Source organism: Melanostigma gelatinosum (assembly GCF_949748355.1).
Source record: "Melanostigma gelatinosum genome assembly, chromosome: 6".
NCBI lineage: Eukaryota > Metazoa > Chordata > Actinopteri > Perciformes > Zoarcidae > Melanostigma > Melanostigma gelatinosum.
The window spans coordinates 12,548,446-12,835,668 of NC_136639.1; the positions used below are offsets into that span (position 1 = coordinate 12,548,446).

At 42.4% G+C, this 287,223-nt stretch overlaps 19 protein-coding genes across 28 annotated transcripts in view; 8 read left to right on the top strand and 11 right to left on the bottom strand.

Annotated features, from left to right (window-relative positions):
* Positions 1–362: 362 nt before the first annotated feature.
* kansl3 (KAT8 regulatory NSL complex subunit 3) lies at positions 363–9,776 on the top strand. 5 transcript variants are annotated; one of them, XM_079270634.1, is made up of 20 exons: positions 363–411; positions 1,244–1,518; positions 1,632–1,802; positions 1,910–2,000; positions 2,867–3,052; positions 3,179–3,307; positions 3,426–3,542; positions 3,637–3,735; positions 3,933–4,004; positions 4,135–4,209; positions 4,328–4,485; positions 4,595–4,658; positions 4,791–4,979; positions 5,210–5,366; positions 5,688–5,765; positions 6,051–6,230; positions 6,625–6,712; positions 6,918–7,045; positions 7,426–7,532; positions 8,960–9,776. In XM_079270634.1, the coding sequence occupies exons 1-20, from the start codon at positions 406–408 to the stop codon at positions 9,191–9,193; spliced, it is 2,604 nt and encodes an 867-aa protein (XP_079126760.1). In that variant the 5' UTR covers positions 363–405; the 3' UTR covers positions 9,194–9,776. The 5 variants fall into 5 exon arrangements, with proteins under 5 accessions (XP_079126760.1, XP_079126763.1, XP_079126764.1 ...); XM_079270635.1 differs by having other exon boundaries at positions 399–551; XM_079270636.1 differs by having other exon boundaries at positions 399–551; positions 1,249–1,518.
* Positions 9,777–13,239: 3,463 nt separating this feature from the next.
* On the top strand, positions 13,240–42,377 carry bmp1a (bone morphogenetic protein 1a). Its single transcript, XM_079270373.1, has 20 exons — positions 13,240–13,465; positions 20,962–21,075; positions 24,291–24,416; positions 24,920–25,037; positions 26,449–26,627; positions 27,077–27,182; positions 31,804–31,928; positions 33,494–33,609; positions 33,749–33,851; positions 35,420–35,536; positions 35,936–36,081; positions 36,194–36,389; positions 36,621–36,746; positions 37,415–37,575; positions 37,727–37,907; positions 38,008–38,133; positions 38,305–38,432; positions 38,773–38,986; positions 39,345–39,595; positions 40,899–42,377. The coding sequence occupies exons 1-20, from the start codon at positions 13,321–13,323 to the stop codon at positions 41,031–41,033; spliced, it is 2,913 nt and encodes a 970-aa protein (XP_079126499.1). The 5' UTR covers positions 13,240–13,320; the 3' UTR covers positions 41,034–42,377.
* A 10,401-nt stretch (positions 42,378–52,778) lies between these two features.
* Positions 52,779–60,096, bottom strand: disp3 (dispatched RND transporter family member 3; the record flags this gene model as incomplete). Its single annotated transcript, XM_079270900.1, has 20 exons — positions 52,779–53,270; positions 53,439–53,611; positions 53,741–53,854; positions 53,967–54,126; positions 54,224–54,369; positions 54,743–54,869; positions 54,982–55,166; positions 55,464–55,588; positions 55,681–55,850; positions 55,964–56,100; positions 56,191–56,337; positions 56,430–56,591; positions 56,923–57,087; positions 57,219–57,310; positions 57,433–57,572; positions 57,748–57,908; positions 58,166–58,300; positions 58,524–58,660; positions 58,813–59,032; positions 59,133–60,096. The coding sequence occupies 20 exons, from the start codon at positions 60,094–60,096 to the stop codon at positions 52,914–52,916; spliced, it is 4,017 nt and encodes a 1,338-aa protein (XP_079127026.1). The 3' UTR covers positions 52,779–52,913.
* Positions 60,097–64,862: 4,766 nt separating this feature from the next.
* Positions 64,863–71,911, bottom strand: LOC306779149 (dynamin-1-like protein). Of its 2 annotated transcripts, XM_079270943.1 has the most exons (18): positions 71,782–71,911; positions 71,103–71,229; positions 70,793–70,934; positions 70,516–70,554; positions 70,250–70,296; positions 70,078–70,149; positions 69,900–69,986; positions 69,601–69,763; positions 69,045–69,165; positions 68,553–68,891; positions 68,070–68,190; positions 67,778–67,933; positions 67,585–67,674; positions 67,382–67,480; positions 67,062–67,178; positions 66,848–66,957; positions 66,602–66,761; positions 64,863–66,467 (listed from the first exon to the last, which is right to left on the bottom strand). In XM_079270943.1, the coding sequence occupies exons 2-18, from the start codon at positions 71,202–71,204 to the stop codon at positions 66,411–66,413; spliced, it is 2,022 nt and encodes a 673-aa protein (XP_079127069.1). In that variant the 5' UTR covers positions 71,205–71,229; positions 71,782–71,911; the 3' UTR covers positions 64,863–66,410. The 2 variants fall into 2 exon arrangements, with proteins under 2 accessions (XP_079127069.1, XP_079127070.1); XM_079270944.1 differs by lacking the exon at positions 70,516–70,554.
* Positions 71,912–72,211: 300 nt separating this feature from the next.
* ubl4a (ubiquitin like 4A) lies at positions 72,212–75,518 on the bottom strand. Its single transcript, XM_079270004.1, has 4 exons — positions 75,333–75,518; positions 74,203–74,308; positions 73,870–74,108; positions 72,212–72,777 (listed from the first exon to the last, which is right to left on the bottom strand). The coding sequence occupies exons 1-4, from the start codon at positions 75,378–75,380 to the stop codon at positions 72,673–72,675; spliced, it is 498 nt and encodes a 165-aa protein (XP_079126130.1). The 5' UTR covers positions 75,381–75,518; the 3' UTR covers positions 72,212–72,672.
* A 777-nt stretch (positions 75,519–76,295) lies between these two features.
* On the top strand, positions 76,296–84,165 carry prkg1l (protein kinase cGMP-dependent 1, like; the record flags this gene model as incomplete). Its single annotated transcript, XM_079270766.1, has 20 exons — positions 76,296–76,349; positions 77,250–77,467; positions 77,555–77,678; positions 77,809–77,975; positions 78,567–78,680; positions 80,156–80,261; positions 80,483–80,546; positions 80,839–80,916; positions 81,081–81,175; positions 81,303–81,368; positions 81,925–82,002; positions 82,106–82,202; positions 82,318–82,457; positions 82,545–82,634; positions 82,848–82,989; positions 83,083–83,246; positions 83,342–83,464; positions 83,765–83,827; positions 83,923–83,989; positions 84,082–84,165. The coding sequence occupies exons 1-20, from the start codon at positions 76,345–76,347 to the stop codon at positions 84,163–84,165; spliced, it is 2,085 nt and encodes a 694-aa protein (XP_079126892.1). The 5' UTR covers positions 76,296–76,344.
* Positions 84,166–85,148: 983 nt separating this feature from the next.
* acsl2 (acyl-CoA synthetase long chain family member 2) lies at positions 85,149–96,125 on the top strand. Of its 2 annotated transcripts, none has more exons than XM_079270064.1 (20): positions 85,149–85,232; positions 89,704–89,954; positions 90,024–90,138; positions 90,317–90,381; positions 90,478–90,579; positions 91,187–91,286; positions 91,938–92,116; positions 92,262–92,294; positions 92,506–92,557; positions 92,716–92,789; positions 93,103–93,180; positions 93,264–93,398; positions 93,487–93,621; positions 94,076–94,244; positions 94,333–94,421; positions 94,499–94,615; positions 94,710–94,853; positions 94,946–95,047; positions 95,134–95,205; positions 95,293–96,125. In XM_079270064.1, the coding sequence occupies exons 2-20, from the start codon at positions 89,706–89,708 to the stop codon at positions 95,431–95,433; spliced, it is 2,151 nt and encodes a 716-aa protein (XP_079126190.1). In that variant the 5' UTR covers positions 85,149–85,232; positions 89,704–89,705; the 3' UTR covers positions 95,434–96,125. The 2 variants fall into 2 exon arrangements, with proteins under 2 accessions (XP_079126190.1, XP_079126191.1); XM_079270065.1 differs by lacking the exon at positions 85,149–85,232 and adding an exon at positions 86,154–86,348.
* Positions 96,126–96,216: 91 nt separating this feature from the next.
* Positions 96,217–121,606, bottom strand: bin3 (bridging integrator 3). Its single transcript, XM_079270066.1, has 9 exons — positions 121,516–121,606; positions 116,603–116,651; positions 115,617–115,657; positions 111,333–111,394; positions 109,712–109,848; positions 105,678–105,718; positions 101,152–101,293; positions 99,989–100,123; positions 96,217–97,687 (listed from the first exon to the last, which is right to left on the bottom strand). Exons 1-9 carry the CDS (start codon positions 121,521–121,523, stop codon positions 97,541–97,543), a joined length of 762 nt encoding a protein of 253 aa, XP_079126192.1. The 5' UTR covers positions 121,524–121,606; the 3' UTR covers positions 96,217–97,540.
* A 3,116-nt stretch (positions 121,607–124,722) lies between these two features.
* Positions 124,723–130,242, bottom strand: egr3 (early growth response 3). The gene is made up of 2 exons (XM_079270976.1): positions 129,836–130,242; positions 124,723–127,236 (listed from the first exon to the last, which is right to left on the bottom strand). Exons 1-2 carry the CDS (start codon positions 129,987–129,989, stop codon positions 126,161–126,163), a joined length of 1,230 nt encoding a protein of 409 aa, XP_079127102.1. The 5' UTR covers positions 129,990–130,242; the 3' UTR covers positions 124,723–126,160.
* A 5,408-nt stretch (positions 130,243–135,650) lies between these two features.
* pebp4 (phosphatidylethanolamine binding protein 4) lies at positions 135,651–180,476 on the bottom strand. Its single transcript, XM_079270040.1, has 5 exons — positions 180,350–180,476; positions 161,728–161,826; positions 142,927–142,972; positions 141,656–141,772; positions 135,651–135,767 (listed from the first exon to the last, which is right to left on the bottom strand). Exons 1-5 carry the CDS (start codon positions 180,401–180,403, stop codon positions 135,676–135,678), a joined length of 408 nt encoding a protein of 135 aa, XP_079126166.1. The 5' UTR covers positions 180,404–180,476; the 3' UTR covers positions 135,651–135,675.
* A 4,969-nt stretch (positions 180,477–185,445) lies between these two features.
* On the bottom strand, positions 185,446–189,620 carry rhobtb2a (Rho related BTB domain containing 2a; the record flags this gene model as incomplete). Its single annotated transcript, XM_079269724.1, has 7 exons — positions 189,484–189,620; positions 188,444–189,384; positions 188,225–188,343; positions 187,509–187,659; positions 187,316–187,404; positions 186,298–186,403; positions 185,446–185,651 (listed from the first exon to the last, which is right to left on the bottom strand). Exons 1-7 carry the CDS (start codon positions 189,603–189,605, stop codon positions 185,446–185,448), a joined length of 1,734 nt encoding a protein of 577 aa, XP_079125850.1. The 5' UTR covers positions 189,606–189,620.
* Positions 189,621–194,227: 4,607 nt separating this feature from the next.
* ido1 (indoleamine 2,3-dioxygenase 1) lies at positions 194,228–196,765 on the top strand (the record flags this gene model as incomplete). Its single annotated transcript, XM_079270484.1, has 10 exons — positions 194,228–194,320; positions 194,804–194,899; positions 194,983–195,102; positions 195,217–195,335; positions 195,448–195,462; positions 195,560–195,659; positions 195,785–195,902; positions 196,004–196,055; positions 196,150–196,298; positions 196,386–196,765. 10 exons carry the CDS (start codon positions 194,228–194,230, stop codon positions 196,763–196,765), a joined length of 1,242 nt encoding a protein of 413 aa, XP_079126610.1.
* A 33,514-nt stretch (positions 196,766–230,279) lies between these two features.
* On the top strand, positions 230,280–233,900 carry stc1 (stanniocalcin 1). The gene is made up of 4 exons (XM_079270251.1): positions 230,280–230,536; positions 232,249–232,391; positions 232,533–232,744; positions 233,405–233,900. The coding sequence occupies exons 1-4, from the start codon at positions 230,356–230,358 to the stop codon at positions 233,703–233,705; spliced, it is 837 nt and encodes a 278-aa protein (XP_079126377.1). The 5' UTR covers positions 230,280–230,355; the 3' UTR covers positions 233,706–233,900.
* A 14,254-nt stretch (positions 233,901–248,154) lies between these two features.
* nkx2.7 (NK2 transcription factor related 7) lies at positions 248,155–249,772 on the top strand (the record flags this gene model as incomplete). Its single annotated transcript, XM_079270767.1, has 2 exons — positions 248,155–248,401; positions 249,225–249,772. 2 exons carry the CDS (start codon positions 248,155–248,157, stop codon positions 249,770–249,772), a joined length of 795 nt encoding a protein of 264 aa, XP_079126893.1.
* Positions 249,773–254,151: 4,379 nt separating this feature from the next.
* Positions 254,152–254,970, top strand: nkx3-1 (NK3 homeobox 1; the record flags this gene model as incomplete). The annotated part of the gene is made up of 2 exons (XM_079271166.1): positions 254,152–254,344; positions 254,570–254,970. The coding sequence occupies 2 exons, from the start codon at positions 254,152–254,154 to the stop codon at positions 254,968–254,970; spliced, it is 594 nt and encodes a 197-aa protein (XP_079127292.1).
* Positions 254,971–258,396: 3,426 nt separating this feature from the next.
* slc25a37 (solute carrier family 25 member 37) lies at positions 258,397–265,780 on the bottom strand. 2 transcript variants are annotated; one of them, XM_079269964.1, is made up of 4 exons: positions 265,517–265,780; positions 262,078–262,306; positions 261,743–261,799; positions 258,397–261,175 (listed from the first exon to the last, which is right to left on the bottom strand). In XM_079269964.1, exons 1-4 carry the CDS (start codon positions 265,700–265,702, stop codon positions 260,646–260,648), a joined length of 1,002 nt encoding a protein of 333 aa, XP_079126090.1. In that variant the 5' UTR covers positions 265,703–265,780; the 3' UTR covers positions 258,397–260,645. The 2 variants fall into 2 exon arrangements, with proteins under 2 accessions (XP_079126090.1, XP_079126091.1); XM_079269965.1 differs by lacking the exon at positions 265,517–265,780 and adding an exon at positions 262,405–262,514.
* Positions 265,781–268,081: 2,301 nt separating this feature from the next.
* entpd4 (ectonucleoside triphosphate diphosphohydrolase 4) lies at positions 268,082–273,901 on the bottom strand. 2 transcript variants are annotated; one of them, XM_079271014.1, is made up of 13 exons: positions 273,768–273,901; positions 273,284–273,413; positions 272,971–273,168; positions 272,679–272,884; positions 272,366–272,516; positions 272,086–272,189; positions 271,820–271,879; positions 271,547–271,677; positions 270,355–270,521; positions 269,920–270,244; positions 269,664–269,749; positions 269,407–269,568; positions 268,082–269,046 (listed from the first exon to the last, which is right to left on the bottom strand). In XM_079271014.1, the coding sequence occupies exons 2-13, from the start codon at positions 273,289–273,291 to the stop codon at positions 268,824–268,826; spliced, it is 1,821 nt and encodes a 606-aa protein (XP_079127140.1). In that variant the 5' UTR covers positions 273,292–273,413; positions 273,768–273,901; the 3' UTR covers positions 268,082–268,823. The 2 variants fall into 2 exon arrangements, with proteins under 2 accessions (XP_079127140.1, XP_079127139.1); XM_079271013.1 differs by having other exon boundaries at positions 271,523–271,677.
* Positions 273,902–275,387: 1,486 nt separating this feature from the next.
* LOC306778456 (uncharacterized protein) lies at positions 275,388–279,436 on the bottom strand. The gene is made up of 5 exons (XM_079269952.1): positions 279,352–279,436; positions 278,455–278,727; positions 278,007–278,173; positions 276,368–277,560; positions 275,388–275,947 (listed from the first exon to the last, which is right to left on the bottom strand). The coding sequence occupies exons 2-5, from the start codon at positions 278,705–278,707 to the stop codon at positions 275,554–275,556; spliced, it is 2,007 nt and encodes a 668-aa protein (XP_079126078.1). The 5' UTR covers positions 278,708–278,727; positions 279,352–279,436; the 3' UTR covers positions 275,388–275,553.
* Positions 279,437–280,428: 992 nt separating this feature from the next.
* gda (guanine deaminase) overlaps positions 280,429–287,223 on the bottom strand; it is a 7,017-nt gene continuing 222 nt past the window's right edge. The window contains exons 2-14 of one of the 2 annotated variants that reach the window (XM_079271118.1): positions 286,483–286,571; positions 286,182–286,353; positions 285,813–285,900; positions 285,389–285,494; positions 284,329–284,356; positions 284,089–284,196; positions 283,686–283,793; positions 283,484–283,581; positions 283,228–283,295; positions 282,632–282,778; positions 282,253–282,371; positions 282,120–282,147; positions 280,429–282,019 (exon numbers count right to left, since the gene is read on the bottom strand). In XM_079271118.1, the coding sequence (XP_079127244.1) occupies positions 281,943–282,019; positions 282,120–282,147; positions 282,253–282,371; positions 282,632–282,778; positions 283,228–283,295; positions 283,484–283,581; positions 283,686–283,793; positions 284,089–284,196; positions 284,329–284,356; positions 285,389–285,494; positions 285,813–285,900; positions 286,182–286,353; positions 286,483–286,571 (1,236 nt within the window). In that variant the 3' untranslated portion in view covers positions 280,429–281,942. The other variant, XM_079271119.1, reaches the window with a different exon arrangement.

The window sequence follows — 287,223 nt, forward strand, 5'->3', positions numbered from 1 at the left end:
TCCAAGGACAGAGGATATTGTATGTAGTACAGATTGTAAAGCCCCCTGAGGCCCATTTATGATCTGAGATTATAAATGAAATTTAACAGAATGTCTATTTTTACATGACCTCAATTATCAGCAATTACTTCAGTAAAGTAGAAAAGTGCATTTAAATCATGCATTAAAACAGCAACGCGATCATTCACAGGCATTATTTTCAAAGTGTAATTAACATCGAGTATTTTTGTAAAGGGAGTAAAGGATCCAGACTCTAATAATCCTGTCCATTTTTTGCGTCACTCTCTGACGCGCCACAAACGGGGTTGCCAGTTTTCTTGAAATGTGGCCCTGACCGTCCTCCTTCTTTTGTTGCCGTGGAAAGGAGGTTTGTGGTGCCTAACATGGCAACAAATCGCACAACAGATGGAAGTAAGGCTTTTGCGCACTAAGTATTTGGGGTTCATAATAACCTCTGGAATAAGCAAATAAATACGTATTTCTTTGGTCTTGTTTGGCTCAAAAGAAGAATTTAAACCGTCTTGACAAATATGGAATAATAGAGCGAAGAGGTGAGCAGCACGACGCAGCGATAAGCACCATTTGGGTAGCTTTTAGCTTGCTATGCTAACGTTAGCGTGCCAGGCCAGCCCATAGTCGTCGGTCCCTTTACACAGAGTTCAAGATAAATATTGAATGTCGATCAACAGCCACGTAAAGGTGTACATACAAGACACGTGACGGGTTCATAAGTTATATTCAACCCTGAACAGGTCATATATAAGATCGTTATTATTGTTGTTGTTATTATTGTAGTGAGGGGTGGTGCTCATCGTTGACAAAGCGGAAGCATGTTTGAACGTCACATCATGCGATCAGGGTTTAAATTCGTTAATCTTACGGTTGTTTCCTCGAGTATTCGTTTAGTCTACAGCGTTAAATGATCAATGGTGACGTCATCAATTATCTTTCATGTCAAAACCTAAATATAAGCAGAATACAACAGTAGTAACGTAGGAATCCAGCTTTTATTCGCATTTAAGATACTTGAACAGAGTTTTTTGGGATATTCTTTAAACAAGTTATATAAACAACCAATCAATTATAAATTGCTGCCTCAACACTTTTCTGCAGATTATGTTCAGCATCTCTGTTGCTGCTTTGTAGAACCGCCCCCTTCATGTTGTTTAGTCGTGGAAAGGCAGTAAAAGGAATAGTTTTCTCAGCCCATTTTAAATAATACTCTCTGGCTCCTCTTTTCCAGTTTAGGCTGAATCCACGCAAGTTGTTGGGCTCTTCCCGGGGCCCTCCGGGGCCCAGGAAGACGATGCATCGCGGTGGGGATAAGGACTTCCAGATATCGGCACGAAAGATGGGCACATCCTTGCTTTTCCAGCTGTCGGCTCATGAGAGAGAGTTGGATTTGGTGTTTTTGGACCACAGCTATGCCAAACCGTGGAATGCCCACCCAGATGCCAGCAGTGCCCGGCCCACAAGGACGCTGTTTGTTACCCCTCGTCGCCAGCCTGAAGCCTTGTCGTAAGTTAAAAAGCTCCTATCCATAATTTCTATCTGAAATTAAGTGATCAGTTTGATCACTTAGCTATTTTCTGCATTGCAGTAACGTGATATTCTCTTTTCTTTGTCTGCAGAGACTCTGATTCTCGATTAGATGTGGAGACCGCCACACCGACACCGGTTCCTCTGTACGATAATCAGAAAGCTCTCAGTGTGATGAAGGAGTGTGAGCGGCACGTTCTGTTTGCTCGCACGGTCGCTGAGAGCCCTCCACCCCCCGATGACTGGGAGGAACATGTAAACAAGTAATCAAACATCTGGAGCCACCCACTGTTCATTTGTCATTCATCGAGACCATGTTGAAAGTATATCGTATGTGCTTATTTTTGACTTCATCGTTGTTTGGTTTCAGGACCGGATGGTCAGTGGCCCAGAACAAACTGTTCAATAAAGTCCTTAAAGCTCTACAAGCTGAAAGACTCGCCCGCCTGGCCAATGAAAATGTAAGTTGTGAAAGTTTGATCTAAATCTGTTCTCAAGAGCTTTAGATTAAAGACATTGTATAAGTTCTTCAGCAACATTTGTGATTGCTGGATTGAAACAGTTGTTGCTCTTTGAAATCTACAGTTACATGCAATGCTTAATATGCAACAGTGTGTTTGCTTTCCCACTTGTTTGATAACAAAGGCACTGTTAATCGGAATATACTGTACGTCAATGTCTGTTTGGACTCCGTGGAGTTTATATAGCTTATTGACTAGCAAGGACCACACCATCGAATAGAAGCGTTTAACACATTTATTGAAGGTAAGCGTGATTGGGATGCGAGGCTTGAACTTCGTGTAGCTCGTCCGGTTAGCCGAATGAGTTGTGGGGAGCGGCGATAGGGAATCCGCCGCAGCACCCGGGCACGGTGAATCTCCTCAGGACCGTACGTAAAGGAGAGGAGGAGAAAAAATGGGGTGGGAGGGAGGGATACCGAATACGAGAGCGAAGCAGAAGTTAGGCAGGTATTTATGGGTATGCAGGAAGTGGTAGGATTGAGGAGTAGTTCTGCTCCTGAAATTACGATAAGTATCTTCAATGGTTGCCGCTTTATTGGATCGTCTTCATAGACTCGGATGATTTTCTTCCATCATACAACCCACAAATCAATGCAGCTGTATCTCGAATGCTGTTTCAAAACAGTGTACCTGTTGGGAGTAACGTATCATTTTTACAGAGAAAAAAAAAACCGTACAAACCAGTGCAATATGTTTTGGACACTAAAAGCACCGGGTTTTAGTGTCCATTTCTAAAGTCGTGTGTGTGAGTGAGAGAGAGACACTAAAGCCTTTGTCTGTCTCTGGTGCGATCTTGTTTCTCCCAGGCTTCCAATGAGCCGATCTTGCGGAGAATAGCTGTGGACAAGTGTGCCAGGAAGGTGCGGCATGCATTAGCCAGTGTGAACTGGGACACCAAGCTGACGCAGTGGTTACACACGACCATGATTGAATCCTTGAGCCTCGCTATGCTCGCTGCTTACCTGGATGTGCTGCAGACCCTCAAAAGCAAGGTATGATGTGTGTGTAACTTAATGAAGCGTAAGAACTGGTCTATATTTACTGTCGGATGTCTGCACCACTATTTGCAACATCTGGGATTCTTGATTCATGACTATTTCTCTTTGATGTCTTGGAAGCTGCCGTTGCTGATTGACAGAATGTTGCTGACAACAGCAAAGACCGGCACTCCCAGTGCAGAGGCCCTGTCACTGCTGCTGAAACGGCCCTGGGACCCAGCTGTTGGAGTCCTGTCTCAAAACAAACCGGTAACACTTAGCCATTGTAATAGAAAGCATTGTTACACAACTTAGTTTCTTACTTTGTTCTTCGTGATCTGTAACAGTTAAAGACCAGATCCCTGTTCTGCTCTCTTGTATGTTTCAGAGCAAGCTTCCTGGATCGCCACTCATCCTAATTGCACCATCAAGCCCGACCAATCCCGCCCTCTCTACTTCACGGCGAATGAGATTCTGGCAGTCGCAACTCTCTTGTTTGGGAAAGGTCTTAAATCTCATTTAGTTAAATCTATCTATTATTGGGAATTTGGGTTTTAATCGTCTCAGAAAAGTGCCTATAATAGCTGTTTCAATGGCAGGTCATTCCGGTGCACAGTCACGTGAACAGCGGAGCCAACATCGGCATCACACAGTGCTTGGAGCACATGTTGGGCACGGTCAGAGCAAAGGTCTTGGAGGTAGGATGTTCTGTTTTTATGTTCTCCTTGTGTGACTGTAGTTGCAGTGTGATGGTGGTGATGTTTGTGTACTTGATTTGTTTTTAATGTGCAGATTCGCTACGGCATTCAATGCATGAAAGACGGCACAATAATCAAAACATACTCAGTCTTTTTTAAGTTTCTTAAACTTACTTCTTCATGCATTTAACCACCAGGTTCACAGTCACTTCCCCCACAAACCCATCATCCTGGTTGGCTGGAACGCTGGTGCTCTCATCGCCTGTCACGTAAGACTTCTTATAATGTATCATTGTTATCTAATGTGAGGCGAAGTGATTTCAACCCATAAAAAAGTGCAAATGATTTTTATTCTGTCTTTAAAGCTTCTTCAGCTAATTAAATCCTGATTCATGACAGGTATCTCTTATGGAGTATCTGACCGCTGTCGTGTGTCTCGGCTTCCCGCTGCTAACAGTCAACGGGCCGAGAGGGGTAAGACCGTAGACCGTATCTTCCATTCATTTTCATTCATCAGTTTCTACTAAGAACAACTGACCTTTTGCTCTAAGTCAGAAGCTGGTGTGAATGTTAATGTGCTGCTGGTTTGCAGGATGTGGATGACCCGCTGCTGGACATGAAGACCCCCGTGTTGTTTGTGGTCGGCCAGAATGCTCTGCAGTGTAGCATCGAGGGCATGGAGGAGTTCAGAGAGAAGCTGAGGGCAGACAACAGCATGGTGGTGGTGGGAGGGTCAGACGACAACCTCAGGTCAGTCACAACCTGCCGGTTTAACGAGGAGGAAGTAAGAGGATATTATATTCTTTCTAGCGGTGGATTTTTAGTATCGGTAGAATCACAACATGTTCTTCCTCCACAGAATCAATCCGGCAAAGATGAAGTCAGAGGGACTAACGCAGACCATGGTGGACCGCTGCGTTCAGGTCGGTCCTTGCAACTGGAAATGTTCAATTTATACCGTTAGTCTGGAGAGTTTCTCAATCCTCTGCAAACAAAAAACACCTCTGATGTTGATTTGGAAAGCTTTTTTTTCTTCTTTCATGGCTGATCTGCAGGATGAGATAGCTGACTTCTTGTCGGGCGTCCTCACACGGGCGGAGGGCCACGGCCACGGCTCCGGGGAGATGAGGGACCTGGACACAGAGAAGAAGAAAAGGCCTCGGCGGGAGCTTCCCTTTGACATGGAGAGAGGACGACCGTCCTCCCCTGCACTCAGACTTCCCATCTCACCTTCCGGTTCAGAGGTCAGTTAACAGGTGCTGCAATTACCAACTTTTTTAAATTTAAGGAATGTGTGCTGTATTTATTTTTCGTTAAAATTATACATGTAACATTTTGTAGACTGCATTTTGGAGGAACTCTAATATACGTACAATGTTTGAGCTGGCTGCATTTTCAATTAAAGTTTTACGTGTTCAATGCCTGACACTAATCATGACTCATCGGGTGTCCCTCCTCTTCACTGTGTCCTCAGGATCTGTCTAGCGTCTGTAGCAGTCCCACTTCAAGTCCCAAACCTAAGACGTCCGGTCTCTCTCCAGCACAGAAGTCCAGTCTGATCACAGCCACGCAGCTCCTCAAGACACACATGCAACGCTCTGGCACAGTCCTCACTCCTAAGCAGGCTCAAGGTTGGTTCCCCGCCGCACTCGATTTTGGATGCATTGAAAACACAAAGCACACAGTCGCGCTCGCGTAAACATGCGCGGCAATCATTTCTGTACACGGCTCTCAATCTTGCGCCACTTGTTTATGTGAACTTGTTGCGATAAATCATTTAAATCATTTATCGACTTTGAGCAGACGGGGTTGTTTGTGAGATGTGAAAATGTTTGCAGATAAAAAAAAACATCTGATGGGGCAAGATAGAAAGTGACTGAAATACTCTTTCTTCTCGTCTCTTCTCGTCCTACAACTTTCTTTTCCGACTTTTTCTCCTTCCTTCATTCCAGCTCAGTTTGCTGCTTTTATGAAACAAAACATGCTTGTGAGGAAAAATCTTCCTCCTGGCACCCCTCCTTGTATTTTTGGTAAGTGTCTATCTCTCTTTTCACTCCTTTCCTGGTTTCCATTCCCCCAATTCTATATGAATGTCACACTGAAATACTGCACTGGCTCCTCACTTAACACCCAATGTCATGCTTTGAATTCTTACATTTATTAAACTCACAATAGTACATTATATTGCTGAACCTTTTTTTTTAAAGCAGGTTTATATAACATATATTAATTTAACGAAGGATAAAACAGCCCAGGTTAAAGTCCTCTCAGCAGTCTGGTCAAAATCTGTGTTTGTGTTTGTTTGTGTGGTGCAGTGCCAGTGACCAGTGATCAGATGGAGGGGCTGGACAGAGATGAACTGAGGTCCCATGGCAGGAGGAGGCAGGCGCCGAGTCCCACACCAAGCAAAGCCACCAAGAGGGCCAAGATCAAGGTCACCATTGTGTCCCAAAGCGAGTCCGCGCAGGGCACCATGAACCCTGCTGCACAGGAAGGTACAAAACCTGGTGTTCTTGCCACATATAGGACTCTATAAGTATTCATTTGATATAAACGCACCATGATTTATTCTGTTTTCTATAAACATTGAAAAAAACATTTGTTCGTATGATCAGAGTGAACAGACTCTGTTTGTTTTGTGGATTGATAAAATCAGTCGTCGACAGTTTTTAGCAGCTCACCTTCCCACAGAGTGCTAGCTTGAGTGAGGAACATGTCTTTGTGTGGTGTAAAGTATGGCTTAAGTAGGACGATTGACAAACATTTATTCCTGTAAAAGCATGGTGCCTGTAATGCGTGACTATCCAGATGTGCTTGGTAATTGTTCCAGCCTTTTCCCTCTGAAGTATCTCTAACGGACCATCATGATGTGATCCCCTTTCCATGCAGTGGGTGTTTCTGGGAAGCCCTTAAGAGTGACCGTGGGACAGACTGTGGCTGGAGCCAAGGAGCTCTCTGGACTTCTCACAGGCCATCGGTAAGCTAGCCTGCCCTGAAGCGCTGGAACCCGTTAACATGCCCACACCCACGACCCACACACCCACCCACACCCCCCTTTGGGACAAAAGTTCGTCTGGTGCAGAGGGATTGATGAGTGGTGTTAGCTTTGAGCTGAGCGATGGCCAATCATCACTTGCTGGGGTAGCGCCTGAGTAGATTGGTGGTTATGTGTGTCACTGCAGGTCTGGTAGTCTCTCAGAGGTATCTGGTGCCCTGTCCCCAGGCTCAAGCTCATTCAACAGCGTGCAGCCTTGCATGGTGTCAGGGTCCTCCACACCAGTCCAGGCGCAAGCTCCGGCTACTGCCCAAGGTATCTCTGTCCTGTCCTGCCCTGCACGCCTGTTTGCACTCTCAGCTGTGCAGCTAATCTCAGCGCAGTAACCTTAACACACAGTGCAGTTCTAACCACTTGGTAGAGTGACATTTTTAGACACTGGATGAGAACAGTGTGTGAGGACAACATATTTAGGCAAACATCATCATTGATTACCTCTTGCGCCATCGCTGTCCCGAACATTACCCTTTGGACATGGCTTTCATGTGGCCTGTTTGTGTCCGTGTGTGTCCATCTAGTTTAGGCCGGGGGGGGGGGGGGGGGGGAGTGGGTGGGAGCAGTTTGTACAAGGAGTTATTAATATTCCACCCAAATTTCAGCTCCCTTGATTCATTGTCCTTTCTTTTTCTGTGTAGCGCCTTCCGCCAGCAGTCTACTACAAGGCCTAAGTTTCAGTCTTCAGGAGATCATCACCAAAACTCCTAGCTTGCCCGCCTCAGCAGCCAATACAGGCAGCACCCAGGTACCTCCCGGTTACACTGCACACACGTTTGGATGACCACAATGGAAGATTTGCTTGTTTTAAGTCCAGTTGCAAGGAATTATGTAAACCGTCCTGACAACCAAACCATAAGTTGCATAGGTTTGTTTCATTTAAGCCACGCAAAAAGAGAATAGTTGTCTTTCTTTTTCTCACTCAATTAATAGATAATAATTTAGCCGAGCCAGACGAGGCATTAGGCTGGAATGATTGTTCCTTCTCCTGCCAATAAGCTTTGCCAATAACAGCTGACCAATGAGGGTTTACCTTGTACAAGAGCTGTGAAAGTCCCAGTGAAACGGGAGTTAGAGCGTCTTTAGCTTCTGCACTGTGAGTATTTCACAGTGAAGCGGTATATTTGAATCGTGTCCAGTCACAGGACGGTTTTAAATCTCATGAGAATGTAGTGTGATACGGAGGACTGTGGCTCCACGCTCTCCTCCATGCTGCTTAAAGTGGCAGATTAATTGATAAATGGATATCTTGATATTATTGTTTGAAATTCGTTGGTACGAGCTTACGTAAGCACGCTTTATTTTTCATTTTTGAGATTTTAGTTTAGGGTTTTGTTGAATTGTGTTGTTATACTGGAGTGGTTTCAAATGTCTTGTCCTCCATTTGTATCAATATTGGGTTACTAAATAGAAGAAACACAACTCAGGTTTTTCTTAGTGTACCTAATAAAATGGCAACTGAATGTAAATTGTACATACAACAGGAAGAGACTCTTAAAAGAGTTTACTAAAAGATGAATGTTAGAAACATTCACTCGAGACTGGTGTAAAAATCATTCATCATTGGACATTTATTCTTTGCAAAGAAGGAGACAGGGTTGATTCACATACAGAATGTACATCAAGACCGCTCGAAGATCTGTCTCCGAGTCTCTGATATTTTTACTCAGTAAACAACATGCCGTGGGCTGGCACAGGGTAACACACACACATTTCGCGTTTCACACAGGCGTCCAGATACGGTGTATCTGTCCAGATAAGGTGTCCAGATACGCAGAGCGTATCTGGACACCTTAACTGTTCGTTCTAGTACAACGGTCACTTTCTATCGCAAATCAGCCCATGCGTAAGTATTGACGCTTTCTACACGTTTGTTATCATTCTTATTCAGGACAAACAGCTGAAGTGTTCTTTCGGCAATCAACTGCTTCTTAATAGATTAAACATTTGCTGAAGACCGAGTGTCAGTGAAAGTTTGCACAAGGACACAGGCCTTAAACACTACAGAGGAGATGAGCTTCTGTTAAATGTATCACATTCTTCAATCATTTAAACGCATACTAATTAGTCATTTCGATTTTTCCCAACAATGAAGTTCCATCTAAAGTCTGTTGTTATTCTACAAGACGAGACCTTAAACCATCCGTTTGTCTTCTTCTTCTCCTCCACCTTCAGGCGGTCTGTGGAAAGCCCCAGGGTCAGGTCCTGAGCTCCGTCTGTACCAGCAGCACTCTGCTCCGGGCGTTGCCTGTGGTCACCACAGGAGGAGTAGCTAAAACCACCGCCATCCACCAGCTGCTCACTAATGGCGGGCTGGCCAAGCTTGCCAGCAGCCTGCCCGGCTTGGCGCACATCACCAATCAGACCGCTGGTATGTCTCGAACTGCCAAAACACGACGGCCACGTTGAATGCTCAGAGGTCATTCATCCTTTTTGTTTTGGAAACACTAGTTCAGGACGTCTGTAGGCCAGGGAGGATTGCTGCAGTAGACGACCGTAGAGGACAGCTCTGTCGGGGGGGCGGGGCATTATCAGGTGGGCAGATGTACAGCATCGGAGGGCAGATCAGTGCCGTACGACATGTTTTGTTTTCATGTTCAGAAAGAGCCATGTGGGAAATGTAGGGTCTAACGTTTGAGTTCCCAGCTTATGTTTGACACAAAATGTTTAAGTAGCAGTGGATGCAAATGTAAAATAAAGATAAATGTATGAAACCGTTTGATACAGAAGAATTGTGAATTAAGTTAAAACCAATATGAGTATGGTTGACGGACTTTAATATGCCTAAAAGTTCAATCCAGACTGCTTTGTATGTCAGATTTTGTTTCTCACTTCATGTTTGTGTTTGCCTCATGTAGTGACATTTTGTAAACCCTTCCGTCAAATCACCTGCTTATAATATCCATATGTTTGAATGCTCACCTCTTACAGACATGTGTTGGGAAGCAATAACATGGCACATGGCATTACCCGAGCGTTTTCCTGTCGTTACAATAAAGACTGGAATCAAATCATGTTTTCATTGCTCCTGTTTGTTGTCTTTTTCTTTTAGTGTGAATCGGTTATACTCCACTGTACTGCAGCCCAAGGTGCGTCTGGTTTGAGCATCTGATGGCCCCGACGCAGCCTTGTGTTACTTGAAGCTCTTTATTTGATTACTAGTTATTGCTATTGTGATGGCACGTGTTAATTAGTGCAATATCTGCCTTTTTGTTTTTGCTTTCACACTGCCCACATTATCGATACAACCCACGGCAATTCATCTGTTTGGCAAACTTATGAATATCTTCACTGCCATGGCAACCACAATGCAATGAAATCATTTTTCCAGACACAATTATTTATCTTGTGTGTGTGTACATAAGTAATGAAAAATGAATGACCTGCCCTAAATAGTAATCCTTTACCCAAGTTATTGTGGTGTTTTTTTTTTAGCTGAAGGTGTAATACAGATGTTTTTACATCAGCACACTGATGTGGTTCCTTGTTTGAAAAGACGCTTCCTAGAAGGGTCGAGCACGGACAACAGCTTTCACTTAATTCAATGACCTAGTTTTATAGAACTTTTTTTAATTTAGACATTTTTCCATGTTTGGTGTACAATCGTAATAGGAAGTTGCATAAAAACTGCCATGACAGCAGAGTAAAAATGACTTCCTCCGCTATCTTAATCCGTCTAAATATGAGGCAGTGCATGAAAGTGTGCTGCATTCTCATTACTGAAGACACTGTGTGCACACTAAAGTTATCAAAGATGTCGTTGTCCTTAAGATTTTAACACCAGCAGGCTTATTTTGATATTATTGGAGTGTGAGTTTATGAATTCCACTTTGCCCTTTTACAGCAGTGAAAGGTGTCCATGATGACACACCCGATGTAAGCCGATGCTGTGCCAGAGGCATTTGGGAGCCTGCTGATGAGACTGCCCCCTCCCTGTAATGATATACACACCACCCAACAACATGTAGAACACCTGCTTCACATCCTCCAGAGAGCTCCCCAGTGGAGATGGTTGGAAAAGGCCAGGCAGTCACTGTCGGCTGTGGCTGAGTCGCTGCGTTGCTTAACCGCCGCGCACAGATGGGTAACGCTTTACTAACACTGCAATGGTGGTCTTCATGCTATGGTCTGTGCTCTCTTCTTACACCTTTAGCATCCTGACGGCCAGTGAAAAAACACACGATCACATGTTATCCTCGAGGAGGAAATTATTTGTATCACGTGAGGATAAACTGCACCCTACAAAAGGACAGCTAATTATATAACTCAACTAAAAGTAACCATTAAAAAAAAACTTATTTCTGAAGTAATAATAGGTCCAAACACTTTTGTCATTAATTGATTTGCATCTTATTGATCATCGGTCTAGACAAGTCAGTTGTGTGTGAAGCATTTTGACAACATGTCACAGCTTGATATTTATGAATATCTCCATATTTGTAAGCTAATTTAAATGACAGCTGTGGCTTCCATATTATATACCACAGTCATTATTTTCACACCATTACAGTGTTTCATCACAATATTAGCTTTTCGTGCGGCGGTTTTCTTTCACCGTGACAAACAACTTCACCATATGGTCGGCCTGAAATAAGTTAGAGTGAGAACTAAACTTCAAGGCTACTTAAATGTCAGTACTGGTGCTGATTATGTGATTGCAGAAGCTACAGTGTTGTCTGGAGTTGACTGAGCATCTGTGCAATGTTCACTTTGAATAATATGCACTCAAAAAGCTGCGTTACATGAAATGTCATGTCTGTCGGTATTTACGATAAACTGTATGTGTTACATTTGTTTCCACTAAACTCTTGTATGAGGCAATGTTTCCCATCTGCAGTGTTTATGGACTTTTTGTTTAAAACAGGCACACAGTAAAAAAATAAAGATTTCCCTGAAGAGACTTAAATCTAAATATTTGGTTCTGTGTGTTCAACACTTGTATTGAGCAAGCTAAGAAAGCTCCTCTTCTTCAAAATATAATGAAGGCCCTTGCTCTCATGCGTGATAGTTATACTGCCGTGTTTACAGCAACAGCATAAATACAGCCCACTGATCTCAGCTGACATCCTAAAGCTTAAATTCCACACAGAGGCAGCAGTCAGATAAGATAAGGAGAAGAGTGTGTCTCCTCCCTGTTATGTAAGCCATGCTTTGTGTGTAATAGGCAGGGACAGGATAACTAATGCCAGTCAGACAGAGATCAACAGAGCTGCTGGCATACAGCCTCCCATCAGCAGCAGTTGATATTCAAGCTATTCGTCTGAGGTCTCTACATCCAGGCTTCACCACAGTTCTGTTATTTTCTACATGAATGAGTCTGATGTGTGTGAAATCCAGTGAGACTGGAAAATGTTCGTGAAGCAATCTTCACTAATTAATGGCAAGAAATTGGCCGTAGTGTGATAAATTAAGAAGAAGCAGAGGGACATCCCTTCATTTCTCTCCTTTCTGAATACATTTTGTTTGATATATGGCTCAGCTAAAATGAGATGGATTAAACATTCAACATACACTGTTCAATGCCAGTAATATACTGTTGCAAGTCAGAAGAGAATCTTCCACATTAATACATTTACAAATCTGCCAAACTCAAGACTGTCATGATGACATGCACACCTGCTTATACTTTTATTTACATTTGATTTACAATCGCTTTGTGTAATGTACCATCAATCGCCACCAGGTGGCGCGCTAAGCACTTCAATTTCCTTGGGAATGCTTATATCTATATGCGAGTAAAGCCTACTCTGGAAAGGTCAAGCTCAGTCGGTTTTTATGTTTGCGTGCGCGTGTGATAGCACGAGCAGGCGGCTGGAGTCGAGTGCGCATACGTGCGTAATACTGTTAATGGAAAAAAACGAAAATGAAGGAGGGAGTTTGGGTTTCTACAACTTTGATGGAAATGTAAAAAAAAACGGTATAAATAAACCTCAAATGTGTCAGGTAAGTGCGGTTTCATTTCAACTTTTATAGACAATATGAGATTGAAAATTGAATGCAATCTTTCATCAATCTCTTGTTCCAGGGAGTGAAATATGATGGTAGCTTTACTTTGGTCAATTCAATATTGAATTAACAAGACTGTGGAGGCAGCGGATGGGAAACTATCACCATTAATCCTTCTTCACAAAGAGATCATAGTGAGACACATTACAGTCCCACGTATGCTCTTCAGGGACCCCTGATGGATCGACTAGGGAGCAATAAAAACGCGCAGGGGCATCACCGCGTAACAGGGCATTTTCACCGCCCCTGTGGAGCTGCCAGATCATCAAAGTTCCTCAGGCAGTCCTCTGCACTCGTCCGAAGCTCTGGCTGGAGAAGAGGAATCACTGCCCCCAGAGCCAAGAACACACCGGAGAGAGGCTGGATTTAAAACCCGCCCTCCAGAGGGATCTAATTTCCCCCCAAAAAACCTCCCATTTTCTCTCTCTCTCTTTCTCTCACTCATTCTTCTGTCTCTCTCTCTTTCCCTCTGTCCCCCTCTCTGCCTTCACCTTTATCCCTCGCCTTTCGCCGTCTCCCCCTCCACAATAATGGATCTCACGGCGAGATGTTTGTGTCTTCTATCCTGTCTCGGCGTGGTATTGGCGATCGATTTGGAGGCGATTGACCCAGGCTACTATGTGGAGTCCGGTGCCACATCAGAGACGATCGACTACAAGGATCCCTGTAAAGCTGGTGAGATTTTCCCCCTTTTTTTTTTTGTAGAAGCTACGCTGTGATTCACCTTTGATGTGGAAGTAGAAACATGCCACGAATCTGTTTTGCGGAGCTTGCACAGATCGGCTAGAGAAACGCGTTTGGAGAGATGACAGTAGTGGATATAGTTTTTAAAAGGCTTGAGAGAACATTATGTGCATTTGTTTTGTACTGAGTGACATAGTTTCTGCAGTTTGGAACATTTGAAGCACACGCACTGCTGAGTCGCCTTGGATAACCCAGGTCTGAGTGCGGCTGCAAAGGGTTGAAAGAATGAAAATAAAAATGATGAGTGTCTGAATACATTTCTCGAGACTTGAAAAGTTTTGGCTTACTTGCTTGTTGAAAAGTTACAGTCTGCTGTTTGCGGCAAAATAACAAATTAGAAAAGTGATAATGCGCTCTCCTGCAGGCGGTGTGCTAACTTATATTGTTGGGTGAACTATGGATTTCTCCACTTTGATTTTTAGACTTGTTCTGCTCCCTTTCTCTTTGGTTTTTGTCACTGAACAAATAGTGCTTTTTTTCCCACTGGCTGTTCTCACGGAGAGAGGAAAGTACAGTGGAGCTTAGAAATGATGCACACATAATTATGTTCTCTTATGACTCAACGTATAAATATGTCTGCATCTTTTGTGCTGTGGTGAGACGTACATTTTCTTTTTTTTAATACAATTCTCTGGCAAAAGCATATCTGACTTATCATTGTAACCTTTTGTGTGTGTGTGCATATGTGTGTCTGTATGCGTGTGTGTGTGTGTGTGTGTGTGTGTACTGTGAACTCACTGTCTTGCCAAATCCCTTTGGGGGAGTTTGAACAGATTGTGTTTTCCATCTGGTGAAAGTATTCAGGTTACAGATACAGAGAGTTGGCTTCACTCAAAATGACCTCTGAAGTCTGGGAAGTGCTTACAAATTAGACAATTTGTGAAGTAGCTGTCAGTTGTAGAAACACGATGCAATCTCCCAACTCTCAGCTACCTACCGATCTGTTTTCTTCACCTTTCCCCCGAGAACAAGAAGAGTAAGTGGCGAGGAGACTGTGCTTCAGGAGTGATGTGGCTTTACATAAACATGTCAGGCTGCCGATGAACCGTGTCCCATGTTCACGGCAGTGAAGATGTTGCTTCCTTTTGCGTCACTGGTTAAGTTGAGTCATTCAAGTGGTCATACCAGATTGTTTTGCATCACTAGCATGGATAAATGGACATGGTGTTCAGATGACTCCTTTAGACTGAAAGGTAAACTAACCAAGGGTCAGTGATGCTGTGTTTGTGCCTCATCGGGGACATTCCCACTTCAGGATTAACGTTTGTCTTGTTTATGAGAATGTTATCGTTATCAGTAATCCAGTTTTAAGAGTAATTTTGGATTGAGTACAGTTTTGTTCATGTGGCACATCTGCGGACAAGTGGTTTGGAGACGGTCTCGAGTACAAACTCCCACTCTCTTAACCCTCGCAGCCTCCAGCTCTTCAAACACCGATACCTGCTTTTCTCCTTCCTACAAAGCAACAACATGTCCAACATCTCGGCTCTCTCTTTTACTCCTCACTCAGTTGATAGTAGAGACAACATTTTTCACCATAGCCAACTCGATACCAGTAGATCGTAACGCTTGGATTATTGATTTACCGGTACTCTCTTTTTTCCCCCCTGGTTTTCAAAGCACATCACTACACTGAGTCAATTTGATCGCTCTCTGTGGCCTCAGGGTCAGCATTTTTATGTCATGTTGCTGCTTCCGCCCAGGAAACTGCTTACAGCGTCTACTGCAGTGATGTTCTGTGAGGAGTGCACTTCTTTCTTGTCCTCTGTCCGGCTTCTTCTTCGGTGTCAGGGTTTTTACCAAATTGTTTTCCTGTTGTCCTCTTGAAAGTGAATGCCGTCAGGACATATAAGATGACACATTGTTGTGACACTCGGTTCATGTGTGATGGCTGGTCAGTTGGCTAATTGACCAAGTGGAGGCCATGTCATTCAACTTAATTATTTATTCATATTATTTAAAGTGCATTGATTGACTTCTTCATTTCTTGTCACAGTGTTCCATCCTCCTCAACGCACAGAATCCCTCAAAAATGTTCAAATTCACAAAGGATTAAATAACTCATCGCTACACCAGACATAATAGAAATGTGCATGGATGGAAGCGAGCAGTGCAATAACACTGAAGTAATGCCATCTATTTAGGAAGTTAACCAGTGGAAAATTCCTTAGTTTGCAGAACTCCAAACTTGGCAGCATCCCAGGAAGTAACTTAAGACTCTAACAAGCCTCTGAGATTAGATCCACTCATTTTCAAAATGAAAAATGGATGAGAAGCAGTCACGCTCATTGTCTGCTCTGCTGGAATGATAATCATGAAAGCAGTGACTGGTTTGATGTGTACGTATGCATTCAATTATGAAGCAAACATCTTAATCTACTAAAGACTCCTGTGTCTGCGTGGCGTGTCTGTCCCGTGCTGTTGTTTAAGTTTTGAAGACATGCTTTTGAGCTCCTGTGCTGCTGCAGACGGGGCAACCTGAACGTCTTCTCTTGTCCTCTCTTATCCGGTGGTTTTCTGGTCTATCTGGGCACCAGCTCTCTCCTGTGACTGGCTCAAACACTTAACACAGACTGTAGGTCATTCACCTCGTGCCAAAGGGAACGCACGGCTGGAAGGCAGGACGCTCCGCATGCTGCCACACCAGCTCAGGTGAGGTGAGTGCAGGCCATTCACGAGCTCGGGGGGGGGCTTTCTGCCTCTGAATATTTTGTTTCGGTCAACGGCGACCTGTGTTTTTCCTCTCGCCACTTGAGATGTGATTTGGCCATTTAAAATAAACAGCTGGATAATTTTTGACAACAATGTTTTAGAGCTTTTACCGATAAGTCTGTTTATTATTCACTGAAGTGTCACTCAGTTAAAAGCCTCTGTGATCATAAGACTACACTTGTGCAGCATGATGTGTTTATGATATGATGTTAAGATGTAAAACAATCTTCTGCTAAAAATAAACAGCAACATGACCCAGACAGGTTGTTTTGATCAGGTTTTCACAAAATTGTAATGTTTGGTTTTATTTGTTTCTTTGATTTTTGTTGATGCGAGTGTCTGAAAATGGCAGCCGCTCAAAACAGATGACCGTTGTTACACAGCTCGGTCCCTTAAACCTGCTCTGGCAATGAGTTTGTGCTGTCTGTTCATGATTGGGCCTTTAAGCAACACTTAAGCAGATGCTTTTCTTTTATCATGGAATGCAGGCTGCATAGCGGAGCTCACGCTGGGTGTGTTTTTTTACATGACAGGACCCCGGCCACTTCCCTCTCTGCAGGGTTCAGGTGATTAGGGAGCCGATCTATTGGCACGATCTCGGTGCATTAGTTGGAACAATATGTTTGTCGTCAGAGCTAAGTAATAACTAATCTTGCATTACATTAATACCAAGTCTGGGTTCCGGAGCCTAAGTAACAACAAATGCTTGTGAGAGCTCATTTAAATGGCTTGAATGATGCCCACTTAGCCTACTATAATGAGCAGCTTAACAGCCACTTCTTCATTATTCACAGTTTGGGGTTTTTCTCAATAATTACGCAGCGCTACGTTGCTGTTCTTCTGGAAGAATTGTTTCTCTGTTCCCTCGACCTGTGGTCAATATAGATAGCTAACATTTATGGAAAGTGTTGAAGAATCTTCCAGATTTAGTGAATCCACAGACCTGTTTAAACTTTGCTTTGGACGTCTGTTCTTTCCTCACACCAGACTGCATGAGTATGTGTTAGAAATATGAAGTGTGGATGGTCAAAATAAGTTTTTTTTTTTTTTTGTCAAATGTGAAAATCCCTGCAGTGTGGCGATGAATTATTCATCCGAGTTTAAATGCTGTGCATCGTTGACATTGAGTCATTAGAGGGGGTTCGACTGACGGTAGGGTATATCAGTAATCACTGGCAGGGTTGAGCTGGAGAACCCAATCTGCTAATGGGCTTGATGGAGTGTGAAATTTAAAGGGGAGACGGGTATCTTGCTGTGTGCCCTTTGCAGCTGAAGCCGTGCTCTCATTTCGCCAATAAGATTGAAGCTGCAGCGTGGTGACAGTAACTCGGTCTTGATCTCAGCTGTGGCTTTGATGAGACTTCACACTTTTAAAGGAAAATAATTACTCTCACGCTGTAGCTCGAGACATTTGCCTCAGTCTCTCCTCTAAGCAGCATGGAACCTGAAAAAGTGATACTCACTGTCATCAGATGGTTATCACCTTAATGCAATACGCTATTGGCCTCTATTTGAATTCAAATGCAGTGTTTGTTACCAAGGCTGTGAAAGGCGGTGCCAGGGTATTGTGATGCATTCCAGGCTTTGGCCGGGCTTTCTCATCCCTCATCAGTAGGTCTTGTATCGAGGAAGGCTGTCTAAACACCTCTATAAACACATCGAGGAGTGAAACGTGGCCTCTCAGTGGAGTTGGCCTTCTAAATATAGGCTGGCGTTCGTGTCTGTATGGGCTTAGTATTGATGTTTGTGCAGTTTTCGGTGGCAGATGTAGTGGCCTGGTGTTCACGGAAGGAGATTTATGGGACTAGTCCTGGAGTATTTCACACTGCAGAGGGCATTACAGGAATCAATGGGATTCATTTGATTACGATCTCATGTATAATCTGACTGGATGCACTGATTGTAGGGGGGGGGGGCAGTCTGAGATGAGAAGGATTTTGAAGGTTTAGCTTAACTAAAAAAATGCAATGGTTTTTTATCACACATCAAATATGTTCAATTAACATTCCATCAAAGGTCTCTGTCTTATATTTAGTCTCATTAGTTTGAGAAATATATACGATATTTGCATTTCAACTTAACTGCTACTGTTGTTGTCTGACTATAAAAGGGACATCTAATCTAGAACATCAGCTAAAAACCCTACTACCATTACCTAACCATTCTGCATAGATATTAGTATTCCAGCTGCAGCTGTTGTGATTTAGGTAATGGATAATGTTTGGAAACAGATGCATCACTGTACGGTGATCCATTGCCATCTGCCACATTCTGTGGCTTTTAATCTACACTACAACACTTTGTGTTTGTAGCTCATACCATTACTGCGCCCTGTATGAGTTTATCACTTTTCTCCATAGCCTGTCCTCAATCCCAGCCTAGAGTTGTGTACAATAGATTCCCTAAAACCGTGCCTCTGTGGATAATCAAAGCCAGGAGACAAGGGGATTAATTCACAATCCCTGAGAGTCTTTCCATAAACCTGAAACAGCGTCTCCAGGACGACTGCTGTGCCCGGGGGAAATGAGTCCCAATGCCGCCGGGCTGTGCATTTGCTCACTTCAATCGCCACTGTCTGAGAACAATGACACTGCGGATTAACCGGCCTGTCTCCGGCACGGAGGTGGATGATTTGGCAGGGAGAGCAGCCCTCTGTGAACCTCATGGGGGTGGGAGAAAGCCTGCTCCTCGTTATTTGGTCACAGCCTGCACATATCACTGCTAATATGACGCCAGTCGACACTGTGTGTGAAAAGAAACGTCCTCCGATTGTTTGTTTAATTCTCCTCAGTCAAACCAGAGTGAAAAAGAGTTTCATAGAATTGTTTTGGATACTTTTTCTCAGTGCCTAAGGCCTTATATGGCAGCAACTTGGAACTAAGTACTGGTACTGTCTGTTCTTTTCAGCGCTCAGTCAGTTCTGGGAATCAACTAAAAATGTGAAGTTAAAATTGAAAAATGTCCCCCTGCAGTCAGCCTATCCATCTATACTGCGCGGCATCTAACATACTTGTCTTAACTTACTCTTTGTCTGTTGGTTTGTTTGTCATATTTTATTGTAATTTTTCCTATTTTCTATTTTTGAATTTTGTCTTTTAATATTGCACTATGTTTATTGTTACGCACCAAATCACCAAGCCAAGTTCCTTGTAGATGTAATATACTGTGCAATAAGCTGTTTCTGATTCAGACTCTCATCTGGTCGCTTCTTCCTATCAGCGGGGTTTTTTGGAAAGGCTGTCCGTATGAGTGCTGATTGTGAGTCGTGCTTATGTCTCAGGGATTTGGTTGGAGTGAATTAGTGTTCTTTGCGAGCACAAATTAGAGGAACCCTTTGACCTGTGGAATTTAAAGCTCTGTGCGTGCCCTGTCTTGCCGGCTGTGATCTGCACCTTTTTCTTATTGCTGTCATTAGCCTCTAATCCCAAACACAGCACTTCTGCTGTGCATCCTCTACGTCCTGCAGGGTGGAAGACTGGCCTGTATCTGCCAAAGCCCGCTCCACATTGTTTCAATAAACTCTACTAGTACAGAGAGACGTGAGCCAAGTGGTTTTTAGGTTGTTTTTTTTAAACTTTTCTTCTATTGCTCTTCTTCCCTTTATCTCTTGCCAGGGTGACACATTGAGGATTTGCAGATTCAAACTTCGACTGTTAATCACTCCACTGAACTCAGTGGTTCTCCCAGCTTCTTGCTCCTCTGGGTTGGTCTCCCCTCCACCACACGAACCTCCAAACACACATGCAGAGGGCTGTCATTTTCTTGCTGCTCCTCGTCTGCCCTTCCTATTCAGAGCTGCGGTGTGGGCAGAGAGGATATGCCCTCTTCCTCTCTTCCCTTACCCTGTCGTTGTCATCTCCTGTTCAGATAGGGATTGCAGTGACACCCCTTTGCACTCCCCCCCCCCCCCCTCACTCTGCTTCACCTGAAACCTTCATCGCCTCCCTACACCCCCCCCCCCCCCCCCACCCCCTCCAAAACGCCTGCATACAAGCCGGGCCATAAATTCTAGAGACGTGCTGGTGTTAAAAGCCTGTAAAAGTGAGCGCCCTATGTCTCTGCGGAGAGGACTCCCAGCTTATCCTCCAAAGAAATGGGGCATTTCGTAAGAATCCCATGAAGTACATTCCTCATAAAGTGGGACTGTTTGGTTATTTCTCTCTCTCCTTGGCCTCATTAAAGAGCTGTTACTTGTTCAAGGTGCCCCATATTACTCCATTGAGACGGTGTCAGTGTCTCACTGTATCATATCTGCTAGCTCTCATTAACTACTCCCCAACGCCAAAGCACACAGTGTGATAATCGTCGTTGGTAACATCTGAATTTAACTTTGCTCAATTAATCACGTCAACGGTCAGGTTTCTGAGTTCATACTCTCTCTTCATTGCATGAACCTTCACCAGCCATGTGTAATACGCTGCTTACTATTTCGATCCTATAATTTGGAGTCCAGACAAGCCGGCCTTCCTGTTATCCAAACAGACGCACTGTTGTTTCCCAACTCTATTTCTGCAAGGAAAGGGTAAACAGATTAGGGACAAGGAGAAAGGAATGATGTGTTGATATATATTTGTGTTACTTGCTCTCGGCCGTCCACGAGTGCTTTGACTGGGCCTCCACGCGGCCTACTATGTCTGAGCAGCAGCAGACTTATGCTCCATATTGTGCCGTTGCCTTCCAGGCCGTCTGACATGTGCTGTCTCTGTCTGTTTCAGTTGCCTTTCTGGGAGACATCGCTCTTGACGAGGAGGACCTGCGGTTCTTTAAAGTGGACAGAATAATCGATTTGGCGCGGAGAACCGTCCAGATCGTTAATAATACAGACACAGGTAACAACGACATAAAACACAAATTAAAAAATTACAACTTGAGGTGGAAGTCCCTTGAAATGAACACGGTTCACTTTCCAGAGTCGGCAGCAGCACCTGTCGGATAGCAGCTTCGTGTCTTTCATGAGTCTTTAAATGCCTACAACCTTCCTGTTATCACTACACATTGCTACACTTGTATAACCATGTTCGAGAGTAATTGAAAGGATTTGTCAGCCTAAATGTTGCTCTTAAAAAAAAACAACCCAGTATTTAAGCAACAGCTGTAAGTCAGCCGGGGCCAACAAGCGTCCCAATCCTATAAACTACATGAACCAACAAGTCTGTGCACGTTGCTGTTAGCGCTTGAATAGTGATAGTTTGCTGTCTTGCATTATAGATGAGCATGCTGAAGAAAGGAAACATTTTGCCGGATTAAAATATGTTTCAACTGCTCTCAAAATATCCATTGGGCAATATTGATTGATAGACTAAGTGGTGACCCCTGAGGCAGAGAGTTAAGTGGCGACTCATGGCTTTGGACTGCAACAGAGACAAACTGTGTGTACACTCATCTCTAAATATCAATTTGTCCACTTGAGCAGGTTCGTCACTGCACATCTAATAGTTGTGTAATAGTGTTAAAAATGAAAATCACTATCCGTGCAGTTGCATAAGACTTCTTTACGATCCCGCACAGACAATCTGTCACTTTAGTATATACACCAGGTCACCTTAAACAGATGTGAATCCTAATTAGTATTCAAGGCAACCTTTCTACATTAGTGTATCGACCACATTAGGCGACCGCAGAGGTCCTCTTAAATCCAGAACACACACAAGTCAATATACTCCAAGAGTGGAACGTTTCAGTCATCTGTTGTACAATTAGGAAAGAACAATTTAAGTATCTTTAAGGTTAATCAACTTCTTTGCAAATTGGTACAAACATTTGCATTAAAATAACATTCCTTTAACATTCTACACCCACTCTTTCATGATTAACTGTTCGTGGATGCAAATAATTTAAATCACGACAAGACAAATCATAACTTTTTTTTTTTTCACACTGTCAATTAATAAAATGTTTGGATTGAAAACCTTTCTCAATGCTGTCACTTCACCTCCCTGGACGATGAACTTCAACTTCATAATGAATCATAAACCTGCTTTTCTACAGGCGTGGTCGTATCTCGTCACAGGATTTCAACTCTTATTTTTCAGCCCTTGTTGTCTCACCAACATAATCAAAGAGCATAAAGAACATGATCAGAATAACAACCAATAAAACCTCCGACCTAAAGTCCTCCCTGCCTAACTATAAACGAAGGTGGTAGATTTGATCATATTATTGTAATTAACACATCTTCCTCAAGTTTTGTCTCCCCAGCACTATTTCTTATCAGCTAACCGAGCAGATTTGGCTGTTATCAGACTTCTCCTCAACGCGTGCACAAGTGTTCGTGCTAATTGATCTCACCAGGCTGCTAAGATTTACTCTTGCAGACTGAAATTCGACAGAACACATTGTTCCAGCAAATTAAAAAAAGCTGTGCAAACTGGGGCTCGCATGTTAATCACATTTACTTTGAAAAGACGAGGACTCGTAGTCGCACGGCTTCAAGTATTGTTATGGAATAACAGTCCATGAGCAGGATGTACTCAAACCAGATGTACTTTGTTTCTACAGAGATGCTTATTGTATGAAGAACAACTTTATTGTGAGATCGAATTCTTTAGGCCTGTGGCCTTCGTCAGGGTTATCCAGATGACGTCTCATAATAAAGTTGTTAACAAGTGTTGCTGGAGTTTTGTCCTCTTCAGCCTATTTCCCATATGTGGCACTGAAGCAGGGGAAGTTGTGCAAGAAACATGTTTCTGCAGCGATGGCATAAAGCTCCTCATTGGATAAAGGACAATATGTTATTTCATTATTTAAAAAGAATTCATCATGTATTAACCCCCGAACCAGGGACAATGGAGGGTTCCACAGCTGAAACAGATTTAACCCAAATGTGAGAAACTGAGTCTTCATGTGGACAGAAACCTGCAGTGTCCCAACCCTCTTAAGCACATCACCTTCATCCATTTATGAACATTTTGATCAAATGGAAAAAATATAGAAAGAACAAATATAAAGGTACAAGAGCACATTGTCTTTTTATATGAATGTTAATTGTGGAGCTCAAAATCACGACTTCTTCCCAACACACCCATTAAACTCCTGCACTACGTGAACTGTATCTAAAGGTCAACTTAGAGTCAACTTTGTACCAGGGTATATTTTTGATCAATGATGTCATAATGCATATTCAACAGTCAGATTTTATTTCCTTCAAAGGCCACAAATTCTTCAAAATGATAAAACCTGGATGTGGGTAAAATCACAAGAAAACAACCCCGATGATGATGTGCAACTCTGTATTTCACCATCTTTCCTTCTTCTTTTTAAGTTGCGACAGGAAATAACACTTAGAAGCGCCACTTTACTTCCTGATGTAATGCAATCCTTAATAAATGTTCTAGAATTAACGTCAACATTGTTTTTTGACATTGACATAATGAGAACACGTTAGTGTGACACGTTTGCCTTTTTAGATGAGTTAATTTATTGTCCTAATGACCCAATGTCAAACATAAAATGCCAATTAACAACACTGGATCTGTTGCCACAAAACTGCATCGTTAAGTAAGTCAATTGAAAACCAACAAAGAAACGTGTATACGCACTCGCCTTTAATTTTCTCGAGTTCAAACATTTTCTGTAAAATGGGTTTATACCAGATGATAGCAGTTACATTAATGTTCTGCAGCGCAGCGAAGTACAGATTGTGATCTGTGCGGTTCACATGTGGACGTTATTATTATCACCAGGTTTAGCTGGGAGCTTAGTCTCCATGGTTACTCTGCATGTGTTTGACTGACATTGAATTGGGGAAATTAATTTGGAAGAAGAAATAATTGCGCTTCAAGACAATCCATTTGTGCAAAAATGAGAAGACAATGTTATTTGAAGAAATGTCTCTTTAAGGGCGTAAATGTAATTTTAGAAATGATAAATTATAATGAATTTCTGAATGGCATCAAACCTTGAAACAATGTCCTGTAGTTTTAGGATAAAAGTCTCTTTTGTCATCTGAGGAACTATTTACGGGTAAAGTATATTTGCTCTTTGTAAAAATGTCCGACCCAGAAATGTAATTTATGTTTTTGTTGTCTTTGTTTGAAATCTTAAGGATCAACCAACCAGAGAAGCCAAAATAGTCGAGGTTCACTCCGCAGGAAAAGGGCTGCCACCTCCAGACCTGAACGTGTTTGGCCTGAAGGTGTTATCCCCTATGTCATCAGCGGAAACTTTAGTGGTAAGTAACAACGATTTACACGTCCTTCTTAACCAAGCATGTATTCACGTTCATGAAAAATAATCTTGAACTGAGAATTCCTCCAAATGAGTAAAGAAATGCACCGATGTAGTGTGTCATCTAGTCCGGGGAATTGTTCAAAGGCAAAATAAGTAATGTTTCCGTGATTGATACGCAATTATGAAACTTTATGAAATATGAATTAAAGTGTAAAGGTTTACATTGTGATGTCGCATGACTTAATTTCCAGTAACTCTATTCAACTCTACGTCTTGAAGCTGTCGCCGTTTCTATTCAGTACCCTTTTCTATAAAGTGTGTGTGTGTGTGTGTGTGTGTGTGTGTGTGTGTGTGTGTGTGTGTGTGTGTGTGTGTGTGTGTGTGTGTGTGTGTGTGTGTGTGTGTGTGTGTGTGTGTGTGTGTGTGTGTGTGTGTGTGTGTGTGTGTGTGTGTGTGTGTGTGTGTCAGCTCCACTGATCTCACCTTCTCTTTCGTCCTATTCAGGCAGCCAGCGGGCAATATTCCGCCAAGCCATGCGGCACTGGGAGAAGCACACCTGTGTGACCTTTATTGAGAGGACGCAGGAAGAAAGCTATATTGTCTTCACCTACCGACCATGTGGGTGAGTCAGTGGGGTTTTTAGCTCCCACATGAAGGAACTGAACACTGGTCAGCGTCTGTTGAGCCTTCGTTATCTACAGCTAATTATTTAGCGCCTAAGTACCTCTACATGCTCCCCTGCTCAGCAGCCTTTCACCATTGTTCATCCTCTGTGTGAGTGGTTATTTCAGCCCCCTACCAGTCCTGAGCGAGACGGCCATTCAGTGGCCAGGAATGTCCTCCTGTGCCTCATCATCACTCTGCATCAGTCACTGAGCACTTATGTCAAACATGGTGAACAGAGTTGCATCCAAGGGAGAGACTTCCTCAATAACTCTGTTTGCTGCACTCCACTAAAGTTATACTCAGTGTCTTCTTAAACAGACACTCAAGAAAAGTGCTGGTTGTTGACAACCTGTTTGGGTGTGCAGGGATATTTTATTTAGCGATTAAATACTTTGAAATGTAGGCACTTGCTGCTGTTGGGAACATAAACCAGTTCAACCTTTAAATTTGAGGAAATGATTTTGATGGAAAAGATGGCAGAGCTGTTAGGAGACGAATTAGAGAGGTTCCCAGAGGATACACAGACCTAAAACGTTTCCGGTTCCCATGTTTTAACCTCACACCGATTTAAACCACAAGCTGGAACCATTATGTCATGATACACAATGTACCTCTCCCACTGATATCTATCATTCAACACAAACCGCTTAACAGAAAGCGGATGCAGCTCATGAAACTGAGCTTTTTCTAGCCAACTGTTGATTGCCATTTTTTTTATCTTGGTGACATGGCCTCTGGAGCAACAGGGATGACATTATCCACGCAGGCGGCAGCGGTTAGCAGTGGGAACGTTTCACTCTGCTGCATATTCAGCAGGCCCCCATCTGTCCTGTGCAAAGTTCAAGGCGTGTCTCAGGAGAGCCTGGCCAGGCTCGCCGTAATTAAAGGGCGGCCGTCTGGCCCACAGGGCCGTGATGTGTGTGTGTGTGTGCCCGTCCTCCCAACTCCCACACTAAACCGTTCATGTCATGCTGAGATGGAGCGCTGCAGCCATCCAGCTTCCACCGTCACACTCAGCAGTTGCATTGGCAGACGGATGAATGAATGTCACTGCTGTATGTGTGGATGACGGGTCACCTCCTACAGCTCTCCTGTAAAACAGACCAGAGGTTGTTGAGATAATGTTGCTCTCATTACAAGTTCCATTTTATATGTACAGCGCATGTAACAAATATAGGAGCTCGTAAACATTACAGAGCCAGGGACACATTCCTTCTTCTTCTCCCCTGGGAAACTTCACTTTTTTTTTTTTGGTCTCCCTCTGTGGTTTCCACTTGCTTGTTAGTTAATTAGTTTGTTAACACTGCTTGTGTGTGTGTGTGTGTGTGTGTGTGTGTGTGTGTGTGTGTCCGGTGGCTGATTCACAGGTGCTGCTCCTATGTGGGTCGTCGCGGCGGGGGCCCTCAGGCCATATCCATCGGGAAAAACTGTGACAAGTTTGGCATCGTGGTGCACGAGTTGGGTCATGTGATTGGATTCTGGCACGAACACACGCGGCCTGACCGAGACGAACACGTCAGCATTATCAGGGACAACATTCAACCAGGTAGGAGCCCGGGTCTCATCGTTCCCTCAGCAATAATGTTGGAAAGATGCAGTAAGAGTCAAAATAATAAAAGTAACACATTTGTACACACAGAAAGTCTGGGCTAGGATGGTAGAAACAGAAAAAAACACCAGTGGGGTTTACGCTCATCCTCAGCCTTCAAGTGTTTATAGAACTGGTCAACGGCATATAAACAGCTGATCGTGACAGTCAGTATCTGGGCCAGCTTTTTCAACTTGTTGTCTGTGAAATAACAAATGTCGAAGCCTTTGTCATCCTAAAATGCACACAATCTTACTGTGAAACATTAGCTGTGTCTTGTATGTGTAGCCCCATTGTATGATCCATTTTTTGGAAAGATTAAACTGTATTCACCTTTTGACATGAATATATAAGGTGGCACAGTTTGACTCTGCCTCATATTTCAACTGAGCTTTTTCCTTTCACAGGACAAGAGTATAACTTTTTGAAGATGGAGCCGGGGGAGGTGGACTCGTTGGGAGAGGGCTATGACTTTGACAGTATCATGCACTATGCCAGGAATACATTCTCCAGGTAGGAGCCAAGTTCCACTCCATACGCCCCAGACATGAACACTAGTCTTAGATCGAGTCAGGCCAAGCTGCTTCCCGCTCTGCTGCAACCTTTTAACCCATTATCTTTATTTTCCATGTCTGCTCGTGGAGTTTTTTACGAGTATATAGATCTGTAATGCACCAGGTCTGTCTATGGGCTGCTGCTGAGTAATGTGGCAGGATTCCCAAAGAGAAGAATGAAACACGAAATCCTCCCTCATAATAAATCACTAGAAAACTAACATGCAGCCTGAGGACAGAAAGTTTAGAAGGGTCTCACTGTTCTCTTAATGTCTATCTTGGATCTGAATTGTTTCCTCTCTGTTTGAGTTCAAGTACAAAGAGATGGAAACTGTTTTCTTGGGAGAAGGTGGGTCTTTAGTTTATATATTTATAAAGTAGGTCCTACAGAAAAGCCAGTGTTTAGAACAAAGGACTCTCTTCCTATTGTCTGTTTCTTTTGGCAGACTTCTTTTTGCTCACATTGCATGGGGCTTTAGGGAGACTGGAGGAGCACTAATGTGATTTATGTAATATTTGGATGAGATGAAACTGCTCATTGCTGTGATGGAAAAAAAGAATACACTTGCATGAAGTAAGCTGAAGCAAGAAATCAGACGTGTCTGGTTCCATTTAGCTTTTTCCTTTGGGGCTCGGAGCGGATCAGAGTAGATCTGTTGGTTTCACATCTAGCTGAGTTGTTGCTTCACAAGTTTTTACCTGTTTGTGCATCCAAAACAGAGTCAGTTTACTCTTTTCACTGTCATTGTGGCTTCAGCAGCAGTAGCAGGTCTGAGCTGTGTTTTAAATTGTTAAAATCCAACTCCTCTGGAAAAACTTAAAATGATATAAATTATATATATATATATATATATATATATATATATATAATTTTTTTTTTTTCTTTAAAGTAAAAGCCAAGTCTTTGTAGCCACAGTGAAAGTGTTTGTCAGGGATGTGCCAGCTCCTTCCCACAGCCTGTTTGAATTAAGACGCAGCATCAGTCCTGGGGCTGAGCTAGCACAGCAGCAGTAGCCCTGCTTCATCATGACAAAACCTCCATGTGCTACTTTCAAGGCAACGTCAAGCTCCTTGTAAAGTTGTGCTTTCACACCATGAACCAGCTCATTCTGGTCCTAAAGGCTCTTTGAAGAGGCTTTGGTGATTAGTAGCATGATGTTCACCCTAGGCTACTGCAGGGACTCGTAGCTTTATTGTCTACGTCTGCTGCAAAGCCATTTGAGCCCCTTCATAGCACTATTGTTATAATACATACCTTGCTATTAATTGTTGTTACTGCATCTAACTACAAAGCAAGAAATCTCTGTCTGTGTGTCCGCTCGTCTCATCTACTTCACACCTGGTGGCTGTATTACTGGGGACCCATGGGAGTGCTTTGTCAAATATGGATGTGCATTTTTGATATGCGACATGTTCAACATTAATGAACAAGCACACAGCGCTCTGTGCAGCAGCGGGGGTGGCGTTCAGGGCTCTGCAGTTCACTCTACAACTGAAATCTTCTTCACTGCCCTGGAGTCAACACGAGCGGATATTCAACAGAAAGGAGAATCGAACCAGAGTGCACTTTTTAAAACTCATAAAATGCAGTGTTTTCAGTGGACTTTTGAATACTTACTGCGCTATCGTCAAGTTGCTGCCACTTTCTGGAGTCTTCCGATGAGTCGAGTCTCCGCTCTCTCGGCAGGACACAACCTCTCCGCTGAGCACGCGCGCACACACACACACACACACACACACACACACACACACACACACACACACACACACACACACACACACACACACACTCAATTAGAGCATGTGGGATGGGATGGGTGCAGACAGATGTTTCTCGATCAGGCTTGCATTGTTTAGAGATGGAGACTAGTAGTCGTAAAATGCAAACACAGCGAATCGCAACTAGTTTATCAATAAAATACTTTTTATTTATTTGGGTGAAGGGAGGATACTTGGCATTGGTGGGGCATTGCTGTCCCATGTCCATGACTCTGATTCAGCTTCTGAGTCATCATTGTAATTACAAAAGCATCACTACGGCTACGCTCACTGCAAAGTGGCTTTTTGACAACCATGTACATTATTATTTCGTAAGCTGTGACAACCGAACTTTAGTCGTGTAAATATTATGGTCACCTCCAGCTGACATGCACAGGATATGACTTTAGTTTTGTGTATGAAAACTGCATTTTGACCCTTGCCTGTCTAAACACAGCGGGGCTATTTTGGACAGCTGCAGGTCACTTCAACCATGCAATGTTCTACCTTTTTAGAAGGAGTAGTTTTGACATCCTTCAGTGAGCCAGAGTGGGTGTAATGGGATCTATGGGCACACGGACGAGGCTACCCAGACTATGATCATTACTACCTTATATGAGAACCAGCTGTTGTTTTTTTAAACTTGGCCCTCTATGTCATCTTATATATATATATATATATATATATATATATATATATATATATATATATATATATATATATATATATATATATATATATATACTTTTTTTTCCTCCACCACCAGTTCTGCCATGCCCTGTGTTACTCTGTGCACGGGCCTCCTCCCAAGTCAACTGCCATGCTCTTGCGGCAAACAGATTCTGGGAAGCAGAGAAGGAATCTCTGTCTAAACCGAGGCTGCTGCTGGGTGTAGGCTAATGTACATAAATGCTTGTCATGGCCAGTGCGTCCAGACTGTAGGTCAAGAATGCACTTCACAGAGTTTGGAGCTGAAATATTGCACTGTCTATTGCAGAATTTAATTTAATTAGGTTTAGTGTTTAGTATTGAACAGGAAATTGAGGAAATTAATTATCACCAAATGAATCCTTTTCGTTCATGCCATTAACAGCCATTTCTCTCTGTCGTGGGTTTTTAGATTTCCAGGATCATTTTGTGACCTGAAGAAAAGTCCACTGCAGCTGATAAATTGTTCACAAAAAATAAAAGTGATCATCGAGGACAGTTTTATCTTATATTGGATTTCATTCAACTCAACACTTAAAAACAGGATATTCGTTTAGTTGCTGTCATTCTGAGGTCAAGATTTGGACTTAAGCTCTTGATTCTCTAAATGTGTGGTATATGCACTACAGTCTGCTGCACAAAGGAGCAGCCCTTCCCTAAACTATGCTTTGGTCGGGTAATCCGTCCCGTTCTGTTTTCACACTTACTCCGTGGCGATCCTAATTTGTGTAACTGTGTTGATCAATACGACTGTTTAGACACGGGAGAGGAATGGCTGCCACTGCTGGGGAATGTTTCACAGAGCTGTATTAGCAAACAAGAGGCTCCTGTTAGCTTTTCGCAAGTCATTCCGAGCACTTTCTCTTGAGCGCTGATTGGCTGATTTACCTGTGCCAGTGTCTTTCTTTGTTACACCATTATTAGCCAGGGTGTTTGCTCTGTGTTTTACAGTAAATCACCGTGGGAAGCCAGGGCCTTTGCTGCGTGTGTTGTTCGGACGATTTCATGGCTGGTCTTGATGTTTTGCTGTGTCTCCTGGGGACAAGCAGGGCTGATCCCCATGCTTATTGTCTGGGATGTGTTACCCGACCCACAGCTCCGCCTGCCCCCTCCTTTGCTCCGGAGATATTTTTTCAGGTCCGGTGCATGGAGCAGTGCCAACTCAAATAGAGATCTGCCAGTGTGCCCTTTGTCTGCTCTGACACCGGCTGGAGTGGGGTTTTTCACCGACAGCCAGCATACGGGCTCCTGGAAGCTTCCAGACAGACGGGCAGGCTGAGTGTAAACTGTTAGCTCAGGCTTCTCTGTTTGCACATGCCTGCCGTTGGTAGGCATGTCACCATGGGAACGGCCAGGGAGCCAGGCCGATTCTGGCCAATACTTTGAAAAAAAAAAAAATGGCGGTGATAAACTAGCGTGTCAAGTGAGACAGGAGTGGGAAATGAGTTTTTCTGTACTTAATGTTCTGCCATTTTTGTTTTTTAAAGCTACTTAGATGCTTCACCTGATTGTTTTTTTTTTACAGTTTGTCCACATCCCTACCTTTACAGCTTATACAATTTTTTGTGATGGCACAGTACATGCAGGTGCGTCAGGATCATGGTAACTCTTATATCAACATAGATGTGGGTGTGCATGCTGTCCAATATAACTGGTGCCACATCTCATTTCAAGTGTTTTACTTGGAAGAAATATTGACAGATTTCATTAGATTTTACATCAGAAATGAAATGATTTTATGGTAGAAAATGAATATCAGTTATCTGAGTCACCAGGTTTACATGTCTGCTTAAAAGCATATCCAAAGTGAATATGAAGATGAGCTCTCCATGCCCCTCTTGTCTGTCCTGTTGGATTTTCTGTATTTTTCTGTAAAACAGCCACATTCAGTTTGGCTTAGCCGACACTGCAACACATTTAGAAGTCTAAATCCTTTAGAAACCGTTAATAATAACGTTGACAGTGATTGAATTGCCCTGTTGATGGTAAGTCACTTAATCCTTGAGCAAACATGTTTTGTGGTGTGCATGCATGTTAGAATAGTCACCAGGATTGTGCGCATGCCGGCCGGGTTTCGTGCAACATTAACATCAGCCTCTCTTCCTGAATTACAGGGGCATTTTCCTGGACACCATCCTGCCACGCTATGATGTGAACGGAGTGCGACCACCCATTGGCCAGAGAACCAGACTGAGCAAAGGGGATATCACACAGGCACGCAAACTCTACAAATGCTCCAGTAAGAACCAAAATGACAGATGCTGTCTGCGATGGGTTTTTCCTGTCTATTTTTTTGCATGCGTGTGTTACATAGCCCGGAGAGAGCGAGAGGTCTGCAGCTCCTCTCGCCATAGATGCAGCTCACACTGTGTGGAAATAGCCAAGCATCTACTATTGATGTGGTGTGGTTCCCTGATTACAGCGTCCGAGACTCCCACTATCCAGAGACAGGAAGTTTCTCATCACTCTTTGCCAGATAGATGCAGAAGAACAGCTGTTCTCGAGAGGACAATGACTGAAAGATTGTTGGGAACAACACTCATGTACAGCACGTGCCACGTAAACTGAGGCTACACACCAAGGAGAGTTACATAAGCCCGACCCTTTTCCGAACCACTCCTTTGTTAATGATTCCAGGGATGAGAGAGAGGATTCAATGCTGTTGAAGTAAACATAATTTATAGCATTAACAGACGTACATTGTGGACAGCCTTCTGCTGAATAGATTTGATGACGGACAGTTAATTGTAGGTCAGGCCTCACATTAAAGCTCGATGAATAAACATAATGCTGATCACCGGCTAGACCTGCCGGTGTGGTTTTCAACCACAAACGGGTGTATATGTGTCTGTGCAAGCATTCTGTCTCTTTATTCAAGACAAGTTCTGTCTCGTGAGGAAGAAACCTACTGGATGATGTGATGCATATTGTGGGGGGGGGGGGGGGGGGTGTAAGTTTCCACATGTTGTTGGAAAAAGAAATCCTTAACGAGCCACGGATCTCCCATTGTGTGCCTGAGCGCTTATTAATGCTTTAGTACTGGCACACCTCTGCCAAGCATTATTATACACAACTCTTAGCTCAGGGAATCTCGTTTTTATTGCTTACACACAAACCTCAAGGCAAGCAATGAATGTGAACAGTCGGGGGGGGGGGGGGGGAGATGTTTTCCTGACTCCTTCAAAACCCAACCTGAGGTAAAGATAACACAGAGTAATAATAGTGAATGCATACAGCTCTCCAGATGGACAGCTAAAGATGCAATTTCCTCTCTGTCTTAATTAAGCACATCTTTCCCCCACATGGGCACGAGTCTCGCCCAGTCGTTCCACGAGGCTGTGTGTGGTGTTTGGAATTAGCCCTCGCACACTTGCACATTTTAGTTTTTGCCAGTCAAACAAAGGATGTTTTTTCACCGGCAAGGCGTACATAATGCATCACGTCCTCCAGAGGGCTTGGTTATTTATAGTGGGCCAGGTTTATTTCCAGAGGATGCTCAGAGAAAGTGTCTCACACTCTCAATTCCTTTGTGTGATCATCATCTGGAGGAGGAAAGGGGTGAGGTGCGGGGTTGTGGGTGAATATTACAAGCAGATGCCTCTTTTTGAACATAAAAGTGTTATAATTCAGTGTTATAATTCCAGCATCCAGCATCTGTCTCAGCAGCGAGTTTTCAGGGGATTTACTTCAGATCTGATGTGTGTATAGTTTGAATTTGTGGCTTGGGTGTTTTCAGGCAAAGACAAATTGGCAGTGCATCATGCTCACGGCTCAGGCCTTACGTCTGTGTGTGTTTGTGGACAGGATGTGGGGACAGTCTGCAGGACAGCAGCGGGAACTTCTCCTCCCCTGGCTTTCCCAACGGATACTCGGCCTACATGCACTGCATCTGGAGAATATCAGTCACACCGGGGGAAAAGGTATGAGCGTTTGGAAATACCAGATCAACTTTGAGATGCCTGAAAACAGCCTTCACTAACTGTTGACACTGACATGGTGTTTCTGTTACATCTTATTGATCTGACCCGTGTCGGTAATCATGCTCTCTTGGTTTTTAAGATCATTCTGAACTTCACCTCCATGGATCTGTACAGGAGCCACTTATGTTGGTATGACCATGTGGAAATCCGAGATGGCTACTGGAGGAAGGCCCCTCTCAAAGGTCAGTTTTAACGGGAGAATACTGTACTTCATTGTTGAATAATCTGATGACAATTTTGCCAATTAATTCCCCATAAAAAGGTGACATCTCCAATATATTTTTTGTCCAACCAGTAGTTCAAAATTCTAAAATATTCAGTTTGCTATCATATAAGACAGCGGTTCCCAAACTTTTTAGGCCACGCACCCCCTTCTACATCCCGACCGGCTTCACGCACCCCCAACCCCCCCCCCCCCCCCCACACACACACACCTTAAAAAAAAAAAAGCAACAGAGCCGCATAAAAATCGGACGAACAGTTTGCTCGCGCGTGGCGTTTGTTTTCGTGCCTTCGAAAAGGTAACGGACGTAACGTTACGAAGGTAACGGACGATTGGCCAGATTGGCCACATCTGTAGGCTCGTCTACTTGCAGAGAGTAAAACTCACTCTTCTTCACGCGACCGACCAATGTAGCCAGGATGTCTTCGGACAAAGCATCGATGCGCGCGACAGTGTTGTTGGACACCGGGATCACGTCCAACTTTTTCGCTTCTCTCTCGTCAATCATACATTCCACCATCTCTTTAACATTTTTCCCTCTCCACCACCGCCTCTCCTCCCTATTACGCGGTCAGAATACTACCACAACACGCCGCCTGTCTCCGGCAGAAATGCGCTCATCCACGCACGGGAACAACACCGAGTTGTAATATAAACCTCCATAACACCCCGCCACTCTCGGCTCATACCTCTCCAGCAACGAGGCACATCACCCGGTCACAATACCTCCAGAATGTCCCCCGGGTGAAATCCGGGACTTGGTTTCATGGTTCCGAGTGGCGGGCGCTCACTCGTTGGCGCTGGGACGCGAGGTCTCCAGCCGCCCCCGCCGTGAGGCACCCGATCGTCAGGTCTGTCAGCCCTCGGAACAGGCCGCGGGTCAATAACTTGTGGGTGGCGGGGTAGAGGCGAGGCAGATCACAGAAACATAAAGACTAGAGTATGACAAAGATATGTTGATGAGAAGCGTATTTGTACGTCAAACACAAACGTAATCAGGGAGAAAATACGTTCGTGGTAAAACGTAATTGAGAATGCATTTTAGTTTTGGGGGAACGTAATTTTTAGGAGACAGGACTGCACCGCCATTACATTTTTCCTCTCGCGCACCCCCTAGAGGCAGCTCGCGCACCCCCAGGGGTGCGCGCACCCCACTTTGGGAATCCCTGATATAAGAAAAGGTGCTACAGTAGTTGGGCTTAACATAGGTTTTACATTCTGAAAATATGTACATTAGAAACAGAAACTGTAGGGTAAAAGCGATGTTTTGATGAGTGAATGAGGTACAAAGTGACTATTAGTTTCAGCGAGTCAGGACATACAGTATATTGATTTATCAAACATTAAATCCTAAAACAAAGATGCTAATTGTTTAGTTCTTGTCTATTTTATGTTTTTGAATTCTGTCTTTCTGTGTTTAGTTTCTATGAAGTAAAGAGCTGTATGGAGGAATTTCAGAGCGATCACAAGTGGTGTGATAATCAAATCTTGGTTGTTGTGTGTTTGGTGTCTTCACCTGTGACCCAGGTCGATTCTGTGGCGATAAGCTGCCAGAGCCAATCATCTCCACCGACAGTCGACTGTGGATTGAGTTCCGCAGCAGCAGTAACTGGGTGGGAAAAGGTTTCTCCGCCGTTTATGAGGGTAAGCATCCATCCGGCGACCTCGCTGCACCCAATTCCAGTATGCCGCTCAGCTGACTGAACGCACGGCCAGTCACAGATCCAACAATGTGCCTAGAGGCTGCAGTAATATCCACATATCCACAGTTTTTGGCTCCCCTGCTGCTGATGTGTCACTTTATGCTGCATTAATCAGATCTTGGCCGGCCTTCACACTCCGCTCCATTGTTTCCAGACCGTGCGAAGGAATGATTTGTGATTGTGTGTGTGGGAGCTGGTGGTGGAGGCATTTCAGCTAATCCACATTGTGTAAATCAGAGCACGCGTTTTGTTTTTTTCAGAGGCATGTGCTGATGATATTGCTATTGAGGGAGCTCAGTATTATTCATGTTTTTATTGTTTTTGTTTCTGTCACATGCAGCCATCTGTGGTGGGGAGGTGAAGAAAGACAGCGGCCAGATCCAGTCCCCCAACTACCCCGACGACTACAGACCGAACAAAGTGTGCGTTTGGAAGATTACTGTTGCTCAGGGCTACCACGTAGGCCTTACCTTCCAGTCTTTTGAGGTAAGACGCCAGTCCTTTTGTAATTATTCATTGAAATACTTTTTTTGTGCATTTTGTGAGTGATTTGGATAATTTGCCGATGTCTAACCTCAAACCCTCTAACCTCCCTCAGATTGAGAGACATGACAGTTGTGCCTATGACTACCTTGAGGTGCGTGATGGAAACTCTGAAAACAGTCCCCTACTGGGCCGCTTCTGTGGCTACGACAAGCCAGATGACATCAAAACCAGCTCCAACCAGCTGTGGATGAAATTTGTTTCAGATGGCTCTGTCAACAAGGCCGGCTTTGCTGCCAACTTCTTCAAAGGTCAGAGGTTACGGGTTGTAAATTCTTAAGGGAGAATGTCAACATCTGTTTAATCTGAGACATTAAACGTAATGGCAGTATACGTTTTATATGTATCATATATATATGTTGATATGCTTTTGTTTCACGGTCTGGGTCTGTGCGATGCTGTTGTTTTTGGGTGTTTCTCTTTGTAAGCCACCGAGCCAGGGGGCCGGCAAAAAGTGTCCTAACATATCTTTGTGTTTTCAGAGATGGATGAGTGCTCCAAGCCGGACAACGGTCGCTGTGAGCAACGCTGTGTCAACACATTGGGCAGCTACAAGTGTGCCTGTGACCCAGGCTATGAGCTGGCTGCTGACAAGCGCAGCTGCGAGGGTAAGTACAGGGAGAAACGTCACCAGCCATACTCACCATGTCATTTACACGTTAAAGCACTCTACACAGTTAGCTACCCAGATACAATAAGTACAGTCATTTCTAAAAACAAGAAAAGATGCCAACAGTGATGCTTGTGCTGGCTGAGCACTGCCTTTTAAAGAGTTGAGTCACAACAGTGCAAGCATTATTTTTATCTCAATTGATATGTTGTTGTTCAAGACCTAAACTACTAGTATACAAGCTGCACAATATCTGGTTATCTGGTTATGCAGTTTACCGTAGACACACTAACAGAACGGCAGTAAGCATTTGTACTGTAACTTTTACTATTCCAACATTCCACCTTGTCCACATCGAATAACTTTGCAATCCATGTATCAAAATAACATCTGTTGCAGTTGGTAAGGATCAACGCTGCACATTCCGTTTAGCTGAAAATAGCCAGGTGAGGGGCAACACCAGTTCTTGTAACGTGTGTGTGTTGCGTAACTGATACAAAGCTTGCCTGAGTCCTCTCGGGCAGGTCAGGCAGTAATAAGGTTACGTCCGGACAAAAGGATATTTCACACGGCGTTCATTTCAGCTGTATGTTTGCGGCATGACATTTGGTGACATAATTTATTTACTACCTGTTTGTCTCTTCCCATGTTGTGTTTCCCATCCAGCTGCATGTGGGGGCTTCATCACCAAGCTGAATGGGTCAATCACCAGCCCGGGTTGGCCCAGAGAGTACCCTCCAAACAAGAACTGCATCTGGCAGCTGGTTGCTCCCACGCAGTACCGCATCACTCTGCTCTTTGACGTCTTCGAGACTGAGGGCAATGACGTGAGCACTTGGGTTATTTTGAATCGGCACGGGGTGGGTTTGTTCTATGTTCTCTCTCTCTCTCTCTGTCATTGCAACAAGCCCTCCTGTCGTCCTTGTGTTACATAATTAAAACCAAATAAATGTTCACATGCTCTGCTTCCCTGCTCAGGTTTGTAAGTACGACTACGTGGAGGTGCGCAGTGGGCTGTCAGCAGATTCAAGGCTACATGGGAAGTTCTGTGGGGCAGAGAAGCCAGAAGCGATTACCTCCCAGTACAACAACATGCGCATTGAGTTTAAATCAGACAATACAGTGTCCAAGAAGGGCTTTAAAGCACAGTTCTTCTCAGGTGAGTCGCCTAACAGTGATGTCTTTTCAGTCAGTCACTTGGAGCTGCTATCTGTCAGTCGTGAAAGGAAACGTCAAGGTTGTCCTCTGTGCTTCCTCAGACAAAGACGAGTGCTCGAAGGAGAACGGTGGCTGTCAACACGAGTGTGTCAACACCTTTGGGAGCTACAGCTGTCAGTGCAGGAGCGGCTTTGTGCTGCATGAGAACAAACACGACTGTAAAGAAGGTATATTGCCTCAAACTCGTGTCTCTTTGATATCCTTACACATTTATTCTTGCGCCTGACTTTATTTGCGATCGGAGCAGGCATGAGAGTCGATGTGCACATGCTGACTAGGAGTTTAAGTCTCTAGCATGATACAGAGGTCAGCGTTGACTCGGTGATGTCTTTTTACAGCTGGCTGTGATCACACTGTGAATAGTGTGAGCGGTATCATCACCAGCCCCAATTGGCCGGACAAATACCCCAGCAAGAAGGCATGCACCTGGGCACTCACCACCACTCCAGGCCACCGCATCAAAATTGTATGCGTCACTTCCTCCAGCTCTCTGTATAATTTGTACTTGTCAGTCATGTATTTATTTGTGTAGAACTTATTTGCGTAATTGAATTGCTAAATCTGTGTCTACTGTGTCAGACAAGAAGAAGATTGTTTTACGTTTTTTTTTGTATTTTTAGCATTTGCTGACAGAAAATCTGTCACCAACTTATGATCTCAAAGCATCATAAGTTTACCTGTGTGTCGAGAAGTTTTCCAGAAATAACACGTATCACTGTTAAGTGAACCGGATTTTATTGAAAATAAAGAAGCATGAAATACTTTCTATTTCTACCAAACATACTCATTGTCTTGTTTTGTCGCAGGCCTTCAACGAGCTGGACATGGAGGCCCACCTGGAGTGTGCTTATGACCACATTGAGATTTACGACGGTCGAGATGGGAAAGCTCCAAGTCTGGGTCGCTTTTGTGGCACCAAGAAGCCCCCACCCATCACTTCTAATGCCAACAAGCTGTTCATCCGCTTCTTCTCTGATAATTCTGTGCAGAAGAAAGGCTTCGAGGCTTCCCATACTGCAGGTAAGAAAAGATGCTCTTATAACAGAACTCCATTTCCCTTCCTGCTGAAGAAGAAAACACAAAGAAGGATTTCAGTAAAATCGCTGAATTAAGCCTTCATGTTTTTGGGACATGGGTTCATTTAAGCTCACTCGCATATCAAACGTCTTCATGGTTTTTGGATGTAATGCTTACAGGATACACCACATAGTCTGAGAATGTTAGTGACTCAAAACCAACGACAGAGCATGTTGAAGAATCCTTTGTATCTGTATGACTGTAAAACCACAAATAAGCCAGAGACCAACAAAGTATGAGCAGCTGAACTTGTCAACGCTGGCCTCTGCTTACTAAATGTCCAACTCAATTCCGGTCACAGAGTGTGGAGGTCGCCTAAAGGCTGAGGTGAAAACCAAGGACGTGTTCTCCCATGCTCAGTTCGGGGACAATAACTACCCCGGAGCCTCTGACTGTCAGTGGGTGATCTCGGCGGAGAAAGGCTACGGAGTGGAGCTCATCTTCCAGACCTTTGAGATTGAGGAGGAGGCGGACTGTGGCTATGACTACATGGAGCTCTTCGACGGAGCTGACACCAAGTCTCCACGGCTGGGACGTTACTGTGGCTCAGGGGTAAGAGCATCTTCCGAACAGCTTCTGAATGTCTTTTCTTGGTTTGCCGCAGCACTTTTTTCAGGTTCACAGTATAACAGCAGGAGTATTCAGATTGTTCTGAAGTTTGCACTGCTGTAACCTTTGCCAGCGGTTTGTGAAAGACTTGAATCACTTTGTTAAAGTTGACGTGTTCCTCTGGGTTTGGGATTGTTGGTGTGGAGGCGGTTGTAGGTCGACACAAGCCATCACTACCCGGGTGCCGATAGCCTATCAGAGTCTCTGACATCGGGTTGTAACAGTGAATTAATCAGCCAATGCTGAGGCTGCAGCCTGAGTCTGGAACAATGAGGCCAGCAGGGAATAGAAACACGTTTCCTCAGGTCAGAGAACAGCTTGATTTCATTTACACACTTCCATAATAAGCTCTGGCCTTTTACTCACGCCTGTTCCTGTGAATGATTTGCTGGAGGGGGCATAACACCCCCAGAACCCCGGGGAGTGGCTCTTCAATCAAGTTTCCTTTTATAAAACGGGTCGAAATAAACTGACACAGTTCAGCCCAAAGTAGGCCCAAACTCATTATAGTGTGGGGAGGCTTACCTTCAGCCCGAGGGCTTTTCTCAGTTAAACTGCACACTACATTTTTGCTGTGTGCACAATAAAATATGTTGGCAGCTTTCTTCTTGTGTTTTAAATCTGTTGCAGTAAACTAAGACTTAAGCGGTATTGTAGATATTTTATTCATGTCATGAATGGCCGCTGTAATAATCAACAGCCTGGTGTTTTACAGTTGGTTGCACAAGCTTTGCCTGCTCTGACATTACAGCGCTGTCGTTGTCGTAGCCACAGTGCAGCTGCCTGAGCACCTCAACCAACTCATTATTTTTTAGTCTAATGTTCCGAATTAATATTCAAGTGATTCCGCTGTTCTGACATATTTTCTGTGCACACATAATTAATTGAATCCCCCCCCCCCCTTTTGTTTTATTAAAATAGTTTGGGGTTTTGTTCAGGGAAGAAAAGAGCTCGGTGGAGCGGTGCACCTGGAACTAATCACCAGAGTATATTTTATGCTCCCTTTAACGGCAGCCAAAGGCTTAATCAGAATGAATTTGGAAAAGGTCAGTTCGGTTCCCAGACCCTTACGTGACCCCTGGCTGTTACAGAGGTAGCCGTCATCTGCAGTCAGATGCCCTTCGTCATAGTCACTGATTTGACTTCCGTTTCAGCATGCGAGAAGTCTTTATTTTTAATTGGAGTGCAGTCAAAGAACCAGAAAGCGACAGCACAAATGAATCTGTTGTTTTGTCACTCCTGACAGCCTCCAGAGGAGATCTACTCGGCCGGTGACTCCATTGTGATCAAGTTCCGCTCCGACGATACCATCAACAAAAAAGGATTCCACGTCCGCTACACCAGCACCAAGTTCCAGGACACGCTTCACTCTCGCAAGTGACCAGCGGGGGCCGGAAGGGGCCGTGCAGGGCAAAGGGGAAAACGGAGGGGCTCCCAGAGGAGGCGCCAGCCTGATGCTCGAAAACCTTCGGCCACCAAGATGAATCAGACACGACCGAACAGCCGCAAGACCACCAACCGCACCTCAGCTTCTAGGGGCTCTAGCTCCCCCCACAGACTGTGAGGAGAAAAGCCATTCTGCAGCACACCTTGTTTTTACCTTTTTATGGTTAGGATTGGGGTGGGAGGATGAACGTCCACCTTAGGCGGACCGTAGGGTAAAGTTATTGACCCAGATCCCTCCTCTTTTTTTGTTAATTTCTTCTTTTTTTGTTTTTTTAACATGCCTCCCAATGAGAGGCACAAAGGAAAATCGTGGATTCTCAGGACCTGTAGGAAGGCAGGCATCAGCTGGACAGATCCCTGCTTTTGTCTGACCAGCCCACCACACCCAGGGGGGGGGGGGGGGGGAGAGGAAGAGGAGGAGGAGGAGGAGGAGTATGGGAGGGTCCCCTGCACTCCTCAATAATTGCTCTCCTCTCCTCACACTCTCATCCTGTTTGTTCAAGGATTCCTATCTGTAAAAGGATTAGAAGGACTTGACTTGAGATTTTTGATGCTGTATGTCAGTCAATTGCATGTAATTACAAGGAAAGAAGCAAAACTGTACAGTGACAACACCAGCATTTGTAATTGGCATTGTCCTGGCAACCAGTGGCAAGATTCTCGTTGTTACCATTAACAAGGAAATTAAGGAAGCAGTTATCTTATTAAAGGACTAATAAATGAATTGTGGTCCATGTCTTCTGGTTGGTAATTGCTTGCCTGATGACTTGCTATTACCGTACCTCCATGTATGAAGTAATGTGTATGATCTTTCAAAGGGAACATGTGCTTTTCGCAACTCAAACCAGTTAGCACTTTACAGTGAATTGTTCCAAAATCATGAGCTTATGAATTTTTGTGAAATGCAATGCCAGTTCACTTATTTTTAAATGCGTTTTATCTCTCTTATGCTTAATTTTTTATTTTATTTTTTAATTGCTCCTTTAGTTCCTCGGGCAAACTTGAACATTGTGTGTGCCCTGTAACATGGGGTAATAAATATATGAATTATGTTTCAGTGTTGATTTACAGTTCTGATGTAAAATAATTTCTGTCCAAAGAAAATGCCTTTTCTTGGTACAATGAAGTATTTCACAAGAACCAAATGAGCCTGGGTATTTATTGTAATAGTTATTACATTTATACTGTAAAGGGGAAAGGTACTGTTGAAATTAGTCCTATTATTGCCTTCTTATGTATAGCCATTGGTCTATGTTGAATATACTATGTTGCTTACGCATTCCTTTTCACCATTTATTTCTCACTCAACGCGATGAGAATAATGTTTTTGTGATATTTCAGTCGTCTGGCACATCTGTTTGATGTGTGACCCTTGTGCACAATATTCACTGATAACTGTAAAGCTGTGTAGCTGTTTTGTGCGATTTCAGTTAAACCATGTCCTGCGTCGCACTGGCTGAGTTGCCGGTTGAGTGCGATCCAGGACACGTGAGTAGGAGTGTTACAGAGCTGAGGACTTAAATGGCACACTGGTCTGTGTTTGAAATATTTTTTTGACAACCAGCAAACATAAAAAACAACAAAGCCAAATATAAATATCCCGTATTCATCTTATCTTTGATTCACTATTTATAGATGGAGCTTGTCATCTGGGACGACAGAAGGAAAGCATTTCATTTTTTACCTTGCTAAATTCCCCTCCATGTATCCTTACTCTCCCTTGTTATTGTTTAATTACCATTCTGTTGTGTTTTTATTTCATAAATACACAAGAAGCAGAGCACTGTAGATGCACAGCAACCTACAGGACTGTCAAGACTGAAATTGGCCCTCACTCTAAGAAATGCTGCAAAACACATGCGGCTGTCGTAAACACACTTTAAGATGACGAAGACACATTTCACATTCCTGATTAAATTATAAATATTCCCGAAAGGTTCAGAGGTTCGGAGTTGCAGCATCGAAATGATCGCCATCCAACGAATATCACGTGACTATTCACGTACACTGGGCATGATGGTGCCGGTGTAAACAGGACGTAGATTGGTTGCTTAGTTAAAAAAAATACGACGAATAAAGTAGTCTTTAATAATGAACGGTCGTGCTTGATACTTAAGATCTTCCTCTACGAACTCGGACACATTTTGTAGAAAGTTTAATTTTTTGCTGCAGGTCTTGCTCTATCTCTCTCACATCACATTTACTTTAAAATGAACACTTACACATAAAAGTTGACTAACCATAGTACAAAAAGTAAGGACATTTGTGTTTGCTAGATCATTTCTTTGTTGTAACAATGCTTCTGGGCAATACATCTTACCGTTAGAAAGCCTGTTTATTTCCCTTTTAAATGGTGCCACATTTGTAAGGAACAAAGGCATTTGTGGGATGAGCAGCAGAGCTGAGTATGTGGGCTCATGAAAAATTTGCCAAAGCTTCTCTGCCAATGCCAACAGAGCGGGTTTTATCAGAGACTACCTCCAGAATTTGGGAGTGGAGAGGATGGAATGGCCTGCCAGCAGTCCTCACCTCAAACCCATTGAACACTTGTGGGATCAGCTTAGGCGTGCTGTTCGTGCCAGAGAGACCAACACAACCCCGTTGGCTGACTTGTGACAAATGCTTTTTGAAGAATGGGATGCCAACCCACAGCAGTGTGTGAGCAGGCTGGTGACCAGCATGAGGAGGAGGTGCCAGGCTGTTGTGGCGATGTATGGTTCTTCCACACGCTACTGAGGCTCCTGTTTGTTAAATTAATAAATTGTTAAATTGCCAATATGTCTTGTTTCTTCAGACTTCAATCATCCAATCCACCAAACAAGAGTCGATGGCAAAATAAGCTGTTTGGCATTGGCAGAGAAGATTTGCCAAATTTTTCATGGGCGCATACTCTGCTCTGCTGCTCATCCCACAAATGCATGTTCCTTACAAATGTGACACCATTTAAAAGGGAAATAAACAGGCTTTCCATCGGTATACGATTTATTGCCACGAAGTTTTGTTACAACAAAGAAATAATCTACCAAACACAAATGTCCTTACTTTTTGTGCTATGTTTAGATGATGGATCAATAAATGAGGTCAACACACGTCTCTGACTCGTAGCTCTGCTGGTGACTGAAGTTCCTTTATAGTTAAAGTGTGTTGTGCAGAACAAAATAAGCATGCATTGTCCTCCGTTTTGCGTCCTCCTCAAAGCCGCTAACCGTGACTTCAGACATCCGCTCCGTAGGGCTGGTAACGCCGCAAACAATGTTGAGTCGCCCCAACATTGGGTTTCATCTAGCTGTATGAAATTTGGTAGGCATGTGTAACTTGATTGAACATACAATAAATCCAAATCCATGTTTCACGTGCTCATGATTAATAACTGAAAAGACATGTTTTTTAAAAGTTCCTTTATGAAGATCTAACTATGACTTCTGTTACTTTACTTGAGCCAACACCCGGAACATTAATTACTATGGAAATCAAGGAATCTACTTTTTTAACTGCCTCGATTAATTCAGCCACAAGATGGCGCTATCAGTCTTTAAAAATAGCTCATTTTACTTCAGCATCCACCAAAATATGTTTTATTGAGTCGTCAAATACTTTCTGGGTTGATTTCTAAAATTCTTCTAAAAATTGGTTTACGTGGTGGTTGCATTTCTCCGTGATCTTATAGACAAGTTAGGCTCAGTTCATATTTTGAAGCAGTTACGATTTTCCCTCACTGATATCGTCTGTGCTGACAAGAGTGTCCCAGTCGTGACCAAAATTATTCTTCCAGATTACCTTTATTCGCTTCTGCAGCTTGTTGTCGCAGAGCAGGAGACCAACCAAAACCAAAAAAAAAGAAAACGTGTTACTTCACGCGGGAAGGCCTCTATAACTGCCTGGCAGTTTGATGCGAACTTGTGTAAGCGGAGGTTTGATTCAGCGAGTGACGCTTGCGTTCGTTGAAGCGAGTCGATTCCGCTTCAGATGGTAGGGAAACCAAGCCATCGTCCACATAAAAGTGCCTCTCCACAAACTTGACAGTATCAGTACCGTGCTCTTTTGCACCTTCTCTGATGGCTCTTCGCAGCCCGTAGATAGCCACAGCGGGAGATGGTGCGTTGCCAAAGACCTTCATCCTGTACTCAACAACTTCTTTATTGATGTCATTGTCCTTGTGCCATAAAAAACAGAGAAAGTTGCGGTGGTCTTCATGCACCGAGAAACAATGAAACATTTGCTGGATGTCTTGCAACCCTCTCTTTCCGGAAGCGTAACAAGACACAAAGGAGGGAGTTGTTGACATCGGGACCAGTGAGCAGCACATCATTGAGGGAGACACCAAAGTACTGGGCGCTGGAGTCGAAGACCACCCTGATCTGATTGGGTTTTTGTCGGTGGTAGACCCCAAACGTGGGCAGATACCGGCACTCATCTTCTCTCAGTGGCGGCGCTACCTCGGCACGTCCATTAGCAAAGATTTTCTCCATAAATGCCACATACTGTTCCTGCATGTGAGGTTTCCTTTTCATGGTTCGTTGTAGAGATGCGAACCGTACATAGGCTTTCACAGCCATGTCCTTGGAACCCTTTGGCTATATCTCTGCGAGGCAAATCTTTGAACATGAGTGCCTCCACTGACCTGGACCACAAACTTCTGTGCAGCTTGTTCTGACAACAGCCGTGTTAGAATGATCTTTTCCCTCCACGCCATCCTCTTGTGATGGTGAAGGAGCCCTGACGTTTTGAGGTGATGGACCAGGATGCATGGCTGCATCATGATAGGGGCTGTTGCATTCAGAGCACTTTACAGAGGACTTGCAGTCTTTTGCAAGGTGTGAGACCAAAGAACAGCATTTTAAACATATTCCTTTCTCCTTAAGGAAAGTATTCCCGTCGTAGAAGAGTTTGTTTCTGAATGTTCTGCATTGGCAGCTCTTTTTCAGGTCATCATTGGTCGGAGAAACATCTGTTTTGTTCACTGAGATGGGTTTGTTGGCGTTACAATTCTTTACAATAAATTTATCTGGTTTTGTTGATGTTATGATGCTACTTTGATACATGAAGCTGGGGTCTTCTTTGCACACAAAATTGCAAAAATACTCAAAGGGAGGGAACTGCCCATGGTTCTCTTCTTTGGACCATGACCCAGTGGACATCCACTTCTCCTGAAGTCCAAATGGAAGTTTGTCCACGATTGGTCCAATGCATGCTGTCAGCTTTTTCAGACTTTGGCAGGTTGTGAAATGTCTTTCATAGGTGGATGCCATGTTATGAAGCTGGCGTCTGATTCTGCATGGAATGAGGAAGCAACAGGTGACAAGAGTAGAGCGGAAGAACCAAGATTCTGAAGATTCATTTGTGATTGAACAAATTCACTGGTACGTTCAATTTGAATCAGGTTTGCCGTTTCCAAATGCAACCTGCACTCCTTCGGCATCTTCCAGCACTCGAGCCTCCACCACGGCCGCATCAGCTTCTCGATGTAGCATCAGCACTTCCAACTCTGTGTCTATTCTTGCTGTTGCCAACTGATTTTCTGCTTCTCTGGCAGCCTTTTCCATTTTCAGTTTAGCCTCCTGGCTAGCATGTGCTGCTCTCACTTCAGCAGCTTCTGCTTTAGCCCGAGCGCGAGCCACACTTGTCGATGATGCTGCTGTCTTGCTGCTCCTAGCGCTGGATACAGACAATTTGTCGTTGCTTGCCATCTTGACCACTTTGAAACATCCAATGCTGTCTTTTCACTGTAGTGTTCTCATGCAGTGCAGTGAACGCAGCGTAGTGTCCTTGCGATGGCGTCCGCTCCACCCGCACCGCCTGCTGCCGCAGGTAAGAATTCAATGTTATTTTTTTTTATAGATACTACAAATTATCCTAAACATTATAATGATGATTGTAACATAGCGTCATACATAATAGCTGTGTTTAACGTTAAGTGGGGATTTTGCCAAAGCTAGAAATGAAGTATTGGGCTAGCATTAACTAGCTTAATGCTGTTGTTCGTGGATTTCTCCCTCCTTACACTGACCAGCTCAAGTCCTTTAATGTGTGTTGCCTTTCTTAACGTTTGCCAGAATGTCGACGATAATTCGACAGCTGCACAGAGTCTTTTAAATGTGCTCACACAGAACCTCTCTCAGGGACAGCAAGAGACATCGTCTTCTGTAGAACAGGACATGGCCAGGTTTTAGTTTTTATGGAATTTTATTTTTCATGTTCATTTAAAGGTAGTTTGACCAGTTCATGTGTACATCATATTCTTCATATTTTAATCATATAGATCTTTTCCTGGATTTTTCACAAGAAAAAGTAACCCTGGAAAGCGAAAGATACAGAGACTAAAGACCTGTGGCACAACATCTACAAAGACCTGGAGGCCTTTTAGTTTCTATGCATACCTGTTGAACATCAATTCAGAGACAACTCCAACCTCATCTGAAGAGTTTGACCTTGCACAGGCAGGACCTGGAAAAAGACATCTCAACATGTCCAGGGATATGGGCCATGAAGAGGTATTGCATAAAGAAAACGTACTAGTTACAAATTGCACAAGTGTTTATATTTGAAACATGCCACTTCATCCTAGTGTTAGGCTTTTCTTTAAGCATATAGACATCACTTAGTCCCCATGTTATTGTTCTTTTAGTTCTCCAGACTACTACAAAATGAGAATCCTAAGATGCAGAGCTGGATGGCTACTCTGCAAGGCTACAGGTGGAGAAAACTTGTAATATAACTTCCATTGAAATACATTGTCATTCAAATAAGTAGCCCAAACAAACACAACTGAAATATAGCATGTCGAAAAAAGTAAAAAATAATCGTATAGCAAGACTATATCATCACCTCTCTCCCAGCGCTGCAGATCTAGCGAAATTTGGCCAATATAAGAAGTACAAGAATGGCTCTCAATTACGACTCTGTTGTCTTTGTACGAAAGAGCCATTCAAAAGATTTGGGTCGTTTGCAAAAGGACGGTAAGAGCAGACTTTACTTCAGTATTTCTGGATCAGGAAACATGATCTTACCCTTTCAAATGAATAGTATTTCTTTGTACATTGGTTGCACATACTTATTATTTGCAAGAAAATGTGGTCTCCATACAAGAAGTGCTCCTGTGAAAAATCAGCTTTGCATCTATACACATGTACGTGGACTACGATAATTCAAACTCAATAGAAGTTCCTCCACTGGCAGTACAACTTGGCAACACATTGTCTTCTTTTTCTAATGCAACGTAATAAATGTGACGCTGCAGCTTCAGTAAAACAACGCAGACAGAAGACTCTCAGGAACGAAAGTCTGCCAATGTTGCTCTGCTTTTACTCAAAATATTTGCACCGTTCTGTTTCATGCAGGAATGCCACTGTGAGTAGTACGCTCGTTCGGTTCTTTTTTTGTTTGTTAAGGACGGACATGAAGCATTCATGCGCCGCAACTCAATGTCAAATCTTCGCCGTTTCACATGAATTATTGAGAGACAGCGAGATCCTTCTTGTGGCACTGGCACCTCTGCGTCACTCAGCGTCAGTCTGTGGCACGCAGCGTCACACAGCGTCCCTCTCTGTCTCTCAGCGTCCCTCTCTGTCACTCAGCGTCCCTCTCTGTCACTCAGCGTCCCTCTCTGTCAGTTCAGCGGAAAGATTCAGCTGTGGCAGGCGAGCATAGTTCGGCAATTGTCAAGAAGCTGCGGAGCTGAGGGGGCGGAGCCACATTTCCTGAGACATTTCCTGAGAACACCCGTTGTTGTTACGACAGATCAGCTTCCATAAATCATTTTTATGATTTTAGTTGAGTCACAGGAGCCCCCTGTTCTCTGTATGCATCCTTAGAGTAAGTACGTTGTACTTTTTTGTTTCTCATTCATTTTATTTCAGTATGATTTTGCTGCTTATGCAACTAAATGGAACATAATACACTTTCCAAATTATTACTTTTATAGTCACTTACAACAATCGGCTAAAATAATGAAAATAAATCATCCGTTTTAGAATCATTTAAAAGTATATATTAAAATTAAGACATAAAATGTCCAATCCAAAAATACATGTTTGAAAATATCTTCACTCTTCCTCTGCTTATATGTATATGTATGTCAGTAGGACATATGTTAACTGTTAACAGTTTACAGCATACTTAAATAAATATAAATAAATACAAAACACACGCACACTTTGTACACACACTGCAGCAATTCTTTTGCAGGAATATGAGCATATTTTCCCCCTCTGGCGAAATACAACACGTCTCATGCCTTATTTTATTTTACCAGTTGGTGGCGGTAATGCGCCAATGTTTATCTGCTTTTTATATGTTGTGCTATATATTGTGATGACTTCCATAACAGTTCAACTACGTTTATTTAACACAAGTAGGAAATGGCATTTAACACATGTAGCGTCCAAATCTTTAGCTGTAAGTAAACCTTTAGTTGACGCGTGTTTCTTGTCTTTTGCACATATCTCACACCGACGCCGCTCGTAGATGAAAAGCAATACGTGTTTTATTGATCCATTTCCTTCGTACAAGTCAGTCAATCAACTTCCTTTCTCCTAAAAGTATGCTGATTACTTCGACCTACTATACGTATCCACAGGTTATCCACGTAGATCGTTCCCTTTAACACGTTTTATAACACGATCCCAAACACGTATTGCTTTTCATCTACGAGCGGCGTGATTCAGTTCCGAGAAAGAAAAGAAAATTACGTTCAATATAGGATCACAAAATATTAAAAACGTGGCAGGAAATTGCTGATATTATGAATGTATAACACGTTAATCTCATCACTGCACTCTATTATTAAACAGCCTCCAGTGGACCTTGCTTCAGTTACCATAGTAACACAATCAGTGATACATTTTCAAAATAGTAAGACTTCTGACAGTCTGCCTCCACCTACAGCTCCAGAGATCAATCTTAGCAGTCACAAGACAGTTAACATGACAGCAACGAAGAAAGGAGAACACATTCATCTTGTTTTTGCTCTTGTCTTGTGAGATTCGGAATTGTTTGAATATTCTAGAGTCAAACTTTCTATATCTCAATGCCAATACAACTGAATAAATTGAATTTGGACCACAGTATTTGACCAACATTATATCTTCTCATCTTGGCCTTTAACTTCTTCTGTTTCACCAGTCAATTCAGGATTTAAGTGTGACAATTAAATCAATGACTCAGGTAAATTAGGCTTAGTGTTTGAAAAGAATGAATCAAACATCTCTCTATATTTTTCAATTGTCATTATTTATTGCTTCATGAAGTACACATGCTCACTTTTCTATTACATACAAATAACAAGTAAATACATGATGTATACAACTTGGTTGCAAATTAACCATCAACATCAAATATCTGTCACCCTGCGTCACGCTCTGTCACTCTGCATCACGCTCTGTCACCCTGCGTCCCGCTCCGTCACCCTGCGTCCCGCTCCGTCACCCTGCGTACCGCTCCGTCACCCTGCGTCCCGCTCCGTCACCCTGCGTCCCGCTCCTTCACCCTGCGTCCCGCTCCGTCACCTTGCTTCAAGCTCCGTCACACTGCTTCACGCTCTGTCACTCTGCGTAACCCTCTGTCTTCCTGCGCAGATTGAAATACTTTTTTTACACTACCCTGATGACTCCGTCCTGGCAGCAGGACTGGGTCCTCCGCTCCTCACTCATAGTATTATTACAACGGGGTACGTAGCGCTGTCGCTCATGAGCACAACAACACAGGCACGGGAAAGCTTCTTCTTCTCCTCCCTTTTGGTGTACTGGCGGTTGGCAAACGAATTGGCGCATTACCGCCACCAACTGGTAAAATAAAATAAGGCATGAGACGTGTTGTATTTTGCCAGAGGGGGAAAATATGCTCATATTCCTGCAAAAGAATTGCTGCAGTGTGTGTACAAAGTGTGCGTGTGTTTTGTATTTATTTATATTTATTTAAGTATGCTGTAAACTGTTAACAGTTAACATATGTCCTACTGACATACATATACATATAAGCAGAGGAAGAGTGAAGATATTTTCAAACATGTATTTTTGGATTGGACATTTTATGTCTTAATTTTAATATATACTTTTAAATGATTCTAAAACGGATGATTTATTTTCATTATTGTAGCCGATTGTTGTAAGTGACTATAAAAGTAATAATTTAGAAAGTGTATTATGTTCCATTTTGTTGCAAAACCAGCTAAATCATACTGAAATAAAATGAATGAGAAACAAAAAAGTACAACGTACTTACTCTAAGGATGCATACAGAGAACAGGGGGCTCCTGTGACTCAACTAAAATCATAAAAATGATTTATGGAAGCTGATCTGTCGTAACAACAACGGGTGTTCTCAGGAAATGTCTCAGGAAATGTGGCTCCGCCCCCTCAGCTCCGCAGCTTCTTGACAATTGCCGAACTATGCTCGCGTGCCACAGCTGAATCTTTCCGCTGAACTGACAGAGAGGGACGCTGAGTGACAGAGAGGGACGCTGAGTGACAGAGACGGACGCTGAGTGACAGAGAGGGACGCTGTGTGACGCTGCGTGCCACAGACTGACGCGTGCCACAAGAAGGATCTCGGCCCTGCTGGAATTATTAACGACAGCCAATTGGAGATGCGACGCTGCCTGCTGTCGCTCTCTCGGTAACCATGTGACTTGAGGCAAACAGTGACAGGTCTTCATTCTGCTCTGCTGCTCACTTACATAACAATGCAGAAGAGAACCGTGCTGAGGTTTCACAAAAGAAGATATCCCGAGGCTTTCTGCACCTGTTTTTATTTGACATTCACAAGTAACACGCACGGAACAGAAATCTACTACTCTTGCCGCGGTTGAGTCAGTCACTCCCCCGAGCCAGTATTGTGTTCCGTGGTTTGACAAATGGCCCTCACCTTCACTGCGGGGCAGACCGGAGCTGGCGTCGATGGGTGTTTGAGTGCTGCTCTATATTGGGTGAGTGCAGACGCGGGAGCAGAGTTGGTTACAGCGCGTGCCCACAAGTGCAGTGGAGGACGTGTGGAGGGCACACCTGAGGAGCTAACAAGAGGTCTCTGTCAGTTGGTGCTGATGACAAAAATAGAGACATTGACGCAGTTTGAGTTCCAAGATATAAACACGTGAAAGGGTCAAAAGAGAGGACGACAAGTCTTGGTTTACACTTCAGAACGAGTGTGTTCTGGCAGCATCAAAAGCTCAGTTCAGAATGTGTGAGAGCAGCATACGGGAACATTTACACCCCACATTACTTTTAACAAAACTGTGCACGGTATAAACTTGACTAGTACAACTTTTAATCCAGCCACATCGGGACATCATAACCTTTGTTACTAATGCGGCTGGTAACATATTCAATGCACAACTAAGAAAAGACACCAAGAAATCAAACAATGTTTCACAAGATGGCTATGAATCATAAAAAAAATCAGTAACACGAATGGTCACGGACGTCAGAGCGCGGCACCCTCTCGGTGTTGGCAACAGAAGGTCACAGAACAGTCAGTGGCAATGACGTGCACTGATGAAAGCTGTGACTCAGCCAGTGTTTCCCAACAAGTACTCAATTATCTCCACCATAGGCTGAAGACGATCATATACAGTCATATACACGATAATACTTTGAGTTTCTTAAAATCCAGTGATAAGTGAAAAAAGATGTACTTTGTGACAACAAACAGCTTCTAACTGTGGAATAGATTCTGACATCTTTGTGCTGTAAAGAACAAGACCATTGACTGATCTGATATTCCTCCCAAACATGGAGGACAATAGAGTTTTACAGTTCTCATAGTTTTGCGTACAGAGGAACTCCCCTGCCTGACATCAGTGCGAGTAGGCGGACAGTTGTGTTTACGTGCTGATTGATTGCCAGCCCAACGCTCCCAGCTGTCTTCCCACCCAGCACAGAGCCGCTCCCAAGGCTGCCGCGGCCATCACGGCCAGGCCGGCCTTCAGCACGGCGCCGGGGGGCCTGTTGAAGCGAGCCGGGGCCATGCACGCCAACATGGCCACTGTCACGGTCAGGGTGAAAAAAATGGAGACGGCGGTGTTAATGGCCACTATCTGGCCAAACTTGGCGAATGGCACAATGACACAGAAGAAGAGAGGGACGGTGGAGATCACTGTGGTGACGGCGCTGGACACTATGGCAACGCCCACATGGTTCACTGCCTCCAAGGTCCGTCTCTGTCTCTCGGGCCCCGGCTCCTGAAAACACAGCAGAGATTAATAGGAGGAGCGGCTCCTCTTTATTCATGAGCCTTCAGGGCGACTCTTTGCCTTATTAAATCCAAAATCGTAGTCATTAGCTGTTTGTAAACAGAAGATGTGCAGTGACAGTTTTTCTAATTGCTGAAAGAATGTTAACTCTCATACTGAGTTATGACCAGGCGAAGAGGAAAGGGCCTCCGCAGCCAGCAGGTATCCCTCCACCAGGTGCAGACAGTAATCCACTGAAGATCCCACGAGTATGGATAGAGAAATTGCCTCCACTCCTCCCATCTCCCAGCCCAGCCAATACATGAGCGCCACTACCAGACAGATCACTCCTGTTGAAAAAACTCAAAATTACACTTATGATCCCGACCCAGGCCTGAATATTCAATTTTAAAATTCCTTTCTGAGTGTCGAAACGTGAGTCACTTCCAAACCTGAAAATACAGATTTTCATCTCCTACCTAGAATGGTTATGAGTACTGGGAGCAGCAGCAGAGGATGTGCAGTAAACACGGACACAGCTGCCACACAGATGGCCAGAGACAGCAGCAGACTCCAGAGGGCACTCTCCACACCTACAAAACCAGAGAGCAGTATAATATCGGATTTTTACCTGCTGCCGATTCACCCTTCGTCAGTTTGCAGGAATAAACGCATCTATTTGACAGTGCCACCTCTCTCACTCGCCTATAATTTCCATGAAGATCTGCTTCCAGTGCTCGCAGGTCTGGAAACCCCGCTGCAGAGCGGAGGACTGCGGGAGTGAGGCGAGCTGCTCCTGGATGAAGTTCTCCCACTGAAGGAAGTCAGAATAGGTCTGAAAGGAGGATTTCCCCTTGTATGTGGTCTTGAGAGAAGCGAGAGATAGAAGATTACGCATTGGCACCAACTGGAACAGTGCTGCTCTGTGATGCAGGCACAAGCTGAAAGACGGAGGGACTTACAGACTCAAAGGCCATGGACAGCCAGCGGACCTTCCCTCCACGCATTCCCACCGCTCCGTGAGAGAGCTGCCCGGGGAGCAGGTTGGGCTCAGGGAGAGAGTGACATTCAGGATGGAGCAGAGGCAGAATGGACGACAGTTTATTCCCTGAAGGGAACAGAGGACAGGACATGACCTTTCACACACTTCTCATTCTCAACACATGGTTATTTTATGACATGGTTGACTTTGTCTTTGTTCAGGATTTGTGTTTTTTTTACCCACTTTATAATAATTAAGTTTTTAGTGATGCAATCACTGATTATTTTAATTGTCATCTTATCATTATCAGTCCGCCATTGATTGATTTATTTCGTAATAAAATAGCATTAATAATTGAAATGATTGATTTTTGTTTTTGTTGATAAATTAACGTATCAATTAACCAACAAACCATTTTATCTCTACGGTTTTAATAATTGTTCGATGATATTGTTTGGTGAAATGAAAGACTTCCCTCTGAATGGTGATCGGGTGTTACCTGAAGGCAAACACTGTGCTCCTCCTGGCTTTACAAGTTGTGTGTTTGCACTAACAGCTTTACAGATCTTGCAAAGAAGCCCCATTTCCTGGAAAATATCAAAGTCCGGGTCCAATATAATGCTGCCCTTTGGAGAGAATTAAACACCATGTCAACCACACGATAATGTAATCTAAAAATCAGTCTCTGCTTTATTTCTGTCGATTGTTAAGACACACTGACACAGCTGTGGCCCTCACCATATCGCCAATAACGTGGTTGTCCCTGATTTCGGTGCGATTGACTCCCAAGATGCCAAACACAACGAAAACCATCGCCCCGGTGTCGACCAGAGGACGGACCGCTGGATGGCCGCATGCACCGCCGCTGCATGGGTTGAAGCCAAACGTTTTGGATGATTTCGTTTTGGCAGCAGAAGAGGCATCTTTGAAAATAGAACCAGAGGAAACTCTGTCAACAGGCATTTATTTATACGTTGCAAAAATATCTGTATAAGTAGAGTACTGTGGGAAAATCCTCCTGTGGGTTCAGAAGATGCCACTTTTAAAAAGAGCAACATTTGAAAGACTGTTGTATCACAGTTTCTCTATTTTAAAGGCTCAACGTGAGAATGAAAAAAAGACATGTCACAGTGTGACACATGCAGCGAGAAAATAGTTTTCACTGTGGGCTAACAAACTGTGTCAATGTTAATGATGCTTTCTGACACTAGCTCACTCACTACTGGGAATATAAAAGGTTCCCTGTGTGGGTCCATCAGGCCCAGAACTGATGCCGCAGCCAGGCGGGTTGACGCACACGCGGCTGGGATGAGGTCTCAGGCGGCGCTGGGCAAAGCACAGTCTCCTAAGGGCAGAAAGAGCAGAGCTGAAATGACAGATTGTCCACTAAAACGACACGACAGTCCATCTAACTCACACGTTTATTGTTTTTTTCACCTGCTGTGCTGCTGCAGAGACGACGCTACATAAAAGGAAAACTCTGGTGTCCAGCCATGACGGGGTTCACACGAGGTGGATGTGATCATCCAGCTGGGGTACGGGTGGTACACATGGGAAACACACACTGTCATTCTGGTGGTGTAATTGCCACGGGGCTGATAATACGCCTATTCAGATAAAACAAGATTAGTTATAAGCCGCTTTAGTGGCACATATTGCAGTTGGGAGACATACCGGTACAACTAATTATACTGTCGTCATCATTTTTTTGCTCTCTAACCTGAAATGATGACAGGTCTTCATGCTCTGTGCGGCACAGTTTCCATGGGGAGGGAGTGCTGGTGTTGAGGGAGAAGCGGTAAAGAGTTGTCGAGGCTCCAAGGTCCAATTTTGATATGAACACTGTAAGTAAAGAGCCTGGAAAACAAACACAAAGTCCAATATTTAAAAAGTAGTGGGAGAGGTTTTGAATACAGAGGAAGAGGATTCTTACGTGCTGGATTTCACCTGTTTGGTTGGTGCTTGAATTTGGTTTCACTGAGCTCCGAGGAGAAGAGAAGGCTGCTGTGCTCTGGCTCTGCTGATGTGTAGAGAACTTAAATGCTGATGAGGAAGCGTGGGTGTACAAAGGATGGGGCTTTTCCATGAACACACCTGCAGATCATAAGATGAAATCCCGGTCTTTGTTTTGGATCTGTGAGGTTAACTGGCGAGTGTGCGTGTTTCCATCACTGCCACAGTCTCACCTGAGCACATGGGGCAGGAGATGCCTTGGCCGCTGAGGTTGCTCCTCAGAGCCAGCAGAGTCTGGAGGTTTGTGTCCCGGCGGAAAAGAAGGGGGGCGTGAGTGGCGGGCCTCAGGAGACAGCAGAACCCGGCAGACACGAGCAGCACCAGGAGGAAGACACCTGGGCCGACAGGAAGACAATGATCAATGATGGCAGAGACGAGGCGCTGATGGAGTAGATGGAGCAGCTGACAGACGGATCAGGAGCAAGAATCTATTTCAGAAACTCCTTAAAAAGAGGGAGGATAAATACTTCCTGATAGGCACTTGCTCTTCCTCTGACAGACTAAATCCCCTCCGGCTGGACAAAGATGAGCTGAAGGTTACTCTCACCACTAAATCATAGATCAAGATCTTGGCTGACAATATCTTTGAAAAACAAACTACAGACATTTTACAGAGTATAAATTCCCATGTCAAGGGAGTTCTCAGCGATTTATATCAAATCTCACCTAGAACGGCCTTTCGCCGCACCACGGCCGGCTCTGCCACTAAGTGCTTTAGAGCCCACCGGAGATTCGTGCTCACCACGCCCACATGCTGCTGCCCTGGAGGGGAGCGAGGTGTCTCCACTGACAGGGAAAGAATGGTCGCGTCGCCGTCTGTGTCACAGGAGCCTGGGTCAAGACGAAGACAGGGGGCTTAGTGGCGCCTGGACAGCAGCATTTTACAACCTGGACTCATTCCCTTTCCCATTCCCCCCCACGTCCTCATGATTCACTCAAAGCGGGGGAGATAATAATCTCACCTGGCTCCATCTCCACTGACAGAAGTGCCACATCATCATCCTCATCTGACAAAGGGCCGTGGCTCGCCGACAGGCCCGAAAACAGCTTCCAGCTTCAGCGGGAGGAGGCAGTTTAGGGAGAGAGACAGCTGAATGGATTACAACGCGCCTGTGGTGTCGCACAGCATGCGCAAGTAAAATCTCACACAAAGGTAAGGGAAACACAGTGCCTCACCAATTCAACCAGGTGTGTTCCTGAGGCTCCACACACTCAGTCCAGATACAAAGAGCGGCGGGCATCAGGGCGGATACCCAAAGCCAGCAGCAGCTGACAATGAGGGCCATGAATAGGCCGAAGTCATGCACGGCTGGAATCTAAGTGTCAGTTAAACGAAGCACAGCGTGAAGGAACTTGAAACATTGAATTTGTGCTTATCGCATGCAAAAAACTGTCTGCTGAGAGAGGCACTTCTATTCACCCATAGCAGCGGAGTCATTCATACGCCGCGTACAGATCCTGTTAACAGTTGGATTTCTCTTCCATGCTCACCTGAGAGAAGGTGTTCGCAGCATAGGCAGCTGCAGTAGTGAAGGAGGTGAGAAAAGTAGCTCGGCCGGCTGTTTTAATTGTGTAGATCATTCGCTGCTGCGGTTGACGCAGATGAGAAGCCTGTCTGAAGGTGCTGATGAACACAAATACATCATCCACCCCTGAGCAGCAGTGAGAGAACAAAAGAGCTTCCTTATTACATATTATGGCAAACATGCTGTAAATAATTCTACTAAACTACTAAAGGACACGTTTAACATTTTGGAAAAATACACTCAACTTTCTTGCTGAAAGTCAGATGAGAAGATCGATACCACTCTCAGACATCACATCTGCTCATCGTCTTCTCAGTGCATTTCCCCAAAAAACAATCAAACTATTCCTTTGGTGAAAAAAAAAGGTATTTATTTCCCCTTACCAATCCCGATAATTACAAAGGCTGCAACTCCGTTGAGAATGCCCAGGTACCTCACGCCAAAGACAACATGGTACAGAAAAAGAGCCATTAGGCAGCTCAGTCCAATGCTAGTGAGTCCGAAGAAAGTCAGAAACACTGCAGAGAGACGACAACGCATCGAAGAGCTCGTTAACAGTCATATGGTACCAAACAACTGAGAGAATTGACTGCATCAATTTGGTTTTTTTTAACTCTGTCTCTTGTTTGCACTTTCCACTATGCTGCTGTAATCCTGTAAATGTCCCCACTGCGGGACTAATAAAGGATTATTTTATCTTATCTTAAATGCAAGAGGAATTCAAAGCAGGTCATACTGTACCAGAAAAGGAGGTAAGGACATAGACGAGCACAGTAATGCACGCTCCACTGATGACAGCCAGCATCATGTCATTGTAGAAGGTGTGTCTCACCTCATCGTCAAACAGCTCTGTTCCACCATACAGCACCTTCACCTGGCTGAGCACATACAAAAAAATCACATCAGATTTCAACCGTTTGCAACATTGTGTGGCACATGTGAACGCTGTGACTATAATGCGGCAAAACCACTGAATGGAATGATTGTGGACTGTAACAAATGGGCAATGTTGCAGTGACGTTGTTCTGACCTAGTGGATTGCTTTGCCAGGATGTCTGCACACTGAACGACAAAGTCTTTGAAACGCGATCTTTGCTCGTGAGCTCGGTCCTGCACGGAGTAGTAGGAAGGAAGAGGAGCTCCGAAGTGGATCTCACTGCGTAAGAGGGAGGAGGAGAGATGCTCAGGGGACAGACTCTCATCCACGTACCAGTAGAACTGTGGGTGGGTGATGGCCAGACTCAGAGAACCTGGGAATACATACATGGCAAATCTGTTAGGAGGATTCTTACAGGTATTACAGGTTTGAAGGCTGTTATTTCCCCCCCTCTTTTGTCACTGTGGGCTCACCTTGAATATCAGCTAGATCTGGGCCCATGCCATCATAGTATATCTTCCCTCCCCTCTCACTGGGGTACAGATAAGACAGGAGTGAGCTGGGTGGGGAGCAGTAGGACGGTCCTAGTGGCAGATCCCTTAGCATCTCCAGAGGCTTCCAGCAGAACTGATGAAACTGCGGGTGCTGCATGAGCAGGCGCTCCACGTGGTGAATCGTCTGCAGACGTTCAGGAGTGAAGATGTTGCGATCGCCTTCCCCTTGAGCCACAAACACCAGCTCGATCCTCCACAGAGCCTGGCTCTGCAGGTAGTAATTGGGAGCAGATCTGCGCCTCCTAATGAGCGGAAGAGTCAAATTCTCATCCCATGATCTCTCCGCTTCCTCCGCTGCTCTGTGATTTGAGTTCTTGCGCTTCCCCAATTCAAGCACTGTCCTTTTATCTCTGCTCTCTGAGGCTCCACTCTTCTGATCATCTGCTGCATGTAAAGGATCGTTAGGAGTGGAAGACCTCACGCCCTCATTGTCTGTCCTGTTGAATGCTCCCTGTCTGCTCAGCATCTCCAGCAGAAGCTCCCTCAGGGCCTCAGACTCGCTGTTATCTACGTCTCGCCTACGTCTGTCCCAGGACCCTAGCTGAGTCTTTACAGCAATGGTGAGGGCGTCGAAGCGCTGGGCAGAGAAGTGACTGTGAACCTCGAAGGCACTGTAGGAGAGGTCTATGTCCAGAGGAGGGCAGTAGAGGAGCATGTAGGCAAACAGGGCGCACGGTAGCGAGACAACTACCCCTAAAACCACTCCACTGGCCCAGGGCTGTGTGTACACCCACCCTACTGCCCTCCAAAGTCCACACACCCCAGCCTCCCCAGAAAAACACCTCTGTCCTGTTGCGTGCCTTACTCCATCCTCCTCCTCTTCCTCCTCCTCCTCCCCTCCCCAGTTGGTCTGAAACAGCAGTGGCTCATCGTCCACATCCATGCTGGCACCTGTCAGGGACACATAACACCACTTGATCATCGCTCATTTAAAGTAACACCCCTTTCTCTCTCGGGGCAGGAGCACAAAAAAAAGATGTTTGAACTGCCAGCAGCTGACATGTGACAGCACAAGACACAAATGAAGGACAAAGTGAAAAAAAAAGTTGCACTCAGCAAGCAAGAACATGATAATTAAGTCTGAGTCCTGCTTTAAGATGCTGATCACAAGAGCTCGGGGGTGAGACAGGTTAAAAACTGTGATTTAATTCTTCTCTCTGTCAGCGGGTGCAAGCCCATTATCACCCAGAGAGGGTCTGCTGGTGGCCGTCTTCGAATCCCCAGTAGCGGTGTCTGCCCTGCAGCAAATGAATTCATTTCACTTGTCTAATTCCTGACAAGAAGAGCGAGTGTGATATTAGGCAGAGTTGAGGAAGAAGAAAAGGTTTGCCTCCTGTGATGGGCAGCCTTTGAATAATAGTGTCAATAGGTGCCACCTTTTCTCTACTCCTCGACACACACGATACTGCAGTTTCTATCCAAGTGGCAGTGAGCCCACTAACTGCAGCAATTGATCTATTCTCTTTAGAGCAGCGCTTTAAGGTCAGCCAGGTGAGACAGTGCATCTTTATTATGTGTAAAAGATAGCTGCTCTCAGCTCTGTAGCCTAAGTGAAAAATCCATCGTAAAAAAAATAAGAATTTACAAATTACGCCGTGTAATCGATATTTGTAAAAATGATTAAGACTCCTCGAGTTAAGAAACCAGAGAAGAAAGACTATTGAGAGGCAAACCCTGGAGCTGCAAATAAACTAGAGGCTTGTTGATTTATGGGATTTGTGTTTGTGGTCTTTCACCTGAATAAACTATATTTTATGGTCGGGCTAAAGAAAGAAAAGTGTTGATGTCTGCTGGAGAAAATGCCCTTGTGTGCTTTGCAGGCACTGTGTCCACAAAGTCTCCGGTTCACTGCTAATGGAGCAGCCCAATATGTTGTTTTCTGTCATACCATAATGAAAGCCACTTTTCCTCTCCAGACGTGTTTCTGTCTGTAATATGACCAATTTTGTGCAAAAAATCTTAAGAAATATGTCAAATATAATTGCGCATTTAGAGTAAACGAAATGGAGTTTTGGTAAATAGATTATTGTAATCCTGTTACAGTTCATCACGTCTGCCTCTGCAGCTCGTTTTGATGATGGTGCTCCTCTCATCAACAGAAGATGAGAGGAGACACTCAGACGAGCACAGAGATATGATGAGAGAAGTGGAATGGAAGAGATGGGGAAAGAAAAGCCTGGGGAATGACTGGACACACACACACACACACACACACACACACACACACACACACACACACACACACACACACACACACACACACACACACACACACACACACACACACACACACACACACACACACACACACACACACACACACACACCACAGCCGTCACCCTTCAAACAAATGACCAGCACCTCAGAAATCTGTGAAGAGAAATTGTGCTTTTCTGCTCGATTCATGGCAAAAAATCAAACAGGCAGAATCTTAACGTCAAAACAGGCTGATTAGGGGCCCGATGTCACAGTCTGAAGAAGTCATCAGTGACGGACATGCAGACTTTGTGCCTATTGGACATCAAGGCGGGGCTCTGTGCTGTGTGCTAACCCTCTGAAAGAGGACGACAGTGATGCACAGCGACAGGGAGACATCCCTTTCTCTCCTCTCGATGAGTCTGACGCTTCTTTGTGTCCAAGAGCATTGCACCTCATGTACAATGATTATGAGTGGTGTGCAGCTGTAAAGCACTGTGAGCAGTGCAGAGGTTGGTATGACTAATGTTTTTACGAGCTCCCACATGTTCAAAACCACTATTTTTCCGTAAAGATTAAGAGCACACAGTCGATTTGCACCCTGCGCAGGTGTGGATTAAAAATAGTGTGTAATTTGGCATCGTGCTTCCTGTATTTAGAGGAATAAATGCTGTCTCCCTCATGGCTCGGTTTGTATTAGGGGCTATGTTTCTTTGTCTATAATGTAGTTTTAGACTCAAAACGGAGATAAATGCACCGAGGGCCCTGAAGTGAAAATCTATTTGCAGCTTTTGAGGTATGAGATCTGGTATTAATCGCTTGAAAAGCATTTACCTTCCCTCGCATAAGACTCAATTCTGAACTCTCTGTGTAGCTTCTGTTCTTGAACATCTTTAAGCAAGTGTTGCCCAGGTACTCATGCAGCACCTGCTTGCCTGTACAGCAGTATTTGAAGCACCGTCTTGTGCAGCACAGAGCTGTATTTGTCTCCTGTTCAGCCAGTTGTGAGCAAAAAGGAAGGTGAACCATAAATTCCACTCGACCAGTTTTTCTCATGTATTTCTTCTCCCATAAAAACGTGAATAAGCTGAGTGCAAGTGTTTCTACCCTCCACTCCATCTCTGGATTGTGTCAGGTAGTTGAGGTGGGAGCTCTGAGCGATCCCAGCATGCTGCCAACCTGAACCTTTCATCTACAATCATCTGTCTCAACGTCTCTCTCATCCCCCCTTTTGCTCACCATCCCTCACTCTCTTGCCCTTTTCCTCCTGCAATCTTTCTGCCTTTTTTTCCATCTTGTGCACAAAAGGCGAGAGATTAGTAACCTTCATTATTGACAGCAGCTAAAAATAACCCCACCCTCCTCAGTTGTATCTCCTCTCCATCTCATCCAATATGGATATCACATGCTGCCCCACACAAACTCAGCCTGGTGTGAACTCAGCGAGCATACCACCTCATTTAAAGGGGCATCGATTGCACAACGAGTGATCGATGAATACAATCCTCATGCATGAGCGCTCAGCAGCACGCTTATAGCAGACGTGCCTTCCATCCTTTGTGCACTGTGAATCTGGAGTCCGTGGTTCAAGTCAAACTCTCCAGATTCATTCGACGGTGTTTTCTCATTGTGTTCTCGATGAATTCATGCTCGCACTGAAGGGAGTGCAAAGCTAGGTGTACGGTGTGTGAAGCGTCGTGGTGCTGTACCATGCAATTCCCACTCTTCTACATAAAATGTTGTAAACAATCCCCATATTACAGTGAGGGTTGTTTCCTTTTCATGCAGTTTATAAACACATTTATACACATGATGAAAAACTGCCCCAGAGTTACTCTGATAAACAATGCTTGTACTCCTAGCAGGTAAGATACGCTTTTATTCATTTGTTAATTCATTTTTGGACTTTATCTGGCATTTCCAAGGTAACTACACAGTTTACTACCTTCAGGAATTATGATCTGTATTAATAATACATCAGGCAAAAACGAAAGCATCCCTATCAAAGCAAACGCCTGCAACACTGAGGAGTCTTACCTGAGGCTGATGAGACGAGGATTACAGGTGGAGCGTTCAGGCCTACTGGGTCCACTTGTATCGTGCTGAACTTGTGCTCTGCAATTTCATCTCTTCCATGCTCTTGTGGGGAAGAAAAAGAAAATGCACTGCTTTATTGTCATAGTTAATAACTCATCAAGAGAGACACACCAAGGGAACCCCCACAAGAGAATGAGACACAAATCTACTCCCCCCGCCCCCCCCCCCCCTTCACTCTACAGGAATCTTCTCATCTCAGCAGTTAATAATGGCTTGTTTTCCTCTCCTTTTATGCTCCTCTGTCCTTTCTCCCTCTCCTCCTCTCTTACCCGGTTGTCCAGGCGACAGAGTCAGTGAGAGAGATTTCTTCCCAGAAGCTCCCCTCTCTCTCTCTATCTCTCCCATGGCTTTGTTCAGCTTGCTCTGCTGACTGGCTCACCGGTTGAGGACAGGCGAGGAGGGGATTGCAGCCGGAAAAACCCCTCCTGTAAATCACCGGAGGACGGCAGGAGAGCCTGGAGACATTTGATGAATGAATCAAAACATGCCCCGGGCTGGTTCCAAATTAATTCAGCAGGATTTAGGGGACTAAAATAATGCAGTTGTCACGATACTGCAGCCGAGCACCCTCCCAGGCTGTCAGAGTTGGTATGGTCTAGTCTAGTCGTGTTGGTGGGGTGTGTTATAAGAGTGTGATCACAATAACTTACAGTGGTACAAAAAGTGCAGGCAATGTGAAATAAGAGTTCATAAGCTTGTGGTTCATCTTCCTTTGCGAGCACGGCGCTCTCACTTTCAAACCGTTTAATCTGCCTCTCTGTTATAGATGCATTCTGACTTCTGTGTGTACAAGCACACACAGATTGTTGGGTTCATAAAATCAACTCTGTTTGTGTCTTGTGCAAAAACTGGTTTCTCCTGGACCATAATGCCCTCGCGCACTCTCATCCAACATTAATGACCAGCGCTCCACTCTTACTGCCACATCTAACTCATCCATCACCTCACGTCTCAACCGTTGCTCAGGTTGAACTTGGATTGCATTGGCAATAAGAAATAAAGGTTAAATCTGTAGTTTCACCCGGTGCAGCTCTTTCCATAGCAGGTGGGGTGCAGTGTGTGAGTCAACCATCAAAGAAAACAGGCTTAAGCCTGCTGCTCATGTCACAGTTACTGTGTGTGTGTGTGTGTGTGTGTGTGTTGGCACCCTTCAGGAGACTGATTTCATGTTATTGGCGCGGCCGTGACAGATCCATCTGACTGAACAGACTTTTTCAGTCACCTGAGATCAATGAAGTGAAGCAGAGTGAGTCTAATCACATCTCACTCTGAACAGATTGTATGAAAACAGATCAATTTCGAGTACTGAATGTTGTCAATAACACCCAAACAGACTTCATACAGTGTCCTGTTTTAGGGTTTAATGAGTCCCTCCAATCTCAACAGACTCGGTTCCGTAAACATGTATCACAAATATTGGCAGGCAAGAACTCATATAGGCAGTTGACACATAATAAAATACATTTAAATAATACAAACCATACATAAATCAGCCATTCATACGCCCACACATGCATACTGAACACACACATGTAAGCTTACATACACAGGGCTTTCAGAGAGACAGACTGATGCGATGTGTTCGCTCCCTGATCACAGAAGAAAAGGTCAGAAGAGTTTCTGTTTGATGGTCCCTGTTAGGGCAGGTCTTGCTGAAATAACTCAACTATTTGTTTTGGCTGTGAGAGGAGATTCACATTGACTGCTATATCACTTGGTGGAGGAATCTGCCTGCACAACAACCTAAACTGGGACGAAATGGAAAAATATTACACAATTAATTTAATAATTGGCACAGAAGCAAATGGCTCTGCATGCAGGAGGCATCTGCACACTGAGTCTCTTGTACTTGGGTAATGTCCTCACTAGTGGACAGGGACAATAATAGGGAACTATCTCATCTCTCTGTATCATTGATTAATTGGAACCCAGTGAACAAATGGCTTGGGGAAATAAAGAGAAGATTACCGCCTCACCATCTGGATCTCAAATCAAATGATGGAGTATTACATAATCTCCTGACTATTCTTATATATTCTTTTTTCTAGATACTATAGAATATATACACTCTACATATTATAGCAGCCCAACTCATCTCCTACAAACAGAGGAAAATGTATGTATGTCTCCTCCTTTATGACTACACACAAAAGTCAGTGCAACAGAATAAATGGGCTAAAATCTGGCTGTGGAAAATAAACCTGATATTGATTAGCATTACAGAGCTGGAAAAACGATCTGCATCCATCCAGTCATTTCTGCAAATGACCATGGTCTGTCTTCAGTGTTGCACTGCAGTCAGCATTAATTTAGTTGGATTTCCACTTAGATTCCATCTCTAGTGAGAGCTCCAATAAAGGGGATTAAAGTTGGAAAACATCTAGTATAGCATCATTTGAACACCTGCTAAAGGGGCTCAGAGGAAGGCCAGCATTGTTTGTGGAATTGTACAGTGTGAACACATTTTGATCTAAAAAATTAAATAAATGTAAAGACACCCTAGGCAACAACTTGACAACTTCACTTAAAATCTTAATTTTACATTTACAGCACCAATTCTACAATCCAACAAAACATTTTGTCACAAATTATGCAAAAAGATTTAGTTTGTGGCCGTGTGTTTCGTGATTAAACTTTGCAGTAACACTTTGGGCCTGAGTGTTTCATCAATTTGCTTCGCGACACAACGTTCATAGTGAAAAGCAACAGGCCCAGTGTACTGGTCAGGACAGCTGACGGGAAACAATAGATCTCAATGTGCTATGGTCATCGGTCCATGAGAAAATGTTGGTGCTGCCACACCCGCCCCCCACACACTCTCTCTCTCTCTCTCTGTGTAAACTCAAATACACTCTCATCCTCTCAAAGCTGTCCTATGACAAGGGAATTGTTCTTTTCCTCTGGCTACCACAGATGTGTCTCACGGATCTCAGAGATGATGTTATTGGCTTTTTGGAGCGCCTGAGAAAGAAAAAGAAAACAGAGAGGTCAGTGAAATCACTGGCTTTAGAATAGCAGCTCAAAGAGAAATAGAAAAGACTGTGTTTTTCATGCTTAGAACCTATTCAGAGAACAAAAGCGTCGGCCAATTTCACCTCGAGCATTTGAGCAACCTCGGTCCGCTGCTGTGCCGTGTCCTGTGACTCAATGAGCAGCTCCTGCAGCAGTTGCTGTTTGTAAAGCTGACCCACCAGCTCACTCTGCAGATGCTCTTTCACAAAGTTGACCAGGAAGTGCATCACTGTCTTGGGCACACTGCGGACACACAGGAAATCACTAAAAACAACTGAGAAAAAAGGGGGAAATCCCCCTCAGATGCTCTGGACTTGTTCCAGTCTAACCTGTCCTGGATGCTTTTGCGGACAATAAGGAAGTAGCACTTGATGAGGCGCTGGATGATCTCGCAGTCCCTCTGCTCCTTCGCACTCAGCTTGCGTGATACGGGCATCGCCTGGCAGAGAGAGCGAGAGAGAGAGAGAGGCAAAGTAAAATGTTGACAGTGTGCAATGTCTTCACCGCTAAGTGTTTTGTTCTGTTGCTAACCCCACCACTCACTGTGTCAAGCAGGTTAATGGATTGGCCTTTGCTGGGACTGCCGAAGCCTGCAGCCGCGACTCTCTCTTCCGCAACCTTCTCGTTCTTCCAGCGCATTCCTCCATCAAGGGCCTCCGCCTGTCAGCAAGAAATCAGAGGAAGTCAGGGGGGTCAAGGCTGCTTTGGCTGAGGCTGGAACTCCACTACAAACTTTAAAAGGGGCTTTAATGTTTGGATGTGAGACGTAATGGTTAAGGCTTTAAATAACTCGACTCCTTAGGTTTACCCTAGCAGAATACATATTAAATGAGAGTACCTGTTGTAAGGGACAGATAAACTACCTGCTGACTGTTGACAGATGCACAGACCTGCGCTGCATCCGTGAAGTCTGGATGTTTTGTGTTAATGTAGGCGAGCTCTATTGATACTAAATTGTGCACCTAATGGGAAAAAAACACAGAATAAATCTCAGGCGGTAAATAGGACTTGGCTGTTAGTTATTACAATTAGTATGAAAGATCATTTTAGCTAAGCCGTGGATTACCATTTCATTCGTAATCGGCAAGCGCTTTCTCAGTAATCCGGCCACCACTTCCACAATGGAATCGTGCAGTTTGGGGAATCGCAGAAGCTCCTTGCAAAGACAAAGACAACGTTTCTCAACATGGTGCTGTCATAATTAATGCTCCTCTGTTGTAGCAAGTTGATCAAGTGAAAAATGCTTCAAGCTGGCTAACCTGTGTGCTGAAGGAGGAGCAGTGCTGGATGATCCTCTGCAGCTCTTCATGAACAAGCTCTACACAGCGCATACTGGGCTCCTCCAGTCGCTTAATTTGCCGCTTCACCAACAACTCAAAGGACACCTCAGGCACAAAAAGTGCTGGCCGCGGACCCTGGAGGGCAAATCACACGCACACACACACACACACACACACGCTCTATAATTGACCTGCTATTCCTCCAAACGAGAGAACTTGACTAGAATCTGGATTAAAATAATTAGAAGAAGGGAAGTCAGGAGGAGCTCACCGTAGCATTGCGGATGGCGGTGAGGATATCGAGCTCAGTCAACCCTCCCAGGGGGTCAATGGACTGCAAAGTGCGCCCAAAGGTCTCATGGAATATGTAACAGATCCGAGCACCCCCACAGCTGTAGAAGAGATGAGTTCAGCTGTGACACCAATGCTGTTTCTCAGTGCTCTGTGTCAGCTATGTTAATTGCACAAAAATGAAACGCAGTCAACCAAAAAAGGTGAATGAATCACCTCGTAGCAAGCTGTAGAGATGAGGGTGCCAACAGAAGATGCTGATACCACTTCAATTTACAATTACCACAAGAAACCAACCCTCCGGATATACATTATGAACCAATGCGGAATGCAACGCAAGGTATGAATTTAGATGACAACCTAAAAAAATTCCCAGAAACATGAAACAAAGGCTGCTATCATCAGAACAAAAAGCATTTGCTATTCAATGAAGATACTGCTGCTGTAAAGAGATTAGACTCACAGCTCTGTGGTCTGGATGTATCTGGCCGTTCCCTCAATGGTGTGGCAGTAATCGCTGGCGAACTTGGTGACAATCTGCAGCAGGGTGGAGCTGTGGTCTTCTACTGGCTGGCCATAGCCATTGAGCCGTGCCTGGTACTGGGAACTTAGCACGGTCACACGGGTCTTGAGCTCTGGCAGGCAATCCCGGATGTGATGCATGAGCAGCCTGCTGAGAGTTTTGGCCAGATAGCGTGTGCCGGCGCGCGAGGCGAGCGAGGGGTAGTGGCGCTGCAGGAAAGTCTGCTCATCCCTCATCGAGTCCTCAAGGCTCTTCTGGGTATTGATGTCATGCTGGCTCCTGGGAGGATTGCCAATTGGGGAGCGAGCGGGAGAGTAATCAGATGTTCAGGGTAATAAGGACATCAACAACTTGCCAAATTGCTGTATTGTGAAGCTTAAAACAATACACAGCTAAACTAAAAGAAAAAAGAACCAATCGATCACTGCAAACCTGTTAACCACCCCGATAATCCCAAGTCTGACTGGAATGACTCGACCCAGAAGGACCTCCAGAGCATCAGTCCCTGCATCCATCAGGTCCAGCTTACTGACCACCAGCAGTGTTCGGCGACCTGACACACACACACACGCGATTATACAGTAGGACATCATGGAAGAAAACAAGGAAACAGGTCTCTAATGGGATAGAATTGAGGCCGGCAGCGGAACATTTGGGCCCAGCTACAGATATCCTAGCCAGCACATTATCAGTGTACAACCGGCACTTAAAAGGCCATATGGCCAACCTAGCAGACAATCAACACAAGTAGATTCACATCATCCATCAATCTATTATTCAGAGTGCACCATGACAGCAACTGTAACTGTTAGAATGCTTTCAACAGTAAAGACTGACAGGTCCAATAGCCTGAAATGATGTAAGCACAATACATTCTTCCTGCACATTTAATAATTCAAAATGCATTTCTACTTGAGGCATGTCATGTAACAAGCAAAATCAAAATGAAATCGGAGGAGAAGAGGCGTCTGTTTATAAAATGTCCTACCATCTGTATCAACCTCACGAGCCAATTTCAGAGCATCCGAGGTGGCCAAGTCAGAGTTGGCAGGGGACACTGTGAGGATGAGGCAGTTGGGATTGGAGATGAAGGACGAGATCATCTCTTCTACTTGTGCCTCAATGTCCTCTGGCTGGTCCCCGACCGGAACCTGAGGAAAAAACAACGAGCAGCCAGCGTTCGTGTAAGCACAGTAGATTGCAGATATGATGATAAATATCATCTAGTGCCATTATGTTTGCACACAAGAAACAAAAACAACATCTGTCTTAGGTGCCTGAGTTTACCTTAGTGATTCCAGGTAAATCCACCAGGGTGAGATTAAGGACTTTGGGGGAGAAAATCTTCAAATATATGGGCTCAGGACTGATGCCCTTGAGGATATGAACAAAAAGAAGCAACATTTATGTAAAAAAAAGAGCTAGATTTAAGGCATCACTGACTTAACATCATGCTTTCTCTTACCTTGTTGTCACCTGAAGTACGTTCAGTCTCTGCTTCAATTTCCCGACGAATTTCCTGAAAATCTGCGAAGATCTGTCAACAAAAGTGTGAGAATGATGCATCGGCTAAACTCAGCACATAACACATGACAACGGCAGTAAGCACGTCATTTGAAATGCGCAGTTAAATGTACCTGGTTCTTGCAGTGCAGGAACGTACCCCATTCTTCAGCTTTGACACCTGAACAAACAATATAAGAGTGAGCGCAAGTACATCTACAGATGTTTGCAAATAACATTACGCTTTGGGGAGGAATAATGCAAACTGAAAAGATTACAAATGGACAGATATCATGCTTGACAGATGAAGATTGGAACAAACTAAATGTTTGAGAAAGTTCACAGAAGAAATGAAGTGGCTAAACAAAGACAAGTCCATGCAGACCAAATATACAGAGACCTGGGTAGCTGAATTGGGCATTTTGTTTTCCCCCATTTCCTGAAAGAGTAGTGAAGAAGAAAAGGACGAAAGACTGAATGTTAGCAAAGAGAGGCTCAGCAAGAAGTAGCTTACAGTTCAGACAGTGAGTGAAAGCGAACATGCCAAAGTGCTTACCACACATACTACTTCAAGCAGATCCTATGCCTAGACAGAGATAACAAACCATGATATACATGCTGATATTTTTCAAGGACAACTTCCTTGTTATTTAAAATATTAATAAATATGAAGGTACCATTTTCGGTTTTCAGTCTCTCCTGCAGAGGGGCAACATTAACAAGTTGCAACACGAGGGGTCGTCTTGTGACTATTCCTGATCCTCGAGGCAAGAAATCCCGTCCAACCAGGCTCTCCAACACTGAGCTCTTTCCACTGCTCTGTTACAGCACATAATGAGAGCAAGTCAGCACTGATAGTCAGTCTATATCAGTGTTGACACCAACAATACATGTTCAATTTGATAAAATCCTCAGAACTAATACATACACGAGAAAGTGTTACAGGACTCTTTAAGTTTGAGCTTTTCATTGTCCCCCCCGACTGACCTGAGATCCAACGACGACTATTTGAGGCAGCTGTACGACTTCTGCACCCACTGTGAGAAAGACCTCCTGCAGCCGGTTGATCGTGGGGATTAGAGTCTCCATCTTCCCAATAGACCGGGCACACTTACTAAAAAAGGTAAAAACAGAACAAACATGGATAGAAAGAAAGGACAGCAAAGTACCTCAGTTCACATTAAATCATACTGAAACTAAAATGAAATACTAACGCCAGCTATGAAAATGCTATTCCAAAAAGCCCAAATGAGAATGCAGTTGGCTGCATTATAATCTGTGCAAGAAAGCAACAACTCTATGCTGTCTACATTATTTCCCTGGGAAGAATGTCTTGCTTTGCCAAAGGGAACAGTGGTCCTGATGAGAGGGGTGTAACGTCAACGCCCTAGCATCAGGTTGACCAACACTGGTCAGAGTCCTCCCAGATTAGACAATAAGGAACAGAAAACGGACAATTAATCATCCAGACCGGCACTGACTTAACCTACATGGCAACACAACGCAGCAGCACAGGCTCGATGTTATCAGTTAACGTTAGCTGGCTCGCGCGAACAGGTTAGCGGCAGGAAGTGAAGCGCTTGACCTAACGTTAGTTTTGTGCTAACGCTAGCTTGGAACAAACATACAGTCTATGAGACCAACCGATGCTCCATTGCGACCTTACCGATGTCAAAGAGATACTATCCGCCCTTATCCAACGTTTATCTCAGTCATCATTTGTGGAGAGTCAAATATATTTCATTTTATCCGAACTGTTATTTAAATTTAGCAGGAAAGAAACAGTCAGTTCACCACGTAAACGGGACTCGCAATACGCTCGCTCAATCTGATTGGTCAAAAAATAATGATACTCATTGCTGTTACCCGATTGGTCGGCACGTTCAAGACTCACTGGTTGGTCACGTCTTAAATAGTCCCTGTAGAGACGTCTCTTTTCATTTATATATTCAACCACTTGTACTTTTCAATGCTAGAAACTGCTTTAAAAACCATTCATTATTATTTTTTTAAATATATAAATATATATATTTTTTTGAAATTCACATAAAATAGTCAACAAAACAGTAAACATCAACACTTGTAATTTTTCTGTGATTTAATGTCTGTATATATAAACACAATATTTACAAAGCATTCAATGATCATCAGTTAGTTACAGAATAAAACATGTATTACCTTCTCAAGGATGGTTAACACAACACACCACCTGACACAGAGATTACTAACAAAAACCTCCAGTAGACATTACCATCCGCTGGGAGTCGTAGCAGCCAGAGATCATGTGAAACCAACAGCATAAATGGATTCCTTTGTTTTCAAATATTATGTGATCAGGTGTCATTTCTGCAACATCGATGACAGTGACCAGACCAATTCAAAGTTGCCATGTTTTCTTATCCAAGTATTTTGGTCATCTATAAGAAAGCCCTATTGCTGACATAATCAACAGCCACTGGTATCTGTCTTCACTCAGCCAATGATTAAACACTGTATGCACCTCCATGAACTGAGCACCTCTCAAAAGACAATCACAATAAGAAACTTCCAGCGAGGCTTAGTCCATGTAGGTGTCCATGCCGTCGCCGTCGGGGTGAAGCAGTCTTCCCGCCAAGCGCTCAATGTCATCTAGACTAAGTTGTCGAAGGGAACGTTCATAGTCCTTGAGGAAAAACAAAATACAAATATTGAGAAAGAGCAAGTTTTAAATATTCTACAATCTATTTTAACCATGTTGTGTTTGTAGGGAAATATTTATAATGAAGCATGAGATAAGAAGGATTGTCTAATTTTGAGAAATTCAGACCTGAAGCCAGATTGACATAACGGTGTATTAACGGGAGGCTTTAACCAATTTGGTAGGTCCGAGATTTTCACGTCTATCCCCAGAGAGCTACCATGAAACAATCTCAAAATATCTAGTTGATAACAACTTGTAAAGTTTTAATGAATCCATACGCTGACTTTCATTCACGGGGCATTTATGTACTTACAATTTTTGAGATTAATAAACAGGAGAAAAAAAATATGTCAAAATGAAAACCAAAACAATACAATTTGTGCTTATAAGAACAAAATGTGCAGTTTTCCCTGGCTTTCATTATTGAGACCTTGCAGTGCCTTTTACATTGATCAGGTTTTAGAAATATATTCCTGTGATAGACAAGTACTTGATGATCATTTTAGAATTGTGTGAGTTCACCAGGCATGCGTGAATGCTCTATAAAACAATTGACCACCACACATGGGATTGTAGGATTTAGAGAGCTTCACAGGATAAACTGGTGTCTTTCAGACTTTGGAGGACAAAACACTAAATTTAAAAGCATTTATACTAACCGAAGGCAAAAGATTAAATGTCAGTTGAAAAAAAAAAAAAAAACCCTGTCAAATCATCTCCATTGTCAACATGAACATGTCAGAAAATATCAAATTATTATCTTTTTCCCTCATCCAACATGTTCACTAAACGAATGTTGAGCAGCTTTGGATGGGTATTTCATCCTGCTTTTTTTAAATGTGTATAGTTTCCATTTGATTCAACAATTTAGAAACTGCTAATATCATCATAAGAATAGAGTAGCAACATTTGATTGTTCTATGTTAGAATTAAAACATTTTAACATTTATATGCAGTGACTTGTTCTAGAACACTTCAATATACGACAGTAGGAGCCGGGGATCGAACAGACAACCTTGTGGTTTAAGCGCGACCCACAGACTACAAAGCATTGTAGCACAACTATTAAAATACCTTAATAAGCTGTTCATGGACTTTCGCCGCATCTGCTGGACTAAAGTGTCTAGCAAGGATAATGGACACAGTCTGCCACACTTTTCCTTGTGAGCTGCTGCTACTGCTGCTGCTGCTGCTGCTGCTGCTGCTGCTGCTGGAAGCCGTCCCTGACGCTCCAGTTCTCTCCCCCACTGGACGGATAACCAGATTCAATTTAGCCTCAGGCCCAATGGAATAATCACTCAGCCTGTGTTCATCTGAAGAAAACAAGATGGACAAAAGAGAATGTTGAATCAAGCCATTACAATTCTGCATAAAGATTATGAAACACTTGACTGTTGGCAAATCTACCTGAAAGCGCTTTCCCTTTATAGAGCAACCTCTGCTGGTTTGCTGGTATGTTGAGGCGTTCTGACACAAGTTCCTTCACTGTGGAGACCTTCTCATTTTCAGTCACCTAGAAGAACAACAACATGATGATGTAGTCACACTAAAACACATTTGGAAAGCATTCTCCTCTCCCCTCCTGTTAGGCTGAGGAGACCTCAAATGCCATCAACTTCAGGTATAACTAACAATTAATGAGGAATTCACCTTCACAAGTACCAAATACACATCTACCTTGATAAATGGCCACTTTAGCACATTCTTTCCAAAGAAAATTAACAAACAGTCACTGGCCTTTAGTGGTGCTATTTATCCCTTTAGACAGAGCCAATAACAGGCATGTTAGTAGTCAGGTACTTTTGAACTTTTAGAGCAAAAACATTGCATTGTCTCTTGTCTAGATCCACTTCTCTTCTGCTGATTACAACATTTAGTCCAGTATGAGAAATACTTCCCCATAGACACGTCAGCAAATGCTTTACAGTACCCTGATTAGGTATTGATATTGTTCTACACAAAATATCTCAGAATATTGCAGTAGCATACTCATCATATAGTAGTCCCTATGTCACATATAGCAGGACCTATGGCCTAGCCTTACAGTGAGCAAATTACATCACAGCCAGTTGCGAAGACACTCTAAGTTAATTTAACGCTAGTACTGCGTATTAAAGTATTTCCCTAGTGACTTCCCTTTCCTACAATAACCCTCACATGAGGTTTTATAGAGCGATCACTAAAACACTGGGTCTGAACGTTGGACCAGAGGAGAGAAAATCGTTAGTTAACGTGTCTTTCTCAAGAATGTGGCTAACAAGCAATCTATAGTAACATCGATTCATATCCGGGCGATGTGCGAATGTACAGCAGATCCATTAAAATGAACGTCACACTGGATGGAGTTTGACAACCTAATGTTGAAACCGAAGCATCATGTTTGTGCTTGCTTCACTCAAGCGAGCATGACACAGGACCATCGCCACTGTCGGCTAACGTTAGCTTACCCATAAAGGCTAACGTCAGCTGATGTTGCGCATTAAGCTAGCGGTAGGGAAACACTTAGCAGTTAGCTTAGCTAGCGCTGCTTAACTTACCTGAACACTGCATTCTTTCCCTTGAAGTGGTTTCACGGTAAGGATCATTTTCGATGATGCCCAGAACAAAACACAACAACACGTTTAACAATCAAGCAACCAGCGTTAGATGTATTCAGTTAACGTCACTTTGTTAGCTCAAATAGCCACAGTGTTTCTTTTCTTATCGATGGCCCATCTTCTTCTTCTACGGCTGACGCGTGCTGCTGCTTCTCTCACGTGACACTACTGCCACTGACTGGCTGGAGGGCTGTATGGCAGCTGATGGCTGCTACATGCGGAAGATAATTCAACCAAAAAGGGGCGAGAAAACGACATTGTTATTATTCTTTCCTCTGCTCGAGATAATTAGACCATAATTAAATATTAAAGAAAAGAAAAACGATGAAGGAAAACAAATATGGGGTTAGGAATATAAAGTGGGAAGGATCTTTAAAAACACTTAATCACTTGGTATTACGAATTTAATTTGAATTAAAAACAAGCCATCTGCCTTTGCTTTGGTCTTGTTGTACAAAGCTATGGGCCGGATAATTGTTCTCCAAATTAGGCATATTTACAAAATATCATCATAATACATATTTTCAATAGGCCTCTTTGATGGTACAATGGAGTGAGAGTAAAACCACTTATCAGTGCACGCAGCCAGTCTTAACAGTCTTTCACATAAGCAAAATATCTGGGGAATAAAATGATTGATGCTCACTGCTCGGTTTGTCGGAGACCTACCTACCCCCTGGGCTCGGAAATACCCCAAAGACCCTCTGACCCAATTGGGATCCAGTCCATGCATTTCTCATTACAGCCTCCCGAATGGTCTCCACTGTCTGGGTCATGTGATTGCCTGCTGTCTGTGCCCAGCCCTGGCCAGCCCCGTGCAGGAGAGGAGCATCTTTTACTTGGGCGGGTACAGAGACGCTGTGCACCTGTCGAATGAGCTGTCTGCTGCTAAACAGGGACAAACATATTCAGGACGAAGTGAGACAGACTTCCACATTGTCCGACAGCCTGCATGTGGTAAGTGATCTTTGTGTGTGTGAGATGTGGAAGACAGTTCGGCATTATATCTGTCAGGACATATCATACATGTGTGTTTAATCTATCAGAAAACATATATCGCTGTTGTCACATTTTACCAACTCATTCGTGTATTTAAAAGGCTGTTCATCAGGGCGTATGGCTCTGAGCGCGTTTGCGACCCAAAACGGAAAAAACAATCCACGTTTTAATCTTGCAGGGACACAAAGTGTGTGTGACATAATAGTGAGTCTATAATGACCTTGTATTCATCTGAGTTGTTGTATCTCTTTTAGTCTACTATAGCAGCGCTACTTTATTGTCCTTTCTTGTCTCGTATTTTTGTTAAGTGTCCTTGAATCAAGTAGTGCAAGCTCATAGAGCAAAGACACATTTATAGTCTTCTTTTTTATTGCACTGGAAACTGTGTTTGGAATACTTAACCATGTTATGTTACTATTCAGCCTATTTAAAATGATTGCCATCAAACATGTTTCATTGAATCAAATATTTATATGGCAGCTATCTATCTATCTATCTATCTATCTATCTATCTATCTATCTGTCTGTCTGTCTGTCTGTCTGTCTGTCTGTCTGTCTGTCTGTCTGTCTGTCTGTCTGTCTATCTCGTCAAGCACTTATGGGTATATGTTTAAGAAGCATATCAAACTCTCCTGTAAAAGCCTTTATACCTTATTGATTCCTCGTTTATATTATTAATAATACTGATACTGATCACAGGAAGAGATGCAGATGGCTGTCTAGCTTTGAGTTAACTGAGATTAGCTACAAATGGGGAATCACTGCAACTCAAGATCAGACAGAAATGTGTGTAGTTGGACCCACTTAATGTTTTCGTTTGTGTGTAAAAAGAGATATGTTTTTGCTGTGTTTTGTCAGCTGGTGTTTGGAGGTAATGGGTACACTTCGGGACCTCCAATTTGCCCTGCAATTAAAGATTGAGGAGCTCCGTCAGAGGGACACACTAATCGATGAGTTAGAGTTGGAGTTGGATACAAAGGATGAACTCATCCGGAGACTGCAGGAAGAACTGGATCGCTACAGAGCCACTGTCTCCCTCCCAGGATCCTCTGCAGCCAGTGCAGATACCGAACATGGTGCTTATAAATGTCATAGTTTAAAGCCTCAACAGGTAGCGCGAGCCTTAAACCTGTCCTGTTGTGTGCGTGTGTTTATTCCTACAGCTTGCTCAGCTCAAAGTGAGGACTCGCAGCAAGTCAATAGAAAAACAGTCATTTCCGAGCCTTTCACTCTGGACCCGGTGACTCTCGCCATGTTTTCACACAGAAGCTGTGACAAAAGCCAGCAGTAAGCTATCACTGAAAACATGTCTCTCAAATGTTCAAGGCTGTTCAGTGTTCAGTGTTTCCGCTTTCTGCATTACTTAGAATTGATAAACATTTCCAAACTTTTTCCCTTTGTCCCTTTGTTCCCTCAGGTCTCAGAAGTTGATCCAGTCATCATTTCTGAAGAATGACTTGTTGAAGAACCTTGACGAAGGAGAAATCAGAACCATCATAGCCTGTATGTATCCCACCACCATCAATCAAGGCTGTTATGTCATTCAGGAGGGGGCCAACGGTGCTCAGGCTTATGTTTTAGAAGGTAAATCATTTTCCTCTTACAATTGCTAGCATTAATCATGCTCGAGGGCTTTTAATAACACTTCCTTGAGATGACAGGTGCTTGAGAACAGTCCGATAAAATTATTAATTTTTTCTTGTCTTTGTATATCTATTTTATTACTGCTAGCTCGCGATGCAATTCGATAGTTATTTGACACTGCACTCAAACACAGCGATGGGAGAACTGCATGTTTGAGCAAGAAAAGAGGAGGCACTTAGGATAACGAGTGACTCGTATTGATGGGTTTTTTTGTGTTGAAATGTCAACTTGATACAAAAGGCAAGGAGAAAGGGGACTCTGCTCTGCGGTGGTTGCAGAGTTTAACAGTGCTGGATTGTCTTCAGGCTGCATTTGTGATGCGTCATGCTAATGGGGAGCTGCTCACTGCCTTTCACTTGTTATCCTAACCAGCCAGAGGTGGTGGCCTTGATCCACTTAAGGATGATTGCATATCTGTTGTTTGTACAGTATATCTCAGACGTCCTGACAGACATCCTGGCACATGCATATTACAGTTCTAGGTGTTATGTACATGCTTTGTTTCTTCACTGAGTGTGTGTTTGTTAACAGAAGGGCAGCTAGAATTGACAAAAGACGGACTTAAGCTTCTCACAATGGAGCCAGAAGACATGTTTGGGGAGCTGGCCCTCTTCTACAACTGCACCCACACCTACTCTGTCTCAGGTATCAAAAGCAATGTGTTCTTGGTTTTATATTTGCATTCATATGTCGATGGTGATCTGTCGCAACAAAAAACACTGGTGGTAGGGATATAAATAATTCTTCTTTGAGAGAATATCACTGGCAGACGTTTTTCTGCCAGTGGTCTAAGACAGTCTAAGACAGACGTCTTTTGAATCTAAAATCAAAGACATTTTGAGATCTTAGACACCATCACAGCTTCAAAGGGTTTTTTTCTCAGTGATGTGGGGAATTAGAACATGTTCTGCTTTACTGCATTACCCAGCAGTCTGCCTCCCACATCTCCTCCCTGCAATACAACATGCACACACAAACCGTTACAAATTCGACAAAAATAGTATTGGTCTCATGGTTGGAGCATATATATGTATATACAGTATATATGTGTATATATACACACACACATACATACATTTCTGATGTAAGAATATTTTTTTTTTTGCTGTCATTTTTCCTCCCAGCATCTGAGTCTGTGAGAAAACTTTGTCTGACCTGAGAAAAACTCACAATTACCTTGTTTGGTCCCGAAGCATCTCATTCCCTTTTTGTGCTGCTTTCTTTGTCCTGCGAGCAGTCAGCCTTTCCAATTAACAGCTGTTACTATATATCTGCTCTCCAGTAACAATGCTCAGCTCACGTAGGTGGTCTGTTCTCGTTTCACCATGTCCATTTCTGTCAGCTGTTACCTCTGATCCAGTCAGGGCCCACTATATTTATCTCCTCTCTGAACCTGAAATTGCTTCTTTTTTTCCCATTGGTGCCATCTGAGACCATCAATAGTGTTTTGCTCATGTGGTCTCTTTCATCGTGACAGTGATAAAGGTCCAGGTGAAAATGGGGCTTTGTCATTAGATCAAAGAAGTGGCAGCAAATTATATATTGCAGAAAATGTCAGAAAAATCCTCAATTGAGAGAAATGTTTTGCTTCTTAAAAACATCTTGCACAGCATTCAGATCCAAATAAAGCAATAGCCCTGAATTAAGTGTCATATGGCACTTAAGTGAAAACCGATGGGGCATATCCAAATGGGGGAGATTGAGATTTCAGGGCTTCACCATATTATCAGATAGTTGATCTAATCACACCGTCGAGAGAACGTCTACTTCCGTTTGCAGGACGCTTCAGTGAACCAATCAATGTGGGTCATTATTCATTTAAAACACCCTCTTTAAAGCTCATTTATAAAGAAAGAGTGATACAGGTTAATATTAAAAGTCCCGAAAAGAAAGCACTTCCATTTATTTTTATTCTCCATGATGAGTATTTCTGATAGAGTCCTGGCCTTCTTACTGTCTGCTCTTTAGGTTGTAGCTGATCCTGCATTCAGTCCACATCCGTCACAAACTACACACGTCTTTGAGAGCTGTTTTAATACTTGCTTCTTGATTGTGTTTCCACCTGAGCTCCAGTGTCACCGTCACAACCTTGATCAGTTCCTCTGTCTTTTGAACTGCAGCTCAAACGGACAGCAAGCTGTGGGTTATTGACCGCAAGAGCTACCAGACTATTCTTATGCAGAGTGGTCTCAACAGCCTTTCTCATTCAATGGAGCTGCTTATCAGGTGAACATCGGACCGATACACTTCATTTGACACAGAGCGTGCCCGGAAAGCTGCTTCGTATTCTAGTATATTCAGCACAGCATCACCAGGGTCATGTTGTTTGTCAGTCGCCACGATGCTGCAATCAGGCCTTTAACACCGACCGAAATATCAACATTCCTATGAAATGTTTCTGGGGGGGAAAAATGAAACGCTTTTCAACCCTTTCATTGTGTCTGCAGCGTTCCCTTCCTCCAGTCTTTGCCAGAGGATGTCATCATGAAAATGTCTGATCTCATGGAGGAGGTACAGATTAAGTTCCTAAAATCTGAAGCACGCCGCTTTGTGTAACCGTCACTCGTTGTTCAAACGGAATCCAGCTAATAGATTTTGTGTGCACACAGACGGAACGCGTGTAAATGTGATATTTTACAGACGAGGCCCCAATTCTTTCTTTTTTTCCGCTGTCTTTGTTTTGCATCAGTGAACAAGAAGGTGCTGGGGTAGAATCATGATTAGTCCTTCATTGTTACTGGCCCTCATCTTTATTTCTGTAATATACTATATCTTCTTTTCCTCTCTCATTTATGTCCCACAGACACACTACACTGAAGGTGACTACATCATTCGACAAGGGGCCACAGGAGACACCTTTTACATCATTAGCAAAGGCCAGGTAAAGTTGCATGCTCTCTGCCTGCTGCACAGATGAGATGAGGCTTTGGGAGAGAAAAAGATTTAGACTGTGGAGGACAAAATGTCAGCGCAGCTTTAGGCATTGTATTATAACGGTTGATAATTGCCTTTGGCGCTTTCTGCCTCTCTTTTGTGCTCGTCCAGGTGAAAGTGACAGAGAAGAAGCCAGGCCATGAAGAGCAGGTTGTTCTTTCTCAGCTCTCTGAGAGACAGTGGTTTGGAGAGAAAGCTCTGTGGGGGTAAGGAGAAATGAATGCACTTTCAGAGGACATTATGATGGTGAAAACTGACATTTGTGCCAACATAATATCAATGATTTATTTTGCGTCAGTAACATTATGATTTTCTTCTTCACTCTGTCTTTAGAGAGGATGTTCGGACTGTGAATGTTATTGCTGCTGGTGAAGTTTCATGCTTGGTCATAGACAGGGAGTAAGTCAATATTTTGTCTTCATAAAATTCCCTGCATAGACAGCAGGAACTGATTATTTTGCTTTATATTCTTTACCGACTTCATTGAGCTAATTATACAACCAGTTTACAGCACCTTGTGTATACAACTTACAGCCAGAAGGACCAAAGGGTGTCATAAAAAAAAGCAATGTACAAAAGTTAAATAAATATCTTTTAAAGCTTCCAGATATATGTTTTGACAACCTTTCTTGTTCAGATATAGAGAAAATAATCAAATAATACTGCAGACAGAGATCTCAGTTATATTTGATCAATCGAAACAATACATTTTTCCAAAGTAATATCAAGGGAGGGTCGATACGATCAGAAATAAATCGTGACAACTTACTCGACAGCCGTTTGGGGCAAGACCTAAATAAATGTACCAGCTCTCCACAAAAGGTGCAACAATGTATGCGTCAATAGCCAAACCCTATAGTATCTGAATCAGTTGCGACGCTATACTCCACGTTTGTCATAAATTGATGTGCTAAGCCAGAGATTCTGAGAATGTTCATGTACTTCTGTATTTCAGGACCTTCAAGGACGGCATTGGTGGGTTGGTATTTGACTGCAGTCATGAGGTGCAGCAAAGCCCTGAAGCCAAAATCGAGTGAGGAGCATTCGGCTACAATGTTATTTTCTACATCACATGTATAATTCGCACCTATAGAATACACAATGCATAGGCTCACCTGTGTTTTGCTTGTGAACAGGTCTGACAAAGATGCTGATCTCTTCTCATCTTCCACCTTAAGTGATTTCCAGATTATCTGCACTCTAGCAGTTGGGGAGTTCGGTCACGTAGACCTGGTGAGGGGGTGGATCTTATAGCAGCTCACACACAATGACACAGATCCGCCGTGCGGCTGCCTCCTCCAGATTCCATGTTTCTATAATGTAATCTATTGATTTCCACCTCTGTCAGGTGCAACTGAAGAGCAACATCAAGTGTCTTTATGCCATGAGGGTCCTTAAGAAAAAGCTGATCCTCAGCAACGGTCAACAAGAGCACGTCCTGAGAGAAGGGCGCATCCTAATGGAGGCTCATTGTCCATTCATAGCCAGGTGTCTGTTATTCAACGGTCATCTATTCATGATTGTTTTGATGACATAATGATCGTTAACATGCTTCTGTTCTTGTGCTGATCACAGGCTGCATAAACTCTTCAGAGACGCAGAGTGCCTGTACATTTTGACAGAAGCTTGTCTCGGTGGGGATTTATATATTCTACTCAAAGATAAGTAAGTATTTATGACTAAAGAGGATGCGAGGCACTTTTTGTCATCATACTGATAAAATATGTAAAGTCCTACCGTTGTGTTTTTGGCCAAGCTTTCATCACAATGCAATTTTAAGACTGAGCAGGATTCGATGTCTTACATCTCTCTACATCACACATTTGTTTTGTTGGCTGTATGCTTAAACCAGCACTTCTGCATACTGCTCTGTTTCAGGGCATGTTTGGACGAATGCAGCACCAGATTCTACACGGCTTGTGTCGTTGAGGCCTTGAGCTTTCTTCACCGTCGAGGTGTCATCTATAGAGATGTCAAACCGGAAAATGTTGTTCTGGATGAGCATGGTTATGCCAAACTGGTACGACAATTACAAACTTAAATTCAGGTTTTCAGTATGACATCATAGTGTTCTGGGTTTTACTGTGGGTGAACTCATATCCTCTTTTTATAGATTGGCTCCAGGTGTTTAAAGAAGCTGGAGATGGGTAAGAAAACCTGGACATTCTGCGGTACACCGGGCTACATGGCACCTGAAATCATCTTGAACAAAGGCCACGGTGTATCTGCGGACTTCTGGTCACTGGGCATTTTTGTGTTTGAACTTCTGAGTGGTGGGTAGGTTTCACAGTTGTATGCAGCCCTATTTGTTAAGCTCATTTCTCCAGCTTTAGATTGATGTGATGGTGACAGGCTCTTGTTTCCCTCTCCAGGCTCCCATTCAGCGACACTGACCCGATAAAGATTCTCACTGCAACCATTCGTGGCATCGATCAGATCGACTTTCCAAAAACCATCAGCAAAAGTGCCTCCAGTCTCATAAAGAAACTGTGCAGGTGTTGTAAATATGCCCCGCTAGACACCATGAGTTAGGATGTGAAAGCTAATGACAGTTATTTTATTGTGCTTTTTCAGAAAAATATTAAAACCTCCCTCCATCCCACCATTGTGTATGTTAAAGGACAATTATCCCCACTTCCAGCGCCCCCACACACAAACAGATAGAAGCTAATTAAGAAACAACGCAGGTGTGTGGACACGGCCTGTGGTGTAACATCCCCTCTCGAAGGACAGAATCGGAGTATGAATTCATAGTTTATTTATTTGTGTGTTCTTGTTTGCTTTCCATCGCCAAGGACCAATCCCTCTGAGAGACTGGGCAGTCAGAGAAATGGGGGCAAGGACATTCAGAAGCACAAGTAAGACTACAGATGTATTAGACTGGAGAAAATCACAGAGGCCAGTGCTTGGAAACATGGTTTTATAGGTTGTGATGCTCCGTTTTTGAATTCAGATGGTTTGAAGGATTAAACTGGAACGGACTCTGTAAAGGCACATTAAACCCTCCGGTTATTCCCAAAGTAAGACACCTTCAGTTTGGCTTATTGTTATCTGTTTTGTGATAACTCTTGTTGCAGTGAGCAGATCCATTTCCTCATTGTTTACCTTTCAGGTGAAGGATGCTCTGGACAGCAGTCCATGCGGTCATTACACTGAGGGCTCAGTGGAGCTGAGTACAAACTGGGATGATTTCTGATGGAGCAAAACAACAACAACAACCTGTTAATACTTCATCACGCTCAGGTTTAGTCCTCATAAATGATTCATTGCCCTCAGTGTTACTCCAATCAAGAATGAATGATATTTTCAGTCACTGTCTGTAAGTGCACATATAGTTTGACAAATGAACCATGCTGCCTGCTGTGTTGAGCTCAGAATGTTTTTGATGTACAACCCCTATAGATTTATAAACATGTGAGTTCAGTGATGCCTCTGCTGTTGAATGTCGGCCTAATAAATAAACAGGTTGTACCAAACTGTATTTTCTTTTGTCTTTAATCTGCAATCGCATGATGAGTTTCCCTTTTTTCTACGTGTCATTATTTGATCTCCCCAAAAGGCCTGCATACAATTAAGAAGTGACGTCAGAGTCGGCAGAGAAGCGTCAAGGCTACAGAACGCTAGAAAGATAAATACAGGAAGTTGTCTGATTTTAAACTTCAAAATAAAGTAACTGAATTAAATTATAAAAATTGTTGAATTGTTGAAAAATGACAAGAGTGATATACTGACATGATTTGATTAGGCCGAAATATATAGTGGAGCAAAATATGCTTAACTGACAGGTCACCTGTAGTTGATTGATTGTGTAACTAAAATATCTAATAGTAAATGAGAAATGAAAAAGTAGGAAAAATAGGAAAAACAAAAAAGGATATTTTGCAATTTCTAGTTCATTTTTCATTCCTTGTAAAATTCTCTGTTAGCATTCTCATTAACGTGTTAACTTTGTAATTTTGGCATTTATCCTCCAATTTCCTTTTTTGCCATGACCTTATGATACAACGTTATATGCTATCAATAAACAACACAATTGGTCTCTTTTTGAATTATTTGTGATGGTCAACTTGTCTGTTAATATATCAAACTTACAAGGCTGTGCACATAGCTTCCATCAGTAGAGGCTTTTGTTTTGAAGGTTTTGACCGGAAATAAAAGCACATCGTATTGCGCTTGACGTGTAGACACATGTCGATGGATCTGTTGCTGAAGTAACTTTGTGGCACAATCTAAGGAGCAATTGCAGGTCTGCGTTTTAGCGAGGTAAGTTTCATTTGGTCTTTCTTTGTTGAGCCAATCAGCTCGTTTACGGTCGCTTCAGATACAGAAACATACCTAAACTATGACGGCTCAGATCCCGATCTAGAAGTTCAGAAAGAGTTTGTCTGCAGCCCGCTGAGTGTCCGGACTACCGAGCTGAGAGTTTGGAGCACTGCGAAGATGATCAACCTGTTAACAAACTGTTGCATGCAGTTTGAAAGAAATGTCCCTTTAAATGATCCGTTACTGAGGTACTGGCTTTACGTCGGCCCAGTAGGCCTACTCTGTATTGCATTCAACACACACATGATGAGCAATGATGCCTCCTCTATATTACTTTTTTTTGTTTCATTGTGCCTCTGCTCAACTGAAACTTAATTTATTATATTGACCTCCATGGTGCTTTTCTCGCACTGTAGTATTAGTAGAATTACTTCATGATGCAGAGACATAAAGTTAGTTTGATACTTTTGCAGTGTGCGTCCTGCAGCACAGTCCTGTGGTATTTTGTCCTTCATCCACGCTGAGGATGAGTATGGTTGGGAAAAGTTTTAGCCTTTAAACTGAACGTTTTCCGACATTCTTTTGTAAAATCGCACTCCTTTGCATGTCGTTAATTTCAATTATATGGCCCAATATAACACATTTGCCTCTAAGGTGCTTAACAATATGTACAGCATAGGGCAGTGTGGGTTTAGACCTTGTATTCGGATAAGGAAAGACTCCCCTTAGTTACTTAGTTGCTGCTTAGTTACATGAAACTTTGGGCTGGAGAAATAAAAATGCACCAATGTAGCGGTGTCTGGAAAGTGTGCAGAGTTCATTGCTGCTGCTGCTGGTTATAAAATGCTGTCGTCTCTCTCCCCTATTAAAACCTCCCCCCTCCTCATGTCACCTCCTGTAGTTTTCTGGGTCAGAGGGACGCATTGCTCTCATCACTACAGAAGCCACTGTGCAGAGCCACTTCTCTACTCTTCTTATTATTCATGGCCCTTTCTCTGCAGGACTTTTGCTTTTTGAGGAGACTTAATTTAGGCTCTGTAGAACAAATCCTTATTTTAAGTTTCGTCCAACAGGAAAATAACTAAAACAGTCTGTAACTGAAAGAACATCATTAAGGTCAGTCCTCTTCTGTCTGCTTGTGATAACGTGTAAACACTTTTCTTAAAAGCAGCCATGAATCTTTTTTTTTTTTTTTTGAATGCCCTCAAATTTCACCAAAAAGTCTAAATAATAATTTAAACGGAGTCTTTCTGTCAAAGTTTTAAATTGAGCAACAAATGTAGCTATAGCTCAAAGTCCCTGCACTACCTCCTCCCATTTCTGACTGTCATTCTACAAAGCGTATGATGAAGCTACCTTTTGCATTTATTGACCTAAACCCTGGAAAGATATCTCTATAAAACAACTACACTTAAACTCTCTCAAACTCTCGTAAACTCTCTCAAAATCTACATTCAAAGCCCTGATTTGATTTGAGTCTTTTACCATTAATACTTTTAAACACTTCTACAATTTCTTCAATCTCCCATTTTAATGTTTCCTTTCCAAGTATAGTTCCCTTTGTGTGAGGCTCATTGCGTTCTACGGCACCCTCCAAAATGTGGCGTACAAACAATGTTTGACAGTTTGATCCATGAAAGTTCTAGTCGTTGATTACGTGCCAGATTGTTCTCAAAACCAGTTTTGGGTTTCTGTTTTCGCGTGTTCTATATTCTGCCATGCAGCAGCTCAGAATACCTCTCAGCCCTGTCTCTGCCTGTCAGCGGGACGAAGTGTGCACAGACATGTCGCTGCACATCTTTCGGCGCAGGCTGAAAACTCACCTCTTCAAGAAGGCCTTCCACTTAGCATTTACTTAGCATCTATTGTATTCATACTAGCTTATTGCACTTATTGTATTCATATTAGTTTGTGGCACTGTACGTTGCCTCTGGTATATGCTCTTAGATGCTTGTTTGAAGAAAGGAGATGCACTTATGACTTCTGGTGACTAGTTCTCTCGAAAACCGATGTCGAATACACTTATTGTAAGTCGCTTTGGATAAAAGCGTCTGCTAAATGACTAATGTAATGTAGACTGCCTCAGGCGATCAGTTATCACACTGCATTCTGTATGCACTCATAGCAGGATGTCAATTTACTTCGTTTAAAAAAAATTTAGTTTGTTGTGTCAAACATCATTTGCCCCAAAAATACTTTCAATTCCACCATTATTGTTTTAACGCGAGTCCACATGATGTTGTAGAGGTGCATTTCTATTCCTCCAGTATATTTTCACGTGTGTGTGTGTGCAGTTTCTTTTGTCTCACGTCTTCCAGGGAGTAAAAGCTGGCAGCACAATGGTCCCTGTCTGGGCCTTGACAATAGCCCTTATGAATGGGAGGGAGGGAATGATGGAGAGAGACAGAAAGAGGTTACAGTTCTCTCTTCACAGTGGACTGTCTTTATTTTTTCTTTTTGATGAGTCACATTTCATAAAACTCTTTTTTTTGTTTCTCATTTATTTACCAAGTGAAAGGACTCTATAGATCACAGGCTGCTCTGTTGCTCCAGCAGGTGTGAAGTGGCAAGAGTAGTTTTTAATTCAGATGAATTGATGCTTAAAGTGAATTATGGATCCTCCCAAGGACGAGTGTGGCATCACTTTACCCATGCAGGGAAGGGAAACTGCACAGGAGCAGCCTGGTTGAAGAGGGAGGGAGGGAGGGAGGGAGGGAGGGGTATATCACACTGTTTTTTTTTTTTTTTTTTTTTTTTTTCCCCCTCGCTTATTGGGGGAGAAAGTGGGTGAGAGGTTGAGGGGTGTTCGGGGAAGGGAGTGGATGTGGGAAAGCAGAGTATTCAGTGAGGTGAATTCCTTGCCCGGTGTAAGATGAAGTAGTTTGTTGAAGGAGGTGACGTGAGCCGTTTTAGTGCTGTTTTTCAGTTTGTGTTGAGACAACACTCCCTTGTTTTGTTCAGTTTTGATATGAACAATAAAGTCTCTCGCATGGGATCATGGGGGTGGACTTAGCGGGCCCTCCCCCTATCTCCCCACCAGCCCCTCACTACCGCACGCACCCCGATTCTCTCGCTCCTCCCTGATGAATGAAAGAGTGGCAGAACATGACTGAGAGTAACCTCGGTGCCAATCGTTAATACATCCTGGTGTGTCTCTACCCCCCCCCCCCCCCCCATGTTTTTAATTGTGTTTTAGGTTTTGTGGCATTCTGTGTTGAAGCTAGATTTAGTGAATGTACAGAGTTCACTGTGGTGGATAGTAAGAAGAGGTTAAAAGGGAAACTCTAACCATTTTACACAAAAGTAGGTTTACAGGTCTTGGAGTACTGAGCTCCAAAGACAGATCGACAACCTGATAAATGGACTCGAGGGATGTCACTTGAGTCAGAGTCACTTGAAAAATTCTGAGGTGAAATAAAGACGGAATTGAGTCTATAGACCTCTGTAGTCCGTACCCGCTAGTGGCTTGAGGATACATTAGCTGCTACGAGCACTATATATCTGCTCTCAAACCCAGACTGTTGGTAATTGAGTTGCATTGTGGGTAATGTAGGCACCAGGTTGTGACAAGGAAGAAGATCTCTGGTTCCCTCTATTGTTGAGAGTTGACTACGATGGTTGTGCTAAAACTCACGTGTTTATTTTCCAGGACTGATCCAATGAGAATTAGGTTTTTGCAAATTTTCTATACAGTTGAAGAGAGTTTATTTAATTTTTCAGAAAATTCTGAGATAATAATAAAATAATCTCTAATTAAATCTAATTCCTTCATTGCATTCTTTCTATTTAAAATGCATTGAACTTCTTAGTATTAGAGAAATCTACTTGTAAAAGTATAATTTACTGATCAAAGTTGTGCTGAAATGATAAGTCTATTAATTGATACGTTAATGGCAGAAAATCGATTTTTTTTATTTATTATTTAAGTCATTTATCAAGCAACGTTCACTGGTTCCAGCTTCTTAAATGTTTGACTATTGGGTGGCGAAGACGAGCAATTTTGAAGACGTAAACTTCGGCTCTGGGAAGCTGTGCTGGGCATTTTACAAACTAAACAATCACACCAGCCGTCACGCCAAACCGGGCCTGGGGCATGAAGTGGCAAACAAATGGCAAAGTACTCAACGCTATGGTAGTTCCTGCTACAGTAGGTGTCTCCAGGATCACAATATTTCACAAGGTGAAATAAAACCAACCACACACTGTTGCAGCTGGTGACAAACACTCATCAGAAAACATTGTAAAAGGCTGTAGAAGGAAAATTGCATGTTTTTTAAAAGTGACTTGAAAAACCACAGTGAATCTGTCAACCTCATTTAGTCTGCTAAACCTTTACTGTGCTGCCTTCTGCTGGAGATGCTGCATTGTTTTAAATCGCAGCAAATTGAACAGTTTGTGATGTAAACTCACCAAATAATGTCCTGTTTCACTCCGTATGTTGTCTGTCTTTGTTTCTGTCCTCTTCTCTCAGTAATGCATTTCCAGGAGTGGCTACGGTCACTTCGCTCCAGCGCTGGCCTCAAAGGTTCTGAATCGGAAAGCTTCTGGAGTATTTTGCCGTCTCTGCCCCTGTCCTCCTTCTCCCTGTCCTCCCTGTCTCTGTCCTCCTCCTCTCTGCTGGGTCTGGGAGCCCTGGCCTCTCTCACCGCATACTGGCTGGTGACACGACCTCGACCCATGCGTCCTCCCTGCGATCTGCAAGCCCAGTCTGTGGCTGTGAATGTGAGTGGCTCACGGTCGCCGTTGGCGTCGTAATTTGTGTAAATGGCTCACGCCGGGTGTTTGTTGTAGGGAGATCCCAGCTGCAGGCGATCGGCTCTTCTTAAGGATGACTCGCTGCTGGAGTTCTACTACGATGACACCAGGACGGCCTTTGACATGTTCCAGAGAGGACTGAGGATTGCAGGTGGTGACAAGGGGACACTTTCACAACATATTTCATTTGACTTTATCCTATGTTTGATTGTGTAATTGTATCAAAGAAAGGGGCAAAAAAGTAAATCTGCAGCATATCCCAGACACCCCATTTAAGATTGTTAAAATATGTTTGAAATGACGTGACGCAAATGTCTCGTGTCCTCCAGGAAACGGCCCGTGTCTGGGCTTCAGAAAGCCGGGGCAGCCCTACCAGTGGATCTCCTACACTGAGGTCAGACATGGTTTAGTGTTACTCCAGTCGTCAGGGCATTTCACTGTGTCATGTTACTCTTTGCTGTTTGCTGACTGAGGCGCTCCAATTCTTCAGGTGGCTGAGCAGGCGCAGGTGCTGGGCTCCGGGCTGTTGGCCAAAGGCTGCCAGCCGAACCCGCAGCAATTTGTTGGGATATTTGCACAGAACAGACCAGAGGTATGACCCGGTGTGTGATGTTTGTTTTGTTCCTTCACCCGTGAGCTTGTGCATCGCTTGCATAACTTTTCTGGCATCAAATCCTTAAACTTCTCAACAGCCCAATAGTTCAAATTTGTATTTCACCTGGATAGATGTTCTCATCTCCACAGAGGTTTGCTCCTACCAGGATCACATTTTCTCTATGAATTTTGAAAATTAAAATATGATTTGTTTTTGTCAGTACTGCATGTATTGAGAGCAGAGCGCTGGTGGTGACTGTGGGTCTCCAGGGCAGCTAATATTGAAGCAGGTCTATTCCCAATCACATTTTGTAATATATCCGTCAGGCAAGGCCATCTTTGTAGACTGAAAGTGAAATGTAATTTTCTGCTCCATCAGAGCCTCTAACCTCCCGTCAGACCGATCGTCACACAGAGTGCTGTTTTTCTTTACTTTAAATGTTTGTGTTGTTTGTTCAGTAAGTATGAAATGCATCATGATCTACATAACCACACATTACTGCCGAATGTTTATATATCGAACTGAACAAGTACTCACTCGGCAGTGTGTGACGGCTGGAAACGAGTCTTAACGGTGCTGCTTTGTCTCCCTCTGCTGGCGACAGTGGACCATCTCGGAGCTGGCCTGCTACACGTACTCCATGGCGGTGGTGCCTCTGTATGACACACTGGGGCTGGAGGCCATGGTCCACATACTCAACCTGGGTGAGGAAATAATAGACAGAGCATTGTTAATCGGGTCATTGTTGGTTTGACTGCCAGCCTCCCATATCAATTCAAATCATACCATAGTGGTGAGCAATACACAGTGATCCTTCTCCCAAAATATTGTGTCGGAGACTAAGCATCATGCAAACTGTGCATATTATAACATCTAAGAGATGAATAAGTGAACATTGTGTTTGAATCGGCAGTGGAAGAAGTACTCGGACCCTTTTACTAAAATTACTTCATTAAGTAAAAGGCCTGCTTTCAAAATATTGCTCCTGTACTACTAAAGTAAAAGTACAGAAGTATTATCAGCTAAATGTACTTTAAGTATAAAAAGTACCAGTTCTGCAGAAAAATGGGGTTGGGAGTGATAAACTATTATTAGACATCTCATAACCGGGCTCTTTTATATAGGACATTGTAAAAAGTTTGAACCACTGGTTAAAACTTTGACAAAGTATTTTATGTAAAATGTTTATATGCAAAGTCATATAAGTGTAATGGAGTAGAAAATGGGAAAAAAAGAGAAAAGACTGTTGCATCTTTGAGCTTCAATGCACTTCCAACTAAAGCTGATTCGAAAGCTATAGATTCCTCTCACACACTGTACTGTTTAGTAACTATTCATGTTGGCGGCGTTCTTAGCGGAGATCTCGCTGGTGATCTGCGACCGGGAGGAGAAGGCTGCAGCGTTGTTGGAGAACAAGGAGACGGGCGTGACTCCAAAGCTCTCCTGCTTGGTTCTCTTCAACGATTTCAGCGACGCGTTTGTTGAGAGGGCAAAGAACTGCGAGGTGGAGGTTTTGAAACTGGAGCAGCTCATGGTGAGGAGGGGGGCAGAGGAGGAGGAGGGGAAAGAGTACTAAATCCCTATAATGCAGACTCATTTAAATGTGTCCCCTTTTTAATTTAGTCATCAATGGTGATATGTAAATTGATATGAACAACTCCTCTTCGTCCACATCTTAGGACCTGGGAAGGCAGAACCTCAAAGATCCTGTGGTGAGTTTATCGTCTTGCAGCTGCTACATCACCGCATCAAACTGGTTCCAGTAAATGGCTAATCCCCCTCTAACTGCTAGGAGGACCGTTTTCCCATTGCTCCTGTCCCATAAGATATCATTAACACTCACTTGTAAACAGCACTTAAATTACAAGTGGGGGGGAAGGCCTGTTGCCACGTCCTCATATATTATTTCTCTGCCTGCCGTAGCCGCCCCAGCCTCAGGATCTGGCCGTGGTTTGCTTCACCAGTGGAACCACAGGTAACGTCTGATTTCATACGTCTCAGTGTGATTATCCTTCACTCGCATCATTCGCAAAGTGTCCTTCAGGGCCCCACTAACAACCCTTCTTCATGGCACCTCTGTAGTTTCCTTCTGCTGCGCAGGGCACTGCAATAATGTCTTGTTTATTTATCCAGGGAAGCCCAAGGGAGCCATGATCACCCACGGCAACATCGCCTCCAACACTTCCTCTGTCATTAAGATCCTGGAGGTCTGTCTACACTTCCACCTCCTTGTCTAATTGAGAACAGCCTCACAGCTACCATCACTTCCCACCTGCTTGTCTCTGTGTCTCAAAACTGTCCCTCTCCCTGCTGTGTCTAATGGTATGATTAATTGGCTGTTTGATTGCCCCTGACGCTGCAAGGTACTTTAACTAATTGCCCCCATATAAAGATTGTGCTATCTAACTGCTGTAGAGGAAGACATACGGCATGTTTGATTGCCTGCGGGGCTCCGCCGTATAACTGCTGCCTGAATATAATCTCTCCCCTGTGCTTTGCTCACTTTTTTTTTTCTCTCAGGGTTCGTTTGTGATCCGACAAGAGGATGTGTCGATCTCTTACCTGCCGCTTGCCCACATGTTTGAGAGGATGATTCAGGTAGCTGATGCTCTATTCAGACTTTTTTTTTTTTTTCCTTTTGTAGTGCGTTAACCCCTAAGCTAAGTCTATTTCTGTCACAGCTCTCTATGTTCTGCCACGGGGCCAGAGTAGGATTCTACCAAGGCGACATTTCTCTTCTCATGGATGACATTAAAACTCTCAAACCTACCTTCTTTCCTGTTGTGCCTCGTTTACTCAATCGCATCTATGACAAGGTAAGTGAATATATTCAGACTATTATCTAGCGCTTCTTAGTCGGTGATGTTTTAAACCCGCTTTCTGTTTTTGCTAATTCCTATGAAGATCCTGGGTTCTGTGACCTCTCCGTTACGACGGGCTTTGCTTCACTACGCCGTGAGGAGAAAGCAGGCTGAGCTCAGCAGTGGCGTCGTACGCAACAACAGTCTGTGGGACAAACTGGTGTTCAACAGGATTCAGGTCAGTAGCTGGAAGCTCCATGTTCCCCAGTAAAGACATACAGGCCTCTTCAGAGACCAACCCCCAAGACAAGAAATCTATTTTTACATTTTTCTTCAACTACAGATGGGTTTTCAGTCTGACATATTGTTTATTAATCCAGGACTCTATATTTGTCACTGTTTGTTTTACAGCACTTAACACAGTGGTATTTGTAGACCAGCAGCCGTGCAAATAGTCAAATTTGTATCCAAACTTTGCAAGAGGAGCACAACTATTCCAGTAATCGATGCCAGATTCACCCAGAGCATATTGGTCTTGTGGGAGTGTATTGGAGAAGCATGCGCACAGACAGATTTTGTCCTCGGTCAATGCCGATGGGAAAATACGATGTAAAAATAGAATTTTGCTTGTACCCACAGTATGTTTTGCATTTGAACCGTTTGACATAAACACTGCATCACCCGTGTTTCAGGCCAGTTTAGGAGGTAATCTGCGGTTCGCCCTGACCGCTTCAGCACCCATCTCCCCCACTGTGCTGTCCTTCCTCAGAGCCACTCTGGGCTGTCTGATCTTCGAGGGCTACGGCCAGACAGAGTGCACCGCAGGCTGCACCTTCTCCATGCCGGGAGACTGGAGCGCAGGTAGGCCACGCCATCTGATGTGCTTGTGTTTTCGTGCCGGTGCCGTTTCAATCCTGTCCTCAGCAGGTATGTGGGTGTGTCTTGTCAGGTCACGTAGGCGCTCCTTTGCCCTGCGCCAAGGTGAAGCTGGTAGACATCCCGGATATGAACTACTATGCTAAGAACGGAGATGGAGAGGTGAGGTGATCAGACTATGCCGTCATATTATACACGCAACAGATCCACTGACTCTCATCACGGCTTGGTCCTGTTAGATCTGTATAAGTGGCCCCAGTGTGTTCAAAGGTTACCTGAAGGACCCAGAAAAGACTGCTGAAGTATTGGACAGCGACGGCTGGCTGCACAGTGGGGACGTGGGCCAGTGGCTTCCAGTAAGATTATACACAATCAGCCTAAAGCTGACCGATATCGTCTTTTGAGACTGCTGTAAAGTGAGCGAGTGTCTCCGCTTCTCCTCTCTGCCAGAACGGGACGCTTCGCATCATTGACAGGAAGAAGCACATCTTCAAGCTGTCCCAGGGAGAGTACATCGCTCCAGAGAAGATAGAGAACGTCTACACGCGTTGTGTTCCTGTGCTACAGGTGTTCGTGCACGGAGATAGTTTGCAGGTACACTTCGATTCATGTTGAAGTTCATCAGTATTCAAAACGTTTGCTGTGGTTCAAGTTTTACATTTTTCTCTTGTGTTTTGTGTCACCAGTCTTATCTCATAGGCATCGTTGTACCCGACCCTGAGGTGTTCGTTGACTGGGCTAAACACCGAGGGTTCGTGGGATCCTATGAAGAGCTGTGCCAGAATCCTGTATGTCATCTAAACCCCAAATTCAGAACATAACCATTTTACCTTGTTTTATGCATCCCGGGAAATTGTTATTGGTCTTTCAACAGGATTTAGTGAACGCAGTATTGGAGGACATGAAAGCTGTGGGGAAGGAAGCAGGGCTGAAGTCCTTTGAACAAGTGAGCAGTCTCTGCTGACATTGGGCGTGGTAAAAATTTGCCAGCGACTTACTTTAGGTGTGATTTTGTGGCTTATCTTTCTCTCAGGTGAAGGACCTTTACTTGCATCCAGAGACCTTCAGCATTGCCAATGGCCTTCTCACCCCCACACTGAAAAGCAGACGCGCTGACATCCGCAAAACCTTTCAGGAACAAATATCAAGCATGTACAGCAAGACGGCCTTTTGAGGGACGCCTCGCACTAATTCACACACAAAGGTTGCAGGTGTCCAATAAGGGGAAACAAAAATGGGACAGGGACCCAGGAGAGGAAAAAAATCAAAACCTATACGTCCAGCAGTGCCTTATTTTAACATATACAACTGTATATCATTTGAAATATTGGTATTTTCCACCTCCTGCACACATGTGTAATGTCTTAACTTCACATGAAAAACAACACAGATTGGGACCGAACCACTTTCTTTGTTTTAAATTCCAATCTCGCTGTTGTCTGTGTCACTGATTCAGAGTTGTTATTCACCAGGAGATTTTACCGATACATCAATTATTGTATAGTTGTAGAGCTAAAAAGCACACAGGTTATTAAGAAGCAACCTGCAGAGACGTTAAGTTAGACATTCATTCACACTGCTGCTCATAGAACTTGCGTTAACTGTAGGTTTGTATTTCATGGTTGTTGGGCCCTTGTATCACCATGACGTGAGCTGTTCATGAACATTCTGTGTCGTCGGTTGCGTACTTTTCTTTCCGAGTCGGAAGGATTTCATAAACCAGTGAGCATGTAATCCATCAAAACTATGAGCTGTTCAAAGAAAAGTGTCTGAACTGTACATACTGCTTATGAGATTCGCTGACCGGACACTACTGACGAATTCCAGTCACCTGAAACTGAACAAAAGAACAGAAATAAAGATTAGTAACCGATCAGTCTTGTGTGATTTAAATTCTATAACTCCTCCTGCATTTGAGAGAGAAATATGCAGTAAACTCATCAAAGCAATACAACAGTACGATTGTCAGTTAATTTATTTCATGATACATTACGATGGCTGAAAAAGTCATTTCACAGATTTTGGTGTTAATACATTCAAAAAACCTAAATTAGCCCACTCTAGTGTTACAGCTTTACTTGGGTGTGTAAAGAACAATCTACCAATTAGAACTTTTAGAAAAACCTTCATTAATACACGTAAGTAAAACATAACTGAACTCAGACAGTCAACTAAGCATTTGTTGCAATCATTTCAAAATGTGGGAGAATAAAAACTTCTTGGTGACATTTAAAAAAAAAAAAAAAGAAAACCCCGAACATGATATTGAAACAGTGTGCATCACCATGTGGTATGTTGATCATACTGAAGCAGGACCTGATAAAGGTGGAAACAAAGGAGTGCAATGACAGAATTTGGTCCAAAAATATTCAACCCTGGTTGAGAAGTTACACAGAAAGGACTTTCTTTGCCAACAATGTGTGAGGCTCGCTGCTACCAGACTAACGGAACAAAGGGTGGAGCGAATAAAAGGAAGTTGTCATGATTAGTATTTCCCACTAGAGGGAGCACCAGCCTTTTTTAATGAGACTTCAACAGCAACTTGTTCTCTCTGCAGTCTTGAGAGGTCGACCTTTCAACACTGCTGCACAGGCACAATCTCACTTTACTCCAGATAGTTTTCATGTTACATCCACAGGCGGGACAATGTAGGCACTTAATGCACAGGTGACGTTGCCAAAACCATCCTGTAAACCCCCCAAAAACAAGCCCCTCACACAACATGGCACAAAGCTAAACTTAAGAGAACCAGCAAAGGCCGAAATACAGACTGACATTTACTTGCCGGTAACCTGCAGTATATCACAGAACATTCAGCCTGCAGCGTTTCTCATTTTAAACTCGGGTGATAAACGGTTTCACAGATTGTTAGTAACAATGCAGATGTGACGAATAAAAACATTCATGCTTAGAAGACATCTCTAAAACCACAAAGTGTAACCTTGTTAATTAGTTCTGATGAGAACTGTTAGATTCCTTTACAAAAAAACACAAAACATATTGGCTTATAATGCTGCACTTGGCTGATGGCTTAGTTAATGTGGCATTTCAGCTGCTTTGAGTTGCAGAGTCTCTGTAGAAACAATGAAACATGGGTGTGTAGTGCGAGAGGAATGGGGGGGGGGGGGGGGGGGGGGTTATGAGGCCGCAAGGAAACAATCTGATAATCAGGTTAAGGCCATTGCTGTCCGTTTGAACTGCACGAAGGAGCCTGAAAAGACTGCAATCCATTCAGAGAGGCATGAAAGGAGCCCTTCCCCGGTTGTCGGCGTCCCCCCCCCTCAGTCGTCGGCGACAATGGACAGAGCACGCAACTCGCTGAGCTTGGCCTCGGTCTCCCTCTCCCTCTGCTCGTCAGTCAGCCCGGCTTGGTCGATCTGGTCCGTTAACTCGCTGAAGATCTTGTACATTTCGGTGAAATAGACAACCTGGGGAGCAGAAAGAGAAAAAAAATAGTCCCGTCTGTTAGAAGCTCGAGAGGGTACACGGACCTTTGCTTCGATGCCTCTCAGGAAAAACTCCCAACAAATTCATATCCAGACTCGCACAATCTAACCTTGTTCTTACTCACACTAGTCTGACGCTGCTGGTCTCATACCTCTTCAACTCTGCTAATGAGAAGTGATTTGAAAAGGAGAAGAGGGAGCCCGCGGATATCAAACAACTCCGACAAAGCCCCAAAAACCCCAGCACTTCAGTGGGTAGTGACCCTGCTTTTCTCTCCCAATCTGAACAAGAGATAGAGAGTGTTCACTGAAAGCTTTCTTGACACTTCCCACCCCTGCTTCTTCCCCTTAGTTCATGAGTCAGGCTCCCTGGAGAGTTGCTTTGATGATTAATAGACTTTAATCACATTACAAGACTCCAGAAGAGTAGGCAGAGAATGAAAGTACTGGGAAACACAACCCCTTGAAACCCACACACACACACACATCTCAATATTTATTCATGCAGCGATGCATACAATACCATGCTCTTAAGAGGGCAACATTGGCTTCTCTGAAACTGCACGTGTGTCCTATTGTTGGCCGAGACAGCAGCAGGAGAAATGCTTACTGATGTACTAACTCACAACAGAGTAAGGGTTCGGTCAAGCTGGGAATGACCAGGACTCATGCATCGTATGCAGAAGTAACAGTCTCGCTCTGTCAGACCATGTCAGAGTTTCTGAACCACCTTGTACAAGTATTTTTAAGTGCTCAGCCTGAAAGACCTTTGTATGTTTATACCAACATTTGCCACCTAAACCACACGAGTGGGCCGTAAGTATTGGGTTACTGCTGTTTGTGGGGGTAAAGCGGATATTCTTTCCCCTAAAACGTCTTGTTGAAAGGGCCATCGGAAATGTCCATTTGACCAGCGATGATGAACACTGATCTGGTGTACATCGAGTGCCCTCTGTAGCAGAGACACTCTGCTATTACAATTAGTCCAGTCACCAGGCGGAGTAAACACAGCCTGTGACCACCTACGGTACAAAAAGGAGTCTTTGGGTAAAAGCAGAGCTTGAAATGAAATGACTTGTGTCTGGACATTTTAACATACCACAGTCTCAGCTGCTTAACATGCATACAGAGAGGTTACACTTTGACCTCTTAGCCCACTAAAGTAATGAATAATGTATGTTGCATTCTGTCCAGTAGGTCCTGAAACATTGTGTGGCCACTGTTTTAGGGAAACAAAGACAATCAACTGGGAAAAGGACAAAGAAAGCAATCTTTCAAAATATCTTCTTTTTTTTTTGAAGAAGAACACATGAAGCAGAGGATGCAAAACGGTGAAAAAAAAAAATCAAGACAATGTCTCAATTCATCAACATCTGTACAGGTGGACAGGTCAAGCCCAGTGTAGCGCTGACGGTTTCAGGACAGGACTTGTGATAGTGAAGCTGAAGGCTCACAACAAAGGCAGCCTTGTGCCTTTTCCTGCTGCCGCTGGGAGCTGAGCAGCAACAGCGGCTGGGAGGGAAGGGAGTGGAGGATGAAACCAAGTACATGCAGGCTGGGGATGAGGGCCACTGGCCACCCACGTGTGGCTCTGTGTGTGTGTGTGTAAACATGTGTAAAGGCTCATTCATGTGCTTGAGCTACATGAATACAGATAATGTAGACTGAATAATAAAAGCATAACTGATTAATAACAACCCTTGCACAATGCAAAGCCACGTAAAAATATGATTTAACCTTAAAAAAGACCTGAGCTCAGATAGAACATTAAATATTTCCACAAATCAGATTGTTCAGTTTGCTAATTTTAAGTTCAAAGTAGAACACAGAATTCCATAATTGGCATTAGGTCGAGGATAATCTAGTTTACTGATTAGGAGTGTGCCAGTGACCGTCCCAAAGAGGAAATGGCATGGCCAGGCAGGTCTGGGGTGGGGGAGGGGGACACGGTGGCGCTAACTTGAGACGTCCAGCTGCTTTAAGAGAAGCTTCAGGTCAGAGGACGACATGCAGGGCTGCAGTGGAGCCAGACAGATGAGGCCTTCCTGGGCTAAACACAGCAGTGTGGGCCGTCACTGGGGGTTAATCTCATTTGGACGGCGTGGAGGGAGACAGACTGCCAGGATCGTACACTCCCTTCCAACAGACACTTCATCCACTGTTTAATCAACAAGCTCGGAGGGCGTAACAGACACTGCGGAGTGAGCGTGTGTGTGTGTGTGTGTGTGTGCGTGCACAAGCGCCTTATTGTTTGTGCATCTCCAGAGGGGAGAGATCACTAACCTGCGCCCTGATGAGAGCCTCAAAGCTGGGCTGGAAGTAGTCGATGCGGCTGTAGTAGAACTTGGGCATCTCGTCCAGCAGCTGCTTGTTCTTGGCCTCGAAGTCCTCCCTGACCGGCCGGAGCTCCTCTCTGGCCTGGGGTGTGGAGGGAAGAGAGGAAACAAAAGAACTGCTCAACATTGATCATCAGCACTTCTAATTTGTACACAACATAGATACAGGTTTGCTTTGAGTATTCCAGCAACGGAGCCATCTTTAGTGTCTTTCTTATTGTTCAGAAAGATTTTTGCCTAATTCCCACGAAGAAGCAGTGCAAAAAAAAAAAAAAAGAAGAAAAGGCTGTAATCACGACCACAGTGAGGAGGAGTGGGTTATGTGGGCAGACTTGGCTGTGAGTGGACTCCAGCACCACTGATGTGTGTGTGTGTGTGTGTGTGTGTGAATGTATTAGTGGGTAGTCTACTGTAGGCATGGAGTTATGGAATGCACAATGAATATGTGTGAGAGGGTGAGAATGTTTATTAAGGGGAGGGAGGGGGGGGGGGTTGCTATATTAAAACCACAGCATATTGTTTGTCTCCTGCTTCATGGTGTGGTCTCTTCACAGTAGTTAGTTGTCTTTACACATGCCAGTTGAAATGGCATACAAGTGGTTTGTCAGGATCATTTCTTTAAGTGCACGGGGACTCAAAGGGCAGCGATGTAGGGGCCTCTTCAAGGCTTTGTTCCCCTGACAGTGCTTTTCTCAATGTGTGTGGGTGGCTCGCTATGTGAGGATGTGTTAGAGGCAATAGCATAGGCAGCACTGCAGCGCTATCTGTGAATGTGTGCGCTTCTGTAGTGGCCTTATGGTGTGTGTGTGTGTGTCTACCATTCTCAATTACGTGACTGTAGATGTGCAGCAGCGCCTTTTTGAAAAGGCACTACTTGAGAGCCTGCTAGCTTGCGTGGGTGAAGAAGCACACATGTACAGTGTGCATGTGTGCTCAACTATTTTTGTTCATATCCAGTCAGCATTTGTGTCTTTTTTTGCCCACTTATTGCGCCCTATTCACAATACGCGCAACATGCAAGAGCACGTGAACTCTGCCCCTCTGCAGATAGAGGGAGCACTGGAGTGGACCGACACGTGCACCGATGCAATGCTTTAAACTCAACAGTACCTGATGTAGTTTGACCATAACCGGCCCGGTTTTTTCCTTCTCTTCATACTTCTCCGCTTTGGATTGCAAGCGTTTGTAGTCCTGCAGAGCCTGCTCCCGGCGCTTCACTGCCATGTTGAGGCTGGGGAAGACGCCGCTGTATCTGCAACAAACCAGCACACAGACAACCTTAGACATCTGGGACACAACCAATAGGGCACGAAACAAAACACACAAGCGTGCATGTGTGCAAGCAAAGAAATACCCAGACACTCGCATCAGAGTACTCAAACGGAAAAAAAGGAAATGATCCCAGAATTTTTTGAAGTTGCTGAAATCATTAAAACAGCTTTTCTTGCTCTATGAAATGTGTAGACATGCATTCTGCATCCGATCTTAATAAAAGTCATTATGAATATAAATCCCTCTCCTCAACATCTTATTGTGGCGGGGCTCTTAAACCCCAGAGGACAGCTCTGCATTGAGCTCTAATCTATTATCTAATTACTCTAGTTCAAAATGGCATGAAACAATTCATTTTGTGACAATTATCATATTCCAAATGAAAATATATTCTTCCAACGAGAATCCTGGTCTTCAGCACTAAAAATAGGAAAACACTCATCTGTAACTTAGCAACAGGAGTCTGAGCTTCATCCTGGGACTTGTTGCACTGGTTGTGTGGCTGCTGCTAATGGGAAGCAGGAACACTGTATTGAGTCAATGTAATAATGTAATATTCAATAGAAAACAATCAACAAAGCTGGTGGATAGCCAACATATAAACTACAAGATTATCGTCATTATTCGCAGCGTTATTTGCTAGTTAGTAATGCCTCATTTTACAAGCAAAAAAATAAAAGAAAGGAAAAGAAAATGTAACAAATGCGTCGTTAACAAATTATTACCAAAGCAAACTCAGCAAGACGAACATTAATGAACTGATTCTGAGTCTTTCTGGACACAAACCAGTGACAGTGTTTTTAGAAAGAAGGCCAAACAGGTGTCTCCTACATGTGAGTCAGTCATAAATACACTCGTAATGAAGAGTGAGATGCAGCTCTTTTGAATGACTCATTTAAAGCATTTCATCAACTGTGTAGGCACACTACGACAACAGTTTATTATGCGAGCCTCGGCTGCCCATAGCGCTGTTAGCAACACAATGTGTGGGCTTCATGACTTACGTTCCTCTCCGTGCCAACCCTTGCCCTGCTCTGCACAGCAGATGAGGGAGCCACTGAGAACTCCTCTGGATTGATTGTGAAATCCTAGATTGCGGTCGTGTCTGAATGTGCACCTTACCAGAGGGTGGGGGGGGGGGGGGGGGTATGAGATGTAGAAAGTGAAGCTCAGTCAAGCAAGGATTGTTTCCTACAGGAAGTTAGGCAAGGAGTGGTCTCGTAGCGTTTGAGTGACATCACGGAGCTCGGCTCAGCCCAGCCCTGCAACCCACGCTCAACCGCTATTTATAAAATACCACTTTGGCCCAGTTTATGGCAGGAGTCGATGCCGATCCTCAAGTCTACTATCTGCTCCAGTGTACACGTGCTTGACGTGCCAAGGGATTACGTAACTGCCCTCGAGGCAAAGACTGCTCTCCAACACTATTGGCTGATGACAACGCAGCGGCAAACCAGCTTTCAGATGACACAAAAGGGCTGATCGCATTCTCACCGGTGCACTTCACCTGACAGGCACGGAGCAATTTCCTCATGACACATCATGATGGCAACACTGCCAGCAACTACTATGTTTCAGTACACTAAGAGACTTAAGGGCCACTGGAGGAGGAGGAAGAGCTAGACACAGAGCCAACAGCTTGTTAACCCACTCCTGTCCTATCCATGCTGGATGTGGATGTCTCACTTACATTCAGGGCTCTCTGTGTCCAGACGTTACAGTGACTCAGCTGTGTCAAAGGCTCCCACACGAGAATACGCAGCAGCAGCCCTGGTTGAAGGTGACTGTGTATTTGTAATGATAGCTACTGGACATTTCCCTCGATGTCCTGAGAGTAGCTGGACGACGAGCAGTCAGCCGGGCTAGGTCTGCGTCTGCGGTCGGCCTCGTCTGGACGAGGTCTTGGGACCTCACCACTGTACATGTGACAGGTCAGGGTGTGGTGAAACAAGCTGGACGGAAATAGCATCTGGACCAGAGAGTTTCTTTATGAGCAGCTAGCCAATCCACAGACAGGCCAGTCGGACCCACCGGCCAAGCCCAAGTCTGGTCTAGACACCCTCAGTCTAGGAAGCTGGCTGATCCCTTCAGACGACCAACATCACATAACTCACTACTGCAGAAAACACAATGTGTATGTGCAAATTACCACTTCCAAAGTGTCACAACTTCAGAAGAAGACTGAGGAATGTCTGACAAGGTTACATCCCGGGGCCAGTTCTGTTACGATACGCTGGCTGTGAATGTAAAATAACTACCACCTCTCCTGTAAATGGTTTCAGAGCAGCGGGCCATGGGAACCTGTGAGTGAGTGACGTACATGCCAGCAGAACCTCCTTTGTCTCAGAAGGAGAGTTTGATCTGCAGCAACTTGCCTTCTGCTTTGTTGATCAAAACTCAGGTAGCCTGGAAACACGATACACCAGATAAGAGGTGGGAAACAGATTTATAACGTCATAGCAAACAAACACCATGGGTACCAAATGGAAACGTAATCACTGCACCCCCCCTGCCCAAAAAAATATCATCAGCCCACAGCAAAGGACAATTGGCCTCACAACCTGCACCAGGGGCCTTCCTCTGAGTGACAGGGGGGAATCATGTGGCTCGTCTAGTCACAGCTCGACCCGGGGCAGAGGTCTCCAAACAGGCTTGACTTCTGTCGCACCCAAAAGACTAACGGAGCAGAAAGGGCTAGGTTAGGAGGCCTGGATAACACAAATGCCTCAATGCCCACGCACTCCCCCCCCTCTCCCCTCACAGTGATGTCATCGAGTGACCCCGCTGAGTGGACAAAACTCACATCTGAGCCTGAGAGAGAGGAAGAGACAGAGGGAGAGGTCGAGGCCTCTTTTTCATTTACTGCACATTTTACAAGTACTAAGAATGCCAACATTTCAAATGGCAATAACACACGGACACAAGCACATATCTAACACACACACAACCCATTCATCTTCAATTAACGTTCTCCTTTTCAACTCTTCTCTAATTCTCTTCATGATGACACAGAATCACCAATAGAGTATTTTGAGACTAAGTAATGACAAAATATTCATTAGTGACGGACTAATGGAATCTTAATGGAAGCTTTAAAGTATAGTAGCTTTTGTGTCTCCGTTTTCAATAGAAGTCACTTAGTAATAAAACTAATAATTAATAGTGCAGTGTTTTTAAGGAGGGGGAAAAAAAGTTAATATAGAGGCTTCAAAACACATTCATGAACCTACTTCCTCTGCTCAATTTCAGAATCATGTAAATTCCTAACTTTACGGTCTAAAATACCATATCTGTGAGACAGCACCCCCTCAAAACTCTGGGTTGGTGTGTGTTTGTGTGAGAGTGTGTGCACTGTCCTGAGACAGCTCCCCTCCTCAACCAATCCACGGCTCTGGGCCCAGGAAGCTGGGCCCAGAGCCATATTCTGAGCCTGCCCACACGTCCGCCTTCCGCCCACCAGGAAGAGGAAATTAGAACCATTCCATCCTGTCATTGCTCCGCCACCAGAGCACACAAGGAGGACGGGGCTTAACTAACACACACACACACACACACACACACACACACACACACACACACACACACACACACACACACACACACACACACACACCCTATTTGTTTAACAGCGGAATCTCTTGACATTGGTTATTTAAAAAACTAAAAAAAAGAACTAACAAGCTTCTTGGGTTCAACATAAACCTGCAATAGAAACATAATGCACGCGTTCTCATAAGCAGCATATGTATAATCAATCTCCTGGGAGGAGCCAAGAGGAGGAAGCATAACCTTAACAAGCGCTCCGGAAGAAGGGTGGGATAGTCCAACCACTCCCTTCAGTACCTCTGCTTTGCATGCGTGTGTACAGTGTGTGTGTGTGTGTGTGTGTGTGTGCATGTGTGTAAAAAGTGAGGCTTAAGGAATGGAATAGCATTCACCGCCTTCTCAAAAGGGGGCGAATATTAGGAATGAGAACCAAATAAACCTTCTTCCAGACGCACGGCCATCACAGCAGCACTGCTCGCTCACTCGTTAGTTTTTACAATCCGTACTAGACTCCAGGCCTTCCTGTGGTCCAGCACTACCAGTGTAAAGAGCTGCGTCAGCAATACACATGTTACAAGGCACTGAATCTGCCCAGTGTGTCATATGGATTTACCACACCAGGAACATTGAGCCACAAAAACTGAACTATTACAACTTTACAATACTTTCCTGTGATTTTAGAATGCATCTAAATTCACTGTGTGAACAAAAACTCCAAACAAATGTTAAACTTGCTAAACTACTATTTCCCCCTGGTCTGAGTCATTTAACGTCAACCCTTAAAATATAGATTATAAGAAATGAAGACGGACACTTACTTTTTCAGAGGGTCAATAACCGTCTTCTGGATCTGGAGGACCTGTAGTAAAAAGAACAATTGTTAACACAAGTACAGAGCACCTCTATAGAGACGTTACACATTGTTATGCATTGTCAAATTAAATTACATCAAAACTTAAGTCGGAACAAAATAGCAACTACGTCGCTCGCTCATTAGCTGCAAAGTAATGTCACAAACATCAACAATTGTGCATATTTCAAACGGAGCACTCAAGAAAAGGGGGGGGGGGGCTTGCAAAGAAACTTTCGTGACGTTGACTCTCTTATTGTACACAAGCCCCGAGGAGAAACACTCTGAATATTCATTGAGCTTGCGATACAAAAGGATGGAACTGTCAGGGGACGGACATGAAAGCAAAGCCCAACTGATTTCAAATGCTGTGGAGGGTGGGCTGCCTTACAAGATGAAAGTTCTTTGCAAACAAACATTTTAACAATAACAGTTTATATATTTTTCTGCATTCTCCGTCTGGTTGCCAGAACTGACAGGGGAGGGGAAAGGGGGGGGGGGGGGTGTGTTAAATGGAAGTAAATGAACATCTCATCACGAAGCCTCCAGCCCCAAGTCTCATCGACAGAAGTTGCCGCACAATTAATAAAAGTTTCCAAGCGTCATTTACATTTACAGATTCAAAAAACGACCGTTCCTGCTGGAGTTAAATCAGGCGATGGAGTCAAGCGAACGGTGAAGAAGAATTTAAAAACGGCGAGATGCGAAGTGACAGCTGCGTGCTAACAGAGAGCTGCTCCACTAATCATATGTTCACTCGCTATTGGAAGGACAGTCAATCACACACTACAGCAAGGAAGCACGATCGCAGCTGTGCTCTGGAAGAAATGCCCCGACCATCGCTGAGCACATGCAGCAACGCTCACTGCTTCACACGGGCACATTTTCCGAGCACAAAATGGTTGATTGTTGTTCGAGGGGAAAACAGAGAACCAATAACAAATAAGTACATGGGAATTCACATTTTCTTTGTTTTACATATTCACACCATCCACCCCCCCCAGCGAGGAGGGAGAACAACAGCGGCAGATTTGCTTAAGCATGCTGGTGCCCTCTACCCTCTGCCCCTACCCACAGTGAAGGGGGGGGGGGGGCAGAGCTATTCCTTGGAGGCCCCTGCAGAGCCCGAGGCCAGCGCTCAAGCAACAGTCTCCATCAGTGAGTCACGGGGCAGAGGCCATCCCGGCACACAGGCCTCCCAAAAATACACACAGATCGCAGAGGAAATCAATATCCCTCCGAACGGAGCATCCTCTGCTGCGCCGCTGCCATCTACACTGGGGCTCAGCTTCGACAGCAGTGTGCCGGCGGGGCTGTGCGCCCTCCTCACAGCCCCAGAAATAAAACACACAGACCTGGGCCACTGCTGCCTTCATTATCGCTGCACGTTTTATCTGCTGGCTCTCTCTCACTTGCGGGCCCCGCGGCGGAAACATCTCGACTCGACGCGGGGAAGAGCAAAGGGTGGATGCTTTTGTGTCTGTTTCGCAGGAGCGATAGGGTTTGTTGCCGGTGCCGTCAGATTCAACAGTCGGCTTGAAGGGAGAAGCTCGAGTAGTGGTGAGCCGTGCTGGATTTTAAACACAGAGCAAACCTGGGGTGATATTCACACATAGCAGGCCGACCAAAAAAAAAAAGTTCTCACAATCACTATTTAGCCTTCAGCTCACTTTCAGCCACACAGCCCTTTCCCTAAACCCGGACCGGAACATTGTGTTAAGGATTTTTATTTAGTAAGACTGAAAGAAGTGCAGAGAAATTCAGGTGTGACCTGGCTGTCAAAAATCCACTCCGGATTAAAGAGCGATATAAAAACAACAACCACGTAGAAGCACGTCAATAACGTTGGCGAGTATTGTCCTCCACCAGTGAAAAACTGTGCTGGAATCAAAGTGCCGAGCGGAATCAATGTCAAACACGTCCCAGCCAAACAAGAAAACTACACAACATGGAGCCAAAACTGTACACTACAAAGACACGTTACGCCTGGTGCTACTAGAGACTGCTTAAAATGTGAAAATACAAAATCACATGAGATGACTGAGAGACTTGATGATGGCAGATATAAAGGTTACAGTTTTAGTCTGTCTTCAAACTTTGGTCTGCAAATGATGTGGCGAGGAAGAGGTGGATTTAAAGTACCCAGCATCCTTCAGCCAATGATAGTCAAGTGTGTGTAGATACACGGGTGAAACATTTTCTCCAGTTCCAAATTCGAAAACAGAGAAAATGGAAAAAATAAAAAAAATATTGATACAGTATGAAAATCTGAAGAATGTAAAAGTTGCTCTATACTGAAAACGCTGGAACTGGCAGGATTGCTCTGCTGGGCGCTCAACCAAGGCAAGTCCTGGAACATATACGCACCCCGGGTCACAAACCCACACGCTCCATCCAACACACATTCTACTTTGTCTAGTCACTCAAAATGGCTCGTGTAAAACGTGATGAGCTGTGAGCAAAGCCATGTCTGAAAGCCTGCCGTGTTACAGCTGGAGAAGAAAGGAGAGACACTAAAAGTGACAGCACTGCTGCAGCATCGCTGCTTATAATCCACTTAACACGCTGTGCATATTATATATTCAATACAATCATTTCACTTTCTTTGTCACATTTAAGTCGCCTTTTTTTTTATAAAAGTAGACGGTACATTAGAAACCTAGTATTCCACTTACTCACTCATCACATGCATTTTGAAATACGTGTTCAATCTCAGACGCATGAAAGTTCTCAATGTGCTTTTCCAGAGATACTACTTTGGAATAAAAATAATTCCCCATGTATTCATTTTCTCCACATTTTATTATCATTGTTGTGTCGTTATGAAATCATTCTGACACACAACTAAATGTGAAAATAAAGAGGATTTTTTTTAAGGCAACAAATGTCAAAAAAAAAAAGCCCAAAACACTGAACAGCAGGTCAATGAGTCAAAAAAAACACAGATGGAAAAGAAAGTCACTCTGTATACACCTTAGTGTGATCTCCTGTATTCTCTCCCCTTCACAGTGTAGCGCCTCGAGGATGCACACACATGCCGTGCCACTGTGATTCACTTCATAACTACCTGTGGCGATGACTCTAATCACAAAACCTGACGTGCACCTGGCAAATAATCTGAAGAGGCCCGATAGCCAAAGAAGAGATCTTCGCAAAGTACAGCTGTGAGACGGCGAGCTCTGTGAAAGAAATGTCTGCTTGTGAGCGGTTGCCCCTTAGGACAGAACATGCAAGAGTGAAAGCAAACAAAGATGACAGGAAACACACTGCAAATTAAAACAATACTCTCAATACCAGAACACAAATAAAGTACAATAAGAGGGAAAACACAAGTGACTCTCGTGTCTCATCTAGTTCTACCAACAGAAACGTGATTTGAAAGGTTTATATAAAAAGTGTTGTAAGCTTTATGAATTCAAGCTGATAACAGTTGCTCTTCTCCATAAAGAAGGAAAAATAAACCTTTTTGCTGTAACCTTGCAAGTTATAGTATGTCGTATGAAAAGTGTTGAACTGAAGCCAAAGGTTTGTTTCAATAAGTAGTACTTGTTCACCATGCATAGAGGTACTCCTCTACTTCTATAGATTTTGTGGAAGGACATAACAGTATTTTCCTGCCTTTCCATTGTACGAGTTATTTTAGACACCAGTGAGTCACAAGTGCATCAATCTTCACAGCTGATAACCAGTAGCTGGAGCTTATAGAGGATGATGCCACAGATGCTTTTCAAAAAACAGCAGAAGGAAAGGCATACGGATAGTTTTTAGTCCACAGGCTGCACAATATTGACAAATATGAAAACATGCATTTTCAACAAAAACCCCGTCTAGTTTCCTACTTTGTATGTCTGAGGAAAGACATTTCCCCCGATGCTATTCTAATGGTATCCGTGCCAATGGCAAGTGCCAAGGAAACAAAGCAGAGAAAGACTGAAAAAAGAAGAGTGAGATAACACAATAAAAATGAAAAGAGTGAGAGACGTGTGTGGGAACGGGTCTGACCTTCTCCTGGTTGAAGGAATCCATCCTTCTCATGGCCGTATCTAAAGAGGTCATGGACTCCAGGAAGGCCTGGTCCTGCTCACACAGCGGGTTACTCAGCAGGTCTGAGGAGATCTTCACCGCTGCTTTGGACATGGCTGAGACACACACACACACACATCAATGGTTTCTGAAGATGTCCTAATCTTCACATTCTAATCCAATTCAACACCAGATATTTTGCATTTTTCTTAAACATTTTTTGTGGATTACCCTGACTGTTTCATCCGTGTATGTGTTTGTTTGTGGCAGGGTCTTCAAAATTGAGCTTATGGGAAGGAACTAAGCAGCAAAGTGGCACAGTGCTCTTTGCAATGTCTCTAAACTGACAGCAGTGATTACTGTTAATCTACACACATGCCACGTTGTTTAGACACAGAGCGCAGATCAGATTATGGCTTCACAGTCAGAATAAATGAGCTTCACTGAGGAGATGCAAGCTGACAGGGAAAAGGCTGTGGTGAAAATGGGCTTCGTGGAGATCTGGAACAGTCATTGGTCTCTTTTCACACTGCCTCAGGATTCTCTCAAGACCAATTTACAACCAATCAATTATCGTTGTGTGCCGCTTCCGCATCTTTCTACCATTTGACAGGTAACAAATTGCTTGATTTGGCCTCGTCTTATATGACAGAGAGACGTGTTTATTATGGGGCCATGAAAAGCAAAAGGTGACCCGAGGGTAGTGATTTAATTATTTGTGTTAGCGAGGTGCAAATAAGTAAAGCTCAAGTCACCTGGGACTGAAACCTCATGAACACTTCCTCCCTGCCACTTTCTGCGCCTGCTGTTACTTAAGTCTAATTGTGAACCGGAGCAAGCCTTAAAAAAAAGATATTATTCTCCGTCGCCGGCTAATTGGAAGCGAGTTCAATAGAGTTCTGCAAATCACCACCCTTGACTTGACGAATACCGGTTGATATAGAAAGCAGTGTATATTAAATGCAGTGCTGACATGCAGAGTAGGTCCAGCTCTTTGTTCGGTAGCAGTTGTTGGGAGACGGGACCTGTGCAACAGATGGAATCCATTAACGGTAATGAGGGCCTGACAGCTACGACACTTTGATGATGCCGACATCCATATTTCAGAGCACAAAGGAGAGGAAATGAAGAAGTCTCTCACTCCTCCATCCGTCCCCGATCCTCCACCCCCACAACTGACTACTTACCACAGGCCATGTCTATTGCCGCTTCCAAAAGTACACAACTCCATAACCAACAAATAAGCAGATAAAAGAGTCGAGTAAACATGGTTTCTGTGGCCGACAATTGCTTGAATAAATGAGGGCAGAGATGGTAGACGAACCGAGCCCTACTCATATGAATCCCAAACACACACTATGATCACTATGATCGCCTGGAAAAACCTATAAAAGATGATGGTGCAGGCCTGCACCGTGTCGTCTCATTTGTCGAGTCCTTCAGAGAACTGCTGCACAACCAAAAACGAAAAAAACCAAGTCTTTCTAGCCCTGAAAAACCTGCCAAGCAACATCAAGTGTGTTGGTGAACAAGTGGAGATCAATGGCACGCCAGGCGGTAACACACACACACACACACACACATTAGTAGTAGAACACACCTAAATCAGCCTCAGTGCTTTTCTTCATGTCCTTGTGAAGCTTTTTCGTCTGATCCTCCAGCCTGTGAGACGAGAAGGAGAATGATGATCAGCCAGCTTCTGGTCAGGGAACACAGTAAAGCAACACTGACAACAATGGGAAATATGGACAAGCAATAGCATTAGACAGAGAAGAGGAAACAACACCGAACATGACAAACATGGTACACGGTCTCCACATTTCATATCACGAATCACAATCAAATCTATATGTTTTTCAACACAGATTCCATCCATTCAAGACGTATTGACAAGAAAACATCCAAACCAAAATCCTTGAAAAGGAAATTAGTATATTAAAAAATAAAACATGGTTCAAGAAGGAATTACACATTTCATTGATTCCACATAAAATGCTATTATAACATCCGTATGCTAATTAATAATTCAGGGAATCCTTCTTGTTACTGTCAACTACGTTTCCTCTGAAAAGCATTAATGTCTTCAATCATTCCACCACTCATATTCCATTGATGGGTGTTAAAAATGGCAATTACCAGACTATGGAGGCTGAAAACACACGCCATTCATTACATCAATTAAGGCAAACGAGGGGTTTAGAATCTCCCCCGAGACTGCTGTCATATCACTTCTCCTGTTTGATGAAAAAGGGAATGTGGTGGTTTCATTTCCGTCTTTGCTTTGAGGTATTATACTAACAGGGAGGACAATAGCTGTGCAATCCCAAAGGATTTCTGGTGGGGGCACTATGGCCACCGGCCATAAGATTTAGGACACTGGTAACCCACAGCTGGCAGTCTGTTGTCTCCAAATACAGGGATTGGGCTGTTTTTAAAAAAATTGTTCAACAGCTGGGAAATAAACAAATAGTGGTTTGTTACAGCGTTAGCACATGTGCATGAAGGTTCTCTGCTGCCTCAACACTGACTGTTGAACCTAAGGAGTCGGGCTTCAAAGGAATAATGCACCATAAAGTATTATTAATTTATCAATGAAGCGTTTAATATGTTCATAGAACACACAATGACACGGCTCCATTTCATAACAAGTGACAGGACAGGTAAGGAAACATTCAACTCCAAATAGAGCAGCATACTGTGTTATTATCAAATTAAACCAAACAGCTCGTGCAACAGGATCCAAAGAGATTTGAAGCCATGTAACTTCTTAGTTAAATATGTTTTAGTCACCAAATAGCATGCGGGGTTCTCGGCAACTGTCAACAACAGCAGTAGAAACATTTAATGGTGTTAGCCGTGTCAGTTTGCATTTGTAATAGCTTTGATTTTCAGACTCATCTGTAACTGCAATGTAATTTATTCATGTGTTTGTACTAACAAAGGGCCAGTAAACTGCGAGGGTGTCGGGTCTAAGGGTAACTGAGAATCAGTGATCGTTCCCCATCATCATCATGGGATCTTGTCCTCCGCATGCTTTTGTCTGTCTTGACGCGTTTCAGGATTCTGCACTGAATCGCCACAGACCAGATGGAGGTTGTTCCAAAAATGTCATTTGCAGTAAATGATGTAACTTCATCGCTTATTGTTCACACAACATGGACAGAAAAGCACTCTGTCAGAACAATCTCCACAGTAACTTCTTGTATTTCGCTCGCCAATTAGATGGAACTGGGTCTCATGAGCCATATCAGCCCTCCTCTGAAGCAATCACAATATATTAATACATTAAATAAGACAGTTCTAAATGCAACTCAAATACTCAAATGAGTCCACGGTGGCCTGGACAATGAATGTGCTGATCAAACAATCAAACATCTAAAAGAGAATTTAAAATGTCACTTAAGAGGCAATATTTCAATGCAGCTATTATATTATTATGTGTTTACCCGTGCATCCATGTTAAATAGGCTACTAGTAATCCGATTACTCATGTCTGCATGCTATTAGCGCTGACTGATGCTGTGATGTTTACAAAAACAAACTGGCAACAAGAGAGCCAACAATGATCATTGTTGTTACATTATTACACTATTCATGTCCATGTAAATGCACCTTTAACATCTGGAAATGCTGACATACGGTCAGTGTTCAACAATTTCCGTCTTTGCGATGCCAGCAAGTAGAATCGGTTGAGAAATGTTGAATGCAACTATGAATGCCAGTGGAGTCAATTGAGGGCATTGTGCGAAACAAACCAAAACTAAAATAAGTCGTCTTGTAAATTGGCTGACACAGTTAACACTTGAGCGTAATGAAAGGACGAAAATATGGAAAGAGGAAAATAACAGTGTAACCCTGCCAATCACGGAGATGGAGGATGCAGGATGGTGGGTGAAAAGCATCTCGCTATGTAAACAAAACTAGCATGCACCGAGTCCAATGCCTGCACACTCACGGTGTGTTCTTGTCGTGCTCGTTTGTGGAACTCTTGTTCCAGATAGTGCCTCCTACTTTAAAATGTCTCCCCTCCTCTGTCAGCGCCGACAGTAGGAGAGCCATCCTGGACGAGTGCCAGGTGAGCCCGGAGTCTCTTTCCAAAAAGGTGCTAATAGAGCGGCCGAGTGGAACAGCTGCTGCTCCTCGCTCCCAACGCTGGGCCCTGTGCGGCCACGATCATTCAGACACAACTAGACGGGAGAAATGTGCGCACCTGTACGCAAATGCTGACTAGCAAAAAGTTTGAATATTTATGATAAAGCGGATGTATAACTAACGTTTGATATGAAGGGAAATTAAATGTCATATTTAATCTCTCTCTCTCTCACCACCGCTAATTTCCCATGTCCATAATATGCGTATGCATCAAAAGGTGTTGATGTATAATGTACCTTTGAGTAAAAAAACTAAAAATACCTAACATATTGCTATCAGACTTCTATAACTCTCAGATCTTAATATCAGAATTGGCCTCAGAAACCCTGTAGCGGTGAGGCTGACGTCAAGCTCAGAGAAGCACGCTGCTGTGCACAAGTAGACTTATTTTAGATTCAATATCATTAATCCAACAAGATCCCAAGTCAAATTACACCAAAATCTTTTGTCAGCCAGAAGAAATTCAAAAGCAGGAACCGTGGTTTAGTCTACCAAGTATATTTAGGCCACAGATGCACCGCAGTGTGTTGATATGGATCTCTAGGGTGGAGAACCATAAAGTCTGTACAGGCCTGCTGCTCTGACTCATCTATAAGGTCTATTGGCACCACACCTTCCTGATAATGGGCCCTCCTACTCGACAAAACCTGAGAGGCAAATGGTGCTCCCACTCATTCTGCAGGGCCCTCGGGGAGTTTCTATGTAAGAGAAGGCCCCGATGTGCTGAGCTCTCAGGTCTTGGGTGCTTAAGATCTTTGAACCCCTCTCTCCATTTGTTTCACAGAAACACTGACATCATGTCACTCAATTCAAATTAGGCTGATCGAGTAATATATTTAGACGTTACATTCTTAGTTTAGGCTTTTTAGTCACTTGTCAAATGCCTTTAAAACATCTACACCCATAAATTCATGAAATACTTGGCTACTAGGCTATTTCTGAACACCAATGGTGCATTTACAGGTCATGTCATGAGATTATAACCTTAACTCTAGCTTTAGTCTAAATGCATCAGTGGTTGAGGGAAACATCTAATCTTTCAGACACCATTGTAGCTCAAATGTGGGTCCCTTCACAGTTCAATGTTGAGAAAAGAAAGAAGTGCCCAAACGCAGCAGGGATTGGCAAACTGTGTGTGACAAAGAAACAGTGTGTACCATGAGGAGCATGTTAAGTGTGAGTTTCTCACAGTGCTTTGTAAACATGTAAAGCCAAAATACTTACATGTCAAATTATAAAAAGAATTGTATAATACGCAACAACTATCTAATTCTGGATAAAGCGCGCAAGCATTTCTGAAAAGATTTGTTTTACAGTGTGTCTGGTACATATTTCTCTGACTAGGGAATGAACACATACTTTATGATGAATAATAACACCTTTTCACATGTTAAGTTATTACTTTTGTTTCATTTTATTTGTAAATAACTGATTTTTTTTAAACTTGTGTTAACATGCTTCCTAAAAATAATCAGTTTTCATGTTGGCACAAGGAGACCTCTGAAGGATAACTTTACTTCCATAAAAACTAAATGCGTTCACAGATATAGTGCAGGAGAAACGACCTTTCAGCAAACTGAAAGCACTAAAAGATGATGATTTTACACACGTGCACGCACTGGACCTCTAGCACACAACACACAAAGTAGGGTTTGAGTTGATTATAATCCTATAATCACACATCTTTGATCGTCTACCTTAATATAGACTTCGGTTCAAAATGCAGACTTACTTTTGGAGCTTGTCATATTCTCGCTCGAAGTCTCTTTCAACCTAAAGAAGAACACAATTCAAGTAAAGATTCAATGATTTAAAATGTGTGTCAATTGGATTATCCCATGGCATGAGCACGCGGTACTTGTATACGTACATCATACAACAAGAATGAAGACGTTTAGGTAAATTAGACTGATAACCAATTAAGAAGTGACAACACGGTTTGAGATGTAACACATACTTGCAGCAACCAGTGCTTGTTCTTAGTCTAGATAATGTACATGAGTTGTTGGAGTCTCAAGGCTTGTGTTAGCACTCAACCATGGCTCAATAGTTCCTAGGCCATGTACAAAAAAGGGGTTCCAGGGGGTTGAAGTGGAGGAAACATACTGAGTGCATTCAATTCCCAGGGTCAACAAGGGCCGAGACAGTTTGTCCAACCATGTCTCTAAAACATGCCGAGCAGGTTACAGATGCAGCTTCCCGTCTGGTGGTTCTGTGGGCTCCTGGATGTAAACACAGTGGCTCAAACAATGAGGAGGGCAGCAGTCACTTTGTCACCAGCGGGTCGTCTGACTGGGCCGCCTCTAACCCACTCTCTGGGTGTTTGCCTGGGATGGAACAGGAAGCTGGAAACCCAGTCTGACAGGGACTGCCGGGCCACAGGCCCATTACAGTGGAAGTGGTTTTGTCCAGAGATCACCCACTGACTGTCACTTCAAGGTAACCACCTCTGCCCCCTTTGCATGGGTCAGTAATCACTGTTTCGGGTGAGGTGCTCTGATGACATTCTATAAACTACTATTCATGTTGTATACACCATTTGTGAAACAACTACAGCCAAACCGTCACAAAAACATGGCTTGTTTGCTTGTTTTGGGTTTTTTTTAAATAATGCCTTAAAAGGAAGTTTATATTTATTAATCTCAATAGACTTGGTTGAATTTCATGCACTAAACATTTTAGATTGAGTGAATTGAGTCAACTTTTGTTCTGACTTACGGTTTTAGAGACAATCTGCTTCTTTGGTTGCCCAATCTTGAAGGGAATCCTGAAATAACACAAAAGCAAATGACAGGTGACAGACATAAGCAACTGGCAAACAACTCCCTAAAAAAGGTGGAATTACTGAATGCTTAAGATTGTCATCCGTTGCATGACGGCTGACAGGAGGCTGGCACAGGTCAGAAGGTGAACGGGCGCATCTATCAGATCCCCGACACAAACAATCTGAAGCTGTTAACTCCTGCTTCTCAAAAGCCATGTGTATTACCCACATGTCATCACCGAACACATCTGGCTCCCATTGCAGGCGGATATCACTAAACACAAGTGGTTGTCCCTCTTTACTACATGACCCCGGCTGGCAATCAAACCCAGATGCACACGCCGAGGAAGCCCGATGTATTGGGACTCACAGAGTACAACCAGGACAGTGACTTTTGAGACCATCGCTACAAATGAATCCACGTCTCGGGGGTTTCGTGTAACTGCAGCGGTTGCACCTGATTTTGAGAGTGAAACACAAACTTTTCTTCACTCTTGAAAGTCAAAACACACCGACATCCTGACAATAGTTTTGGTAACAGACAAAGAAACCTGTTCCTCCTTAGTTAAAACACAATCTTTTATCCACATTTCGAACCCTTGCCGTTGCCATAATAAGTTGCTGCCGAGCATCTGACTGCTTTGGGAAAGCGTAAGACGAGAAAAAAAAAAAAGTGCCTTGCCAATGTGCTGGGCTGTAGATTGTCCTTGATGTGGCACTAATAGCCTGAAATCTAAGCTATATGATGGACAGTTGCCGCTGACAGGCAGGGTGAGGCAGCAGCTGCGTCAAAAGAAAGGTGTGTAGACTAATGAGATGGAAAAGAGAGGGTGTGATGTCGGGCCTCGTTGTGCAACCAGGGAATGCTACTGATGTGTGGGGAAGATCCTTTTGATGACAGCTCAATCACAAAACTCAACATGGTCAAATAACACAAGGATTAATCGAGTAAAGAAGAACAGGTTTCACGAGTGGCAGAGGCATCGAGATGTATTTTGATTAGCTGGCCCCGTGCTGCTGCTGCGCTTCAGTTTGTAACTGTCCTGACCTTATCGGGGGTTTCAACAAATCCTGCATCTATTCCAATCTTTACCGATTACTAATGCCTGAAAATATTTTGTTGCTTTTGGCACGGGAGAGAAGTTTCACCCACTGTGTCATCATTCGGGTGAGCCGACACGGAAAATAACCACATCAATTACTCACCACCATCTTTAGGTGACTCACCTTTCGATTACCTGATCACTACACTATTAACGTCATGTTAGGAACTTACGCAAGTAAGCGTCTTTGAAACAGTTTGATTTTCCAAAATACAAACAGCAGCATAATTAATTTAACTAACTACATGTATGTAATGTGGAGATCAGTGCTCTGTCACAGCTACAGTCAGGAGAACCAGCCTCACACACACTACTGCTCTCTTGCGAGATCCATTTTCAAATTGACTCTGAAAAAAACAGCACTTTAGAATAAATTCAGCCTGGTCAGACACGTACCAAACACTAGTTTATTGTGATATGCACATATTCCATGAACCTTATATCCAGTGTTGTAAGCACCTACTTTTGGTCACAACTGTTGCTAATGCAGCATGCCTTTGTTTGTCCCTCATGGTTTGTGATACCACAAACTACAACTGCACACAGTTACACAAGTGACTCACGTATACATCAATAGGTTTTATACTAATTAGTACTGTATGCATCTCGCTACTGTAACAAACTGTCAAACACGTATTCCTCTGAGGGAAATGAAAGGCATCTTACTAATAATATTTGTGATTAATTAATTACCGGTAGTGTGTCTGTGTATGCGTGTGTGATGATTGCTTTGTGCGACTGAATTGTCTTATTATGACGTTGTATGTATAATTTGTCTCAGGTCTATTTTGTAAAAGAGAAGTTGATCTCAATGACACTTCCTGAATAAATAGAAGCTTAATTAACCAATACATGCACTGGCAGTACGTGTCCGTTTTGAAACCGAACTATTAACTGAAACTTAGGGAACATCACACGACTCATACGTAAGAAGAGGACACAGTCAATGTGCTTGTATTCAAAGAGATTTTCGATGTTGCACAACGTTTGGCAACAGCTTTCGATGTTTGCTTGCATTTGGTGGGTGTGTCGGGGAGAAAATCATGACATCAACAGCAACACAAAAAACAACCCCAATGGAAGAGTTAAGTATAAACATTACAGTGTTTAAAACAGCCATCAATGCTCCATGAAACATAAATTTTAATGTTAGCTTTCAATGTTCTCTTTTGCCATGTTTTGGCAGTGCGGACCATGACGGGATTCATTTCTCGATGACATCAAGAGTCCAAGTGTAACTGTATGAGGATGGATTTTCCCTTTAACGTACCAAAAAGGATAGATTTGCTATATTTGGGGTGAAAAAAAAACTGGAGAGTCCTTAATGTTACAGATTCAGAGTGTATCCACTTCTACAAAGAGCCAAAGGAAAGTGGTCACTCTCTTCAACTGCTCATGAGAACTGGCAAACACACAGAGTGAAGTGTGCTTCGGGAGGGAGAGGGAACATGTAGCGGGCGACCAGAGGGAGAAAATGAGGGAGGATGGCAGTCACTGTGAGAATAATTTCGAATGTTTCTTCACACAGCAATCGTTCTGTAGGGCCTGTCACATCTAGAAACGCTGGTAAGTTCGGTCCTGTGAACCCAGAACTTTAGCGTCTGACATGGCAGAGGCCTGACCGCAAGACAGCTGAAGACAGAAAACGTATGTGTTACACCAGCTGAAGTCCAAACTATTCTGAAAGAAAGCTAAGCCTAGTGACGGCAGGCGTGGGCAGCCGAATGTTGCTTTGATATTTAGTGTTAAATACTTACAATTTGATAAAAAAAAATAAAAAATTCTAAAGTATTAATTAGTATTTCTACATATAGAGTATACATATATCGTACATAATCGATAAAACTCATAATAACTTAAGGGACATAAATGAGATAGTTTTAGGAACTAGGATTGTGGAGCATCTCAGTGACAAGTTATTGGTCATATTTGGCCATTGTCCATTTTCAGGCCAAGTTCTGTTACACACTTGCCGTCATCATCAGTGAGATGGTCAACTTGCATTGACGGAGCTATCTGATCTTTGCTGTAATAGGCTACACATCGCTGCCATCAAGCAAGCACGTAGGCAAGAACAAAGACGCAACAGTCTTCTCTATCCGGGACACATTATGCATCGACTGGAAGAACCAATGGCTTTTCACTCGAACTGCAAGTGTGTACGCCATTAGAGGGGCAATGCATCATTCAAGCTTGGGTATTCCACGGAGCACAGAGGGCTAGTTGAAGATGTTGGGAAGTGGAATTGTTCCGACGATGACCCCAAAGTCAAACCTCTCACGTCATAGAGGCAAGTTTGCAGGCCCTACTGGAATGCATCAGTCAGCAGAGCCCATAAAGGACTCTTTTCACTGGTCCAACACCCCGCTCTTGACCTTGTGTTTGGCGGTGCGTGCTGGTGGAAGCGTCGCTCGCCAGCGATTAACTATCCGACTGAAATGTGTGACGACATTCTGCTTCGTTGATTACCGTCTTCCCTGAAAATGGCACTAAGAATATGTAACATATTATGAAGGGAGTTAGTGTACATACACATAACAGTACTGAAAGAGTTCGTTGGTGGCATAATACGCGTTCGGTTCTCCGCATTTCATCTTGAACTGCACGTCATGAATAGTGAGGAACAAGCTCTGTAACTATTCAGACCTCTTTTTAAACTCGTAAACGGCAACACACAACGAGGACTTGTACGACAAAGCTTCCCATACTTATATTCCCATGAAAATCAATTATGGATTTAGCTGAATAGTGAGCAATGCAATAAAATTCAAAACATGTTTTCAAAAGAACAAGACAGAATTCAACCATTATGGATGTTATTGGGTTGCAAACTTCCTAGAAACTGTAGAAGAGAAACAGTCCAGCTTCATTGCTGTCATCGACCAAAAGCCTAAAATGTAAAGACGATGGTCAAATGTGTTGTCTTTGGCTCAGGTTTTTGTCAAACAACCAAAAAGGTCAGACTTGTAAAAACTAACCAAATGTTTATATAACACTATAAAAAATGTAATTGTAATCACTTTCATCATTGACGAATCTGCCATTTTTCTCAAAATGTATTACTTTGGCACACACAGTCCAAAATATATTAATCTCACAATCACATAAGACAATAAACTGCTTCCAGTAGATAACTTCAGACTTGTAGATTAGTTGCCGAAACTTAAGAATGTATTCGGTCTACACAAGAATACAAAAACAACAAAACTCTGTTTGTCATCAGGTCACACATGCTAACGTTAGCTTGTAGCACACTGTCAACACTGACCAGATCCCTTTAAATGGCTTCAGTGTTGACCCTCTTGACCCAACAATCGATGCTAGCTAGCTACATTTACTTTACAAGTAAAGCTAAATAAACAAGCAGCTAGCTAAACCTCTAGGTAGGAGTGTTAGTCTACTCTACTTGTGTAAGTTAACTTATTAACTAATATTTCAGCAAACAAACGAGCCTTAACGTACTGTACAAGTTAGCTAAGCTACGTTAACTCTTTGCAACAACTTACGTTCCCACTTTGCTAGCAACTGTTTAACAAGACACTGATATCTGTCCATGACCCGTCTCACTGTCTCTCAGTGAGGTTATATTTAGTGAGTTTAACAAGCTAACTCCTGTTCATGCTCCTGATGTATAACGTTAGCGCTACCAGGAAATAGCCGGAGCCCGTAAACAAAGCAACTGTCCTTGTTCATTAATGCACAATATCCTCTTAGGTTATACTTTCAATACAACACGCCGAATTAATTATGTAGGTAATACGTACCAGCTCATTGTGACTGAACTTCTATTCCGGTTTCATTGGGTAGTTTTATTATCTTCCAAGGACCTCATCCCCTTCTACCAGTCAAACAGGAAGTCCGGAGATTAGCCGCTTGTGTTTCCTCTAAGGAGGTTTTTGGCAGAAAGCGAAATAAAAATACAACAAACGTTATGATGTGTTCATATAATAATAACAGACGTCTATTGTTCACGTGCTATTGTAAAATGTGTTTAAAATATTCGTGTGTGTGTTTTGGGTATTCGCGTCGGCGTGCGTGTGCTCGTGTGCACGTACAGATCCAAGTAAACTGAAGGCAAGTGATATTTTTCTTTATTCAAGTACTTACATAGAAATAACAAAACAATTGCATTACAACAAACTGAAGTGCCAAGTAAACAGGGGAGCACATCTCCCCATCACAAGGATATAGTAAAATTCATTTCAATATTCAGCTCATCATAAAATTACCTTATTATAAGGTAATAAAAACATGAAATAGGCTAAAGACATCCACAACATTCTAAACAAGACCCTTTGTTTTCTTAAAAAAACAAAAAAAAAAACAGAACAGTTATCCCAGTGTGTGTTTTCAATTGTCTATCTTGAATTGTTGTTGGGTTTATCCCATTTCACCCAATGTGACTTATTTTCATGCATAATAAAGAAATGAGCACCACCCACAGCATCTGAGGGTAGCATTTCCGTGCACATGCAAACATGAGGATATACTGTAATGAAAAGAAAACACAACACAACAGAAAACAGTGAGTATCGACTCCATCTGAACACCATAGTGTCACCGTTGAAGACCACAAAATCCCTGAAGCCACCCTGTAGTCCATAAGATGACATGAGTAGCCTATAATATCTACACATTATTGAAATCTCTTCAAACATGAGGGTTTAAAAAAAAAATCTTGTAATTATTTATTGTCATAAAAGAGCCCAAGCCTATTGCCCTGCCCAAGGCCAACGTCACGGAGACTAAATCAAACAGTTTAACACAAACATCAGCACAGGGCTGCCTTCAACTGCAAGCCGTCTGAGGTCACATTTATGATTTGTTTCTCCTGTGGAGTTCTCATCTCATATTGTTTTTGATCATCCAACCCTGCAACCCAGTTTGGCACAAAGATGGCTGCTGATGTTGGCTCAGATCCAATGTGGAGCAGAGAACGAGGATGAGGCAAATTCCAATTTCAGAGCGTTCAGCCTCCCACTTTTGGACAATAAAAAAAAAAAAAAAAAAAACATTACATAAATTATTCTTGGAGAAGCATTTATAAGAGGGGGATTGTTTCCGAGTTTGTATAAAACGTCATTGACATATATCTATAGCATTCACACATTACACAGAAGGATTATTGTTCAGCAGAAGATGGTGCAGCCTGTATTGTTGTTCAACCACCAAACTATGTTGAAGGAGTGGGATGCAGGGGATCATATACATTTTTCAAAATGTATCTGTCCATTACAAAAGTGTCACAAAACAAAAGTGACAAGCACAGTGAGAGGATATGACTGATGAAATATTGAGTTCTAATTACATGGCTTCATTTAGACACGGAAATAGTTTGGCGTATTCTCCGCCTCACTCTGCATCGTCCGTCAACAGGAAGCAAACATAAACACAGTTTTCTCTCAGAGGAGGCCACATTCTACATATTATAATTAAAACCGTCCATTCTAACCAGCAACGTGTCAAATCAAGAGCATCACTTTTGGTCAAATACATTAAAAATAAGTCAAGAGTCTATAATGGACTGTGTCTAACATCAAATTATTCTAGATAAACATTTTGTATTTCCTCTCACGTCATATACTATATATATTCTTTTGTGCTGACTCAATGAGGCTGTCTGCTACATGACGTTTGCCATTACTCAAAGCAATATTTAACCTGGGAAACTGAAATATAATGTTTGAATATTAGTTATTATCGAGCTAATCATCTGCGATCGGGCTTGAGGAATGCTGTGTAATGTAATGTGTAAGAAGTTACATTTTCAGTTTGTTCAGTTGTGTAGTGACATGCCTTTTAGTGGGATAAGCTCAGAAAAGTTGTATTTGTTGATTTTTTTTTAATGACACAAAACTATTGATTTACAGTTTGATGTTACAGGGTGTGTGGATTTTTAAACGATCTGAGAAAGTGAAAAGAGGTCTGTTGCACATGGAGGAGTTGAGAAAAGAATCTGAGGCCAAATTAATTGGAAAATAAGTGGACACTTGCCAGGAAGCTCAGCAGTGAAAACTGGTTGTTGGAGGAAAGGCAAAGCAAGGCCTTGGAAGCTTGTTTCTGTGTGCACTGTGTTCTCTGTGGCACTGCTTTCCTGAACCTTTCTTTTGGCCTTTGCTTTTGTCAGTCGAGATTCTCTTTAAGTCTGATTGCCACAATATGTACAATGTGTTTGTATAAATTCTCTGCCTCGCACACAGCACACCCTCCTTAATATTCAGAGAGCACAGCCAATTACCAGAAAAACCGTCGGTCAAAGTAGAAGATGAAATGTATCTTGTATTTGAGTGATAAAATCAGAAACTATCTTCGCACTTAAACCAGGTTGTTACACCTCAAAATGGGGCCATTGTGCAGTCTTAGTGATAAAAACCCTTCCTGCTTCACAGAGATTTGTTAAAACAAATATATTCATAAAAAAAATGGGAATATAGGTTTAATCAAATGTGATCTTTGTTGTGACACTTTTAAGTTCCCATAGAAGGTAATGGGGGAGATGAGCCTGCACAAAATATTTCATTGAATGAAATAAGAGTAATTTCCTTCTATCAAGACAAAGATCATTAAGGAATGTGAAAACATATTGGCTTAGCTCTGTAAGGGTTTTGTAGAAGAAAGCGTCCAATCATTTCGTCTCCTGTCTATCCGAGAACCGGTGTTTTCTCTGCAACGGGGAAGATGTGTTAATTGAAGTAACTGATTGCGACTATAATGGAGATAAACAAAATGTAAGAAATCTTGCTGTTTATTCAGAGAACACATTAGTGCTTCCTTAAACCAGTTACCACTTTAAAATGTACAAATGGTGCAAATGCTATTACTCTTTTGTCTTTTATGGAAGATAATACACCATATTGGGCACCATTACAGTGCTCCAAAAATGTTTGCAATGACCTAGGACAACAAAATATTCTGTATTATAACTACATTACTAAAAGCTTTAAGACACATTCCGCACAAGCATCCAGTCAATTGAAAGTTCTTGTTTATGCAGACATTTGTATTTACATAGTGTGCATGAAGGCATGCACATATATGCACAATTTAATGCTGAATTATGGTGCATTTGACATTTGGGTACAAAAGTGTAACTTCTACTGTAGCTACCTGCATACATGTTTGTATAATGTACAAAAACAACAAGTCCTTAGTTTACAACTCAGTCTCAGTCACTCTGTATTAGAAAAGATGTAAACATGGATTTGGACATTTAAATTTTCCCCTTACCATATGCCGTTCATCGTTTGGTAATTTAAACCAAATAGTTTAGTCCTTTTACACTGTGGATCCGTCTTTCATCTTTGCTTTCATATACTGCTGGTTTGCAACCCAGTGTCATGTATTTACTGTAAGTCGTTCAGTATGTGTAACTGTGCTCTTAGTTAATTTTATTTACGGGTTTGGTGGCATATGTCATGAATATATTGCATATAATTGCAGAACTCAAGAAAAATGAAAAATGAACAGTATTGGTGAGCTTAAAAAGAAAAAAAAAATCTGAAATTATATCTGGTAACATCACATAAAGCCCCCATATAAAAAGGCAACAAAAGTACACAGTGTCTCTCAGTGACTATTAAATAAATAAGTATTGGCAAAGGCATTGATTGCTGCAGGCATGTTTGTTTTATAAGTACAGGGAACAGGACAAGACATCGGTTTGCTTTGTGTAAAACCTTTCAATCATTTTCTAGACCAAATTAATCTAAATCTGAGATACGCTGCTTGAATCTGATCTTTCCTTTAACTCAACATGTGTGCTAAGCTGATATCGCTGCTGTGTTTGGCAAATGTCAGGCACAATAATAAGAACAAGGTTGGCTGTATCACCACAACACATTTGGCACATTCTTTTGAGAAAACAACATTCAAATAGAAAATAAAAAAAACACGACACCTCAACAAAAACAACAAAAAGACATCCAAGTGCCACTAATAAGGTATCCATGACAGTACACAAATATAACCAATTGCACTTTAAACAGCCTAATAAAATGAATGCATACATCCCAGACAACTTACCCTTTAACTAAACTCCATTGTAATTGTGTCTTTTTTTTTGACTCCTATGATGGATTCTGGCTTCCTTCCAATTTAGAAATTCTCAGTAAAATTTACAAAAGTGTATCCACCCCGAAAACCTATAGGATGACCTTGTGGACAGAATATGCCAAGGTGCCCTTCTTTGTGCTGGCACTGTGTTACAGTAGCTGAGGCTCTGAGTTACTTGAAAGAGAAGGGCGTAGCAGCCTTTCCCCTCTTACTTAAACTAAAGGCAACTGAAAAGAGCAGGGGATGTAAAAGAGAGGAAAAGAGTCACCTATTGATCTCATAGTGGACGTGATCCCTTCTTCCTTAGTCTCTTTATGAGGCATGGAGAGGGTCCAGTCCAAGCGCACGTAGTGACGGTCATGACGTCCCCACTGTTGGCCCCCCACAGGAGCTGGGTGGCGAGCTGTGGCTCCCAGCCGCCCCGCTGCTCTTGTCAGCTGGCTTCTTGTCCTTCTGTTTCAGGTGAACCTTTGAGTGTCTCTTTCGCTCGTCGCTTCTGGCAAACTTGCGTCCACAGAACTCACAGGAGAAGGGTTTCTCGCCTGTGTGTGTACGGATGTGTGTGGTCAGGTGGTCACTCCGACTAAAGGAGCGCATGCATATCCTGCACTGGAAGGGTTTGTGACCTGTGTGGATGCGAAGGTGACGCGTGAGCTCGTCTGAGCGTGAGAAGCGTCTGTCACAGTTCTCCGCCGGACAGGCGTGAGGCCGTTCGTGCACGGGGGTTTTGCTGGGACGGTTGGGGTACTTCCGTGGCCGGATGGGTTTGAGGGTGAGAGTCTGTGGCGGTGGGTGGTGCTGAGGAGGGTGCTGCTGCCCGCCGATGAAACCTGGGTGCATCTGCTGTTTGTCTTTGAAAGCCCTGATGGTCTCCAGGGGTGTGATGGGTGGAGGGTTGACTCTAATGGGGTCCATGGTCTGGAAGGGCTTGTGCTCCATCACTCCAACCTCCCCCTGATGGTGGAAAAGGTTGTAGTCGGGGATCATGGAGAAAAGGCTGCCATCCATGGAGGCTTTGGATGTGGAGTGATAGTCATTGCCGGGGTAGGCTAGAGCCGTGCTGGTGGCAGGGCTGTGGTGGAAGGAGACCTGGTCCTGGTACAGGTCACTGCAGGTGGAGTAGGCAGGCAGTGGCGGACCATAAACCTGCTCCATATCTGACGTCTGTCCCATGCCGGCTGCAGAGGAGGATGTCTGCGCTGTTACCGTGCCGGGTGATGGAGAAACGCCCAGGATCCCCGCGCTGACAAGACTGATGATGTTGTTATCAGAGCACCAGCCAGAGCCACCAATGCCACCTGACGGAGGAGTGTCAAAGGCAAACTTCCCCAGATAAGTGACAGTCTGCCCGCTGCGGTTGGACTGGAAGCTGGATCCATACTGAATCTCAGCGGATGTTTTCTCGCTTCCCATGCCCAGATCCATGATATTATCTGGATGAACGCAAATAGAAAACAGATATCATGAACAAATCATCCACATGGTTGCACAAACACAAATATGAAATGCAATCAGTTGGGAAGAAAAGCCTGCAAAAGTCATATTGTGGCACAAGTTGTGGAAAACAAAGTCCGGAAAATTCACTTTGTCAAGCTATATGAACTTGAAGTGGCAGTCCTCGGGTGGTCCGACAATTCAGCTTTTCTGCATATCTTTGTAATAGTGTGCCAAAAAAAGATAAAAAACAAAAATAAGTCCACTACAGTTCATGAAGAAATGTGAGCGCTGTCAGACCTGCAAGTTAAGTGAGTGACTGCTGCATGTGACACAGTGGTGTCTCTCTCTCTCTCAGATCCCACACGCTCTCATAAATCAGGACCCAAACACCCCCTTTGATCCAGTCATTGTGTCCCTCAGGAGGACAGCCAAACTGAATGGCTAGATCTGATTTCTTTACAGCAGGGAGGATTATAAGGCAGACGCCACATCTATCACGCTCAAGGATTCAAAACACATTTGCAGCATAGAACATCTGCACATAACGGGAGTAAAAATCTTAAGTGTTTCCAATTCAATCTCTGCATTAGTGAGCTTAACAACATTTTCACAGATTTCCTTGATATTTTAATTGTACAGAACCGTGCACTTCACACTCAGACACATTTAAAAGATGCCATAAAAAACATCACATGCAGATGTGCTTAATGGGGATACATTTGTGTGCTGATCGCGCTCCGAGGGCTTAATGTGAGACATTTGAACAGAATTCTTTCTTAAACAGACGTTAAAATAGACCTCTCTTTTCATTTGCAGGAAATCATACCAGAGGTGCTTAAATATTCCAGTAATTACAGCATGCTGGAATTTGGCTAAGGGCAAATCATAATGAAACAAGAAAAGCTAAATTATGTATATTGCACAATAGCATTGTGACACACAAGGTATAGGAACAATGACACGTTTGGCACGTTTTTTAGTGGCAAATAATGACATTTAGAAAGCAAGCCTGAGTTGATATTAATGCATTTTACTCTAAATCTACAGTTTCCTGCAGGTAAATTGATCGGTGGGACATTTAACTGAATGAGGGGCATCACATAAAGTCATCTTTTTGTATAGGTCAGTGCTGAAGAGCAAAGCACACACCTGCTCCACCTGTGAAATTACAGCATGGTACTCTAAAATGTATGATTGTTATTTTCCCACAAAAAACGTATACATGCAAAAATTACAAATATAACATTTTTAGAGTTTATAATTTGAATTTCATGAAGATCAGACATAATTAAAACAGCAACGCACACCTGTACTGCAACACCTTTTTTTCTATTCAGCTTCATTTCATTTGTTTAAATATCTTCTCTCACAGGTCACATCAAATACATTGTGTTGAGGCGTTTATAGAGAAATGTCTTTTGTCACATATATGTTGCTTGTATTTAATTCACGTATTTACTAAATTAGGTATACTATTTATAAGACCTGGCGTTGGGATAATAACATAACGCGCACTTCTTGGGTAAATAAGGGGAACATATTTCGGGTATAATTCAAACTGAGATATTTTAGTTTGTGAACAAAAAACTTGCACATAAAAACCTGATTAATGAACAAAGTTTGACAAGGAAAAAGTAAATTGCGGTCATATGGACGCCAGGTAAAGATGTAGTATATTTTCGTGCAGCATTGACCCATCACCTCAGAAGGTGAGTCTGTGCAATTAGTGGTTGATTTATTGCCAACACCGAGCAGAACCAACAAGTCATCTTTATTCATCAGAAATATACATTCATCTGGACTAAGCAATAAATCGATCAATATCTCCGGCCTCGCAATTTACTGAGTATAAAATGGTTCGTCTCAGCATGTGTCATATAGGGAAAAGCAGCCACGCACGCCTACTAATATCCAAACCGTGATATGTGTGTAGAGTTGTGAATGACAGTCATTGTCTAAAGAAGTTGACCCATCTTTGCGGGTTTATGCTATATTAATAAATCACTGGCATTTGTAGTTTGACCACATTAATTGGACATATTTTCTCATAACCTACAGATTTCAGTTTCAATCAGGAGCCGATTGCGTTTTAAGTGGACTTTGCGTAAAACAGCATTTTTTTCCCTCAGCCGTTCACAAGACATTTCCTCAAACACGCCTCAGCTCTGGCAAACATAAAGTCACTACAAAATACGGTAGATTTGTATATATATATATATGTATATAATGTCTTAGTCGATGGTTTAAAAAAAGTTTTTTATACGAGTACGGTTGCCTTTTTCACGTTGCGTTTGAAATCCTGACATATCGGCTACGGACAAGGAAGAAATAAACAAATACAATAAATCACATGGCCGACCTGAAAGTCAGTCATTTTGAAGGTGTATGTGCTTCATAGTGGCCAGTGCTAGCCTATACCTGACCCCGAAAAAATGTATTCTGTACGACAGTGTGCCTTTGTGCGCTACAGCCAGAGCGCAAACAGGTGCTCCGAGCCTCAAGACAACTGTTGCCTTTCGCGCACAACGCAGTTTGTACCACTTTAATCAAAACACACACATACAAAAAAAAAAAAAAAGCAGATGAAAATCTTACCTGTATTCATCTGTGAATAGTGGTTAATAGATTCCGTACTGGTGAAGATATTCATTGACGTCGGGATGTCCTCTTCTGGGTAGAGACTGTCAGGGATCGTGTTTATTAAACTGCTCATCGTAAGAGGGAGCTTCTCCGCTAGTTTCCCTGTCATAGCAGTTACATTCAGTCCGACATTTATAAAAAGGACAACGTGCAGGTATCCAAGTAGTTACACAAAAAACAGCGTGTGTTCTCAAAGTGGAAAACACAGGTGTGGACCAGGAGTGACAAAAAAAAGAGGAGAGAGGAGCAGGGATGGATCCTGTTGCTGTAGCTTATCCAAGTATCCCGCGGAGGACGAGCAGCGCCGGTTATCTCCTCCTGTGTGATCACAGGCTACTGTTGTTATTAATCTGATCACTGTGGAAGCTGATGGGCTGCTTGTGGGGGAATTTGAAGTCTGTGAATCAATGGAGGAGGTGGTGGTGTTGGTTGCACAAGAGCAGCTCTACTCGCTCTATTGGAGCTGGATAGGGGACTCCAGTCTGCTTGTATTAAATAGGGGGATGGAACATTTGCGTGACGTAGATGACCATATATGGACAGAGCGCCAAGCGCCCAGGCTCTCCGCGCGTCAGTCGGTGGAAACTACAGTGGAGGCACAAGGCTCCGATAGATAGATAGATACAAAGTTGACTACATGGCACCTCCAGCTGCGTCCTTCTTCAGGATAAGCTGGTTCTCCTCTGTTCCTGTCCTCGTGGAAAACATTACAGTGATTCAACAGCGTGTTATCTTTATTATTATCAGGCATTATGATGTCCATTGTGGACCATCAGGCACACTGGGAGCTTTTTACGCAGCTGTGTGTGAGTGAGAGAGAAAGCGAGTGTGTTGTGGCTGTAGGGGCTGCCACTCGTAAAACACACACTTTATGTCATGAGTTAGGCCTGAGTGCTGTTTATTCATATTCTACCAATGCTGACGAAATACTGGACTATGTTTCTTTGATGAATTTTCGATTAGATTTTTCTTTTCGACTACTTTTTGTCCAAATAAACTCAGACAGAAGAAGCCCGACTCTGGATTGTCGAAGTGCTTTCATTTTGCTCCTGGTGAACGTGCAAACGCTTAGTGCCGTCCTGCATTGCTGAACACTTGTTCAACCCGCTTTTTCATGCAGCAACACTGACAAAGACGGCAATTGACGGAGTTAATCGCTTGTAAATATTGCAGGCGCATTGTAAATCCACAGACTTGCTTTGACTTGGAGCCCAAGTGACCGCCTAAGTGGAAACTCCAAAAAAGGCAGTGTCCGGCCACGCCCCTTCATGTCTGTATTTGGACATGTGAGTTCCGGGTGAAGTAGAAGTGGAAAAGTGATCGGAAGCCACAGACATTCAAAGAGATGTCAGTGGACAACGCGTCATGGCTCGCTTTTCACCAATATGGCAACTTGTGAAAAACAAAGTGGTTGCTTTATGATATTTTAAAAACATTCCCTTTGTGATTTGGTTGGTTACACAATAAGCTAAGAATGACTGAAAGCCTTTGGGGTCATTCCGTCATTACTTACAGTTACACTTCTTTTTAATAGTGCAGTGAGGATTTACTTAGTTTTCTGCTGAAGCTGGAACAATATAAAACACACAGGCCTTTGCAAAAATTCACAGAAAATATTGAATGAAATGTCAGTGCCAGAATATTCAGACCTGAGAAATGAATAGCACCTCAATGAACCAGAAGTGTAAACAGAGTGTGTGGGAGAATTAGTCTGAATCATGCTCTGTGTTTAGGGGGCTTACACAAACAGAGCAGATCGTGTGTGTCTCATTACCACAGGCGAGTCCTCCATCCATGTGTATGTCTGTGTGTGTTTCCTGAGTAGCAGTCATACCAGAGGGCAGCACAGGCTCTTCTCAGGGTGTCTTGTTCACCGTCTTGTGCCTTGAATCAACAAAATAGACAACAATGAACCTGGTGGATGTACTTCAAACTTTAACACTATTGTGTCTGTCCATAGATACATTTTCTATGTTGACTTAATCATCTGCCTCATACTGCCTCACTCAGACCTCTCTGCTTCACTTTTTGCACATAAGTCCAGGTCAAAGGCACCATCTATTAATATATCTCATAATATATATATATATATATATATATATATATATATATATATATATATATATATATATATATATATAAATAATTCATTTGTTTTGTGTTGGAGCTCTTCGCATAGTTAAAGAAAGAATATTAAAATGTTAAATAGTGAGATACCTTCTGAATTGACGAACAAAAACCACATCTCTGGAGAGTGAATGTATCAACAGTTCAGTCCATATTTGTATACTACTGCATAATTAAACAATGTATTAGATATACTTGGTTTGGACTAAATACCAGTATAATGTAATGCAGAACAATGCCATGACCTATGGCCTCATGAATGACATAATGACGGATTATTATAAGCGTATGAAAGGCCGTATTTATAGCAGGGTTATTGCATCATATTGAGTTATTTTGTCTGTTCCTGTTATTTTGTCCAGCCCATGAAGTTGCACAGGTTGATCAATGTAGTGGAAGAACCATGGAAAAAGCTGCGTCGACTGTCGTGTTTATGAATGCAAACAAATGAGAGAATCTCCTACGGTCGGTGTGTGGGGATTTACTGTGTGTACTATTGTGTCTCCTCAGGGAAGCGTTAGTGTGGCTCTGCGGTTTGAAAGTTGGCCAGCCCAGCTGGAACACCTACCTGTTGCAGGTTTATTTCCTCCACCGTGAGCCGGGTCACACGGGACAGGCCTGCAATGTTTGTCGACGGCTTGCCGCGTTAGACCTCTTTGACTGCAGCGTCCAGGCTGCTTTGCATACGGTGATTCCATGGAAGGCAGAGCATCATTTTAAAGCACAGTGGAAAACTGCCCTGGCACTGTGGATATATAGTCAAATTAGTTTTGTTTTTTCCAGGCTTCATGGAGAAGACTACAACGGCTGTTCCTTGCTATTGGTTAGAGATCTGGTAAGATACAATGTTCCCAGTTATACCAACAGTAACTGAAGATACTGTATTTAGCATTACTGTTTAAAGCAAATGCCTTTAATGTTATTATGATCGAGTTTAATGTAATATTGACAGCGTGACTTGAGAAATATCTTCTATTTATTAGGTTTACCAATATGGTTTAATCAGCTGGCAATGAAGTAAATAATCCCCAAAAGCCTTTATATCTTCAACAGCTTTTTTCATTTCAGGTGACCTGCATCAAATTTTGAAGTCAGAATGTTGAGAATCTCTGATCTAAATAAAGTTAAACATGCTTGACTAAAAAAAGTGTAATGGTCATACATTCCTGAGGAGCACATAATGAAAATGTGCAGACGCTTTCTGTTGCATTTCATCATCACATCATCGCCAATGGTACGTTTCCTCAGTTTCCTATCAAGTCCGGTATTTTGCAATAGCTTAAATTGAGCTTTCAGCTTCTACCCAGTCATTGCTATCTGTCTGGTTATGTGCAGAGTTTTAGTTTTCACAGCTAAAAGGAGAAAGTGCATCTTTTTGCTGAGGTATCTGCTTTGACACAAGGCCAACGCAGACATACTTCAGCAAAAAGCTGCACTTTAAAATGCTGCGTTCCTTGTTGGTGTAAATGTTGGCGGAGACAAGTGTTTAAAGGTTCAGTTTGTGACATAGCAGTGACGTTACAGATTGCAACCAAATTAAACTACGGTGGCTGACACCAAAACGCAATTGGCCCCATCTTGAGCAAGTGTTTGGTTTGTCCGTTCGGAGCTACTGTAGAAACACGGTGGACTCCGTGAAGAGGACCCGCTCTGTAGGTAGAAAGAAACGGCTCATTCTAAAGGTAACAAAAACACTATTCTCATTTTCAGGAGATCGTACACTACAGTAAAACATACATATTAATTTGATATTCCATTTCTGCCAATAGAAACACATGTGCAAAGTGGTCAGCAGAGCACACTGCTGTCATGCATTGGACAGATGTCGCACTCAAGCACATTTTGCCACTGCTCTCAACAAGTGATAAACGACAGGAAGTCTCCAGTGAAATAAATATTCTTCTTCAGCAGCAGCGAGAAAAAAAGAATGGAGACTCCATGCATTTTAGATCATGTAGTGCCGGTTAGGCAATTGAATTGATTATACTAATTCCTTTTAATTAATATAAGTTTGAATTAATTCAAAAAATATTAAATGCCTTTCCCATATTATCAGGGGATGTGAACAGTTGCTTTTTTCAGAGCAGCTAATATACTGTGCACCGTTGAACTACAGCTGTCAGTTTTTCTTAATCAGAATATTTCAACTCTCCTGACATTTGGAGTAAAAATAAACACATTCAAGGAAGCTGAGTGGCAAACCCAGCTGTTTTGGCAGGATATCTCTGAGATATAAAGAAGAAGAAAAAATGCACAGTGTATTTGGAAGTACAAATCTTGGCATTTCAATGGTGTACTGATGGATTCAAGTAGGTGGTTTTTGGAAGAATGCTCTCCCACTTGGCATGCCTCACAATGAGTGTGGAATTATACTGCACTTGCCAATTGTTCAAAATGTGATTTCATAAGTCAAATAAGATGAGTAAATCAAGGTCAAGAGCGATATTCCAGCTGACGGATTAACATTTTTACAAAAGCAATGGACTGTTTGACTAACTGTGGGCCTAAGTGCATTGTTTTGGTTGTTCTGCTTGTGGATGCGGCTGCTTTGACTGCTAAGTCGGGGAAGCAAACAAAGCAGATGCAGGACAATTTGATCAATGATCTCCCAGAGTTCATTGGGAGGGCACATAGGGGTTCACCAAGGCTGGCTTAACCACCAAAGGAACAAAAACCTCCATTACCTACTCCTGATGAGACACCAAATTAGGGTCAATGAAACCACCAACTAAAGATTGATCATCAGAACATCAAAGTCCCTCATGTAAATCCAGTCTTTTCCAGAAATCTGGGGTATTGATACAAACCCCTCCCAGAGGAGAGTTGTTGGTTAGAAACCAATATTCCTCATGGGGGGGTTCTCTGACCCACCCTCTACAAAGACTCGTGAAGTCTGAAAAGTATCCAAGTATCTCCTCGCGAACGGGTTGAAAAGTTTATCCACACCGTCCTCTACAGACCGGCCAGGTAGGCCTGTTATGCAACTGTACAAAGTTCAAAACGGGTTCATTGTCCCAAAGTTACATTCAAGGACGCTTCAACCTGTGTTGGAGCAGCTTTTACTTTGAAAAACAAAAATCAATCAAGGGCTTGAAAGCACCTCAATGTTTCCAATTGGGGAGAGAGTGGTCAATGGAAATATGATAAACAATGACACAAACAGCAAGTTCCCTGCACACAACACACCACACCACAGGCCCCTCCCCCCTGCCCTGTCACTGTGGAGTATTTTGGTTCAAGTTCCACTGCAGCATCCGGCTGTGTTGCGGTCTCGGTTTCACCTCCCACTTCCTTTTTTTGGCCCTGACGTGTTTCCGCGCCTGAATTAGAATAAACTCTTTCCACGAGTTGTGATATCAGGCCGTCTTCCTCTTCTTGCCGACAGTGTTTGGAAACTAATAAGAAATCCCCAGTGAGGTCAAAATCTATCCCCCAAATCCTTTACTCCAGACCACGTGACAGAGATACAGGGCAACATCAAAACCTAACAGCTGGTGTAACACAAAGAGGAAATCTCTTTCCAACTCAACGATAAGATAGCGGCAAAGCGGGGCTAACCTGTTGCAAGCTTTGAAGAAATGATGCTGTTCAATTCAGGGAAAGTGGGTAAACATCTTATTTTATGTTATTGCACTGACAGATTCTTCATTCAGGCGTCTGAGCATCCTTCAGTCTTTGTAGTTTTGGGTGAGGAACTGCAGAGTGGACACAGGCTCTCCCAGACCAAACCTTGTGATGAAGGCCTGAAGATCCCATTTGCCTGTGGGAGCAGCATGACAAATCCACAAAGAAATGTATTAGTATTTACAGATATTTGGGGGGGAAATATACTCAAAACCAAGGTTAGTTTTCAGTCTGATACGAAATTGTTTTGCAGATAAATCAAAACAAGTAAGCAGTTAAACCTCAAAAGTTTATTCGACGTGGTTTTTTTTTGTCGTACATATATTTAGTACAGTCTGATCGCAATCTCTGGTGCATCACAAGTGTTTCTCATGACCGCTCGGCCCATGTTTAAGGGCTCTGAGGCCTAACTGAGCAGCACATGGCTCTGGGATGTGAGTCATTGAGAACAGCACTGCTGAAAATAAAACATGTTGCTGTAATGATGGAGGTGGGAACGCAAGGACGTATTGGCAAGAAGATATGATTCAATCGCCTGGACTGTTTTTTTTCTTCCCTCCCCTTTTAAACAAACACCAGACGGCCATCCGGCTGGTATGACAATATCACTTCTAAGATTTTGACAACCGCTGATTCCCTGCAGCTTCTCCTCCCTTTACAAAAAAAAAAAGACAAATTCACAATTATGATTCCAAGGCAACAAAACCCGGTGTGCTTAAAACTTGCAAACTTCAACAGATTCTAGAGAGAGCGAGTGTCTGTCTGTCCGTGTCTTCACATGTTTGAGTGTACATACGACAATGCTGTGCTCCACAATCCAGGGAATCGCTGAGATTATGGTATTTCCGTATGTGGAGTAATTACATTAACAGCTGCTCAAAAAAATAGCGGAGGAAAGTTAATCTTTTGAAAAGAAAGCAAACTATTGGAATGGTCCAAATCTGTAGAGAGAATGGTCTCACACTTATGCGTTGAGTCTGACTCTGCCTGGATAGAAACGTTACTGCTTTTCACCTTTCGTTGCGGCTGCTTTACAGGCCTTCGCCGTGGCTGTTTTTGCCATTGGAGAGACACATTTCGTATCCTGCAGTGTCGCGGAGGAGATCTGGGAGAATAAATACACTTTGCCGCCGCCACTCGCATCAAATGCACTCACCTCGCATCAATGTAGAAACAATTCAGAAGGATTCATTCACATCTCAGACAAAAAGTCAAATCGTACACTGGAGTTTCTATTTGCGCATCAAATTATGTTGTTTGAGTGTTTTAAACATAAAATGACAATTACCAAATTATTACTCAACTATTTTAGGGCTCATGCAGCCTTCCTGATCCTCACTACATGTGTAGCATATGAGGCTGGCACCTCGGTGTGTCCGGGTTTGCCATAAGGTCGGGTCAGGCTCTGAGCTCAGCTGGGGAAGATGATGAATAATAACTGGGAGGTGAGCAGATGAGTACCTGAATCCTGCCAAGTCCCCTCTGTGAACGAGGATTGCCTGCAGAAAGGGCTCCAATAATCAAGTGAGGGCAATGGAGTCAAGTGACCTGCCCGTATGATAGGGCATGGCCCCAGTGGCCCCTCTGGCCTGTGCCTCAGTGGGAGATAATGCACCGCCTCTGCAGATCCCCAAACTCCCCTCCATGTCCAGAACAAGGTCCCTCACCCAATAGAGGAAGCACCTTTAAGGGAAACTGAGGGGTGAGGCAACAAACTTTACACTGAATATAGAGGTATAGTCTACGAGTCATGTGGCAGATTTGACTTGCATGACAGTCATGCATTATTCGTCAAACTTTCTCTTTCCCTTTTCAGGGGAAGAACCAACCGTACAGTAGTTTTAGGCAACATTTCCTCCAACCGAGAACGTCACACTGAAGATCACTTTACTGTGGAGTGACGATCAGACGGAGAGTCAAAACCAGGCGCTGCTTGTAAGGCTTTCCACGCATAATCCTGTCTAAAGCTGTGCAATCATTGGGCGCAATCCAAAGTGAGGCAAATTCACAATATCTGGTGCTATCACACTGGCTGGTACCCTGCAAATGCCTATCAAGTGACCTTAAAATAGGCTGGTGTCTGTCTGTTTGTAGTGCAGAGACGCTCCCATCTGCCTGCTCATGGAAAGGACAGATAGTGTCGGACCTGAGGGCGATGTTAAAGTCTTCCTGCCTCCCCTTTTGTTTCCACCTTGCTTCTCCGTCTGGGTATGGCAGGAAGATCAGGACTGCTGTGAGGTGACACAGAACTGCTACATTTAGTGGTGTGGGCGGTGTCCCTGTTAAACCTCTTATAGTGTCTCGAAAATACTCAAAACCAAGTGATCCTGTTCATCGCAGTAGAGTAAGAGGAGCCATATCAGGGTAAGAGCTTTACTGAACATTCATATTCATAATAACGCCATCCTAATGTCATGAGGGGGACATTCTTTATGGGCATCGGAGGTCAGGGGTCAGCCACAGAGCAGTGCCTCTGGAGTAGAGACGCGTTTCGCTCAGAGATGCTTCAGCGGGGCCGACGACTGCTGATGAAGGACCTGGGTCGAGGAACGGTGTCACACTGTTTGGCTGCTGCTCTCAGCTCACAGCCAGCTGTCAATATCGCAGCCGACATCGTTACCAATTACACCCAACCGGGGACTGCATATTTCAAGAGATATGTCACATGTTGATTTATATTTAGTTAGTATTCATCACCCGTCACAAATCGCAGGGAATAAATAAAGAATCGCTTGGGTCGTTTATTAAATGACCCAAGCAATTAAGACATTATTGGAATATTTGCTGCTTATTTGTTTCTGTTGATCAACTAATTGATTAATTAACTAACTGTTTCTTGCTGCTAATGGTTATTTTCATTACTGATAGTCATTTGGTCATTTTGGCCCATCACAATTTCTTACAGTCCGAGATCATCAAATTCCATGTTTTATCCGTCCAACAGTCCAAAACAAAATGTACATTGTGTTTACCTTCACTTATGACAAATAAAAGCAGCAAATCAAGTGACTACCTGTAACTACAAAATATTGGGCACTTTTGCGATAGATTGATCTGATATTTTCCTGTTGATCTACTAATTTATTAGCTGTTTCAGCTCTTTGATTATTCATTTCAACAGTGAATCATAATATTAAGCTGTTCATGGGTGATAGGAGTTGAGGAAAAATTAAGAAACTTTTACCTCGAACCAACAAGCATCTGTTAAAAAAAAAACACAACCAGCCAAAATCCGAAACGTCAAAGTGTTCCTTTAAGGCAGCCGACTCCTGGCTGAAACTCAGGCCTGCTGTAGCAACCAAATCCTGGCTCTCTTGACTCCACGCAGCTCTGATTAATGGTAGAGGCTGTGGGTGGGTGGTAGACATGGATCTGCCCATTACCACACTGCAACATTGCAAATGGCTTCAATTACTGTGGAGTGTGCTGAGCTGGCAGTAGGGGCTCTAGGAGGCAAGATGAGCAACGTACACCATCCAGCAGCTAACTCCACTGTGATCCGTTCATTCACACAACATGATCGTCGTTTGCATCCTCTGCTTCGTAATTTACTACGAAAAGAAAGAAGGGAACTCGTCAATTTTTTGTCAATAATTCTGATGCAGTTTGTTTTGTGACCGTCCCCCCTTTTCTTGTTTCTGATCAATACAGTTGAGGTCCCATTCAGGAGGCAGGGGCCGGCATCCGTGACCAGTGCATGTGCAAACTACCGTGTGGGCTGAAACAACATGGCCTCTCTCAAGGCCTCCGTTTCCCTGCCCGGGAAACGCTAACACTGTTTCCCTTGACAAACTGACTCGGTGGCACTGAACAGTAGCAGGACATATTGAGGGCTTGCCAAGTGGCTGACAAGTATCACAAGGGCCTGTGTGCCCACGCCTGCCCCCCACCCTGGCACAGGGGCAGCCTCCAGTCAGGGACAGCCTTCCTGAGCCAGAGTGAAGGGGATTCCCCACCATCACGCCCCTGTGCCTGGTGCCAAGAGCACAGCCCCCCTGGAGATCCTTGTGTAACAAACCAGCTGTCTCCATAAGTTCACTGACCCACATTCATAACCTTATCACAGGAGGCACAACAGCCCTGCTCCACCTCCCATTGTTTAACCCCTTTACTACTTAAGCGATGGTCAGAGATGAAAAGAAAAAAGACGACAAATTTGCGATGAAATTGAGTCAACGACTGCGCTACTGGAAGTGGAAAACGATCATTAGGAGTCTCCCACCCACGTCTAAATGCTCTCCCTTTGCAAATCACATCAATTAATGTCATGGGCTATGAAAAATGCTCTCTGTGTCATACCACATGGAGGGAGGACAGACGCTAATAAGTGAACATACTTAACGGAGGAGGTGGGGAGACATGGGATTCCCTCCGTTCCTCTTGTCTGTGCGGGAATACCGCGCTCATGGCCAAGTGAAGGCCATCCATAATACAGCAGGTACACCACTGAATTCAAGCAAACCAATAATAACTGTAAAATTGAATATTTTTCTGTTCATAAACCCTGGTTAGGCTTTCACGTGTCATTCAGCGTCTATTTCTATTATAACCCTTTTTTACAAGGGCAGTTATCCTCTCCAGAATTGACCCATCAAATGAGACATTTGATTATCCAAGAGTGAATTTCTTAATTAAATTATAGATAGAACAGTTTGCAAGAGAGAGGATGTGCAACAGCGGGAGTTAAACTCATCCAGTCGATTAAGGATGGGTGGATCCACTCAGCTCGATCGCTTCATGATGAGGGGGCAACTTCTGTGTTGGAGCTGGATGCAGAAAATGAGTATGCTCCAGTTAATTTAGCAGAAAAAGGTATATTAAAATATTCTAAATAGCAGGCTATTATTCATGCTACCATTTCTTAACCCTAACTAGTTCTGACACAGTGAATATTATAACAATACCTTCTCAAATTTCAGAGTTTGGATATGTAAAATACTCCAAAGTACAACTTTGACATTTCTTTTTCCAGAGGTTTTAACATCAAACAGACCTCAGCCTAATATGCCTTGATTGTTTGCTGACATAGCTGTCAAAACTTCAAACAGCAGAGACTGGCAGCTCCACTCATTCACGGCCACACCGCCCTGATCTCCCCTCAAATCACTGGCTGTGACCCGAGTAGAACAGACAGACGAGCACGCCTCCTGTGGGGTACCGCACTGTACATCCAAGTGCAATTGCCCACCTCCAAGAGACTTTTCTTCAGGGGGAGGAAATCTCAGAGAACCTGACGTATAAACAAAACAATAGTTCTGCTTTCTGCCAGACAAACACTGTAGTCTTTTGAAAGACAAACTGACAAAATAATCTGGTAATAATATCAACAGTAATAAAGGTTGTAAGTTGATGTACACAGTTCATGTGTCATGACGTGGTCAGGCAGACTCGTGCAGGTCTGCGTGGGAGACTTACCTCATTAACATTTCCCTTGTTAATTCAAGCACTTGGAGAAAATTATCTTTCGAAAGTAACTCCAAATACGTTGATAAAACGCTCATAATTGTTTTTTGAATTACGCATAATGGTGTGTCCTGAGAAAACACAGCCACGGACCAAAACCTGAGCTTAAAGGTGGTTAGATGGTGTCTGGCTGGAGTGTCTCGGAACATTATATAATAAATCAAATTACTAATTCTAGCAGCTTCAGTCTCCTAATATGGAAACATTACACCCTAAATAAAGGATTAAGCCCACTCAAACAAATGATGCAACACCTACATCAATCTAATGTTGTAAAATGACACAACTTCCTACTGTATGACAGGAAATAGAATCATCTACTTGCTTAAGCGCCAAAAAATCCCTGCAGTATATATAGGTTGCTAAAACATAAAAAACTATTATGTGGTAAATTGGAAAGACAGTGTTTGGGCCTTGAGTTTTAATTCCTTGGTGCAATCTTTCTATTGCTGATTCAACAACTAACTGTTGGCAGTTGTGTTGATCAGTGTTGTATGATGGATGATCCTGCAGGAGCCAACATGGCTGTGAACTCAAGGTGCTGGTGAGCGGAGTCATTACCGCGGGAGGACTTCTCCTGCTCAGTGAGTGACACTGGTGCGTCTGGAAGCTGCTCGAACAACATGAACTGGTAGCGGTGAAAACCAGATTTCTGTGGCGGGGTTGGAGGATGGTAGTCTGCGTGGAAAAACAAAGAATCAGAATGAGGAGAGCTGAGATCAGTGATATTACAGAGCAATATATATAATTTTCACAATGATGCAACTCAAATCTAACAGTGGGCTTAATCTTTGAAATCCTAATTCTTCATCCTCTTTATGAATCTGGATTATTTTTCTAGATTAAAAAAAACAATGGTAGCTGTAGATCCATAACAATTGTAACAGTTAATTCCTAGCGTTCTTCAGTCACTCTGGGTTGTGGGATATAAGCGGGCCACTTTTCCTTTGGATAAATCCTCTTAAATCAACACTGAAGGACAGTAAACACCAAAAATCACTCTCAGGGTTCACATCTGACTCTCAACTCTATTGTTGCTGTTACACTCGCTCACAAATGCTAATTCGGGCAGAACGACGTGATTGGACGGGTTTATTACAGTCCTGTAACAACCACAGACACCAGATTTATTCCTTTTTTTTGGTCAGAGCATTTGATTAATTGATTGCCGTCGGGATGTAATGAGAATTTAAACAAATATAACAAACATGTTTCTGAAGATTACAAACCCTACCTTGACGCTACTACAAGCATGTTTCAATTTGTGTTAAAGTCTGCAGTCCCTGTGGACAAAAGCAAGTGTTCCCGAGCACCAGATTCCATTTAGAAAACCTTGTTTTACTGCAGCAGGGTCTGACAGTCTGCCCTGCTCACTCCTGGTTCTGGTTCTTCAGAGCCTCCCTTCCCTCCAGTAGGTCCAGCTATACGGCCTGGGCCTCGAGCAGCGTGGTGTCTGTGATGGCTCTGGTTCTCAGGCCCCCCTGGAGCCTGAGCTGAAGGAGTTTCTAATGAACCTGCATGATTTCATCTGATTTTGTTCGAAACCCGGTGGCACCAATGAGGCATTAAGAATAACTGCATGGAAACCTTCTCGCTGCTAGTCTTCCTCACTTATGTAGGTCATAAAGAGGCATCAGGATTAAATTGAGACGGTTATATAACCAGTTTAAAGTTCCTCACAGTAACTTTCAGGTAAATTGCTGAAAGTGACAATGAAATAAAAACTAAATGTAAACGAAACAAAAAAATGAATCCTAAACAACACAAATGACGAAGACAAGCTTATATAATGAAAGTAAACCAAGATATAATGAATTGAAAACCATACTTACCAGTGAGGGTCTTTCCACGTATCTGTCCGTTCTTGAGCGCATTGCCCTGGTAATTCAGATAGTAAGACGGATAGTAATGTCGGGTCAATGATCGGTAAAAAAAATACGAATTAAAAATGAAATCAAATTATACAAGAAAGAAGAACATACAGTGGGACATTACACAGCTTCCTACAACACAACATGATGCCACAGCCAACTGTTACACACTCCCTTAGCTCACCGGTCAGTCCTTGAATTAGCACCCACTACCAACTTCAGAAAGGTGGGAGTGGCCCTTTAATTCCCAAAGGCAATTTTGATTCTGAGCCAATTTTGTCACAGTTTGACAGACATATACTGTCATATCAGTTCCATAGATCCATAAAACATTGAGACTTGGGTGATGATTGGAAAGAGACAATAATTTGTCGCTAGTATCTAAAAATAAAAGAGCAAATTAAACCACTGAGTGGATTTCTAGGTAGCAATTCCCCATATTATTAATTGTACATCAACTTCCTGTTGCCTAGAAACAGATATCGTGTCACCCGATGTGAAGCGCAGATATTATTCATAAGCATTTTCTACTGTATATTTGTCAGGTTAAACTCCCTCATCCCCAGGAAGCACACATTTAAGCACCTCGCACTGCAAATTGCACACAGGAATGTTTGTTTAATAGACTTGGCTGCTTATTGCAAGACGGCTGCATCCTCGAGTGGGAGGAAAAGAACTAAATGTGTTGTATGTGAAGTGGCCCTAAAACCCACTTGAGGTAAGCATGGAAGTCCCCATCGAAAGCATCAAATATCAGGTCTCAGCACCTATTTCTGTCCTCTTTTTGTCCACACACAGGCTCCCCCCACAGGGTGACACAGGTACTGTGTTACTAGACAGCATGCAAGGACAAAAGACAAGCAGGATAGTTCGTTTTTTCTCTCATCTCTTTTGATCCTCAGATAAAATACAGCTGATAGTGATGTAGAAACCTTAAACCACGTTCTCTTTGGGGATGTGGACTTAACCAACTCAGAGCCTACGATGGTATGTTGTAGATTACCATCTTGGGAATAGTGCAAACACATTTTTCACTTAGCAATTACAATCTTTTGTTCAATAGGGAATGAAAATATTACACTGTTGGAAAGATGTATTCTTGTAGCCAGGAAATGAGAAGATTTTGCTTTCTGGTCATATGTGGAGATTTAGGAGATTGGACGGATCACAAATGCGGTTTGGAGTTAATCGTGACACATGGTGCCAATTAAATTGTTACAAGTCTATTGTCATAAGTACATAGTATGTCCTTAAATCCACACCAGATTGACTTTTATTTAAACACAACTGCTTCATGTATTTTTGACTCTTTCAGTAAAGAAACATAGCAGCATTAAAGCACGTGTCCTCTGTTACACATCATCTTATCTGTAAGTCTGTAACTGCTGTTTAGCAGGTTTAAGTACGAGAGTGCAGAGCACCAGTGTTTACACAGCCTGGTAGAATTCAGAAGATTAGTTTCAACTGCGAGTATCTTCTTCATCCACTGATCAGTGAGAAAAAATGCTTTATTTAGAAATAGCAAGAGTCCTGCAGCCTGCAGGATCCAAACCCATTGCCATAGCAACAGGTAGTCAACATTTCCTCACATCTTAATATTCGACTCTCGCTCGCTCTCCATGGCACCCTCTGCATTTTTTATTTCATCACAATACAGAGAGTAAATGCAAAAATATAAATGCAGCCAAACATTGAAAGACAAATGAATCATGTGCATAACTCACATAGAATCACATGCATTGATACTCAGATATACACGTCTTTAAAGTAATCAGTTCTGTGGTTGTGGTGGTTTTAACTGCTCCCGAGCAGAGCTGGTGTCACAGTAGTTGTGACAGGGCAGGGCAGTGTGAGGTCGCTGACTCTTGGTGTTCACTGGGGAGTGACGGACTTGCTCACACTAATCTAAAGGACATTCTCACATGGTGGGCGGCCTCCCTCAGGGACCCTGCTGTGGGGGCGGGACACGGAGCCTGAAAACTTTTGACCACTAAATGATTGACAGCCGCTCGCTGTGTTAATTGTGTTTTTTTTTTTTGTATTCAGAAAGGTTCAGCTTTAAGTGTGGGTTTTAATATGGGGATAGTTCTATTCTTGCAGTATTTTTTTATAGGTAGAAATACAAGTGCAAGGTTGAAATGTTAAGTTTCACAAAAACATCCGGGGACCAAATGCAACAACAGCACGTAGAAGTACTGAAACGATGATATCGATGGTCCTAGCGTTGTTTGAGCGCTTCGTATTCATCGTAGTTTGACTTAATTCAATTAATCTAATTCAAACCAATCATGGTGAACGATTTTCTTGTTAACCCCACCCGTGCACAATCTGGGAATGATGATGTCATAGATTAGTGCTATAACATGATTACAAGGCTCACACATTGTCTGTTGTCCCCACCAATGTGCTGGCAAACGAGCACTTAGTTTGGGCTCTCATTTAAGTTATTGCTGCATGGAGATGAAAAAAACTGTATGAACACTTCATACACTAATTAATATGGATACCATGTCTAGTGACAATAGACATTCCAAAAAAATTAAACCTGATGGATGTCATTGCAAAAGCATAAGAAGATGAATTAAATCACGGTTCAATAAATATATTTAATAAATAAGTAATAAAGCATTGGTGAAAATTTGATGCAAAACAAGCATGTTGGCTTCTTGTTACGTCTTATAAAGTAACAAGATTACTAGAGAATATAAAGAGAATAGTCTCCAGTATATCATACTTTGTGTATATTATACATCTGTTTCACAAAATATCTCACATACATACACTAAATAGTATGACTTGTGCAGTACAGCACACAGGTGCACTGACCAGCCGTAAACCGTTGTATTTTTGGATCACGCTGGCCTCAAGCGGAGGATCAAAGTTACATTACATAAGGCAGATGTCAGCGAAAACAGCAGCTTGGACGATTGTAATTGTATTGTTTGCTCATGATAGAAATGCAAAGCATAGCATATTATAGAGATATAGATCCACTGGTCACCGATAGTCTCTGTCAGCAACGTGTTTAATCTGAAGCAGTCGACTGAAAAGCAGCAGAATATTAAAAAGTGCATCTTTACCACGAGATCCCAATAAAGTCCTCACGGCGCGTCTGTGTCAGTGTTTCAACTGTTGAAATTATGTCATTTCAACAGCTGAAAGTTGAAAAACACGAGGAACTGATTCATTATCTATGCAGTTACCAAGGAACCCACTATCAGTGTTTCTAGATATTCTCTCATGTCGGCGCTGCATTTTAAATTCACATGTTCATGAGTTACATCATGTCCTCTAGGTCCAATCATGGAGCTGAATATATACAACACCACCTAATGGTATGGTCTATATTTACAAGAGTGGAATGTTTGCTCTTTAAACTCTTATTGTTTGATATAAAAGTTACATACAAACATAAACAGTGTACCATATACCAGGGTCACATGAAATATCTCAAATCCATTGTTATTGTTCTTTATGTTGATCTATATACTTTTGGATATATATTGTATTTATATTGTACATAGTAGTTAAATGTTTCAATGTTTCTGCTTACCTCTGTTCTACTTTGCTGTCTTTAATGTCCTTTTTTATATTTGTCTTGTTTATTTGTAAATTCTATGTTGAGAGCAACGTGAAACCCGGAGTCAAATTCCACGTATGCTTATGCATACATGGCCAATAAAGCATCATTAACCTACTGTTACCATAACGTATTATTTACTCATGTAGTGGACAAACCAAAGATGTTTTATTCGACTGTTAATCAAACAAACAGAGAACAACACAAAGTTCTTTGGTTGAGTTCATGTGAGAGTTATTAAGTCAAAACAAAATGAGAGTATTTTACATCTCATACAAGGGGAATACCCATTCTTGTGGCTGTGATAATGAATCACACACTGAGCTGTGTGGGAGAGGCAGAAACTGACAGCGAATTACACTAAAAGCATCAAAATGGATGTGAAGTATTTTACACACTTAACAGAGAAGAACATTATTTAAAAAGGAGAGCTAACAGGGAACCAATGAGGACTGAGTGGAGTTGTTAATTCAACCATACATATCAAAAGTAAATGTAAATCCAGACAATACTATCGGCTAAATATTTGCTTTGTTCCTAAATGTTAACAAAACTACATTCACATTATGTCTTCATTTGTCTCTGCTCTGTTCAAATGTAGGAGCCATCCGCCGCTTTAGACGCCAGAGCTAACTGGTGGCCCAGCTTGCCTTCATGTTTTACTGACTCTATTTCACACTCTGACTCAGACAAAAGCAGAAAGGATCCCGAAACAACCTACACGTTTATGAGCAATGAATAATTCTGAAAATATGGAAAAAAGGCAATGCACCAGGGCTTTTTCTGCGGGTCACGTAATAGCCTGACACTCCAACCACCAATACTCAGCGCAAACAGCTCTCGCTCTCTGTTCCAACTGAAACACGAGCGAGGCTTATCCAGAACAACCGATTCATCACAATCCACCCCATGAAGGAATATGTTCAGAGTTCATAGCAGCACTCTTACCATCCTGAAAGTCTTGGATGGGACAACGATGCACCTCCTTTGGGTCTGAGAGTGGCCACGGTATCAGCAAGAACTTGCTCAACATTTGAAATGACTAACATTATACATGAATTGTTCGTCCCTCTCGGCCTCAGAGGAGAAGATGAGCTGTGTGTTTGTATAACGTGTCTTCGTAACTTCCGCTGGGAATCCTCTGACAAGAGGTAGGAGTCCGCGAGGAGGTGGTGAGAAGGTGCAGGGGTGCGGTTTCAACAGGAATACCCACTTGTCCAACAACCCTTCTCATTCTCCGTGTGTGGGAGAGTGCTTCCCTTTGTCAGTTACTCATGCACCTCCATGTATATACACACACCACCACTTCCCTCCTCCTCCCTTGCACACCCTGTAAACCCACACCTACGACAATCAGCACCCACGTCCTTCTAATGCAGTTCTGAGAGCATCATTCTCCCTTTTACTTGCAGTCAGGCTAACAGACGGGGAGAGAGAGCATGACAGATGGTGTTCACAGCTCTATTTCTGAGGCTGGACTTGTACTGCCACCGCACCCCCCTCCAACCACCCCCCCCCCCCCCCCCCTCGCCTATTCCACTCAAGCCAAGTGCTTATGACTGCCTCCTTATCTTCGCCTCAGTAATCAGCCCATTCATTTGCAGGGTTATTGTGAATTAAAAGTCTGCGTCTCACGAGGAGCCTCACCGTTTACAGGTTAAACACAGTGAGGTTTTTTTTGAGGAAGAAAAGACATTGAATGTGTTCGTAACAACCTAATTTCTTTTAGGATTTCAGTGTAAATCTGACACTTGTGAATTTAAAATGAGTGGGTGAAAAGATTCTCTGGTATAACGGGTGAAAAGAGACCACCTGACTTTTGAGTTCATGTAGTATGCAACAAAAACATCGTATGCAACAGTTTACTGACAAAACAATGTAGCTGTAAAGCAGTTGTTATAGGTAGAATAAGTGTCCACTGTCAGATGCTTACTGCCGACACTAGAGTCCCATATGTCTACAGCAACCCTAAACTGGAGTAGTGGGTGCTCTGAAATTTGCAGTGCATGATGTCTTCATCCACCTTACTCGCGTCTAATATTCTGCAACCTGGAGTTAATGCTTCTGCATTATGGTCTATCGGTCCTCCCTGACTATGGCAGCAACAGCGGGCCATTCTGTGTAATGGTCTGGGCTGCCCCTCACACATTCCTCCTCGAATTCTACAGGTCATTAAAAAACTACAGGACACAGAGGCTGGAAGTTGATGCATTGCTCTAGATATGATGGACAGGAGAAACCATCTCCTTACCAGCCACATCTACGGGGATCCATAGGGCTATGGTGTACCATGCCACTTGGTAGTCTATGACTTTCACTCATATATATACACATATGTAGCTCCTGTATCTGAGGCGAAACACAGAGACTGAACCCGGTGCTGATGAATGGCATCATAGCTCAGCTAACAGATGGCTTCACCCTTTCAACTGCACTGCAAGCTTAAGCTTCATCATATTCCTCTCCTGGTGCTCTTCAAAAGCCGATCTGCAGCCCATGCAGGTCACGATGAGCTGGGACCTGCCATCTTCTTAAAGATGGCACACAAACAGACCTTGGCAAAGCCCAGTGCTGCATGAACTGGGAGCAATGTCAGCCTTTATTTTACAGCACGCAAACTTTACTTCTTGGTTGAGCAGCTGGTCGATGTGTACGGCAGTCATAGCGTGTACAAGATATGTTTTTTTCATGTTTTGCAAAGTACAAGTACTGTATTGCTCCCCCCCACTCCCACGTCCCATCAAAATAGGGAAAATATAGTAATATCAATTAATCAAACTTAATTCATTTCAACAGTTATCACATGAAATAAGTGATACTGTATTGGTTCAATTAAAATTTTTAACACAGATTTGTTAATCATAAAAATAAACAGCTAAATTTCCTGAAAAAACAAACACCTATTAAAACTGAACATCATTTTTTTCTGGAGTCTCCAGCTACGGTGAATGAGCCTGAGTTGCTTGGGTCTGAGTAGATTGGTTGGTAGAGCACCCTAATGGAGATCAGCTGAGCGGGATGGATTGGCCTCAGCAGGACAGGGTGAAAGTCAGTGGGGGAGTCACCCATGATCTGCTTCAGCGCTTCAACAAATGAACCCACTTAACAATAGCCTGCTGGACTAATGGCTTCAGTAAAGAAACTCATTTGGCTTTGGTAATGAACTGAGTTGGAAACATAAACAGTCTAGTCATTAAGTGAACTCCAGCCATCACTGACATCACCCGACACACTGCGATGCACCAAACCGACACTATACGCCGGTCGAGCTCATTAGTAGGGAAGCATACTATTACTCAAACCACTGACTTAAGAAACTACCCACCCAAACTCATTATCACACTCATCTATTCGGTCCAATTTGCATAAATTACAAATCTGCCTCAACAAAGTGGCCATGCTGGGCTGGTCATCTCATTCTCATGGAGCAGATTGGGCCTAACAGGGCAGAGTGGAGGCCACAACGAGAGCGTTTTAATAAGATAATTTCCTCCAACCTGGATGCTGCTTCCGAGCCCGAGCCCGTGTGTGTGTGTGTGTGTGTGTGTGTGTGTGTTAGTAGGTATGGGTGCTGATGAGTCTGTACTTTAGTACTGTTGAGGGAAGCCCAAGCGTGAGTTCCCAAGGTAACAGTCGGTTTGAGTGGGGGCTGGCTGACTCATTTGAAGGGAATCCTGGAACCTGAACACGGCTGCCCACTCGCCCCACCCCCAGCTTCATCAGCACAACAAGCAAACAAGGCTCTGACATGTCCCCATGTCGGGCTTCCCACTGACGGGGGTGGCACTGGAAAATCCCAGCCTACAAGTAGCATCAGAAGACAGGCACACAGAAACACGAGGCCTTGCTGCTCCACGGCTACAGCGGTGTGCGGTGGTAAGACGAGAAATCCGTGGAGATAGTAAATTAATAGATTATAATAGACAAATACACCCAGGCACGTTCTGAATTTTGATTAATACATGAGAGGACGGGGGAGATGTAAGGGGGTGGGGAGAGTAAGAGGAAGATTAAGCTTATTAAAATTGTCAATGGCATAGAATTAAAACATTTTATTTTTTTTTTGTAAGTGTGAACGGTGACACAAAATAAATGAGTATTGAAACCCTGTGGGCCCGTGGCATGGAAGAGGAGAAAGAGAAGTGAGAGGAAGAGCTGGAGGATGAAGGAGGAGTAGGTGGACAAGAGAACAAACTCTTTGCCCACACAATTAATCTAATTGTTAAGAAATTAAAAGAGATCAACAGGCGTGTAATTGACCACTTAATTAGTTCAAGGTCAGTCTATTCTTCTGACTTTGCAAGGACTGTGGACCGTGGCGCAACAAAACAGCGAAATTTGGCTGAAATATCCTTAAATTGCAATGATTAGATCGATAATTACTTTATTAATCACGCAAGGGGATTTATTATTTGTTTAAAACAGCCACAAGTGTTTCCACACAGACGTGGCATAGTTTTCCTAATGTATAATAACTGTTTTATGTAGCATTAATGCAATGTTGCATTATTCATAGAAAACAAAGGCAACATCCCATTTAAAAACGGAATAATAATTCTAGAAGCAGTAAAATCTGACCATCAAACTAAAACTGAACACGTAGCCAGTAATCCTCGCTGTTGAGAGCAGCCATTTCATTTGCTTCTGTCCACCGTTCTGTCTGTTGATAACTCGATAGTTCATTCAGTGTCTTTAGTCATTAACAACTGAGAGCTGGTACAAAGGGATTTAAGAGGCAGCATTACTGTTTTGAATCGCTGGATGTTTAATTCTTCTATTATAATTGAGGTAGGAACGAGACAGAGGTTATGGTAACTGCTGGAAACCTGTCCCACTTCACAGAAAGGTTAATGAACCTTACAAGTCCTATGGGAGATGGAGTATGCTGTTAATTTGACAAACGTGGGAAATAAATGCTTTTATGCTTTTATTGACGGTGACCAATAGCGGCCTTTGCTGAAATGAAAGGTTTTAGTCTTTTGGGTGCTTTGCTATGAGGCAAAACAATAATGTGGAATGCATTTGTTGGAAGAAACTAAGTACATAATTGTTTGAACAGCAATTTCAGGGCAAAAAGCATCTTCATTATTAATTCCTACTTTTGGGGAACATATACTGCGCAAAATGTACAGTAACCTAATTCATGTTATGAAACATCTGCTTTTATTCTGAATACATTTGTGGCAATGAGGGATTTAAAAGAAAAAAAGCTGTATTTTAAAATCTACATATTTTCAAAATCCATTTTATGCACCGTTGGTCTGGACAGCATTTTAACAGGGCATCAAGGGTATAATATACTGAAAGCTGGAGAGGAACATGCGCAACAGTGTCGGCGCCAACCTGATTGGGTCTGTGGGTTCGAGGGATTCAATGCAAAAGGTGGCTGTGATACATCAGGACAGAGGTTTTAGGCACAGGACCAACTCTGTATACAGTGTGCATGATTAAGAGATTAAACGGATAATCTCCATCACATTCAAAAGCCTGACGGAGGCAGGGATCTGGTTTCACAGAGATAGACTTTCACCATGGCTTAAATCTCACCAACAGTTCAGATAAACGTCCAAGTTCATCAGCTGCTTAGAGCTTTGTCGTTTTTTTAACGATCTTATAGGCGACACAAATTTCGGTGAAACTCGTTACACTATGACTCTTCTCAATTACAAAGATGATAATCTTCCTGGAAGAATCAAACAATTGATTTATCCAAGCATCTCTTTTTTCTCGTCAGCAGGTGACATTAATGGTTACTTGACAACAAAATCTTTTTTTTGTCAAACTCAAATTTGTAATTGATGACCAGTTTTCTGAACTACTGCCCTACATGGTTAGGAGATGGATTACTTAAAGGTGCATCATATGAGATTGGGAGAATTTCTATTGCCTCTCAACAGCTCTCAACATGGCGCCGCCTGATCCGGCGGCCCGTAGCTAACGGTGCTAACAGCGCTAAAAGTACAAACTACAGCCAACGTGCTGACAGAGCCAACAGTGTGTGCGCTAACCAGATGGTTGGTGCCACACTTCTGCAACAACGCTGTCGGTCGGGACGGCGTTATCAGCTGTAACGGCCGAATGAGACTAGTGCAGAGCGGCGGCCGTGAGCTAACCAGTGGCGCACGCTCACAATCACAAACATGCACTAAAAGCAAAGCAAAGAGAAGCTCGCATAACAACACACACAGAAGAAGAGTAACTTCAGTCTCGTCTCCGGTAGACATTACTCGACTTTATCTTTACATAGCTGATACTGGTTTGCTGCTATTCTAACGCGCTCGCGATTGTTACAATGGAAAGACAGCTCTCTAATATAACTCTTTCATCTCAGGCAGCGGTTTAACTGGTATTCGACGAGTCAACGAGCAAAACTATAACCGTCCTAACCTCATAGACTCGTCTAAGACTGTCCTAATCTTATTAGGACAGTCTGAAACCGGCCTTGGTCTTCTTCTTTTTGATACCCCCTCTCTGCTGAGACAGCTCGCTCTCTCCGTCTCTCACTCTTTCTTTCTCCGAGCGATACTATGGGCACTGTTTCCTGTTCCTGTGCGCACAATGTTTGCCAGAGGAACACACAAGAATCTGAGCTCCACAATCCCTCTTAACCTTTGACCTTGGCTTATTGTTACCTGTGAGCAGCACTGTGGCAAACATGTTGTACAAGTACAGTACAGCCCTGCAAGCTGTTTGTGTTCTGCAAGTATGGAGGGCAGGGGAGGAGGGAAGGAAGAGAGGGAGCTATTTAATCCCCCCCAAAGGAACTCCCCTCTCAACCCGTATCGTGAACTCACAGGCAAATCGCGTTGCTGGAAGGCACACCACACACACACTGCTGTCTTTTTAATTTCATCAGCTGAAAGAAATCTATACAGTGCTTTGGAATCAGACTGAGCTGCGGAGAGAAGTGAACTATACAGCACCCTGGAATGTAAACAGGTTTCTCACCAAGTGTAGCATAAAAATACCACAGTGCAACAAACCTCTTGGCTATGATAATGGTCAATAGTACAGATCAGAGGTCTTGGTAGATTTTATGGTTGTTAGTCCTACAGCATATCAATAAGAACAAGTTGAACAAATCCAGAGAACAATTCAGAGCAAAATGCATTAATGGTACACAAATTATTCAAGTGGAACACGGATAGAATGTTGGCTCCTACTGAAAGCATTGTATTGATGGTGGCTTTTCGCTTGTCATTTAACAAAAGCATTATCTCATGGAAATATTAGGAACGCTGTCATTAAATCCCATGCAGTCAGCTGCTTGGTTAGGAATAGATAGGGGCCGTAATCTGCAGAGAATGGACTCATCTCTTGTGCAATTTTTGTAATTGTCAAGTACTGAAAAATACATGGAAAAAATGATTTAATATTCATAAAACTGAGCACACATCTACATGTAATTGCCAAACCTCCATCACTAAGCTTTGATAACAATGATGGCCAGAGTTTATAAAATCATGGTGGATTCTGGTATGTCAGTGCACTTTATTCTATTATGCAGAATCTGAGATGCCACACCAGTTCTAATTATTTGTTCATAACACAATGTAGTTCTTTGACCTAAACTTCAGTTTTCTAATTTTGTAGTTTGATATAACTTTTGGAACACAAACAATCCTAATCAGCACGCAGAGTTAGACAGGCCACTATAATATCTGCCAACTTTGCATTCATAGCTGTCACACTTAATTATCATGCCAAAATAAAAGAAAATACATTTGCTGCAGGAGGTCTTTTGTGAAGTCTTTGTTTTTGTGTACAATTAACTGGCAAGCATGCTATATACTTAAGTAAGGGCTATTTTAGGTGAGCATAATTGTTAGTGAGTTGTTTTTATCAGCATGCCTCACTCCCCTTCACTGCACCCTATCAGGAGACACCCCTAAGAGGAAGAGTTTTCCACAGCCGCGGCCCCGGCAACCCCCCACTAACCCTGACATTTGTTCATTTACCCGCCCCTTTCTCCCCCCTTCTGGTTTCTGTCTGCTTCCCCCCCCCTGGATCCATGTCTGTCAAAATTGACCAGTTTACAGGGGAACAGGTAGGCAGACTCCGGCGAGCCCCCCAACTTGTACCCTGAAACACATGAATTTGCACGCGGGGCCGACTGCCAGAGATCCTGCTTTACTGACTGAAGTGGAGGGTGTGCATGTGTGTGTGTGTGTGTGTGGGGTGGGTGGGGGGGGGGGGAGGGGGGTATGACAAAGACGACAGCTTGTGTGGGGGAACATTGTCTGCGGCTGCGACTAGAAATCTTTTCAGGAAAAACAGGATTTTATACACAATTGTCGTGGGTGTGAAGAAAGGGGGCACATATTAAAAGAAGCGCCTTTATGTGTGCAGAGCTACTGGTTTTAAACTGCATTTGCATGGAGAAGGTCCAATCTGTTATTTTTTTCCCCTGCTAGGCTATAGTGTGACGGACTGGATCAAAAGGGGCTTTCCAGGTTGTCCTTGTTTTCTTGGAGACTAATCATGATTTACCCAGGATGGTGTGCAGGGTACACACTAATGTAGCACACTGACACAAAGTAGGCCTACTTCCTAAAAATAAATGTGGAAGTGAATGTATTTCTTTCTCCCCAAGAAGGAGACTAGATTCACGTGGTACAATCAATAGGAATTTAGTTTTCTTAGAAAAACTATTAAGAAACATGTGAAAACTATAATTTATGGATGATCATTCCCTCGCTGCCCAAAACAGCATTCACTGCTTCTGATAGAAAACCATAGCAGCTCACGTTCTTCATGCAGTGAAACCTCCTCAATCATCTCACCAAGGCAACCACGGCAGGGAGGTCAGCTGTTATAGAGATGGCGAGGCTTGGTAGGTTATCAGCTACAGTATCGCGTGTGTGTGTCTGTGTGTGTGTGTGTGTGTGTGTGTGTGTGCGCGTGCTTGTTATATGTGGACGGGGGATGGAGCTGACAATTGAGCGGAGGATTCTTATGTAATTCTCCCTTTAGGTGGCGGAGAACAGTGAGAGCAGCAGCCCACACTGAAGAAGAAGAGCGTGTTTGTTAATAAGCTGAAAGTAAGACGAGATCTATCGTATTATTATGGGATGTTTGCACACACAAGACCAGGGGGGGTCCAGATGTAGCAGAGCCACAGTGACAGCAAGTTCAGGTATTAAGTGTGCCCCCACTAATCAGCGGTACCTTTTAAAACTCTTTCACACATCGTGCATCGTGAAATCCGTGCATGCAGACAGCGCGCGCGCGCACACACACACACACACACACACACACACACACACACACACACGAAAGTGGAAAAATCTTAGAAAAGGTAAAAAAAAAGAAGATGCCATGCTAATTTAAAAAAAAAGCCAAACGAACAAACACGAGCATCCTAATGTGTCTGAGAGGTTGAGAGGGGAGTCTGATGAGGTTCAGTGAGGGAATGACTTCCACAAGCTGAACTCCATGTCGTACCACCTCTGACATTTGTCTGGCTGTGGCTGACAGCAGGATGAGCGCCGCTCTAAATGTTAAGCACCTCCAGCTGAGCCTCCATGTTAAGAGCTGTTGTTGACTTGTACTGAGGGAGGATTTGGATATTTAGGAAAAAAAGATAAATGACCCGCATGGAAAACTTTATCAGGGTCAAACTGCAATATGAAATGTGTAATGCTAAATAGTTTAGTACAAAGTTGTTTTCTGACTTCTTCGTAATTTACGAAAACATTTCTTTAAGTTCCGGCACAACTCTTAATCACATACTTAGTTTACTAACTTCTCACATGTATATCTTTGACAACAATCTGTTCAAAATCTTTAAGACACTAGTAACAAAGAACATGTGTTTATGCTGTCAGTTTGAGTACAAAGGATGTCAACAGGTGCAGCAAGTGGAGTTTAGATTGGATAAAGTTGCGTCATATGACTTGGAGCCAGGAGGCACGTCTGTGTAAAAGTTTGTGAAACCATAAACAAGCAAACCGTTAACCTCGGTTATGAGCATGTATAGCAACTTTTGAGCGCAACAAAAACAAAAAAATAAAAATCACATTAAAAAGGAAAATCTTTCAATTCCTTTGCGCCCACCCCCTTGTCATAAGATATGGATGTCCCGTAAGGTTATTTGTGTTTGCTGGGAAATGAAGTGCTCAACTGGATTAAAAACATACTGCATATGTTTGGAAATCTGTTTCCCTGGGCGTATGAGTGGAGTGAGCGAGCGTGAAGCAGCAGCTTGCGTCTCCTCTAAGAGAGAGGGCAGACACTCTCATCATTAGCTGGGCTACAATGTGCTCCTCTACCTGCTCCAATCTGCACAGCCAGGCTCCACTCTGACGCCAGACAGATGTTCCCAGCACGAGGTGCAAAGTACGGAGAGGGGAAACGAGAGTGAGCAGGAGAGAGGCAGAAGAATGGAAATATTCAGCAGAGTACACAATAAGAGTTTAATTATGAATAATACCAATGGTTCTTTGTTCTCACAATGAAGCTAGCTGTGGTTTGTCTGGCCTTTTGGGAAATTGTTTTTGGCTTCCATATGGGGGCAGCTGTCTGTCAAAAAAAGAAACGCTTAAATCATAACATGCCACAGGAGAGATAATTACAGGATAAAGAACAATGCAATTGTGTATGTTTATTTGCAATATTGAATATTGGCTTCTGCAGAGGTTAGAAACATATTTTCAGCACTATCATTTGCTGCAGCTCAGACACTAATGACTTGTGTGACATTTTTTGCAAAACTTGACATCAACCTTGATACAGCTTGTTCCTCTGTGACATGAACCATTGTTGTTCCCAAAAATATGAATGAGCGATGTCATCACAATGACTGGCACATGGTATTTCTTCATTATGATTGAAGCTACACAAACAATACTGTTTGGAGGAAGACAAGAAGATATGTGTGCGTGTGTGTGTGTGTGTGTGTGTGTGGGGGGGGGGGGGGGGGGGATAATAACAATGACAAAATAACACCAGTTCGGTAAAACAAAATCATTGTATAAAATGCAATAAGGGGTTACACGCCTTTTAGTTTGCAGTTAAAGGACATCTTGAGGTGTGGAGCAGACGATCTCTGCAGGCTGCAGAATTCACAAACACGAAGCCAGCTGGTCTGACACAGTCACAATACTTCACTGTTTGTATTTGCCTGACCAGCAGCAGAACACAGGCTCTGTTCCCCTTTTGGGAGCTGCTACAACAGAGATGGATGTTGTTAAAGCATGCATGTCCCTCATGCACCATAGTAATGAGCACAGCACACTGTGTGCTAAACTGTCCAACTGGCCTTCAATTAGCCAGGGAGAGGGAGTTAACAAACACATGATGGCTTCCAATCCAAAAGACCTTCTTGAAATGAATCTGGACATGAAGAAGCCCTGACTGAAGAGGACACTGAGTGACTACAGCCTGACCAGCTCATGACGGATCATGCATCTCTGGCCTTATTGAGAATGAACCTCATGTTGCTTGTAAATAAGAAAACTGCAACGCAATCAAATCTAACAACAACAAAGCTAACAGCCTGAATGCATCTGGTGGATATATACAGTACATACTATACTTTTTCATAAAATCATTTTAGAAATAAAATAATTTGAGGCACAGAAGATTTCCTGGAAGCAAACCCTCGGAAGATAAAACTCATACATCATCACAAAAAGTAAGATAAAAATGCATGAAAAGCTAAGGCTACACGTCGCTATTTAAAAGGGGATTTGATAGAGATCGTGAACACCAGAGCAGGAAAGAGCTGTAGCTGGGGCACTCTGGTGCAAGTTCATATTGCATCATGTCGACTCACAAACCACCAAAATTATAATGAGCAAAGTAAAAGTAAGCCCCAGTGCTGTATTTATATAAGCTGCCTCTATTCAGATACTAATGATTTGCTTGTTACAGTAATTATCGCTGCGAGACGACACCGGAACATCTGCATGGTTTAGACTCTGGGAGGGCAGACAGAGGGAGGGAGAGGCTCACAATCTGGAATTCGACTTTGAGAGCTAGACAACAATCTGTTGATGGTTATTTTGGTAATTGTCCAGAATTGATAAAAAAATTAAATAAAAAAAAAACACGGAGTGTGTTGGAGAAGCTTCTAAATGACTCTTTCTGTAGCTCAAGGAGGCAGTTGCAATAAAAATGCACATAGATCATCTATTAATGTGAGTTCTAACAAAAAGTGGACAGCTGTTGGGAGAAGAGGAGACACACAGTTTACACTTAACTGCTGGAGTAAATGGTTTTTGGCGTGATAAATGATATAGCGCTACAAATCAAAGATTTGACACTGGACAATAACTTGTCTAGTTGGGTGGCTATCGTGCATATTTAAAATCCTCGGACAGAGTTTCCTCCAGTGTATTGAAAGCCCGGCGTAACGTAATCGAGTGACTGCTCGAGACAGAGAGCGTGTGTGTAACGGTGAGTATGAAGTTATCAGTTGTCTTATAGTTGCGAGTGTAGCACTAAATAAGCATGGCATCACGTGACGGACCCGTAAACTGTAATTCCATTCAGTTTGGCCACTATTTAAAATTGGCTTCAAAGCCCGGCACTCTTCCTGGAGGCTTGGGGTTAACCACGAGGTTAGCAACAGCTAGCGCACTATGCTCTGTTTGTATCAGAAAAACACAATGTTGAATGTGAAAATGTCAGCAATAGCATCATGTTGTATATTTCATTTGTTACGGTCAAAAAGTGAGGGAAAATAAACATAGTTTTTAAAGTCATTGTAAGAACAGTAATGGTATTATTAAGTACTCATATCGGCAAGTACTCAAATGTAAGTACTTGTAATTGGTCTGCAAAAAGTAGTATCAGTGGATCCTTAAATTTGTACACATAACATAAACATGTTCTCTTCCTAAAACGCAATTTATGTTTTCATAATCATCAATCCAGAAAAAAACGTCAGAAGGTAAGGATATCTTACAACAAAGAAAGCCTTTTTTTTCTTCAGGAAGACCAATAAACCTGCCTGTTTCTATAGTTAATGCAAAATCCGGCTTCGCATAAGGCTCCACACTAGTTGTGGATGAATACTAGAAGTATGTGGCAGCGTACAGTGTGTGGCAACAAATATCAGGCTCTCAAACAGCTCTCTCTGTGGTTAAAGAGGGTTTTGGCATGGCTGACTCATTGTGAGGAGATCCTCAGCACATGAGTGAAGAGCTAGCTGAATAATGCAGCTCAAAGCGAGGTGAGTGACGAGTCTATAATAAACAAGGTAGCCGCAGTATGCCCTTTGTTCTGTTGCAATCGCTGCTCTAATGAGACCTGGGCTGAAGAAATCTGTGGTGCCGCGTTGCTCAGTCCAGCCTGACCTCGCTTCACTCTCAGCTGCATTAAGGAAATCTTCTACCTTCTTAGCTGTGGCTACGGATAAAGAATACACACTAATTATTGAATCATCCACAAACTAGGGCAAGACTGCAAGACCTTAGACTAATGAACATATATCTATAACAAGAATATGGCTGCTGCTTGACGAGTGAGGATGAAAAACACTGATCCGCTTGACATTTGAAGGCATGACCCCTGACTTTAGTGAAAGAAACTACTTTGCTTGACAAATAATCTACCATCTAACACAAAGCAGTTTAACTGTTATTGTAAGGCACTTTACTCTCCTCACATACAAAAGACTCTCACTCTATATACACACACACACACACTTATAAATTCAACGACATTGCTGTCAAAATCACAACTGCGCTGAAACAAAATCAAACACATTCACATCCGACACTTGAAAAAACAAAACTGAGGTTGTGTGACGTGACCTGGTCACCCTGGTCAATTAAACACCTCCCACTACAGGTTGGCATCACTCAAAAGGCTCATTAACCCTTCTGACCAACCACCAGTCACAATCAGAAAAACATCCCATCACATTGGCCAATCCCTACATGGACAACGCAGGTCAACACCCACACAAGTGACAGGAAATTGAATTGCTCCAGAGAATGTGGTCCGTCTGAGCACTTGAAAGACATTTGTTTATTCACAGCTGGTCTCATGGCCAGACAGACTTTATGGGCTTAAAAATAAGAAGCAAAGGTGATGCCTAATGCCATTTTAGAAAGTGGAAATTACTCGTTTTTTTTGTTTATGATTCATGTAAGCGAGTGCTATGAGGTAAACATCCTTACAGGCAAGCAGGAATGCGGTTGCATGAATCATCTCTAAAGCGCAGCATCACAAAATTCTGAATTCATAGCCGTTAAAAGGTTTGCTAAAATATATATCCGAGAGACATCACATTTGGATCTTCGAATCAATGTGGCATTTACTTTAGTGCACAACGACGCCTTATAAAAGGAAACGGGAGCAGTGATGCACCGCCGAAGCGTCTTCGTGTGGTTGTTTTTCAGACCACTAGTCTTAATCTACTGGGTTGATCTCCCGGTTCCCGCGGGATTATAAAATGTCTGCAAACCTCCAAATATTTGAGGCAATCAACAACTCAACACGCATTTGGCGTTAGAATGCAAGAATGTGAAAACACACAAACGAATGGATAAAAAAAAGGAGTGAAATATGAAGAGAAATAAGGGGATCGGAGCGGTGCCCATTTCGGGGGTGTAAAATATGGAGAAGTGTGGATCATTGGGGGAGCTGCTCTGCCTGGGGGAACAGATGAAGGGAGGACACTCTGCCAAGATCTCTCCACTGGAGGGGGAGCTGAGGGACTGGAGCTCTATGGGAGAAAGAGTGTGCGCCTCGCATGCTGCTCTCCTCAATCTCAGTCTCACACGCCTGCATTGACACGTCCCAGGCTCTCTGCAGCAGAGGGAAATTGCTGCTGACAGGGCCTTGCAAACTTTCACAGCCATTTAGAAAGACTTACTCCCACACTTTTGTCACAGGCATTTATTGCACAAGATACATGATATGAAAAATTAACATTTTTTGAACTTGGCATCCCTTTTCCACCAAGTTAGGCTTTAAATACCATTCATAATTTTCCAGCCTTGCGATCGGCCCCAGTGCAGATGTAAACACGAGACATGCCAAGAGAGACCCCGAGATTATGAAAATGCACAATTTTCAAAAAATTATTTTAAAAAATCCAAACGCTCCTTCATAAATTTGTACCATATGAGCTCCTAATCCAATAACAAATGCTGTCCGTGTCCCCATCACTAAAACACAGGAAGCTGTTTCTAAGAGGGAGCAGAGGTTACTGCAGACTTGTACTCTACCTGTATGTCCACGACCAGCCAGTGCCTCCAGTGAGCAGATGTTGGCTTGGCGCGGCTCGGAGCATCAGGATCAACCATCGCCAGAACATACATCTTTTTCTGCAAACAAAAAGGGGTATTCATATGTTACTATTTTGTAATAGAAAGGCAGCAATTTACATGAGAATATGTCCTGTAGCCATGCTAACACCTACTGCAGTAACACTCTGATAGCAAAAGTACAGCTCTGTTGTTCCTTAAACTTAATATCATTACTGTGACATCAATAAAATGACACGATTTTGGATCTGGTACCAAATCCTCTCGTTAACATATTCACAGTAAGTTTGTGCCACTTACCCAGTATCTTTGTACCCCTCAATCTGTCAATAGATAAAGTGAGAGGAAAAGCATCTTAACTCGCACTTGATCACAGTTATTGGACGTTGACTTGGCGGCTAAACTGCCGGACATTTTTTCATTCTGTCTGTCCCTAAAAGTTAGAGAATTATGAGAGCAGATTGAATTATTGCAAGAGCACATTTGTCATCCCTGGTCCTGTGCCCAAAATCTGCCAGACCATATGATGGGCTTTTTTTATTTTGTTCACTTCCTCTACAAACAGAGACATTTTAACCGAGGCTGTTTCAATCCACGAGGTCCTCTCACTGTGTATGTACTTTCAACTGAAGCAAGACCAGAATGATATCAGCTTTAATACATATAAAACAGATGCAGCGTTTCTTACATTCTTACCCTGTCTGCCAAACAACCGTGTCTGTGGTGCAGTGAAACGTTTCATAGAATCAAATGCTCGCATGTAAACATAAACCTTACATTTCTGTTTGTTGTTGTCCTATCAAGACATTCTTAAAGGCCTCTGAAAATTATCGTAAGCCGATGTACTTGAATGAGATAAAGAAGTCGTCATGTATTTTTCTGCAGATGCTCGTTTTCAGAAGGATTCTCTGCCTACCTGACAAGCAGTAATAAGCGTAAACAACTAAGCCTAATAATAGGATAATACTGTAGTCTCAGCGATAGTGCCTGCAGGTAACATCCAGACACACCAGGAACAATAGAGCCTCCTCCACAGCCTGTCAAAAATGACTCTATATCAGTGACCCCCCCGGGCAGCTTACCAACCATGACCTGTTGCCTTCTCAAGAGTTGTAATCCTCATTTGTACATGTTTGCTACCAGGCAAAAACACTGTGATAATGTAGTTACACTAATATTTAAGTCAGACCCTGATGCATTCAAAAATAGCACGGTTTCAAATAACAGCACAAGCGCGCACACACACACACTGAAAGGCAATTAAATTAAAAATTACCTCCAGTCACAATTATCATTGAAAGAAATTTCAGAAAGATTATTTCACGAAAGTTACCATGGACGGAGATACACTGTATAGGACAGGCTTACTTTTCCTGAAGCCTAAATTAAGCACAACATTAAGAGCATTTCACATTCATTTCTAACTGTAACAACAAACACATGGCCTATTTGTGGTGGGCCCCGAATTTCAATGATTTCTGCACATAATTTGTGCTTGAATTGCTACCTGTAAGAATCTGGCTGGTCCAGCTGGCACGGGCAGTAAATAATACAAGAGGCTCCCTCCATGCTTGCACTTCACACATTGTGGCATGTACCCTTCCCTCTTACAAGAACACTTTTTTCTCCATCTGTCAAAATCCACATTCATTACGCACAGATATGTGTGAAAGACTCCAGGGAAAAACAGATGCATATTGTGCCATCTGAAATTATTTATTGTGGCTCGAACAAACTAAACGTATATCAAAACATGTTTTACCGCTGCTAATTCTCATGGCTGGATGCTGGAAGGAACATGTTTTTCAAAAATATGTTACTAATACGAATGAGGAAACGTAACATTTTGAGCCTTGATGATCATTTCAAATTTAGATTTGCTTCAACACTGCAGCTAATCAAATCTCTCACTGGTGACAGTTTATTTTTTATAATTTGGAGGACACACAAAGCTAAACGTGAGAAATTGTTTCAGTTAATTTAGATTCTTGTAAAAGAGACGAGAGGTCAGTTGCGCTCTGTAATGGTATTTAAAGGACTTTAAAAATGTCAGAAGAATCGGAGAGCTCAGAGCAGAAGTGAATTGTGGGTAGATGTCGGCCACAGACCACCGAGCTCCACAGGGCCATTATGCAGGCGGTACCTGGGTGTAGGCTGGAGGTGGAGGGGAGATTGCATTCTCTTGGGATTAACCTCCCACAGCCTGCTGTGATCACAGCAAAACGGCCCGATGGGACCGTACCTCAGACGCCAGGCGGCTGGAATAAACCCTGCTGCCTGTCTCCGTCTTGGTTCCTGGTCAGTGGTTAGCGAGGGGAAAGGGAGGTGCTCTCTTCAGTGACACCTATGGAGTTTGACGGGGGAGTCACTCAAAACTTCTTCCTGATTATATACGATAGACATGCAGGTGCAGTTTAAAAAAAAAAAAATTTGTTTTATATTGTGTATTTTTAAGAGATGACATGAAACTCCCACATCATGCCAATAGCATCGAGTAGATATACTGTTTGCAAAAGAGAAGACGGCGAAGAACAAAGGCAGAGGAATACCAGCGTCTCTGAGGATGTAAACTACTGGCTTACCTTTGCGTGAACTCTGCTGAGGATGAGAATCAGAGAGACGTCTAATCGCTGCTCTCGTAGAGCTGCCTAGGCTATCGAGCCCAGCTCTGCTAACTGATGACACCACGAAGGGCGAGAGTGAGTTAGCGAGAGGGAGGGGAGGAGAGGCCCCTCTGTGAGTTTACAAGTTCATGCTTTATCCCTGACCCAAAACCAAACAGTGTCATCCGTACGGCTGCCTATTAATATACCGTTGCTTTATCCTCCCTGTTCTTCGTCTCCTCCAGCCTCTGCGCAAAGAACCGACAACGTTTCATTAAATGGTCAACTGTGCTCAACGCTCGACCCGGGGCAGAGCAACGCATCAATCTTAAATCCCTGTTTAAGTAGCAAAAATACTTGAACTCGCTTGGTAATTAACAGGCATCTGTGTTGTGATTAAGACACGGCGATGGCTTAACAACCATCGACTGCGGCTTAGAACGAGGTCGAAAGATCGATCTGTAAATACAGAAAGATAGAAACTACACAACTAGAAGTACATCTTTCAAATAATAAATCTCAACGAAAAAAATGTCATTGTTTATTTAAAAAAAGTTTATATATAATCTCATATCAAGTGAATTCATACAGAAAAGACGCGTGGACTTTTATCCTCAGGACAAAGTAATACGGTCTCATTTCGGAGGCAGATAGCAGTGAGAGGGGCAGAAGAGCGAGTGATGTGAAGCGTAACAGTGGTACCACTTTTAGGGTAAAAAAGAGGAGGTTCATCCTGTTGGAGGGGAGGTCAAAGGTCAGCCTGACACCAGTAATTGAATCCTGACCAGAGAGCGGGGGCCGTGGACCCAAAAATGAGATGGAGATAGAAGGGGGGCTGTGGCACTCAGAGGTCACCATCCTTACAGGTGAGGAGGCCTTCGTTGGCCATTAAGAATAGTCCCCCCCCCCCCTCACACACACACACCTCTCATCTGCAGAAGCTTTGAATCCTCATTGTTCCTCACTGCAAGCGGCATTAAAAAACCTTCTTCATGGGCAGTCATAAAAGGGCTGGTCGGCAATCTGCCACAGAGGAAAAACTGAAATAAAAAGGCCTCGTTATGATTACAGACGTAAATACAGCTTAGATACCGACAACTGTTGAATGATCTGCAGGTTTATAAGTGTAGACAGCAGGAAGGGCTTTTATTCCTGCAGTTCTCGCGTAGCAATAAACGAAACATGTAGTGACACATTAGTTCATTGGGGGTACTACTCAGTGATAACATAATACTGAGAGTTTAAATAGAGGAAAATTACTTTAGTGACATCGCTTGAGTAATCTCGACTTCAGCTGCTTTTGACAAACTGGGGGGTTTGAAGACGTGGCTTTTTACTGCCCAGCTCAAGGAAAGAGGTTGAGTTGCATGATGGGTAATGTTTTTATATACAGAAAACTTGTTTTCTTTATCTACCCTAGATTGTCTGCTCTTGCGATACAACATCTGCTTCCACCAACTAAAGCATAGGTCACGTTTTAGAAAAGTGCACTGTGTAGTTTTTTTTGTCTCACCAACACACTTTGTGCATCATAAAGGTCTAAACAACACTTTGAATGCATTCCTTCTTCTGAAAACATTTTGCAAAGCCGATGTTTTTATATTTCAGATTGTGCACCGTGTGACATCTAAGGTTCCTTGGTAGCACTTCTTGAAAAGTGCCTTTGCTGTTGTACCGCGATCACCAGAAACTGTCGATCATCGGATGAGCGTGAAACCAATAACCGGCAGCGTCTGTGTGGGCGTGCACGCTACAAACTAAAACAAGGATCCACTCGTAAAAACATTGCGCCCCACTGCTACTAGTGGTTATGAAATCCAACGGGTACCTTTACGCTTACGTTTAGGGCACTTGGTTAAGTTCAGGGAAATTTCAAGGTCTTGGTTAAATATTTTCAGAATCTAGTGGCTTGTTTACTTCCTCAACATTTACCTGAAGCTTTCACTGAGCTACCTTTTAGTCAAAGTGTTTTTGTTGCCTAATCCTAGCCACACAAGGTGCTCAGGATACTAACCGCAGTCTCCAAGAGTCTAGGGACTAGGGACTAAAAGTCAGGATATCTCAGCCTCCTCCGATTTGATTTTGACACACAAAAAAAAATGACTCTCCCTCAACTTAATGAAAAGCCCAATACTAAATGTCTGGAAGGCCCCTTTAAGATGGTATATGAAAGAAATGTGGATACATGGACACATACTGTACATTGACACACAAACACATAAGGTCAACAAGCCAAAGATGGTGTTTTTATTTCCGGTGTATATCAGCAGAGAACGCTGCACCATGTTTTATAAAAACTCCACAACACATTAATCTCAGCTTCTGAGACCGTTACACAAGATGATTTGGGATATTTCACAAGAGCCAGTAACAACCACAGTTACTGGTTTAACACTGCGATTGATTATTGACACATATAAATGATATGCAAAGATAATGCCAATACTCTTCAGTGTGTGCTTAAGCGCCTCACACAGTGCGGGCTGCTCGCTACCTCCAAACCTGCCTATTTTTAACTCAGCCTGCCTCCCACACAGGAGTGGAGTGTGAAGTGGCTTATGAATCCACACTTCCAGGAGCCTCTTGGTCAAAGGAAAGTCACATGTGGATACAGACGCATGTTCTCGGCCCAAAGACAACACAGCTCCTAGTTCCCCGCTAGGTCGACAAACACACGAGTGAGCTTTACGACGTGAGGACGCAGCGGTGGAAGTGGAGTCACGGCGGAATATGAAACACAAGTTTACACAATTACATAATCACTTAAACACTTTCGGTTTGAACATAAATACGTGGAATACAATGCTGCATATTAATGAAAGTAACACATAATGCTAAAATGAGGCAAGGCAATATTTTCTCACCCCCTATAGTTTCTGCACATTGAATATAAATCTGTGTGACACATTCTTGAAACAGACGGCCGACAGAAGCACAGATAAACATCTCTCTGATGAACTTGTTTGAATGTAGTCGGTCCTGAACACTGTTTGTTCTTTGGCGGTGCAGTTCGGGAGCTGCTCTGGAGCCATAGCTAACAGTAAGATGGTTCACAGTCTGATTGAAGCTTGAGGGGGGGTGAAGGAATTAGCAGCAGCCTAGGGAAGCATTTCTGCATTTCTCTGAACATTGAAGACCTCTTTCACCGCACAGTGCTCGCGAACACAGCCGTGCTCATGTTAAGCTCATTAGTCACCCTGGATGCGATCTTGCTAGCTGAGGCTTTCAACACTTTCTAGTGGTGACTCTACACACATACACCTACTCACTGCCATGAAAGCATTTCTGCAAAATGCACATGCTCAAAACACAGCAACTACCACTAACAGGTGCTCTGAAGTAGCACGCAGCCAGGCTAAATGAGGCGAGAGGGAAATGTTTTTTTGTCGTGTCGTTTGGCTGCTCAGAACACAACACGAGGCAAACAGGGCAAATTGCAGCACTGGACTCATATCCATAATTAGTCTGTCACGCATGTCAGAGACTGAGAGTCATAGATCTGCTATTTTACCACCAAGTGCAGCCTATAAAAGGGAATGGTGAGCACATAATTACTAATTAATTCTAATTACTTCACCAGCATTTGGGAATCTACATCAACCATCTTGATTCTAAAAGTACTCATTTTGATTCTTGTTCCATTTTTGTTTTAACTTGGAGTGATAAAAGTGAAAGACATATTTAATATAATCAGAGAATAATTGCTATTGTCGGATCTATTTTCACACTCAGTGCCACATTTTTAACGACCGCCTATAATATAATATAAAATCCGAAAGGCTCACAACAGTAACACTCCATGAAGAACCGTCATGCAGCGAACACAGTTCTGAAGACGACGGGATACGTGGTGCCATGACGGAAGCTTGGTTGTAAGCACTCTGACACTCATTCCTATCTGGCCATCAGAGCTGTTAAAGGTGTCAGGCCTGTTCACAGGCACTGTGTGTCTCACCAGCCAAGATGGCTTCCACATTTTTTCTATCATGATTAATTATGGTTTCTGCTGGTAGTACAGTGAGAAAGTGTAAATTATTCCCACATTTCCTTGTGCCCTCCGTTCAGTCACTGTTGTGTAGGAAGATGCTATTGACGCCATTCATGGATGGCGACCAAAAGGCATCTACATGGGGTGGCAAACTCTAGTGCCTATTAAGGGGTGGATTTTGTGGTGGTGAGGGGGGGGGGGGGTGCTTGGCGTGTGGGCTGAACCTAGTCAAGACTGCCAGTTGACGGGGCCAGATTTTCCAGTATGGAAGAGTCTTGTTTCAGTGGGCGAAGCTGGGTGTTGGAAGACTGGGAGAGAGAGGACTGCCCAGGGCTTGGAAGCTTGAAACAGAATATTTCAAACAGACAAGCACCGTCTGTGTTCCAGTGTCACCAGCCCACCCGTCTGACAATCAGGGCCATGTCATCACACGGGCACTGAGTGATTCAGGGAGCACTCTTTATCACCTTAGAAGATGTGGCATTCTCAGACGTCAGAGCAGTCTGAGGTCCCAGCAGCAGAAAATAGCATTGAACGATACACAGCACAGGGTATGGAGGATAAAAAAAAACACAAGAACCAGTTAAGATGTTCACCTACAGGCAAAACATCAAGAGCATGAATAGCAAAGCTTGGAGAAACGCAACCACAATGCTGAGCTTTGATTTGAATCCTTAACAAAAATCCACAATATGTCCTCAAAAAACACACACACACATACACGAAGCACAGAACATCCTTAGTTTTGGAGAACTGGTTGGAATAAAACAATTCGTCTGACAGATCATTTTGTGTATGTTGATATATTTAGCGCTGTCAGAGAGGACATCACAGAGAATGGCACTTATATCACAATGCAAAAACTGTTATCAGAGGAGGTACAGGTTTATGGTTCAAGGGCTCGTCCATTCATAGAGAACAAGCTCAGCCTCTCTGCCTGACACACTGATAAAGACGGCACAAATAAAACAGCTCCACGGCTCCATCTTTGCCTCTCCCCAAGGGAATAATATATCATCCATCTGAATGTGGCACATATTGAATCATTTCCAGCGTTGATGATTCATTTGAATAAATCAGCCTTTTTTATTTTTGCCAACTTGAACTGATACTGAAATAAGGAAAAAACGAAGTCACATTGTTCGCTATGGGGAAGGACAGGTGTTAGAGTGCTCTATAGCACTGCTAATCCTAATCCCCTTTTCAAGCAACAATTAATGACTACAAGCAATAATCTTCGCATATATGTTGTTGCAATTCCTTTTTTGACTGTCAACCATAACCTGCCTGACTCGCATAGACCAAATCCAGGGGGACATGTCGCTGCAGGCAGATAGGATCTTATCCTGGATTTGCATCGATAAATGCACAGCAATAACTCAAGAAGCACACGGGACACACGTGGTTTGACCCAAGAGATATTCTCAATCTGACCACACGCTATTGACAAGACCTGCTCTCAGGAGCTTACTTTTCATACACGGTTGATCCACAGAACGAGGTCCACTTGTTATCTGCATTGACGCTCAACAAATATCAAATATTTCAGGGAAAGAAAATTAAACATGGAAGCTTTCTAAACAAAAAACTTTCAATGTTTTCCACAAAAAAATCTACGGATGCACAGGATCAGCCTATCGGCAAATTTGAGAAATCAGCAGCTTGTGCAATGAAAGGGTTATATCCGCATTCAAGCAAAGAGACGTACTCTAACATACACAGACACAAATCCTGTAGAGCTGAGCCGAGCAGAGATACCCTACCAGCCCTCCAAGGCACAATTAGGATTTCACGGGGGGAAGAAATCTACATTCCTGCACACATGAAAAAAAAAAAAAAAAAGTCCTTTCTCCCTCCCCACAACAATATCAACTTTTTACTCAAGGAAAAACCTGAAGCACCACTCGATAGGATTTGGACAAAGAAATGAAAAACAAAGCCAGAAAAAAAAAAAAAAAATCTAAATTTAAGCTGCAGTTGTTAAAGAAAAAATATTATGGTTGAGGAAAATCCTGTCCTAAGCCTCCCAGTTCCAATCAATTTCTCCTATTCTCTGCGATATGAAAAGAAGCAACCACTCATAGTTAGTTTGAAGTGCTCGTCTGTGTGGAGCTGCGCTGCGTTCAACAATATTTTGTCTGGATGGCCTCAGTGTATGATTCTAACACCCATCAGACATTCAGTCCAAGTACAAGAGGTCAAGCACCTGCCAGTTTGAAAAGAGGTCGAGCAAAACACTAAATTTAATTGCATTAGGTATTCTAATATAAGTGGACACAGAAACACAGCATAGTGAGGAAAGGAAATAACATTCTGAACAATAATATAGCAGCAAACAACTATTGACTAAAGATAAAGTGGAGTGATGTCAACCTGAACAGAGAATGAAGGCGCTCTCCCTCTCCGTGTGTGATTTGTCAAAGCTTCTCCTTGCTTTGTTGACACCCAACTGCACTGCTCTCACACAGCGGTTACAGCTGTTAACGCCATCCCAACATAGCAGGTAAACACCGTTAGCTCGGTTAGCACTTTCTGCGTAGTTTGCACCATGAGCGCTGTTAGCCGGTCCTCCATGTTGAGAGCTCCCATCGTATCGTGCACCTTTAAATCATTATAATACAACACAGAGGACAGGGATGAATGTTTACGAGTAAGTCATCACTGTGGGCCGCCAAACTCCCGTAAGCAGGTTGTTATTATCTAGTTTGCAGCAAATACATTTCCCTCTGTGTCTCGTGGAAAAACATTTCAAGAACTATTGTTTTTATTATAAGTATGTGTTGTGTTTCATTTATTCATTTAGTTGAATTATTTCTTAAAACAATCGTTATTATTTAGTCAAATGACACATTTATATTCTTTTGACATGTACTTTCAAAACAGCCTCAGATGGATGATACATGAGTGAAATGAGAAAAACACAAGTGAAGAGTCAGCGTAATAAATTGGAGCTGATACGATAAAATGAAGACAGCAATCACAACAGATACTTTTCAGTCATTTTAACATTCAAGCGTCTCAGTTGTGAGGATTTGCTGGATTGATAGAATTATTTTGTAAACAAAACAATTAATCAAGAAATCAATTGTCAGGTAACTTGAATATGTAAAGAAAGAAACACACAATGTTAAATATGTGAATTCACAGCTTTATTATTGAATTATTTTGCTGTGTAATGTTATTCATGATCTTCTTCTGGTATGACCCTGCAGCTTTTTAAAGTATAGCCATAGCGGACTAATGTCTCAGTGTCGAAACATTGTGAAAAAGTGAGAACATCTGCTAACAGCTGCAGTAGTTGGTGAGTGAGCTTCTGAACACAACGTTGTACATTGAAGATAAACGTGAATATGGCTTGACAGAATGATTGCTGTCTTAATTTGTTCACCAGGTCACTAACAATCTAAGATTAAACCAGACAGATTTATCCATCAAATAGAACAAATGAAAACTAATTTACAGAGCAAGTTTTAAGATCCTTTAAAGCAACTCTTGAAACTCTAATCCAGATAAAATGAATTATACTTGTAGCACATCAACACTTTGACCCCATCATGTGAGATTTAAGTTTGACGGACATTAAGCTAAATACCACGAAGACAACAAATGGACTCAGGCTTCAGCTACAATGAATGTCTCCAAGTCTACACAATCAGCTCTACTGATGCGATCTGGCAAAACCAACGCCCTGAAGCTCATCCATAGAGCATTGTGCCAAATAAAGACATTAGCAGGGCTTGAGTTTGAACAAGACCTTTTAGCTGCCCAGCCTGCGAAGAACACATTGTAACCGTCACTACTGACTCTCAGATTTGTGTCCCGTCTGAAGAAAAGGTTAAGCGCATCATCTGTCTGAAAATGCCCAAATCTGCAGTCAGGCATGAAAGTTGGCACCCGGATACATCATGCCATCACATGTGCTTCAGTTCTCTCATCATCCATACCTCTCATGACATTCACAGAAAGAAACAAAGCATCCTGCCAACACCTACTCTGTGAGCGAGCTCTTTCAGTTCAGCTCAGAAGCTGAGAGCTCCAAACCTCCACACCACAGTGTGGGCAGTTCTGGCAGAGCCGCGTGCCTAAGAACACTGACTGAGCGCAACAGTTGGACTAATAACAGAACAAAAAAAATAAATAAATAAAATAGACGCACAGCGGGGACAGCTAGGGCTCCACAGCTGAGAAGCAGGTTGACTCCTGCCCACCTCTCTCTTATTCAAGAGTGCAAGATGTCCACAATGCCTCTCGGGTCTTAGTGCCATGAAGGGCGGTGAGCGCGCCGCTTCAGCCACTTCAGGGCAAAGCAAATCACTTTAATATGTTAAGAAGATTAAGCTGGATAAATGTCTCGATACATTTTTTTTTTTTTGGAAAAGCCACGTAAATCTTTAGTGTTTTTATTTGGGGAGGGGCGGTGTGTGAGTCAGTTGAGACGATCAACACAAGCCCACCGAAATGCAACGCCATTGGCTGGTGGAAATTGGGCTTATTTGAGATTTTGCATTTTTAAGCTTCTTGAATCTAAGACCATCCCACCTCTTTCTTATTATTTTTAACACCAACCTTTGGGACAACAAAACTATAGGAGAAGAAAAAACACTGGTCACAGTTTCATGTGCCACTGCTCTCTCGGCTTATTCTTTAAGACTCAAACACAAAGAAGCGGAGAGAGAGGTCAGAGTTGAAGGTGTCTAAAGTGACGTACTTGAAGGGTTTTCAGGATCCCTTTGTGCATTTTGCAGGTACAATCATACAATTCAAATGAATTAATAGAATAAGTATATTCTAAATACAAAATGGATGGCTGACTTTTTTTTCTCTTCTATCTTGAGAATTAGCAATCTGAGGGTGTCCGCCTGTCAGCTTGCTGTGCTAGAAATTGAGTGTGAAAGCGAACGGGAGAAATGGAACAAATAATGTAAAGGGATTAACAAATCATTTGCATAACATTTTCTCTTGATTCTCTCTGCTTCCAAACTACAGGATCAGGAAAATGACAAGGAAGGCAGTTTTATTATCCCCTGTTCTCAGATCAATCAAGCGTCAATGGACCCGATTGCTGAAACCATTAACGAGCGACGAGCTTTTAATGTCAAAAGCGAAATGAATCACCGGTAATACGTCTTTTAAAAAACAGTGAAAACAGACCCACGAGGTAACTAAACAAGTTTGGGAGAAACAGCCGTCCTCTGATGAAATGCGTTCTCCAAAACAAAAACTTGAATAGTGTTTGAAAAGATACTTTTACTTTCACTCTGCCAAACGTGTATTAACCTGTTTTTCTCTCCATCCAGAGTTAAGACAATAAGACCACTGGGGAGATGAAGGGGATGGCATTATGGAGAGTTAAGCATTATGAGCAGCCCTGGAGCTGTTCCTAAAGAAGGTGAATCAGAGGATTGGGACACAAGTGGAACTAAACCCTCCGCCGGACCACAAATGAGTAAAAGCACAAAAACATTTTGGGCAAAATGCCACTAAGCCAAGCATCTGGGTCTTAAGTAAACTTCAAATCATCACTTTTAACTTTGAGATTACTTCGCTCAAAGAGAAAAGTAAATTACCTTAGTTTCAAACATAATCACCGTAGCAATCCTGTCCGTGAAGTCCTGAAGAGGCTCTGTAAGCTCTTTTTATTGAGGATAAATTATAGAATCTATAAGAACATTTACATTTTGATTTCTGTCCTGAAGCTTCCTCACAGAGGGAGAAGCTTGCAAAAAAAGAAAGAGAGAAAAATAACTTTAACTTCTTACATTGCAAGGCAAGAAGACAAAATAAAAGGGCACGCAGCAGCTTCATATTTGTTAAAGGTTATATGTTTGGATCGTGAGGCTGCAGACATCTTCCCGCTGGACAGATCACATTCATAAATTATAGTTTTTCACTGAGCCAAAGTGCGACCGAGTCCTCTCCAGATCTTACAGCGATTCCCCAGTAAATGTTGGGTTTCTGTGGCTCATATGAATAGAAATGTAATCTCGTCTGTTTGTCTTGGTATCCACCGCAGCAGATGCAGATTATGAGTCTCTGTTTGAACAATCTTTGAACAAGCCGTCAATGTATATGAACTGACGAGATAGAATGTGAATAACAATCAGGAGGCTGCAGGTTCAAGCGGTATTTTTTATTAAAGTCTTTCTTTGTTATTGCCTCTGTGCTGAACCTTCTTTGAAGTTTTTTTTCTATCTATTTCATTCATTTTCATAATTGTCATGTACGGTACATTTGTGCCCCATTTCAACATTAACTTTTGCATATTTTCTTTGTTAGTTTGCTTTGTGAGTGGGGTTGACCCATCTATCGACACTGAAAAAGTTCCCATGTGTGGAAGCAAATAACTTAAAACACGTATGAGGGTCTGTTGAATCGGCTTTACATGTTGAACCTCCTCCTTCGCGCGGCGCTTTTGTCAAGTCCAACACCGCTGCTCGCATAGAAACCTGACCATTGTCATCTGTAAGTGCATCCCAGAGCTTCCTTAATCTGTCCTTATCCTCCCATTGATAACACAATACGTTTTCATGGTAATTGAAATCATATTTTACTCACAGCCACAGAGTACAAAAAGTATCACAGCCTACGCTCTTCAACCAAATGGAAGGTGACAGAATACTGTGTTACTGCAACAACAACGGTTCAAAAACAATACAACAGACTGTCGTTTACAAGTGGACGCAAAGGTGAGTGGAGGAAACAAGAAAGCAGGAAAAGGAGGTGAGCGGAATAAGAAAAATATTGGTCGTGTGCAATCTCACTTAAGCATGAGAGACATCTGCACATTTATCCATTTGAGTACTTCTTCTTGCCCCTGTGGTGGTCAGCGTGCCACAGCCATGCTTCATCAGGTGAAAATGATTATTTGACTGTGTGGAAAAGGTGGCTTAGGAGGTTTATTGCCTCTCTTGATTCCACTGAATATGCATAATCAATCCAGTTTTCCTGGTAGGCAGGAGGTTGTAATTCTTTCCTCTTCAGGAGGCTCGCGTGAATTATATACGCTGTGTGGTAATGACTGAATAGAGCGGGACACGGGTCAGCTTAACAGGGTGTTGTAATGACAAAGGGGAACATTAGCTAAGGAAATAAACTCCCTGAATCTTGGCCAAACACGCTTGTTTAATCCAGCAGAGCCAAAAAAACACCCACCTGATGACACTGAATATGCAATTAGATGGATATTACAAAACATGTTTCACTTGTTGACCCTCGCTGTCACGTAAAGGCTCAAGGAAGCGCCTTGTCCGTTGATCTAAATATACACCCTTGACTCTTCCGCTGAGTGAAGACCGTCGCCTGCTGAAAATAAAATCCCTATCTTTGCACTCTCTGCATCCCCAACATGGAGACCTATCAGGAATCCTGCATGGGTGGACATGTAGGCTTTCCTAGGAATGACAGGGTCTGTTAAAGAGGAACCCCACCCTCGCTTTCTCCGGCATGCCAACACAGAGGAGAGTGGGCAGCGCTGAGACGGCAGCCTGCCGTGGGCACTGCCAGGCTTAAAGCTGCCCTGTCGTCATCAGAGGCTTGCAGAAAAGAACGCTGCGATTCACCAAAAAAAAAAAAAGAAAAAAAAAAGAGGAGGGGGATTGTTGCATTTAAATCCTCTCTCAACGCCCCCACATGTTTCAGCAAAGCATAAAAATCATTCACAGAGAGAGAGAAAGCCAGAAAGAAAAAGATAGAGGGAAATAGAGAGGAAACAGCTATTAGCAGCAGTAAGCAAGCTCAAGAGATCATAGTGAGGCAGCTCTAATCGCAGTGATGGTTTAAACCCTCATTCCATCCACCAGATGCAAGAAATGTCTACCTAAAAACAAGGCTTTGAAATCCCCCATGTCTAAGAAGGTGCCCCATGGCTATGGTCCTCACTAAAAACTCCTAAACTGTCTCCACTTTTGGTAACTAGGAGGTAAAGATAGCTTCTGTGTTGTTTACACCGACTACGCGGAGGAATGATGAGCATGACGTGATCAAAATAAAGACTATATGTAGCCTACGTTAATGTCAGTGAGCTGAGGAAGCAGACATAAGAATGTTCTCATGGATGCACAGGAGACCCCTCGAGAATACCGGGAACTAAATGCTGCACTGTTGTCCAGGAGGAGGTCAGACTTTAAGGACTGGATTATGATGGATGAAGGTTGTTTTTTAACTGTTGCTTCGCTGTGATGTCCAAAGCAAATTTCACACCAGCACAATGAAGTGGATTTTTACCTTATTGGTGAATAGTGAGAAAATGTAATTGAAAGTGAAACATGTTGAAACTAAAAGAACTGTAATCAGGCTGTTCACAAAGGACATTAAAAGCTTAACTAATCACAATGGTTTAAGAAGGTGGAAACTCACTCAAACATTCTTTGGTTTTGCCAAAAGCACACCTGGATCAGCTGCCATGTAGCCAAATATGAACTCAGCTTTTTAATCCTTTCTAGTTCAGAGTTCTTTGGGTATTTTTAGAATCGTCTTAATTTCCACTGTTCTTTTATTCTTCTCTTCAGGCGAAGCTTCATCGGACAGGTTTTCTGTCCTGTAGCCAAGTTTGTTTGGTTTTCCAAAGAGCTTCCACCAACATAAAAAAAAACTCATGTCGCTTTTCCTTTCCGTGAAAGAAGCATTTTGACACTTACAGTAGATATTAACGTTGAACTGAGACTCTAAGAGTCAAGATCCTAAACAGGACAAAGAGTGGATTAATACATCCTTTTGAGATGTAGAAACCACTTTCAGAAATCCATAATTAAGCTCGAAGAATAATGAATAATCAGCAGAAACGTAGTTTAAACGCACAAAAAGATCCGTCTGCACAGGTATCAGGATTTTACCAAAAGTGAAATTTGACGATGGTCAGTGCCAGGCATTGCTTTGTTTCTGTGATTCAAAGGTGAGCTGACTTACGGACCTCTGAGACCTCTTGTACAGTCTAACAGCAGAGTGGTTCTAACAGCTGTCCCTTCCTCACTGAAGATATTTATCTTGTTGGTCCGTTTGCAGCTTTGGCTCTTTATCTCGACAAGTGTCTTCAGAGACTGACGTTAACAGATACTTCTGGCTGCTGCTGAGAGAATGCATCAGGTTGTGAGACAAAGACACTCATCATGTGGGCGCTGTAATTTTGGACATTAAAACTGGGACTAAAGTCAAGAAAAGCTTTACGTCTCAATTTAACATATGATGGTCAATGTGTTGCTCTGCTTGGGTGTAACTCTTTAAATTGGTGAATCAGAGAATTTACTGGTTTTTAACTAAATTCTAATCAGACTTATGTGTTGCTTTCCCCTTGAAACACTGAATTTAACCTTAAGTGCAAAACTTTTCTTAGACTCGGTGTGTATTTTGCGTTTCTCTCAGGGAGAAAAGCGCTGATGCCGCCTTTCTGAAAGGTTCAGAGCTTTTCAACTAGAAGCGCTCGAAGCGCTCACACACACGCTCTGAAAGAAGACGCTGGGTGGAGGCAGGTGCTCTCTCTGCGTTGATAACAATTGACCAAAAACAAACCCACTGCAAAGCACAAAATGGACACTCAGCCTTATAATGTTCAATCATGGTACAGTATTTAAAAAGCTTCAACAGGAAATGTATTTTCTACTGTAGAGTTCAGACGTTATGTCATTCATAAAACTAAGTGAAGGAAAGTCCACGTCTTTTAAAGCTAAACATGCTCCCATGATATAATACGGTCAGGTCTGTTTGATTTCCAATCCTCATTAACGTTATTTACGTGCCTAACCAAGTCATGTGACAGTTTAGTCCCATTAGCCCGTACACATCCCATTTTGTTTTGAGGCGTTTGCGTATAATTAGGATTTCCAAAAATGCTTCACGAACCCATGCCAGGTTTTGCTAACACATAAGTTTGAGTGTCAAGTCGCTGCTCTGAAGTTTGAACACAGAAATCTGCCGTCTCTGTGGCCCTTTGCTTTTGTTTTTGGTTATGAGCACCTATTTAGAGGCGGGTTTATGGGACTACTGCCCGCTGCGCTCCATTCCAATTACTCAGCAGGCATGCATCCCGTCCCAGTAATGAAGTGGGTGTTGCAGTGGGTGGATTTGAAACTGAGCGGCCACTATTCTGTATTCCTGCTAGCGGGTAACAAGGGATGAGTGGCAGAGAATAGCAGCAGCTCTGGCAGCGCGGCGCGGTGACAGAAAGCGTGGTGGACCAGCAGACCAACCGCAGAACCACAGGCGACAATCTGATCATCCTTCAACAGTGCGTGCTTACTTAAGTGTCAGGAGAAATGGAGAATTACATTTCAAAAGCCCAGTAAATAAAGTTTGTATTGATTTCATCCAACATGTAATCTGTTTTGCTGTCTGACACTGATTCTGGCCATAAAAGAGAATCATGTAAGACAGCATTGTAGATAATACGACCATAGATCAAATGGAGTTTGGGCAAGAGAAGGGCAATAGATCATGTTCAAGCTAGACTGCTTAGCTCTGGAATTCATAAACTACCTCCTAAACCGAGGTGGCTTTCAATTTAAGTTTTCAATTTACAGATATAGGATTTTTGTGTCCGCTTGATGCGATTTCATTGTCAACTTCAGCAGCGGTTCTGTGTGCCGGTTACTGTGTCTCTCTCAATTTGTCCCTCAACCACAAAAAAAAACAAAAACATGATCCACTGAAAAAAAAAGAAAAAGAAATAAAAGAATATTAGACGTCTGAATGAATCTCTGTGGTAATTTAATAGTTTGTTCAGAGAAACATATCACATGTCTTAAAGGCCTACTTCATGTACTGTCGACCCATTTTTCAAACATGTTTTTCTTTTCAGTTCATGGGGTATAAGAGTCATTTAGGCCCCGTAATGTTAACGCCATTCTCTTCCTTTGTTTTAATTTCTGACATTGCAATGTGTATCTTTTTTTACATCATATTTAGAAACAAGCATGGTGTGAATGTTGAATCCAAATCTAAAATTGTAACAAAACACTTCAAACTGCAGTTTTGTTGTGTTTTATTTCAATTACAACCAAATCCTTTAAATAAATGAATTACAATTATCAATCTATTTTAGTCTTAGGGTCATGGTTTGAGTTTTAACTATTTTTTTTTAGTAAACATGAGTTTCTACTAAAGAGTACTGAATCATGACCTGCTACTTGAAAGCACGCACAGCAGTGTGTGCTGCTGTCTGCAGCAATTCAATTTAATAACTGCAATGACACCGTGTTAAAGATGGAGATTTAATGTCTGTAGTTTCACTAGTATGAGACGGAGATGAAAGGATCCATCAGTCTAAATCAGTTACTCAATGACAATAGTATCTACTTCACAATTGATATCATCTGACATCGTGAATAGTATAAACTATCGACAGAACATTACCTTGGTTTATCGGTTGTTCATTGAACAAGTATGAAGTGCTAGCACCCCCCTCTGGTGACAAAGATTACTGCAGTGTATCGGTGATGACTACAGGTACATACTATACTATACATACATAATACAAGGTGGCATCGAAGCCCAAAACAGGAGAGCAGCCTCATATTTAAAATATTACTCAAACTGTATTTCATGCCTATCATTTTTCTTAATGCTGTGAACTTTGATGTTTCTTATATCTGTTGAGGTAAAGTTGCAGCTGGTTTTATCCGTTACTGCACTCTAGTGTTAAAAGAAGGCACTCGCATGTATGCCACGTAACATGAAGACCGACACAAAGAAAAATAAATCAACCAGCAACTCAAATAATTCAGACCTCTTTGTCTGAGGAATTTGCTTTTGTGTGATTGGGATTATCCTATTATAATAAACAAATGAATAAAATCTGCAGCATGTAGCTTTAGTATCACAGACATACCGATATAGCGATCTGTTTATAACATGTAAAATATTTGTGATCTGTGCCAGTTCAGTCAACTAGTTAATAAACCATAGTAGTGGAATTAAAATCACTGCACACGTAAATAGCTGCCCACTATAACTAGTCGATTACTCTGACAGACCCCCCCTCACCCCCCCGAGCATCTCTTACCTTGTGTGCTCCAGAGAAGTAAATCTGTGGTGCTTTCCAAACGGTGCTGACCATTTCTCTGAGTTTCAGGTCCTTTGGAATTACGAGGCATTTGTCAACGTCCAGCTGTGGATAGATAACCTCTAGTCCACCACTGTATTGAAGAGAGATGAAAGATTAAACTCTTCCGAAACAGTTCTGTGTTGTAAGTGAACAGGCTCACACCCTGAGATAAGCATGTCCAGCTTATGTAAAAATGAGCCTTCAGTTCAGATGCTTCTGTCTTTGTCGTGTTCATTTTATGTATGGTTAACCCATCATTGCAGTTGTACTGTGATCAGAGCCGTCTGATGCATTATGGGCTACTTACTGACAGAAAGAAGAATCCAGAGAGCTCGTGGTGTCTGGTGTGGCCTCCACATGGAAAAAACCCAAAACACAGGCACATAACACCAGGAAGGGTGCCGGCACAGCCTGCAGAACAGCAGCGTTCAGTTGGTCGAGGAGTCATTATGTTCAAAAGGGAAATGAGTTTTGCTTGTTTATGTTTAAATGTGTTAGATGTGTTAGATTCAAAGTGTCTGACTGAAACACAGCTAGTTACGGCCTGACAGTCGAGTTCAAAGGAGGCCTGTCCACACTGACAGCCTGGGAAGACTGTCACCGTAATTCACCTTGTCGTGTCTAATGAATGATGTCTATCATCTGTCCAGCAGTATATCTCTTGAACAGTCTATAAAAATTGTGTTTGCAAGTCGTGGAGAGCAACTGAAACAGAGGTACTTCTTACTGCTTCAATGTAGGCCTGCAACTAATAATTATTTTCATTATTGACGATCTGCTGAATTACCTTGTTGATTAATTTATTTATCGTCAGGTTTACAAGATGTCAAAATTGTTTAAAATACCAGTTCCCAGATCTAAAGATTTAAAATGTTATTTAGTCTGTACAACAATTCCGAACAAATGAATAACAATTATGTTATTTAAAGAGATTGAATATAATATAATACAAGTTAAAGAAAAGCAGGGAACTTCAACATTTGAAATGCTGGAGCCAGAACATATTCGGCATAATCTCCATGTCTTTATGGATTATATACACAGTTATTCACCTGCTGTGTAGTGTTGGCCTGTCAGAGCTTGTTTGAACACCTGGCCCCGCCCACACCTGTTTGTCTAGAGACGACACATCAGCAGCACTGCACGTGATGACGGGAATCCAAATATACTTAACATTGGTCAAAGTCACTGTTAAATTACCAGCTTTCAATTTGTATGCTTTGTCATACCTCAGCTGTCTGAACACTGCAAAATACGTTCCGTGTTGCTGATGCGTTTCTATATTTAACGTTGAACGTAATAGCAGCATTTGGCTAACGTTACATCCTGTCACGTGAGAGATTCATATTACATATATTACAAGTCTCTCATTTGACTTGTAAAGAAAAGTTTAGAAGTAACGCTTGCACAAAACTAATAGCGCGTGTTTTAGCGTGTTTATATGCACGAGGTGCATCAGACGTTACACTTCAACACAGGTGGTTTATAAATGATCAGGTGTCCCTCGAGACAGAGAGAGCAGACATTAAATATATCCCTGCATGCACACTGCAGTCTTCGTAGGGTTACGTTAGCTACATTAACAATGTGTGATAAACATTACCATATTCCAGAAGTCCACTTGTGCTTCTACTTCTGGTTCACGCGCAGTTGTTGCAGCTGCGCGCCTCTGCGCAGTGCACGAGCCTGTGGTTGCAAACGTTTCATATGACATAAATAAAAGGGGTTTTAAAAAAAAGACTGCACACGTTGCTCCTTTTTTATTTCGTAAATGGTATTTACACATTTTCAAGAACACATGCTACAGAATTTCAGATTGACAGCTCCTAAACAATAAAAACAGCTGTTGAGAACAAAAACACCTGATGACGTAGGAAAACGTCATCCAGGTTTTGAACACTGAGAAAACACTAAATTTTATTTTCTTCTTTTCATTATTGTTTTGTTTTTTAATTATTTCATTTTCAACCATTTCTGAACAAGGCCTCTTAAACTATGCAGTTGTGATTGTGCAGCATGTAATATATTCCTGGTGCTGCTAAAGCTCCCTTTGGTTTGTGCTTCTCTGCAGCGTGAAATTAGCACCCAAACATATGTAAAAGGTCTCCAGTGACAACTTCTTTGTAATTTGTGATCAAATTCTTTTTTTTTTTACCTGATGTTGTGTACATATCTAATAATGATGTTTCTATGTCATCTAATGCCATTTCAATAGAACCTGGTGCTACAAAGCAGTGCAAGTTTGTAGTTTCAAAGTCAGACATTTCAATATGCATAGTACAAAAACATTTTATATGTTAAACTATGCAATAGCTTGTAGCTATGCTAAGTTTGAATTGCAAGTCATCCCATAATTCATATTTACATGTTTGAGTTAGAATCTAACTTTCAATTGCCACCCTGTCTCAGCATTTTGGAATATACAGACTCCAAAATTGGAGATCGTGAGCATAAAGTGACTTTAAAACAATAGAACAAATTTGAAATCCCTGCATTCATTTCATGATAAATGTCAGAAATCTATGGTTTGTCATCATGTTAGTCTCGTGTGGCCTTGGTGGTCTGAGTCTTTAATTAGTTTTGTGTTTACAGCTTGAAAAGGGCATAGACCCTCCGCAGCGTTCAAACGAAAGCACACGTATCACATCGATCACACATCGATTGCTCTACATCCCAATTATGTAAAGATGATGTACATTTACAGATACACACACAGCCAGAGAGCACAGCAAAAGTACTAAACATTCGATTCCATACACTACACTGTACATTAAGGCATGAGGTGTTGTTGATGCAAAACATCAGCAGAGGACTCATTGAGAAATGCAATGCACTGAGGAATGAAATGCATGTCTATGGAATTTATCAATCACACCACCAAGGTAAATGATAATAATATACACCCTCCTGCTGTTAAACTATTAGAATAAACAATATTTTGTCTGAAAACTGGACAATATTACTTATTAGACAGATGGTCTAATCAATTAAAACATTAAGAATTAGGATGGCTCTCATCCTTCAGCCTAATGTCTGACCATGTGTGCCAAAAAATGTGAGCAGTTAAGATATTGAAAATGAGATTTATCATGTTTACTTACCAAAAGACAAAGGTTAATGTAATTGAGAACAATTCAAAGCTACTGCTTAGAGCACCAGCACCACTACTCTATATCGATATACACTTTAAATGAGAATTTGCAGATCCCTTTTCATGCAGCGTAGTAATTAGGTCAAATGTTAGTTTGAGCAGAAACTGATTTTGTCACTGATGTGATTCATACCACTTTATCGTTTTAAGCTCTCTGTTAGGCTCTTATATATGTCTCGACCTAAATTGCATGGAAAAGTCTAACCAATCATATGCAGGATTGAGCTAGCCTACCTTTAACATATGCTGCCATAAGAATAACATGTTTTATGGATGTACCAAGTCTTAATAATGTAATTTATATCAACATGTGTCTACTTTACCTTGCACTGTTATCCTATTTTACTATTAGTCAGCTGTTTGTTCGAACTGCCTGTACCTTGCATGTATTCTTCAGTATATAATAGATGTAACTGGAGGTCAGCACAATGAGGAGTCAGATATTTTCAACAACAGTTTGTAGCTGCACAGTAACTAATTGCAAGTCTATATTTAGTATATGTATTACCCTGCAATACTGCTCACTGCCTGCAGTGCACAATATTAGATAACAGCACATTAGTGATGCAAGTTGATTGCAGTTATTATGATATTTTGTACAGTTTACAATACTACCCATCTTCACTGAGCACTATGCTTACAAATCCAAATAACGCCGCAGTCCATCCTACAATCGAGTACAACAGTAGATGACAATCTTCAAACATATATTGTGAGGTGTGCAAAACAAATCAAGAAAAATGATTTGATCTCAACCATCTCACAACCTTTTCCCTTTTTTTTTAAACAAACTTTTTTAAATATCATGGTCTGCAGACGCAACGTGCCATGATGACACCATACTGTCTTTCGTGCCGTTTACCAGTATGATGCCACTGGATGTTCTCGTGTGTGTCTCTGTGGAGAAGAGTCCAAAAGGTGCTTGAGGTGTGTAGAAGAGTAGAAGAGTAGGGATGACTTCACCCAGGCATGAGGATGCCTCCTGCATGTAGACTCACACAGCCGACTGCCGACAGTCACGGGGCTAAAATAAATCTCTAAAGGCCAAACCAACACCAGCGCCAGATACGTGAAACACACCATCACGGAGGGATGGTGTGTTTCACGCATTCATGTAAACTAAAGCCCTTTTTTTAACAAGAGGCCACAAATCACAATACAGCCAGCAGTTTCTAACAATAATGCTGAGCGTATCCAGACTCACATCACAAGCCAAACACAAACCATCAAAAACAGAATGACTGTACACAAATAAACAGGAGTGGAACTTGCCAGTATTTTCTTTTATGCTTACTGAATCAAAATCCGTATGGTTAGAGTGAATGACTTCAATAATTGATTCCTGGCAGGCCATACTATCGTTACATCCTGTTGACAAGAGCATACTGTACACATAGTTTAGTAGATTCCACAAACACTTAAGGACAAAGTGTTGTTTCTCTGAGACTGAGAAGTTCTGCATTTACTTGCTGGTTGTTGCAGCTGATAAGCAGCACTTGGTTATCAGTTCAGGTTAATTGATGATAATTAAAAAATAATACGTGGAAAGTTCTGTGCCAGCAGAGTCCTATTTTTGAAACATACAGTATAACAATCAATATCAATTGTTATTTGCGCCAATTACACTGTGCCATTTGTCAGTGAGGTTCACATCACTGAGGTCCGAGTCTCATGTACACCAAGCTAAAAATCGAAGGAACAAAAGTCATTACTTTAACCGCCAGATAGAGCTGAGCTTGCAGACCCGGAGGAATTTGACTGCAGTGGCAAACAAACAGGAGGAGAGACTGCACGCCTGAATAATTGGGGCGTACATAGCCAGTGGTGCTTATCTTTTATTGTATCTTTTACAACTCATATCCACGCTGATGTACTTCAGAATAGACCTGGCCTTACCACTTGGTCAGATGACAGCAGATGAGCCAGAAGAAGAAGAGTTTGAGTGAGGGGAGGAAGGAAGGTTCCAGAAGAGCCACTTGCGTTTACATTGCCGTCTCTGGTACAGGTAGTCCTCCTTGTCACGCTCTTTACGTGCTCTTTGGTAGTGGTCATCCTCTTTCAAATACCACACAGGTGGCCAGCGATGTTTCTCAAAGTATTCTTGGTTTTCTGCATCAGAATAAACTGTCTTAGGAATTTAGCAGGAATTTCAACAGTCCATTTTTAACAGTCCATTTCCCCGCATTCATTTTTTGCATTCCAACACGGTCACAACAACAACAAAAAACGTAAGTTGGAAGAAACAGATCTAAGTGACATATGCATATTTTTTCGGTGTAATAATTGTGCTAGAAATACAATTCAGTGAAAGAAATCTTTAATAGTGTTTAATGGCTAAAACTATATTTTAATATACAAACACATCCTCAAGTCCCATCATGTATATCAGCAGAAATAACAGCATTCATGAAGGAAAGCGTAACTTTAGAAGCTACTGTATAGGCGTACTGTAATTATTGATTGTAGTTATTGAATTATTCAACACTAGACTGGCTAGCCTATCATATAATGAAATAATTATTTTGTTAAAATCTAAATAGTACCTCAATGAGGTGGTATGAGCCCACCGAGGTTAATCTGTTTTCACAGATTTCATGTCCAACTTTTCTTAAAGAGTATGAAACATTTTCAAATGTTTTTATTTCATGCTGTTCTGCTCCAGATGGCCACACATACTGTATGTCAGGTGAGTGTCGAGTGTGAATGTGAGGGTATTTAAGGTCACCAGTGTGCTATGAGATCACATGTTTGTTACCTGTAGACTTGGCCTTCATCTCTCGGGGAAACTTGCGGCAGACACTGTTGTAGTTGGTGCAGATGTGGTGAAGACACCAGCCAGTGAGCTGTTGGGCGCCGTGGAACTGTCAACATACAAATCATTATTTGTACATGACAGGCATGGTTGTCGCTGTGGTGTTTTGCTGTTGCTTTGGGTGAAGACACCTCATTATTTGAGCTAAACCTGAATATGACTAAAAAGCCATTAATGCATGAAAAAAAAAATGTTTTATTCATATTTAAAAAGAGTACAGTGGCCATTTTAGGTGACCTCGAGTTCAGATTGCCATGTTTACATCTGCTTGGTCAGACTTGGCTCGATACATTCTCTGAGTTTCTTTAACATCCATCAACTTCAGCTGCAGTACTATACTGTCAGTCGCAGCTGTTCTTTGTTAGCTGTATTGAATTAATTTGAGGTGTTGCTCATCAGCTGCACTCGGGAGCTTCACTGAGACTTTAACCTTCATACTAACAGTTGGCATCTGAGAAAGTACACACATAACTCCACTTTAGGACAACACTCAAGATTAGATGAGAAAATTAAAGACATCTCTCTCCCTTTTCAATGTATGTCTTATGATTGTGCTTAAGTGGTACATATTACCAAAGAAATTACAAATAAATGAATGTGGCTCCTGAGCATCTTTACCCGGTCAGTAATAAAGCCTTGCATATGACACTTACGAGTTAGAGCTGAAGCGAATATGCAGCTGAATGATGAGCTCAGCTAAAGTGCTGAGTCTAACTCCTACACTATGTCCTAAATGCCCACTGCCCCAAAGAGCTGGAGCCACATTAATTATGCTCAATAGCTGACTTGCACTCTGAAAAAGAGTTTCTTTGGCTCCACCTTTGAGGAGGAAAGATTATGTCAGCCTCCAGAGCAGCTGTCCCTAAAAATGCCCTCATTAATAAAATTCTAATTTGCAAACTCCTTATACGAGAGCTTTCAGTGTCGTCCATGTTTACTGATGATTGACAGGTCACACTACCTGGGCCATGTCCAAGTAAACAAGCACGTCTCCATCAATGTCCGCCCCCATCATCCCTGCCTCCGTCAATACTGTTACTGTGTAGAGCTCTGAAAGAAACACAAAAGCTCGTCACTGTTTGCAATACCACAATGGCTTCGTGTAATACAATCAGTGTGGTTTACAGGGTATATAACTATACCAAATGTAGTACCTGTAAGTGCAACCAGGTGGGGGAGGCAAAGACGATTGGCAAGAACAATAAGCTCCATTGCGTCCAGGTCAGTCCGAGAACAAAACCGCCCTGTGTAGAGATATTCTAGCACAGCCCTCATACAGCTGCGAGTTGTGTTTGGAAACAGCACCTTAGAAACAGGAACATGTGACAGTCAGGACTCAAGGGCCCAACAATTTTGCAGTGTTTTTCATTTTTCAAACACAAGAAGAAATTTACTTTTCACTTTTATATTTTTAAGATGTAATGAAGAAACAATTAAAGGAAATCTAGTTGTTGTCAAAATCGTGATTCAATTTTCGGTTGAGCTTCAGCTGCAGAGGCAGAAAGTGCATCTAAATCTCAAACTAGCTGCAGAACATACATGTATTATCTTTCAGTATCATGTTCTGTTAAGGTAGAAACAATAACTGAGCTATCAGAAGTACAGTATGGTTGGATCACAGAAGTCTGTGTAATTGTATTAAGACAGACTTGCAATCCACTAATTGAATTATACTTTGTACGCAGACTACAGAACTCATTGGCGCTCTACCTGGGTCAGATCATGTAATGGCATTACCTTGACTGGCAATAACAACGGCATTACGAGCAACATGGAATACATGTCTTACCCAGTGTTGACTTTGGTGTGTTCTTGAGCTCTGTTGGTCTTATTTCACAGCACAACAAACCAGCGATGTTGTTTGACTTACCTCTTTGGTGCAGCTCTCCACAAAAGGCCCGCCAAACATAGCTGCCATCCAATCACAACTAGAGATGAGTACAGGCTTGTGGGCCATGATGGTCCCATCGTCTAACTTGAATACTACATCTGTAACACAGAGGTGAGACACAGATAACACATTACTTACAATTGCATCCACTATACTTCAGAACACCTGAGCAATTACGGATGAATGATTTCCACTCACCAGAAAAGGTGCCTTTGGCCAAACACTCTTTGACTCTGTTTGTGCGCCGTACATGGAAGGCTTTGGTGATTTCTTGGTTCATGAAGGCTTCATTGTTGAGTATGTTTGCCACCATCATCCGCAGGTCAAAGACCTCCAGCAGCTCAGCAATGTGTGCAATGTGCATTAGCTCTTTCTCATTCTCGTCTAGCTGACCTGTGTACAGGTAGCGAAGCACTGCTCGGAAAGGACCGAGCTGCATGGACTGGTCCATGTGCACTACAGTCATGGGCCTGGGGCTGTATGTGACAGGGTCATCTACCAGCTCCTCCTGGACACTGGCGAAGGCTCGGCTCCACGAAGAGAGGAGTCTGCCCCGTCGAGCCCCGTCAGAGTCTTTCAAGGTCCCATCACTAGTGCAGGCCCTCAGGTTGGCCCTGTCTCCATCGTCGCTGAGTTCGCAAACATCAAAGCTAGCAGCACGCATCAGCAGCTCTCTGCCAGAGAGTGAGCCACGAGAGGGCCTTTCAGTCTCCTCATTATGTCCGTCCAGTATAAAGAGGTCATAGAACTTTGAAGAGGATGTCGCCAAGTATATCTTGTGTGCAAAGATTTTCTGTCGCTCCTGCAGGACCAGGATGACATCAGCACAGTGTGGGTCCTCCAGAAGACCGACTGGATGCTCCTCTGTGGTGGTTGGGGGAGGAGGCACAGTGATTATAGGCGGGGGAGGTTTTGGTGGCAGGAAGGGCGCCTGAAGGAGAGGCCGCTGAACATTTCTGAGGTGAGATTTCCAAAACTGCAGGTGTCGGCGTGAGATGAGCGCAGCTCGGATAGCATTGTCAAAGACGTCCTTGACTCCAAATTGAGCAACAACACTGGTTTCATAATATGGCACTCCCAACTCTTTGGCTAGCTCCCGGCCTCTCTCTGGAGGAAGAATCTCATTGGATTTAATAGGTCTGAAATACAAGAAAATATATCAGTGACAATTTTGGCAATAAAAAAGAGAAAATCTCAAACAATCTCTTTGAGTTTTGTTCAAACATAAGTCCCATTACCGAGCTAAGGGCCTCCGTGCCCTGTTCACTGCCTCCAGGTCTGCATAGCGCAGGTCCAGCTGACAGCCAACCAAGATGACAGGAGCACGGGGGCAGAAGTGCTTGATCTCAGGGTACCACATGGTCTTAACATGGTATAGAGAGTTGGGGTTGGCGATTGAGAAGCACAGTACCACCACATCAGACCTGAAGAAAAGATGCAGGAGAAATTCACGAAACTAACCAGAGCATGTATTGGTAGACTTACGTTGATTTTTACAATATCTTACCTGCCGTATGCAAAACGCCGGTCCTTATGATGGTCTCCAAAAGTATCCCAGAGACGAAGGGACACACTGACTTCATCCACCACATCTCTGGAGCGCTCTAACACCTAATAAGAGACACATTCAAGGATGTTTAATTTCTGTAATTCACTATTGTGAATGCTTACAGCTAAATGTGAATATGAGGCATATTCTATTTGTGTATAGATTTTGAGTGACCAGAGATTTAAATCTTAAATAGTCATGCGCTTGCATACTTACCTCCTGGCATACTCTGTACTGGTCAATTGCCCAGACTGTGGGCACATGTGTAGCGAGTAACTGGTACTGAGTCAGTGTGGCATTGCAGGCCCGGGCGCAGATAAGGCGGGTCTTTCCGACTGCATTATCTCCCACCACCACACACTTGATAGTTTCAACGTTTGGCCTTTCATAGTCCATATCAGAATCTGTCAGCTGGGACCTGTCAAAATACAAAGAAGCACAGAAAGCTGCATCAGCACCTGAAATCCTAAACTATTGTCCTGGACAGTACAGGAACATGGATCAATAGGGATATCAGACACTGTGGCTACTCCTCATCTGCACCGCTCGTTCTGCCTGCAGAGCTATCAATGGACGGTCTCGTGACTTCCCTGTGCCCATTCACAAGATCCCTGTTCTTGCTCCTGATATAGAACATTTTTTAAAGGGACAAGCTAACAAAAAGGGGGAGGGTTTTTGGGGGGATCTTTAGAGTTTGCAACTCGACCTTTACTGCAAAAGAATATACCAATTTTCAACATTTTAGTTAAATTTTATAGAAAAGCACACTCAGTTCCAAAACAATAACTCAATTAAAAATAAACTGTTTAGCTTGTCCACTATCAGTTATATAAATGTAAACATATATTTAAGCACATTTCTGTCATTATAACTTAAATCCTTTTAATTTAGGGTTAAGAAACCCACATTACTCTATCAAAGATCAAACTATTAAAGAAAATATCAAAGACAAATATCAAACACAAGTTATTACAATAACTTTGTTCAAAGCTTAAAATCCTTTCAAGGTTTGCACAATCCGACATGAAGTATTTCATGTGTTTTTAAAGCCACGTTTGAAGTAGTCTTCAATGTTCTCACAATACATTTCAAATGTACAGTAACCAGCCAAAGAGCTGCTTCTGTGTTTAAGTATCTCATCATTATGTCTTTCTATCATAGTTATGACTTTCTATCTCATAACTTCGACTTTCTATCTCATAATTTCGACTATGGGGATATTTTTATTATGAAGTCTAAGTTAAAAAAATTCGCGGGCCACATAAAATGACGTGGCGGGCCGGATTCGGCCCGCGGGCCGGGAGTTTGAGACCCCTGCTTTAAAGAAATAGCTGGCCCCCTCCCTAAAGCATCACCATCGGTCAGCCACATGTGGTACAGCCACATTTCTGATTCTCTATAATGGCAATAAGAAATCAGCTTTTTTTTTTCTTGTAGCAGTATTTCACATATTGATGCGTTACAATGCCCTACAGATTACTATTACGGGTTATTATGATTTCTCCTGACCTTTGCAGCCATTCATAAAATCAGCCCTTTGTTGACTGCCCGATCTGCGTCCCTATAGGCTAGACGTCTCGCCTCCATTTAGGTAGGCTATATATAAACACATCTGACAGGCTAACCTTATAGGCTTGGCCTGACATTACACAGACAAACCGCCTCTAATATTGCTCATTCATACGCTCTTTCCGGTCTACACTGCGCAACTCCCGAACTAATTCATAATTTTGTATATGGCCAGATACCATATATAATCCATACACCGGTTTTAGAATATCCTCCTAATCAAATCATCATTCAATAAGCTTGCAGCTTAAATTATCATCCACACCAAAGATGATACAATTGTGCATATCCTACCAGAAGGACCGAACAGTCCCACCACCACCGAGACACTAGTCATGAGGCTCTGCTGCATTACACCTTATGTAACACGCCGTCACTGACTCTTGAGCCTGTTTATCCGGCTCCGCGTCCATCGCTACAATAAAAAAAATCAGCGATACGGAAATAAAACCCGTTTTGTTTCCCCTGCAGGAAATACGTTACGTTCCTCTTACCGCAACATAAGGAAGGGCTGCAGCGGGTTGGTCGATGAGCGAGATAAAAAGCAGGGCTCCATCGGATGCGGCTTGCACCTGACAGCAGCAGGTTTTTAACTTCATCTTCAAGGCGAAGTGAACAAGTCTTGAAAAGAGGCGGCCAGCAGATGTTTCAGGTAACGGGATCAGTGCGATTAGTCCGATTGCATTGCCAAAAATACGAAAGCTGATCTGAAGCCTGCGCTGCAGCGCTGCGCGTCACGGAACCACCTCCACTTACTGTAAGGCCTCCGTATAATAGGCAGGCACCGACGAAAAAAACCCATTCATTACAAAACACTGATCCACTTTAAAGTCGCACAAATCTCATTCCACAGCTCTTAATAAGCAGCCTGGATAGACCGCATGCAGCTCCAGTGCGTGTTTTTGTTGTTTTACCTCCCTTTTTTTAAGGATCTGGGTTATATAGACTACTTTGCACAGTTTATAGTATGTTTATGTTGTGATTGTAATGAAATGCATCCTACGCCCCTCATGCATTCAGAGTGGGTTAAATAACGTGTGCAAAGTGCTGCAATATTTCATCATGAATGATCAGCTAATGTAAACTGACAGTGTTGTATCAAGGGGCGGGTCTACTTTATTTTAGTTAGGACAGGTGCTCTATGGGTGTCTCTGTGTGTGTGTGTGTGTGTGTGTGTAGGTGTGTGTGTGTGTGTGTGTGTGTGTGTGTGTGTGTGTGTGTGTGTGTGTGTGTGTGTGTGTGTGTGTGTGTGTGTACAGTATATATATACACATGTATACATACACATAGTGGTTGCATGTGTGACAGAAACATGACACAAATTCAATAAAAAAGGAATCCGATGGCTGTCAAACCAATGAATAAGTAATACAATTGGATCCATTTGTTATTGTGTTATTCAAGAGGGTTGTAAAAACAAAATTGCATGAGTCATGATGGCTGTTGAGCTTTAAATAAACAACGAGCTGTTCCCTGGTACTAAATTACCTCTTTTGGCTCTTTTAAACTGGACATTTATGACTTTGCATAGTTCCTCTCATGGGTTTGGAGAAAACTTTATGTGAAATTAACATCCAATTAACATTTATACTTGCAAATGTTACAACATTTATGCCAAAGCTGCACTGAATGTATTGTGTAACAAATGCCTCAGCAGCAAGCAATGCTTTTATAGATTTATATCCTATTGCATTTCTATTTCATTGAATTACTTGTCGAAGTGAACACATTATTTCAGCTTTACAGAGTATTAAGCAGTTCATAGTTACATGCACTTTTGGTAATAGACTAGTTTTTATGAATCCGATATTTAAAAAAAATGAAAAGCTTTCAATTTCCAATCACATATTGTGATGCTGATTAACTCTTCACTTTAATCCATATGTAAAGCCATGTATTTACTATAACTCCTGCGATGTCCAGTCTGCTCCACCAGGTGAGGCTGACAGTCTGCTTTACATATTATTCCATCCTCTCTTCAATACTGAGCCACAACACAAACAGATATAAAAACAAGTATTGTATTGTACTGCAAAACATTACATAATGATATAATAACATATTGTAGCATTTGTGTTGTCAGTGAGGGTCTTCCACGTTGGAATGCTGAAAGCTGAAATTAATCTCAAAAACATTGCTGAAAATAGATATCCAATTTTAAAAAAGCAGTTCAGTTAGAATTCACTCGCTGGGGCTTTTATTTTGAAATGGGGTGTGGGGTGTGAGGGAGAAGGGGAGAGGAGACAGAATCATAATGTTAGATAAAACAAATCCTGATTTTCTAAGTCACAAGACACCTCTAAATCTAAGGAACTCAAAGCATGCAAGCTACTGTATTATCATCCCTCCTCTATCTATCAGCATTGATTAGTTGTATATCTTTAATTTAAACAGGCTGTAGCAATGCAATATAAAAAAAACTCAATGAAAGCTTTCCTTTAATGTAAAATAAATTGTATTTTGCTCCCCAAAATGGATATAGACATGAAACAGGGAACAGGAAAAATATTGCTAACATGAAGAGGCATTGCACTAATAACCGTAACCTATTTTTCAATAACAGTTTTGTATTATTACACTGTATAATTCAACATGAGCTGGTCAAATGCAGGCCTAATGTGATATAATGTTCAGCAAACTCATCTTCTATACTTACAACTGTGATTTATAGTGAAGCACGGATACTGATTCGCCAAACTTAACCTTAGAATTGCGCAATATCCGAAGTGACGGATCAATGTGTAACTGCTATTGACAGCAGCTCTAAAGTGAACTCTGTGCCGGAGTCCAGACAGATTGGGTTTCTTGAACCATTCAGATAGTCGCACAACCGTCGCTGACAGTGGCTTTCTGTTTCTTTCTCTATGGCTGCTGCTGAACCAGACTCCAAACCTTTCTTCTCTCTGGAGTCCTACCATGTATCTGAAGAACTTGGCTTTATCCTCCCTGATCCTCTGGTAGGTGGATGGAAGGTTTCCTTCTCTATCTTTTGACACTTTTTGTATGTTACCTAATACACAAGCAGTCATAATGAAATATCAGATTGTCAGGAATTCTTTGATTGTCATTTAACTACCGGTAAACTTAAATGTAGTTGACATTGGTGAAAGCGATGCTCACAGTCTTGAAGTTATACAAGTGTGAACTCGTGACTGGTATTGATTAGGACCAACAGACTGAGGGAAGTTTGGCATTGTTTCTGTCTGCTTTGTGTAGATAACTCTATTCCTAAAGCAACATGTGCTTACAAGATCACGGTCCATCAAACGTCATACAGCAACATAAAACAATGAACTGCAAATTTAGGATGGAATCAAAAATGAAAATGTCTTAGAGGGTTCCATCATTTGCACCTTTACATTTGTGCACAGCTCTATTTCATTTCCATTTGTCATGGTGATCATCACATTTTCTTTTGATGGTCCAACTGGTCTTAAAAGCAAGAGCTTCCACCTTACTACCAGCCATGGATGGATATTGCCCTGCGAGTCCCAGAGCTTGTGCACTCTCACGAGTTGCGCTTCCATATCAACAAGGTAAGTGGGGACAATAAACTGACAAGGACAATTTTACTGTATTTATGGAGCCATGGTTCCTTGTTAATACCCCTTCTGTCCAGATGCCGCAGCTGAGCAGCCAGTTTCTGCAGAAACACCGGGAGTTACGCTTGGCCCACCTGGCCCTCAGTATGATGACCATGGGCTACATGTGGCAGGAGGGAGAGAACAACACAGTGAAGGTATCTCTGTGTATTTTTGTCGTACTGACGTTTTCCTTCCCTGACTGCTATCAGTCGCTCTGCAGTCTACAACTTATATGACTGACTTTCCATCTTCAATGATCTTCCTCTAAGATGCTACCACATAACCTGGCGGTCCCATTCTGGGAGGTGTCACAGCGTTTAGGACTTCCCCCAATTCTCACACATGCAGATGCAGTACTGGCTAACTGGAGGAAGAAGGATTCAGAGGGGTAGGGCCAGTTATCTTCTGCATGTGGTTTGGCTGCCTTCTGAAATATATATGTTATATATAGAATCTGCTCTCTCTCTTTTTCATGTGCATCTTTATGTCTCCTGTGCCAGTCCTTTCGACATGGAGTAAGTACATTTCCACTTTAATTTATGGTTCTCCCCACATGACGGACCATAAACTTCGGATGAATGCAAAGGTTGTTGTTGTACGTGTGTCACGCAGGAACCTGGAAGTGCTGGTCAGCCTCCCAGGTGGAGACAACACCAGAGGGTTCTTTTTGGTCACTCTGCTGGTGGAGATGGCAGCAGTTCCTGCATTGAGGGTGAATACATATCCCCAAATAAGTCAATTCTTACAATATACTTGTGAAAGAACAGGGATTCATTGTGTTTATGTTGTTGTTTGAAAACTTACCAGACAAAGACACTCAATTACCTGTGTTTGCAGAACATTCCCACCGTGATCAATGGTGTCAGCTGTGGAGACGCTGAGACTGTGGCCAGAGCCCTGGAAGTCATCAGCCAGTCTCTACAGGACATGACAGATAAACTCAAACTGATGCAAGGTAGTCACTCTGATTTCAACTCAAATGAATGAATGATGAATATTTTACATTAACTGTATTCTATAACCAAAAGCATTTTGATTAATGTGATTTTTCTGAAGTTTACGTGGAGCCTTCGGTATTCTATGGCATTATGAGGATCTACTTGTCTGGGTACTTTGTTTTCATCTGACTGATTAGTTATTCATTTGTGAAGTGAAACATGTTTTTGAAATGTGTACGTGTGTGTCCATGAACACATACATAGGTGGAAAGACAACCCCTGTATGCCAAAGGGGCTGGTTTATGAAGGGGTCCAGGCCGAGCCCATGGAGTATTCAGGTGGGAGTGCTGCACAGAGCAGCTTGCTGCACTGCTTTGATGAACTTCTGGGCGTCAAACATGAAGCAAAAAGTGGTAAGATGGCTGTATTTCGTTCGATTGATTACAACAGTGGCAGAGAGGTTTGAGAAGGACTCATTGTTATGGCACTACTGTCTTTAGGTGCCTTTCTAACCCGCATGAGGAACTACATGCCACCTGCCCACAAGCTGCTGACCCAGGACATCTCGTTGCAACCCTCCCTGAAGAGGTTCGTCCAGCAGCAGGCCAGCGAGAGGCTGAACCAGGCCTTTCAGCACTGTGTCACAAAACTGTTGGCTTTGCGCAGCTACCACATCAACATTGTCAGCCGCTTCATCACTGTACCTGCTGCCCGCGCCCGACAACTTAGAAACCAGAGCCAGGAGTTAGAGGGGGAGATGATCAGCAGAGCACCCACGGCCTTGGAGGAGAGGGGCACCGGTGGCTCTGGCATCATGATCTTCCTTAAGACTGTGAGAGACCAAACAAAAGGCACTTTGCTGCCTGAGACGAGCAAATAAATGAAGCACCACAGCTGATGTGAGCCATCATCACTGAGAATACACAGTAGAGTGTCAACTGCATCACATAAAACAGGCCGTAAATCACCTCTGATTACTTCCAGTAAAACTATTTAATATGCCATTTAAAGGATGCCTTGTGGCAGAATGGGAGTGTGAGGCCTCTATCGCTGGTCTTACACGTAGCTTTGTTCTATCTGTAAATAAACCTCAGACAGGAATAGACGGGAGTGATACCCATCATTCAGTCCAAACCATAATTCAAACCATTACTGTTACTTTCCATTAAATTCAGCCATTAATTCCTCCTTTGATCTGAACTGGAATGCAAAAGAATGCATCAGACATCTGCTCCAGATAGCTTTTCGGTTTATAACACCCCAATAAGGTTACCGGTACTGGTTTTAACAATATGATAGTAAATGAGAGAAGCTCTCAAAAAATGATAATGTGGAGAAAAAAAAAAAGAATACTGCAATACCCTGTGAAACCTTGGCAGGGCACTAAAGTTCAGCATTGTAGATCATCACAAAATAAGATTTCATAGGGGTTGCCTTTAAATAATTTAAACAGTTGGCAACACCTGAGTGCACCAAAGGCGTGCAGGCCACTGATTTAGCCTTGTCACAAACAAAATGGACATGATTAAATAATATAGTATTCTAGCAAAATATAATAGTTGTATTCATCATTAATAATAGTCATTTGAAGAGGTGTGAAATCCACACCAGCCTGACACACTAAGGTATCGACAGGCTGGAACCTGAACTCTCCCTCTCAGAAAAGAATCGGTCTTTGTTTCATCTTTACTCTACAGCGTGTCCTCACGGTGGGGTTATCATGTCAAAGCACAATGCACAATGCAGTGCGGAGATGCATCACTTATCAGAGTGGTTACCTCAGCACTCTTGCCGCCCTCTTCCAGCCCACATCCAGCCCTCACATGCCCCTCTATGCTTCCTGGGCTGAGAGTGTGGAAAACCCAGCGCAATGAAGGGACGGATTGTGCCGTGAACGGCTAACGCTGTGTAATCTTCACCTTTCCTGGCTCGTCTCCACCGGTGTTTTATTTCAATAACAGCCTTGCAAGATCAGATAAAGCAGATGATGCGGCAATTTGACATGACAATTCCCCCCCAACCTATGCGATCCACTTCATCTTGCCCGCTTTCTTTTCTCATGCTGGGTTGCAGGGAAGACAACTGAAGAGCAAATGATAGTGAAAACAATCACACATGATTTTAGTTTGAGGGACATTTGTTAAAAAGGTTTTTGTTGAGTGTATGTGGACGGATGTTTTAAGCAATTTTGATGTACAGCAATTACGTTTAGAAGTGTAGTCATGCATGCTTTCATTAGCGGCAAACCACACAGACATGTTTCACAACCTGAGAAGCTGTTTGTAGGGAGACCCGAGGTGAGGAGGTGAAAGGTAATCAGAAACTATACAGGGATGTAGGGAGATGGGTGGCGAGGAGGACCAATAGTGTGTTCACATGTCACAGTGATCTGATGAAAACCTCCTCCACAGCCAGAGCAAATAATCCCCTTCCTTATTGCCTGACTGTGGAGGACTCCCTGCCAACCCGGCAGTAAACACTGGCCATCTCTAAGGATGTCTTCATTGTGTCGCCGGGGCTGGGCCTTCACAGCCACTGAAGTTTCACCTAGCATCACAACAGTGGCAGAGTTTTACATGACACACATGTAGAAACTCACTGGTTTTGTACTGACGGTGGTGTGAGATGTATTACAAAATAAAAGAGTCGAAGGTGTCAGCTTTATCATTTTATACAATCGTAATATTCCGGCTTAAATGTTCCAAATGACTCAGCTAAGGTTCTGTATATTTTAGTACGAACCTTCCAAGCAAATGCTAAAAAAAAGTGTTTTTCCTCACGGCAAAGGGCATCTGGAGTCACTCTTGTTTTCATGAAATCACCTCAAACATCCAAATTCAATCTATCAGAGCCGACAGGATCACAGGCGCGGGTTCTCCTTTTGGTTAGACAATCGGATATCTGCGCCTTGGTGGTTAACCAGGATATCCTGGATTCTGTTATTTCAAAATTAAAAACGATCCTGCTGCTCACCTCAAGCCAAGCAAAGCCAAGACCTTTTTCTCGCCCTGGGAGCGAGCAGCCACCATGGCAGCAGCTAGGGATTGATTTCCTTTGGCGTGTACATGGTGGGCGTCGCAGGGAATTATGGGCTGCGTGTGCAGTACAGTAGGTGACTCTGGGCGTTTTACCACTTCTTCTCATCTGGACATTACTATCTTTGTCAAACATCTATGTCTACACACCCACACGGGTCAGACACGTCGTCATAATTCACTGACTGATCAGTTTGGACACACCCTAAATTTGAGCTCTGTATGTATTCTGATAAGCGGCTCTCATCTCTTTCCTTTCTTATAGAGGATAATTAAGGTCTAGTGTGAATGTAACTGGCTTATATAGCATGTATACTTGAGACCAGATACTCGAGAGGAACTCTCTAAATAGTTTTCACTGTGATTCCCCCTCCCACAGGGTATCCATTTAGTGGTCTAAAAGAATTTAAAGAAATAAGTGACAGTTCACCCCATGGGCAGAGGTTAGTGTTCCTCACAACTTTCCGAATGCCATGATCACCTCCAGACTGGTGAATCATCTTTCCTATAGTACCTCCATTTGGATGGTTTCCATAGAAGCCTCTCTAAACAAGCAAATATAGCCGACGTTCACTGTGCTGCGGGTTTTCGGACTTCACTTTTCTGCCTACTTGTCACCGTTAAACAAGACATCAAGCTCATCTTTCACCAACTCCGTCTTTCAAATCCTTTTTTTTTCTTCTCTTCTTACCCCTGCTCCTCTTTGTTCATCACTTGTGCGGTCTGTTAGGGCAGGTTAAAAGCTTTTGATGGAGTCATCTTACAGCAACTTTTATCGCTTCCTCCCCACTGACTCCACTGCAACGGCATGCCCACATGAAAAAAAGAGGAAAAAAAGCTGTCATGTTCACAGCCAACTTGAAAGGCTTATTTTTTTCAAGTGTAGAATTACTGCTGTTGCCAGTGTTGATGGTCCAGCCCAGGTGATGTCACTGACCTGACAGGAAAGCACACATCAGATTGCAGCCCTTATTTTTCCAGGGGAAAACTGTGACATTTTGGCCCCTGTAATCAAGATACTGCACTATCCTGCTTTGTACTGCATATATATATCCTTGTTGAGCTGGAGAGATTGTCTATGAGTGTTCAATTGACTCTGTTTTTAGCAGTTTTGTTGAGTCACCTGTGTCGCTTTCTGAGCCTACAGCCACGCTAGTGAGTCTGCACTGTGATGCTTTGAGCTACTTGTTAACATCAGCATGTTAGCATGCTCACAATGAGGCATGTTAGTATTTTGCTAATTGGCACACAAAGCACAACTGAGGCTGATGTGAATGTCGTTCGTTTTCCAGTTAAGTGGTCAAAACCTTTTGTACAAATTGAAGATTTGTATTTGATGAGAGAGCTACCATGAATATCTGTAGAAAATTGCAGGTAATATATAATAGTTTTTGAGATATTTCAGTTTGGACCAAGGTGAACCAACAGACTGATCAACAATGCCATTGCTAGAGCCATCTTGGCTAGAAAGTATAAAATTCCTTGACTAAATAAAAGTTTTCTTCCTTCTGAGAACGTCAAGCTTTTGTTTTCTGCGTGTCGCTGCTCTTCTTGAACAATATGGCCAACGACATTCTATCTCTGAGTTCAAAAACGTTGCAGGGTTGAAATACTGCCCTGCAAAAAACACTGTAGTGACCTTCAGCACAGCCAGCTCACTGACCTGATTCCACTCGCATGATTTGGCCTCCTTCAGAGAAAAGCTTGTGTTTTTCTCTTTCATATATACCGGTAGCCTACTGGGAAATTTGCTGTGACGAGGTTAATTAAACAAAGAAATCTGGCCACAGCAAACTGTAACCCAAGTGATCTGCTTCATGCTGCATGCTGTAGATATCCTGCAAGTTTTTTAACAAACACTTTTACTAACACAAATCCCAGTCAACTTGAATTACTGAAAGACAGACAGCAGCAGATCATTTGTCTGGGCTGTGGGTTCCCTTTAATCAAACTGTAGCCTACTTGTTATTAGAGCAGGGAGACTCACGATGACTTACGATTCAGTTCGACTTTCTGAATGGTTTCCCCAGAGAGCACGACCACACATTTTAAATCAGATTTTGATGCCAGCTAGAAGGATACATGACATTCAGATGGCTTTCCTCACAGGTTTAGCAGAAGCCCACACACGTCACAGCCTTTTGTCTTAATGTCTTAAAGGTTAAGACAACTTTCAGCTGTGTGACAGGGAATACAGCTCAACCTCTTACCACAGCTGACTCACTACTCACTCCAGGTGCGAAACACACAACTGTGCGATTCCACACACATTCTCCCACACACTCACACACATATATGCAAATGCTCTTAAATGCACCGACCCACGCCATGCCCAAATGAGCAGATGCATGCATGTGCAGACGCAGCACCTCATTGCCTCTGACCTGCAGACAGAGATACCTCGTGTGTGTGTTTACTCCCACTTTCCCCACTTGGCCTTCCTCTCATGCCACATAGCTATTGTCCTCCTCCCTCTCGCTCTGCTGATTGACTTCCTCTTCCTCTGAGTTGTCGCAAATGTCACCTTCCCTGCTGGCGCCCACACGTTCATGTTATCGACAGCTTCTCAACCGGGTTTCAAAAATACAGGAAGTTCCCCCGGGGGGTCTCCTGCGTGGAAAATGTATTGACGTAGAAAATAAATGTCCATCTCTCCCTGTCTCGCTCTCACATGTAACCCATGTTACATACCGAGACACAGTGCATGCCACGGGCAAATTACGTCATATTGTTGGAAGATAATACCAATAGCTTTTGTGAACTGGAGATAATATCTGCTCACCTCCCTATTCAGCACCAACATAGACTCGAGCTTTGCCATAAAACGACAAACTGGCAGATCAGATGACGCTGATGAATAAAGACTTCCAAGCAGTGATAATAAAAGTGTTGTAATTCCCAGGAAAAGTGTTTTATGGCAGTGAATCAATGGAAAGCAGAAAGAGGAGAGTCTTTCTTCACAGACCCTTGCTGCAGTTCAATCATGGACACTCTGTACTGCAATCTTTGGTCACACCAGTTTGCTTTTTTTGTATGGGATGAAGCTCATTAATCCGCACTGGCAGTGGCTTACTTATGTAAGAAAAAAAAGGGGGGCTTCCTCTGGACTGCAGCTACCAAGAGATGGAATGAAAATCCTGCAATGGTCGTCTAATCCCAAACTTCCCAGTAAAAACATTCCACTTCCTCCCAGGCAAGATCCGGACGTGTTCCTCTGCAGAGCTGAGGCAGGCGGGGTGGGCTGCTTCGGCCGGGGGACAAGCTGGAGACAGACAGGGTCAGACAGATGGGAGGAGAGGTCAGGTGCAATTTACAGGCCTTGGGGGAGACCACTGACATGAGGCTGCACTGTTCTACCATAGACAAACAGATAGATAGATATAAACTTTATTCATCCCCAGGGGGAAATTAGTTAAACTACCATGAACATGAAGATGTATGAAGAGATTAATTCTGTTTATGTCAGCAAAAGAACCGAGGACCTTATTGTGCTATAACTCAAGAAGACAGTTTGAGTAACAAATCATCAGACAGAGGTGTCGTACATTTCTTAAAGCACTGCAAACAACAGGCAGCAGTATTCAAGGGTCAATTAGCACTACACAAAAAGTACAGCGGAGGCTGATGGGATTGTCATTATAATTTTGCAGGGATTTGGTCATAATTCAATTTCAATTCAATTAAATTTTTTTTTGTACAGCCCAATATGACAGATCACAAATTTGCCTCGGAGGGCTTTACAATCTGCTCAACAAACGACGTCCTCTGTCCTCGGACCGTCGAATCGGGTGACGATAACAAAAGTATCGGACATAATAAAATGTTGATGGTACAATTCATCCTGCGGGGGACATGAATGTTAATACTGAATTTCATGGCAATCCGTCCAACAGTTCTTGAGATATTTAAATTCTGGACCGGCTGACATTTCCATCCATGACTAAAAAGCAATGTTCTGGTTTGGTTGCCCTGGAAACTAAGATCATTATGGATGTAACCTAATCGTGTAATTGCGTTAGGCCAATATCTCACCATGAATTAAACAGAAATTATCGGTTGACACCACAGTCAACATGTAGCTGTTCACATGGGTGGAAAAGCTCCACGCGCTGGTTTAACCGGTTCATGCGAGACCACATTCAGACATCGTGTCCCTCCTGAGGTCGGCCCTTTGCTGCCCACACAGCGCGAGCCTACTTTGCTCGTCTCCGTTCCCAAGGCATCCTGTCCTGAAACACTGTATTCATAAAAGAAACTATTACAATTTGTTCTGCCAAAACACGTTCCAGAAGCCAGAAACAACCAAATTTAGATGTAAGACGTTGTACTTTCTGCCATGTAATTTACAAAAGTGGGGAAGCCAATATTGTTAGTTTCTGCAGTGGGCTTAATGCAAAACATATAAATAGATGCTTGCCAAATGCACATGTTCATGGATAAAATTAGTTTCTGAGAACTAAAATATTTTTCATTGCAGAAATCAGGAAATCTCCAAAATATTGTTCCAGCTCCGGGAACCTCTTATGTGGTGTCGTCTGGATCACTACTGTGGAGTGCAAATATACAGTAGTTGAGCAAAAAGGTCTGCTGCTGTATAATCAAATAACTGAGCTTGTTTTAAATACTCTGAGAGGGCCTTTGTGCTCAGATATTTATATTAATCATATGCAGAGCTGACATGCAGGAACAAGGCAGACAAGTCTGGTAGAGAAATGTTCAGGACTGAAAGATCCTGAACATTTCAACCTCAGCTGCATCACGCTTCAGTGCTTTTGTACAATTTGCAATCAAGTGGGACCTTGGCAGCTTTCTTTTAGTACATTTCCAGGAATTAAATTTTGTCTCCGCACATCTTCTTCCTATCATCCACCACACGCTGCTGGTTCTTGCTCTACATTGAATGAAATAGTTTTCCAAAAACACTTAAGTAATGATTATCGTCTGTGTCAGGGACAGTGTGTCTCGCTAGATTCTAATTCAACTTTAAATAAGCTTGACTGTGAAAATGAGTTGACAAATTACAGTGTTTTTTCTCTTTTTCTTATTCGGAGATGTATGTTTAAATCAGCAGTGCATGTAGCAACAGCAGTGACAGAGTGAAGAGTGTACACACACACACACACACACACACACACACACACACACAGGAAGTAAATCCTCCGCAGCAGGAGCCAAATCTTCACTTTTCAGCACCAGTCGCTAAGCAAGAGAGGTCTATAAAAACGTTATTACCCTGAACAGACTGTGGTAACACCGCAGGGCCATGTGACCTGTTCAGCACATCCGAATCTTCAAGATTACTCTAAAAATAAAATTTATATGATGTAACCTGTGACAGTACGAATCACATTTGCAAATATTGAAAAACTAAGAGCTATGAATAGAGAATGGATATTATACTGACGTTGTGAGGCCTGAAGACCTCCCAATAACACATTCACATGAATGTCACCGTCGGATCTTTGGCAGAAAACTCCTCGAGTATCTTGCGCTTGGAAATAACACTTTGAAAACCAGTTACTAGCACACGGTCAACTTACTGGAGATTTTCCAGAGCTTTTCAGCTGCATCTCATGGCCTTAGTTGTCATGAAGATGGTTCAGTTATGACATTCCAGATAACATATATTGGGGAAGGACTGTAACCCTTGCCTCCATCTGCTGAGGAAGGCAACACGATGTGACTGAAAGCACATGGACATTTCCAGTAAGTGGAACTTGCTTTCTTTTTTTGTTCTTGTATTGCATTTGTCTTTTGCTTTTAAATGTAAAGCGCATTGAGTTCATTCGCAATGAAATGTGCTTTATCAATTGAACAATCATCTTTGAAAATTAAAAAGAGAATAATTTCCTCCAGAATTCTCATGGTATTTCCCTTGAATAAACCCGGCATTAAAGCATGTACAGACAGATAGATTAATGTTCATCCTCGTGAAAGTATTTGTCGTGAGGAGCGACACATAAAAGCACAACAGGACATTGTGTCCCTGTGCGGTCCCAGAATACAACAGTGTGAAAGGCAGATGTACTTTTATTGAGCTGATTATCCCCGAGCACATTGTCCCACTGTGAGGGATGCTTGTGCCTCAGCTCCACTGTAGCAGTACGCTGAGCGATGTTCATGAGGTTCAGTGACTTTTTGTCTCCCCCTTAGCTCAGCACATACTGTATCGTGTGCTCGTGGAGTGGTGAGCTTGATTCACATCTTTTGTTCTTCTCTTTCTACATCTGCAGCACAAATGCTGCAAATGTAATCTCTAAACCCCAGAATTTCCACAAAGCACTTAAAAGTCAGTAAGATTCAAAATGAGTTAATAGATGGGCGTTTTATTCATGACTCGATAAAAGTCTGGAAAATGTAGCTGTTTCTTCACAACAACAAATGAAATCCATACCTGTGTGTTTGAAGAGAGTTCTGAGAAATGATTTTTTTTTTAAATGTTGTGGGAACGTCTTGGTCCTCTCTGGATAATGGGGCAGGATGCTCTGGCTGTGTAGTCCTCACCTGCTGGCCTGGCACCAAGCAGACCCAGAAGAAACGATCACACGGCAGCTTGAATTAAAGGGTCTCATGCAGACAAGCTTGTTCCATTAACAGAGGACAACGGAGACAGGCATGTTTCACCATGTTCCTGTTGTGTCTGAAGTTTTAGGGTGCATGCTGGATGCCAATTAGAGGCTTTGTAATGTGATTTAGGTGGAAGGGATCTGACGTTAAAGGCAGAGTGTGGCGCTGCAGAGAGCAACATTACATTTGTCAAAAGTAATGAAAATTGCAAGTATAACTGTTGCTTTTATTGTGTCATTAATCTCAGCTTTCTTTGCCAACTTCTAAATCAGTTTACTTCCCCACAATGCTTCAGGGCAACTCTTGTACCATATCTATAATAATAATAATAATAATAATTCTTTATTTTATATAGCGCTTTTCTAAGTACTCAAAGACGCTTTACAAGGATCCATGCACACCATTCGCCCAGTCATACCGGTGATGGTAAGCTACGTCTGTAGCCACAGCTGCCCTGGGGCAGACTGACGGAAGCGTGGCAACTAATTTGTGCACAACGGCCCCTCCGACCAACACCAAGCATTCACTCGCATTCACACCAAGCATTCACCATTCATTCCTTGCATGTTTTTCCGAGGTGGGGGAAACCGGAGTGCCCGGAGGAAACCCACGCGGCCACGGCTGAGAACATGCAAACTCAACACAGGTTGTACCAGGAATCGAAACCAGAAACCTTGACTGGGAAGCGAACCCAGTACCTTCTTACTGTGAGGCAGTGATCTTAACCACTCTTCCACCGTGCCGCCCATAGAATATCATAAACCATTGCATTACACTGCTTTTCCAGTCAAACTTAAGCAAAATACTAGTGTCATGGTCCCCTTTTTGATCTCTCTCTCTCTCCACTCCATTTCCCACCTGCTGCCAATCAACCTGCACACCTGCGACCGTCCCTCCTCCAGCTCCTGCAGCATCTAGCCCAGGTCAACACTCCAGCCTTTGTCAGATCATCCGGTTCTCCGACGTGGCACTAATGCGTCTCTAGTTCTAGTCAGTATGTTCCTTGTGTTTGCCTGTGCTCTGAATAATTTAGTATGTACCTGAGCCGCAGGTCCATTCTCCTTCTGTGGTCTCTGCCTCGTTCGCCCAGCACTTCGCCAGTCTGCTTCCCAGCCGGCAGCACTGCTCTCCTTGCCTGCCCTGCTTCACCTCAAACCCCGGATCAACTCTCCAAACTTTCTCTGCACTCACTTCTAAATAAAGCTGCTTGTGAACTTTTGCAAACCTCTTTCCGAAATTTGCTTTTAGGGCAAAAATCCACACTACTCAACAACTAGCCCACACGGCTTCGTGGCTGCTATGCATTGTGGTTCATGGAGTCCGACAATGAACCTTTAACTACACAAGTATTGCAAGTGAAGAACACTAACTATTTGACTGACTTTTAGTATAGCCTGTAATGAAAAACTACCTGATTATGAACATGTAATATTGATAGGCTAGATATAGAGACCTTGATAGAGTTATTAAATAACTATTAAAAAAAGAAGAAAAAAAACTACATTTGCTTTGCTAGTGTATACTACTGTTCGTTATCACTAAGATATTTAAATTGAAATGGTAACATTTAGGACAGCAAGTTCCCTTTCTCGTCAAAAGTGCTGCCTTTGTACTTTCAGTTGAGATGTAATGCTCAAAACACGATTACATATCGAGTATTTTTAAATGATACAAGGCCACCTTGTAATTTTAGTTGTGGCAAGTTTGTTGCCAACTTACACAGCAGGCATGGAGTGACATTCATTTGGAGTTTTGTTTTGGCCACCTGATGAATGTTAATCCAATATTCTCTCGTCTTTTGGCTCTGTTTTGGTTTCCTTTTAAACTCCTGAAAAAAAACATCTGGCTCTTCGCTCTTCGATCTGCCATTCGGTGCTGGTGACACACAGTGTGGTCATTAACTAGATATAAATGAGAGCGAAGAAAGTGATGAAACCGTTACGTTAAAAGACGCAGAAACGCTCTTTGTGAGTCGAATGATCATTTTCTGTGTGTTGCCGTATAGTTTTACGATCAACAGTAAATATAGGCATGACAATGGTTGTTTTTGTTACTAATATTACAAATAGGTGATGTAGAAAAACTGCTGGTATAAAGTTGTATACTAATACAAATCCAAGCAGCCCACTGAGCAGTGACAAGTGGACATCCCCTTCTTTCTTCTCCTCTTGTGGATCATTTCAACAATAGTATTTTTCTGCCCAATGTGAGCCAGCAGAATATCAGACAAAGCATGTGTGAGATAAAACCCAGACCCAGAGGAGCCAGTCCAGGTATATACAGCTCAAACAAGTGGCAACATGTACGAGCAAGGAAGTCTGGGGTGATGATTAACTTCTTGAGGATGATGCGATGGTTTGTCACCTTTTCATATAACGATACTCCACCCTCATGCAATCAGATTACATGAAAAGATTTAAATCAATATCCCTGTAGGGTCTTGCCTCTTTGACACTAACCGAGAGTGTATAGGTCTCTAAAAACCTGAGACCTTGAAGATAATCTGCATGATAAAACACATTCGTCGTTTGTCTCATATGACTGGGTTTTTGTGGCCGTGTCTGAAGAGTTTGCTCTTGACATTCTGCCACAGAGGCGGTGAATGGACTCAGATTCAAAATGGAGTCATTGAATCTCGCAGCTGATGTCAAGAGTAAGATAGAAGGCTATTAAATCTCTCAAGGGAAAATAATGCAAAGTAAAGAGTCTGCAGCACTGAGGGAGCAAATAGCATTTTTTCTTTTTCCTGTGGATAGGAAAATGGAGCAGCCTCTGTTCTACATCGCCGGTGAGAACGTCTGTCAGCAAGCCACAGCCGAGTCACATTAACTACCAGTTTTCCCACAATCTGGCCTTTATTAGAAGGGCTATTAGCAACCTTAGAATCAGGTAGATCTGAACTGCCCCACAGAGAGAACAGTGAACACTGCTTAATTCATACAGGACGGCCTAAATATATCTCCCTGTGTATGACAAGATGCCAAGGAAAGCAGTCAGTTCCTCCGCTATCACAAAGGATGTTGTTGATCCTGAGTGCACGGAAGGTGGCAGAGCAACAATCTCTCGTCAAATTCAGACAGGTTAATAAAAGGTTGCTGCTTTAAATTCTTTGTTCTTTAAACTGGAAGCATTGAGCCTTGGTTGAGGTAAGACAGAGCTGCACTGTAGGCCAGCGTGAGGCTTTGAATCTCTTTTGTACCGCAGTTTTAAGATGTAACGTGACCTCGGTTCAGTTTGGTTTGGAAGAGGATCTGTGACTCAACATGAACACACACAAAACGTTTGCACTCATAACCCAAGGGAAAGCACCGTTCTCTGCTGCCTCGCACTACTTCCACCTTATTTGTGTTTAGTCACAAAGCAGCAGCAGGGAAGGATATTTCCCACTTTACAAGTAACTCATTGTGGTTTTCCTTGGAAACAATGTTTGACCAAGATTAAGTAAACTCCAAACTCACTTCCACAATTGCTTCATATCCGGCGACACTTGTCAAGTGATGAATGTTCAAATTAACAGCTGCATTTGGCCACATTACCACTCAAAACAACTTAAAAACATGAAGGGCTACAAATTCCCCACCTTGAAGTTGTTAGAATCTCAGTCGCTGATATCTACCCACCGTGAGAACATACAACAGCATGAGTATGATGGAGATGTAACTTACTGATCCATAAAATGTTAGCATGGAACAAACACCCAGTCAAAATGAGCTTATTTACGTTACATTCTGCATGGAGGGGGCAACAAGGGTGCGGATTACTTACAATTCGTCATCTGCCCAGTGCCCACATGTGCGACCACCATGGAGACAGTACACGACAGACAGACAGACAGACAGACAGACAGACAGACAGACAGACAGACAGACAGACATCCTCTGTCTTTGAGGGAATCCTACGTCCTTTTACACTGTCTGCCTGTAGCCGTGACTCTCAGCCACCAGAGACCCTGACTGCTGCGCATACAATGGTTCAGTTTTCAGCATTGAGTAAACAGGGGATGTAGCTAATATTATCTGCACAAAAATAGACTTTTCAGCAAGCGGAGTGCAGAAAAGCAGCTGTGCATCCTGAGAGGACCGGAGAGAGGATCTCTGGGATGCTGATGATTCCCAGTATGAGCGGGTGAGGATTGAACTGCTTTCCAAACACATGGGAACCAACTTAAGTGTGAAAGGGAAAGACTATTTTGTGCAGACTGAAGGGCAAGGCGTTTGAAGTGTTCATGACGGATAGACTCGTAGAGGAAGAAACACAGGATAAACAATGCAGTAACAGCAACAGGGGGAAATGAAGTCAAGTGAACAGGAAGCTGCCCAGCTTCCCGTTCAAGATGTGAATAATTGGTGTTAATGATTCTGAGAGGGCAGTCGTCACAGCTTCTTGGTATTTGCGTGCATTTATCAGCTCTCACACATAACAATGTAATACTTTATAATGTAGTTTGACATGTTGACTGTTTCATAACAAAGACGTTTTATTTTCTCCTCTATGCATTTGCTGTTATTACTCCTTCTGTTATGGATTTTTGCAAGAATCATCTTTACTCTCGATCATCAAAAACATACTTTCCTCAGAACCAAATAGAGACGTGGTAAAGTGAATAACAGCAGGCCTTCTATTTAGAAAATAACCAATACTTTCCAGGAAGGTTAACTGTAAAACTTCTGGCACCTTACATGGCGCCAGGGGGAACAGAAAATTAATGCCAGACTTTTGCATTACAAATATCCACGAAAGTCATGACTCTGTAATGCAGATTTGCTTTTGACCCAGAGTATGACCTCTTGTTATCATGCTTTATAGAGCTATATTCTAATGGACCAACATGTTATTTGTGAGTAATCACTGTCCGTATAGGCATGATGACTTGGTAAGACCTCTTTAGGCTTTTTAATTGCCCACTATTTTCTAACTGTGCTTTCCTTTATGTTTGGCCCTTTGCTTCTTTGTGGTATTTTTAATTAGCACTGAACCTGGTAATTATTCCCTACCTGAATACAAATTCTGATGGTCTTATTTTGTGTTTCAAATTTTAAATCTATTGCGTGCAAGCACGTAAGACGCCATCCACAGATGAGGGGGATTTTTCCTCGTGATGTTTGCATCAGTCACAGTGAGCAGCGTCACCTCAAAGAGCTCGGCCAAAGAAGGAGACATGAAAAATGCGAGCGGAGTACAACAAAATGATGTGAACTCAGCTCACACATGGTTAGCACAATGGCCGCTTTATGTGTGTTCACAGGTGGCCCTTTAAAGTTTGTGACTTTGTACTGACTCATCTTCACCAGCACACCGCGCTGTGTGTGCACCTGCATGCTCACACCGAGGTTGCCAAGCACTGAAAGCCGCAGCCGGGAACACACACAGTAACACTTACTTAATCAGTAATCTACAGAAAAAGTTGTAAATGTTGGAGCGGAGGTGAATTCTGGGCCAGTGCGTCCTTCAGGATTAGAGTTGGGCTTGTTACGAAGTGAGCCGGGAGCTGTTCTTGTGCAGAAAAACAGAAGAGGGTATGTCAATGAAAACACAACAAGTAGTATTTTGTGCAAACAGGCTGGTTATCATCCCTGATGTAACTATGATTCCCAGGACCTGAGCTGTTTACAAGCTCATGAATTTCTTCATGGAAAATATTCGCCCGCAACAAAGTCACCGCCAGTGTTGTTGGATGTGTTACCAAGTGCACGCCTCTCTTTTTCCACATAAAACCGCTGTCTCTAAATTGTGCAGTTTTCAGTTAAACCTCCTTTGAATTATCATGTCTCCTCTCCAGGCACTTGAGAGGAAAAGAGCAACAAAAAAAAGAGGAGAGGTGAAAAAAGAGGTGAAGAAAAACAGGAGAAAAACAAACATAACATCTACTGTTGCATAACTTCATTATATACCTGTGTTATGCTGTTTGGGTGCAATAGCATCTTTATATAATATACATATATATATATATCTACAGAGAGAGAGAGAGAGAGACATTTTTCTTAAAACATTCGTATTATTCCATGATTTACGAGTGGATTGAACACTTACTCTTGTGCAGTAATCATAGCGCTCACATACTGAAGTTCAAAATTCTCTTTTCCTTTACTCAGTCGATTCAACAGAGTTGCAACCACTGAAGAGAAGGCCAAGCTGAAACAACTGTACCACTAATTTGCCTGGGCTGCTAATCAAAAGCTTATTATATGCTATTTGAATTAAATACTTTCACATTAGCTTCTACAAGGTCCCTTTTCACTGTGATACAATACAGCATTTCAAAAGAGACTTACAAAAATTGATGAGGATGAAAGTTTTTTTTCTGATTCAAATGATGTGACATCAGCTATTTGCTTTCAGATCCATCTGAAGCTTTTATTATAAATTCAAGTATTTCATGAAATCTGATTCATGACCGCTTTAAAAATCTGCAAGCTCACTTATAAGACAATAAATCTTTCACCAACACGACAGATGTGCGAATGTGTTCTCCTGATCAGAATGTGTGCCACATGGGCCCCACATGTGGCATGTGGTGAGCTACAATAAAAGAAACAAAAAATACACATTTTAAACCCTTGTTGTCAGTCAAAAAATCAGAAAGTATAGTATTGTGATACATAAAAAACAAAAAAACGTCAACCAAGCACAGCCATATATCAATAATGTGAGGAAAATCCACTGGCTTCAAATCATATCCAGCTATGAATGATGGCCGCCATGCTGCGAGCTGCGTATGTAAACCATTACATCTTGCAGGGACCCGAAGGACCTCACCGAGGTCTAGTGAGGACATGTGCAGACACTGTGGTTTACACATTCCCCACTGTGCACAAAGCCATTCTTCAAAACGGCTTTCCATGCAAGCAAAGCTGGTTTATCTGTCATCCCAGACAAGAATGCAAACACACTCACTAACAAATAACAGGAGAGAATGCCATGAACATTACTGTTGGAGTCTGTTGAGCTCTAATAATTAACCAGACATTTTGAATACACTGGTCTGAGTTGTCATCAATGTCGCTGTGACGTTAAACCGACTTATCAAAGCCTTTCTGTACACTTTTAGTATGTAGGAGCATATTCCCTAGCTCAAACACCTAACATTATCAAATCTACGATTAAGACTGTTAAAATATACTGAAGCCAGTGCTATCCACGTGATGTGAGCCAATTAATGCGTCATAGCTCCAGCCCTTTTAAGAGCTTTCCAACTGGGCAGCTGAAATTTTAAATGTCTCAGGGAAGTGAACATGGATTTGCCAAGAATACTCACAAGAAAGGTTACAAGAACCCCTCTTGTTTTCGTTATTCGGCCCACTCACTGCACGTGTTCGATGTGGTTTATACTGCAAAGTTAAATAAGCCCAGAAAAGTACAGAGAAGGAATCATAAAAGACTAATTTACTTTCCCTTTGACTCACACATATACATATAAAAATACTTTCAGCAAAGACTTTCTTGTCACCTTTCTTCTCCAAATCTAATGACTGTGGACAGTAAGGAGTAAACTGTTCTCTAAAGAATGAAATATGTTGGGAACATGCGCCAAAACCACGGGACACATGGTTTTAACTCCCTTATCGAACACAGTGCATCCAACTGAAAGATGATGAATCTCTAAACAATGAACATTCACTAAAACAAAGGAGGTTCGCTCCATGGTATAACCCTGAAACCCGCAAATTAAAGCAAACATCGCGAAAACTTGAAAGAACATGGTGTTCCACTAACTTGGAACAATCTCGGTTACTCTGGCGAGATAGTCTTAAGACATATAAGAAGGCCCTCCGTAATGCCAGATCAGCTTATTACTCATTGTTAATAGAGAAAAATAAGAACAACCCCAGGTTCCTCTTCAGCACTGTAGCCAGGCTGACAGAGAGTCACAGCTCTGTTGTGCCGAGTATCCCTTTAGACCTCAGTAGCAATGACTTCATGAACTTCTTTAATGATAAGATTATAATTATTAGAGAGAACATTAATAATCTCCTGCCCTCGACCGATCTTTCCACAAATAGAGTAACCTTAGAAACAGCTGTAAACCCTGATATATGTTTAGATGGCTTTACTCCCATTGACCTTGACAAACTGACTTCAACAATTTTTACGTCTAAACCTTCCACCTGTCTCTTAGACCCTATACCGACTAGGCTGCTTAAAGAAGTGCTACCATTAATTAGCACAACTTTATTAGATATCATCAACCTGTCTTTAGTAACAGGTCAGGTACCACAGTCCTTCAAAGTAGCTGTGATTAAACCTCTTCTTAAGAAGCCCACTCTGGATCCAGAGGTGTTGGCCAACTATAGACCGATCTCGAACCTTCCCTTCCTCTCTAAGATCCTTGAGAAAGCAGTTGCAAATCAGTTGTGTGACTTTCTGTTTAACAATAGTTTATTTGAGGATTTTCAGTCAGGATTTAGAAAGCATCATAGCACAGAGACAGCTCTGGTAAAAATAACTAATGACCTTCTAATCGCATCAGACAAAGGACTCGTCTCTGTTCTTGTCCTGTTAGACCTTAGTGCTGCGTTCAACACTATAGACCACTACATCCTGTTGCAGAGACTGGAACATTATATTGGCATCAAAGGAACCGCACTGAACTGGTTTGGATCCTATTTATCGGATCGATCTCAGTTTGTTTATGTAAATGATGAAGCCTCAATGAGGACCAACGTCAGTTATGGAGTTCCACAAGGTTCTGTGCTTGGACCAATCTTGTTCACCTTATATATGCTTCCTTTAGGCAATATTATCAGAAAACACTCTATATCCTTTCATTGTTATGCAGATGATACTCAATTATATATATCGATCAAACCAGACGAAACCAACCAGCTTGCTAAACTGCAAGCGTGTCTTAAGGACATAAAAACCTGGATGACCTGCAACTTCCTGATGTTAAACTCAGACAAAACTGAAGTTATTCTACTAGGCCCAGAACACCTCCGAAATCAGTTATCGAATGATATAGTTTCTCTAGATGGCATTGCGCTGGCATCCAGCAGCACCGTCAAGAATCTTGGAGTTACCTTTGATCAGGATTTGTCTTTCAACTCTCAGATAAAACTTATTTCTAGGACTGCCTTTTTTCACCTACGTAATATTTCAAAAATCAGGCACATCCTATCTCAAAGCGATGCAGAGAAATTAGTTCATGCATTTGTTACCTCTAGACTAGATTACTGCAATTCCTTATTTTCAGGCACCTCTAATAAGTCTCTTAAATCTCTCCAGCTGATCCAGAATGCTGCAGCTTGTGTACTAACAAGAACTAAGAGGAGAGATCATATTACTCCTGTATTAGCTTCTCTGCACTGGCTCCCTGTAAAATCTAGAATAGAATTTAAAATCCTTTTACTTACCTACAAAGCCCGAATTGGTCAGGCTCCATCATATCTTAAAGAGCTTATAGTACCATACTGCCCTACTAGAGAGTTGCGATCCAGTGATTCAGGGTTACTTGTGGTTCCTAGAGTCTTAAAAAGTAGGACGGGAGCCAGAGCCTTCAGTTATCAAGCTCCTCTTCTGTGGAACCAGCTTCCCGTTTCAGTCCGGGGGGCACACACACACTCACCACATTTAAGAGTAGGCTTAAGACTTTCCTCTTTGACAGTGCTTATAGTTAGGGCTGGCTCTGGCTTGCCTTGGACCGGCCCATGGACAAACTGGTATAAGCAAAAACTACAGGGGGACTTCCTACACTGAGCACCTCTCTCCTCCTCTTCTTCACCTCCGTCTGTATGCATTGATGTCCCATTAATGCTCATTACTAACTTTACTTCTTCCCCGGAGTATTTGTGCTTTCTCGCCTCACAGGATGACCGCAGTTTTATCTGGACACTGGTTCTTCAACCAGCCATGGCCCTGCTGACACCTACTACGATCTTCATTATTAACATTATTAATCCTATTACCGATACCATTAATGCACAGTACTGATTTAGTCTCTTCCCCGGAGTCTTTGTGCTTCCTCTCCTCACAGGTTTCCATGGAGCATGGTTTTATCTGGACACTGGTTCTTCCTCCTACCATGACCCTGCTGACTCCAACTGCTAATATCACTTTTATTATTACTCACATTACTATTTCATACTACCGATACCATTAATGCACATTATTGACCTGCTTCTTCACCAGAGTCTCTGTGCTTTCTTGCCTCACAGGTTCCTGTGTATCCGGGTTTACCTGGACCAGGTCTTGCCTCCTGTCATGGCTGTGTCATACATTAAATGTGCTGTAATTACATTGAATGTGCTGTAATTCACTATCCTGTTCTACACATGACATCATTGCACGTCTGTCCATCCTGGGAGAGGGATCCCTCCTCTATTGCTCTCCCACAGGTTTCTTCCTCTTTCCTCCCCGTTAAAGGGGTTTTTGGGGAGTTTTTCCTGTTCTGATGTGAGGGTCCCGGGACAAGAAGATGTCAAACGTGTACATATTGTAAAGCCCTCTGAGGCAAATTTGTAATTTGTGATTTTGGGCTATACAAAAATAAATAGAATTGAATTGAATTGAATTAATTATGACGATACGTGCTTCATTTCCCTCCACTTGACTCTTTCCTTTACGTTACGTGTCTTTAAACACTTTAAAGCTGAGCTAATCAATGTACCCCAGCTGTAAGGATGGGAACGTCAGTTAGTTCACTATTTCGGTCCAGACTGGAATGTCTCAACAGTTATAGGATGGATAATACAATAGTACAGGCAATCATGTTCCCCTCAGGGTGACCAGTATAACTATCTGTATGGACTACTGTAGAAACATGGCAGTGCAACATGGTGGTATAAACGGTTCATTCTTATTTTCAGGTGATTATACACTGAAGAATACTTATTAATATTGTATTCTATGTCTGCCTATAGATCCCCTGTAAATGCTACACACAAGTGTTTGTACTGTTGATTCACCTCGAAAAAAAAAAAACCTGCTGATTTATGGCATCACGTGACGGACCCGGAAGTTGTAATTCCACGGTTTGATCACTTCAAAGCCCAGAGCTCTTCATATGGGGGGCTTGGTATAGAATGTCCTAAAATATTTGCTACATCAACTCTATAAAACGATCCAACTTTAAAAGTGACCAAATTGGACATAGTAAATCATATTAGTGCAAGCAGACTTGGATAGAGGATGAAAGAGAGCAAAAAGCTAATTCATTATAAAATGTCTGGAAAACATTCTAAAAGTTCCTGTGTAGCATTATCTTGGTATTTATTCTCCATTTCTGGTAAACTATTGCTAAACAAAGGACAAACATACAAGATAGCAATATTTTGTGGGATAATAGAGGAATGTGAGTTCAACAATATTCTGCTGCTACAACTTTTATCACCGTTCATGGAATAATGTGTGGGAAAAATGCATTGTTGTGACGCCCTGGAAAATATGACACCCCTTCAACAGTGGTTATTAATCTCATTTTTAGAAATTGTTTTGCCGGAGGTGAGTGATAAGAGAAAAAAAAAACTGAGTTTGTCTTTCCTGAACGCATCTTTTCTTTTGGTGTCACCTTTTAATTCACCTGTCTTATCTCCTATTTGTGTGTTAATATCCGCTCTCCTGCGAACAGAGACAAAGAGGAGAGGCCATGACCCGGCCTCGCCTTGTTTGCACTGGCTCTCACAGTTTGATTCAGTTCTTGACGGATCAGTGGAAAATACATGACCACTTCACCATATTTGCCAGTTGATGCAGGAGAGGATATATTTAGAAGTTGTAAACGGCCTTTCTGTTAGTAGAGTTGACACTGAATGGACTGAGGAAAACGCCCCATTCTGTCCACAGGCAGCAACTATTACATATATGTTTTTTTAGCTGACTTGGCTTATACAGAGTGATTTACAAGGAGTGAAAAGGTGCTGACTGACTCTAAAAGACAGTTTGATAGGACACCTGGCCATTGATGTTGGCCTGTCTGAATTTAGTCACTCACCATTTACATATGACTCTTACAATGAACAGATGTTTTGTTGAACATCGCTTTCTTTCTGTGCCTTTGAGTGAATGCATCACTGTCCCTGAACTGCACTTTCATCCATGTGTCTGCCGGAGAGGTCACCGTTGTGTGATGTAAAGTAAGTTATCTAACTTTTGTAAATCTTTTTTTGATAAAAATGTACTGGTGGAGTGAGGGATGAGAGATTTAAAGGTGTATCTACAATTCTGTGAACACTGACTTTCTGGTACAGACTTCAGAATAAAGTACAGTCTTGTGCTTTCTAACAAAATAAAATGAATGCATATAAATGGATGATGAGGCAAGTTGACTGTCAAAGGGAGACCGCAGCAAGCAGTGAATAGGCGGCACTGTACACCAGAGCCTTGGAGAAGACAACTTGAACATGAAGGTTGCTCTCACCCTGTGGAGAGGAAAACAACACTTCTGTAGACAGACCTTATTTATAGTCGCAGTTGATGAGAAAGAAGTATAAGGACACTAAATGTAAAGGCTGTTGAGAGAGACGAATAGATGTTAGATCTGGTGGCCAGTTTGGTATGAAAATGTATTTGGGGGCCACTCAATATTCATACAAGGAAATGTGATGATGCAATCCAAACATACCATAGATATAGCACATTGAACCGTACTCTCACAACCAAACGCATGAGTGAGAGATGGGAGACACTTGGATTGCTGTGACCAATGTTTTACCAACAGCAGTGATGACAAAATTCCAGTTGAATAATGCCATCTAAAATCACACAATGTAGATCTGACGGCATATCTTGCCACACCAACATATAGGACCACCAAAGGACAATGTTAAAGTTCTCTCAACATCAAGCAGCCGACTCATGACCAACGAAAGAGCTGTGGAGCAACCTCATCCTTGTAAACACTGCACATCTAAAAATGCGTCCGTTGTTCCCAGTAAGCCTATAACTTCATGGCATTATCCACATGCGATGCACAACTCTCGTGTTTTACAAGCCTTTCTGAAAGATGTTTCAAGTCTTTAAATCCACTTGCTGTCCAGACAGTTTCCCCTCCAAGAAGAAGACATGGAAAGCAGAACAGGGCTTTTTTAAATATATGCTAGCAGTTCACTTAAGTCTCCATTTTGAACCACTTGTGCTTGAATTATCTTTTTTTTCTTTTCCCTCTTGAGATATATTCATGTCATCCGGTCGACGTGGTCCCAAACACTAAATCTTTTGCTTCAGGGGTAAAGTGCTAAGTTGTGCTGTCGTTAAATAATCCACACGAGTCATCACTACTGTTGTAACATTAACGTAAGTACAATATCAGTCCCTCTTTAGCTAGCTAGCAATACGTGTACACCCTCAAATCAACCAATGGGATGCTTACAGGGACCCTGGTCATCAGGCCCCACTCACAGTCGGAAAGTTCATTCACAATATTTTGAAAATTTGAAATAAATGTATGAAGTAGACAGAGTTGAGTTTGCCATTATTGTGTCTAAAATAGAAAAATGACTTCTTCTGTACAACAGCGCCCTTTGGTGGGGTCGTGCCCCACAGGCCCCTGATGAAAAAACATGGATGTTTCGATCATCCCCCTCTTCCCCTGATTGATCTTTATAGGACAGTGAATATAAATGATATAAGTACAACTTAAAATAAGATGTTTTTGTCTGCAACAACATACATACCTGCTCTGTAAAGCGCTACTCCCGTGCTCTCCTTTTAGGAAAAAATCAGACATCAAAAGAGAGACATTTATTGGTTATCGATGGAATAGCGTTAGGTATCCGTCAACGTAGCTGGAAACCGTATTTCCACAGAGCAAATTACATCTTGCACCAAGCAGTAAAGTCTGCGATCTATCAGAGCAGACGCCGGTCACACTGAGCCAGACGCTCTAGAAGCCACAGATATGAACAATAACCCACGTTAGCTTTCCTGCTAAAGTCTCCTTTTTATCAAATGTACAAACATGAACACTTCTTGTCAAACAGGGGACCAAACAAACAGTCGCTGGGAAAATCAGTTTGCAGGCCAGCTAGCTAATTAAACAGCATGTGAATGTCGATCCGTGGTGTGGTCCTCACTCTTCAACACGACCAACAACATGCTGTCTGCTACTTGGTCTTTCAGTTCGCACGGCAGGAGCATTCAATTAATATTCAAAGGGGTCGTTATGTCTAAATTGCATCCTATGGCCTACCCCAAGATCGATCAAATAAAATGAGCAACGTACATTTTCATTGGGGATTTTAGAAGTATACATACTTTTCGACACATTGATCTTGTATGGCACTTGTTGGCCTATGGGAAACAAATAGCAATCTTTACCATGAATAACATGAGTCCTAGTACAAAGGACAGATTATTCTGTATAAAATACATAAAAAGTGCCTCTTTTAGAAAAAGTGAAAACGCAGCTTTGAGCAGCCCCCTTTAGCTGTGATCAGCTGTGTCGGCAGTCTAAGGCGAGAATATGATCGATTCTCATTAATTCAGCAGACATTGGTCACAGATCCAGATACAACCACCTCTTGGACCGGTCCGGACCGCGGTGCACCACTTGATGATGCCCGCTGTTCCTTTTAATAGCAATAAACTGTTACAAACATATTTAAAAAGTACATTGATATTGTTTTTCACAAAAAAAAAGTTGATTAGTGTCCTGAGGAGAAGGTGGTTGTGTCTATTCTGTAACAAGAATTAAAACATGAGTCTTAAGCAATTGTATCTCCTCCAGATTCTGTCAACGACATGAAATGCAGATGCATCTGTAACAGACAAGCTTGGGCCGCTGCCATTCTCAACTAAGCATGTAATCTTCCTGATATGGTACTTGGTATACTTCAGGGCCTAACCTGTAACATGACATATCAACTTTCTGGCTGCTCCCAGGGAGGAGCTCTGTGGTGAGGGAGTGGACTACCATGAGTCCACAGAGGGCCAACAGAGCTCCTGGATCTAGGCAAGCTTCCAGCCCCCAGCACGCACACCAGCCCATCTTCCTACCCCCGGGGCATTCTCACTGATGGCTTAGACTGGCTTTTCACTGTGCCATGATGCTTTCATTAAGCTAGTTTATTCCCCGTTTTCCATTGCTGGGCATCTCTCCCATCTGCGTTCACTCACAGTGATCGGCCAAGCTGCTCAGGCTCTTGAAGACACGGAGGCTGTATTTCAGTGAGGATGCACAAAGCTTTTACTACAAATCCCATTGCTTTCTCAATTATCCATTGTGGCCGTTATGCGGTGTAGGTGTCTGCTATCAAACTACAGTGGGCTGTGGCTTGTTACGACGCTTCTCGCCTCTTTTTTAGCTCAAATTTGCAAAAGCAGGTCAAGGCCTACAGGCCTAGATCACTGTAGCAGTGTATACAAGTAGTTTATGTTGTCACTGAGTGAATAATTGTCCTTTTGTAACTACCAGCATTGTCAATATCAAATTATCCTGTCATAAGCACTTTGCATAATCCAAAACAAGTTATGTAATACATCTTAACTGAGCATTGGGAAAGTGAAACCCACACATTTAGCTCAATCAGTTCAGAGACATAAACAGAGCAATGAAAAATAATCGATAAACGCAACAGTTAATGACAAACAACTGTGTGCAGAGGACCAAGATCAGTGGAGCTGCATGTTCCTCGACTCATTTGTGCCTCGTAGTATTTGTAAAAGTTTTGGTTCTGTTGATTGTTATGTTATCTCGATCACCACAGCCTCTCACTTGTTACGGTACACTTACTTATAATGTCTGTGAAGCGACTGCAGTAATATTGGTTTGATTTGTGGTTGTCATGGCGGTTGCACTTCGGGGGACAGAATCCCCATCTTTGAGATCTGCAACCTCACCGCCAGATGCCGCTAAATCCTACACAGTGCGCCTTTAAGTCCAATGCCATAAAACACAATGGAAATTAAAGGACACGCTGTTTCCTGCATTGACACCAAACATCAGCATTGAACGTAAATCATGACATTGTGTACGTAATTCCCTGAAATACTGCACAAAGTGTCTCAGTAGTGGGTAAGTATAGTCTGTTCCTCGGCACAGATTGTACAACACTGTGACTCTGATGCTCTCTACTCTCCACTCTTCCCCTCGCTTCCTCCCTTCAACTTCCTCTCATCTGGATTGAGACTTGGGGACTTTGTACACCCAACTTTGTAGGTAATGGCATATGATTCACATCATTTTCATCCTTAGCAAACTCATTGACCCTCATGTAGGGAATCATCTGCAATGATTTATTCAGATTTTTACTTTTATTTATCTGTAGATATGATAACTACAGACACAGTTAAGCAAGAACAATAATCAGTCTTGTTTTCTTTGCCCCCATCTGACACAGCGCAGTAATTCATGTTCATGATGCATATCACTGCTAACATCAAGTTCATTACGATAAATTACTGGAGATGTTTTGACCATAAGGATGCACTGGCCATGGAAAATTTGGCCGCAGCGAGAGACAGAGGTTGTGTACACCGCTGCCCACAAAGCAACAATGCAATAAACATCCTGGCATCTGGCTTATGTTCCCATCATAAGCGATGCTCAAAATCAATTACCAAGTCAACATTCTCTGAGCGATGTTGAAGGGCTCTTGATGGAGTGCTATGTACATAACCCTGATTAGGAATTACGCATGTGTGATGAATACCGCAAGACCATTGAGAAACTCTCCAGCACCATAAATCAAAACCACAACCATCCTCCAGATTTCAAGCTCTTTTCAGTTCTGGTCATCGGAATTAAAGCTGTAAATAAAACACATTTAACAACATGGTAATTAGTGTAATGGTGACACTCATGGCTTGATGGTGTATATCGGAATCGGGATTTTTATGTATTTTTTTGGCAACCCACAATCAAGAAATCCCATAATTATACATAATGCTATAACTTTAAAGCATTAAATGGCTGACATGTGTATGGAGACACATTTCATATTTAGATGCATCTATTATAGGACTTAAAGCTTGCTGCAATAGCCACATTACAGCTTAATTTAGTAAATAAACAGCTGATTTTGGATTCAAATAATACCCATAATTCATTTTGAATTCATATCTGGGTGCATTCAGATCTTCTCATGTATCTTTGTTACCTTCGCGGTATAGCTAAGCATTTGATTGTCAGTACGATACACCATGACAAACCCAGATGGTTGTATGACAATCCTGACCACTTACTACCTCTGAAGGGTATTTGGATAATCTTCAAACACTCACCATCTGAAAACATATTCTGCTTGCTGAATGATAAAAGATAGTTTCCCAAGTTCAAACTATATTTTTAATACAAGTCGGAAAATGGCATATCTTATTGGGTGTTTTGTACAACACAATTGATTGCTATGCCATTTGGTACAGACATTCATGTCCTCATAGTGGAATGTAACAACATTCATGATCCCTCCACTTTTACTTTACCATCACCGTCACGTCCAAAAAGGTCATTTGTGCAGTACTTTGGTTTATGACCAAATACCTGCAAAAATCTGCCTCTGGTGTACCTACTTCGTTTTTGCCAAATAACAAATGTTATGCATGCTAACATGCTAAACTAAGCATGTTAGCACCACTGTGACAAACTACAGCCTCACAGAGCCACAACCACGGATTGTTTTGAAAATAACTGAATTCATTGTAAAACAGTTGCTAATTGTATCTATAGATAATCAAACCAGGAGAGTTTATGTGCATCCAAGCCTTGTTAATCCTTAACAAGCTTACACTTGTTTGTATTTTTATTGGCCAACAAAGTGCATCACAGGATGACGTTGCACTGTGCTCAAAAAAGTAGGGCCAGGATCTACTTTTTTCCTCCCGGAAAAAAACCCCGCATTGTTGAGGTAGTGCTGTTGTCAGTCTGAAGGAGGCCGTACAACATTTAAAGAAGAATATGATGCTGACAGCAGCTGCAGGACTAATGCAGAATAGATGTGAACGACAGAGACTGGCTGCCTGATGGGGAATTTATTTGAGGGCTACCACTGTGCAGCTCATATCAGATTAAATCTGCAGTGGTATTAGCATGCAAATTGAAAAAAAGGGGGCAGTATTTCCTTTGGATTAACTGCCTGCGACAATGTATCCTGTAAATGCTCTCATCACACAGCCATGTGAAATACTGTAGCAGTGTGAGTACATGCCCATGGGCACCCTGAGGAAGATCTCCACTGGTTTAGTCATAGCAGTCATTAAAATGTGCTGTTGGTCACAATTTAAAATAGATTCAGGTACAAGCGTCACTCTGACACAGCAGAAATCATCAGGATGGATTAATGTGTGAGGATATGACGCACACGTACACGCGTAGGTACACACACACACACACACACACACAGACACACACGACTCTTACAGAAATGGGAAAGTTCTTGTCAGTGATAGAAAGTTCATTCTCCTCTTGCTGTACGTTGTTTATCAAAACCTAAGTGTCAGACAATAATATCAAATATATTTAAAAGGAATTGTAGAAGGAGAATCCAAAAACATCCTTTATGCAGCAGACTGGAATAAGCAATGGCAATACATTGTGATTAAGAAATTGGTATTTGATGCAACATGCTTCAGAAATGAATCAATATCAATCAACGTGAGCCCATGCAGGGCCCGTTTAAAATTGATAAATTGCTGTAGACCTAAAATATCTTCTGAGTTTAATGGTACAAACCTCAACTATACATGACGCTAACGCGTTCCTTTTGGTTTGGGCACTTGTCGAATCATCCTGTCAGTTACAATATGAGATGAGCTCGTTGCATGGTTCTCATCACTTCTTGGCTCTCCAGTCACTTCATGTTGGCTGAGAGGATATTTGCGGTAGCTCTGAAATCAGCAAACAAGTATGTGATCCTGGAGTCTTTGTCCTGCAGTCGGCTTGCAGAGTTAAGCGTTGACATGCTCCTGCCAGTCATCAAGGTGTAACACAGTCTTGTGTACTGGTCAGCCCACTCCCTTTGAAGCAGCTTTTAAAGCAGTGTTTACCACCACTGCTGTCTTTAAAAAAAAAAAAAAACTCAATCATTTGGGTTTTAGAGACATTTAAAATTGAGTAATTGAAAACACTTGTCTGCGTGAACGGATGTGGGCACCCCTCCAAAATGTATTCCTGAGATGCCTGGGCTGGAGACAGATCCAGATGGGTCTGAACTGAAACCAGATGGCTGGCTGAAGGGAACATAGCCTAGGTACTACTGCATGCTGCATACAGACAGACTCCTTCTAAGGTACAGGCACTAGGATTTTGCTTCGTGTGTCCGTGTGTGTGTGTGTGTGTGAGAGAGAGAGTATGTGTGCAGCGTTAATGCACAGATGCAAGTGTGTGTGCCCGGGCAGTGCAATGTAAAGGGGAATTTCACTTGTTATCTCAAAAAGGAAAAAAATGATTTGATGTAATTTATTGGAGTGTAACAAAATCAGCTTGTCTCAGGGTTGTTAAAATGCATGACAATGCTATACTATACCTTGTCATGTATTCCTTTTCATATATTTCACTGGATGCACATTCCAGTGGTCGCTCGCCAGACACTTCTGTCTCGTACTGTAAGTTTCCTCAGATGTTCTGGGGATGAAGTCAAAGCACCTAAAGGTGTCAGTCATCTTTCACTGCGATAGCTAAAGCAAATGACAACGTTCATTTTTAGTGTATTATATTGAAACTGTTGCTGCTGTTAGAAACAGCTCCTGCAAACACACCTGTGCACCAGAGGACATTACCCGCAAAAAACATACCGGGTGGCAGGTGTTTTCGAACAGCAAATGCAAAAGTACCGCTACATGATTCGGCGCAATGGAGCTCTGAGAATAGAATGATATTGTGATTCACAGAGCTCTGTGAGAGGCTCTGCCCTTTGGGAAATAGTGTGGGTCTGATAAAATAACGCATTTCAAATGTATCTAGTGTAATGGCTCACGCAAGTCGACAATACTTTCCACCATCTCACTTCAAAAGCATTCCCATTAAACATGTTTCCAATCCAAATTTAGCAACAAAAATCTGGAGCAGAACACACGCGGCACGCACACACGACATCAAAGCCGCACTTCTTTGTCCCTTGGGCTCGACAGAGGTGACAGAGTCCTTCTTCAGAGAGTCGCAGTCTGGCCGAGCTGTAACAAACAAGCGGCCGCTGTTCGTGTCCCATGGGAAACCACAACACAGTCTCATGGCTGTTTGTGAAATAATCACAAAATTCAATCTGTTGATTTGTGTACATGGACACCAATTATCCAATGATTTTCAAGTTACTCAGCACGATTTTCAAACAAATTTAGTTTAGGAAAAACATCAAGGTTTGCCTTAAAATAAGTAACAAACTTAAGGTTTGGACAATAAAAACACATCACAACATCACTTTGGGACCCACTGTTACTGGAAGGTAAAACAGCTGGACCAGCTACAGAACAACACAGATGGAGCTCGGAGCTGAGATTCAGCATCTTGCTCAAGGACACTTCAGCAGCACGGATGCTTATATTTGACAAGGAAACACAAGACTTAACTGATGATGAGCCATGGATGAACTCTGGTAAATGAAACTCAATCCAGGAGTCTGATAAGACTGAGAAATGCTACTCCCTGGTGTAACCTGAAGCATGAACATCTGGAAACAGATATATCATTCAAAAAAGTGAGCACAAATCCCCAATGTAAGGAAAGGTCAGGTGACTGAGTGCTTCTACAGAGAGTCTCCGTCTGACTGAGCTGAAACAAACACTGGACTCTAAAGCAAGAGGCTGCTGTGTGTGTTTGTGAAATAATCACAAAATGCAATCTATAGATTTGGTACATGGACCCGAAATTTCTTGTTTTTTTTCTGTCACTCAGCACAACTTTTCATGGTGTCGATGTGGACGACTTCCAGAGGAAAGTTACATTTAGGCAACAAAACCACTTTGTCAAACGCGTCACTCAAATCAATGCTTCATTGTTCAACTTTAACACAACTACTGATATTTATGCTTGATATGTTATGACATGAACATGTTTGTATTCATTATGTAAGATCTGAGAGTACTGTAAGCACTTCAAGTCTAACTTGAACTGAGGTTGTCCTCACAGTCTGTGACATATCAAACTTCAGCAGTAATGAAGACAGTAATTGGCGTGAGGTTGTTTACACACAGAATTATACTGTGGACATAGAAGGATATCTTAAAGTGCTCCTCCACAGTCCTTCATCCATGTTGCCCAAACATGATTGTTCTTGATTTGTATTTTCTTTGCAGAGCAAAGCAGTGTGCTTTCATTCCAGGCTCCAGATGTACGTATATCACATGCTACTTGTGTTGGATACACATTCAGGAGTGCAGATCCCCTGAGGTTTTGCCTTATGTTCTGTTTTAGAAAAAAAAACATCCATTCAGATACTACTGAGGAAGGAAGGAATTTAACACTCTGAAGAAATTAAGTATTTTGAGTATTTTGTCAGTTTACGTCATGCTTGTTTTGTGAATTCCACAGGGCCACAACATAATGAGAGCTGCATCTGCTAATTGTAGGGTTTAGCTGTTCAGTGTGCCCACAGAAACCAGATCTCAGTTTGGTTGCTCCACTTCTGGTTGTTGATAGACTTTCCTCTGACAATACAGATTAGAACTGTGGTTTCAATAGCATTAGACAGGACCATTTGATTTATGGAAGCAGTTTCAAAAAGCTTTCGAACTATTTATCTGTCTTCTGGGAGCTTTTTAGATGGATGTGTATTAATTCCAAATCTTTTAAAGGTGACGTTGTGTCTCTTTTACCATTGGGGGTCTCCTGACAGCACTACTGGGTGTTGGACAGATCCTGCTTCTTTCTGTCATTACTCTGCAGCGCTGCTGCCCACAGCTAACCTCTTTTTCAAAATATTTTCCAAAAAATGAAGTGCTATTCTCATGTGAACACTACAAGCATCTGCCACCTGGCAGCAAAACGCATTATCCCCCTGACCAAACGTAAAAACACACACTAAAAATTCTAAAGGTGCAAACACCTCACCCTCGACTGGTTTCACATGTGGGCAACTGTAATTATAATCCAACCGAGTGTCGTGGATCTTTTCCACTTCTCAGAAATGCCAAATCGTAATGTTTCCCCTCCACCCCTTCAGTGCACTATAACAAAGTGTTCCAAGGTGTTGCTTTACGGGAACAGCTCATGCAAGTCAGTAACATCTGACAAAAGTCCCTCTTGTGGACACAGGTAGACTAACACTGTCCTTCAGGGGACATCTTGAGAGTGCTTTTATATCACCCATTAAACCTGTTCAAAGCTTTAGTGCAGACTTTAGCCATATTCATTTGCTTGTGCTTGATAAAAGATCAGCTTCCCATTTATTACATTCATTTCAAATCTCTCGCTCATAGTGAGCAATCTCCTGATCGTATAGTTATAGAGGAAGTAGCTGTCAGGCAAACAGCAGTAAGCGTAGGGTAAAACTCAACTTTGATGCAAAGTGATCTCTAATCAGAGAATCCGTTCATCCACCTCAATGTAAATGAATGCAAAACTCTCACGCTGCCTTTGCCCTTTCAGTGAACTATGTCCATGCCAGTGTTGTCTGTTATATTTCTGAAAATAAAGGTGAATCACCTTCTTCTATACCTGACAAAGGAATTCATTATCCTTTCCCCCAGAGGACACGGAAGTGGTCTTCTCAAATGTGTTTGTGGTATGGCTACGATCCAAAAAGGAAGAGTCTGCAGTGATGTGTTAACAAGGACGAGACCGACTTGAAAACTCATGAATAAACTCTTGACTCCTGTCTCCAGTTTCAGCAGAGACGCACCGAACACCCCCCCCCCCCACCCCCCCATTCCCCACCTTGCTTCAGCGAAAAAAGCATAGGGAAGCAATAAATGCCAGAGCAGCAAACATATTCATGGCGAGCATAAATATCAGCCCAACATCTGACTCAAATCTTACATAGTTTTCTTCAGTTTTTTATTTCATTTTTTTAGGAGTGCTGACATACCCAATAAGTGAGCAGGCTGGTCTTTGACATACTGTTCTCCACACCGAATCTCCAGGGAGGACAACCAGTCATCACTCTGGAAAGTTCTTTACTGTAACAGAAAGAGATGCTAAAGGTAAGAAATTGACAGTCCACATGTCTAATGTGTAGCTTATGCACTACGGGGACTTGGATGTTGATGATGATCGATTGAGGCAGTATAATAGCACATTCATTAAGCAGTTATACGTTCACATTATCTTTCCATTAAAAAGAATATTGTTGCAGCTGGCAAGGGCCCATATTTGGATTCCCCAGAAGAGATAAGGTGCCAACAGCTTGACATCATGCCCAACTGACAACTCTCTGGCAAACACTAGGGTTATAGCACAAAGATTGCCAAAGACAACCAGAACACAGAAGACATAACATGCAAGGAAAAGACCACAAATCTTCTACTAATGGGGGGATTTACTCTTGGCACGCATTGACACCTGCAATGAACTGTATATCTGATGGCGAGAGGACACGCATGAAGTTTGTCTGTTTCTTTTTTCTTTTTACTCCACATTCTTATGATCAGGACAAATCAGATTCCTAGTGTCTGAATCTGTCTGTTTTAGTCGAGCGTTGCACTGGGTGAAGAGGCGTGAGGTCTCCATGATTAATGATAGCTTAGAGTCCCACACATCATCCTCTGTATGCCGGCACGTGCAGCTGCAAGTTAGCGGTCTCTGAGCCAACATTTCACAGTCTTGGGAAGAGGAGAGTGGAGAATTAGGTCAACAACACAGGTAGTTTATCTCCGTTTTAAGTAGAGTCCCTTAAGTTAAAGCAACAACGGTGTCATCATTCAGCACGGTTCAGGTAAATGCCAGAGTGATAACAAAAAGACGAGTCATTTGAATATTCTGGGTTGATATTTGGACGAAGGCATTTAAGTCTGGCAAAGTACGTGGCACATTTGACTAAAACACAGGTTGGTTAGATACACTTTGGTCTGTTAGTGTGGAGGTGGGCTTTGCATTTTTTGACGTTAGGGACTGTAGACAAATGATTTGTGGTGGGGAGACGTGCTATTTCTTTTTCTTTGGACTCTGCCCTCAACCAAGAACAAAATGCATCGCCCTCCCAACCATATCTCATAATAACCAATAACTAAATAGGTGAAAACTAAAAAAAAAAAAATGAAAGTGACGTCCTTCACTTTAATAATATGCTTTATGGAATAATGATTTTTTTTTTCCCAACAGGTACCAATATGCACATTAGAAAAAGTGAAATTAGCAATTGGCAAATGTATGACATTTACAGGTAATATGTATAAATTAAACTCCAAGTGAAGAACATACAATAAGATGTGTGCTCAGATTGAAGAGTGAACATGACAATAATTATCTGATTATCTAATTCATATTCAAACCTGTCACACGTAACTGTCATTCCAAATGTCACCAGTAATTTGGGTTAACAACTTTATATATAACTTTATATTGAATTATATTAAAGACTAACTTCATACAATACTTTTAATTTGACGAATTCGGTAATGACGCAGGAAGTCTCTCTTACTTTGGAAAGATATTCTGTTGTACTGGGTATAAAAAAAAGCCACTTGTAGCATATCAAGGTGATTTGGTAAACTTCTAAAATAAAAATAAAAATAGTTACATGTTGTATTTGGGGTTATTATAAGAAATAATGGCCAAATTCTCCATGTTGAGCTGTGTTGGCTGCTGTTAAATGATCTTATCAATTCGTAGTGGAGGGACCAGGACCACGGTCTTGAATACAGCGTTCTGATTGGTCCAAACGCAGAACTCGTAATGTTCAGCGCTCCCATATAAACCCATGCAGACTTGACATCGGTGCTATCTGTCATGCAAGTCATAGGGATAGTGAGGAGTCCAGTGTAAAGACGTTGCCGGCAGCTTACTTGTAATAACCTACACTGATTGTGTTTTCGGCGCTGCAGAAGCTTTTTGGAGCACGTTATTCTTATGAATTACACACAAAGCAGGAGGCGTCTCTTCACATTTAGTTGTATTGTCTGTGTTGAGAGGACGATGCCTTTGAGGACGGGACTTTTTCTCCTGATGGTGCTGAACGCATCTGCATATGAACTGGATCAAAACGAGTCTTATTCGCCCAGGAGAACGCGCTTTTCTGCCAATAGCCCTTGTAAGTAACACGCTGCCTCCATATGCATATCTCAGAGCGCACTGCTTGCTTGCTTTTTTTTTTTTTTTTTTACACACCATTTCCACAATGCACAGGCTTACCTTTGCTCGTTTACTATGTGGAGATCTTTTTTCCCTCATATTTGTTTGGCCTATGCAGCCTTTTCTGTCTAAACGAGCGCGTTGAGTCACGATAAAGGCTGCGGGATTAACGCTGTGCTTTTTGCCGGTGTCCTGCCGGCAACAGATGAGCACGGAGCTTGGTGCTGACACCTGAGAGCGCAGGCTGTGTCATGCCGGTAGTCTCTTTCTCGTGGCTTTGGCTGCTGCATACGTCCCACCATTCAGCATTATAGTGGACTTGAGGGTGCTTTCAGTGCATAAAACAGAAGGCTTCAGGCTATTTGTTACACTGCTTGTCACTGGGGCTGTATCTTTTGGATAAATTAATGCAACGCTATTAGTTCACATGTATTATTCATCCCCCCCCCCCCCAAAAAAAAATCCCCTGCAATACCCATCAAGAAATGACACTGCAAAGGGTGAATCTGCGTAGCTTCATTCATATGTTGACTTTTCCTTTTTAACACAAAGCTACATCCCAGTGATAATTGGCTGACAGGGATGCTGATTCCCTTCTGCGGGAACTGCTATATCATCGTAAGATTTGCAGGTCACTCTCTTTATTTTAAGAGCAATCTCTGGTCCCCGATGGCAGGCAGACTTTATCTGACCGTGCAGGTCAACATGGGGCCTCAGATTCAAAGTCTGCCAAGTAGGCTTAGGCTCTGCGATCACATTTCTTAATGGTTATTACAAAGGATTTGAGTCAGGCTGCTGGCCATCTCAGTGGATTCTTGGATGAAGAAAAAGGAGAGCCAACTATCTGGATACACTGATTTACAGATTATGTTTTATAGCTCATTCTTGGTTTAAAATGTCAAGTCGGTTGCATGGACTTGGAGCTGTGTTCCTTATGGCCAAGGTCAGTTTTTGGAAAATGGATTGAATGATGTTGCAGGGTAGCTGCTGCTGGGTAGTTTCATAGGTTTTACAAAGATGGGGATCAGGGTTACTTGTGGGTTAATCAGCCTAATAACTAATCCAGTCATGTGACCCTCCTGAAATGAAGATAGCAGCATTTTCTGAACATGTATTCCATTATGTAGACGTTCATAGGAGCATTTCTGGGATGTAACTGGATTGTTACATGTGCTAAGTTAATAGTTAGGAACATTACAGGGGTTTGGAGTAGGAGTCTTCAAATTCAGCTTGACAATTACGGCAATTGAAGACAGAGTTTGATGACAGCATGAGTTTGTATGTATCCATGTCTGTGTGTGCCAGTGGTACAAGTGTTTGTGTGTGTCAGGCACGCCAACAATTTTCAGTAAACTCTTTGGTATTTCTGGTGCTGTTCATCCAAGCCCTGCTGAAAAGAACCAAAGCATGGAATATAGGTCCCTGCCAAGAGAAATGGGCAGTCGTGCCAAATAGTGTCTGAGTTGTAAGGTGTCCAATCTCCAGTCAAGTCACTATTTGCCCCCAAGTGACTGTATGTCTTTTGTGAATCACCAAAGTATGAAAATGTGCTTTTGTTCGCCACATTTTTTAGCTGAAACCCTGGCAACCCTTGAGTAATGAGCTCAGTGACTGTGCAGTGATTCCCAGTGAACCCACTGTTGGCTGATGGTTCATTCTCTGTGCCCACAGCAGATGTGGCACGCTGTCTCAACAGTGCCCTCCAAGTTGGCTGCGGGGCCTTCGCCTGCCTGGAAAACTCAACTTGTGACACAGATGGCATGCATGACATCTGCAAGTCCTTCCTTTACAGTGCTGCTAAATTTGACACTCAGGTATACACTTTAATTAATTCCACAAAGACTGCAAACAGTATGCCATCCTCTCAATTTCCACCATGCACATGGGTTTGTGTGGGATTATATGGGTGTAACTGTCAGGGCAAGAATGTGTGAAGCACTGCTGTGTTTTTACAGGGTAAAGCATTTGTGAAGGAGAGCCTTAAGTGCATTGCCAATGGCATCACCTCGAAGGCATTCCCCACCATCCGCCGCTGCTCCACCTTCCAAAGAATGATATCTGAAGTCCAAGAGGAGTGTTACAGCAAGCTGGATATCTGCACTGTAGCCCGATCAAATCCAGATGCTATTGGCGAAGTGGCACAGCTACCAAGTCACTTCCCCAATAGGTGAGCTCTTCTTCTACTGAACAACAAGTTGATTAAAGTTGCGATCTGGTGACACAGGACACATTGTTTTGGGCGTGTTAAGGGCGTGTCAGAGTTTGAAGCTTATGATGTTCAACAGGCTCTTTGACCACAAAAACAAGGGCTTATGTACCAGTAATCACTGAATATAGCTGCTCGTTTTAAATGAATGTGACGTACTTTTGAATCTTCCTAACAACCACAGATATACAAGGCTGGCATGTTGCACATTAGACCCTGAGTTATGCAGCATAACAGATGGCTAAATTTGTATTGATTTCAATGTTTTTGTTTGGCATCTGATTCATACATTCTCTCAATGAAAGAAAATGAAACAGGAATATCAAGTCTTGATATGTTTGTTCCTATTGTCGCTGTAATACATGTAGGATTGCAGTTTGGGAATGGATACAAACAGGCTTTACAGGAGGGTGAAGCTCAAGGCTTAGTAGTGATCCATATGAATGACTGTAGATATATAGACTATAGAGCACGAGTGCAAATACACGGAAATACTTTTGAACAGATGTGAACAATTGGCAGGTACCACAGGAATGTTTTGTTGCCATGCTGTACATTTTGTCCATTTTGGCTAGGGGCTCTTAAACAGACGCTCTGTGATGCTTTGTTTTGTTGTCCTAGGTTTTATGGTAAGCTGCTCCAGAGCCTGATGGACTGTGATGAGGACACAGTGGACCGCGTGAGGACCAGCATGGTGTCGCGGCTGGGCCCAGAGATGACCATGCTTATTCAGCTGCTGCAGAACAAGCCCTGCCCATCCACTGCTGTGGCTGCAGCTGCCGCCATCCCGACTGGAGTGGATGGCCGTGGGAGCTGGCGCTGGTCCATGGGTCCCCATATGTACAAGATCCAGCCTAATCTGCGAAACAGAGACTCCACCAGTCATTTTGGCAAAAAGCGCTCTGCCAGCGACAGCTCCTAACTTCCACTCAGATTCAGAAACTCCACACATTCCTCAAAACATCATGAAAGCTCCTCTATTCCCTAGGGGTGACGAAATCCATTCCTCCGCGAGACTGGAAGTTACAGAAATACGCACCTCTAGGGAATGCCGGAACGCACATAGAGTTGATATCAGAGTTTGGTTGTTGTTATATTGTATATCCTACACTTTAGGCTTGAGAGAACCCCCCCCCCTCCCTCCCTTCCATCGAGTCTGCTCACAGTTAGTGTTGAACATGTGGCTGTTGCATCTGTGCGACATGGTCCTGTTCACTCCTCCTCACCTCCACCAACACAGATGAATCCTTAAGAAGTCTTTTGATGCCAAGCAAAAAAAAGAGAAGAAAAAAACAGCCATAGTGCAAAAGTCTGTACTTTAAAAGATAACGCAATCTTAATATCCCCGGCATTTAATCATCAATAGAAATCAGTAGTTGGATTATTATTAGTTCACTGATAGGAATGGGATATTATTGGTAGATGTATTTAATATTTCAGTGATGAGATCAGTCAAATTGTGAGCATGAGATGTGGAAATGAGTTTCATATCTATTTTCTGACGTAACAGTTAAATGTACTGTATACTAAAGGTATCTGAGACAGCCATAGCTTGCCCTCTAAAAGAGAGTGCTCATACGGGGTGAGGTCTGTAGAGGTTCCACGATAACCTTTGAGTTACCTTAAACTGACCAAAAAACTTCAAACTGCCCTAATTGCTATTCATGAAATACCAAAATAGTGTATAGCTAATAGCACTTATAGTTGTTGTTTTTCTCTGATGGCAGATGTAGCCACTGTCATGTGTTTCAATTCATCATCCTGCACATAAGGATTGTCCCGGTCGTGGCCAAGTCTAAATATCAGAAAAAAGTCCATTATGCATATCTTGTATACAGACACTTGTAGTGCATATGAGTGTTGAGCTCTACATAATATGTGGGACCATGTTTAGTGGAATTGAGGCGGTCGTGTATGTGCAGTAGCTGATTAGCACGTTCACCGATGAGACTGAGAGCAGCCATCTTCTTGGACTGATGATCATCGTTCTCTGAGGTGAATAACGTGGCATACACACTGGCTTCCAGTGTCAAGATTGAGAATGACTATTTAAAACAAAAAGCCTTGTTGGAACGATATTTATTTTCCTACTATATTATTTAATTGTGTTATTGTAGTTCTTAATTCGTTTAAAAAGCAGTTCAGTCACGGCTCCTATTTGAACATGAGCTCTATGCCAAAAAAAAGAAGAAGAAGTGAGCTGACACTCTGGTGACTGAATGGGACCCATGTCATGACTCTGTGCTGGCCATAGGGGAACAAGGTTGGTCATTCAAGTCAGGTGATCTACGTTATGCGTGTTACAAGGGACCACAACAAACCGATAGCTTCATTTTGATACAGTTTCTGGTTGAAAAAAAAGAAAAAAGGACGTCGTTGCAGCTGCTAGATGTGCTTGTTCAGTGATGGGGGTTTGTGCACATTGTCGATGACTCAATCAAAGTAAAACAAACACCAGCATCAAGTTTTTTTGATCGTTGACTGCACTAGTTTGCAGTGCTTATCTTCGCACGGGCTGAAGTTAATTTTCCTCAAGGTGGCTGCACAGTTGAATCTAATGCGTATAACAAGTGTCATTCATTATCGTCATCTCTTGCATTTTTTTCCTGTTATTATTTATTTTGCATGTTATTTTGTCAATGTGTCAGTTCTGATACAACACGGTAGAGAAAGAGACAGGAAAAATGCAAGAGAAAGGCATCATGGGAGTACATACTGCGGCATCTGTATCTGCTTTAGCCCTCGGTCGCAAAATCTCTTTTAAAGCCCCTGGAAACCTGCTTTTTAATCAAGACTTTTTGTCATGATATTACATATTAATGGTTAAATAAGCAACAATCAAAGTTAAGATTCAAGAAAATACTTGGTTGTTATTTTGTCACCGAAAACTTAGATAACACAGTAGGATTACTGTTTCAGCTCAGGCGTGTTTTACTAAGACTGCACGGGGATTTACCTGCAGACAGTGAGAAAGTAACCAACGTGTGTGAAGATATTTACGGGCCGCTGCTACTGACTTAGTTCACTCGTTCTGCAACATGTTGGTGGTACATTGTTGGAGTTCAGTTAAAATGACACTCAGGCGTTGTCTCAGTAGGTAAGAAGCACATGTTCATTTGTGTGTATTAAGGGACCTTGTAACTGTTACATCAAAGTAACAAAAAGTCCCAGAAGACTTCATCTAGTAAGCAAAATCAACATTTGAAATCTATTTTGCAGGTAAGAGTGCATGTTTCATGGCCTTCAGAGGTCGAGAGAATCACTCAGTGTAATCAGTCGATCAGCGCGGAGCCACAGTCACTTCATGCTGGTGTTTGTTTTATCGATGCCTGGTAGATAGATGGTGGTGATAATTAATGGCTTAAGCTAGTTTCTCTACTGACAGTAAATTGCAAATGTTTGTGCACATTGAAAATGCAACATAAAGAGTAGCTTGGAACCAGGGCTGGGTTCGGTTCACTATTAAGCTATTTTATCCAGAAAACACCCTTCGTCTTGAAAATAGTTTAATAACAAAATGATAAAATATAGTTTTGGCTTCATGAAGGGAATTGAACCCAGCCCCGTTTGAAAAAAAGGGGAATTTATATATTTTCCTGGATTGATAAGAGTGAAGCACAGACCAGAAAAAAAAGAGATGTCAGTGTCAATTTAATAGCTATGTTAAGAATTCAAAACTATGCAATAATCTCACATTAAAGGATTCACAGCAACACAGAAATTGACCTTCATTTCATTCAGTGCCAGCTGATGCTGTGTGTATAAAACAGCAGCTTGTTTGCTCTCACACTGCGCTCACGGCGTGAAGGCATCGCTCCTCTATATTGCTTTCTGTTCCCGTGTTTTTTGGTAAACCGGTGTTTCTTTTTGTTCTGTAAAATATGTGCATTTCTTTTGTGTCATTCGTGTGAAAGGACAGTTCTGAAGGAATCACTTGGGAAGTTAAGAGCTATAGTCACACTGTAGTGTATCCTAGCTTACTATGCTATGTCAAATATGCACTTTGCATCCTAACCACTATAAAGGGCATTGAAACTCAGCACATGTGCAATTGAGACATGTTTTATTTACCCAGTGAGAAATCAGTTCGAATATTTCGCATCCTGAAGGGTCAGGGCTTCTTCATGTACTATTGATACATATGTCTGTATCTTTGTTGTCCATGGGTAAATCCAAAACCCAACAGCTGCTGCTAAACTGTTACTTCCCTGTGTGATGCTGTCCAGATGCCCCTTTGCTGTGGCCGCTCTGGTCTGTCAACACACAGTGAGCTCAGCATCAGTCCACATTTACATTCAGATATTTGACTGTCTATCCATGTCTTCATATTTATTTTCTACGAACATTCCTCGTGTCAAATGTATTTGGCAAAGGCAAATGGACTGTTTCCTCACCAAGTCAAATGTAATGGTAATTTCAGAGAATGTACCTGTATACTGAATGTCTGTTTCGACGAGAACATGCCCAAGTTAGGTGACCCATGGAGGCTGTTAGGGAAACAACTAAAAGTGAGAAAAGTATATAAAGTAAAGTTACTTTCTGTTTTAGATTGTAATAAAAGTATAGGGTGTTTAAGGTGGTACTGGAGCATTATTCAATTGACCCATGGAGAGTTTTGTGAAACTGTTTCTCCTGTCAACACTAGAGACTAAAGACTTCTCACTTCTGGCACTTCATGGTACTCTTTCCTCTCAAGACTTGAAATAGATAAATGTTGTGCTTAAACTAAATCAAAAAGCTTCAGTGACTAGTAAAGTTTATTTTGTATTCATATATAAGTGACGGTTATTTTACTATCAGATTCAGAAAGTTATCGAGGATTTAAGGAGGTTACTGAAGTTCCTCATACAGATGCTATGTAACGCATGATTGACCCTTGTGAATCACTTGCACTTTAAGATATACCCATATACACATATACCCATACTGTGTATGTGTTTGGGTTTTTCCTCTGTACTGAAAAGTCATGAAAGATACAAATGCATCAACTGTGTGTCTTTTGCTGATCAGAAATAAAATATTTATCATATCTGGCATATGGTATGAAATATGTTGCATTGCTCTTGTTTCACTCATTCAGATCCGTCATCTCTCGCAGATTTACATCTAAAATTCCTTTCGGCCGCTACGTTCTCCATCAGCCGCCCTAAGACAGAAAAGAGCCTCTTGGTTGATTTATCAGCAAACCCCCAAATGTGTTGTTTAATGGATAGAACATCATGGAAACTGAGTAAAGATTCACCTCCCCTATAAGTTTGGGAGATACACATAATGTCCTGACTGAATGGTTCACAGCATACCACAAAAGCTATTTGGGAACATGTTCACAGGTCTCCTCATCACCCAACAAACACAAAAGACAGATGTACCAAACTGCCACAACCTCCCAATTATTTGTAATTTAAGTGTCAAATGTGGTGTGACTAAGACATGGAGTTTGTTTTCGAACACACTTCTGCTGGATTTTCTGGATCGCTTATTCCCTTCATCACTTCCTCTTCCACCAGACCACAAAAGCTACAATAAACGTGTCACCCATGACACCACGATAACATCCAGTGCTATTAGCATTTCTAATTTCCTCAGCACTTTTGTACTTTTGATAAGAAAATAAAAATGTTTATTATGGTAATGCTTCATATAACATAAGAAATGGAAAGTTGGCATAACCGCAAACACTTTCAAAAAGCTGCATTGATGTCTGTTTTAACTCTCAAACTTATTCTAAAACTAAAAGCAAGAAAGAAATCATTTTAAACAAAGTAATCTCATGGCCAATCCAAGTAAACTCCCAAATTGTGTCCCAAATTTTCCATTGAAACAATCACAACCCTGATCATCAACTTCTGATCCAAGGTGATCAGAAGAGCAGTAAATGTCAGCCAGGTCACGTGGAATGAATTATCTACTCTAAATGTAGAAATCACAGCAGTGACATTTGGGGTCGAGGCTCTAACCTCGTAACTCCCCACAAAGATGCAGCAAGCTTCGTACAGCAGCGATTTGGGAGTGACGATAATAACTTCCCCCTCGCACGATGTAGCCTTGGCTTAAGAAACGCTGTATGAACAACAGCAGCAGCGCCAGTAGCAGCAAGTGAAAACTGATGCGAAACTGATACGTCATCATCTTTTTAACTTGCTAGCATATGGGCGCCTATTATACGGCCAACATATCAGGAGACACATTAGCTTTCATTTGGAATAGACCTTTTTCCACAAAAGACATTTTGACATGTCGTAGTAGGAAAAACACAGGTGTCTTCGACACTAATGATAGCTGCATTCCACTCAGGGGAGGCCTTGGTATTGCTCTGGAATATTAAGAGAAAGCTGCATTTTATAGCTACATGCATTACTAGAATAATTACAATAACAGACCGAAAACAATCAGCATTTAATCAGTGGCTTCCTTTGGTAGAAACATGAACAACTAAAGATGAGCTATTTATTAATAAGATCTGTACAACGCAGTGTGTACCCTGAAATCATCTCCAGTGAATGATGTTGAACACAAATCATCAACACATAACATTGCTGTGGTTAACCACATCTCTTCAGCACATGTGACGAATCCTGCAGGACCCACAGTAAGTAAGATGAAGGACATAGAGAGCACCTCCTGATGAAAATGAACTTTCCTAAACTTAAACACAAACGAGCTGAAACTGCAAAGCTCTCCGTTTGGTTGGATAGCCTGAGGAAGAGAGGGGGCAGAACGCAAGAGCCTCCGTGGCCGCTAATCTCAGTCAGAGGGAGATATAATTTCATGCCTATTTAGAGAAGAGTCCTGAAGGGCTTTCTCATCAGCCGCTCTCTGCGGTCTCATGGATAGGTGATGCAGCAGCTCTGCACACAGATTCTATCCTCTCCGTCTTTAAAGAGACATTCACTCTCAGCTCATCAATGACTTTTAGCACAAGCGCGATGGACGGAACAAAATGCTTTGGAATCTTTCCATATGGTCAGTTTCAACACCTGCCTCTCACCGAGTCTTTCTGCTCATGTTACAGAGCTGCAGTTCTGTAGAAGGCAACTTTCTAAAAAAGCTTCGACACAGAAACATCTTGTTGCCAGGAAACATTTGAACAGATTTCTGACCCCGTCTATTCACTTTGTTGCCTGTTGCTTGGACTGCTGCCGAGTGCATCGCCGTCCTGACAATCACCAAACAGAGTAATAATGAATAATGACGAAATTAGAATATAATTATGCAGATGCAATTCATACCATCTGCTTGTGTTTTTAATTTGATGGTAATGCTTTTTAAAGCTGGTAATAAAGCAGTGCTCCGTTTGAGCCATCAGATACAACGTCATGGTGCCTTCTGCTTCACAACAATGTTGTATAAACCTTCTGCATGCGCATTTCTGTGAAGTACATCTGCCTGCAATGCTCATCATGTTGCTAAAATATGAGCAGTAAATGCATGCATTTCTTACAAGCATTTCCACAGTGGGGTGCAAGGCATTGAGGGGTAATGTATGCTCCCCTTGGACAAATGACCATGAAGCTTCTGCCTGCAAGCTGCAGGAAAGCAACAAAGCTCAGTTTGTCATTGTTTTAACCTCTTGATCAAATTCTCTGAGGGAGGAAAGCAATGTGTCCATATAGTGGATGCATGGTGTCAGCAATTTAACGGGACAAATGAACAATGCACTGTGGTTAGTGCGGTACGGCAATTGCCTCTCCCCTCTCCCAGTGTGTTTAATATTCATTATGTCCTTCTCTTTCCCACGAAACTTGTGGCATATTCATCAGCAGTGTGACAAATTAGATGTGCAGTGAAATGGAGTATGACTGAGAGCAGTGGAAGATTAGATCCACTCCAATCTTACCCAGCAATCACCATCCCTTCATTTCTGTGGGGAAATACCCAATCAAATTTTACTGAAGAAAGCGCTGGAGTGGCAGGGGAAAGAGATGAAACAGAGCATTTTCCATTCCTGTCTTGGAATCAAATGCGATGCAGTTTTTGGTTCTGGATATGCAGAATACATTATACTCAACATTGACTCATATATTTGCTATAGTTAGTAATAGGTTCACTATATGGCACAATGCTATGCTATGTGTGCACCAAACATCTGCCTTAGCCAATCACAACCATGGAGATGATTGAGCATCATATTCAGTCACTTCACCGGTGCAGTTGAAATGCTCTCGAAGGCTCTCATATGTTGCTCGCTCTTGCAGCACCTGGCTATTTTAACAGCTCTCCAACTGAACACTGAACACTGGAAGTATTCACCAATGTGGATGAAGTCATGTTCCACACAATATTATTGTAGATTTGAACAGAGGTAAGCCTTTCTGTAACACATGGAGGAAATGCTGAGCGTAAAGACAGGCCAATGGATGACAAACTCACATGTGGGATCTACTAGAGAAAGATGTTGAGTTCAGTTTCATGTTGCTTGTTTGTGGTGTGCTCCCGCTGCCAAAGAGACAATGAATTTGGAGCTTTGCGGTCGAACATTAAGTGTAAATTCAACAGCACTCTGCAGGACATTGAGTGACAATAAAAGAATGACATATATTCTCTCACTTATTGATCAAGTGTGGATGAATTCATCCTTTTCTTGAGGCCCTTGGTATTAACACAGTGTAGCAGAGACATCTAGTGGCTGAAAACAGGCTACACCATTTTCTTTCTTCATACAGGACACACAGCTTTGTCATTCCATACAAAAGGACAAATCTATAAGCACTACATGCTAGCCTAAGCTCCCATAATGATGCTGCAGTTGGTCGTTTCACATTCAAATTGCCATTTTAAATTTGTCATTGTGATTGTTGTTCTTATTCTCTCAGAATCCATCTGTTGCAATTCCTCGTCTGTATTTTTTTAAACAACAATGTGCTTTTATAGAGATGAGCAGGTTATAAAGAGTAAGTAAAGAGACCCAAGACATGTAGAAACACAATGTTAAAGTCATCCTACACTTCTATCCGTATCCCTACCAGGAAACTCAAAGTAATGTTGAATAATAATAACATTTCTTAAAATATTTTAGGGAAGATGTCACTGTAATCTGAAACACTGGCTCTAATTTAGCTGAAACATGCCTATGACAAAGGATGTACTGCCACATGCCTCACAGTAAACTAAATGAAAGCACCTTCCAGGGTTCATGAATTAAGAAGTGAGTAATTATTACAGCAATAGGGCGACTGTGGCGAAGTGGAGAGCAGGGCCGCCCTTCAATCAGAGCTAGTCGATGTCGATGTGTCCTTGAGCAAGACACTTAGCGTCTGCTAAATGACTGCAATGTAATGTAGCAATATAAATGACAAGAGTAGGAGTTTGAATCTGCTGTGGCGTAGAAGAGCAGGAGACGAGACATGAACAGGTCGGACTGACTTTTCAGATGCAGAGCTTGAAAGATGATGTATGATGTATGATGTATGATGTATAAAGATGATGTATTGATGCCTGATAAGGTGTAAAGTGTTTGAAATCATTCATGGGAATCTCCTCTTTCAGAATAAATTAACTATGACTTAAAACCACACAAATAATTGTACAAGTATGCTCTGTTACATTATAAGGTCACCGGCAATGCAGTGTTTGGAATACAACCATTTCAACACGAATGTGCAGTGCCAATCAATCCCCTTACATTACAGCAATTACCATGTTTTCATGATAAGAACGTTTTCTCGGTTGCCTGCTTAGACCGGTTCAAAGCAAACACCTGTTAGTTATGGCAGCAAAACTGTACACTACTCTGTAAATACACTGAAAATACTATAAGCATCTAGAAATCTACGTAAATACAAAAGAGAGACCATTTTGAAATCTCTTTCTTCATAGATTCTGTGATCACTTTGTCTTTCACCTGCTAGTTTTTAGCTTCAGAGCCTCTCTATGAATCCGTGCATACCTTTAATAATATAAGGACACACTCTCATGTCTTATTACTGTGAGTCAACACTCTCACGGAAAAGTCTCCCTCTCTCCTGAATGGAAACGTCAATGTCACGTAACATTTTGATGAGTGTCTTTCATTGCATTTTGGCCAGAGGAAGGCAGGGATCAGTTTCACTCAGTTCAAGTCAACTCTGTCTCCTCTTTCGGCTGCTATCAGCCTCCTATTTTGCTCCATGATGAATTAGGGGTATTTTGTGGTAAAACTGTACTTGGCTAGCTTCTTATGTTACAGTGAGGGGACAAGTGGTGGAATCAATAGGAACGGCTTTGATTTTAAGGAACGGGAGTCACAGAAACTCAGAGGGAGCATTGCTCCGAGCCTTCAGAGAACACTGCTGCAGCGATTAAGTCATTTACCCATCAATCAAACTGGACACCCTGAAATTCCCAAGCTGTCAAACAATTCACAATTCACTTCTGAGTCCCCCCCCCCCCCCCCCCCCTCTGCTTTTGAAGTTCAGGTTTCTTGGTTCGTCAGTAAGATGTGTGCTTGTTTCACATAATATCACTGTTGAGAACCCAAACATTACATTTTCAGGTTCTGTTTCAGCATTTTCTAAAACAAAACTAACGTCTTACAGAAAGAGCAGGTCCAGGAAACAGCTGTTGAACACCACATATAACAATCCACCAAATTGTATTTGTTTGAATCAAATTAGGGGCGTTGCATTTATGTGCCGTAACCATACAGCTTCCACATTTTTCTAATTCTTTCCTAAACAGAACATATTGTGTTTTACAGTCAAAGAGCATGACTCTATTTTTAACTTTTCCACTCATATTTGAACTGGAAATGTGTGAGTGTCAAGAATGATTGCATAGCCTATAATAAACGTACCATCCACATCCACACATGGGTAAAACATTTGAATGTTCATGTCATATCACCAGACCATTTTCCGTTAAATGATTATGTAATTGTGTAACTTGCATACAACTATTTGATAATTTGTCAATGAATGCATGGGTTCACTTTGCTGTCCTTGTATAAAACACGGACACGTTTTGATCACTGATAAAACTGGAGATGAGGTAAATTCTTATAATTATTATTTAACTTCATTAGGCTATTAGTACATAAAAGGTCTCAAGTCAAGTCAATTTCTTATAGTTCAAGATCACAGATACACGCTCTGTCCTTAGAGTCTGCATTGGGGTGAGGGAAAACTCCACAAAAAATAAAATAGAATTTAAAAAATAAGAATGAATCGATTTCAGTAAAACTTACAGAACCAAAGGAATTCTGTCCCGTTACAAAACTCTCATAAGAACAACCTCACAAGCAGCACAGGTCAGCAGGGAGTCCCCACAAGTCGCAAACTGCTGCTGCTGTTGGAGATGTGCAGACCAGCAGCTTACACAGCTTGGCACCAGGCATTGCTGTTGCTTTCTCTATGACTAAACCAGCTGTTGTGATGATAGCAGGAGGTGCCATCAACAACACGTCACCAGTTAAGGTCGCTGTTTTACTAGCTTACTGTTTTTTGGGTAAACTGTTTTTACGGCACGAGGAACAGGAGCCGTGTCGGCAAAGTAACCAGCAGCAGGTATCAGTACTGTTTTTCCCATTGCAGGAGCAGGTGTTTCGCTTGTTTCTACCATCACGCTAACAGGAATATGGACTGTTGCATCGCCCCCAGCAGTAATTTGTAATGGTGAGAGCAGGACTTTTCTTACTGTAGGTCAAGCAGTGGTGTTCTGTTTATGCCATGGCCACAGCAAGCTACCAGCTGCAGTCAGACTGGTCAGCAGCTTCGTTGCACCAGCTACTTGTTCTTCTGCTCGCTCTACTTGCTGCCATGATACTTCAATTACTCCTTGATGACACTCAAGTAGTTATTTTGAAAAACAGCCAACATCAGCGACCCTGGTATGACTGATCTATGGACTGCTGTCATGGTCCGATCAGCTGCAGCGTCCAATCACATAACTGATGAACAATGAGGGGGCGTGTCAGCCGTTAAAACACTTCCTGGAAGCCTGTTCTCGTACATCCTCACACTCATGGCTCCTCAGAGGTCCCTCTTCGCTCCTCGATTCTCGCTCCTCAGAGCAGAAATAGGAGCTTTGGGACGGCCTTCAATATGGCTGCGCAGAACAACTTCCGGTTCAAGCGAGGAGCGAGGAAATGACACAGCCATATTTCTGAGATGACAATCTGAATCACTTGCAAGGGCCCGTTCTCTGCGCAACACATTGTTTAAGGGCCCACTCTCTCTATGGGCCCCCAACCCACCACACAGGCCCCAGTGCAACCCCACTGCCCGCACAAGCGCTCTAATACCACAACCAATTCTGGAGGCCACACGTCCAGCTCATCTACTGTATGAAGGATGGCTCCACTCACCTCTCCATCAAGCTGTGTCCGCTGCATCCGCCTTGCTGATACAGTTTCAGAGTTGGAACAGGGAACCCCCTCGCTCCATCACATCCAGGAAGCTGAGAAGTTCATGGACACCATCATTTTGCCACCTGTCCTGCTGCTGTGGCTGTCCCTCCCTCCAGGATCCAGCTCTGGGCTGGACCTAAAGCCCAAAGTCCGCTCCATGCCATCCCATCACGAGCTCTGGTCGGTTGTCGGTGCTCGTAGCAGGAGAGGGAGGTGCTACCCTTGTGACCTCACCATGACATCAGCTAGAAAACAGATGCGACATCCTCGACCTGCTTGACTGTCATTATTTTGCTGGTGAATCTGAGCCCCCCCCCTCGCCCGGGCTGTAGTGAGCCGCACTCCTATCTATCACACCTGGCTGCAGTCAACCTGTTCAGAGATATATTTGTCAATTTGAATCTCTTCTGGAACCGATTCTTTGGGAGGGGTGGTCTTCACCTAAACGACCTGGGCACTCGCATTTTAACAGATAATATGTTTTACTCTACTTTTAAAACACTCAAGTGACTACAGACTACCGGTTACAAACAATAACTTCTTCTGTCTACACCTAAAGAACTTTCAGATTCACTGGCTCCCTCTTGTGGACCAGCTGTATCAGACATCCATCACTCTCATGACATTCTTTGGCTGAAGGTTGAGGAGCTGAGTGAACTCCTCCCCTGAACACTGAGTATTTCAGCTCTCCCCGGGTCACTGGTGTTGGTGGAGGCCTTGCGGATGTTTTTTAAAAATCTGCACAAATGCAGCTTAATTCTGTGCTGATAATGGAAATGTCCGGGGCCGCTCCAGTGTTTGGTATGCTGGCATCTGTTGACCCCCCCCCCCCCCCCCCCCCCCCCCGCCAATGCAACCCAGTGTTTTTAAAGAAAATGTCTCTTTTAAATCATCGAATAATGGTTAAGTTTTAAATATTTCTCAGTCCTTCAATCTGGTTCAACTCATAGCCGGGGCCATACCTTAGACTTGTTTATGTTTTGGACTTAATGGACCTTTCCTTCTCTGACCACCAGTGCATTTTATTTAATACTTAATCATGTTGCTTTATAATAAAATATTCAATTTCTGCCAATAGAGCCGCCTAATTGCTACACCCTATTCTTTTAAAATATAGCTTTATTAAGCCACTGCTAAGGGTCTTGATCCATCAGATGAAAAGCATTTCAGACAAAGCTCAAAATTGCCCTACATTTCCAAAACTATTGAGAAACATTTGACACCATAGAGCATGCTTTTTATTAATAGACCAAAGGATTGGGTTGGCTCTGGTTCTCCTGCTGTTTAATACAAAATGTTATGTCTCAATTAATTAATTCATTTCCTCAACTGCACAGACAACATGTGGCATACCTCAGGGATCAATCCTTGGACCAATTCTGATCTCTTTCTATACTATCATTAGGTCATTATGCATGCTTTTATTTCCTCACGTCTGGACTATTTTAACGCCTTGTTTGCCTGCATGCCTCAGTGCCCCAGATAGCTCAACTTCAGACTGTGCAGAACTCTGCAAATGCAGACTTCGGATGAAGACTAAACGTTCTTCTTCCATCACCACAGCTATTAAATCCTGTCATTTACATACTTTCCATTTCCCCTTACAACTCATATTTGTTTAAGTAATACAGCCAACAACCACCTGGTTTTAAGTTTGTTTGAATAGTTTCACTTGTTCAGCCTTTTGGATGATTTATTTATACATTTATTTTACACTATTTTAAGTGTGTGCTGTATTAGTTTTTATTTTTATATTTGTGATTGTTTTTTATGCTATGGAGCAACTTGAAAAATCCTGTACAAATACATTACTATTATTTTTATTATTATTATTATTATTATTATTATTGTTATCGTACCAGCTATAACAATTCACTTAACAATGCACATCATATAAATAACTGTGAATAAACATCCATTAATCGATTATCCATTAAAGTGTTAAACTCATAGGGATTTGATCACTTCTCAATAATGACAAACAGGAGTAATACATTTCATGCATTAAATAAGTCAAGCATAAATAAGCTTGTGTTTTTAAACCTTAATATGAAGTGTTGCCTCTTACCATGCATCTGGTATTACTTCAATTGTCCCGAAATAGCCCATCAACATTTCCAATCACTTCTTTAAAAAGCTCCTGCTCAGGCCTATAAGTGCCCTGCATATATCTCCCCGTGTCCCCCAGTGGGACAGGCCGTGTCCGTCCTTGTTCCTGTTTGTAAGGACGCGCGTCTCGTCCTCAGTCAAGCATTGCAGGCTGGCGCCGCCGCCTCTCCACTTCCACAACATCAGGTGTAATGTTACTGTTTGTTGTGGCCTGAGAACACTAATAACGAGGCAGGAAAACAATGTTGATGGTAAAGCTGCTCGACAACACCTAAGATCACTCAACCCCGAGGACCCGTGTGCAGATTAAGTGACTTTACTTGGCTGACCTGAAGCGTGGTTTGGGTGCACACTGAATAAATGACCCCCCTTTCTAAACAAGTTAACAGTTTCACTTGTTCGTCTAAAGATGCAAAAGCGTTTGTTTCACCACATTTCCGGCCACAAATTAAAACAGTTTTATTCAAATCCCTGACTTCCGGTATGTCTGGAAACCAATGAATAAAATGGGAAAACTTCTTTCAAATATATTTTATAAATTAGACTGCTTGTTTGCAGTAAGCAACAATTGTCACTCTGCCACTGTAGGCCTACAACTTAAAATAAGGATTTTAAAAAGTGGATAACCCTGATTGCAAGCTAATATTGTAATTAAATATACCTTCTCACTCAGAGAGGAGGGTGGATCAAGGATGCGAGGGGCTCCTGTAAGGTGAGAAGAAAGGAGTGCGCGCAGGCTAGGCTGGGTGTTGGCCAGTGTTGAGAGGGGTGACAGATCTATCTCTACCTTGCTCTTTGGCCGGACCCTTGAATGATTCAAATCTCCCCGTGCCCCTCACTCATCAGTCAGTTAAGAGATACGTCCGGCAGCACCAGCAGCAACTCGAGCAGTGCGTAAAAGGATCTAAATAGCTCTAAACAGCCAGCTGAGAAGGTTGGGATGCATCCCAGTTCAACCACCACGACGCCCTTTTCTGTGAAGGATATTTTGAAGCTGGAGCACCACCATGACTTTGAAAACGAATTCCCGATGACTGATCAAGTTGTTCCGATGAATTATGAGCACGCGCACGGTGCCTCCCAGACCAGGGACGCTTGGGGCTGCCAGCCTGAGCCGTGCGTCTCTGGGACGCAGGAGAAGCTCGACATTCACATCTCAGCAGCAGAAGAGGAGATCAATGAGCAGGGTGAGATGATACGTGATAATCAATCAGTTATCTGCTGATTGTCGGTCAGGTTTCGGACCGACAGAATGGGGCCTTGAGCGCGTGATAACAGGAATACCGGTCACGTTTTCCATTTCCTTGAAATCTCTCAATTTGATCAAATAAATGATTAGTCGAAGAATTTTCTTCAATAAACAGAAATACATTGGGGGGGGTCTATATTTTTGCGATATTTTGGCACCAATCCAAAAGTCTAATTCAAGTAATTCAAGGCTTTATTATTGTTATTATTGTTTGGTCACTGTGATCAGTTATTATAATCGCTGTACTCACACCGTTTAAATAGAAAAGGGGCACAGGAGTGCTAATTTTCCTACAATTTTCACAAGTCCTTCAACTAAATGATCACATTTTAACCCATGCGAAAGTGGGACACATAATTGTGTGTTGTTTTGGATTTCGTTCAGCTTTAAAACGTAGTCTTTAAAACGTCAAAAATAATCAAATGTACTTCTTCCAACTCAGACAGTTTTATTTAATGCATCTTGTACAAGTACACAGTAGGCTGTTTTTCATTTTGATGTTACAGCAAAAATATATGAATATACTATATAACAAAAACACGTATATATGTTGATAAAAAAATTGCGAAAGTAAATTTTCTCAGATTGGATTTACCAAATATGCATGATATCCAGCTCCATCAACAGATTTTTTTAGTTTTCTTTTGAAAAAAAATGGATAAAATGGATAAAATGTTTTTCGGAGCCAAATCGTTTACAGATTTAACATTCAGTTTTATGAAGTATGACTTTATGTGACTTTTTTCTTTGATAATGTGCAGAGATACGCGGTCTTGACAGTTCACCTGACTGTGACAAAAGCCCTAAAAGCAGACCCAGGCTGCGCAGGAAGCCCCGAGTCCTCTTCTCCCATTCCCAAGTGTCCGAGCTGGAGAGGCGCTTCAGGCAGCAGCGCTACCTGTCCGCCCCGGAGAGAGAGCACCTGGCCCACATGCTCAAACTCTCCTCTACACAGGTCAAAATATGGTTTCAGAACAGGAGGTACAAATGCAAGCGCCAACGGCAGGACAAGTCTCTGGAGCTGGCGGGGTATCCACCTGCTGCGAGGAGGGTGGCGGTGCCGGTGCTGGTGCGGGACGGGAAGCTCTGCAGCGCAGGTTCCCATTCAGCACCACCTTATAATGTGACTCTCGGACATTACAATCCCGTGTTTGGATATGCAACCAGCAGCGTATACGGCTGCGGTTATCACAGTGCGTCACCTGCAGCGCAGGTGAATAACCAGCTGGTAGATTTAACAGGTAACAGCGAGGGGCCTTTCAACCACGGACACTTCCAGGCGTCATTACAGGGTGTAAGAGGCTGGTGATTAAAGCAGGAAAATGGTCTGTATGCTGTAATATTAAATATTGCAATCTCACATTTTTATCGTATATTTTGTATACACTATCTATTGGTAGTTTTCTCCTGTTGAGAGGCAAATTAAAAATCAGCTGATTGGTTAACTCACTGTCTTTAAGAGTAGCTTCTTTATTATCATCCTTTTATACTTGTCTTATACATTTAAAAGTATTGCAACACATGAATTCGGGGTATGTAATAATAATAACAATAAAGTTCGTGTTATATGTATATAACAAATAATCCCAAAAAGCACGCTAATTTGCTTCCATGGGCTAAAATTAAATAATTTTCTTTCTAGCTTTCTGTCACGTCAACTAACATTAAATGTTCAGAGCTTGATGCCGTCTAACTTTTAAATACCGATGTGAAAATACGTTTTTAAAGTTTGAACTCCAACTTGATATCATCATTTGCCAGTTCTAAAATGTGTAGGCTTCAATTAAAAACAACATTCCTGATTAAAACCCTTTAGTGACCGGTTATGGAGCTGAAGTCTGTGGAGTTTTATCAAAGAGAGACATCAAAAAAGCTAATGGACGAAGTGACATTTGACCTGACAGGCTGCTCTGCTCTATCAAACTGAGCTCATTATTGTCCCATTCACAAATCCGCTGATAAGGCTGTAGAGCTTGTCCTGTCCCGGAGCTTTGCTTAGTAAACAAACCCGCAGACAGAGTGGCTCTTTAACTTTTTCAAACTTTCAATCAAACGGGAAACAGTTCCAGTCTGACCTGTCACTCACAGATGAGCCACAGCAGATACTGAATCCACTTGCACTGCAAAAAAAGTAGTTCTCAGTATCACTTATTGACATGCAGTTGATTGGCTGTTAAACTCAATCCAGCAGCTGGTAAAATATATCAACTAAAAAAAAAAACATAAAAAAATCCACAATTAAATTTGGAGGGATTTAGAATATTACCGTACATCAAAAGTTTATAGCAAAAGCGAGATTTATCGTTTTTTTAGTCATGAATATTTAAAATGTATAAATACATCAATCTTGCTTGGCTTATATAATACATGCTCCAAAGTTATTGTTGTAAATAGAGGCTATCACATAATGAATGGTTGAATTGAATCAGTGTGTCACTTTTAACGGACACGGACTCTGAGCCAAAAGGCCTGAGAAGGAGAAACACTTCTGGAAGGAGAGAGGAGCTGAAGGAGCATCTCTGCAAAGATAAGGATGAAGCTGTAGACAGAGAGGAGACCAGAGACACTTCAAGAGATCAGATAATGCCTCTGTGTGTGTGTGTGTGTGTGTGTGTGCGTGTGTGTGTGTGCGTGCGTGTGTGTGTGTCAGAGAAAAAGAAGGCTTTGCAGCAGTTATGTTAAGTGTGTTGTGCAAAATCCAAGGTTTTAACATGTGATTCATTTTATTATTATTTTGTTTTACGCTAAAATAAGAAATCTCTCAAATCAATCACATTTTTGGTCACAATTATGCAAAATATTCTGATTTTACAAATGACTACCTGTTAAGTCCTGAAAAAAGTTTTCTTTCACACTTTCACTAAAGCATGTATTTTTAGTAGTTTATTTGCTCTTGTGTTTTACTGTGCCTATCTAGTTTGTGTGTGCGTGTGTGCTCGAGAGTGAGGGAGAGCGAGATGAATGAAAGTAGAATACCCAAATAAAGATAAACACTGTGATGATGAGGGTCAGTTTAAATAGAGAGTGACGTGATTCTGGCTACCAGTGATAGACATATTATGGCTCAAAAAGGTTTTAACTCATGCTGTAATTACGCCGTGCAGCTTTAGAGAAGCAGATATGTCTCTGGCTGTGTAATCCTTCAAACCCCAGTCTCATAATCTGGTGTTTATGATTGGTGCTGAGATGATTCAAAGACTCAGGATCAGTGCTCCTCTGTCTAAACATCCACCCTGTAACCACTAAATACTGTAGTTATGAGCTACACAAGGATGAAAGATGACTATTGACGGTGTTCAGACTCTCTTCAAACTAATCCTTCAGTAAAATAGCTCATTGTCTGGTTGTCCCTGTAGTTTGAAGTGGCTGCTGGCTTTGTTATTCTGTGAGGACTTGATGTTTGGCTTTAAAGCTCCCTCTACTGGAAGACTCCTAAACCACTTACACATGACGTACAATGAATCTATCCTAACATGATATCAGAGAAACAGGCTGTATAAATATAGATACAAGTTATTACAGATTAAAAAGGGGTTCAGAAAAAAATGAACAATTTGTGGTGGTGAACGGAATTCGTTTTTGTTTAGATTTTGTTGTATCTTTTCAGTTAAAAACTGTAAAATGGATGTGTTGTAGCAGAGATTGTCTGACTGACATGTTCCCAATCAGAAGACGTATGTGTTACACCATACAATAGACGGAGTGAGGAACTTGTGCAATAACCCAGGTGTGGGTTACAGCAGATAAAACTGTGTCTAAACTAAATCAGTTACAACAAAGTCTCGCTACTCGTCATCTCAGACAAAGAAGCAGCAGGAAACACAACAGAAGATTGATGGTACAATAACTTTCGGTGACTCAAAGAAAACATTGTCACCACATAGTTTGTACTGTGGAAGACAAATGCCTCCCCGGGCTTAAAGGTCAGAGGTTCTACTCTGTCGCATCTGATGCACAACTATGCAGCCAAATATCTGTGCAATGAATGCTCAGAAGACAATAGGAAGGAAATGTCAGTGTTTTCAACTGAGAGCAATTATGTGGATTGTCTGAGAATAAGGGCAGAGGACGACAGCATAGTTGGCAGTCACTCTCCCTGCAGGCTTTGTTCATGCTCTTGACATTGAGCTGACTGCACATGTTTTCTGATTTGGCCAAATGAATATGAATTTTCTTTTTTTTCTTTTTCTTTTACATTTTATTCCATATTCAGCTCTGTATGATCAAAACAATAGACAAAGGTTGTTTTTTTTAAAGAATCAAAAGAAAAACTGTTCCTAGACAAGTTACAGCTCAACGTAGATTTGCAGACAGACGGTCACAGACAAAGAATTGAAGGTGAAACGTATCTGAGGATCTTAATACTGTGTTGACAAGACAATAGCTAATGCTGAAGAGGAACCTCCGGGGATTTAAAACAGATGGCTTTTTATAAATGATGATCCACAACACAGGACAGGTCACACTTAACTTCACGTCGTTCAGTGCAGCTTTATATTTCTATTGCACATAAAGAAGTTTACACAGCGCTTAAAACTAATAAAAAGTTTAATTATTTCACTTCCATTAAATTAAAGCAGTGATAATGCAAGCTTGGTGTGTGGTTGGTGCCCAGGAAGCTGGAGGAGTCAGCGGGGCCAGGGGCCACGGAGAGGATCATGTTTATCATGCCTACATTCATGCATTTCCAAATGAAGCATGAACTCCCAGAGGAGCACAGACGATGCCAGTAAACGTCTCATTCTCTCGGAGAAAGTCGGGCTGAACCACGGAGAACAACAAATAAATAGCCACCGAGCAACGACCGAGTCTGTTTCAGGAGCCGGCCCAAATGTGTCGAAGTCATTAGTGCTCCAGTAGGTACGACCACCCACTCTGACCAGCTCTCCCTCCTGCGAAGGAGTCTCTCCAGCCGCAGACAACAGGGTTACTATGCTGAACTGATGGGGGCATGAAGACACATTATCTTAAACTACTATGACATTCAATTTGAGAGAGATTATCCACTTTATATTCCAATGATATTGTTGCCTGGGCACACATATGGAAAGAAAATCTCTTCAAATGTTGTCAAAAGTACATATTTTCACCAAAACATACTGTTTACCTATCTGATACAAGTTTATTCGCTCATTTTGTAAAAAAGTACAGAGAGGAGTTTCTAATAGTTTGTCTTAGTGATAAAGGATAGACGTAATATTAAAGACACCTCCCCCTCCAACAGGACCTTACATTTTAATCTGTTGTTGACTGCATTCGTTGAGGTTTACTTTATGAACTCAAGACTTAGTATCATGATACAATATTTATTTAAAAAAGGAGTATCATCATGTATGACAACATGTGCATATTGTACAGATTAAAGTACATAAATTGTGCTTTTTGTTTTTATGAGCATTAGAATCATTGAAACACATCAGGTGAAAATGTGCAAAACTTCTTTGAGATAAGACATTATCAATGTTTTTATCTCTAAAATTCCCATGCAAACACATGAAACTTACTGAAATAGTTGGCTGCAGTATAGTTTGGCCCGCCTCCCTCACTTGCCGGTGCAGTCGGAGTAAACCCGCCCCTGTTCTTGTATAAATTCAGACCGTGTCAGTGTGTGAGGACACACACTGCTTCAACCACGTCCCCGGCTGTAGCCCTCTGCCACTGGGAGGCCTCCGATTTGTGGATTACTGGATGGAAATGTCTGACACAGTCAAACCTCTGACCTCCTTCCTCATAGAGGACATCCTCTCCGTTAAGGACGGCACAATATTTGATGGCAAACGCTGTTCACAGAAGATGGAAAGATGGTCACAGTGGAAAGAAGCATCTGAAAAGTTGTCAGAGCAACTCTGCCCTCAGGGGACAGCGTTTGGAGTGCAGACAGGTGAGATCCTGCGAGGCTTTCAATAGCAGGAATGTAATGGGTAGACGACCCGATGGATTGTGTGTATTAGAGTTGTGGCAATGTTGTAAAAAAAATTTAAGGAAAATAATAGTTTTTTCCAAGAGTATGTTTCAGTGGCTGTTTACCTTTATCTGAACCTCCCCACAGCCGGACTACACCAAGCTGACTGTTAACAGAGTCTTCTTCATGTTCTGTGCTTTACAGGGTCCCTGGACACATCCTGTCCCAGCACCTCAGAGTCCAGCAGTTTTTCCTCCCCGGGGAAACAGAAGCGCTCCAGAGCTGCGTTCACACACCTCCAAGTGCTTGAACTGGAGAAGAAATTTAACCACCAGAAATACCTGTCTGCTCCAGAGAGGGCTCACCTGGCCAGCACCTTAAGACTAACCGAGACCCAAGTGAAAATCTGGTTTCAGAACCGCCGGTACAAGACGAAACGAAAGCAGCAAACATCAGAGTTCTGTAAGGACGTGTACAAAGCAGAGGAGCTGGGTCTGAGAGACGAGCTCGTCCGATCATCACTAATCACCTCCTTCTGCAAAGCCTACCAATGCAGACCCTACATCTGGGACTACACGGGCCCCTGGGGGCCCACGTTATGGTGAAAGTGAAATGATGTATGAAGCTGTGATTTATAATCATAAACTTCTTTTAGTTTTCCTGATATTAAGGCTCACGATCAAAGTTGATTGTTTGATATTTTGGCATTTTATTCATACACATTCTAACATTTTCTTTGCTTTAAGAAAAATGACAAAATGACATGTCTTGTGGTAACGGACACGATGTGGGATTGCATAATTAAACATTTGATCACTCATGTCAGTTGCAGTATTGTTAATGAATTCTTTATCAAACCATTGTAGTTAGATTTGACTTTTCTTTACAGCTCGGTGTTAAAGAGTACAACAATACAGTAACGTATAGAGAAGAGCAAGTTCAACTAGCTCATTTGTAACATAACTAGTCGTACTTTCGGCGAACTTTAATTTTGTCGACATGTAGCTCAGTTTGCAGCTGGGTATTGACAGTCGTACTATAATACTGACAATGTGAGTGATTCATACGGGACACATTGAAACCATCTCTGTGGAGTTAAACTGTGATAATACAGCACATCTCCGTAAGAAGATAAGAGCAGACAGAGATGAGGGTGATTTTGTAAATGAGGGCCAAAGAATGAGATCTGATTCCTTTAAAGAGCTCCTGACCTGATTACATGGAGATAAACTGACATCATGAGGAACGTTATGAAACCAAGAAACTGCAATTTCTGCTCTGAGACATTGAGTTTAAAATGACTGTGTGGTAATCAAATAAAAATCATGAACAGATTATTTCACAGAGAGATTGTAGCGGTTTCAGTCAAAGACAATAGGAACAGATTGGAAAATATATGAAAACACGTGTTTCAAAAAGAACATACAGTATAAAGACACATATAGCAAGTAAACAGTACTGCACTGTAACACATTAGAATTTTAAATGCACTGCAACTTTCCAATGTGTAATGCTCCCATGGGCTCTCTACTTGTGGCTGTGGAACATCTGTATAATCTGGTCATGTGGACATCTATCAACCACCTGCAGGTGTGTTAGAATGACACATCAGGGTTTGTATTTGAGCTGTCCTGCAACAGATACGAAAGTAGATGTACTGTATCTTAAGAGTGTTCTGATATTATCCATGCCTTCAATACAGAGTGTTGCGTTCTTTTGTTATTGCATGGCCTCCTGTTGCCCACCACAGGTGAGGTCGCTGCCTCTTTCATCACGAGGCTGAGTGGAGTTTGAGTGGTAGTCGTTGTGTGTACAGCAGTTGAGATATTTACATGTTCTGTTGTTTTTTTAAGGTTGAATAAAACATGCAAATAAAAGAAGGTGCATTTCTGAATGAAGTGTGGCAGAATACTCTTCACTGTAAATCATGCGTCACAACATGCTCACCATCCCCTGCACATCACATCTCGAGTTAATGGCTGAAATACTTCATAACTGTCAAGTGTGCCTCTTTGAACTAACAAGAGATTTCTATAATTTCTTCAAAGAAGAGTTCTACTCTATGAGTTTGTCTAGATCTAGAACTATATTTAAAAAAAGATGAATATCAACAATGTGACCTAAGAAGTGACTATAGCGTCATGTAGGTTAGCATGCTGGGCTGATTAAGTACAGTGCTGATAAGATGGCATGCAGGATTTAGGGCGTTACATATTTAAGGGGGGGACGTTTGTGGTGACACAACTAAAGTGTGAGCAGAGGACTGATGGAATTGATAGAGGGAGACTCGAGAGGTCTCACGCCGTCTGACTTTGTGAAGGATTAGTCTTATACCTGTGGCAACAAGTGTCATGACCTTGTTTTTCTTATTCCTCACTGTGATTCCTCTAACCTTTTAAATCGAATCTAGAAATTGATATGAGCCTAAATTGTACTATATTATTCAAATGAGCGAAAGTTGGACAGTTGGCCTATCTGTGAATGTAAGAAGCTAATCTTAATGATTTCCTTTAAGTGAGTTCTTATCACCGGCACCATTCATTCTAGGTCCTTGGAGTAAACAGGTAATTAGACATGAAGAGGGCAGATAGCATCTGTTTTGACGGCATTGAAAATCTGACAGTATCTCTCAGCGTCTCTCGGTGTCTCAGGCCGTTCACGAACTCCTTCATCAGATAAAGGAGCTTGTTGAAGGGTGAAGCTGAAGGTTAGGAGAACTGTTATTATTTGCACTTGCCATTGTAAAACCTGCACTTCCACAGGCTCAACGGGACACGGTACATTGATTCACAAAACACAGAAGACCTAAAAACAACATCCTCTTGTCTGTGTCCCTCTCTGGTTCAGGGAGTATCTCTAAATCGGTCTGTGCAGTACCTGGATTAACTGGATTTAGCAAGTGAATGATGAAAAGCAGTGAGCAGGAGTGCATAACATTACTGCCTCCTCTCCTCTATAATTGGACCGTTTGGCTACATAAAAATTTTCTGTAATATGGAAATAAAGAAGGTAAATGCCAAGAAACACAGTGTTAAGTCTCGGCTCTGAAGAGTTGACCTTTTTTTTGTTTTTTAGGGATCTGATTGTGAGGTGTGGTCATGGAGCCGCCGTCGTGCTCTTCAAGGTGGCCAATGGTGCTTTGAAAAATAAGCAGATCTTCACAACAGATGAGGAGAAAAACCAAACCCCGACCACAAAGACAGCCTGCTCAGGGACAAGGGCGAAAACTAAACACATCAGCGACAACAACCTCACAGCAAGTGTACGTGTCCTCGGGCATGCTGGTTTGGAATACAGCTCTGCACTGTCTCCATCTCAACGAAGGATCAGATCTGCCTTGTGTTTGTGTCATTACATGGAGGACACACGTGTGAAATAGAGCAACAGTGCTGGACTGATTATGACATCAGCATGTGTATCCAAACACAGTGAAATCACACGTCGACATCATGTCATACCTTTGATTGTTCTCTGTGTCTGTGATGACAACCTGTAAATGATGCTACACCGCCCTCTGGTGGAGCTGTAGGACTCCTGCAGGAGACACACTGCACTTTAATAAAGGGTTGGTGCTTTCAAACAAACACATTTTCTCACTAACTGGTATGAAGCTATGCAGATAGTTTTGGTTTTGAGACCCACAGACTGTATTGGTTATGTGTACCAATGACTCTACTTCTCAAGTTAAGAAAGGAAGAGGTCATAACTGCAGTCATGTTACTGGCTTTCACTCTTTTGAAATTAGTCCTAATTCAAACTGTATTTTACTTGTGACAAAGGACTAATTCATCTCAACAGCAGTTAGACTCAGTGTTGTTTCTTCTTCAGGTAGAAATATAGTTACACTGGAAAGGTGGTACTTTCAACTAAAGCCCCATTAACTTGTAAAGCTCGTGTATTTTCATGCAGAAGGAATAAAAACAAAGCACCATCTTCAGAAGCACTGAAAAGACTGAGGCGGGACATAGAATATCAACGCAAATGCTCATTTAGTTCAGAGACAAAACACACAAAATCACAGCATTCCTCACTTGCATGTTTATTTCAGCTCCAGTGTTACATACTGTAGCAGCATTATCACAATCATTTCATATTAGCATGGTCATACTGCCTAGCATTCCTATTCTGGAGAAGGCTCTCTCTCAAAAACCATCCCAAGTATTTGTGCATATTAAAACTATTTACATAATGAAAATCCCTACGTAGAAAATCAGCCATCCTGTCTCCTTTCAAATGTAAGCATCTATTAGACACACTAAAAGTACAGTACAGGACAAAAGTGTTGCAACACAGTTTGGGAATTATGATTCACTATTATGAATCACCACTCCAAAGGAAGGAAAAGCACTAATCTGACTGGCTTCATTTTACTTTTGTTCATCAAATGACTCACTTAATATCAGGTGTGGAGTTTTGTCAACAGACCCGACTGAACAAAATGAACACATCGTGGGCAACAAACTGTGGCTACACTTCGAATAACACATTGTGAATCAACGCTAATTGAGACATTTTTATATTCAAGCTGAGAAAACAGCTCATCCATTCATGTGAGATCTAAAACAAGTAGAGTATAAAAAGAAGTTAAAAAAACAAATAAGTCATCATGTAATTTTCCAAACATATTGAAAACCTTCCAAAATAACACACATACTGCTTTTTCTCAAGTACTTAGGAGTCAATGAAATATTTTAAAAGGGGGAAAAAGGAAATGCTGAGGCAGAAAATACTTTCCCCGACAATAAGCCTCGAGAGGATTTAGAATTTAAGTGATTAAGCAACTGAACACTACTCTGGTTGGAAACTATGCGGCTAAAAAGGTGGCATGACAATTCATGCAGGCAAATAGCATTGTAATTACAGGTTAAAAGTAAGATGCATAGAACACAATGCACGTCTTTGGTATAGTCACAATTAGCATGCTGTACAAGCACAAAGAATCTGCTGAGGGTTTGTGAGACCACTGGAATCTGACGAACTCTCTGAACTTTAACCAAAAAGGGGGGGGGGGGGGGGGGGAACAAAACCTCCATAATGAAAAACAAATACATCTAACTGCTTACTGGATGACATCAATATCTGGAGGAATGTCTTGACGACTGAATGCAGAGAGCACACAGGAAATGTGAAACTACAACAGGATGAGTGACAATAAAAGAACAAGCAGTGCCTGCTCACCAGCTTATCAGTCCGGCACCGGTCTCATGGAGATCACCCAGTTAAAAGTTACGCTGTTACATTTTGGATCACAGAAAGTCTGCACTTAAAAGCTCCAGTCATACTGTAAAAATAGTTCATCTATAATGTACGACTTTTAGGTTCATGGTCAATGTGACACACGTAAACAAACGCAGGCCACTCGAAAGCTCACCGTCACAGATAAACGTCAGGGTTGAGACATGGACAACGTCACAAGTAACTGCCGCATTTGGACCGTTTCTCAGAAAAAGTCAGGGTCACCCTCGCCTGAACACGTATCATCAAGCTGCCGTCTCTCTACAACGGGTACGAGTCTTTAAAAGGGACGATTACTGAGCAGGATCCAGGAGCAACGGTTGGTTAACTGGACTACTGCTGCCGACGCCCCGTGATACCGACAGAGAGAAAGAGGGTCTCTCATTAGGAAACTACGCTGTTTTGCACTTTCAGCAAAATGATATAACACAAAAATAGAAGTGCGGAGATTAAGCACCTCAGTTATGACATAAAGAGCCACTTGATCCCATTTCAGAATAAAACGCTTCTCTGTGAAAAACCAGAGGGCAAAAATAAAAAAACTGGTGAAGCAGTGTTTAATATTCATAAGGCACTTTGGAAAGTGCAACTGTTGTGGAGTGAAAATGAGGAATGTGTTGTGAATGCCTGTTCTTTTTTTATAAATACACAATGAAAAAGAAACAAACAGCATTGTGTTTCCTCCACATCCGTAAAATATAAGCCTCTGAAAGCCACCAAAATAAATAAAAAGATTCAACATTAAGAACTATAAACATCACTCAAGACAACTTGATCCTCCTCACGGCCTCCACGTGTAGAAGACAGCTTGGAGAGTTATGGTTCATGAGCTTGTGGGGTGGAGGAGGAAGAAGAAGAGGACCGTTCAACTCTTCCTCGTGTTTCTGTCCTTTTAAGACTACTAATCTCGGTTGCATAATCCTGGTTGAGCAACAGCCTAACTTGAAACACACAAATATTCAGGTGAGGGACCAATAAGGGAAGCCATTGTCTGCCACTCCAACAACAATAAGTGATGCTATTTCCTCAAACAGCACACTTTCCATTACATGGGTCGAGGTCCCGCCTCCTGTTCACGCTGCTGCTTAGTCAGGAAGTACTTGAAGAACTCGTACACTGACCAGGCGACGGCAGTGGAGGGCATCTGGTATATAACCCGAGCTTGGGCCCCTTTGAAGAAGGCCGCTAGGCCACCGAGCCGGTACACTGTCCTGAAGGCATTGGCCATTCCCGATAAGTGGCCGCTGATCTTCATGGAGTTAAGCGCTACATTCTCTTGTGTGTTGAGCAGAGTTTTACAAACGTCGAGTGGAGTGGTTATGGCGGCGGAAATGGCTCCCGCTGCTGCTCCCGACACTATGTGGCTGCCGGGGTGGTAAAGTCTGTGAGGGTTCAGCTGCTCCTGCATCAGCTCGTAGATGATGAAGTGAGCGGCCTGGAAAGGGATGTTCATGGTCAGCTGTGTGCTGTAGCTGCGGTAGAAGGCGCCCAAACCCTCAGTGCGCGTCACTGTTTGGAGACAGTCCACAAGTCCTCGATATGGCGAGTTGTACATTTGCATCCTCTGCTTTACCACTGAAAGACACGAGCAACCGCGCATGATCCATCACATACAACTTTATACTTTATTCAAGTAATGGTCTTGAAGAAGTCACTTTTGCCGAATGAGGAAACAATGAGGTGACTGAGCCTATGGCCCACTGTGGTTCTAAATGTTATGGCTGGGATTATTTTGTATTTTTAAGTCATGTCAATGTGTCCCATGAAAACAAACCCAACAATACATCGGTTTGTTTGAGTGACCTCCCCTGACTGTGGCCAATTTATTGTTGCTGAATTCTTTAAAGACGGGCCACACATGTATAGATTCATTTTTAAATAAGTCCAGATGATTGCCTTAAACAGCTGCGCAATGTTTTACTCAACTCAAACAGGAGGAAAATGGCGCATTTGCTGTAGACTATTTTCTGCTGAGGATTAATCTACATACAAAGTATATGGGGTATTGGAAACACAGATAATACTTGTTTCATTCACTGAAGGTTTTGTTATTTTCATGGGATTTGTTGACAACAGGGAAATCATTTAAGTTAAGCAACTTTTTCCATTAAAAGTGCAGAAAGAACCTTTTTGTTTTCTTACCTTCAGCTGGGTTCATGATGGCATCATGGAGAACAGTGGCCACACTACCCGCCAAACCTGTAAGTACATGAACATATCCGTCAGGTCTTAAATTAATGAAAATATCAATGTTCAGTAGAGGTCAGGGTGATTCACCAAGTGTTCATGCTGTTTAAATGCTAAAGTACACTGCATATCCCAGATAGCATGTTTGATTTTTTTCATATTTAAAATATGGCTTTATAACTCCTTATATAAACAAGATATGGCATTAAAATGGTTGATCCTTGTTGCGTAGCCTAGTGTGAAAGCCGTTGCATCACTTGATTGTAGTACTGTGTTGTGGGAACACGTACCATTGGCCAAATGGCTGTTGCCGCCACTCTGAATGACGTCACTGAGAGAGCGTTTGATCCGCTCGTAGCAGGCAAAGTAGAGCGCGTGTGCGGGCCCCGCTCCCATCATAGTGATGTTGAGGCCCCTCAGCGGTCTGAAGACCCCCTCAGTCTGGATGATCCTTTTCAGAGCCTGGTACACACCCCGGTACTGTGCATTCGGGTCTGGCTGCAGACTCTGCATCCTTGTCTGAAAAGAATAAAAGAGATTTTTAAAACCATTGTTCATCATTTAAAGCTAACTGAAAGATCTGCGTGAATGAGACTAAGTGGCTTTAAAGTGCACACCTGTAAGCCAGCGGATGATTGATGCATTGTTCCCGCTCGGGCCGTCACATTGTTCTGACATGAACTGTACTTGGCAGCAGTGAGGTCCTGACTGAGTGATACATGTGTCCCCCAGAGGCTGGTGTGGGAGGATGTGGCAGCTCTTTGTTTGACTCAACCATGCCAAGTTATCTGGACACCACAAAGCATGTTTGTATTTGCAAAGAGATCTGGGGCCGGCTGAAGAGATAGGCTACGTCTATCTCCTGCAGCATGTTTCCTTCTTCTGGCTTAACAATAAAATATATCTTTCATTTCCGTTTGATCCAGATTTTGGTACTTGGGGCACACAGAACTTTGGTAGCACAGTTAATGTTTTAAGTTAGCGTGACTGAATTTATCCACTAATGAGTCACATTGTGTTACTATTTTTTTACAGGCCAGGCCAACGGAGCGATACAGTTGTTTAAAGACTTACAATATCAGTTTGCTCACAAGATAATCTGAAGGGCAAATTATTCTGGGCGAGTAGAAAGTGAGCCGCAGGCCGTTCAAACTGTACCACAGGACCGGGCTCTTCTATAGTGATAACTATATGAAGACCAAACGCCTAATACTCTAAGTGTAGGAACAGATAGTGAAGTTATAGTGAGGTTTAACCCTCTGAAATTAGGTTAAAATTTGTGAACGTTGTTATGGTCTGTGAAAAGATGTGAAAAGGGTGAACACTAGAGAAAAATGGTGTTCATTTATCTCCCACAGAATGACTACTGGCCTGGCACAGATACCTCATTATCAGACTGTTTACTGTCTCATACTGATAACAGTATTGGCTTTAAACAGTTGGGCTGTATCCACACTGTGGTGAAGTCTGTCACATGCAACAAGTATCTGTGTTTGTCCAACGAAAACAAATCGCACTTTCGTAAAAACATTTTACGATCACACGGACCGCACCAACGAGAGAGAGTGCAGCAATTAAAAAGTGAATCAAAACACTGAGTCAACAACATTAAGTGTGTTCAAATGTGGATGTGAAGAAAGCTGTGGTCTAACATGAAACTTTAAGGAACTGTTAAGACAGAAGATGAAATGTAGTGAGAAACTATTAGTCCAGCAGTTTAGGGTCTAACTTTAGAACAAGCATGCAGAATAGATCCTTAAGTTTCTACAGTAATCAAATAATAGGACTAAAGAGGAGTACTGTCTGCATATAAATACGTCATCTATAATTGTCCACCTAACAATCATTTAAGCACAACCGAAAAAAAAGGAAACGCCCCCCCATCTATTACATCACACAGCTTCAGCGGTCCTGGCTCTGTGGCGGTTTACTAATCAACAGAAGAGCAGCACACACACACACCCTTCACTGCAAGCGGCAGATTCCAAATGTGCACAACAGCGATAAGAGCCGCCTCCTCGCATTAGCTCGGGATTCTCCCCGAGTCCTAGCTGTGCCGGTTCATATTGTACTTGTGGAAGGTTGAAACATACCGGTTGAAAGGTTCAGTGGAGATTGTTACAAGTATCCACTAAAGCAAGTCGTAGTAAACCGACGTTCTGATGAAGTCACCTCGAGCTTGATGCGAGACACCAACTCATTACTTTAACCAAACTTACCTTTGAATAAATTCGACATTTTGAATAAATTCAAAAAAGGTTCTTTGTCAACTCCAGACACACACTGATGAAAGTGAAGGAGCGCCTCCAGCTGAAAGGTGCTTGTGTAAGCGTAGAAACCCCGAGAGGAAACAGCAGCAACGGTTTGTGTAATTGAGACACACAAGGGTTCATTTGGAAAGACTACGACACTGAAACAATGAGGACATGTCGTCATTTATTTTTCTTGCAGTTTGTTAATGAAGTCGCCCGTGCCACACCAAGATGAAGATTATCAAAACAACACGACACTGTTAAACAGCAATAGCTGAGCAGAAGAGGATTGTTGGGGCAAAGTTCACATTCAAACCAACAGTTTGTGATTTACTTTACAGACACAAGCTTAAAACTAGACGTTCATTTAACTCAGCTTCTGAACATGAACTTCAACATTGGCCTTTAACCTAAAGATGGCACTCATTGGTGAACAACAAAAAAAAAAACATAAAAAGTGCTGACATTAAGAGGGAGTGACGATCTCTGGTCCAACAATTAGACATTCACACAGCATCACCTCACTCATTTGAGCCTTAGGTACGAATGTATGAATGACGTTAAACCAATTTTGAGATGTTTGTTTTAACAAGAATGAGCTCAAAATAAATCTGCTCATATTATGCACATATGCTATATGCATGTGCACTTTACTAATTGTAATATCTGCTTGGATAAAAGGCATTTTGTTGTATTTGTAACGACAATGAATTAAGTTAGATCTAATACAATAAATAAATGTCAACGTGAATAGCTTGAGACCATGTAACATATTCTCGGTTAAATCTGGTCATGTTGGACATTTCAACAGGGACACAGTTAACTTTAGTTTATTGTCACAATGTTGCAAAGCTATGTAACGTAACTGTGTGTTAACGTTACATAGCTTTGCAACATTGTGATGATGAATTGAAGACCCTTTAATATTAGAGGTAAAGTTGAGTTTTGACATATTTTGCAGCAAAACGATGTGCTTGACCTTCGCTTACCCGCCGTATGAGTAGGGCGAGTCTGGAGCACTCATGTCGTAACATTTATTACCTAAAAACTAAAGAAACACAGGAGAGCATGGACACGTTTCTACACACAGCCAAACGAGCTCAAAGTGAGGGGACCTTTGCTCTGACCTCGCTGAAATGAGAGTACATTCAGGTGACACTGGACCTTCAGCTCAGCTACGTCAGCAAAGTTAAATACATCGAGAGAGAAGCTACACCTGTAACATGCCCGGTGTAGCTGCAGGAACACGTGGTGTTTTTAATTCAAGTAGCATCACCCTGCTCAACTAGTTTGTTCAGCAGGCTGTGCAGCATTCCTTAGCTAACGCCGAGGCTAACTAAGGATGGGCAGGTTGAACACTTTATGGCTAATGTTTGTTAGCACGCAATAGCACGCTTGTCTTTAGAGTTAGCAGCGTAGTGTGTGGCTGGTTAGTGAACGAGCCGCAGTGTGTGAGCCGCCTCTGTGTTTGCGTTACCTTGACAGAGTCCACCGGGTACATCACCGTGTGCTCCAGGACGCCCGCCACGGCTCCTGCTGTCATGTGGGTCGCCACTGAGACATGAGGTGGCAGGCTCTCGTACTCTCCGACGGTATCATCGTCTTTGCTTTTCACCTGCGACATCTCCAGCGACGCCACCACAGGATCCGAGCTCAGCTCCATGCGTGGAGAAGCTCTCTCTCTCTCTATCTCTCGCCCGCCTCGGTCTTCCGCAACGAGATAGCACGCTCAGTCAGAGAGGTGTCGGCGGCGTGGACAACCACAACATCATCTCTACTTACGGGACTTCCAGCGCCCGTGTGACGTCGACAGCTGGGAGGCGGGGCTACTGTGACTGTGGACCAATCGGTTCGCGCCTTCTCAACAGTAGGGCTGGCTCTTGGTTGGAGGCGACCAATGAAAAGTTTCCGTGGTGGATTCCTCTGACACTTCCCTGCGCTGCCGTGCATCCCTGCTTGTGTCTGTTTTTGAATGGGTTTGACAGAAGGGTAATCGCAGTGGTCCTTCTTGAACAGATAAGTAGGTTTGGTCTCCTTATCACGCGACATCTGTTTGTATTATTATTGTTATCCTGTTTCTTTATTCCACTATTTCTTCCGTCCCCCCCCATTTTTCGTTGCAACTCTTCTTCATTTTTTAAGCTACAGAAACCGTTCAACGATCAAAATGTTCAGCTCCTCAGCTCATCTCTGCTATGACTGTTTCTATTTCTAACCTTTAAACTTTTTGAATTATTAAGCTTTTTATTTTCAATGGGATCTCTATGGAGAATATTTTCAAATCCTCTTAAACTTCTTCAACTTTCAAATCCTTCAACTTCCTCATACTTTCAGCTACAGACACCATTTCAACTTTCAAATGTTGAGAAAACCCTCAACTATTGCCAACATGATTCAGCTTTTTGATGTCTTTTAAACTTTTTGAACTGCAGCAATTTAACTTTTATGATTTTTCTGCCCTTTTCTGACTTTATAATGGGTGTGTATTGCGCAGCTTAGAGTGCGTGACGTCACCGCTAGAGCAGCTTGAGATTCTTGTGAAAAAAACATTTGTATTTTGCCATTGTGTCCACAATCTTCACTCTTCATGCATAATTTCTGGATGTAGAAGGAGCTAATCTTGTCCTTTCGTTGAAAAATTACTGTGGAATCCCAGATTTCCACATTTGACACGGAAGCCGTTAATAGATAGGAAAACCAACTTTCTGCTCCATAGAGACCAATGTTAAATTTTGCTTCAAAAACATCTTCCACAGAACACGGTACCCCATTTCTAGATCGCCAGTTAAGCCACATTTTTTACACTAAATGACATATAAAACTATGCTTTGTCACTTCACTTACCATTGGCTGAAACACAAAGCCGTCTGCAATGTCACTGTGGGTGTGTTGGCAAAGCAGTGTGACATTTCAATGACTCAGCGTTATAGGAGCCTTGGATCTTAAAGACACACTTGTTTGACCAGTGTTGTTACAGCAAGTATACACATGTTTAATAGGGAAACTATGCTTCTCCATCTTTTAATGGTGGAGATTGAGAAGCATAGTCTTTTCTAACAGAACGAGCAATTGGTTAACCAAAGACTTTGTATGATAAGAACTGCACATTTTCACAGTAAAAGTATCTTCCCATCCAAATTATATATGATGCTGCTCTCATTATGATGTCCTGGGAGCTTCTTGTTGACAGCACACGGTCTATAGTTCCATATTTACGACGTTTTATATGAGACATTGAATGCGTTGAAATAACATCTCCGTGTAGACCACATATGAACGGACAGCGGAATATGATTTTGGAGAAATACATTTAAAGTAACCAAAATCGCGTCTCTTTCAACCTACAACTGATCAAACCATCAATATTTTAAAAGAAATTGGTGTTTTGTGACAGGTTGATATTGTAACCGTAATTTAGACGGTTTAAAACACATTGAAAAAAGGTCTTAAAAGTTCAGGCTCCATTTCAACGCTTTTTCAACCAGATATCAACTTTGAAATCCGGGTTAGTGCTCACTGGGAGATCTCATTGGATGATGCATTCCATGAAGCCTACTGCCAGCAGGCACATTTAAAGACATATCATCTGATTGGTTGGGGTGATGAGGCATTACAATTAGCTGATACATTTTCCCAACGAAGTTCATGGTTTCGGTGATCGACACTTCCCCCTTTTGACGAGCACGCGCAATCATCCTGATCCCGATCGTCTGGTTCGAATTAACGAGACTGTTTGAGAGCGGATCAGCCTTGCAGGAACTGAGATAGCCTGACATCAATCACCTCGTTAATGTAGGCTGGCTAATCGCACATTTGATCGACTTTGCTGAACCACTCACGTGGCACGGGGCCCAGGTCTCATTACCTAACTAAGGAATGGTTTCCCACCTGGATGGAAACACTGAAATCTGTGGAGAAGACTGGGATGGACTCTTGACTTTTCAGTGACAGAGTAATCTTTAAGAAATACAGACACACAGTTTGATTAGTCTGATCTCCTCCTCATGAAATAAACAGCCAGACAAATATACCATAAGAACTTTATTACTGAATTGTAATGTGACATTTATTTCCCCTCCATCTGTGCAAACATTTCACTTCTATCGTTTTCTTATAAATAATGGGGCATGGGCTCTCATTTACAATCCCCTCACAGCAGTGATATGACGGCTTCTGAAAATGAAGTCAAACATAAATATGTGCAAAAAAGTACCAACTTTAAAGTCAGATGAACCAACAGAAGAATGTCAGCAAGGCTTTGAGAGAGAGATGAATACTTCTATTCTTGACAAAAGAAAAGACGTGTTTTGGAGAGTTCCCCACCAGTGACAAGACATGTATTGCACTAGCGTAGCTCTTAAAGGCTACTTGTCTTGTTGAGGCACAACAATTTGGGAGAGATGCCAAAAAACAAAAAAACATTCCAGCTGGAAAGTGCATCTCAAGTCCTCCCTCCACCAATTATAACTAGCATTGCATTTGAGGTTCCTGTAGAAATAGCGAGTGCTTGTACCGTTTAACTATAAAAACAAAAAACAAAAGATGTGATCATAGACATGAAAGGCATAAAGAAAGGCAAATGTCCAACTTCGTGAAGATTTGATAGTGAACAAAGTACCATTATGTTTGTATTAAACAAATAAAACAAAAACATTTTCATGGCTCAGGTAAGCCTGAAGACTCATTTAATCTTCCTCATATGTCCAATTCTCAATAGATATTCTCAACAAGCAGATGGCCTCAAAGTCAGACATGCTCTCCAGACTTTTTATGCGCTAGAAAGTTCAGAGGTTGATAGGAAGCGTGGGTGAGCCGAGGCCCTCCTCCAGCCACGGCACAGAGGAAGGGGCGCAGCGCCGATGGATGCGACGGAGTCGCAGTAAGTACAGCATGATGGACAACAACACGATGAAGAAACAAGCCAGGAATAAGTAGTGGTTGTTGACAAAGGAGAAGCTGTGCCGCCAGTGAGAATGCACTCCTTTCAGGCTTTCAAGAGGGATGTCCCTGGAAGAGGCAAAAAATAAATATATACCCATACATGTTAGACCTGCTTTGAACAAAGAAATACTGTGTGTGTACACAAAGATGTCTTTATATCTTCAGACCAGATGAAGTTGCATGCTTTCAATGTACATGCAGAGGAACATGTGAGAAGAATCAAACCTACTAAACTACAATCCTATACAAAGTAAGCTGGATCAGGACCCAATAGTCTATTTATAAATCACCTAGGTCATGAGCTCTGAAGATTAGCCAATCAATCCGACACTTGCACTAAAGAACAGGTTATTAACGATCATTACTTAAGGTTTCATCAGTAAAGTGACAAAGAACGAGGTAAACGTGAGAGAGAATCCACCTTACCTCAAAGGCAGAAAGCGTGTTCTGTAGAGAATAGCTCCAAGAGTCCACTGGACCTCCTTGTCATAGACCAATAGAGCAGTCTTCAGGTTACTATAATTGGCTGGGAAAGAGAAGCCCGAGTGCAATACTTCATACATCCATGCTGATTTAAAACACTGGTACCTGCGGACATGAAAATAAAACCATTGGTAAACAATCCTTATTTTGAGCGTTAGAAGCAGTTTGACGATCCTGTTTGACGATCCTGTGTGACTCACTTCAGTCTGTGGAGGTCAGCGTGTGAGGCATACAAGCCAGCGTCAAAGCGTTCCCTCAGAGTCTTCCACTGGGTGGAGCAGTAACTCTGTAAGTGTTAAACGACAACATCAGGAGAGTTTCTAGTGGTAGGACACCAACAAATAAGACCTCAACCTCCCGTTGCTCCCAAATAATTAGGGACTAAGCGGTAACTCTTTGAGGGTTTGTGTGCCATGCTTCGTGAGAGTAGATGTAATCTTTCTATGTAGGATATACCTTGGCAGCCCGGGCATACTTGGAAGCGTTATAGTCCCCCCCCATGCGCAGCACGTCCTCCGTGCAGTAGTAGAACTCGGAGAAGCCGTAGAACTGACTGTGGATGTAGTCGATGGCTGGCTGGTAGATGCCGCTGAGGGAGGTTAGGGTCTCGTTGGTGAGGTTGAGGAACGGCTGGAGGATCCGTCTACACGTGTCAAAGTCTCCTGTGCCTCGCAGGTACAGCTTCTGTGTCGATGGACCGATTTCATCCTGCAGGTCTGCAGGTAGACAAGGGTCCAGGAAGGGAGAGGCCGCCGTCTCACCCGTATGCTGACCTAACAGCCTGGAGAGACCAGTCATACAGTGTGAATACACATAGTACTCTGTACTGACTGGGATGGAAAACATTTACCAAAATAAAATGAATAAAACAGTGACGGCTGTGTATCTCACTTGTTTTGCGCGGTAGTATTTCTGATGACACTCTCCTCGTATCTTTGCCGTGCCGCATTTCCTCCAAACCCCAAGAAGGTGGACACGTAAACACGATAAACATGCTCTGTGCGATGCGCATCACACCCCAAGTTGAACTCAGCCAGTAAGTTCTTGGCAACTTCCTCCTGAGGAACAAGGAAAAAATCAGTCTGGGAATAAAGACACCCTTATGATATGAATATTTATTCAAAATAAATATTAGTATTTCTAGTTTATTGTATCTCGAAACATAGAAGCTGAAACTATCTGACGTGATCCGAGCATCATGTGGTGAAAAGAAAATGCAAATGAGCCTCATCCATCAACTGCTCTTAAGAATGTCTTCTTAAAACACACATTTCTAAATAATTATTCTTTTGAAAGTGGAAACCTCAAACAGTGATGACAGTGAGAGTCATTAACCAATTATATGGATCAGCAAGCTTTGGAGAGAATAATTCCGATACAGAGTGTTTAAATAATTAGCTTAAAGAAGTTTAGTGTTTATTTTGGGTTTTTTCACTGAAACTACCACCCAGCTGTGGCGTAGGAGCCTATTTGCACGACAGATGTTACTGTACTCGTAAACGACACAACACTGTTTTAGGCTATAGCCTAATTATAATATGAACTACAGTAAGTTATATTTTAAATACAGTACTGCACTCTATTGTATTTTAATCATACAGTACAGTATAGAGCAATTTGAAACAAGCACAGACATTTCTGTCTGTGAACACATCGTGAGTCTGACGTCGACTTCTCTTGGATCGTAGGAAGATATTGGTGAATGAGGCCCAATGAGAGCAAAAAGCACCATTAGTGTCTGCCAAACCGGCTTATGTACATAAATCACTAACAACACAAATAAATAATCTTAATATGAGCAACCTCCATTGCATCGGAGGGTCACTACGTATGTGGCTCAATGTTTTCAGTTCATAAATCCTGCTATGGGGTCATGCAGCAGGCTTACAGTATGCCTTCAATAGTGATGAACGGAGAGCAGACCATCTCCACGGGACAAAAATGGTGCACACAGGGTTTAACCAGGGAATGAAAGAGGTTCAAAGGAGGGAGAAGAACAAAAGGTGAGTGTCAAAAAACAAAGACAGCACAAAAAACAGAATTGGTTGTGGGTAATAACCTGCTGTGGAGAAGCAAAGCTTACAGTTTTGGGAACTTCATAAGCGATCTGAGTGGAGACCCCGCCCATGTCCAGGACACCTGCAGTCCTTTTCCTCATCAGCGCCTCCTGCTGCTCGCTGCCTGGGACATGAACCTCCACTACAGCTTCGCCATCTTGACAGATTGACAGCAGAGAGGTGACAGAGTCGGGTAGAGCAGGGATATCACGTGACTACATATCTTTTAGTGTGGCAGACGAAACAATTTACTTTCTAAAATGGCAAACTGCGGAAATATGCCGTGCTTGGGTCCTTACCATTGTGCACATGGTTAAACCTTCCGAGGACAAAGTTTATTCCAATCCATGCATAGACACCTAAAGCAGATGATTACAAACTGTTATGTTAATATATAAACTTTTACCAGCATCTAAAATCAAGGACGTGGTGAATCAAAACTATGGCATCGTTTTGAATATGTTAGAATCTAAATAAATAAATAAATAAATAAAGCAGTTGGACTGCAATACATTTTAGCTCAACATACTGATTTTCATGTATTCCTATGATCCTTTTTATTTACCTTCCTGTTTTCCAGAAATCACTTCCACGTGGGAGTCAGAGAAGAGGAAGTTGAAGTGGACTGGGATGTCAGTTCGCAGATCCTCAAGAAGCGCTTCTTGTTGACTGAGTTTAAACAACCACAAAAACGGCCTCATAAGACACATGGCATTCATAACATTAACGCTTCACGTAGCATTGCTTAGACCTTCTGTATGAACATTTCTTGTAACTATATTTGTATCTGGGGCATCTGGAAGCATTGCAGGTTCACATTATAAGATTGTGCTCATTGACTGTACCTGTCGGGAAGGATTCTCATTCCGGCCGTGCACAGGATGTATAAGGGTGTTTCTTGGTGCTTATTTTTGGGAATGTGTTGGGCTGCGAAGCTCAGCAGTGGATAGATATAATCACTGGCTTTCTCCGGTGTTTTAGCCAATTCAGAGATACCTACAAGGAAAAACACAAAGAACCAAAAATATATTTTACAAGGGGTAAAAAACAAGCTAGCATGTAAGGTTTTCTTTTTACATTTGAGAGTCTTTAAACTGTTAAATAATACACATGTCCTCTCCTTTAAATACTGTATTCATTTAGCCAGGCGTATCTCACCTGGTTTGATCTTCATGACCACTGGCTTGCGGTGTTGATCTCTCATTTGCCGAATGTCCAGAAGCTCGTGGGGATTGCCATTATGCCGCGGCCAGCAGTACACAAACACCCTGGAGCCACTACTGCCGCAGTCCACCACCAGGCCATAGTTCAGGTTGGGGTTGCTTGTATCTGTTGCGTCTACATCACTCACCTTTGCCAAGTGCCTTTTGGACAACAGAGAATTGTTAAGACGATATATACTCTGTGTTCACCACGACATAAACACTGAGGCGGATGTTGAGCAGTTTACCTGTGGAAGTGATTTTCCTCTCTGATCCAGCTGGCGTGCCCCTTCCCAGTGACAAGCAGCAGGTAGAGCAGTCCCATGAGGCAGAGCACCAGGCCGATGAAGAGCAGCTGTCTGAGGGAAGGTGTCGGGAGCCGAGGAAGAACCTGGGACGACAGGCTGAAGTGCCACGAGGCTGGGAAAAGGCACGAAAAGCTGATCCTGTCAACAGATGTAAGAGGAGAGCCTGAGCAAAGTAGGCCTAACATTGACACAGATATGAGATATGATGAGTTTATTAACGAATCCACATTCCCACACATGACAGCAAACTAACCTTCCCATGGTGTAGATGGTCTTCTACTTGTTGGTGTACTTTAATAGTAAATTAAGAATCACTCTGCTGCAGATCGGAGCTTTGGCTTGTTCCACGGCTCCATCCCATTCTCCCCACTTGTCATCGTGACCTTTTAGGGCAAAAGATCAAACGTGTTATCATTTGTCAGGTAACTTTCGTAAGCCTGATGTAAGTGGTGCGATTAATGAATGCCGGTATGTTCGATATATTGCGAGGTATCACTGCTGTAACGGGCGATTTTAAACCAATTCAAACTCAGCCAAATGTAAAGGACGACAGGGGAACAGCATCGTTAAAAATAAAGAAGTAACGTAACGTTTCCAGACGTCAACTAACGTGACGTGTTTGACTGTGGGGGCTAACAAGTTAGCTAAAAGAGCTGGATTTGACACCATGTTACGAACTGTCAGTGTCAACACAGTACAGTTATATGTTCGTGGCCTTTAAATTATTTAATACTTACTAGCAAAAATATGAAAGTCCCCCCTTTTCTGTAAAAAATGACATATCTGTGCAGCCAGATGCTAACCGCTGGCTAATGTTTAGCTAGTATGTGGCAGGTCTCCGGTGAATGACGTGGCCACTCAGGTCTCGAGCACGGTGCGTTTGATTTCCACTCCATGTAACCCGGATAACAAGTTTAGGAGCAGAATGCAGAAACCACATAGAAGCCTAAACCGCCCAACATTCTTCTTCTTCTTTTTCATTTAATAGCGGGTTGCAGCCAAAATGAAGGCGCATTACCGCCACCTACTGGCTGCAAGGTGAACCAGGAAACAATCACTTGATGAATCACTAGTCCGGTTTGTTTCAAGTAACGTTTATCAAGTAACTTAATACATTAAACTGCTGTCGCCCAGATTATAAATTCGTTTTAGATCTTTCATGATGCATTTTTCATAACTGATAAATGCTTGATTTTTATTGATTGCCTGTTGATATTTGTTTTTCTACAGTTCTTACCATTACCATTATATTCACCTGTTTATATATATATATATATATATATATATATATATATATATATATATATATATATATACCACGTGTTGTGAAAGTCCCCTTATTGATTATTTGAGCCTAACTCTTTATCAATTAATCAAACTGAGGGTTCTGAATGTGCTCACATGTTAATGGTATTGCAGCTGTATAGTATGTGTAGTAATATGCAAACCATTTGTTTTATTTCTTCTCTTACATTCTGAATTACCATACTTACTTTGTTAGTCTTCTGCACTATGCTTTGGCAATATCAGACTATGGTAACCATGTCAATAAAGCACATTTAAATTTGGATGCTTGCCTATCAGATAGTTTACCTGAGTTGTTTGAATTTCTTGTCTTTCATGCTCCTGTCTAGTCACCTCTGAACAGTAACAGCTCTTCTTTATTGCAACTTACTAAAATACCATTCAAATAGGTAGTAATCTGGGTACCCGTTGTTCAATCCATGTCAAATCATCAACATTGAAAAAAATTGAATTAAATAAATAAAATCTATTTCTTGAAATATCTTGTGATATACCCAGATAATTAACAAATATGAATCAATTTCATCAAGATATTCAGTAAATATAAATACATTTCACCCAAATATTCAGTAAATATGAATCAATTTCCACCAGTTATTTAGTAAATATAAAGTAATTTTGATGTTATTCTTAGTAAACATAAATCAGTTTTCCTTGTGAAATATAACTCATCATTTGACATGCTGTTACTAAATCCAACACATTTTAACTGTTGCTTTTATTGTCATTTACATATTGTTTTTGTCTAAATGTAATTAATGTATTCAATACTTTTTACACAAAGTTGTAGTACTTAAAATCAAATCAATTATATTATGTGTCACTTTGTTGCCATCATTTTTTTAAGTAAAAATTGTGTTTTTGCACTGTACCGAAAGGACACTATACATATACAGTACGTACCACCTCACGCATAAGACACATGTTTCCTGTTCAATTCGCCCATTACCTTAGAAAAACACAACGTCAAAAGATTCATTGGAAACACAACAGAGAAGCTACAATTTATTCAAGGCCCAAGTATTCAAGTAAGAATATATGTAGTCTGTCAGTGAAAGAAAAACTGTCTGTAGAATCAATGTTTAGCGTATAATCAGACTTTAGTTACAAAAATAACAAAAGTGATAGAGTTTCAGTCATACATACATAGATATATAACGTATTATTCATCCACCTTCAACAGTGGTGCTCCTGTATTGGAAGCTGCTCATCTCTTCACTAAGACCAGACAACTTGGACTTTACTGGACTTCTCGCAGTTCAACCACTCGAGCTGACTGATCCGCCAGCAGCAACTCACATCTACATACTTGAGTCTCTGGCTCCGTTGCATTAAACTTCTCACGGTGAGCATCTTCACATCGGTGCGTGGCAGGTCAATACGTTGTACCCGTCCAAGTGGCATGGGAGGTGAGTTTGTGGACTCTGCAAAGAGGTACTGGTCCACGTCCAGTACGTGCAGTACATCCTCTAAAACGCAGTCCAGAGGGCAGGGCAGGGAGACCAGTGAGAGCTTCTCCAGTAAAGGACAACCAGTCAGGAGACACTTGAGCACCCTCTTCAGGGACATCCAGGACATGACAGGCTTCATTTGGCTTTGCTCATACGAGAAACTTTAGACACAGAGACAAACAAAGAAGATGGATTACTATAACAGGAAGTAGTAGTAGTTATAGGTCAAGGTTTACCGAAAGACCTTTATCAAATTAGGATTCAAATTCAATTAAATTGAACCTGCTAGGAAATAAAGATGTATTGGCAGGTAAATGACACAGAAACAGCCTTGTTCAGTGAGTTAGATGCATGGATCTACACCGTTTCCATTTCAATGTTACTTCGATACATATCATAGATAAGATATGTGTTAGGTTTGTGAGAAACACCCTTATTTCCCTTGCAAGGCAGCGCATAGCTGCGTCAAAGACACGATTACATGCGCAGTCTGTATCAAGAGCAAACCGTAAATCCACCGACTCACAAACAAGGGTCGATAATTCCGAGTGTACTACGTAGCGTATCAATCGTAGCCTTACTTGAGTGTGAGAGAGCAGAGGTTGGGCAGCTGTGGAAGATCCTGTCCGTCCCCCTGATCCTCCTCGTCTGCTGCTCCCTGTGGGTTGGTGGGAGGTTCGGCAGAGATGAGCAGGTCTCTGAGTCTGGGACAGGCCTCGATGACCTCCAGTAGAGGGGTGTGAGGGCTGGTTTTCACCCCCTCCAGGGTGAGAGAGACCAAAGAGGAGCCTGCAACTTGCAAGGCAGGAAGGAGATCCGCCAGAGTGCCGGGGTAGTGTACCGAGAGGCTCCGTAGCTGGCCTGACCACGTCTGGAGGCCTGCGGCTAACAGAGACCCCTGGCTTCTTCCTCCAGTATTTTCAAAATCCTCAACGTTCACAGATATGGAGTAAATGTTTGGACAGGCACGACTTAAACTGTCCAAAGAGTCACATGATAAACCCTTGACGTCCTTCAGGAGCAGGATCAGGCGTTCATCACCTGACGAATCTCTTCCTCTCTTTTTGTACTCTGTTTGGTTCAGAGAGCAATTTGGCCCTTCATCTCTACTTGCATCTTCCTCACTCTCACTACCATACCCACTCCACAATGTCCCTTCCTCCTCCTCCTCTTCTTCTTCACCTGCTGCTGCTCCTTCTCTCTTTTCCCCCCAACTGTCCGTGCCTTGCCTGTGCCTCCACACCTCCCCCAGCCTGTGAACTCCTTCTCTGTCAGTGAACTCCTCTGTCTGGTCAAACCGTCTGTGCTGGATGAGACAGCAGGCCTGCGTAAGGCCCTCCATGGCCACTCTTTCCAGGCTGGGCAGGGAGAGAAGGAGGTAGGCTGCTGCCGCCACAGGGTCTCCCTCTTGTTCCCCAAACCCAATATCCAAAGCCAGCAGACTGCTGAGGGGGAGAGGAGACAGGGGTGCAGAGCAAGAAGAGGAAATAAAAGACTGCGGGGTGCAACGAGGTGACCTAGAAGGACAGTCGGAGGACAGGAAGGATCCCCCACCTCCAAGAGGAAGAAGAGCAGCAGGGGAAAGTAAATGACAGCGGGATATGTCCAGATGGCGCAGCAAACGACAGCGATGGGCAATCGTCTTGATTACACATCTGTCACAAGGTGTACCAGCCAAGGAGAGCGAGCGCAGCGCTGGAAGACAGCACAGGGTTTCAGACAGGACCTTTGAGAGCAGCTGCTGGCCTCCAGACAGGTCCAGGCTCCACAGACCCTGAGACAAGAAGGAGGAAATATAAAGAGATTCAGGAATTACAGGCAAAAAGAGAAAAACAGAACAACTTTTACTATGCTTATTAAATTATAAATTGTGACCACTCCTGTTTGCAGTGAGTTCGGGGAACACATCCAAAAACACAGTTTAATCTGTACTATTTTTATTCTGTAAAACCAAAATCATCCCCCAGAAAATAAAAAGAGTGTTATTTTAAGCTCGGAAAATATTGGCTACATACACAAACAATATACTAAATGCACATCAGGAAAATGTTATTAATACCCGTCTCATATTGAGCATTTCCTCAGGTCTAATCATCTGCCAAACTGTGAGAAACAATGACAAGATTCAAACGAGTGAGTGAACAACATAACAAGTCAGACATATTTCTCTCTTAAAACAACGGATCCACCTTTTATGCAGATGAAATGATTCTATCTGACCTGGCAGCGTGCAGCAATGTGGGCACAGAGGGCGGAGGTGACCAGACCAGGACAACTTTCCAGAGACAGGCCACGGAGTTGGGGCACCAGCACGAGGTGGAGGGCTGCACGGGTCATCTGCTTTCTGGTGCACAGGAGCCACGTCAGCTCCTCGACCAGCTCACCCGCTACATGGAGAGTAAAAGATATAGAAAGAGATCAGTCACGCTGTAAATCACGTAATCTGTGGAGGAAGTAGAGTTGTAAAAGGCACTCTCATGTGAAATCACATGCCAAACATCTGCAGCCCCTTATTCAACCTCTGTTATTCCCAGACTTTAATATTCATGTCTAAATCTTTTTTGCTGATACAGTGAATTGTATGTTGCTAAAGTCCACGTGGTTAAAGGACACGTTACTTGTAAGACAGGAGCATTGTTGTCTGTTAAATAAGCCCTGACACACTCACGCAGTACGTTGAAGGGCCCCATGATGTATCTGAATGAATAATGATCCAGGTAGTTATCCGCATAGTCCTTCGCCCACACGTCCTTCATGTTGTCTGCCAGGCTCAGCAGACAAAGACGTGTCAACGAAAGGACAAGGCCGTTTGTATCTGTGTTCCCGCAGCTCCCCATCCACTCCGTATTCCTCGTCCTCCTCCTCCGCCCGGGCCGAGCATTTGCCCCACCACGTTCACCCGGAGCCCGAAACAGAGGCATTGCCAGACAGGGAGTGGACTCTGTGTGATGGGGAGGTGATAGAAAGAGAGAAAAAAAGCAAATTGGTGAATGATTCTTATTTCTTAAGGCTTCTAAAGATAGCATAATGCATAGAAAGCAAAAAGTAAATGATCACAAACAATGTGCTGTGTACAGGGACAGGGGTGGCCAAACTTTTTTTGGCTGTGGACCATATAAAGAACAAGGCCAAACAACAGTAAATCAGTGTGTCTAGACTGAAAACATAACATTTGTTGTTATGACATAACACAGCGTTACTAGACAGTTTAACGTTTGACATTAAAGTCACATATTACAGAGTATTTCTGTATCTGCTGCTCTTAAAATGTATTTCAATGAATTCAATACTTTTAAACACCCACTTAAAATATGATGACGTTGCCTGTAAATACGGAGATAAATCAAGTTAAAACAGGAGGAAATTAAAATATTGGTTTGTGTTCATGGTCTAAGCACCCATTTAAGATTCCTATTATTAATTAATTATAGAGACGGACTGAACGAGAGGGAGGTATAAGTTAATTAGTTATATCTATTTACAGTAGGACCATGAGTTATATTAGTCAGTGTGTACAGTGTGATATCCGACAAAGAAGAATCATTCATATCGCGTTAGGACTTACCTGATAAAACACTTCGGTGTTGTACCTTAAATCGAATCCAATAATCCAAGAAATGAACAAGGAATGTAAAGCAAAATAAGTAAGTTTGGCAACCTTTGCTCTGCAGGATTCTCAGCCACACTTCCTGATAATGAACAGTGTGCTACTTAGGCCTGAGTTTAGTCTCGAAGGCAGATTTTCCTCTCAGGCGGCACGGGCTGCTGCCGATCAAGGCCAGGGACAACCTCACGCGTATTCTTAACAATAATCGTGTATTTGGTCTTAAATCAGACTGTGAGTCTACCACGTCTTGACAATTTAATTACTGACGTGGCTGTGCACAGTCAGTTGAGTAATGTCTTCCTGAAAGACAATAATTCGGGTATAATACCCTAATTTCGCAGGCTAGCTTAAAAAGGAGTTGCGTTCAAAGCCGATATACAGTTCCAAAACCGCTTAAAAGGTTGTACCTTTTTTGTAAAGTACCTTTACCACCTCATTTTTGAGACTATATTGTCATAGATAGAAGAAGGTATACAAAAATGGTGCTTGAATAAAATGACACATCGATATTTTTCACTTATCTCTGCAGGTACCAAGTCGATAGCTTTGTTTTTTAAAATTAAAACAAAAAACAACAGACTTGGTTACCAGGTGCAAATAATAAAGAAATTATGACTGGATGTGAGTCACCATTGAGACTTCTGTTCCCACGTACACACAAAATCATCTCAACATAAAATGCCTTGTTTTTATCAATAAATACCTGTAAATTATAACACTGAATGGACGTCGCATTGGAGGTATATCTGGCCCCCCTCTAGTGGCATATTGTAATGTCTATTAGAAGTGGAGCAGAGACCTTGATGTCAGTGGGGCGTGACATTAGCCATCTTCATGTGTCTCTTCTGCTATCTAGCCCTCTCAGCTGTCTGGCCCAGATGACGAAGATCATCGATTGAAGAAGCTACAGGCTGGTCTGTTAGCGGGCTGGAAGGGTCAGTGGGAGATTTGTTCATCCAAATTTGTTACCTACATCCTGCGTTATGATCCTTGATCAATAACTGCACACAAATATCAGAACAGACTTGATGGTATTCTTTATTTCAATCTTCCACGATGTGACATATCAAAGAGTCCCTTTAACATATACATTTTGGTGTAGAGTGATATGTTGTGATAACAATTTTAAACATATCTTAAATACATTCTCAAGACAAAAGCCATAATAAGCTAGCTGTGCAATAATTTCCCTTCATTTCCCAACATTCAGATAGTTTGTAATGGTAATACAAATACATACGTAAATAATCAGTCGTCAAACTTTGAATTGATCTCATCTACTCTAATTATATGATATATGATATTATATTATATGATAAAACTGTATCAAAAATGAATCAGCTTCTGATAACAAGGCACCAGGTTTTCTAGCTCCACAGTCATAGCACAACATGTTTTACATGTCTCCACAACCGATTTTACTTCGATTGAGTGAAACAGGCCACTGAAGACAATCAGGTGAGGCACTACAGCTACACTGAGCTGCTCTACGCCACCACTCCTGTTACTATCACACTTACAGGGACAGCTCACTTCAAAATCAAAAACACACATTTTTCCTCTTATTCCTGGTATTTCTCCATCTCGATTGTTTAGGTGTGAGTTGCCTAGTTTTGGAGGTATCAGCTGTTGTGACGTCTGCCTTATCCCCATTATAATGCGACTACATGGCACTTGGCTGGTGGTGCTCAAAGCAAGGAGCTGAAGATAATCCCCAGACTTTGCTTTGAGCACCACAAGCCGAGTGCCATGTAGTTCCATTACACTGGAGAGAAGGAAGACGTCTCCATGAGCAATACCTCCAAAACTAGGCAGCTCACACCAAAACGATCTACATTGAGAAATAGCACTACATGTAAGAGGAAAATATGTACTTTTGATATTGTGGGTGAACTATCCCTTTAACTTTACAGACTATTGTCTAATTTAAATTTCTTAAGGCAACACAATGTGATGTCAAAATGCAATGGAAAATATGTTGTAGCTAGCACACTATAATCACCAGTACTTGTACTTGTTAGTTTAAGTAAGGAGTTTAGGTAAATATAACGAAAACTCAAAAACAACGTGAACATAAAGAGTGACTTAAAGATCTCAATCAGCAATGGGCTGGTGCATGAATATGTTTTAGTGCGCAAAAATGGCAAACAGCAAGTGCAATGTTAATAAGTCCCTTATTTCCTGTTTTAAAGCCCATTAATTATCCTTCAAGAATTAAAGAAACAAAGTGATGATCCTCACTGAAACTCATCAACATCATGTTTCCTCTTCTATTTATTTATAGGTTTATTTGATAAGGGATAGTGCAAATTAATAAAAACATTGTTGTAAATGCGCCAGAGTTAACCAAGAGGCTATTTTTCATCTGTAGTCCCAAGGCAGATGTTACAAAGCAACAAAGTTCTGTCCTCTGTATCTAAGAGTGATCCCACTGATCCTTATAAAGCTGCATATCTTGTATATTTCTCAGATTAACTTGGATTTTGTTCGTTAATGCCCTCTTCAAGCTCACTTTCCAGGGGGATTTAGGCTTTAAGTGACCAAAGCGTTTATTCTGTTGTTGGCTCTGCGAATGGTACCACCTTCCTCCCGGCCACAAACACCTCTACTATGTTACGGTCATCACCTGTGAAACAGGAAGCAACGGAGACAAACATGAAGTAAATCGTGAGTGGCACATTAGAGTCTGAAAAGTTCGGACAAATTGAACTGAAATTGACACTCACCCAAATTCAAGAACTTTTCCAAAAGAATCTGAAATTGAAGTGATAATAAATTGGTGTTACACTAGATTCAAATGTTCTTCTTCATTAATTTGTGTGTAAATGTGTGTGAATAAATGAAGCCCCCACTACCAACCTTTGGTTCCTCACACTGGACCAGGTCGATGGGTCCACCAGGAGCGGCTACATTCACCCTCAGGGCGTCAAAGTCTTTGCCCACTTCAAAGTTCCCTATCTGGCCATCCAGGGACAAGGCTACGGACAAAACGCATCATAAAAGAAACTCTTGTATTCTCGACCCTCTTGTGAAATTGCAATCAGTTATCATCAAAAATATCTCGTTCCCATAGATCCATGTGTGTTGAATCAGGCATTTCTACTGCAGAGTGTCATAAAGGAGGCAAAGGCACTTCAGGAAGACTGTTTGTGGAGAATATGACAAACAAAGAGACAAAACGCTTCATGTTTTAACCGTAACGTCTACACAATGCCACCTCTGTGTCTGACTGTTTTACCTTGGCTGCCTCCCAGTGTGGCCAGTCTGAACACCTCCTCAAAGGTGAGCGTGTCGTATTCTGGGTTCTGGATTGTTAAGACTTTGGACGTGTCCCGAGTTCTTCTCACAGCGTCCAGCATAGAGACCGAGTAGCCCCCCGCCACGTCTGACACCACAAACACAGACCGGATGAGTCAAATGAATACAAGCATGCACGCAGACACAAGCATTCACAAACCCCGCATTGTGGATATGAAAAAGCATCACATTTTCATATTTATGCTGCTTTGAGGCCTGCAATTAAAACACCCACTCCATCAGATGTTTGTTTTTTTAAACTGTGATCTGCTGGTGGTCAGCTGACATGAATGCCAAATCTCTCTGCCAACTGCACTCATTAAAAACACTAGAATGCCATAAAACCAGATATGTAACAATGTCTTAGCACCTATCGCACGACCTTCCTCCAGTTTCCCGTGCATGCTTGAATGTTGGGAACAAGGAATTTCCGAAACAAAGCCAAATCACCAAACATAATTGTACTGCTTCTTGAGAGTGTAACAGACTGTGTCAAAAGTGGCCTGCCTTTACTTAGAGGTGAAAATGCACACAAACCTGTTCCCAGCCCCAACTTCACTTTGTGTTTCAGCACGTTGCGGACATCCAACATTCCACTGCACAACCTGAGAAGATACATACGTGGATAGACATATAGATAGAGAGAGAGAGAGATAGTAAAGTTTCATCTGTTGCACATCCTTGCATTCAGGCACTTACAATGCTATGTTATACTGTATTGCTAAATTGCTGTTTTATTGTAAAATCTTTGTCATGCAAATGTTCATGAGACTTCATTTGGTCAGTGACTTACGAAATGTTGGAATTGGGACAGTGAGACAAAGAGGCTCCTGTCTCTCTGAACAGAACCAACTCTTCATCACTGAGGTGGCAGCCATGAGCCATCACTGTCTGTGAATCATCATCGTCATCATCAGCATTTTCATCAGCATTTGTATTTTTCTGCAAGAGGTCTGCCTGTGTGTGCGCCAGCAGAAATGTGAGCGTGTTCTCACCTTGTCAGTGAGCAGGTTATGTTTGAGATAGACGTCTGTGTACGAGTCTGATTCAGGAAACAGCTCCAGCACAAGCTTGACTTCCTCTAGGTTTTCACTGATATGACTCTGGAAATAAACAGACATATGTCAGACATTAAACCACTGTGTTATCTTTGCTCGAAGCTGCAGCATTCAGATAGAGCCTGAGGTGTGGCGGCGCAATCGCAGGATAACTAGCGCCAAGCGTTATTCTGAAACATTCGTTTTTTTATTCTTCCCTGTCAGCATTTTGCCTTTAAAAAATTGCACGTGTGTGTGTTTCTCTCATTTCACAAAAACTCAACAGGTCCAACACTAAAGGGTCTCTGTGGCAACAGTCCCCTGCGGACATAGCCTGGTTTGGTTGCCACAGTGAGCTCACCTGAATGTGCAGGTTGTTTTTCTTAGCGATTGCTCCCAGCTGTCCCAGCAAGGCTGCTGTGCAGGATAGAGGGAAGCGGGGAGTCACCACTGGTCTCACCAGAGGGTACTACCCACAAAACACCAGAGGAGACAAAGGAGTGACAGACGATTTAAAAACCTTCTCTTTCTTTTTTTAAATGCAGGCCTACTTTTTCTTAGATCCTAATGTTGTTCTGTTTATTATATCATAGAATCTTACCTTTTTGTTTAACAGCTCTGCAATGAACCTTGAGGGAACAAAACAATGACTGTAACTCATTTGGCGCAGCCACATTTGCCCAAAACGTTTGAATCTGAGCGAATGCAAACTAAGGACAATTAAATCTGTGATAAAAACAATAAAATAATAAGTTTGGATCTTTACATGAAAATATGTAATTTGAAGGTCTATCTGCATTCATCAGAACACAAGGAATTGTGCATTTATTCCTAAACAAGATGCATTTACATAATCCTAGCCAATCTTTTTAGGTACACTCAAAGAACAAACAATGATCTTGTCATTTTGACTCTGTTCCAATATAATTGCAAAGGGGGAGGAGCCATGGTAAGTAAGCCATCAGTAACACCATGAGTGTTGTGGATCGCATCGGACTAATGAATCCTGGCTCTTTCAAAAACAAGCACTTGATTGATACGAAGGGTGATGTGGCATTTGCATTCATCACCCTGTCAACAATAGGTTATGCTTTGTTGAAAAATGTCTTTCATCAATTGAAACATTAAGTGCTGTAAACATAGTTTCCCCACATGTTAAAATATAAAGACAGAAACTGTAGTGGTATTTGAAATAAATAGTTCTCCGGTAATATCGATAAGAAATATGAAATAGTTCAAGGGAATTTAAGAGAGAATGTCAAAGAAGTCGTCCTCACTCAGAGAGACGTGTCTAACCCTCATCTGTCACATACATCACGGCATGTACATCCATGTACATCTCAGCTATCTGCGGCATTTCTGTTGCTATCTATTACATACTCTATCAGATATACTGTAGTAGCTTTAAATGCTAAAACTGAAAACTGCCTCTTGTCCGACAAACATTGAACAAATTTAGTGTGACTAAAGTTGTTACCCCGGGGAATTTTTCTGACTGAAAAATGCCTGTTTTCACCCAAGTAAAAATCCCCAGCACTACACTGTAGAATGAGTTATTGTAATATTTTGAAAGGTTTTCCTTACTTAATCAAGTATACTGTAAAGCTAGGGCGTACACGTGCCCAAAGGCCTTCCTAATGTATTAAACTGTTGATACCCACCGGCAGGTTTCCTCTTGAGATTCCTGAGTGGTCTCTTTGTAATGTTCCACAGAAACGTTCGTGTCCATACACACCTTGCCAACAAGGGTACGCTGCCCAAAGTCATCTGCAAGAAAAACATGGATGATGTAACAAGAATGTGTAGAAACATGAATCCGTTAAGTCAGTGTATTCACATTTTGCTTATTCATGACACTTTCTAGTCCAGTCATTCAACTGGGATTTGAGCTGCTGCTCTGCTTATAAAAGTGACTATACAGCTTGTGTATGTCAGACAATATGTGCTTATAACCATCTCTCTCTCTCTTTATGCACTCCGTCACTGTGAATATTAAGTGTCTGTGTTAACTGAATTACATTACAATTAGTATTTTCCTTTCTTTTCTTTTTAGCATTAGCCTCCATTATTTGTAGGACATCTTACTTGCAATCTGGCCCAACAGGAGAGAGGCATCTGTATGTATGGTAGCAAAGTAACATGCAGTGGTTGTTCCGTTTCTCAGGGTCCTTTTCTGTAAGGCACAGGGATAATATTACAGGATTGACACAGCATTTAAACATCCTGTCTGTTTTCTAAACACACCCTTCTCAAACTGTAGGCTGTGTGACAGTAGAGAGAACCTGAAATCATTTTCCACTAGCAAATGGCAAATTGCAATGCCATCGACAAAACCATATCACACCAGTCATACTTGCCGAGTGCCACAAAGCTCAGTCGTGGCTCCCTGTGACTGATGCAACTGTACCCGTTTTAATAGCCACCTCTCACCTTTCACAATGCCAGAAAACTCACCACTACTTTAGAGTAGACACTGTGGGCAAACTGCAAGTCATTGAATTGTGACTCCACAGGAAAGGTGTAGGTTTCGAGCCACTGGAGTAAAGGCATGTCCAGTGCTGTGCCTATGTAGCTGTACTGGGGTGCATGGATGTGGGTGTCCACCAGTCCTGGCATGAAGAACTCACTGCAGTGCAGCAAATCATGGAAATAGCCAAAACATACAGTATCGGTTTGTTATGGCATTTCCATGAAATGATTTAATATCATCTACAATTTTGAAGTATTTAGTAATTTATTTATATATTCTACTTACTGTTGTGCCAGTTGAGTGACTTCAGTCGGACTGAATCCAAAGGTCTGAGACAGTCTGTCTAGCTCCGCGCCTCTCTCAATGAAAGCGATCTGATGGCAGAATGGAAATCAGTGAAAAGTTGATGTTGACCAAAAATAGTTTGCATGTGAAATAAAGTAGCCTAAGGTGTGAGATCTGAAAACATCATTCCTCATTTGTTTTGCCTGCAGGAAATACGTAGAGCAAGTATAGGAGCAAATATTTACTATTTAGATTATTTCCGTTACATGTACCCCTACTCTGTACTAAATAGCACATTTTTTTGTTAGCCTACATGCCTTTGATGCTGCTGAATCGCAGTTATTACCCCTATTGTTCCTTAATAACCAGCGTTTGATTTCACAATATTTCCGCATTTATAACAACATGCGGATGATTTAAGGTTGTCCTATGAATTTCAGCCCCACCTGTTGTATTTGAAGAGGGCACTTAAGACTGCTATTCAGGTTTTTGTGTCTGAGAGCTTATGTGGGAAAAACTTGTTAAAGTCGCTCAGCAACAGCTCACTGTAAAAGACAAGTAACGTTGTGTTATGCAACAGAGTTTGTTACACGGAACACGGAAAACGTCAACTGTGCCACGTTTTGCCTCTTTGCGCAAGGTTTAGGAGTAAGCTCGGAGCTATATATATTTATCAAAATAGTAAAGTTTTTTCTAATACTTCTAAATGAGGTAAAAAGCGGCTTTATATATTTTAGAGTC

Coding starts and splice junctions, on each gene's coding strand:
- ubl4a (XM_079270004.1), bottom strand. CDS start 75,380: ATGATCCTTACCGTGAAACCACTTCAAGGGAAAGAATGCAGTGTTCAG. Junction 74,109..74,202: donor TAAAGGGAAAGCGCTTTCAG/GTAGATTTGCCA, acceptor TGTTTTCTTCAG/ATGAACACAGGCTGAGTGAT. Junction 72,778..73,869: donor TCCATGAACAGCTTATTAAG/GTATTTTAATAG, acceptor TTTTTCCTCAAG/GACTATGAACGTTCCCTTCG.
- entpd4 (XM_079271013.1), bottom strand. Junction 270,245..270,354: donor AATACTACCGCGCAAAACAA/GTGAGATACACA, acceptor TGGTCTCTCCAG/GCTGTTAGGTCAGCATACGG. Junction 269,569..269,663: donor GCTGACCTCCACAGACTGAA/GTGAGTCACACA, acceptor TCATGTCCGCAG/GTACCAGTGTTTTAAATCAG.
- stc1 (XM_079270251.1), top strand. CDS start 230,356: ATGAATTACACACAAAGCAGGAGGCGTCTCTTCACATTTAGTTGTATT. Junction 230,537..232,248: donor CTTTTCTGCCAATAGCCCTT/GTAAGTAACACG, acceptor CTGTGCCCACAG/CAGATGTGGCACGCTGTCTC. Junction 232,392..232,532: donor CTGCTAAATTTGACACTCAG/GTATACACTTTA, acceptor GTGTTTTTACAG/GGTAAAGCATTTGTGAAGGA.
- pebp4 (XM_079270040.1), bottom strand. CDS start 180,403: ATGGTCAGCACCGTTTGGAAAGCACCACAGATTTACTTCTCTGGAGCA. Junction 142,973..161,727: donor GGCTGGTCGTGGACATACAG/GTAGAGTACAAG, acceptor CTGAATTACCAG/GGCAATGCGCTCAAGAACGG. Junction 135,768..141,655: donor GCAGGAGAAGTCCTCCCGCG/GTAATGACTCCG, acceptor CTGCTCCCACAG/GCAAATGGGATCTTCAGGCC.
- acsl2 (XM_079270064.1), top strand. CDS start 89,706: ATGCATTTCCAGGAGTGGCTACGGTCACTTCGCTCCAGCGCTGGCCTC. Junction 90,580..91,186: donor TTGCACAGAACAGACCAGAG/GTATGACCCGGT, acceptor TGCTGGCGACAG/TGGACCATCTCGGAGCTGGC. Junction 94,854..94,945: donor TGCACGGAGATAGTTTGCAG/GTACACTTCGAT, acceptor TTGTGTCACCAG/TCTTATCTCATAGGCATCGT.
- LOC306779149 (XM_079270943.1), bottom strand. CDS start 71,204: ATGGAGACTCTAATCCCCACGATCAACCGGCTGCAGGAGGTCTTTCTC. Junction 70,555..70,792: donor GAGACTGAAAACCGAAAATG/GTACCTTCATAT, acceptor CTACTCTTTCAG/GAAATGGGGGAAAACAAAAT. Junction 69,764..69,899: donor ATTTACCTGGAATCACTAAG/GTAAACTCAGGC, acceptor TTTTTTCCTCAG/GTTCCGGTCGGGGACCAGCC.
- bin3 (XM_079270066.1), bottom strand. Junction 115,658..116,602: donor AGCAGATTGTCTCTAAAACC/GTAAGTCAGAAC, acceptor GTTCTTCTTTAG/GTTGAAAGAGACTTCGAGCG. Junction 105,719..109,711: donor ATTCCTTCAACCAGGAGAAG/GTCAGACCCGTT, acceptor TTTTTACTACAG/GTCCTCCAGATCCAGAAGAC.
- egr3 (XM_079270976.1), bottom strand. CDS start 129,989: ATGACAGGGAAACTAGCGGAGAAGCTCCCTCTTACGATGAGCAGTTTA. Junction 127,237..129,835: donor CTATTCACAGATGAATACAG/GTAAGATTTTCA, acceptor GCGTTCATCCAG/ATAATATCATGGATCTGGGC.
- bmp1a (XM_079270373.1), top strand. CDS start 13,321: ATGGATCTCACGGCGAGATGTTTGTGTCTTCTATCCTGTCTCGGCGTG. Junction 13,466..20,961: donor CAAGGATCCCTGTAAAGCTG/GTGAGATTTTCC, acceptor TGTCTGTTTCAG/TTGCCTTTCTGGGAGACATC. Junction 33,852..35,419: donor GAGGAAGGCCCCTCTCAAAG/GTCAGTTTTAAC, acceptor CCTGTGACCCAG/GTCGATTCTGTGGCGATAAG.
- kansl3 (XM_079270634.1), top strand. Junction 4,659..4,790: donor TGGTGGACCGCTGCGTTCAG/GTCGGTCCTTGC, acceptor GCTGATCTGCAG/GATGAGATAGCTGACTTCTT. Junction 5,766..6,050: donor CACCCCTCCTTGTATTTTTG/GTAAGTGTCTAT, acceptor TGTGTGGTGCAG/TGCCAGTGACCAGTGATCAG.
- slc25a37 (XM_079269964.1), bottom strand. CDS start 265,702: ATGGAGCTGAGCTCGGATCCTGTGGTGGCGTCGCTGGAGATGTCGCAG. Junction 262,307..265,516: donor ACCCGGTGGACTCTGTCAAG/GTAACGCAAACA, acceptor TATTCTTTTCAG/ACAAGGATGCAGAGTCTGCA. Junction 261,800..262,077: donor CAACAGCCATTTGGCCAATG/GTACGTGTTCCC, acceptor ATGTACTTACAG/GTTTGGCGGGTAGTGTGGCC.
- LOC306778456 (XM_079269952.1), bottom strand. CDS start 278,707: ATGCCTCTGTTTCGGGCTCCGGGTGAACGTGGTGGGGCAAATGCTCGG. Junction 278,174..278,454: donor GGGGCCCTTCAACGTACTGC/GTGAGTGTGTCA, acceptor CTCTCCATGTAG/CGGGTGAGCTGGTCGAGGAG. Junction 275,948..276,367: donor CTCTGCTCTCTCACACTCAA/GTAAGGCTACGA, acceptor CTGTGTCTAAAG/TTTCTCGTATGAGCAAAGCC.